Here is a 241,584-nt window from a genome sequence, read left to right as displayed (position 1 = left end):
CATGCACCGGGAGCCCGATGTGGGATTCGATCCCGGGTCTCCAGGATCGCGCCCTGGGCCAAAGGCAGGCGCCAAACCGCTGCGCCACCCAGGGATCCCTTTAATACTGATTTATCACTGCCATGACCTTTTCCTTGTTTCATTGGACTTCTAAAACATGATTTTTAATTTAAATCTATCTATTGGTTCAGTTGTATGTACATCTTTAAAAGCATATGCTATATAAAATAACATTCTGAGGGAGAAATACTTTTTCCCACTCTCATCTTGCATGACACAATTTATTCAAATTCTTCCCATGTCTCTTTCACATTAATGTCTTTTCTCCCTAGAGCCATCTCTCAGTTTTCTAGGATTTGTTGCCTTCTCTTTTGTCTAAGGTTTGCGTTTCAGCACTTTTCACATCTATTTGCTGTCACTGGAAATTTTATCCTAAACCACAAGTGAACAGTTAGTTCTGCCTAAAACAGTTCATATTTTCTTTCTCAATATAGGATTAAATAGTAGAAAGTAGATTTTTCATGTGCTATGTGATCTCTACAATATAACCATTTAGTTCATTTCCTTTTTTTTTTTTAAGATCTTATATTTAAGAAATCTCTACACCCAACATGGGGCTTGAACTCAACCCTGAGATCAAGAGTTGCATGCTCTAGGGACTAAGCCAACCAGGTGCCCCTAGTTGGTTTCCTTTAAATATTGTATTTCTAACGAGTTTTATGTGGACATAGTACAATAATCCAAAGGAAAGGTGATTTTTCACTGATTCATAATTCTTCTTCTTAAGATAGAATATGAGTACTTAATCTGTCCCTATTAAAGGAGATTTAGACTGTTTTTCATCTTTCATGCATTTTATTTTTTGAAATAGCTTGAAGGAGAACTAGGAACGTGGAAAAAGTCAAGATCCACTTCAAGAGATAACCTCTACTTTTCACTGTTCTTAGTAGCATCTCTCTGACCTCCCTGAACAGTAAGTAGCCAAATTCCACCTCTCTTTAGGACCAGTAATATTCTTTGACACTAGGTGGTGGTCAGGGGGTTGAAGCTCCAGGCCCAGGCATTGCTTACAGTCAGGGAAGGAGTCACAGGGCAATAAATCTTCAACCAGCGCCTGCTTGCTCCTTTTTAAGCTCTGGATGCCCTATGAGCTGCTAGAAGCAAGGACACAGTCCAAAGGGTACACTTCAGTCCAGCAGATAATTTGGCCATCAGGCCACATGTGCAAGCCTACGTACCCGAGTTTCTGCAGGCCAGTGTCCCACCCCTTTGCCAGTTCCTTGTATTATATAAATCAAAGCCTCTCAGGCCTCCAGGGAGTCACCAGCTGAAAATAAGTCAGGACTGAGAAAGGAAAAAGAATTAGAACAGGGATAGCCAAACAGATTTCTGGCCCAACAATGGGATATCCAGGATTGGAATTATCCCAATAGACAAATACACCCTTGACAAGGTCAAGTATGAGGGGCATTGACACTTGATACTTTGGGGTCTGAAGGTGTACAGAAAGAAACAGACCATCTCTCTCCTGAAAATTCTGCCCAGGTTCTTAATATTTCAAGAAGCTGCCCAGTTGGTTTTGCAGGAGTCATCCAAACCTAGCACAGGATGTTTTTCCTGGTGATTGAGAATTCAGAATGTTCAGAATGAAGTTAGAGGCAGGAAGCTACTGAATTGAGTTCCACCCACTGATATGTGTAAATGTTAATGTCGGCTCTCAGATGGGGGTGGGGTGGGCAGCAGGGAGTTCTGATTAGTAGCATCTCCCAGTTTCCATGGTGTAAATATTCCCACTACAGCCATCAAGCCATTAACATGATGTCATTGAATGCAGTCATAGAGATGTGAATTATAGAGTATTTCTACCATATAGACACAATAGATAGAAATAACTTCAAGAGCATAGATAGTAGCATAAAGTTGTAATGTAACAAAGATGTGATGTTTTAAATATTTATTTTATGTTGTTTTCAATATAATGTACTTAATTGCAAGCTTATGTGATTTAATTTTTAATAATGGATGTCTAACTGATGGCATGAAAAATTCCTGAAAATCAACCAGCTTTCATAAGGTGTTATAAGCCAGCACACCATTAGGACTTTCACCCTCCCTGTCACTGACGTGTATGTGGGTCCCCAATCTAACGTAGAGCTAGCAGAGCAACACTGGGCAGAGTAAAAAAGTCATGTTGAATGTGAATGGCATTTGAACTGTTCCTTCATTTCTCCATTGCTCCAATGACCCAGTGTATATTAGTCAGGGTTCTCCAGAGAGATAGAATCAATAGGAGATGAGATAGATGGGTAGGAAAGTAGAGAGAGAGAGAGGAAGATAGATAGATAGATAGATAGATAGATAGATAGATAGATAGATAGATAGATATAGAAGAGATTTATTTTAGGTATTGACTCACATGACTATTGGAGGCAGAGTCTCACAAACAGTTGTCTGCAAGCTAGAGAATCAGGAAAGGCAGAGGTATAATTCAGTCGAAGTCTGAAGGCCTGAGAACAGAATCTCTGATGTCTCAGGGCAGGAGAAGGGGAACATCCCAACTCTGGAAGAGAGAATTCCTCCTTCCTTCACCTTTAGTTCCATTCAGGCATCTGACGGATTAGATTATGCCCTCCCACATTGGTGAGGACTCATCTCTTAACTCAGTCCTCTGATTCAAATAGTAATCTCCCCCAGAAACAGCCTCCCAGACATCTAGAAATCCTCTTTTACCAGCCCTCTGGGCTTCCCTTTCTCCAGTCAAGTTGACATATAAAATTAACCATCACACAACCTTAAACCTTTCTTTAAAATTTGTTTTAATGATAAAATCGAGCAGATGTGCAAATCACCAAGGCACAGACAATAATGTAATAATCACTTATAAACTATCCAGTTTAAAAAGTAAAACACTAGGGGGCCTCTGGATGGTGCAGTCCATTAAGCGTCTGACTCTTAATTTCAGCTCAGGTCATAATCTTGGGGTCGTGAAATTGAGTCCTGCGTGGGGCTCTGGGATCAGCATAGAGTCTACTAAAGTTTCTCTCTCCATCTCCCTCTGTCCCTCCCTGCATTCTCTCTCTCTCTCTCTCTCTCTCTCTCTCTCTCTTTCTCTCTCTGTCTCTCTCTCTTTCTCTCTCTCAAATAAACAAATAAATCTTTTAAAAAATAATAAAACAATAAAAAATAAAATAAACAGTAAAACATTACAAACTCATTTGAAGCCTTCTGTGTATCTCCCTCATCACATCCCCATCCCTCCTCCTCAGAGATGATCACTGTCCTGAATTTGATGTTTACCATTGCTGTCCTTACCTTCATAATCTTAGTACATATATAGGTATGCATGTGTTTGTGTATATGTGTGCAACATATGTATATGTGTATGTATTGTTTCCAGCCTCTTTTTACAGATAGGAAAATGCAACAAAGCTCAGAGTCCAACTTGCTTAAATAAAATATCTTTTTCATTAAATTTTTTTTTAGTTTCTGATTCTGAAGAAAGAAGCTCACCCAAAAGAGGCTTAGAGGTGAAACTGGCCTCTTTATTTCTAGCCTAAGGATAGTTTAGAAGGGTGGGTGAATGGTCATTTCAAGACTGAAATAAATGCTAATGAGCAAAAGGCTTTTTTTCTTTTTTTCTTTTTCTTTTTTTTTTTAACTTCCAGATAATGACCTGTGTTCTGTTTCACTGTGAATGCCATAGGTGTCTGACCACGGTTGTCACTAAGGTTTCCATCATCTGGCTTTTCATAGTCATTCTGTATAAATGATACCATGAAGACATCTTATTCATTGAATCCTTTACTAACCATAATTTTCATCCAAGAGGTAAGAGTTAACATAGTATTTCTATTTTATCCCTTTTTTAAAATGACAAATATTGACAAACATCAAGGCAGGAAGATGTTATTTACGCAGACTGTTGTAAGCTAAAAATCACAAGATGGAGATTTGTGATTCTTTATCGAACTTGATTATAAAAGTTTTTATTGAGTACTGTCAGACTCGTAAGCTGGGGAGAGACTTCAGATTTATAACTTGGTCCTAAATGGGCAACAGCAGATATAAAATCTTGGAATTTAATATCAGCTTTGAAAATGTTAAATTGAGAGTTCGAGCCGTTTTTACTTTATGAACTGGCACATTGTAGAATGCACGGACTGTATTGATTTCTGACAGAAGAGGCTGTCCCTAAAATGGATCTGAGCATTTTCATATTCCATTTCATCCTAAAGACACATTTTAAGCTATGTCCTCTTCATTTCCATTTAGTGTGTGTGACTTAATTGAAGAAGAAAGAAAACAGCTTTACAGAGAAGGACCTCTTCCGAGAGCCTGTTGGGGTCACCACAGAGGTGGAGAATAAAATTAAGGAAATCTGCTAAATGACTTGAAGTTCATGGGGATTTTTTTCTCCCAAGAGTTTCAGCTCAAAGCAGATTCAAAACAATTTCCCTGGGCTATTTTTGCAAGAGTGACAAGAAGAAAGGTGTCTTTTGTGTCACTCCTTAGTCTTTTGGCCAACCATCCCCATCTGTAGAGGCCTCCTCACAACCTCTGCCCTCCTTTCTCTCTTTCTGGGAATGCAATGCTCTTAACTCAAAGGTTTTGGAGTTGCAGGGGCCCAAGCACCCTTGTCTGGTGACAGGTCTGGGAACATGCTTATCAGGGCAGAAACCATGTTAGCATCAGTTGTACATGCCATGGGCAGTTAACCAGGTTAGCTTTTATGTCCGGAATTCCAGCCCACTGGTGTCTGTACAGAAACCCAAGATTGGTTGTCAAAAAAGCTATCCTAGGGGTGCCTGGGTGGCTCAGTTAGCTAAGCATCGGACTCTTGGTTTCGGCTCAGGTCATCATCTCACGGGTTGTGGGATCAAGCCTCTCGTTGGGCACCTGCTGAGTGGGGAGTCTGCTTGAAGATACTTTCTCTGTCCCTCTCCCTTCTCGAGCATTTCCTCTCTCTCTCTCAAATAAATAAGTCTTTTTTAAAATATTTATTTATTTATTTATTATTCATGATAGACACACAGGAGGAGGGAGAAGCAGGCTCCATGCCGGGATCCCAACGTGGAACTCAATCCCGGGACTCCAGGATCGCACCCTGGGCCAAAGGCGAGTGCCAAACCGCTGAGCCACCCAGGGATCCCCCTCAAATAAATAAGTCTTAAAAAAAAAGCTATCCTACCTGTGATTAAAGGGTGTTGGAAGGGAGCCTTTACCCCAAAGATATCCTTTGTGTTGGTTTTCTATGATTGTTGTTACAAATTGCCACAAATTAAGTGGCTTAAAACTACACAAACTTATTCTCTCACAGTTCTGGAAGTCAAAAATCCAAAATGGTTCTTGAGAGGCTAAAATCAAAGGCCATGTGCCTTCTGGAGGCTGGAGGCAAGAATCATCACCTTTTCTAGCTTCCAGAGGCTTCCCAAATTTCTTGGTTCAAGGCCCCTTCTCTTCCACCTTCAATGTACATCAATCCAACCTCTGCTTCTGTTGTCACATTTCCTCTCTCAGTGTCTGACCCTCCTGTCTCCCTTATAATCACCCTTGTGGTTACCTGGGTTTACCTGAATAATCTAAAATAATCCCCACATGTCAAAATCCTTAATTTAATCACACCTGCAAAGTCCCTTTTTCCATACAAGGCAACATATTCACAGGTTCTGGGGATTGGGACATACACATCTTTGGGGGCCATTATATGGCCTACCATACTTACAACTAAATTGAAATTTTGCCTTTTGAGAGACATTAGTTCAGGTCTTAAATTTTGTATGTTTAAAAATCCTTTTTAAAACGCAAACACTTCTGGTAAAGGTGATGCCAAGAGTATCTGAGAGAGCCCTGGCCAGCTCTTGAGTTCTTTCTGCCCATAACTCTTCTACCCAGTGGGGCTAAATTCTGTTGGTTTATGGAGACCCCTCTGTGGTGCCCCTGCCCCAGCCCTAAAGCTATGAGAAAACAAGGGAAATAAGGTTGTAAGATTGCATTAATGAATTCATCACTTACCTGATCAGAACAGAGATACCCAGAGTCATCTGAAAGAAAGAAAATGGCTCTCAGAGCTAGAAGACCCTTCCCTGAATGTCCAGATTTTTCTGGATGGTTTCAAGCAGAAGCAGCATGGCCTGGAAGAAAGTGAGGGAAAGAGAAGGCACAATGCCTGCAGGCCCATGTACCAGGGAGCTCTGTTTGCCCATCTGGTCCACCTTCTCCATGTTGCTCTTTGACCTAAGAGGCTGGCCTCAACCAGTGGAATCAAGCCCTCTGGCTTCCAGTTGTGTTCAGCCAATGGAATTCACAAGTAGGATCAGAGGACAGGAGAGAGAAGCCTGAGGATTTTTTTCCCAGGTCCCCTCCCTGCTAGACAGCTTTGGGAATGGCTGTATTTATTCCCACCAGAGGCTACGGGTCCTGTGGAAATGCTCTCTCTACTGCAGCCTTCCCCAGCTTCTGGTAACTGCTTCCTCCTTTTGCCCTGGAGCTGGTAACTACTCCTAGGGTTGCTAGATTGGAGCTATATTAGGGGTGCTGCATCATCTCTTGTTGGCTTTGAAACACATTTGAAAAGAGTGCCTTCTTTAAGCTCTGCAAGCACTACACCCTTTTGAAAATGCTATTTCTCTTCTGGCCTGATACCTGCCATATTCTAGCACTGCCCAGAAGAGAGTAGAGTATCCCTAGTTCGATGGGGGCATGCGTCCCCATGGCAGATATTTCTTTCTGGTAAAATTGGTGGCCCCAGACCTTAGCTCTTAATGCTCTTCTCTAATGCCCCCTAGTGCCCCCTGCACTGATTTCAGGAGCCCTGAACAGCCAGTTGATACTCTGACTCTCCAAGTAGCTTCTCATCGTATGAGAGAGAGAAGGCAGGGATTGGGCTAAAGTCACTTTAGCGGGTACATGTCTCATTGTACATTAATATATTGGCTTTTTTGTTTGTATTTCTCTCTGAGCTTTGTTCCTCTGAGTGATCATCACTCATCCACTCAAACTGAGGACATGAGAAAATGGAGCATCTGGAATAGCCAGGCTGTGAACAGACGCTGGACTATAGTGAATGCCCCAAGGTAAATGCCACTGTGCCAAGCCACCTGGTGGCTGGGCCCTCTGGCATCTCTTGTAGTATCTGTTCCGGCATATACTTCTTGCAGACTTCTATAGCCTTTAATATCCTCCACTGGGCCCACATTTTATGATCCTCCCACAGGCTGTTATCAGCTAACACCTTGCAGGGATTATGACAGCTGGCTCAGAGCAGGAATACATGGAAATGGGACAAGGCTCAATGCCTAGAGAGGGTGGGAGGGGGAGAGGTGGGGTGATGAGGCAGGAGGAGGTTGACAATAAAAAGGCAGTCGACTTAACCTGCTTCACTTTTCTGCAGCTGTCCCCTGGAGTACTCCTTCCCTGTGTCCCCTCTATGGCTCCCAGTTCTGGTCTTGACTCTGCTACTAACTACCTGTGTGACTTTTATCTTCTCCACATATCTGTTTCTTCAGCTGAAAAAGCAATTCTACAAATCCATGAGTCTATCCTGCACACATTTGTCATTTATATTCAAGTATTTTAAAACGCATGTATAGGGACATCTGGGTGGCTCAGCAGCTGAGTGTCTGCCTTTGGCTCAGGGCATGATCCCAAGGTTCTGGGATCAAGTCCCGCATGGGGCTCCCTGCATGGAGCCTGTTTCTCCCTCTGCCTATGTCTCTGCCTCTCTCTCGGTGTCTCTCATGAATAAATAAATAAAATCTTTAAAAAAAAAAAACCACATGTATATTCTAGTGGCATTTAGCTGGGAAATAGAGATTCATTTTGAAGTGGGCTCTTTAGGCTTCAGGTTTAGAGCACAGGAGGTCACATGAACTTAGGCTTGGAATCCAGCTCTACTTCTCTCTTCTAACTCTGGGCAAGTTATTCAACTTCTCTGAGCCTTATTTCTTTCATCTGTAAAACAAGAACAATGCTGCCTACCTTACATAAAGGTAAGGATTAAATGAGATAATATATGTGTACCCCTGACATAAGCCAGGGTCTCCTGTCATCCAGTTGGCTTGGAGTTACATTTGAAGAAGACAGTCCTACAAGCAAATGTAATCCATACTGCTTTCTAATCATACTAGCATCACTCAAAGATCGTAAGAGAGGGCCTATCCTATAACCTACAGCAAGCTTTCATAAAATATCTTTTTCTCCTTTGTCCAATCCCCACTCTGTTAAAAAATCTCACAAAACTCTCCTCCCTACGGCACTGGACTCCCCAGATTTAGCAAAATGAAATAAATCAAACATCAGAAAAGGCTGCCCAGTTTAATTTGATTTTCAGATATATATCAAATCTCTTTTTATTTTTTTTTCAGATCTCTTTTTTAGTATTAACATTTCCCATACTTTCTTTGGGACCCATTTATGCTAAAAAACACATGCATTATTCTAAAAACTTACTGGTTTATCTGAAATTCAAATGAAAGTGGTGTCTTGTATTTTATCTGGCAACCTTACCTGACATGCAACTCATAGACTTTTTTCTGTTCTTCATTCTCCCCATCCCATATTTGCTACGTAGGTTGACTGAACTCACTAAGTAAGTTTCTCCCACTTCACTTTTAGATTTTCATCTATGCTCTGCCCTGTGCCAGCATCCTCCACAATGCAGGAGAGCTTTGGAGGGGGCCCAGCAAGAGGAAGCTTTCTCTCTCCCCCTGCCTCCCCAACTGCCCTCTATCCCATTCCCCCCATTCTACACCTTCAGAAGTTCAGTAGCCAGGAAAAGCTGTGAGGGCAGGAGAGAGGAAGAAGCTAATTGTCAAGGACCAAACTTTTGTCAGTGTTAGGGAGTGAAGGCATTGCTCTCACACTTAACAAATAGGGGACTTAGCTCAGGGCCTGCAGCTTTGTAAACACAGAGCTCTCCTCCTCCTCATTCTCATGAGAGAGACATCCTTTCCCAGCCTCCCGGTCCAAATCCAAGACCCCATTCTCTATGGAACACTCCAGAGACCTTAAATGAGGCCTGCCCACCAGGTGGTCCCCCTGAGATGCTGTGGTGGCACCAAGCCCCCTGGGTCTGGATCCACAGCAGCCTGAAGTAGACTCTACTCCAGGAGTGTCCCAGCTCCATTACCTGGAAGCCCCAGGTGGTCATAGCATCACTCTCTTCTTGAGGTCACATGAACCACTGTCCTGGCTACCCAGGAAGTTCAAAATTTCCAAAGGCCCCTAATGAGCCAGGGAGTTCCTTCTGGGACAGTGGCCTCAGTTCTCTTTAAGGATGCCCTGTCCCACTGCTGCAGAAGACAGTAATCGTCCTCCATCCTGGGGCCACCTGAGGGAGTTAAATTCCCATCACAAAAACAAAACCCATTGAACTGGAATAGCATTGGTCCTGAGCGCCAGCAAGAGCCTTGCCTAGTTCCCAGAGGGGTGCTGGGTCCATTAAAGCTTTTCACAGCTGATTGCTCACCTGTTCTTCATTTTCCACTTCACTTGGTGCGCTAAACAGTGTCCCAGAGAGAAGGACCCAACAGAACAAACCAATAAAATTGAACATTTCCCCCTCAATCCTCTTTGAAGCAGACACTCCAGGATGTCTCAATGGGGAAATGCAGCTTCATTTCTTTCGTTTGGCTTTTTTTTTCCCCCCTTCTTCTTTTGAGAATGGGAATCCAATCTGGAACAGATAAGACCCAGGGCTTAAAAAAAAAAAAAAAAATGGCACCACAATCATTTCTCCTTATAACTACTAAGGGGTTTCTCTAATGTTCTTTCTGTTCTTTCTTCCTACATCATTGCAACTTCCCAAGAAGCATCACATAAGAAACAGGAAAAAGAAGAATATGGCTGGGTGGCATGGTACATTTCTTAATTTCAATTTATTTCAACAAACACTTGTGGTGAGGGACCAACCCACAACGGGAGGGATCCAAAACAGGGTAAAGCCAGAGCCTGCCCCTCTGAAGCCCACCACATATGAGCAGCACAAAAGCAGGCGCCCCCTCCCACCACCACCACCGAGAGGGACCTTGTGCCCACAAAGAATCGGGCAGGACAGAGCTGCATGGAAGGTCTTGAAATGAGGCACAACGCTGTTGTGTGTGTGTTGTTATTGTTGTGGGGTTTTGTTTTTGTTTTTGTTTTTGTTTTACTTTCTCTCCTTTTCTATCCCTCCACTATTTTCTCACCAAGCCCATCCCCAGCTTACTGGGGTGGCTGAGGTTGAGCTTAGCCACTGGACTCTAGAAAACAGCCCATTGTGTCTAGCTTTTCCTATAGGTCTTTCTGTCCAGAATGACTGCAGGGTGCAGCATGCAATATATATTATATATATCATTATTTTAAATTGAGCATTTACTGTGGTAAGTACTAAGAGGATGGCTCTGGGAAACACCTCACCTCCACGGTGCTCACAGAGCCACTGTTCAGCACAGAGCTAAAGTTATAAACATACAGACTTTGGAAATGACAAGAGCTGGGTTGCCTTATCATCCATGAGACTGTAAGCTAATTAAATTCTCTGTGACTCAGTTTGCTGATGTATAAAACGTGGACAATAAGACCCAACCCTGTAGGTTTATTATGAGGTGTAAGCGAGATGCGCGTTGGTGTTCCCGACAACATGAGTGTGCTTCGCTGCTTTCAGGTTGTTTCCCATGAGTCTGTCTCATTTTACCAACATCAGAAGCCTCTCGAGGGCGCAACAAAAACTAGGCGTATCGTAAATATTCAGCAAATAGCTTTTGAGTTATTTTTGAGTCCAGAGCCTGTGGACTTTTTCTGCAAAGCTACTGAGGTTCCCATTTCAGGCCAGAGCAAAGGGGGCCAGAGAATTTCCCAGGCTGAAATACCGAATGCACATGTTTGCTCAGCAAATAGGGCAGAGGGAAAGATAAAGTGAATTCCAATGGGGCCGTGACAGCCTCCTGTGACAGATAGCCTGCAGAGCAGAGAACACAGCTGAATAAACCCGGGCACAGAGAGAAATGAATGCGGCCAGGGGGATGCTCAGCAGCATGAAAGATAGTAGTAGGTCAGCGTGAGACTGAAAAGGAAACCTCATGACTGCCCAGAAAGAGGCCAGGGCTGCTTTTTAGGTGGAGTGGTGCTCAGGGAACCCCACAACGTGGTTGCACCGAGACCAAATGGAAAAGCTACTGGGGGCCACCACCGACTCGGAGGGCAGGGAAGATAGGTGATCAGTAAAGGAGTAATTCATTGAGTCAAAAGGTGCTCCTCTCTATCCCACTCCCACCCTCACCACTTCCCCAGCCCTACCACCCCCTGGCCTAGGTGGGAGAAGCAACTGGACTGTGGCCTCCAAAAGAGAAACCTGTGGGATACTGAAAAAATTGCAAAATATTCCTTGTCTTGAGAGATCATTGCGGGTACCTGGCAGATAGAAAGTGGTCAATAACTATCTGCCAATGAGGAGTTGAATCCTGAGCATCAGAGACCTATAATGTAGAGATAAAAGGGGATTATTTGGCCCATTCCTTTGCTTGACTGTGTGGAAACCAAAGTCCAGAGAAGTAAAGTGACTTGCCCAAGGCTGGGCCAGTAGCAAAGAAACTGGGAGTCCTTACTCAGATCCCCCAGGCCTGGGCTCAATGCTTGTTCTTCAGGCAATCCAGTCTACAATGAGCAGCAGTCCTGTTTCTTGTGCCTAGGGCCCCAGCCGCACCTCTACCTCCATTCAAGCTCAGACGACTGCAGTGTGGGGTTTTCTTTCTCCCAGGTTCTGTTCTAACCTCGGTAACATGGTTGCTTCAGGCTAGTTTTCTCCCCTCGGGTTCTAAACACCTTACAAAGTTGGAGAAACTTTAATGAGGAAACCAACAGAACTCTCTTCACAAAGCAGAAGACTCAGCCCAGCTCAGCTCTCACCATTAATAGTGTCACTATCAATATTATTATTTGGTCACCAGCTACTGGCTGGGCCCAGGCAGTGATGTGCCAGCAGCTAAGTTGGTCCCCACGCCAGCCCGTAGAGCGGGCCTGCCCCCTGTCCCTTACCAGACACCTCAGACCTCCTGCAAGCTCCCACAGCACCCACAGGAAGGAAATAAGCGAGTTCATGCTGGCCTGGGCTGAGTCATACAGTCTCAGACGGAGAGGCTGAAGGAAGGTGACTGGAGCGTCCGGGCTTTGTGAGCTGCAGCTCGGAAGGAGGTCGTAGAAAGATTGCTCCCTGTTCCTCCAGTTGCCAGAGCCCCTGCAAGTGATCGCAGAGCCCAGGCTGGGCTGAGGCTCTGCAAACTGGCATTTTATTGCTCATTTTTAAAATGTGCTAGTCATTGCCAATCTTCTGTTTTATATCTTTTAATTGTTTTTAAAACTGTGTGCTCTGGACCCTGAGGTGATTTGAACAACAAGGGCAGCACTTCATAAAATAAATAGATAATGAGCTGCATTCCCTTCCCTGCAGGATGGAGATGGAGCCAGCAGGTGTGGGGTGGGAAGAGACCCAGAGAGATGGCTTCTGAGAGTTTGTGGGGTGCAGAGCCTCACCCCTGCCGGCCCGTTCTTCCCCTGTTCCTCCAACAGTGCCATACTGGGCTTCTGAGAGCCAACAGGAGCGGGAAAATTGGAAGCTAGGAAGTTTCATGAATCATTTGGAAATGTCTGTGGGCTTTGCTGTTGCCCAGGCCAGCTGGGCAGAGCCAGTTTGAGAAGACAGAGTACCTGCAGGGACTGTGTCCTTGCAGAGTCCTAGAGAACACAGCCCCAGAGTCAGGAGGGGAGTAGTATGATTGAAAGGAAAAAGCTAGAACCACGTCTTCCTGGCTCCAACTGGAAGGCCAAATGGCCAACCAGGAGGTATGACAGCACCAACATTTTCCTTACTGAGGACTCTTTCTGTTTGAGAAGGAGACCAAAAAGTCTCTGGAGTCATGTCTGGATTCTGGTTCCCTCTCTGCGTTTTCTGAGTTTTAGTTGCTTTTGTCTCGGTTAAACGGTGGGGATAGTAATGCTATTTCACATACATGTTAGGAAGAGGAAAGGAACTGGGTAATCCAAGTAAATGCTGGGCATGTGGCAGACAGTAAATATTAGTTTTATTGTTATTACATATTTAGTGCTAGTATTAGGCCATCGTGAGAGAAACCAAAGGAGCAGAAATAGTCATTGTCCCTGAGGAATATGTTCTCCAAACTCCCACCACACCTCTTGTCTGCCCACCAAATCTGATTTCTCTTCAGGAGCTTTCCCATGTGGTGGACAGAGCCTGGCTGTGTTCCCTGGCTTAGGTCCTCAGCCCCTGACCTCCACTTATGTCAGCTAACTTCTCTGAGCTTCAGTTTCCTCTCCTGTAAAGCGGAAATAATAATGAAGCCTCTATCTCCTTCATAGGGGCACAGTGAGCTTCAACTGTGATTATGTGTGAACATGCTACGAAAGTTATAAGGTAGTGTGCAAAATAGACGGTTAGTATTCTAATCTCACAGGTTTCACTGAGTGCTGCATTGTCCCACCTTTTCTATGACATAAATCCAACTCAAACTGTCTTAAGTGAAGGAAAACAAGAACAAAAAGAGGATTTTCTTAGCTCTTGCAAAGAAATAACTAGGGAGTAAATTCTGGAGTAGTTGGATCCAGGTTTCCAAAAGATGACATTAAAAATCTGATTCTCTCTTTCTCTCAGTTCCACTTTCCTCAGGTGGACTTACTGATGAGATGGCAAAGGTGGCCACAAGCCCTAGAGCTTGTAACCTGTCAGCCTGGCAACCCAGAGAGAAACAGTTCACTCCTTTTTCCGTAATTCCAGCAAGTGTCAGAATTGAGTCTCAGTGGCCTGCCCTCGGTCATGTGCCTATCCGTGGCCCTTTCACTTATGGCCAGGAGAATGGAATACACCAATTTGCCAGACCTGAGTCACGTGCCCCCCCACCTGGAGCCAGGAGATGTGGCCCCCCAATTGCATAAATAGAATGGGAGGAAGCAGTTCCCCAGAAAAGAAAGGTAGGACAGGGTCTCCAATAGAAGAGAGAAGAACGGAGATACCAGATGACAGATGTCCACGGCACACAGATTGTGCTACTGCACTTTCTGGCGGGATGTAGGAAAGAGAAGTGAGAGCCAGACACAAAGTCCCAGAGAGCAACCACACATTTGCTTGGTGCTGTGTTTGAGTCAACACTTCCTTTCCCTAGAGAACTTTGCCTAGTAAAATGGCTTCAGACAAATGAAGGTCCTGGTCCATTTTTGGAAAAGAGAACTACTCTTGCTGAGAAACACCACTGTGAGTGATAAAGGGAAAGAAAACCCTATTTCCTGACTCATTAAAGCAAGAAAGTGCTTAATAAATACCATTTGATGATAAAGTTCTGACAAGGCCGCTCAATAGCCCATGATTCTGACCGTTCCTTTTAAGAATCTGCATGAGCCCAAATCTCAGCTGCTATTAATAGGGGCCCTGTCGCTGGCAGGCTAGAGCAGGTTCTGTGCGCAGGAGCGCAAATACTAAGTGGGGGACCCAAGAAACCACAGGTATTTCAAACCAAGTCACAACATCACTTCAGCCCCATTCCACTTCCTTTGGGGGCCTGGCCAGCTTCCTGCCATTCCATACCACTTCTACCTCCTAAATAGCACTTCTTGTGCTATTTTATTATATGTAAAAGGTATATACATACTTATTTCAGGAAACTCAAATAAAAGGATAACAGTCCCCGTATCCTACTCAAACCTGCTGCAAATCCTCATATCCTTTTCTAGGCATATATGCATGGAGACTGCATATAAGATTTTTAAGTGGGATTATTCTGTTTTATACCATATATTGAATACCTCTCTATGCCTATGATACATTTCTATAACATCAGTTTTAATAAATTCAAGGATTTAAAAAATTATATTGATGTACCATAAATTATATTTACCCAATCCCCTATTGATGGACAGCTAGATTGTTTACAAGTGTTACTATTATGGTGTCCTCTGGAGTCATTTAAAGATAAAACAAACACACAACTGGATAATGGGGTTACAGTAGGGTAGCATAATGGTCAGGATGTTAGGGTAAGAAATATGGGGCACAATACAGAAAAAGGACTATGAGAGGAAGAACTGCCCTCAGAAAAATATTATTTCTGTCTGACATCATGTAGACCACAGCTGGAATCCTGAAGTTTTTCTGGGCTCTTCTCCCAGCTCAGTGGAGTTTTTGCTAATTAAATGACATAAAGAAGCTTTATCCATATGGGTCCTATTGTTTCTATGTGGTGATGGTAGATAGATCATTAATTCCTCTAGCTTTCATTATATATGTTTCAGTTAAATAACTAGATGATAAATCACCCCACAACTTACTGGCTGAAATCAACTACTGTATTCGCTTCTGATTCTGTGGGTCACCAAACAGGGTTGTACTGGGAGGTAATTCTATTCTATATGCCATTTGCTGGGGTCACACACTTGGCTTCCTTTGCATGGTGGCTGGGTGGTAGGTCTAAGAAGAACATACATATATCTGGCACCTCAGCACTTCTCCACATGGCCTTTCTGTCTCCACATGGTTAGCTTGGGCTTCCCCACAGCATGGAAATCTCAGGGTAGCCAGACCTCTTACATGGCAACTCTTTCCAAGTAGGACAAAATTGGAAGCTACAGACATCTTTAAGGCCCAGCCTTTGAAGATACACAATGTTACTTCCAGTGTATTCTGTATGTCAAAGCCAGTCTCAGGGTCAGCCTAGATTCAAAGAAAAAGGAAATAGAGTCTGCCTCTTGATGGGAAGAGAGGCAAAGAATTTGCATCCATCTTAACCTACTACAATAAATCTGATGAAGACAAAAGGCTTACAAGGGTCTTGCACAATTAAGAAATAGAACATTCTGGGGTTGCAAATCACTAAGACCCAAGTGTAGACATCTCCAGTTGGAAGAGTTTCCCCCAGTTCAGAGCAATAAACCAAGAAACCATTACCAGGGTTGCATGTAGGAAATGGAATCTTTGGCAGAACTCATACCCAGGAGATAATAGTGACACTGGTCCTGCCCAATGGCCCCCACCCACAGTGCCAAAGGAAGGCACTTCGGCTCAACTCCTCCCTCTGCTGTGGAACATATCCGCCCCTGGGCTCTTGCAAGGCACCTGCTTCTCCTTTTGTAGATTCCTCAATCCTTAAATACAGTAATTCTTTCCCAAGAATTATATTGTATTATGTGAGTTTTGAGATCTTCATGAGAACCTTTGTGCTGAAATCACAAATATTGGCTCTGCAAATGTTGATATGCTACCTCAGACTAGCAATAGTAAAGAAGGTATAGGTTGCCTCATGAAAATAGAGAATTTCCCATGTAAGAGTTAATCATTTCTTTTCCTATGGGGGCCTTGAGAAAACTAAAATCTCTTTCATGCCATTGGGCTCTAGAGGTCTGCATGAATCAGCCAGTTACTCAGGAAAAGACCTGACTCTCCCCCTCACAATTACTATGATGACTCAGGGAGTTACTTGATCACATCCACTCCTCTGAGAGCTAGTTCTGTAGTTTCTTACAGTTTTGCCCAAGTTCTGGGCTGGCCTAAATTTAATATCAAATCATTCTTTGCCTGATTCCGACTGAATTGATAAAAAAGATTCCACTTGAGATATAGTATCTCTGAAATAAAGGCATTTGTGGGGTAGTATGTAGGTAAATGGGCCACATGATGGGCAAGGAGTTGGGTCCTCTATTGTAATCTAGATACAACCTTGGGCCCAGCCATGGAGATCTAGCTTCTCTGCAGAAAAGTACACTGTGGCCTCTTTAAAAAGGGCTTAGACTTAGTGTCTGTTTTCACTCTGCACTGATCAGATAAGGGCTGACCAGCTTTTTAATATTTAAAGTTTCTTTTTCACAGTCCAGCCTGAAGCCTTGTGCCTATTTGATTTATACAGCACATATCTGGCTGATGCTGGTGAATTGAGACAAATATCTTTTCAGAACTGAAAATGACTCCATTTTTTCCTATGCCTCCCTCCAACCATCAGGCCGCATTTGAAAAGCTGAGGGTGGGACAGATGCCTTCTTCCGTGGGAGAGAACTCCACTGCCCCACCCCACCCCCACCTTCCCTTAGGCTTCTCTTTTTATCGTCCCTAGACCATTGGGAAGAAATCAAGACATTACTTTATTCAATCGGGATCATTTATAAATAGCAGAACCACTTTCTGCTTCGCTGCAGCTCATGCTATTGAGATGAGTGAATTAAAGTAAACGGCTATCAGAGAAAGTAGGGGAGTGAATTTTAATGTAGCATACAGCAGACCTTCCTTTGACATCTTTTCTCATAACATGACCATTGTGTATCCGATGGGGTGAACACCTTGGGACTTGTATACCAGGTCCTTGTACCTGGATACAAGGCTCTGGGCAGGCCAGATCAAATGGAGGAGGATAGGGTGCTGGGCCTCACATCCCTCCCCCCACACCACCTCACCACCTCCTGAGCCTGAAGTTAGCAGGTATCCACATCCTGAGCTTCATTCTGTGGCTCCAGAGGAAGAAAGTGTCTCTGATAGAAAAGACCACTTCACCAGGTGTCAGAGTGGCTGGAAAAATTCTGGGAAAAAAGAAGAAAGGGGTGTGTGTGTGAGAGAGAGAGAGACAGAGACAGAGACAGAGAAAGAAGGAGAGAGAGGAGAGAGAGAAGGAGGGAGGGAGGACAAAGGGATTAAGAAAGATGTGAACTCAGTCCTGGGCTTTCTCACATTGTTGTCTCTCTGCTTTCAATGAGCTGGGTCAGAACACCCTGCTGAGAACACACCCTCCCTTCCCTCAGAAACCTGAAAGGGAACTTCGACTCCATTCACTGGTCTGATTTGGGCATTGTAACAAATACTTTATCCCAGCTTTATGTTTGGCCTTCTGTGATGCCCTAAGGGACTAGATGCATCTCTCTCTCTCTCTCTCTCTCTCTCTCTCTCTCTCTCTCTCTTTATCTCTATCTCTATCTCTCTCTCTCTCATACACACACACACACACACACACACACACGCACACGCACATGCACACACCACACACACATATACCCGCCTCATGCTCCCACATTAAGATAGGATTCTCTGCTTTACGAAGGAAACTGTGAGGACTTAAATATGAGGTGTAGCATCAGAGTGAGGGAAAGAAAAGAGTGGGAAGAAAACTCACCCAAAAGGACTTTCGAATCTGCAGACGGAGCTATTTTTTAAGCTTTACTTTGAATTCATTTCAGGCTACAGTAAAGCACAAAGGACTTTTATCAGAAAAATACAAAAAGGACAAAGAATGCCTGTACACTTGTCTTGGATTTGCTTATCATTTTCTCTATATATACACATGTATTTTTTTCCTGAACTAGCTGCAAATAAGTTGCAGATATGATGCCTCTTTATCCCTAATACTTGAGCATGCATTTCAAAAAAAAAAAAAAGAAAAAGGACATTCCCTTTCATAATCCCAATACATTATCAAAATCAGGAAGATAATATTGATGAAATACTATTATCTAGAGTACACATCTTTTTCAAATTCCATCAGTTTTCCTAATGATGTGCTTTACAGCTAAAGAGAACTTTTTTTGATCCAGAATCCAATCCCAGATTAGACATTATCATGTCTCTTTAGGTTCTTTCTGTTAGAAAAGCTCCTCATTCTTTGTCATTCTTGACATTGACGTTTTGAAGAATATAAGCTATTTATTGAATAGATTGTCCCTCATTTGGGGACTGTCTGATGTTTCCTCACAATGAGATTCAGGTTGTACATTTTTGGCAGGAATACCACAGAGGTGATATTATGTCCTTCTTAGTGCATCACATCAGGAGATACAGGATATTGATTTGTCCTATTTGTCCCTTGTGATGTTAACTTTGATCATTTGATTCGGGTTGGGCCTGCCAAGCCTCTCTATTCCCAAGCTACTATTTTTCTCTTTGAAATCAATATGTATTTTATGAGGAGATACTTTGAAATTGTATAAATATACTGTTTCTCATCATACTTTTACCCACTACCCATCCATTGCTAGTTCTTCCCTGAATCAATTGCTGCTATGAAGGTTGCCAAATGATGATTTTTCGAATACCATTATTTCTTCTATATTTATTAGTTGAAATTTTACTGTATGAAAGAGCTTTTTTTCTTCCTCCATTTATTTATTTGTTTTTATCCATATGAATTTATATTTCTTATTTTATTCAATAGATTTTTAAAGCACTATTTGTTTTTCCCCAAAATTCAGATTGTCCCATATTTGGCCAGTGGGAGCTCTTTCCAGCTGCCTCTTTTGTCCTTTTGACATGTCCAGGCAGGGCTATTTTTGAGGGAGGGACACCAGAACTCTGGCCCAGAATATTTTCCACACGTTGGAAGTTGAAATTACATACAAGAATGTCATTTTTAATATTATGATAAAACACACATTACACACCAGTGAGATTTAGAGTTCCGATGGAGTAACATAAGATTTATGAACATATATTTCATTGTCTTTCTATACTTCAGACATTTTGGAGGTCAAGGCTTAACTCCTACTCCCATGTCCTGGTCTCCAGGTGAGGCCCATCTACTTCACAGTAAACCCACTGAGGAAAGAGGAGAGACAAGAGAGTCAGGGAGGTGAGGCAAGAAGAGAAGGAGGTGGAGAGGAGCCAGAAAGAGAAAGAAAGAAAAACTCCTCTCTTCTCATCTTCCTCCAGGGTTGGCCTGGCATCTGCAGCTTCCTCACCTCCCACATGCACACTGACCCCTCCAGGAAGCCATCACAGGCATTAGTGTGGGCAAAACGCAGGACATTTTGTCAGAGGTTAGAACCATCTGCATCTCAGAAAAGGGGCTGGGAGACGATGCAAGCTGTGTTAAGGGGAGTCGGGTCTCACCACAGCCACACCACTGGAAGGGATGGAAAGACAGGAGAGAAAACACTGGGCTTGCGATGTCCCCCTCCCTCTCCTCTCTGGGACTCGCACCACAGGCTGGAGGCGCTTCCGGCAGAATTGAGTGCTGGGGAAAGCCTGCGATAAATCAGCTCTGTCTTCACTAGCCAGGGGGTTGCTATGGCAATAGGAATACACTGTAGGTTTTAAGAGATGTAATTTTCTGTGATTCACTGTATATTTTTAGCCATTTTTCTTCCTGTATTGTCTCCCTGTGGCAATTGCCTATTAATGCTGGCCTGCACCAAGATTGGACTAAACGGTCCATTCTCAGAAGTGATGAAAACCCTGGAGATCAGTAAGTACAAGAGGGTTATGGCCCATGGGTTTAAGGGTAACTGGGAAAAACAACCAGCTTGGTTGAGGACACGGATTAATTAGCATAGGCCATGCTACACCTCAGGAAGAGAAAACAGAGCTCCAGAATGAATGAAAATGCTCCAGAAATATGCTGCTGGGTTGTTTGGAATGGGAAACTGAGTCACACTTGCCACTGCAGTCAGGGTGCTCCCGTGGTGCAGGGGCAGGTCCCACACATCAGAACCAAGCCTCCTGAGTGGGGGAAGCCAGGACCCAGGTTTCTGGACAAGGAATGCATACTAACCTTCTGTCACTCTAGCTCACATCTCCCTGCTGTTTGTTATTCTTTCCTTTTCTTTCTTCCTTCCTTCCTGTAATTTTTCTCATCTTTTTGCCCTAAGATTTGGTGGAGGGACTGAGAGGAGGTGAAAGTTCATTCAGTCCACTCAGCTCTTTGTGAATTGTTACGTCAGGAATCTTCCCCTTCAGAGCAGCAGGAAACCCAACCCTAACTGTTAATGCACAAAAAGAACTTGCTTTCTCCCCTAACTGAAAAGTCCGAGGGCCAGTCCTAGGTGCAGCTCTTCGTGGAGCCAGATGACATGATCAACATCTGGGCTCTGTGTCCCACCAAGTACTACTGATGTCTTGGCATTTGGGCTGTAATAACATAAAACTCAGCTAATGGAGGCTTCAACGAAGGCTATTTTTCTCACATAAGAAGTCCAGAGATAGGAATTTTTCCCCCCCTCATGTAACCGGTTGCCCGGAGTAGGCACCAGTGACACCATTATGTAGCAGCTCATGAATGCCATCAAGAACCAACCGCCTTCTTCATGTCAGTTCCACTGGTCTTTAGGGTCACAGGAAGACTGCTCCAGCTGCAGGCATTGAAGGCAGAAAGAAGTAGCTGTTATCTGATTGTTTTATCTTAGAGCAAATCGTCCCCTAATACCACTAGCTGATCTCTGCTTCCGATTGATTTGACACCTCAGCGTCATAGAACACATGGCCACCCAGCCACTGGGAGGCTAGGAAAGCATATTTTGGGGGTTTTTTTCTGGCCTCTACAAGAGAGGCAGTTTCTGTTTGTATGTCAGACAGAAGCCATACTCAGGATTGCATGATGGGTCTGCCTCTTCATCATCAGGCTGCTTTGTCACTCCATGTTGTCCTTCCCCAGCCAGGAGAGAAGAAAATAGAAGAGAAGCGTGAGAAGCTTCCTGTTAAGGCTGTGATAGAGAAGTTGCTCTCACAGCTTCTCTTCTGCTCACATCCCATTGGCCAGAATCTCCTCACATGATCACATTAGCTGCAAGGCCACTTGGGAAATGAACCATCTGCATAGCCATGTGCCCAGCCAGAAGGGGAGGGCGTTCTGTTACCAACATGAAGAAGGGGAGGAGTATGGCAGGACAGTTAGCAATCTCCTCCAGAAAAGTTAGGAGAGAAAGAATTCGAATGGGTGTTAGATTAGCGAACCAACCATTTCTGCATCGGCCTCATGCTCAGAGAGGCCGAGTGAAGATTACATTTGTGGAGATTGAGACAGCTTCAGCAACACCAGCCTCAAACCCTACAAGCCCGTTAGTGAAAGAGCCCAACATCTTTGCAGCCACCTGGTCAGTCTCTTTACATCTTCTTGGTTCTGATTGGATCCTCTGCCCATCCTTGAACCATGGGGATGCAATGCAACACTCTGATTGCCATACCTGAGTCACTTGTTCCACCAAAGCACCGAGACAGTTCTTGGCCTCAGTTTGCTCATCGTATGATAGGCATAACAATAGAACTTATTGTTCTAGGTGGTGGGAGACTGCCACCAGTGGCCATCATCCTTAAATGCATTCTCATTTGACCCTATGATCAGACTCACTCTCACAATGTCATTTGAGAAGATAAGACTGCTAAAAATCAAAGTTAAGCAAAGGTTGTGTTGTGTGTAGCTAGCTAGCTAGAGATACTTTCACAATTTTCCCTAAGATTTTACTTATTTATTTGACAGAGAGTGTGTTTGGGCAAGCACAGAAGCAAGCAGAGGAAGAGGGAGAAGCAGGCTCCCCAATGAGCAAGGAGCCTAATGCAGCGTTCAATTCAAGAATCCCAGGATAATGACCAGAGCTGAAGGCAGATGCTCCACTGACTGAACCTCCCCAGGTTCAGTTAATAGCACCTTTCACTGTTTTCAGTAAACGGATAAAGAAGTTTAGGTCCTTGCCCTAAGGTCACATCCAGCTCAGTGATGGAGTCACCAACCCAGGACCAACTTTGAATCCCCCCGCCTCTGCTCCCTCTTCTTGCATAGAAATAAGTAGTAGCACACATTTATGGAATTATGGAAACCATGTTGATTGTGTCAGTCATGAGAGAGCACAGCTTAGATCTCCCTTTAAGAGGGAATATGCTGCGAGTGTGTGATGGGCTGAGGGCCTCAGCCATGGCACCTTTGGAATCCCTGTAGGGTTCCCACTGACCCCTTGCTCTCCCCGAGGACAGCAGGAGAACAAAAGCCCAGCCAGGTCTGCCCAGTGATGACTCCTCAACTCTTGGGTTTCCCAGCAGCCTGGCCATAGCTGTGCTCAGAGCTGTGCTCTCCTCTGCAGTTCTTACCCAACCCTCTTTCCTGTCCCGTCTCCTATGGCAAGTGGCAGGCCTGAAGGGTCTCTTCACCTTCCCCTGTTCCTTCACCCTTCTTACCTCACAGATGTTCTCACCAGTACATTTTTTTTGCATACATAATTCCATCTTGACATCTGTTACTCAAAGGACCTGAAGTGACACACTTGTTGATACCTGCCTTGACTCACTACATGGACTATGCCACAGGTATGTATGGTTCCAAAGATTCTTGAGTATTTAAGAACAAATGAGCAATGAAAATATGAACTCAAAATTTGGGAGTAGGGAGGATCTAATGGAGACCAATGAGGAGGTTCCTGGCCTGGCATTTAACACATGGAGTCTCCTTCTCTAAGCAAGGTTCTGAATAGAGGGCAGAACAGCCCTTGCTGCTCGTACAAGAGTGGAAACCGATCTGCAAGGTGGTGGGAGGGGGTGGCGAGAGAGTAAGAAGGGTCTGAGACTTGTCTAGAGTCACACCACAGGGTTGCAGATAGATTCCAGGCATTCTAATTCTCCATCCAGAAGCATCCAATGCTACTTAGACAAGGAATTGATTCTTTACAGAAAGAGCAAAGACTGCTACTTAACTCAACTGAAGGAAGAAAATGATCAATTGAGCAAAAATACACTGGCTTTAGACAAGGATCTCCAAATCGAAGTGAGATTACTCTTGTTGCTCCTGGGAATACTGACCATGTGCAGCAACTACCTCACCCCACCCCCAATATGATGTAGGCCAAGGGTTTTTTAAATAAGTTGTATGCAGTGACTACTAGCTGGTAGCAACAGAATGGATGTAGCCTACTAACACATTTGTTATAGCCCCTATGGTGTTTTTTATAAAACTTAAAATTAGCTGATGATATCTGTCAATTGGGATATTTTACACAAAAATCTGAAACCTTACTTTTCTTGAAAAATAGTGAATCTAATCATACTTGGCTTACGTGTCCACTTCCTGCTTCAGACAGGACCAGAATCCCCACCATTCCTATCTTATTATACCTTATTTGAGTTCATAAAGCCAGACTTGAACTTCCCAGGACAGTCAACCTACCTGATTTTGAACACTCAGATTCAAGGCATGAGGCCTGGAGAGGGTTAGCTGTGAGCTCTTAAAGAAAAGTGAGTTACTAAGCAAATTAATAGCATAAATAGGATTTCAAGATGGAATCTTTTATTTGTTTTAAAAGTATTTTATTTATTTATTAGAGAGAGAGAAACAAGCAGTGGAGAGAGGCAGAGAGAAAGGGAGAAGCAGACTACCTGCTGAGCAGGGAGCCCACCATGGGGCTTGATCCTAGGACCCTGGGATCATGACCTGAGCTGAAGGCAGACATCAAACCGACTAAGCCACCCAGGCATCCCCAAGATGGAATCTTTTTTTTTTTTTTTAAGATTTTATTTATTCATGAGAGTCACAGAGAGAGAGGCAGAGACATAGGCAAAGGGTAAAGCTCCCTACAGGGAGCCTGATCGGGACTTAATCCCAGGACCCTGGGATCATGCCCTGAGCCAAAGGCAGACCTCAACCACTGAGACACCCAGGTGTCCCAGATGGGGTCTTTTAAAAAGTAGTTTTTAAGCACTCCAACAGGAATGAGGATTCTAATAAAGAATTATTAGCACAGCTGGGAGGTTTGTCAGCAGTGACAGCTAGGGGATGGGTAGTGGCCAAAGGCAGAGACCCCGGGCTGAAAGAGGTAGGAGTTCTGTCCTGGCTTTGCCCTTACTAATGACCTTGAGTGTTTCCTTCATACTCAGATCGGGTGCCTGGTTTTGTGACAAGAATAATAAGAACTAACATCTGCAGAGTACTTATTGCCTGCAAAGCAGCCTGTTAAGTGCTTTGCGCACATCCTCTCATTTCACACCAACCCCTGAGGTCAAGGTACTGGTGTTTTTCCCAAAGCATAGGAAGGTTTTGTGACCTGTCCAAAGTCAGAGAGTCAGTAATGGAAGGAGCCAGGATTTGAAGCCCAGATGCTCTGACTCCAGAGCGCACATGTGTATTTACTACATTGTAGGGCTTCCACCTGCCTGGCAGGGTCCTCTTCAGAATTACACAAGGTGATACAGGCCAAGTGTTTTTTGTAAATTGTAAAGTGGTACAGCAATGTTCCCTATGATCACTTGAGCACTACATTTTTTTCCCAAAATTGATGCTTTATCTAAAAATCACTGATTCAGTTAGTCCCTTTTTAATTCATTCAAATTAATGGGGTTTTTTATTTTAAAGAGAGAATGTCGGGAGGAAAGCGCCACTCAAGACACATCATTAGTCCTGCAGCGCCCCCTGCTGATAAGAATTATGAAAATTATGCAATCCTAATAGGTGACATTGACCCCTTCTGCCCCCTTGAACAACTCTTTCTGGAGCATCTTTGTCCTGGGCATTGTACTAGTTGCTACATGGTCTAGGTGTAGGAATGGAGGGCATGGGAAATCTCTTTCCAGCCAACCCTGCCCTCTGTGACTTAGATGTAGGAAAAGGAAAGCAGAGAAAGCCACAGGCAAGGGTGACCCCACTTCCCACCATGATATCACAGACACACCAAAACCAGATATTGTTGTCATCCTCTCCCTCAAAAGAGCATAGGAAACCCCAAGCCATGAGGTGAATGGTACTCCTGCTCAGGAGTATGTGTGTAACTCTCTGGCACAGGGAAGACCTGGTTTGTAGTGTTTGCCAATTTCTATGGTGTAAATACTCCCACTATGACCAGTTTCAAGCTACCAACATGATGATTCACAAGATTCTTGAAAAGTTAACAACTGGTCTCTCACAAGCTGGTAAGAGCTGGCTCCAACACACCACTTCTTTAATCTCTAGAAAAAATACACCCTCTCATCTTCCTTCCCAATCAGCTAGACTCCAGAATCCTTCCACATCACTGAGCCTCACCCCAGCAAGGCCAACCCCAAACAGAGAATGGGGGGTACCGGCTGAGATCCCCTCAGCATCCACAGGTGGCTCCAGCTAGGGCTCCATTTCTCCTTCCATTCCATCCCTCCCTCTTCCCAGTCCCTTTCTAAAGCAAGCAAAGAAAGAGGGACTGCCCCAAACATCATGAGCAGCCCTGAAAGAGAACATCATTCTGACTTCACCTTCCGGTCTTCACCTCCAAATGCTCTCCCCATAGATTGGGTTCACAGGCCTGCCTCAGCCCAGAAGCTTGTGCACCCCAGCAGAGCCCCAGATCCTCTGATGTGAGGAGGCTGGCCTACCCTGGACTACAAGCCACTCACTTTATTTAAAGCCCAAGGAAGAAGGCCTCCGTCGGGCCCAGGAGAGGAGGAGGGATGTGTGGGGCCCTGCATAGCCTAGGAGAGTAGCTTTCCATCATCTCCAACTAGAGACGTGAGCCAGGAATAGCAAAACCCAGCTGCCAGGAGCCCCAGAGGACCAGCCTCCTAAGAGTGTGCTTCCTACTCAGCCCAGAAATCACCCTGGAGCCCACTAAATAAACCCCAAAATCTCACGACCCCAGATATCTAAGCAGCAGCCCCCAAACCTCCACCTCTCATGAGATTGGCAGTTCCCCTCGCTTCCTCCCCCAACCTGCTCTCTGTTTCTCCTGCAGCCTCCAACTCCCATCCCAAGAACCTAGTATGCTGCAAAGGGAGAAGCCTGGCTCCCACTCTGGCTCAGCCACTTGGAGTCATCGTCCTTGAGAAAGTTTCTCAGCCTCCTGAGGCTTGTGTTCTGGAGCCTAAATAGAAATTGTCATCAGTGCTATTGAAGGGACGAAATTAGAGTGTGTGTGGAAAAGACTTTATAAATCAGAATGTTACAGAAATGGTTATTTTTCTGCCTGAGAGAGGTATTTACAATGTGTTTTTCCTCCTTATAAAAGGAATATGAATTCTTTGTGGACATTTTGAAAATTACATTTGAGTAAAAAAAAAAAAAAGGAATCAGAATCACTCAGAGTTAACTACTATGCACATTCAGTATTTGCTCCCATCTTTCTCCCCATCTGTATAGAGATATGCCTTTGTTGAAGCAAGGATGTGGATACTTAAGACCCCGGGGGTGGTACTCCTCCCCTCACTAGCCTGCAGAGCTACTACAGCATTTCCCTCCACCCTTGCTGCAGCAAAGGGCACAGACTTCATCTCTCACTAGAAGCAAGGCTGAGGGGCCTTCTGGGTCCCCAAGTAAGCAGACCTTAGAAATGGAACCTGTTCTTTCTGATAGAGACCTTCAAACTTTGTACTCTGCAAACCATTTTGGAAAGATCATATCCTTTTATGGATCACTTGCCTGCGTATCCTCATTTACAAATAGATTTTTGAGATTTAAAAGGCATAGACTCCTGTAGCTGTGTTGTTAAAATGCTCCTACTCTCAGGGGCGCCTGGGTGGCTTAGTCAGTTAAGCATCTGCCTTCAGCTCAGGTCATGATTTCAGGGTCCTGGGATAGAGCCCTGTGTTGGGATGCCTGCTTGGCAAGGAGTTTGCTTCTCCATCTCCCTCTACCACTCTCCCCAATTCATGCGTGCGCTCTCTCTCTCTCTCAAATAAATAAACAAAACCTTTGTTTAAAAAGTGCTCGTACTCAGGCCCTTTTCAACGTGGAACTGAATTTGCTGTAGGAAACACTTTTAAAAACCTCACACATTTTTCAGTGGCTGGCCCATGAATCACCAGAGGAATCCATGTAGAACATGAATGCAAATTAGCTCCACTGTGTTCTCTCAGTATCTGACAAAATGTCATCTTTCCATCAACATCACGAAGATTACTCCTTGCTTCTGACCTAAAACAGGTGTTTCTTGGCTGTCAGAAACTGTCTGGGTCTCCTCTCATCTGTAATGACAGCAACTGGCCTCTTCTGCCTGAGTCCATCTCACCTTGACTTCTCTGATATTCCAGTCCAATAGAGAGTAAGGGGTAACTCAGGTCTCTGAACCCTTGGCAGGGGGTGGCAGATGCTCATGGTACTTAAAGTGCATTGTTAGGAGAATATATCCCAAGCCAAGTTCCAAAAAGTCACTTCTGAGTGGCTGTATGTACTAGAAGAGCTTGTGGCTAAATATTTCCTCTCCAGATGTTTCAAGCTAGATAGTGGTGAACCAGAGCATGCACTCTTCCTTGGCTGCCGAGGACAAGTGCAGCAGCTTCTCACTGCTGCTTCTCTCCAGATGCACATAAGTGCAAAGAGCCAGGGACACCCACTCCATTGGTCCTCTTGCTGCTGCAAGAGAAAGGTCTCCATGACCCCTGTGTCCTAAGAGAGTATTCAGCCACACCCAGAGGACAAGTCCAGTTGTATTCCTTCAGAGTCCCTCATTGTGTATGGAAGGTCACTAGTATTTGCAGTAAACACAGGGCTTCAGACCCAGGCTGAGCTCAGCCCGAATCCCCAGGAACCACTTCCCAGGAACTTAGGCCTCAGTCCAGTGCCTCTACCTGGAGCTTGAAGCAGCAGCTGTGTGTCCAGAGGACATTTGTAAAAGAAGGCTTTGCAGGTGCTTAGGGAATGGAAGAAGACCCCACCAGCTCCCCACTACAACCGCACACACAGCTTCCCCCTTCTGGGGGCAGAAGTCAATGTAGAGCAGAAGACATCTAAGCCTAGAGACCATCAGGATAATTTCATGTAAGGCCTCCTGGAGCAGGCCATGCTCTGGAAAAGCTACGGCAGTGACAATGGGCCGAGCTTGGCAGGGACGGTTCTCACTGCTCTCCCACCCCTGTTGGCGGCTGTCTCCTCTCTGAGCCCTCCCAGTCCCACAGCAGCCCTTCCAAAGGCAGCACCCACCAGCCAGGACTTCCCTTCTCTCAGGGTGAGCTAGGTGAGCTAGGCACCCAACCCTGAGGCCTTTCCCCATCTCTTGACCAGGGTGCCCTCATCACATCTTTCATCTAGGTGAGAGGTTGGGCGGTGTCCAGGTCTTGAAGAAGCTCATCACCTCCTGTGGCTGGGAGGCCACAGCCATCTCCTCTCATCTTTCTCTGTAGGCTCACATCCTGGCACCTAAGAATAGCATTCTCCCATTCTAATCCGGGATTCCAGAAGTGACTTCAAAGCAGGCCAAGTCCACTCCGGCTCCCCACCATGAGTATACCCACGGCCTCCCTCTTCCAGGGACAGAAGTCAATGTAGAGGCAGAAGACCGTCTAAGCCTAGAGATCTCCAGGATAATATAATTATCTTTTTCAGCTGTCACCACCAGAATCCAGGACATCCAGCTCATCCCTTGTCTCCAGTGCTTTTCTTTGTAAGGCTCAGATGTCACCCATCAGTGAGGCTACCCCAGGTCAAGTACACCCTCCCCACCATTTCCTGTCCCCCACTCCCTGTTGAATACAAAGACTGATTTTCCACAAAGAAAAGTTTTAGGAAAGCATTTCTCCTCCCAAATTCTCTTGAGATGTGACTCAGACAATGTCACCCTGCCAACGTCTTGGAGCCCTTCCCTCAGGAAACCAGACTTCCGGCTCCTCTGCCAGCCCTGAGAGCAGCAAAGCTCTGTGGGGTCGGTAGGATCCTTGTGGGAAGCAGCCATCACACCCTTCATTCCAGGTCCAGCACCACAGTTTTGACAAAGCAATTTTCAAAGATCCTCATCAGACAAATGGGGAGCCCTTTGGGCCCGTGGAATAGGAATGAGGGGTTAACCTCTGCCTGTTTCCCCACCGGAATCCAGAAGCCATCTCCTGCCACAGATCTGTGAGGACTGGAAAGCTCCAGACAAAGGGAAGCACTTCTGATTCAGAAAGTGAAAGGCACCCAAAGCCCCAAAGCTGAGATGACTTGTGGGGGCTGGTCTGGGAGGCCTCAGGCAACACTTTGAGCTCGGAGCGGGAGCAGCATAGGAGACAGCATGGAGACACAGAAAGTAACCTGAACGCTTGTGGTCCTCTGGCCTCCCAGGCTGCGCAAGGCTGCCACTCATCCACTCACCCGCCGAGGAGGAAGTCACCCGCTGCACCCACCAGCCACAAGTACTTCCTAGACCCAGGAATCGCAGAGTGTGACCACAACTAGGCTAGGCCTGCTCCCCCACTGCTGGCAGGGGGCCTCCCCATCCCTTCTGCCCCCTTGGCCCCTATGCCACCACAGCCCCCAGGCGGAAAGCTTGGAGCCCAGCGGGCATCCAGGAAACATGTGGAGACGTTGCCAGGCTGCTGCTGGAGCAGGAGGAAGAGGGATCCTTGCTCCTCAAGGTCCACCAGAAGCACTCGGAGGACGAGGACAACTTAAAGCTGTTGGCGAGCACCAGTGGGCCCACGTTCTGCAGGGTTTGCACAGGCAGCTGGGCAGAGTGAGGGTTCCCGTCCACATGGGCCAGCAGAGGTTTGGGGGAAAGGAATGGACAAGGGGTTCCAAGCTGGAGACAGGCAGAGAAAGGGAGGGGAGGGGAAGGGAGAGAGAGAGGGAGGAGAAGGGAGGAGGAAATGGGAGGGGAGGAGGGAGGGGGGAAGGGAAAGAGGGAAGGGGAAGGGAGGGGAGGGAGAAGGAGGACTGAGGGGGAAGGGAAGGGAATCTCAAAGGCAATGCCTGGTTATAGTGGAGCAGAATATCTCCCAGCATAAGCCACCAGGCAGCTGCCCATCATGTTCATGGAGTTATCATTTTTCAGGTGGCCTAGTGGCTAAGGGATCTGGAGTCTGTCATACATAGATTCAAATCTATCTCTTCCCCTAGAAGTCACCTTGGATAAAGGTCTTAACTTCTACAAATCTCCATTTCTTCATCTATAAAATGATGACAGTAGTTCCTAGTGCTTAGAGTTGTTGTAAGGATTAAGTAAAGCAACGTTTAGAAAGCCCTTAGCAGAGTGCCTGCCACGTAGTAAACTCTCAATAATTGCTACTCTTTTAATTTATTGCCGATGTCCCTAGTGGTGGATAAGCATCTGCAAGACAGAGCTTCATTTCCCATGGCTAGCCTTTATTTATTTTTTTTTAATTTTTATTTATTTATGATAGTCACAGAGAGAGAGAGAGAGAGGCAGAGACACAGGCAGAGGGAGAAGCAGGCTCGATGCACCGGAAGCCCGACGTGGGACTCGATCCCGGGTCTCCAGGATCGCGCCCTGGGCCAAAGGCAGGCGCCAAACCGCTGCGCCACCCAGGGATCCCATGGCTAGCCTTTATAAAGATGCATATCTAGGCTAAAACACAAAACCCAAAAACACAAATTTTCAAGTTGCTAATGGTGGAGTATTAATGGTTGCATCTACAGTGTTCAGTGGACACAGCTTGACCTAGGAAATGGGTAGACAGACCCACTGCAAACATGTTCCATTGTGACAAAAGCAGACAATTTGATTTCCCTATAGCTTGTTTCTTCTTCTTCTTCTTCTTCTTCTTCTTCTTCTTCTTCTTCTTCTTCTTCTTCTTCTTTTCTTTCTTTTCTCCTTCTCCTCCTCCTCCTCCTTTTTCTCTTCCTCCTTCTTCTTCTTCTCCTTATGGTAAATGTTCTCTGCTTCCCTCCCAAATGAGACCTGCAAGGATGAGGGATCTTACTAATTCACAGGAAGGGGGAAACACAACATGGGCCAGTTCCCCAGACGCTCTCATGAGTATAACTTGGGTTATATGCATCTCTGCTCCTCCCCAGAATATGTACAGAAGGCATGAAGATACCATGATACATTTCACATCTCAGGGCTGAGTTGTGATGTCAGGAGATGGGCCCAGCCCTGGCAGCTTGAAGCCCTCCCTCTCAGTGTTCCCAAGGTGACCTTCATTGTCTTTTTTTTTTTTTTTTCATTGTCTTTCCATCAGAAGAGGATTCCAGGTTCTCAAGCTATACAGCTGTGACCCATCAGGAGCCCCAGCCCTGTGGCAGAGTTCAGAGGTGCTACAAGACCTGTCCCCCAAATCTCCCTTCCACATCTTTGTCCCAATACCTGAAACTTAGACCAAGAAAGTCACTCTTTGGGTCACAGGGATGGCAAATGGGTTTCATTGTACATGTCAACTCCAAATTACTAAAAGTAGAATTTTTTCAGAAAGGTTCTGAGGCCTTTTCTGGGCTTGCCAGTAGGATATTTGTGATCAGTTAGCAGTATCTACCATGGGCACAGGAAAAGAAGTGCCAGTGGTTTTTGCTACAGAACTGTCACCCTTAAAAACTTTTTTGACATTTATAATTTCAACTATCTGGCTAGGAGAGAACATACAGGAACTTGTTATGACTAACAACCATATCAGCAAGGCCCCAAGGGCATAGGAGTCAGGACAGGGACTTTATAATGAGGGAGTTTGAGAATGGGAAGATGCCTAGTTAGTGTTGGCAGTTGAGGAAGACAAGCCCAGATGGGGGTGTGGATGGGAAGCCGGGGAGTCTTGGAGCAGCCCCATTCCTTGGGTTTGTTGGAAAGGGACCAAAATGGAGATAGAAGCCACCAAATGGATCACCAAAGCAAATTTCATATTTTCTGCTTTTGAATTCTACCCTTCCACCAGTCTACAGCACTCCCATGCCCTTTGCCCAGAGGGGATTCTGACTCCAATGCAAGTAGCATGCATCATATACCTTCCATCTACCAGCTTCAAGCTTGGTGTCTTCACACACATTTAATCCAACCCTATATGGTAGGATTTTTTTAATTCCCCAGTATTATGTGTAACTGATATAATTACTTTTAAAAATCATCTGCCCATTGTTTTAAAAAATTCAAATAGTACAGAAGGGACTAAAGTGAAGAGTAACAGTACTCTCGGAGCTCTGGTCCCACTTTTCAGGGATAACTACAAATAAAAGTCTCTTAAAGGATACCCATGATCATAGAAACATTATTCACAATTGCCAGAAAGGTGGAGACAGACCTAGTGTTCATTAAGATGAGTGGATAAAACAAAACATGGCATATATGTACGATGGAATATTATTTGGCCACAAAAGGGAATGAAATGCTAAACAGGCCACAACATGGATGAACCTCAAGGACATCATGCTAAGTGAAATAAGCCAGACACAAAAGGAAAATATTGTATGATTCCACTTTATATAAGGTACCTGGAATAGGCAAATCCATAGATACAGAGAGTAGAAGGCTGTTTACCAGGGGCCGGGGGAGAGGGGAATGAGGAGCTATTGCTTATTGAGTACAGAGTTTCAGTTTGGTATGACAGACAAGTTCTAGAGATGGAGAGTGGTGATGTTTGCCCAACATTGTAAATTTCATTCAGTTGTACACTTAAAATGAATAAAATGGTAAATGCTATGCCTTATATATTTTAGCACAATTTAAGATAGTGGGAACACCAACAACAAAAGTCCCTCACATACTCCTGGGTGGGGAGGTACAGGCAATCCTCACTCTGCACTGCACTGCCAGACCACAGGTGACCATGCAAGCTACAACCATTCAAAGGGGCCTCCGTTGTTGATGGGAAAAATTAGAGTTGTTCTTTGACCTTTAAATTTGTTTGTCAAAACACTAAAAACTCTCTTATTGTCAGTTTTAAAAATAGAGAAAAAAATTTAAAAATAGTGACTCTAATATTTATACGGCACATCTGTTATTTTAAACAGTAGAATGATGAGAGTGTTAACATGCTCTATTTCTCTGTAAAGAATTTACAAGAGTAGTTTGAACAGTGCCTGCCTGCCTCTTCTCATATAATTTACAATACAGCATGAGCCTCATTTATACACTTGGTGAATTTTCACACTCCTTTGGATCTTAACCTCTCTGTACCTCAGTTTCTTATCCAGTAGGTGAGAAAGTTCTGAGTGGTTTTGTAAGGAATAAGTATGTTAATATGGGAATTCAGAAGAGTGCCTGGGGCAGAGCAAGTCCTCTACCTGGATGTGGCCCTGAGCCCTCAGCCTGTGCTAAGTGCTAATGTCTCCATGCCAATGAATTCATTTAACCCCAGAAACAGACCTCAGTATTTCCATTTGGCATCTGAGAACTGAGACCCACCCATGCCACTCACTCCTAAAAACAAACAAGCCAGACTTCAATCCCAGCCCCCAGACCCACATGCACTGTACACTGCAAACATAAGTGGAACACAACAAGAGAGATGTTCTAAAGTAAAACAAATGAACACTTGGTTCTATGTGGTTTTGCACTTCACCACGTGTTCACCTGGTGTTGCCTCAAAACCCCTTTGGTTGCCTCGATCCAGTTGCTTCTCAGTATCAGCTGCCACCTCTTCATTTTAGAAATATCACACCCAAATGTGCAGAGTGCATTGGCAATTGGAGGACAAACACAATACTTGGCCTATGTGAAAACAGGCAGGATCAGTGAGAAAGGGAAGAAAAGGACAAGTTCAGGAGATACTTAGATACTAGAACCTAGTGACAGGTACACACAGAGCTTGAAGGAAAGGACAAATCCCAAGTTTCTCAATTGAGCTTGAATGACCTCTATATCTTTAGTGGAGTAGCAGGTGAATCAGTACTAAGACTTGGGTAGGAGACTTGGACTGACCTTGTGTCCCCTGTGGAGCTGTTACCTTGCTATACAAAGAAGGTGATCTGGATAACTTCTTTTTTAATGTTTACTATTTCATTTCAAGACACTTTTATTTAAAAACCATTTTATTGTACATTACAGAATAACTCTCAATAACAAATGATAGTCAAAGTTTTCCTCCTAAGTTATTATCTGTCCTCAAACAGCTCTTCATCTCGTTAGCTGCCAAAAGCTTCAAGAAGGTAATCACCACTCTCAAGGTTCTTCTCGAAGCGTTACGTCCCTTAGCATCTGTGTGACTGCTCTGTGTAAGACACTGAAGACAAACTGAGGCACAGAAGACATGACCTCAGCCCTCAATCTTTGGTGTAAAATGCTTCATATCAAAATAATAATGTTTGGATAGTAATGCCACCAGTTCCTTCCATTGCCTCTGTTTTATGTCTGGTATTTGGAAAAGTGATTTATCTTAGGTTACTATTAACAAAATTTTAAAGCAGCTTCACGACCCTCTGGATACAGACGTTTTCAGGGAAAGAAGAGTTTCATCTCTTAGGCAAAGGACATGCCTGAAGAGATTGGACTTTGCCAGCAGATGGACATGGTCTAAACAAAGGCTCTGACATCTACTGGCTGTATGTATAAGTGCAACCTGTCTAAGCCTCAGCTTTCCTATGGGGAAAATAGGAAACAATCCGTCTCATAGACTCACTGCAGCAATGAGGTGAGATGCCACATGAGAATCACTGAGAACGCTTGGAAAGTGTTCAATCAACAGTGGTTTGTGTCAGTCATTAATCCCTTATCCATTCGATGATGCAGCCTGCACAGGTGAGCTAAACATAATTACTACCCCCTTTTCCCCATGTTCTCCATCACTTTGTTCTGATCAAAGCCACTTTGGTTGGGCAGAAGAGATTATACTCCCTTTTGTCTTGGATTTTTTTCTGTAAATGACACATTGCATATTTTTTATTTGGTGAGAGTGTCTCTTGGCATATGACCAGCTCCTTCCCCAAGTCACTGCTGAGGCGTGAATTGGGAACCAGAACTTGAGCTAAGATCGATTGTCATCCTTTTCTGCTGATTCCTGTCACCGGTGATGAATAGTGACAAATTAAGGGAGCATAAGACCATAGTTAGATTCACTTGTAGCATAGAGAAAGGCACACAGTAAAGATTGACTATTAAATATCCTCAGATGATTTTTACATATTTTCAACATGTTCTCCATAAAGCATAAGTCATGCTATGGGAAACCCAAGTGTTGGCCATCTGGCTGTCTCCAAGTCCTCCAGCTGGCTCTGGTCACTTGCATGACTGGAAAACCAAAATGTCCGCATGTTCCCAGTGGGACTGTGTTCTCATGGCCCCTTTCATCCAATTTTTTGTTTACACTGAAATCTGAGTCTCCTTCTAGCTTTGCCTCCTTACTACTGTTTTGTTCCCTAGGCCGGCATAAACCCAAAAAAGGAAATCAGTCCCCTTTGCCTGTAATTTGCCAGCGGGCCCAACATAAGGCTGTTCATGCAGCAGTTTTTTAGCAAAGGTATGGAAATAAAGGTGTGGGGCTGATTTCTTCTCAGTAAAAAAAAAAAAAAGTAAAAGGTGATTAGACATCGTGAGAGCTGGGTTCATGGGTGTGTAACTAGTGAGGTCTCACAGGACCTCAGAAGGATCCTGTGCTTGGGGTTTCCAGCTCTGTGGCCACTGTCTTAAAGTCTTAATAATTTTATATTTGAATCTGTGTTTGTAAGTGAAGTCTGATAAGTCTGTGGAGCATGTGCCAGTCCTTCTTCCCACCAACTACTTGCCTTCCTAGACCAGGTTCTTAGCTGACCCCCAACTATCTTTCACCTCCACCTAGTGTCCCAGGCCTCCTCCGCACCCGCATCCACTGATCTGTCCTCCACCTCCTGCCCTCACCAGTCCCCTATGAGCTGGGGCAGTGGGAACATGAGAAAGGGAGAAGCCTGGTCTGACTTCCGCACTCCCAGCTTGGCCCTGGCACCTGGATCCCGAGGCTGACATGAGAGGGTACCTTCAGCCAGTGGGCTGCCCACACCAAAGCCACGGAGCTGGACCCCTGGATGCCTACAAGCATCTGCACTCATGGATTCTCTATGCCTGACCTGATATTAAATAGCAAATTAAAAACAGCATGACAAATGCACAGAGATTGCAGTTGAAAGGAAAAAGCTTTATATTTTAGCAGCTCTAACAGCACCTTTTGCTGCATTTTGAACATTGTCATTTTGCAATGGGCTCCACAAATTACCTAGCCGATCCTGGCCATCATTGTTCTGATGTTCTGTAGCCCTCTTTACAGTAGGGAGTTTCTCACCGGCCAACCTTCCCCACCGGGTTTCTTTGACTCTTCTCAAAGTCCCATAGACCCTTCTCATTTCTGTCTTTTTTGGTCCTGTTCACCTCTCAATCCCTCTTCCCAGGCTAGCCTTAAACCCCGAATCACCCTCACAGCCCTATGCAGAATTACTTAATCCTCTCTTTTTTTCCATTTTCCATCTTCCAGATCAGTTCCTGGAACTTAAATTTTCATGACCAAATGACCTGCTAAAGTGCTTTGTGAAACAAAAACAGATTTCTCTCTGAAAGAAATTCTTCTATGAGGTTTTTTTTTTAATTGAAGTATCGTTAACATACAGTGTATAGTAAATTCAGGTGTACAATATTGCGATTCAGCTTTCTATACATTTCTCAGTGCTCATCATAAGTGTCCTCTTAATCCCCTTCACCTGTTTCAGCCATCCCCCTACCCAACTCCTAACAACCATCAGTTTGCTATCTGCATGTAAGTCTGTTTTTCTGTCTCTTTTTTTCCTTTATTTGTTTTGTTTTTTAAATTTCACTTATGAGTGAAATCATGGCATTTGTCTTTCTCTGACTTATTTAACTTAGCATTATACCTTCTAGGTCCATCCACATTGCTGTAAATGGCAAGACTTCATTATTTTTCATGGCTGGGTAATATTCCATTATAAATATATAGATAGATAGATAGATATATTTTTTTTACACACATGCACCTATTCTTTAGCCATTTATCTATTAATGGACACTTGTGTTGCTTCCTTATCTTGGTTATTAAATATAAATGCTGCAATAAACAGGATGCAAATCTCTTCAAATTAGCATTTTCTTTTCCTTTAGGTAAATATTCAGTAGTGGAATTTCTGGATCATATGATAATTGTATATTTAATTTTTTGAAGAACCTCCATACTGTTTTTCACAGCAGCTGTACCAGTTTGCATTCCCACCAACAGTGCATGAGGGTTCCTTTCCCCCACATCCTCACCAACACTTGTTATTTCTCATCTTTTTGGTTCTAGCCATTTTGACAGGTATAAGTTTAAGTAGCAGGGTTTTTCCCCCTTGTCTAGATATAAATCACTAACACTTTTCAGCAGTATTTATCAATCAGTTATGTCCCCTAAAGCATTAGTCCCACCAAAAAAGCCCGCTAAATGAAGTGAAAGAAAGACAGAAAAAGAGATTCCATAGTCAATAAGTTTGGGAAACACTAAATACTCTGCTTTCTTCCTCCCTGACACTTTTTTGTAGATTTCCAAGTCTCATTAGCTTATTAAAGGAACTATTTTTCTTTTTAATTGAAAATAGTATTTCCTGGGTGCCTGACTGGCTCAGTCAGTTAAGTGTCTGCTTTTGGCTCAGATCATGATCCTAGGATCCTGGGATTGAGCCCCACGTTGGGCTCCCTGCTCTGTGGGAGTCTGCTTCTCTCTGCCTGCCACTCCCTCTGCTTGCGTGCATTCTCTCTCTCTCTGTCAAATAAATAAATAAATAAATAATCTTTAAAAAAAATAATATTCTCCAACTTATTTGTCAATGGAGATCTTTTTTTTCATGGAATAGCTATTAACTGCCCACTTCATAAGCATTGCCATAGAGTAGGCAAAATTTTTCTGAAAAGGGCCACTAGCAAATATTTCAGACTTTTAAGGCCAAATGGTCTCTGCAACTACTTACCTGTGCTCTTGTAGTTCAAAGCAACCACAGACAGTACATAAATGAATGAGCATGGCTGTGTTCCAATAAAACTTTATTTGTAGACACTGAAATTTAAATTTTCTATTATATTCACATGTTACAAAATATTCTTCTTTTGATTTTTGTTTCAACCATTTAAAAATGTAAAAATTATTCTTAGCTCAAGAGCCAAACAAAAACAGGCCGTGGGTGGTTCTTGGCCGGCAAGCAGTAGATTGCCAACCCCCAACTTAGAAGAAGACTGAGAAAAAAACTTACTTGGAAACACAAGTTGGACATGGTGTCTCTACCTTAACTGTTACTGATTCTGACTTTTTTCTAATTGATCATGATATATGTGAGCTTTTTAAAAAAAGCATTATTACCATTATTAGTATTTTAAAGCATTACCATTACCATTCAGATGGTTTCAGCTCCTAGTACTTCAGCTCCTAGTGGTTAATTTAATTATCTCACGTCTGCTGCCATCACTCAGCACACACCCTCCTGGTCCGAGTAGGATAGCTCTCTGGAGCACCTGCCTCTGCCTTTCACATCTCCTCTTCATGCTCCATCCTGGAGTCACTCTGTTACTTGTCGGGATAGAGTCTGGATCCAGCAGAACTAGTCCTGTTACTTGATCTCTCCACATTTGCTCATCTGAAGATAGATAACTCCTTTAAAGCCCAACACCAGGGCCAAAGAACCAAACCACAAGGCAGACAGCCACATGCTTTGCAGAGAACTCACTCGTTTCCAGTCTTTTCATAATTACGCCCACAGACACGTGTTCTTGACTTTATGACACATTCAATTCTCCTCTTAGTAATACATGGGCGCATCCATTTTTTTAACCAAGACGAATTAAAATTAATTTTCTGAGAAGTTCATAATTAAGATTATCCCCTAAGACAGCTGGAGATAGCCTTGGCATTGCAAAAACTCAATTCAAAATCACATTGCATGACATACACTTTAAAGTTCTTAAGTACATTTATGTTTTGTCTCTCTTTTTTAAATTTCCTTACAGTGGATATGTGATGGGAATAGAATCACACAAAGAGGGAATTATAGGCAACATCTTTGGGCATGATGAAAAGGAAAGACGCATATGACTGCTCTAGTGTTCATGTGGCATCTTATCTCTATCTACTTTAGAAACAAATTGAATGACAGAAAGTCACTTGTGAGTTTGAGAAACTCCATCAATTCCTGGAGAACACAGAACAAATCTTCTGTCCTGAGAGGTATTCACATAGATATTTTAAGAAATCTACATGAAAATGTGAACAGAGACTTAAATGAAAGATGTCTTCTTAACTGCCCACACTCAGTCAGTTAAGTCTTAAAGGAAGGTGCATTGGAGGACTGAGAATCAAATTGATGGCAGTGGCTGGCTGGCTGGCTGGTGACACTCACTTTCTTTAGGCAACTCCAAGCATGTGGTTTGGCTGGTCTGTGGAAAGAAAGTTGAGAGAAACCATCAAAGCAATACTCCAGGAGGTAAACCTCCCCCAAAGACCTCAGGCCTCACTCTAAGGAAGGGGAAATTGAACACCTGACTCTTGGGTCACTCTTGACATAACACTCTTAGAATAATTACACCTGAGCACAGCCATTGCTGTGGTTAGTGCCTGGGCACTGAGAGGTGAGTCAGAAGACATAGACTGTCATCTTTGCTGTGCCGCTGACTTGCTGGCTAAGCCTGAACTTCCCTTTCCAAGATGCTTATTAGCACATCAAGACCTTGTAGCTTGGTGATTGAAAACATGGTCCCTAAAGCCCAACTATTTCCAAATCCTGTCTTTTACCTACAGGCCGGGGAGCCTGTTCATATTACTTAGCATCTTTCTCTGGGTTTGGTTTCCTCTTCTTTAAGCATTTGACAAATGTTAGTTATTATTGTGAAGATTAAGAAATTGGGGCACCTGGGTGGCTCCATTGGTTAAATGCCCAACTCTTGCTTTTGGCTCAGGTTGTGATCTTGGTGTCGTGAGGCAGAGCCCCATGTCTGGCTCCATGCGGATGTGGAGCCTGCTTAAGAGTCTCTCCCTCCCTCTCCTTCTGCCCCTCTGCCCACCACCTTTTTCTCTCTCAAAAAAGAAAAGAAAAGAAATGCCTCACCCCCCTCCTAGCCTTACCTCAAGGGGTGAAGAGGGAGCCAGGTCTAGCCCATGTGGCAATGAGAATCTGGGAATTTGGGGGATACAAGCAAAAATGAGACATTGACAGCAAGGAGGAGACAGTGTACGTCCTGAGAGTTGATGCTCCTTTGTGGGATGACTCCGTGAGAGCTATTACTCTGATTCTTACCAGCTCCATTTTGCGGATAGGTAAACCAAGACTTGAACAGATCAGGAAAATCATTCAATGTGCCAGAGCTGGTAAAGGACAGGATCAATATTTCAGCTCCAGTTCCCTGGCTCAAAAGTATATTCATTTAAACACTGCACAAGCTAGGAACCACAATGTCAGGGTTGGGAAGGTAATGTTTAGTGGGTACAGAGTTTCTGTTTGGGATGCTGAAAACGTTCTGGAAAGAGTAGTGAAGGTTATACAGTATTCACTGTGAACCTACTTGAAGAAAGCACTTTGCAGCTTTGGATCCAGTCCTAGGGCTTCACAGAGAAAACTTATTTAGAAAGCTGAGGAAATGAGATGCCTGGGTGGCTCAGTAGTTGAGCATCTGCCTTTGGCTCAGGGTGTGATCCTAGGGTCCTGGGATTGAGTCCTACATCAGGCTTCCCCCAGGGAGTCTGCTTCTCCCTCTGCCTCTGTCTCTGCTTCTCTCTGTGTCTCTCATGAATAAATAAAATATTTTTTTAAACAGCTAAGGAACTATCAAGGAGACAAAAACTCTACCTTTTATTTTTTTTAAGATTTTATTTATGTATTCATGAGAGCCAGAGAGAGAGAGAGAGAGAGGCAGAGAGACATAAGCAGAGGGAGAAGCAGGCTCCATGCAGGGAGCCCAATGCGAGACCCGAACCCAGGACTCCAGGGCCATGGCCTGGGCCGAAGACAGGCACTCAACCATTGAGCCACCCAGGGATCCCCCAAACTCTACCGTTTTTTTTTTAAGATTTTATTTATTTATTCATGAGAGACACAGGCAGAGGGAGAAGCAGGCTCCATGCAAGGAGCCCGACTCGGGACTCGATCCCGGGCCTCCAGGATCACACCCCGGGCTGCAGACGTCACTAAACCGCTGCGCCACCAGGGCTGCCCAACTCTACCTTTTATATTAAGAAAAACCTTAATCAATATAGTAAGAACTGTGTCTGTTGGACAATAATCCTCTCTTATATGAGTAAGACTTAGAATACAAAATGTTCTTGCCAAACAGCATGGGAAGTTAAATAAACGTGTGAAAGAGCCAGGAAAATAGAACAGATGACACCTCTGTAAATCCCACAAGAGATATTTACAATAAGCAGGTTATTTCAGTTATAAAAGAACCTCTAAAACAAAGGCATAGGATGAATGCTGGTTCACTTTGTTGAGGAGGCTATGAATTATCCAGGAAAAGTTAGGAAGTCTCATGTAGGACAAGACTGGTATTGACATTTGGAAGGTACCTGAGCCCTCTATGTTTTATTTATCTTTAATTATTTGTTTTTTAACTTTTTATTTTAATTCCAGATAGTATACAGTGATATGTAAGTTTCAGGTGTACAATATAGTGATTCAACACTTCCATACATCAGCCGGTGCTCATGATGACAAGTGCATTCCTTACTCCCCATCACCTATTTAACCCACCTCACACCCCCCACCCCTCTGGTCACCATCAATTTGCTTTATAGAAGAGCAGGAGCATCTTAAACAGATATGGGGGGAGGTGAGGAGGAAGGACTGAGGTGTCACTGAGATGTCATCATGATGGCTTTTGCTTCCCTATACAGAAAGTGAAGCAGTCTGAAAATGAACAATTAGTCTGGCAGGCTCTGACATGCTTAACAACATCCTCCTTGTCTCCTTTCTATTCAATTTGACTGGATTCCATAGAACCTGGGGATGGATATTTTTCCATTGCAGTGGTGGCTATAATCCAATGCACTGGGCAGTAGCAGTTCCTAGACCTGGAGCTGATAAGAAGGTGGTTCACTGAATACTTTTTAGACTGGTGTCCACGTGGCACTGAATCATGGCCCACTGCCTCCCTACTGGCTTCTTCCTCGGTGGTCCAGAGCATACGTGAGGGCAAGAATATGGAGAAGACGGTGTCTCCATAGAAGAGGAAAGTCCCAGAAAGGGAGCTATATATTCCTGGCAAGGAATACACCTGGTCAAGAGGCACCCCTAGGCCCCATGCCTTAGAAGTCCCCTTTCTGGCCCTCCATGGACAGCTGACCTACCTCAGAGTCAAAGAGATAAGCTCACCATACACCTAAGTCGCAGCCCTCAATTCTAGACAACACACCCAGAATTTCTTGCTCAACAGCCCAGAGTCTACTTCCAGGACCCATATTAACCCCCTCTCTGGGTCTGCTCTTCTAAGGACAGACCTGCACACAAGCAAATAATCTCCAAACCCAAGGGGTGGGAGACCCACATGTGCACAGGTTCCTCACAATGCAGAGCAGAGCCAGGGTGGGAAGAGAATGGGGCCGGGTGGTATAGGGCCTGGGCATGCACTCCCTGGGCTGCCATGTCCCTGTTCAGAACCCTAAGAAGTCTGAGAATTTTCTATTTGAACCTGACTTTCTAGGTCATTATATGAAAGTATATGTGTCACGTATGTATTATTCTATTAAGCAGTTCACTGGCTTGATGTGTAGCTCCTAAAGTTGTAGACACAGGCTGTGTGGGCCTTCATTCTTCTCCTGCTCCTACAAATGTGAGGGCAGGGCTTGGGCCTCACCTGCACCCCTCTCTTCTACATGCCATTTCTAGGGAGCGCAGTGTTTTCAGTTTGCCCTTCTCCCTCTTACATCTAAGAAGTAGGTCAGCTCATCCTTGATCTGCAAAGTGTATTCCCATAGGTGAAAATACTTAAGCTAAACCATTAACCCTCAAGTTAACTGAACTGGGCAAGAGGACCATCACTTTCTTCGGGAGGAGTAAACAATTCAGTTGTGTCCTGCATGAGTTCGAAAGTAATGAAAATTCCTGCCGCTCTTGGAGTGGTCACTGTTGATCTAGAAGCAAAGAAGGGAGGTCAGTCTCTCCTTCCTGAAGCTGGGAAGCAGCCCTGTCTTTTTTCTTTTTTTTTTTTTTTTTTTTTTTTTTCTGGATTTCTAAAGGAAGATACATGTGGAAAGCACCTGTTGGCTGGAAGCTCAAAGCATTTCCCTTTTTCCTGTCCCTAGAGAACCAGCTCCAGAGGAAATGGGAGGTAAATTGCTCAGAATAACAAGCCGGGTGAGGCTATCTAAATGGGGCACTAGCCCGAGCTCCTCATGGAAGGGAAGTCTGGCCAGCTGTGCAGATTAAGGCGGCCTTGACAGAGCAGTCTGCTGTGCTGAGTATGCCGAGAGTGCGCCGGGCCAAATCTCCTGCGCACATTTCATATAATCCGGAAGTGTCTCAAAACGCTTAAGAAGGGTACCTAGGTAGGGTTATTGACATTCAGGGTGCAGAGGGATAACAGAAGGGAACTGGGCTCGAGAGGAAGGAGCAGTCAGCAGGGAGGTGAGCCCCGCATCAGGCCGAGCTCGGCCGGTGGCCTCAGGATGGCAGTAAAGATCAAGCCTAAGGAAGGCTGGCTCCGGACTTCAGCCCAGCCGCTGGAAGAGTTGCTCCACAGGGAATGGAGCCCCTGGCCAACTCCAACAGTGGGCACCCCCTTAAACTCCATGCCCTAAGCAGCCTGCTGGCCTGCCCTTACCAAGCCCAGCAGGCGTTTCTGGGGCCCTCTGCTGACCACACACCCCAGATGTGCCCTGTCCCATGAGAGGAAAAGGAAAGCCTGCGGCAGGAAAGTGGGCCTCTGATGGCCAGCGGCTCCCCCCACCCCCCCCACCCTCACCCCCACCCCCCCACCCCCCCCCCCCCCCCCCCCCCGCCCCCAGCCAAGCAGGCCTGGCTCCCTTTCCCCTGGGAAAAGTGGGGAGGGGCATCCCGCCACAGCCTTCTATGGATTCAAGCCTGCTTTCCCAAACTGACCTCTTCCCTGCCCTCAGCTGTCTGCCCGGTACTTCCACTGGTCTTCTCTCCCCTGGCGATTTGATCCTGGCCCCAGAAACTGCCAGCAGGTACCTCAAGTAGTAGGTTTCCTGAGCAGAATAAACACAGAGGACTATCTGGACCTTCCAACCCAAAGTGTTGACTTCCGGTTGCTGGGCATGGTGGGGTCTCATCAGAGATACACTCCTGGGATATGTAGGGGGCCTTTGGCATCTCCCAGGGAGTTGGTATGGTCAAAGAATCTATGGATAGGAAAGAGTGGCTTCAACTAAAATATGAAGAAGCCTGAACTGTAGGGCTCCACAGAGTCAATATCAGGCTCTCACAGACCTCTGTGCGGACATACTCCCAGAAGACAGACCCAGTAAGACTCGAGTGTCTTCAGGCTATGAAGGAAGTGTCATTCTACAAGGTGGAGAATTTCACCCCTATCGCTACCTTCTCAGCCATGTTTACTGAGAAAATCTTTCCTTTGTTCTGGTTTCCTCAAAAGGTGCCAGTATCACTCTGCTCGTAGCAAGAAGCCACTTCTGAGCATATCCTTCCCCAAGAGACTCAGGGTATGGGTCATAAGCATCCAAGAGCTGCTAGGTCAGTCATCCTTGCTGTTGCCAGGAGAACATGGGACTTCTACTGCTTATGGGACAATTGGTGTGGTTGACAGCAAAGCAGAAATAAAATTAACAGGATACCCCTAACCATGCACCTTCTCCTATTCTTGTTGGTAGTCAGAGTTTTCAGAGTTCATTCTTCTACTTTCACCTTCACCAAATGCCATTTAAAATTCTACTTTGACCTCTCAAATAAAACCCAACTGGCCTGCTCTAAAAACTCACTTCCAGAGGTGCCTGGGTGGCTCAGTCAGTTGAGTGTCTGCCTTCGGCTCAGATTATAATCCCAGGGTCCTGGGATTGAGCCCATGTAGCCTCGCTCACTGCTTCTCCCCCACCCCCCGCCCCCACTCATGCTCTCTCACTCTCTGTCTCTCTGTTTCAAATGAATAGGTAAAATCTTTAAAAACAAAAAAAAATCATCTTCCAAATAATGGAAAAGAGAATAGGTGAAGATAATTATGTATAACCACAGAAAAACCTTTATAACAAAGGCATTATCAATAATCATATTTAATGCACACATGTTATTTCCATAGCAAGAGTGTGATGTGAGGGCAAAAACTATGACTCTGTATGTCCAATAAAGTGTTTTAAGAATACTCCAAACAGACCCTGAAACATGAGTATGCCACCACCTAATAAAGATTTTTCTTTCTAAGTTTCAAAATCTGTGCAGCTGACATGTTCAGTGTGGCTTTTTTAAGGACTGGCAAAACTAGAGGCATTTCCCAATCCTGTCTAGATGGTACTTCCATTTCCATTTATAGTAACAACATAGGCATTAGAGGGCCTTGAGACCAAGACTGACCGAAATGCATTGAATGCAACATCCACAGTGTTCCCTGTCTTCTGCCTGACGATAGGATTCTTCTATTACCTGCATGGTCCTTGGCCCCAAAACTAGGCAGATCACTGGGATTGAGGACAGAAAGGGCAGCCCATCTCTGTATTGAGGGGAGATGGTCTGCCTCTACTTACTACTTTCCTCAGTACAGAAATTGTCTTCCCACAGTGACATCTGTCTCTATTCTCAAACCACACTGGGACCTGAGAAGATATGAGTCTCTATTCTAAAATATACAGCATGTATGATTCCTAAACTTTAACAGGAAATTTGTGAGGTGTTGTTTGTTCTCTTTTTTTATTGCACCTATCAGCCTATCTCCTGGGAAGGCATTGAGCTCCTGGAGTTCCATGTTCAGTTACAGTAGGCCAGCACCATAGCATGATGTTTAAACCACACGGACTCTAAGCCTTACTAGACTGACTTGATTCAGATCCTGGCTCTGCCATTTACTGGCTATGATATTTTAGGAACATCACAACCTCCCTATGCCATAGCTCTGTGGAACTCATGACAGTCTTGCCTCAGAAGGCTGTCAGAGGCTTGCATGAGCTACCATTCATACAATACTCAGCATACAGTTAGTACCATAAAACAATTTGTAAAATTAATATATAATTACAAGTCTATTCATCTTACATGCCTCCCATGAGAAGATTAAAACCATTTCTTAGTAATGTTAGGAGGTCTCAGGCCCCATAGAAGATTTCCCAAGGATCTCGCATAAAAGAAGCTTGAAGACTTACAATGTCAGCACCACAGAGCCAAAGTCACAGAACTGAAACACCTGACATAGACCCTCATCTTAGGAAAAAAAATACATAAAAATTACCCTCAAGTGAGCCCAGTTAAAATTGAATTACTCCCTGAAACTACTCTAAACTAATTATTTCAACAGAAGGGATTTAAATTACTTATACTTTAGAGGTGGGTTTTACAGATATCCCTACATTGATTTGGACATGGACACAACTGGTTTTTTAAAATAATTTATTGAGATGAAATTCGCACAATTGTTTTCTAATCTTTAAACCACCTAGTTGAGAAAATTGCTGGAAAGAGTATCTCAAGCTTTCAGTTGCTTGCAAAGCTATGCCCAGTCTACCCAACCTGAGCCCTCCAGGCAAGATTTCACCACCTCACTGGGTAAATGCGAATGACTGTCCTCATAATATAAATATACTAATTCCTATTGTATGAATTGTATGCTTTCTATGTGGTTATTACTATGTTGTAAAAGGCAGATTTTTACAAGACCCTTCCTTGTGTTTCAGGACTTGAATGAATCATCACAAAATGTTTCTAGAGTAGAGCCAAAGGCCTTAACTAAGAAGGGCTTAAAGATGCCCATCAGTATTACCTGACAGCTCAGCTGCGAACTAGGTGTGCCCTTATACTAACTTGTACTAGAAGGGAATGAGAAGCTTCCAGAGGTGCCAGAAGGTTGAGTTTTAATGGAGCTGGAGTTTGTCCTTACATGGAACCAGATATATTTGTTGGACCAGCTTCCCTGGACTAGGAAACAATATGGCACCCAGAGACCACATAGCTAAGTGCAGACAGAGGGATTGGGAGGATAAGAAGTCAGAACAAATGCCCACAAACTGATTCTAGGGCCTTGAAGAATTAGCATGAGGATTACCTGGGTGGATCAGTGGTTGAGCCTTTGGCTCAGATCTTGATCTCAGGGTCCTGGGATCAAGTCCCTCATAGGGCTCCCTGCATGGAGCCTGCTTCTCCCTCTGCCTATATCTCTGCCTCTGTGTGTGTGTGTCTCTCTCTCATGAATAAACAAATAAAACCTTTAAAAAAAAAAAGAGCACAAAATTATTTCAAGAACAGAGAAACTTAGAGCTATTACAGATCTTAGATATTTTCAAAGAATTTTTTTTAGAATAAGAAGCCAGACATGGGTGGCTTCTTTTTTGTGTTGTATTCTCAGACATTATTTTCTTTATATATTCCCTTGTTTCTTAATAAAAATGTTCATTAATGCTAATTCTTTCAGCTCTATTAATGGAGTTTGTCCATGTTTTCCTTGGAGTGAATAGGGATATTTTATCCCCAGAGCCTTGAACAGTAGGGAAGGAGGAATTAAAAATGAGGGAAGTAAAAAAAAAAAAAAAAATGAGGGAAGTTAAAGGAAAGACAAAACTCAGGAAGGAATCTGCTTATCACATCACCTAAGCATCTCACTCTAGGTACTTACCTGGTTCAAATCTCAGCAAACTCTCAATTCTCAGAAAAGAGCCTTATCTCTGCCTCCTATGACCCTCTCCTATTCAAAATCCATCTCATAACCAAGACCTTTTCAGTTGTCCCCCATCTGTTCAGTCTCTCTCAGTGCTCTCATACATGTTTCTTTCTTTATAAAAAAAAAATTATTATTATTTATTTATTTTAGAATGAGAGAGTGAGTGTGCGGGAGAGGGAGAAAGAATCTGAAGCAGACTCTGAGCTGAGTACAGAGCCCAAAGAGAGGTTCCATCCCACCACTGCAAGATCACAATCTGAGCCAGGAGGACACTCAACCAACTGAGGCACCCACGTGCCCCCATACATCTTTCTTCCTTCTTGTATCCTCAAATGTTTTTTAAAGCTGCAGTTTGCCTCTAAATTTGTGTTTTCTCTATGTTGTTTTTATAAGCATTCTGTGCCACATACATAATTTCTACACTGTTCTATTAGATTTGAAGGTGAACAGCTTCTATCTCCTTTGTAAGTCCCTGCCACATCATTTACATTAAAAAGTTCTTCAAAAGTGAAGTATCTTATTGTGCTTTTTAAAAATGCATCACTCTAAGAAAACCCAAACAGTGCATAAAAGAAGAAAATTCATAATTCCATCCCAAAGAGATACTAACCTTCAATGTTTCAGAATGTATCTCCTTGGTCTTTGCATATATAAAAATTGACAGAAAAGGCGTCTTGCTTCATATTCTGTTTTATGGCTTTCTCCTTTTATTTTTATGCTGCTACACAGACCTGTTTCAATCTTCAGAAAAGCCATATAATATTACAAGGCACAGATGTTTCATAATATTATTGGACTACCAATAGATATTTCAATTGCTCCAAATGGACTTTTAAGTTGTACAAAAGCTGTCAAGAATGACTCCCTTGTTACAAGCTTAAATTTCTGAATAGATGGTTTTAACGACAATTAAGATAGAGAATACCAGAGAAGTAGCAGGTTTGGGGTAGATAAATTGCTTCTTTTTGCTGATTATTTTCTCTTTAAATATTATAACCATCAAAATCAGAAACCAACATGAACACATTACCATGATCTAATTCTCATACTCCATTCAAGTTTCACTAATTGTCCCAATATCATCCTTTATAACAAAAGGACTTAATCCAGGATCATGCCTAGCATTTAGTTATTGTGTCTCTTCAACTTGCTTCAATCCGAATTTTTTCCCGAGTGTTCCTGGTCTTTTACAGACTGGAGACTTTTAAAGATTATAGGCTGATTGTTTTCTAGCAAGTTACTTATTTTGGGTGTGCTTGATGTGTCCTCATGATTAGATTTAGATTGTGCATTTTCGTCAGAGGTATCACAAAAGAGATGCTCTATGCTCCTGATTGCATTCTATAAAGAGGGACTTAATGCCCATTTGTCCCATTACATGTAATGGGTGGTAATCTTGATCACTTGATTAGGTGATGTGTGCAAGACTTCTCTACTGTAAAGTTACCCTATTTTCTTTCTTAATCATCAAATATTTGTTCGGAGATAGTTTGAAGTGATGTAAATATCTATTCATCATTTAACTTTCACCCACCATGCATCTCTTGATGGTTCTTGACTGGATTATTTTTATTATTTGGGTTACCAAAGTGATTTTCTAATTCCATCATTATTTTACATTCATTAGTAGACATTCCATGGTAAAGGAGAGCTTTTTTGCTCTCTCCATTTATTATTCATTTACCTATTTCAGCATAGACTCATAGATTCATTCCCATTTTATTAAATAGGTTATGGTCTATAATTATTATTACTTATCTTGATCCTCAAATTATCCCAGATTTGGCAAGTAGGAGCCCCATAAAACTGGCTTCATATTCTTTTGACGTGTCTCCATTATTCTTCTAGCACTCCTTAATTTCTGACACAAAAAATATATTCCAGATTCATATTGTACTTTCTCTGCCCTAGTCCCTAAAGTAATAGGGACCAGTAATTAGTAATTTCTCCAAAATAGTAATTAGTAATTTCTCCAAAGAGCCCAGGTTTCTTTTAGTGGAAAATGTTATTTAGAAGCCAAGATCTGGCTACTAGGTGTGCTCACTGCTATCGGAATGTTACTCCTCCCAGAACCTCTCAGAGGATAGAAGCTAGAGATTTATATTTCTATATCGATTGAAATATGTGAAAACTGTAAGTTTATGTGTTTAACTTCCATTCTATTCTAACAAAACAACATTCATTCATTCTAGTTACCTCCCTCTCCATATCATAATTTCTTTCTCTGACAGGAGACACCTGTCTTTCAGTATTCTCAATATGTTTATTTATTTTATTAAACCTCCATGTGTAACCAACCTTCTGTTGCTACCATCACACCCCTGCAGATGCCCTCATCACCTCGCCTACTCAGGCCCACCCACCCCTCTACACTGGCATAGAGCCCCTTCTCTCTCAACTCAGACCCTGACAATCCTGTTGGGCCATCACCACCCCAATTCACTAATGCTGCCTTACCCTGTTTGCACTCCTATATCTGTGACAGATCACTGAAATTCCCACTCCCCACTGATGCATACTTTGTTTGACACAAGCTAATGGCTTTACACTAAATTATTCAGAAGTATTGAAAGGAGAGAGGAAAAAATTTTCCCTGATTATTTCTTAATTTAAAAATTAATACAAATATCATTAAAAATAAAGAAAGACTAAGGAAAATTTTTTTTAAAAAAAATGAAGGATACTAAGGAGACATGTCAACTAAATGCACTATGGAATCCTAGGCAAAAATAAGACCGTTATTGGAAAGTGGTAAGATCTGAAGAAGATATATAAATTAATTGTTAAAAATATATCAGTGCTAATTTCTTGGTTTTGGTAATTATACTATGATTATGTAAAATGTTAGCTAAGGAAATCTGGGTGAAAGGTATAGGAACTCTCAGCACTGTTTTTGCAATTTTTCTGTAAGTAAAATATTATTTCAAAATAGGACATTTTTTAAAGCATGCATTCTCTTCAGGAAAAAAATCAAAAAATGTAGAAATATTCAAACTAAAAACTGAGGACAAAAATAAGGCAGAAATAGTACCAAGTTCACAAAAACTCTCTCAGGAAAGAGAAGAGGAGAGAACACTTCTCATTTCATTATCCTGCTATCAAAATCAGAAAAAGACATTTCAAGAAAACTGTGAGCCAATATCCTTATGATCTAAACATGACAATTCTTACAAACAAAAATTATTAGCAAACCAAATCCAGACATATTTAAATATCTACATAGCCCAGCAGAGTTTATTCCTATAATGCAAAGTTGTTCAACATTCAAAGAAATGAACAGTGTAAGTTACCATATCAGCAAATTGAAAAAGAAAAACCATATAGTTATCTCAATAAATTTTTTTAAAAAGCATTGACCGAAATCCAATATCTTTCTGTAATAAAAACACTAAGGTAATTAAGAATAGAAGGTAACTTTTTCAAACTAATAGAGTACTTAATGGTGAAAAACTGAATATTTTTCCTCTAAAATTGGGAAATGGTGAGATGTCTATTCTTGCTGAATTAGTGTTCCTTTGATAGTGTGACAAGCAAAAATAAAGAAATAAAAATTAACTCAAAATGAATCATAGACCTAAATGTAAGAGCTAAAAGTGTAAAGCTCTAAGAGAAAATATAAGAAAAAAAGTCTTTGTCACATTGGGTTAAGCAAATAATTCTTAAATAGGACCCAAAAAGGAAAAGCTATATATATATAAAAAAAAGAGTAAACTACATTTCATCAAAATAAAAAACTTTGCTCTTCAAAAGAGACCATTAAGAAAAATGGAAAAACAAGTCATAGACTGAGAGAAAATATTTTCAAAAATAACTCTAATAAAGAACTTCTATCCAGAACATATTAAGAACTCTTACAGTTTAATATTTTTTTAAAAGATTTTATTTATTTATTCATGAGAGACACAAAGAGAAGGCAGAGATACAGGCTGAGGGAGAAGCAGGCTCCATGCAGGGAGCTGGATGTGGGACTCAATCCCAAAACCCCGGAATCACTCCCTGAGCCAAAGGCAGACACTCAACCGCTGAGCCACTCAGGCATCCCCTTACAGTTCAATATTAGAAAGATAACCCAAATTTTTAATAAACAAGAGATTTGAAGACACTTCACTGGAAATAATATACACACGGCCAACAAGCACATGAAGAGATGTTCAATATTATTAGTCATTAGGAAAATGCAAATTAAAACCGTAACAAGGTGGGCACCTGGGTGGCTCAGTGGTTGGGCATCTGCCTTTGGCTCAGGTCATGATGCTGGGGTCCTGGGATCCAGTCCGGGATCGGGCTACCCACAGGGAGCCTGCTTCTCCCTCTACCTGTGTTTCTCTCATGAAGAGATAAATAAAATCTTTTAAAAAACAAACATAAAACGTAACACTACATACCTATTAGAATGATTCAAATCTAAACAACTGCCACAAATAAAGCTAATAAAGATGTAGAGCAACTGGGGTATTAATGGTGGGAATGCAAAATGGTCCAGCCACTTTGAAAATTTCTTTGCCAGTTTCTTATAAAATGAATCATACACTTAATATATGACCCAACAGTCTCACCCCTAGGTACTTACCCAAGAAAAAACTTATATCCAGAACATATTAAACACAATGATTTGTATGAAAATGTTTATAACAGCTTTATTTATAATTGCTAACAGCTGAAAACAAGCCACATTGGTGAATGGATAAACTATGGTGCAGTGCAGTCATCGATGGAAAGGATCAAACTACTAGAAGCAACACCATTGTCAAATCTCAAAAGCATTATGCTACTGAAAGAAGCCAAAATCAAAAGCTACCTACCTGCATACCCTATGATACCATTTATTGACATTAAAAAATAATAAGATCAATGGTCCTTTGGGGTAGGGAGTAAGAGCAGGACATTGACTGCAAAGATGCAGAAGAGAACTTTCCGGGGGTGATAGAAATGTTCTATATCTTGATTGTGACAGTGGTTACATGGCTGTATAGATTTGCCAAAACTCATCAAATCATACAATTTTTTTAAAGATTTTATTTATCTATTTGAGAAAAAGAGAGAGAGAGAGTGAGAGCACAAGTGGGGTAGAGTGAAAAGCAGGCTGCCGATGAGCAGGGAGCTTAATGCAGGGCCCAATCCCAGGACCTTGAGAACATGATCTGAGCCTAAAGCTGATGCCCAACCAACTAAGCCACCCAGATGCCCCCTAACCCTACACTTTTAAAACAGTGTTTTTACTAATATACATGTATGATTACTATCTAATTATATGTAAATTGAACTTCAGTAAATCTGACTTTCAAAAAAATGATATTGTAATAATTACCAAAGAATAGTGGGGAAAACAGCAATGCATTCTCTTTAGGAAAAATTCAAATAATAACCAAGGTATACTTAGTCAAAAGTGAAAATCTCCTCTCTGCCTTCTTCCATCCCACTTGTATACATTCTTTCAGATAATTTACCCATACTCATTTGTTTGTAAAAATGCCAAAGTGTGATATCATGTTACGTATTGTTTTGTAACCTGGTTCACTGGTGCCCCTTTCCACTGTGGATGTCTTCCTGTTGTTCATCAACATAAAAATCTCTATCCTCTCCCACCTCGGACATCTCACTGTCAAGGATGGAGTGGGCTTTCCATAAATGTTATTGACCTTCTCCACTTGCCACATGCACCAGTTGACTGGCCAAAGAGGGTCGGCCTGACTGTCAAGAAGAACAAACTTTCTCCAGCAGCTGTCAGCATCCAGAAGACACTGTGTTCTTTGAACCTGTTACCAAACCAGCCAGGTCAGTTTCTCCTCCTATTTCAAAGCAAATTTCCTCTCATTCTCCTTGAATTGCCACAGCAGTTGGCCTGTAATCCCGCAACAGAGGTGGGGGAAGAATATCTTTCTATAAATACAGAACAATTGTTCACAAATTATCATTCCTTTTTATTTTGATCAATATGCTTATATCTTGAACTGTTCAACTGATCCTCAAGAGATTTGTTCAAGGTCACACAGGCCCTGGCAGTGGCGGGAAAGAAGAGTAGGAAGTAGCTGTGTTGTCTTCAGCCAGCAGACAGGCTGTGCCAGGCACTGCCATCCCTACCAAGCCCAGAGCAGAATGCCAGAGGCTCGGGGTTCAGTGCAGGCAGTTGGGAGAGACCATCAGATATTGGAAAATTATGTGACAGCTTCAGCAGTGTTTTCCCCACTCACCCTTAGAAAGAGCATCTGAGTGCCCTAGACACTTCTAGGTCTACTTTGTAGCCTCAGGGAACCAGCATCTCTGACTGCTGCCTTTAGTTACCCCGACACCCCCTGAACGCCCACCCTAGTCAAGTGCTTGACAACCTCAGACTATGCTGACCACACAGGATTCTCAATCCACACAAGGAATTCCCAAGTCCGGCTTCTCCAATTCACTGTTCTACCAAATGGAGCAAGCGGGGAATAACTAAATAGAGATATAACAGCAACTATGCTATCGTTGATCAAAAGGAGTGATTTGGGGTCATCTGACTAGGTCCTTTCCAAGCTTTCTTTCCATTCTAAAGTTTTCCCTTGTGTTTCTAACCAAGGCAACCCTGCCTGTTATGGTGAAGAGCCACATTTCAGCATCTGAGAGACTTGGTTTCAGATCCTGGTTCTGCCACCAACCAGCTAAGTGACATGGGGCCAGTTACTTGACCTTGCTCTGCTCCAGCTTCTTCATATTCACAGGGCTATCAGGAGACTTCTTTGATGCCATCCAGGGCTTAGTACTGCACCTGGCACAGCTCAGTCCTGTGCTATCATTATTTCTTTTTTTCTTTAAGATTTTATTTATTTATTCATGAGAAACAGAGAGAGATAGAGGCAGAGGGAAAAGCAGGCTCCATGCAGGGAGCCTGATGTGGGACTCGATCCCAGGTTTTCAGGATCACGCCCTGGGCTGAAGGTGGCGCTAAACCGCTGAGCCACCTGGGCTGCCCCTCATTATTTCTATTACACATTAAGGGCCTTATCTTTCTGAGAATACACACAGAAAGCTGTTCTAGCTCCAAGGATTGTTTCTTCTAAAATTATTACTGGGTAGAATAAAAGAGGATGGGATAATCTGAAGGAAAGGACCAGTGAAGCAGTTCTTTTTACTTTTTATCTTAAGAGATCTGAATGATGGCCATAAGGAGCAGTTCTCAGAGGTAATCATGAAGATAAGTGAGAAGGCATGTTCAGGCACTGCTCAAGATCCCAAAACTAACTAATTTGACAATCCATTCTTTTTTTAAAAATATATACTTTTTTATTTATTCGTGAGAGACACAGATAGAGAGGCAGAGACATAGGCAGAGAGAGAAGCAGGCTCTATGCAGGGAGCCCAATGGGGAACTTGATCCTGGGACTCCAACATCATGCTCTGGGCATGAAGGCAGATGCTCAACCACTGAGCCACCCAGCATCCCTGACAGTCCATTCTTAGCCTCAAATTTCTCCCATATCTCAGCCAAGAATCCCTTTTGAAGTACCACATAGCCTAATTTTAACTCTGCTCTGAGAAACCTTGATGTTAGAAGTGTCACCTATAGTCTCTCTGTTGTATCAATAGTAAGCTGTCACTTATTAAGCACTTAATGATTTGCCTAGCTCTGGGCTCTAACCATTGTTTATTCAGTCTTTAAAACACCCTGTATCACTTCCCTATTTTATGGGCAGAGAAATTTAGGCACAGAGAGGTTAGGCACTTGCCAAAAGCCACACAGCCAGTAAGTGATAATTCCACAGTGAATTAATTCCATGGGTCCGAGGGTCAGAATATGTGATTAGAGTCCCTGTCAGCTCTAAATCACAGCTTTCTGGATCTTAGGATTCCTAGGCACTCTGAGGCAACCAACATTTAGAACACAAGATGATCCTACTAACACTCTTCCTCCTTAGGCTTCTATATGGTGGCAGGAATGTATCGACATCCAAACAAGAGCTGGAGAGGAAGAACCAGCTCCAGTTCTTGGCAGCAGATTCTCAGCCCGACCTTCTCAAACTGGAAGGGAAAGGTCATTCCATTGGACTTTCCTTTATTCAATGGCGAGAGGTTTTCTTCCCAGAATATTCTCCAAAGAAATGACGTAGACTTAAGAGCACAATTTGAAGGAAGCGAAAAAGGTTGAGAGCAGAGGACTGAGGCCGGTTTGGATGGGAAGAACAGCTACAGAAAAGCCCGGAGCTGCTGTGCACAAAGCTTGAGTTCTGCCCAATGTCCCTTGGCCCTGGTTTTTTGTGTGCAAGAAAAAGCAGAACATAGGACCTCATGAGTGCTAATAACTAATGATTATAAGGAGCTAAAAGACCAGCACAGGGGAGCAGTTTTAAGGGTCCAGTGTCTGGAATCTAGCACACCTGGATTCTGTTCCCTGTTAGTTCCCTTATAAGCTGGGTTGCCTTTACTATGTTTTTTTACCCTTTCTGGGCCTCCTATCCTTACTGTAAGGTGGGCTAAGAACAGAGTCATTGTGAAGATACAAATAGATCATGAAATCCAAGGCTCAGAGCATGGTAAGTGCTCAATACATGTCTGCTAGTATCAACTGTGATCATAAATAAACAATATTCTTTGCAGCATTGCTCCAAAGATTCAGTAAACATTTTCACTGATTTCCATGGGTTTTCCTGGCTCGTTTGGCAAACAACTTAGAGTTCTCTCTAAGTTGCCCCTCTCAATCCCGGGAAAACTGCTATCTACTTGCTTTTATAAATGATGTGTAGACATCTTTATTTTTCAAAATATTGTCACAATACTAGTACATCGCTAGTGGGGATGCAAAAGAGCACACCCACTTTGGAAAACAGTTTGGCAGGGGCAGCTCAGGTGGCTAGGCGGTTTAGTGCTGCCTTCAGCCTGGGGCATGATCCTGATTCTATAAATAAACAAATTTTAAAAATCTTTTTTAAAAAAAAGGAAAACAGTTTGGCAGTTTTTATACACTTACCATAAGACTCAGCAATTCCCCTTGTAGGTACATATCCAAGAGAAAGGAAAACTTGTGTTTATACAAAAACCTGGCTGCAAATGCTGGTCAAAACAGGAAACAGCCCAGATGTCCTTCAGCTGGTATAAATAGCTAAACAAACTAATATATCCATCAATGGAATACTACCCAGCAATCAAAAGAATTGACCAGTGACATACTCATGAATGAGTCCCAACTGCAAAGCAAAAGAAGCTAGACCCAACAGGCTGTGTACTGTATGATGTCACTTCTGTGACACTCTAGAACAGGCAAAATTATAGGTATAGAAAATAGGTCAGTGGTGGGTTTCAAGGGCTGAGACTGGCAGGAGGGGTTGACTAGAAAGAGACACAGGAGAATTTTAGGGGGTGAGGAAACTATTCTATATATCAAGTGTGATGTTAGGTTGCATGATTATATGCATTTGTCAAAACTGACAGAAATATACACTGAAACCGTCCCCCGGGTAGCTTAGTCAGTTGGGCAGCTGACTCTTGGTTTCAGGTGGAGCAGTGATCTTGGGGTTGTAGGACGGAGCTTGGCCACAGGCTCCCCACTCAGTGCAGTCTGCTTGTTCCTCTCCTTCTGCTCCTCTCTCTCTCTCTGTCTCTCCATCACCCAATAAATAAATAAATAAATAAATAAATAAATAAATAAAATATTTTAAATATATATGTATATATACTCTAAAAAGGATAAATTTTACTTTATGGGGATGCCTGGGTGGCTCAATGGTTGAGTGTCTGCCTTTGGCTCAGGTCTTGATCCCAGGGTCCTGGAATCTGCCTCTGCTTATGTCTCTGCCTCTCTCTCTCTGTCTCTCATGAATAAATAAATAAAATCTTAAAAAAAAATAAAATCTTTAAAAAAAATTACTTCATGTAAATTACACCTCAATTAAAAGAAAACCAAAAGAAAAATATTGGTGTGCACATAATCTCATTTTCTTCCAATATCCCCATCACCGAGGGCAAGTTCTCTCATTTCTGCTGTGGGGAGATGAGGCTTGTAGAGGGAAGTGGCACTCCTGCAAAACCAGTACCCCAGGTTCCCTTGCTTGGAGCTACTTCCTCTCTGAATCTTCTTCAGACAAGCTAGCATGGTAGCCCCTGCAGCCACTTCTCTCTCCCATCTTCCCTTTCCTATGAATGTCTAAGGTTTTAAGCCATCAGCTTAAATAACACCATTAATTAATCAATCAATTTGTTAATTAAAAGTTTGGCACTAGGTATCTGAGTTCCACAAAGCTTCAGAGAAACATTTTCCTCCCAACGTCTCTAATTTGTTATGGAGAGGAGACAAAGGACCCTTTTGGAGGAACCACACACCCTGGGGCAGCCACATTCCTCTGATGTAATATTTGTCGGTAAATGTTCTAGCTACAGTAGGAAGGAAACTAGATCAAAGCCGAGGAATCTATCACACTAAGCACTGACTTCCACACTGCCTCTTGGAATACATTTTTGCCTTTTGGAGAGCGATCACAAGAGAGACTGATTAAATTATTATTTAAAATAAAAGTTATCATCCCATTCAACCTCAAACATCGTCGTTAAAGATCTGTGATTTTTGTTTGCTCTTTGTAACTTGGGCTTTGATTAGATGATGAAACAAATAGCACATGCAAAATTGTTTCCTTATATTCAAATTTATCCTACATAATATAAACACTACTGTATACCACTAATGGTCACCAAAGTGATCAATGGAACAAATTCCATCAACAAACCTCCAATGTCTATAAGGGAGCTAACCCTGGTGCTAACGAACAAAACATCCCCTGCTGGCTCTTTCTTATAAAAGCTATGAACCAATGCCTTTGGTTTCCTGACAAAGGAATCAAATTAGTTCAAGGACTACAAGAAAAGTATAGGCTAAACACAGATTGGCCCTTGACATAATCTCCTCCTCTCCATCTTGACCCCTAAGTCCTCAGAATTGTTGAAACACATTTTGAGAAGAATTCAGAGCCAGGCATTGTTAAGCGAGGACTGCCCTGCCTAGCACACTGCGTGAAGCAGAACCCAAATAGTCTCTTCATTTTCCATCAACCCAGGGATGGTTAGGTCAGAGAGGGAAGCTCTACTCAGCCCCCAAGGCAAAGATGAAGCAATCTTCATGGTTTTCCCCCCAGATACTTCTAACAGTGTTTTAACATTCGTCCATGCAGTCTATAGAGTATGATGGGGTTGAAATAAATATTGCAAGGTTCAGTCCCACACTATTGATTGTACACCACACCACATGCCAGCCATGGTGCTGGATGCCATGGATATGATTAGGAGCAAAATGGACATGGTCCCTGACCCCATAGAGCTAATGGCCTGGGAGATGGGGGTGCTGGTTCATACATAAATGAACAAATACCAAATCGAAACAGATGGGGATTGTCTTAGTCTGTGCTAACACAAAGTACCATGGACTAGGTGGTTTATAACAACAGAAATTATTGTTCCCAGTTCCGGAGGTTGAAGTTTCAAGAGACTGAATAGCACTCTCTGCAGGGAAGAAAAACTATGGGAGGAATACTCTGGCATTCCTACTCCCTCTTTTATTCCCCCTGGGAAGAAGAATGACTCATGGGCTTGCAAATTGAGAGGAGAAACTGGCTCCCTGTGGTTCAGCCCAGGCTCCTTAATCCAGTTTTGGAGAATCCAAGGGGTCTTCTGGATTGAGGTGATGGCTAAGCCTCAAAGGATGAGAAGGAAAGGGGGCAGGGGAGTGGGAGTAGTTTGGGAGAGATAACCCTCAGGGCAGGAGGAACAGCACCTGGAAACCCCTGGACACAAAAGAAAACATGGTCCTTTGGAAGAACAGCAAGAAGTTCTTCATGGCTGGATTTGTAGAGGGAGAGAACAGGAGCTAAAAGATGTGGCTGGCAAAGGAACCAGATCATGAAGGACCTTATGTGCCAAACTATGAAGTCGAAGTTTTATCCTGAGGGCATTCAGAGGGATAGAAAGGTTTAATGGAAAGAGTGAAAATACTTCATTCCTGATAGATCCGTCTGGCTGCAAGGTGAACAGGCAGGAGAAAGATTGGAAGTTCCAGCCTTCTCTGAAATTGTGAGAGGACGAAACAAGGGCCCTTTGCAGGGCCAGAAATCTTCATCTTGGCCTTCCAGATCCAATTGTCCTGGGCCCCGGGTCTGAGCTCCTTTCAGAGGGCCCTCCTCATACAGCCTCCAACCCAACTCTGTTAACTACTCATTCTCTCTCTTCTATAGGCCTGGGTGGGCACAGAGTCCCAGGGGTGCTGTGGAATTCCTTGTAGTTTCTTTGTGTTTTTTTTCCTTGTAGTTTCTTTACACCCTGCCCACATATTTGTAAACAACCCCATTATTAAAAACTCTGTGAATGATCCTAATTTGAGTGTGCCAGCTGGTTCCTGCTGAGCCTTTCATAGTTACACCCCCGCCCCTAAATAAGGAGAAAAGAAGCATAAGTGACACAGGAAAGGGATGGGACCGTCTTCCTATGGATTATGGCTTGAGAAGTTGGCTGTTTAGGAAAGATAACAGACTTACTGAGATAGTGGTTGTCTTTTAATAGCCCTACTGTTTGCTTGAGAATGATGTTGCTCACTTAAAAAGAAGAGAAAAATCACTGGAAGTCCTACCTCCCAGAAACAAATGCTATTAAAGGTCTACTGGTTATCCTTCTACATAATTCTCTACACATATATAATACTCATGCAGATGTGTTTTATTTTGAGTGGCTCATACTCCAAATGCTCTATCAAACCCACTTTTTCTCATTCATCCATAAGCTTCAACTTTGAGTTGCTGGTGGAATAATACAAGTAGATGTGCCTAGAAATAAATTGAATATAACAATCTAGAGTCTAAGAGACTCAGTCTTGGGGTCACCATTAGCGACATGGCCACGAAAGCCGCAGGAGGCAGAGGCTCGCCCGAGGTAGAGGGTAGGAGGGTGAAGAGGCAAAAACCACCACAGAGCTGCTGGAACTCAAACCCTGACAGGCAAGAGTAATGAGGGGAGGCAGATAATGAGGTAGGAGGAGCATGGGAGTCCTTGGCCTTCGAGAAAGAGGAGTGGTCAACAGTAAAGAAAGCCACCACTGGGTCCAATAAGATAAGGGCTTTGGATTTAGCAATACAGGATAGCTGGTGCCCTGGATAAGAGTGATTTTAGCAAAGTGGTGGAGGGGAAGCCATGCTGTGGGAGAACAAAGGAGAAAATGGAGGTGATGGGCCTGCCCTCCCCACTTGCTGGCCCCTCGTGTGGATGAATCATCTGGGCATTTTGTGATATTGCAGATCTGATTCAGTGGGTCTGGGGTGGGACCTGTATTTCTAACAAGTGCCACAGGAATGTCGATACATACCACTGGACCAAACTTGAAGCAGCAAGGGGTTAGATTAGGTTGCCCAGTGACAATGCCTAGTCTTGATAAGCTCACAAAGGGCTTTACCACAGACACTTAAGCAAGCAGAGATGAAAATGAATTCTTTAGGATCCTGGATTATTATTCACATCAGAAAAGAACCAAAAAGGAAAAGTAGAGGAAATTTTTTGTTCTTGTATGTCTAGTTCTTCTCTAAGTATGCACCTTACTCATGAAAGTCTCTCTGTTTGGGTTACTTAATAGTGTTTCTTAACTTCCAAACTTAGACGGACTTTTTAGTTATCTTTTTCTCTTTTTTTTAAGATTTTATTTATTTATTCATGAGAGGCACAGAGAGAGAGAGAGAGAGAGAGGCAGAGACACAGGCTGAGAGAGAAGCAGGCTTCATGCAGGGAGCCCGATGTGAGTCTTGATCCTGGGTCTCCAGGATCATGCCCAGGGCCGAAGGCAGCGCTGAACTGCTGAGCCACCCGGGCTGCCCATCTTTTTCTATTTTCTGTCTAGTTACTATATTTTTCTATTTTCTTTCTAGTTACTATCTCTACTTTAACCACATTAGGTTCAGGAACACACTCTGAGATCACAGTCCTCTGAAAATTGTCGATATTTGTTTTATAGCTCAGAACATGCTCAATTTTTGTAAATGTTCTATGAGTGCTTGAAAAAATAATATTCTATTACTGTTGGGTGCAGTGGTTTATGTCTCTTAGGTCAAATTTATTTGAATAAAAAATATTGACCTAATTATATAAATAAATTTGACACCTGGGAGTGGGGCATCTGGGTGGCTCAGTCAGTTAAGTGTCTGACTCTTGATTTCAGCTCAGGTCCTGATTTCAGGGTCATGAGATTAAGCCTTATGTCAGGCTCCATGCTGGGCTTGGAGCCTGCTTGAGATTCTCTCTCCCTCTTTCCCTTTGCCTCTCCCCCATGCATGTGCATGAGCTCACTCTCTCTCAAAAAAATTTTATTAACTGGGTCTTTTTTAAAAAATATTTTATTGGGCAGCCTGAGTGGCTCAGCAGTTTAGCGCCTGCCTTCAGCCTAGGCCTGATCCTGGAGGCTCCGGGATCCAGTCCCACGTCAGGCTCCCTGTATGGAGCCTGCTTCTCCCTCTGCCTCTCTCTGTGTGCCTCTCATGAATAAATAAAATCTTTTTTTTAAAAAAAATATTTTATTTCTTTATTCATTCATGAGAGACAGAGAGAGAGAGAGAGAGAGAGAGAGAGGCAGAGACACAGGCAGAGGGAGAAGCAGGCTCCATACAGGGAGCCCGATGTGGGACTCGATCCCAGGACCCCAGAATCATGACCTGAGCCAAAGGCAGACACTCAACCACTCAGCCACCCAGGCCCCCATCTTAACTGAGTTAATGGGTCTTCATATTCTATCAATTACTAAAAATAAATGTGTTAAAATCTGACTGGAAAGCCTTTCCTCTCCACCTCTCCTATGGGCCCAACCCTTCGTCTAGCATTTGGGGATTCATGGTGACCAAAATCTGACCTGTTCTCTGCAGAACCAGTTTCTGCCCCAATGGAGTTGACAGCCTAAGATTTACCTGATCACCAGCATCTCCCCACCTCTCTCAGATCTGGAAGTATTTCTCCCTTCTCTGAGCTCTTACAGCATTCGCTGCCTGTGTAACTAATTTAACATCTACACAGTCTGTTTTCATTGCAATTATTTGTGTTCATAATTTACTCCCCTATCAGTTTTTAGATTCCAAATGGACAAACACTATCCTATTTTTTTATATAGCTGTTCTATTAAAATATAATTTCAATAAACTATAAAATTCACTCTTATAAAATGCACCATTTAGTGGAAGACTGTCTTATTTAACTTGGCATCCTCTGCAGCAGTGGTTCTCCACTTTGGCTGCATACTGGAATCACCTGGAGAGCTTTAAAAAAAAATCTGCTACTTGCTTCTTGCCCCCAGAGGTTCTGATTTAATTGGTTTGGGGTGAAGCCTGGACATTAAAATTTTTAAAAGCCCCAGAGTGATTTTAACTTGTAGCCAGTGTCGCCCTATAATGCTTTGCACATAACTGGCACCAATAATTGTTTGTCCTAGTTTCTAATATGAGTTAGCTCTAGTTTCTAATATTCAGCTAATTAACTCACCCAGAACTACTTTCCTGTCTCCCTGACAGCCCCTCAGCTCTTAGAATGATCTGCTTATGCCTGTATCCCCAATTGGATGTAAAAGGAAGAGTAGGAGATAAAAGTATTTAGAAAAGGTACGTTTACTTGCAACGATGGGCAGACTTCACTAGGATTGTATCACTGAGTAAAAATTACAAGATACTTAAAGGAAAAGATGTAAGAGGAAGATTACCATGGTTTACATTGGTCTCTTCAGCCCTGATGATATGCTCACATGGGAAGATTTGTCACATATACCAAATTTCTGTCCTCAAAAATGAGTGATAAAACGGTTTTCATTAGGGAACCTGTAACTTAAGGGAAACGCCTGAGATTTCATTCACGTTGAACACCAAATGTAAAAGAGTAGTTCAGTTCCTTTATCTCAGGGTTGAAAGTATCTTATTATTTTGTTTTTTCTTTCTGTGGGGCTTGAGATACACTCTTATTTTTTTATTTTTTTGAGATACACTCTTAGAATGATGGCTGTGCAGTATCATTTTTGTTTCGACAGCTGTGAACTGCCTGAAGTCAGGGACCAGTTAGTCTCCTACATTTTGGTATCCCCGTGCTGGTACATGACAGGTATTCAATAAATATTGATGGAATAAATATGTTTTAACTGGATAGGGAGCTGCACAAATTTCCTGTCTTGATACTTTTTGCAATTCTTAACTATGGCAGTCTTAAGCCCTGGGCACTTTCTCATCTACCTGGGCTACAACAAACTCAGAAGGGGTTTTACTTCCACGTAAATGGTTGTTGAGGACCTGGGATCCATAAACCTAGGGGCCTCACGGGGAGCAGCAAGGACAGTCACCTCTAGACGAATGAATGCAAGATTCTCCTGGCTGGGAGCGGTCCGTCAGCGAGGCCGGTCATCCTGCCAGTCCTGTAACGCCACTTAACACCTGCTACTGACACCTCCCCACTGCCAGATCCCAAAGGTTCGCGTGGGCATTCCGAGCCGCGCCCCCTAGGTCCCCCGCAGCAGGATACCCCCCCCCGCACCCCCCCCCTCTCCCCGGCCCAAGCGGGTTACGCCCCAGGGCGCAATGCAGAGCGACTCAAGCATCAGGAAGACAAAGTAAAACCAGTCGCACCAAGGAGAGGCAGCGTTATTTAGGCAGCCAGCTACTCCCCCAGAGCCTCCACCCTGTCCCCTGGGCCCGGCGCCCGGCGCTCAGACAGTGCCGGGCTCCTGGAGCCCCAGCTCCCTCCACGTGTCCTGTCTTCCCAGCAGCCTCCTCTGCAAGCCTCTGGAAGAAAACCTCCTGACAACTCGCGGTCTGCGGACTACAACTCCCAGCAGACACCGCTTCGCTTCGCTCTCCGCCCCCCTCCACAGGACACGCAGGCGCTCTGGGCTCCGTCAACAGGCTGGACAGGCGACGGCCGTGTGCAGCTCCTTTTGGGATTTGTAGTTTTTCCGGAGCCAGCCGGGCCGTCAGTCAAAGGGAAGACAACTACAAGTCTCGGCGGCCCCAGCGTGACGGACCCGGTCACGTGGCAGGGGGCCGACCGGGCGTGCGTGCCGCCGTTGATCCGGTGCTGCAGTGAGGAGGTGGTTCTCGCCCGTGTTGTGTGTGTGTGTGTGTGAGTGAGAGAGCGAGTGAGTGAGTGAGTGTGTGTGTGTGTGGGGGGACTCGGCTTGTTGTTGTCGGTGACTTCCCCCTCCCCTCCACCCCTCCCCCCTTCCCCGCCGCCGCTGCAGTGGCCGCTCCCTGGGCCGTAGGAAATGAGCGATAACGATGACATCGAGGTGGAGAGCGACGTGAGTCCCGGGGCTTCTTCCTTCCCGTGCGGGTTGTCAGGCGGGGACAGCGGCCGGGGCTCTCAGCGGGGCGACGGCGGCAGGGGGCCGGGCAGCCGCCTCCTCCTTCCCCTTCCCCTCCCCTCCCCCGGCTGGGACCGCCTCCGCCGCGCTCCCGGCTCGCTCCCCTCCAGGCTCCTAGCCGGAGCGGCCTTCTGGGACTGGAGGTGGGGTGGAGACACGCGGCCTTTGGGACCCCCCACCTCCCCCGGTGGAGGAGGGTGCTGCTGCCTCCGGCTCCCACCCTATCCCGCTCAGGATCCGGGGGTCCGGGACAGGGTGCGCCCGGGATCCATTGTCCGATCCCGGGGAAGGGGACGCCACTCGGGACCTGCCCCCCTCGGTTGCGATCACCCTCTTCCCGTGACCCACGGATCCTGGGGGGTGAGGGAGGGCGGAGAGGGGGTGGGAGTGCCCAGATGCCCAGAGCTGGGTGCGAGGGGAGGAGACAGTGCTCTGAACCCCCTCCGGCCGGAGTCGGATCCCGGAAGGAGGGGCGGCGCTCGGGACCCCCCTGCCCGGCTACCGGATCCCGCTGGGGGGATGGGGGCGTGGGGTGAGGAGGGAGGGAGGGGGGTCTGGCTGACTCCCCACCCGCCGCTTCCTCCGCCGCCGGCATTTTCTTTCTTATTATTGAATGTGAAGTGTAAAAATAACTTCTATATTTTCTATTTTTTTTTCTCTCTTATTCCAGGAAGAGCAACCGAGGTTTCAATCTGCGGTACGTCTCCTACTCTCCATTTCATTTTCATTTCCGTTCAGTTCTAGTCCTTTTTGGGGTCAGAGAGAAAAAGATTGTCCTATTGTTTTTAATACTGTAGTAAACTCTTCTGTAACCGCTAAGGTGAGGCGGGGCAGTTTTCTGGGGTTCTAGGTGGGGGGCGGGGGTGCGGGTTTTCAAATCTCATCCTAGACTCTCAGGTGTTTCAGTGAGTGTAGGTGAGTGAAAGGAGCTGTTTGCAGAAAAATGACTCTTTCTGTAGTTTCCAGGTGGGGGATCTAGATGTCACTATGTAAGTGTAAAATGAGAAATGTCATTCTGAAGTGAATTGTATTATTTCGGGGCAAAGTGGTCAGATTTCGTTTGGCACAAGCAGATTCCAAACCATACATGCACAGTTATGTGAAGCTGAAGCCACATGCAAAAAATCATCTTTAACCAAAAGTCACGTGGTCATGTGACTGCTGTAGACCTATAGAATCTGGCACAACCTGGTATCATTCTAATGCAGAAATTAGAAATGTAGAGGAACCAAAGGTTGAATATGAAAGTGTCACAAACTGCTTATTTTGGTCTGATTGAGTTGAAGGAGAGGTATAAAGAAAATGGGAAAATTGTCAAGGAAAGGTGGCGTTGCAGAGATAGATTTGCTAAAAGGTGGTGGTTGAGACCATACAATGTTATCAGTAAATTTCTCAGGGTTTGGTATTAATGTTGTCAGTAGATGGTTCCGTGGATTTGGATAGATATTACTCTCATGCCTTTCCAGTTTGGGACAGTACCATGAATAGATTAGAGAAAAAAAAAATAGACACAAAAAAAATCAGAGTCAGAGAGAGGAAGAGAAATACATCAGTGTCTAACATTTGACAGATGGGAACAGCACAAAGTTTATAGAATGGGGGTCAAAAATTCAGATGCCTCTGGGGGGCCAGGCAGTAAGATCGTTGGGAATAAGGATGGAGGTGAGGACTGGGTTCTGGAATGCACATGTCTCATCTGAAAAGGCAATCACTAAACTCCGGTGGGGTGTTGTTATGTGGGAGTAAGGGCTCACTGTTGCCAGATCTTATTTTTAAAGAAAGTCTAGAAACCCAGATTTTTATGTTATTTTTCTGACTTTTGAAATGATGTTTGGGACAGCCAAGTTGTTTGGGAACTTGTTAGAATATGCAGGATGACACTTTGGTACCTCTGGTATCCCAGGATAAAAGCAAGTCCTCTTCCTTATATCTGTTCTTTTTTAGAGCAAGCAACGTTTCTGTAGGTTGTCCGTGCAGATAGGCATTAAGAAAAAATATTGTTTATTGAGAGCTGATATTTGCTGTAAAATCTAGAGTATGCAGTTGTTCCAGAAGATTTTAAAAATTATCCCTGGGTAAAAGTCACTATAAAAGGTTTGTTTTATCTTTCCTTGATATATTGTCAGACACTTACCTTTACGCGTTTATTTGGAAATTCAGTTCTTTTTTTCTAGTCACTGTGATCCTTATTATTGTGAACGTGGAGTTTCATGTTTGGGATCCAGTCTATTTAAAACATTTTTTTTTTCCAAGTCTCCAGTTATAAAATGTGCCCCAGGGCTTGATCAGGATTGGAGGATAGGGATTGGTTAGGCATGCTTTGCAGAATCATTATTTGACTTGGAATTACATTGGCTTTCCAGTGAGAGAAAGTTTTCTTTGTGAAAGTTTGGCTTACAGCTCTTGAAAGCTTTCTGCTTTTCAAAATATCCATCCACAAGGGTATTGATGTAAATTGCTTTATTAAATTATTAAAATGTTTCCACTCTCCTAGAATGCTAATGTCATTGTTTTTTCTAGATATTTTTAGTTTGGTGGTAAGGTGCCTAGGTTTTTTTTCTCGTTGATTTTGGGAGGTGGGCAGTGGGAGTGAATTTGACCCTCTGTTTTTAATTTGACACCTCTACTTGCTGAGACTTTTAAATATTATCTGGCATAAAATAATCACCATAGTATGGAGAGAAGAAGCAATAGATAAATTTTATAGTATATCAAACAATTATCATGAACAAGTGGGGTAAAATGGATTTTGGGTCTTTTTCCTCTGCGAATACATCAATTTCCCACCATTTAGTATAAATAATAAATATATTTTTTAAAATTTGAGGGAACTATTCTTAAGCTTTGTATTAGTTCAGAAAAGGATGTGAACAACCAAGTATTTAGGACTATTGGAGAACTTTTAAAAAGTTGTATGGAAAAAGGTTCTGTGAGTCCTAATGGAAATAGAGACACTTATTTATGTTTTATAATGTCACTACAATAGGTACAGCCTTGCTGTGTGAGAAATACAAGATTCTCAGCAAGAACAGTTAGGAAGTGAGGCTAAGTATAACAGAAAGTGAAACTGATTTGACGAATATTTTTTTCTCTTGCCTCAGTGCAAACGGAAAACAGCTTCTCCGGTGACCAGTAAGCTTTGTTGAAGGAAATAATCCCAAACAGTATTTTTATTACTAAATTTTATACATCTCACAATCCCACCAATGCTGTCTTACTGTGTTTTTGGAGGGAAGGGGTTACATTTTGAAGATAATTTTCTGGGACAGCTATGTTTCATACAAAGTGATCCTTTTGTTTTATTTCTGTTTGGGAAATTTCTTTTGGGAAAAATGAAAATATATGAGAAATGTCGGGTTGGTGTGTTAGTTGGAAAACCCAAGGCCTTTTTTAGCCTATTATCCTTCATATCAGCTAAATGTGTTGGCAGTTACAGTATATTTGTTAACGGGTATAAAAACAGATTTGTGCAGTTTCACTTGTGGACTTCCCTGATATGAAATATTTTTAACTTCTCAGCACTCTTAAGCAAAGAAGCACTTTAGGAATTGTAATCTCTTTAGAAGGGAATGAGCTTGGTCACCTTCGAGATTGGAATTTACTTACTCAGGAAATGACTCTCTATTTTACCTAGAATTAAGTTGTGTGGCAGAAGTGCTGCACGCTGCGTATACTTTGTGTGTGCTTCAGAATGTTGACAGTGATGCAGAAATGCCAAGTTTGCTTCCTCAGTATGCCTGTTTGTTACAGTAAAGGGTGATCTTACGTTTTAAAATTCTTTTTCAAGATGCCTATAATAGGGAAATAGTTGATCATGGAATCCAGCTTGGTTTTCAATTAAAATTTCATGACCAGGGGATTTTTACTTTCTTAAATAGCTATAGTTTGATAGCATATTTGCATAATAGCATTCCCAAATTCTTTCAGGCCCAAATTATACTAGAAAAAAAAAAAGCCTCAAAAACACATGTATTAGTAGATGTTAGGAATACGTAGCAGGCAGTCAGCTTCCAGCAGGAAAGGTGTTAGAAAGTTGAAGTTTATATCCTTCTTTTTTTTTTTTAATTTATTTATGATAGTCACACAGAGAGAGAGAGAGAGAGAGGCAGAGGGAGAAGCAGTCTCCATGCACCAGGAGCCCGACGTGGGACTCGATCCCGGGTCCCCAGGATTACACCCTGGGCCAAAGGCAGGCGCTAAACCGCTGCACCACCCAGGGATCCCAGTTTATATCCTTCTGTTAAGGACTTTAGTGAGTTTCTCATCCTAGCTATCTGTTATTTCATGTTGTAGTTTTTGTGCTGATTAAAATGAATTAAATTGCTAAGAAATTCCATTTTATTTATTCTGTCTGCTTACCATCAGAAGTAATAAACAGATCTTTTCTGATGAGAATTTTGAACCTGTGTATTTTCCGCATTTGTGTTTAATAAGAGTAGCTTATTCAAAATAAGTTAACACTCTCTCTTCTCTAAAATGCAATCTTTCAATTTCTTAAAAGCAGTAAATGTTTAGTGGGCAACTCTAATTCAGTATATGCTGTGCATTTTTTATATGGGAATTAAGAAGATTCTCCTGTAGATGGGGTTAGATGTCAAGTAGCCTGAAAGAAATAGCATCGTTCTGGAGAACCTTTTGCATCCTTGAATAATGGAGTATTTATTTCCCCATGCTATTTGCCTACCTAGAACTTGCAGGAAATGAGGTTGCTAACTGATGCAATGCCTTGAACGAAGCTGTATTCTCTATGCAATAAGTTGGAAGGAAATAATTTAGAGAGATTCCCCTCAATTTTGAACAGACCTCCTTAGCTTGAATGACGACCTGCCGGTTTAGCAACTTCTTGGCCAACAAAATAATGTTTGCTTTCAACATATAACAACACTTAAGATACACGTGCTTGTTAGTGTCAGAGGTGGACAAATTATAGGTGAAGATTTGTACTCTGGCTCCCAGTGTGGAAAGTTTGGTGGAAATAAAACTAAGAGGCTGAGTAAAAACCTTGGCAGAGATGTCAAAGCTGGAAGCGATTTGGTGTTGGAGTTCCTGTTGAGCATCTGTGGGCCACGCTTCAATATCACACAACCCTTTAGGATTTCTGTTAGCCTGGGATGCCCTGAAGGAAGGGTTTTTTGGCAGAAACTGCAAATGGAGTGAAGTGGAAGGGTGGCAGCATCCAGTCACAGCTCCTATAGGATATAAGAATGGAGGTATTTGAGAGCTTGCTGTGTAGACTCAAAATACTTATGCTGTCTTCTAGAATTTTTTTGGTACCACTTGTTTTCATTATCAAACATCTTTCTCAGTACAGGCGACAGAATACTGGCTAATTTCTGAGTTGAGTTTTATATGTTCAAGACACACAGTTCTTTGGCCCTTCTCCCAAGCCCCCCCTTTTAACTAGTTTTGAGTTTGTGGGAATATCTCAGATGCTTTACATTGAAAGTCTTTATCCTGTTTTTCATTCTCAACTCTGAAATCTTGGCCCTTTCAAAAAGGGTTGCCAGCAAGTAAAGACCATTAACAAAGCAATGATAAGCCTGGCAACTGGCCTTCCATTTGGATGATTTGGAGTGGGGGACAGGGGAGCATTATTATCAGGCTGGATGGATCTCTGTGGTTTGGACAGGTTTCCTGAACAGAATTCTCAACTTTGTGTAAAGGTTTTTCATATGCTCTTTCAAGCTACTTAGAGGTATCATTTAGTATAGAGTTACTTGGAGTTAGCATGTTAATTCTGCATATTTTTAACTTGCTCTTTCAAATGAGGCCTAGGGAGGAGAAAATACATCATTGCCATTGTCTCTGAGAGCTTTGAAATTGATTCTGGTTAAGAGAAGCAGCTTGAGGATGAACATGGCAGCAGGGATTGGTCTAAGATTCTACTCTTCTGCTAGTTAAATTGGGCCTGGAACCACCACAGAAATTCCATCCACTACTTCAAGAACAACAGTCCCCAGCCCAGGCTTTCTACCAGGCAGTGGACTGCTGCCTTTCCTTGTTGAGCCAACTTCTCAAACTTGGCTGGCTCCCTAGATGAGAAGCCAAGATTTCTGCTGATGGTCCACAGCCAAGTTCACTTAACAATCCTCTAACCAAAAGACTTGTCCGTTTGAGTCCTTTCAGGGCTCAGTGAATGGGAAGGGGGTAGTGCATTGTGGGGATGATTTTGGTGTTAGGTTATACCTAGCTCCACCCCTGTAGTGCAGGCCTGAGTGAAACCAAGTCCAACTTGATTCTAACCTTTTGAGATTTGCAGGACTCTCCCAGAAAGAAAACAGACAATTAGGATTTTATTTGTATCAACAAGAGGAATTGTGGGTAACTCTGCTGTCACTGCTTCTGTGCACAGCTCTTAAGCCGGGAGGAGGGCCAGGAATTAGGATGATTTAGTAGACAGGAGTATCTTGGGCTGCTGCTGGAGACCAAAGCTGGGCAATTAATTTGCATGTAAATAAACCATCTTAGGGAGTATGTAGCAAATGCTGGAACAGCTGATAGATGCCAAATGCCATCTCCACCTTCTCAGCACTTTAGGTATAGTCCAGGTTAGAGCCCAGCCCACTTACCTGTGTAGGTGACTAGAGGGGACTGTAAGTTAGGAAAGGACTAGGTACTTAAATATGCTTAATTCCTTCAAGTTTTTTCATCCTTATTGTTAGAAGGCATTGGCATTCTTTTGATGCTGTGTGATACAGTGCGTGTATCACCTCTAGTCTCAGGTTATCTAGTGTCCAAACTTGATCACTCCCTCAGTTTCTCCATAAATTCCATGTGTTACTGAGTTCAGCAAGCAGTTTGCCATGAATTCAGGCTTAACAAGATTAGGAGAGTTTTAGAAGTGTCCAGGCATCTGCCCTGAAAATGAGTTGCTATGCCATGTAGAGTTACGGCCACGATGGGAACCAGGTGTCCTTTTCAACAAAGCTATAGGTGAGGTATTGTGCTTGAGAGACCAGGAAGTGACTTCAATTACCACAGCTGCTCCCAGCTGCCTCTTTCTTTCTAATATCTCAGACTTAGGATTAGATAATAGAATTTCAAGTCCTTTCATTCCCATGACTCTTGTCTTTATAGACTTTTGTCTGTACATCTTGTCTAGTACAAGGATTCATTTGAGGCATTCTTGTGCTAAGCCAAGTTATTTACTCTTGTTGCTTCATATCTAAAATTCCTGGTGTCCTGGGTAGGTTAAAGCTACCCGAACTTTCCATATACACACTTGCTCTCTAGGTTAGCTCAGTACAACCTTGTGTATTCAGGGTCAATTCTCAGAGTATATTATTTTCCATAATTCCCAAAGTGTGAATGTGATAAAAGTTCTTGCTTTTGACTAAGTTAAGCATCTGTGTTCCATTTGGAGGGAATGCCCTTTTTCTAGGGACCTGCTGAAGCTCTCTTGCAGCGCTCTCCAGCACTCTTGCCTGAAGCCAGAGTATTTTGCCATTGCTGATTTTGTGGCTAGTAATCATCCCTCTCCAGCTGATAGTTCTTTGTGATTCTAAGCCGAACAGGATAAAGACTTTGGTCCATGGCTATTTAGATACTGCCAGATAAGCCTGACCTGCCACAGGTGCCTGAGGAAATTCATTCAGAGCTTGTGGGTGTCAGATGATTTGCTAAGAACAACCTTTCTGGCATAGCCTGTGTTGAGGGGAAGCCCTTGGCAGGATCACGGCCATGGATCCACTTTTTAAAAAAACAGGAACTCAGAATGTGGTTGGTGTCTTTATCAGCTCTGTCATAATCTCAGATTCATGTATCTGGGGTCTCTAGAGGTTTTAGTTTCTATTGTATGGTTTGGTGAACAGGTCTTCAATTAGTCCCTTTTAGCAAAATGGAGACCTAGAGCAGACTTGTGGTGATGGGTTTCACATTGAAAGAAACACTGTACCAGTGACCTTACTCCTTCCCTAGCATCCACCATGGGGAATCTTTTACAGTGGGGGTGTTAACATTTTATGAAGGGCCCCCCAGAGCTTTTCCCTGGTCACTTCCCAACCATGGACTGGCGGCTGTTTTAGCACATCAGTAAGTTGTGGGGGAAGACTGATGCTGCAGGAGAGTTACACTTTGTCCCTGTGAATAACTTTTATTTTACTTATGCATGAGCTGGATGCATCGAGCTACTTTGGATGTTCCTGTCGCAAGCCTTGCTCACCCCTTTCTCCCCCTTTAGCAGATCCTAATTCTGGAGACTCCTAACTGCCCACCTCGACAAATCCTTCCCAGCCCAATCGCCAGGGACAGCGCTGACAGCATATACTTCCAGGCTATTCCCCGCCTACCTATACCAAGCAAAAGGAGTGACATGGCTAATGTGCTCTTTCTCCCATTCTTCTAGGCTGACAAACGGGCTCATCATAATGCACTGGAACGAAAACGTAGGGACCACATCAAAGACAGCTTTCACAGTTTGCGGGACTCGGTCCCATCACTCCAAGGAGAGAAGGTGAGTTTATTGAGAAAACCGATGGCCACCACTAACTTAAAACTTGCTGTGGGGCTTACCAGGTACTTACATGTCTAGAAAGAAAAGGAATCAGAGATATTCCGGTATTGCAGTTTCCTTCATTTTTGATTCTTTGGAGTATCATTATACACCTACTCTGTCTTTAGCAAATAATGACAGATGTGATGGAGCTGCTTATAAAACATTAGTAGGCATTATCGTTTAAAATTAGAATTATTTGTAATAAATTACTCATTCAAGAAATGATTATGACTATCCACTATAGTACAGAGAGTAGCCCATAGAAGTTTGGGATAACACGAAGGATTTCTGAAGTCAGTGACTCCCTAGGTCTCCATGAGAATTTCTTTCATATGGTTCAGAGTTAATATTTATTTTAAATGAGACCTCTCAGGGAATGTATGTGAACCAACCTGGGCACCAATGATCTCCCATTTTCAACAGCTGTTATTTCAAGGCATATAAAGAGCATTTTAAACTATGAGACAAAAGACTAAAGGAAAGAGACATGTTCATATGAAATGGAGGGAAAAAAATGATTGGTCTTATGCTTCCCTCCACCCCACTGATGGCCTTCCAGAAACTAATGTTTTCCCTGGAGAGGTAGGCACCAGCTGTTTCTACGTTTGAAAAACAAAGTTGGAAGCTTTGAGTAAAAAGCCTATGGGTTAGGGTCACTTCTTGGAATTTGGAGAAAACATCTGTTTGCACAGTTATATCCTTAACACAGAATGTAGCCAGCTGCTCTCCGCAGCAGTTCACTTGTATGAAGGGCCAACTGCAAAGAGGACCTGTGTTTTATTGGTCAAATGATCTGTTTAAAAAAGCGGCTATTTTAAGAAAAATCATTGCTCTCAGGTAGCTTTGAATGGCTCTCTTGATTTAGCTCTGTGGGTGGGAGTCCTGAGTTTTTTAGGTTATCCAGAATTAAATTTAGAACCACTATAGTTGTACTTTGTTTATACTGCTGCTCTGGTAAGTCATGTGGTTTATACCTTATCTAAGGTGTGGCTTTCTATGTGACTGAAGCTTGGGGTAGGTCTGACCTTTATGAAAAAAACAAAACAGGCCATGTGAATACCTAGTATTGCAAAACCAGAATTTGCCATGGGTTAGGCCTACTTAGTGTGGACTTGGTTTAGTGGCCTTGAACTAAGATGTTTACCTAGAATAACAACATTCCTGGGCACGACATTCTCTAAGCAGTATAGGAAATCCTTAGGATGGAGAGACTCATCCTTTTAGTCAGGGTACACACATGCAAAGGATTATCTCTTGTGCTTGTCTGAACTGTTGATACTCAGTGCTTATTCATATACCATGGCATCAATTTAAATGGCTTTGGTAAGCTAAATGGACAGAGTTCCCTTCTTTTAAGTCTCTCATCTAACCAGGAGTAGCACCAAGGCAGTGTTTCCCAGGAGGTGGCCTATGGCTCACTCCAGGTTCACTACTGACTGTCATTCTGGAGGCAGGCATGAGAATATATATTTATAACAAGCAGTCAGGTGATTCTTAAGCATTCTTAAGTTTGAGAACTCTTTGGGAGAAGCTGGTCACAGGCGCTCAAGTATACTTTTTTCCTTATCTAGCTGATTCTGTGCTGCCATAACATTCTTCTTTAAGTCTTTAAAATCACAGTATCGTAAATCCTGCTGTCTGCTTTCTTCAAGGAAGTTGATGGTTTAAATTTGGTAGCCTTACAAATTGAATAGTTTGTCATTCATTGTGACCCATTCATTCAGTCCATTCATCAGATGTTTACTGAGGCTCTGCTGCATTGCCAGGAACTGTTCTAGATACTAGGGAAACAGCAGTGAACAGAACATACAACTAGAAACTTTTATTTGGGTGCGGAAAAGATAGAAAGTGAATTAATAATGTAAAATATATATAGCATGTTAGATAAGTGCTATGGAGAAAATTAAACTGGGAAGGAAGGGTTGCAGTTTTTAGTAGGGCAGACAAGAAAACTCACTGGCAAGGCAACATCTGAACAAAGGTCTGAAGGAAGTGAAAGATAAGTGAATACTCATCACTTATCTGGTGATGAGTATTCTAGGCCAAAGGAAGGCAAGTATAATAGCCCAAAGGTAGGAACCTGGTAGCATTGCTGGACCTGTCAAGAACAGAGGCCAGGGTGGCTGGGATGGAATGAGTGAAGGGAAGGTGACAGGAAATAAGATCAGAGAAGTAGTAAGACAAGGGGAGAGGAGTGGTCGAGGGGCCAGCTTATGTGAAGCCCATTAACAAAGCCCGAGGGTAGAAATTGACCAGGTGCCTTTCTGATTTCAGAATCCTATCTGTGTTATAATCCAGATATTTCACACTAAATATGAGTAAAGTAGCCCTGAGCCCCTTCCCATCTGAATTCCACCATCTGCATCATTTTCCTTGTCTGCCAGCATTGTTTCACAGATGCTGTAGGGAGTCTAACAGAAAGAATACTTTGTCTCTCAGTCTTCTTAGTGCTCACTAAATGTTGCAATTTTTTAAAACCATGGTATTTAAACCAAAGGAAATTGGCTAATTCTTGATTTGGATTGCAGTAATTAAGGTTGCGACATTATGTAAATAATCGTGAGTTTGGGGGAGCTTAGATCGAATTTCTTACAGGGAAGGCCCTCTAGTCTCCTTTGATTTGAGTATCTTTTAAGTTCCAAATGACTTCTCACTTAATATTTGAATCATCTGCCATACATGTCCCAAGCTTTTTGTTTTTTAAAGCGAAAACCAGTACTGAGTGAGTTGGATTCTAACCAGGAATGAGGGATACTTGTATAAAAAAAAATAGCTTTAAATGTGAGAGCCATACTCTGTCTGCTGTTTTATTTTTACTATAACATAAACGTTATAAAAAGTGGTCACCTTTTACATTAAGTAAAAAGAAAAAAATCAATAACCAACATCTCTGTTGCCATATAAAAGTAAGCACAACGGTTCTGTAAAGTTTTATACTAATAGAATTGGACATATGCTGTTCCTGCCATCATTACTGTATCACAGATGAGGAAGCAAGCTTGAGATCCTGATCCCTATCTGCAGATGGATAGGGACTAGAATTCAGGGCTGCTGATTGCTGAGGTTGATCTTTATGCCACACTGGAGAGGTAAACAACTTGAGGATATTTTGAAGAAATATTGCTTAAAGGGGATCCCTGGGTGGCGCAGCGGTTTGGCGCCTGCCTTTGGCCCAGGGCGCGATCCTGGAGACCCGGGATCGAATCCCACGTCGGGCTCCTGGTGCATGGAGCCTGCTTCTCCCTCTGCCTATGTCTCTGCCTCTCTCTCTCTCTGTGACTATCATAAATAATAATAAAAATTAAAAAAAAAAAAAGAAATATTGCTTAAATACTTAGATCTTTTTATTGGGAGCTCCCCCTAGGTAGAGCCAGTAATCTTGGCAGTATGTCATACTGGGGCTGTTATTACTAGCATACTCTTTCCTGAGGTGGGATACATAGGTGACATTGAAGTACAGACAGTTGAGGATCACTTAAAGTCTGTAAATTTTTCTGAATCCACTTAGTTTCTCTGAGAAATAAACCTTATTGTTGGTGGTCCATTTGGGTTTTGCCATAGGTCCCAGTGTAAGCAAGCCAACTCTCAAACTCTGTTGTTTGAGTCTCTTTTTTCTTATGTAGTTCTTCCACTGGACATCCCACAGGGAAAGATAGTATGGAATTAAAACCATCAGCCAGTCAACCAGAGTAAGGGAGTAAGGGCAAGAACAACTGTTCTAAGGGCTTGTGAGTAGCTCAGTCAGTTAAGTGTCTGCCTTTGGCTCAGATCAGGATCCTAGGATCCTGGGGTCCTGGGATTGAGCCCCATATTCGGCTCCCTGCTCAGTGGGTAGCCTGCTTCTCCCTCTCCTTCTGCCATTCCCCCTGCTAGGATTTTGTCTCTCTCTCTCAAATAAGTAAATCAATAAAATCTTAAAAAAAAAAAAAAAAAAAAAAAGAATAACTGTTCTGTAGGAAGACATTTCTCCTTTTTTAAACAGAATTATTCGTTTTAAGGATGCTCAGTTGGGTACTAGAGACTGTTGCCCTGTGGGTTGCTGGCACTGAGCTCATTCTCTTTATATGGATTCAAGACCTGGTAGCCAGCCAGGTAAAGTTTGCCTTTACATGGCAATATAATTTTGCCCTCTGCCCCATAAGTTAGCCCCAGCATCCAATCACACTATCTCCTTAGCATAGTTGACTTTAGTGATAAAATGTTCTATAGCAGCATTGCCATTTGTAGCTGTATAATGGGTTATAGAAATTTCTCATCTTTTTAGTCTGTTCCTAAATACCTGCTTATCTAAATGGTTAATTGCTCTCTCAGGCAGTTGTACTATGGATTTCTCCTTTCTGGGTAGAGCTGTGTTAAAAAGAGATAATATAACCTGAGATGAAGAAGAAAACCAGGGTTTCTTCTAGTGAGCATTAAGTTCAGTATTCCTTCCTTTTGGGTGAGAGAACATGAGGGCCCTGCCGCAGTCAACTCCTACCACAGACTCTGACATGTGGTAGTTCACAGTACATAGCTGTGGAATGAGAACACCAGAGGAAACCGTGGGCTTACTCAGTCCTTGAACAAAACAGCAACAGCTAACATGGTTGTATGCACCTGTTTAATTAAGACCCAAGACCTATGTGAGCACTGTAGAGGTTTAAAATATGTAATAGATAGTGTCTCCTCTTAAGGATCTTGTTCTTGTTGATAGAGGATTATACCTATTACGTAGCAATAATAAGGTAACATGCTGAGCATCAAATAAGAGGTTAAAATTCTAAGCTAATCTGTTTCATTTCCATTAAAGCCTACTTTTCTTAACATGTTAAAGTGTTGCTAACCAAATAGCTCCCTTATACCAAGGAACCTGATGATTCTTACAGCTAAAGGTCAGTCTCCTCTTCAACTCACTCAGCACTGTGACTGGAGCACTTACCCCAGTTTTAATTGTACATATGTCTGTGGTTACTTGGTGACTATCTGCCCATCTGCCACCCTACACTAGAAGAAATATCATGAGGCAGGGAAAATATCTTCTTTTGGTCTTATTTCTTCCCTCAGTGCCTGGCACACAGTAGGCTGCAAAGCAAGTATTTATTAACCAAAGGCAGGAAGCCCCCTATCCACCTAGCCATGTATACTGGGACAGGCTCATGCCAGTGGATACCTTTTATGATATGCCATTCATTCAGCAGCACTGTTTCTGTGTCATATCTGGGCTGTTGAAGTGATTATCTTTTAAATGAAATGTAAGCCACAGCCCTACCCATTTCACCTCATTATTCGTTAAGGTTATTTCCTAGATAGACTCCATCCAGCCTAGGCAGTTATTTTCTTCAAAATTAAGTTTTCAATGGGGAACCTGGGTGGTGCAGTTGGTTTTAAGTCTTCAACTCTTGGTTGTGGTTCAGGTCATGATCTTAGGCTTGTGGGATCTGGCCCCGCATTGTACTCCATGCTCAGCGTGGAGTCAGCTTGAGATCTGTCTCCATCTCTGCCCTCCCACTGGTGCATGACCACATGTGCTTGCTCCCTCTCTTTCTCTCTCAAATCTTTTTTTAAAAATAATTTTTTCAAAAATTTAATTTTCTACCTTAAATTTGTCGTCTCCATTGAGCCCTGGGCTTAGCAACTATGAATGTATTGATTTATTGAATTCTTTGTACACTGTATTTATGTGCTACTGAAAACCTTCCCAGGGCTTTTCAGTGCCCATCGAGGTAAAAACTGGCATTCCGTGTCCTCTAAATAAGGTACTCACGTTGCCAGCCTTCTTTCTTTTCTCCTTCCCTTATTGCGGAGCACCCTCCTCTGTTTCCCCAGGAATGTCATTTATCGGAGCTGTTCGCCTTCTCAAGGTCCAACTCCAGCCATATCACCCTGAGGACATCAGGGTTTCATAGTGAAGAGAGACCCCCTACCCCCACCCCCCACCCCCGCCATGAGGGCCTCTTTCCTGTTGAAGCGCCTCCATGTTTCTCCTCACCTGGGCCTCCCCTGCCTGCCTGTCTGCCTGCTGGCTTCAAGGCTCATATCTCGCAGTTCACCACCCAAAGAACCCTGTGGTATTGGTCTCCCAACAGCCCCAGTGTGCACGGGCTTCATTGGCCTCTCCTATTCTCTCTTCCTTCTGTGGCAATCTTACCACCTAACTGAAGGGTTTGCTCCTTGAGGGCAGAAGTCTTGTCCATTCTTCTAGAAGTGTCTGCAGTGCTGAGCAGGGGAGGGCTCATGCCTACGGAGAGGACTAGAGAGCCAGGAGGCTGTACTAATATTTTCCATCTTGAGATTTGGAAGGATACTGGATTAGGTTCCTAGGCTTTCACTTCAGCATTTTTCTTTTTTCCCTGTAGCAAAATTGCAAAAATTTTAGGAAAATGGGAAGAAGAAAACAGTGTGTACCCCCTTTCTCTAACACAACTATAGCCTTTCCTTTATTCTAAGATTCTAAGACAAGTGTTGGCCCTGTATATGTTTAATGTGAGCCACAATGCATTTTCAATACAGTTAAAATTTTCTAGTTGACACAGTAAAAAAGTAAAATAACAGATGAAGTTAATTCTAATGATACATTTTATTTAACCTAATATGCAAAAATAAGTATGATTTCAATGAAATCCATGTATTTTATACTTAATAGCGCAGCTTAACTCAGTCTAGTCACATTTCAAGTGCTTATCAGCCATTTGGACAACAGTGCAGTTCAGACATAGCTCCCTGCTCCATACCCCATGTTAATGACTAAAACTGGGTGCTGTCTTACAATGAGTGTCAAAAGAAACTTGCCTCCTTTTTTTTTTCTCCCCTAAGAAGCTTCTGTTGCTAAAATTCATGGAATAATTGATGGAATCTAAGAAGCAAGGAAATGATGGTATTTTCAATCTGTATATTCCTTTCTGATTTCTTTGTATGCATGCTTTACATGACTGAAATGTTACAGCTTTTTAACACATAAGATGCTTTTTGCCCAATGATAGAGTGTTTGTATTTAGTCATTAGGCATGTTTCTTCTGTTGGCCAGTTACATTGCATCCTGGTTTTTAATTATATAAGTAATGTAGTGCTGACCATCTTGGTTGTAGGTGACTGTTTCCATAGAAGAGATTCCTAGAAGCTGGATTGCTGGGTCTATGGTTAAGAACATCTGGTTTTTGCTGTGTTGCCAAAATGCTTTCTGAGAGGATTGTTTTCATTCTTTCATTTCTTATTTTTTAAAGTAAATGCTAAAGACTAGTCTTTTTTAAAAAAATAAATTAGTTAACATATACTATATTAATCGTTTTAGAGATAGAGCTTAGTGATTGATTCATCAGTTGCATACAACACCCAGTGCTCATTACATGGTGTTCTCCTTAATGTATATCACCCAGTTACCTCATCTCCCTACCCACCTCCTCTCCAGTGAACCTCAGTTTGTTCCCTAGAGTTAAGAGTCTCCTACAGTCTGTCTCCCTTTCTGATTTCATCTTATTTTGTCTCCTTCCCCATGATCCTCTGTTTTATTTCTTAAATTCCATATATGAGTGAAATTGTATCATACTTGTAAAGATTAGTCTTTTGACAGTATTTTGAGAGTTCCAGTTTTACCATCACTGGAATATTTTTGGAGGAGGAACTAATTTAGTCGGCAAAAGGTAGTAATTAATTTTGTATTTTATTACTTGTAATATTAAATCCTTTTCCACATATTTACTAGTTGTATTTCCACTTTGGGGAACTGTGTGCCTCTATCCTTCATGGTCAAAGTTTGATGACCAAGTGTCACAACTTCATTTCAAACTGCCAAGGGCACAAGGAAAAGAGTACAGGATTTGAAATAAGATTTTTGTAGGCCCTTAAACAAATGTCTAACTCCTAGCTTTAAGCCCCGTAGAGGGCATGAAAGCTCTGCCTTCCTGTAGTAATCAATAAAATGGTCCTTTAGGCTGGGGAGGGCTTGCCAGCAGGATGCTTTGAGGGGCCACGTGACTGTGCTGGCTCTGACCCCACAGCCTTCCAGCCTCCTTTATTGGCATTGATAGGGGCTCCATTTTGTAATGACTACTTTAATATAGACCCAAATTTATTGTGCAAATTCTTTAATTTTTATTTTCAGAAGATGTCTTATTCCAATGGAAATGTATGTCAGTTTTTCTGTAGCTTCCTCTTAACCTTAATATGTATAAAGGCTTGTGCAGATTTCAGAAAATAATGGTTTTATGTTCCTTAAAATACGTGGTGCAAAACAGATGTCAGTTAGTGAGGCAGACAGTACTATTTTCATTCCCCAGGATATGGCATTTTGGTTCTTAGGAGTACAAGGCAGTGGTATCATCTGCTTGGTAGGGTCTTATTTTGACAGTGAGGAGGAAAAGTGATAAATATGACCAAGATGATTACTTCTCTTCCTCACCTCTCTCCACTTGCTTTCTAAAACAATGTGGGTTTTTACACAAATCCAGATTACTGTAAGGAGATTTACATCTCCACAAACGTGTGAAACTCTTGCCTTAAATAAAAAATTTTGAGAGCTACTCTGTTAAGTGGGATTTAGTAACCTTGGATTTTACCCTAATATCAGTGTTAACTACTTCAAGAATCATGTGGGACCTTTAAAAGGGTCTAATTAGAATCAAACTCTTGGGTTTGGGTCCTTTTGTGAACTATGTTCATTTCTTGCTGCAACACATGAGTTGCATTCCCTCTGACCCCAAGTACAGTTCCATTCAAGTGGGTGCCTCCGGAGGCTGGGTTGGCCCTTTCTCTCCTTGTTCTTTAGGCAGGGATGTCATCATGCCACTAGTGGTGGCACGAGCCAGAGAAGGGACAGGAACCTGTTGGGCACCTTGGCTACACCACACTGGGTCTTCTGTGTTGATTTTGGACCATTGTTAGGTAATGAAGCCAACAGCACCGTTGGGAGCCGGCATCTCCCCTCTGCTAGGGCTAGGGTCAGTCTGTTCTCTCATGCTGTCTTGTATCCTTAGGCTTTTTCTGTTTGCTGCTCTTCTGCTAGAAGCCTGTTTGGTTTTCACCAGTCTTTAAGAGAAAAAAAAAATCTTCCTTCAATGGCCACTATGATTTATCACAAGCTACTTTTTTTTCATTTCTCATTTTTTCAGCCTAATTCTAAAAAACTAGTCTTCAGCTTCAACTCTTCCCTATGCTCATTTCCTCATCCCTGAGGATGATTTACCTAAACTCTGACTCCTCCAAGGAAACCATCCTCACCTGGGGCTTTATTGACTTCCTTGTAGACAAATCCTGTGACTCGTGGATTGTCATTTCCCTCCTGCTCAGACTCCTCTCTATGATAATCCTGTTGGTGCATTTCTGTTGATCTTTTCCACAGCTTCCTCTCTGCTCCCAAAGTAGAGGTGTCCTGGAGGCCTGGCTACAAATCCTGACTCTATTACCTAATAGTAGGCAAGTTAGCGTACTATGCCTGTTTCCTTAATTATAAAATAGAGGAAATAATACATCAGAAGGCGGTATGAAGCTACCTGGCATTTAATAAGTAAGTATTCAGGAAGTGTTAGCTGCTGCCATTATTGTCATCATCATCATTCATATTGCCATAATGCAGCCATAACTTTGGAACAAGACCTGGCAAGGCTGTCCAGGGAACTTTTGCATGGCTCCCAGAGGTGGAAGGAGAGGCTGAAGAGCCACTTTGCATTAACTCACACTGCTATGTTAGAAGCCTAGTACCTCTTTTATCCCCTCAGCCAGTGTGTGCTGTCTCAGGGCTGTGTCGGTTTCTGCTTAGGCAGAATCAGAACTGGTGCCTCGTGCTTGTAAAAATTAGCAGGAAAAAAATTATCCAGGTCCTTACTAGGTATCCAAAGGCAACAGTCCATCTGTGGACACATTGGTTTACCAAGTTCTGTCTGCTCAGTCACACACACACACACACATACACACACACACAGATTACTGATCAGCCAAAGTGCATTTCAGAAAACAGAAACTGAAAGCCTGCCCAGGGCCATTCCATAGTCTGTGCCATAAAGCCTGAGGCCACTCCACAGTCCAAACCATAAAGCCCGAGGTTCTTGTCAGGTTTCTTGTTTACTGTTCACATAGTAGAAACTCCCGAAGGCAAGGAAGGGCCTGCCCACACCTTAATCCTGTGGCTGGGCACATGATCTCATATGGTTTAGAAAGCCAAGAAGAGGGGATTTTAGATGTCTAGCATTTTCTAGCTTCAACAGTTTGCTTCTACACCCTCACCCCCCTGGACTAGACATGCATGTAAATTTGGGGCAATTCTGTATTTTGTGCTTGAAAGTTTTTCTTGTATTTTAGTTGGTGAGTACTCTGGGAAGGGCAAAATAAAGTTAATTGGACTATTCTTTTGGACTTGCCAAGGGGTGGCCTGGGATGCTTGTGCTCTCAACAAGGGGTGGAGGAAAGGCTGTGCTTAGTGTTTTGGAGGGTTTTTTTTGCTGGGTTTATACCAATCCAGCCTTCTTTGGGGACCTCTGTGTTCTGAGCATCTGTGAATTTTATCTTCATCTGAAAACTGGGCTGAAATGGAAACTCCCATTACTGGAAGGATCTTTTTTCCCCTCTTTGGTTTGTTGTGCTGTGTTTACTCCTTACTTTCACTTCATGGTTTCATGTATAACTATGTGAGGAAGAGACTGGTAGCACACAGGCTGCTACTTAGTGTGGTCATTCATTAGTAAGAGTCATCGCTGAACATTTGCAGTCTTGTTTTTTTGCTTTTTTTCCTTTTCCTTTTCCTGCAAATGAGTAGTTAATAAGAGCTAGGGTTGCTTTCTGGGAACTGTTAGCTGAAAAAATAGGCAAACTCAAAGAGCCTGAGATATAAATATACATAGCAACCAGGTCATTGATGAGGTGCATAGAATTTGGAGGGCTAGGTGCAGTCTGAATTTCTAGAATTTCTAAGAAATAGCCACGGAGAGAAAAATTATGTCTGCAGTCATAGAGCCCAGAATGTACCTGTCTTCTGGGTGCTTATAACCTTCCTCACTACTCTGCCAGCTATCCTACAGTACTTCTTTAAAATTCCATCTCTAGTATCCAGAGAAGCAGAGTATTTTAATTAGTCCTTTCTAATTATGTGTGTGTGGGGTGGGGAGGTTCTTCCATTTTATCCCCTAATAATTACATCCTAGTAAGTTCCCTTCGCCAGAAATGGGAAAAGCATCTATGCAGCCAGAGTTGCAAGCCTGCATCGCTGGGTACTCTCATTCTTCCAACATAAGCTGACTTACTCAGGAAACACACCTGGCTCAGTCCCCACTCTTGTACTCTTGCTGTGCTATTCTCTCTGCCCAGAGTGACCCTTTCCCACAGATGTCACCTCATTTGTGTGTTTGTGCGCTCGCGCCTGCACACACACAGAGCCAAGGCCAATGCCTGGCACACAGTAGGTAATTGCCCCAGCCAGAAGCCATCTTTCCTGTGGCCTTTCTAATCTGTACTACTCAAGTTACACTTGTTGGTGCTGCCTTGTGATTTGCCTGTGTATAGATATATTTATCTCCTCAGCTAGATAGTAAGTAAGCTTCTGGGCCAAAGAAGCCATGACTAATACATTTTGTTTCCCCACAGTGCTCAGTACCTTGCACATAATTTGCAGCAGATAAAAATGGTTAAATATGAGCAATTTCCTTTTGAGGAAATTGCCTTAAGCATGCTATAAGAGGAAAGCCTGAAAGTTCTAGTACTTTTGAGGACTAGTAAATAAATCCAGGCCTTGCAGTCTTCTCTGATATGCTGCCCAGCCTGAGGTATAGAAATTGAGGTTGTCAGGGTTTAATACAAGTGGATTTAGTTTTGCTATCCTGAGGGTAGATGTTTCCTTGCCCTTTTCCCCCTGTTGTGTTCTGGTGGTTTGGGACATGCTAGAAGTATGACACAGAACTGTCCAGTATTGCCCTACCCTGAGTAAGAAGTTTTGCTGCTACTGCTCAGAATCCTCAGTGGCATGAATGCCATACTCAGAATCTAGAATACCCTGCCTTGGGCATCAGTCCTCTTGGCTTTGTACCATTCTACCAGTTTGGCTGGTTAGCTGCCTGGCCATGAGTAACTCTAGCCATGTTTGCAGCCTGGAGGGACTCTTTGAGGCATGTTTGACCTCCAGGGGCACAGTAACCTGACATCCATTTTAATAGCTTATCAACCTCTTCCCCTAACAGGGCAGTGCCTAGGCTGCCCATGGCCATGGTAAAGGTGCGGTTGCTTCCTGAAATGACCCAATCTCCTGCCCTTCCTGTGTTGACATCAAGCTCTGACAGCTTTCACTCAAGTCTCTTCAGTCAGGAAGGTTGACACAGCAGCACGTAGTCAGGGTTAGTCTGAAGTCTAGGGACATTGGTGAAAAGCTCTGCACCTACTCCAATTCTGAGCTGGCTTCCCTAAGAGCTTGTTCTTGTCTCTCTGGCCCAGCTGCCCATATCACTCCCTAACAGAGAATGAGTAGTGCAAGCTCTCAGCTAAGTAGGATTTTAATGTTTTCAGACATAGCCAGGCTGAAGACTTTGAAAGCAGCCTAAATAACCAAAGGGGATGGGAGGAGTACAAGTTCAGGACTTGGATGGACCTGAGCTTGAATCCAGGTTCTGCCAGTATCTAGCTGGTGACTGAATACACCAGTAAACTCTGAGCCTCGGGCTCCTGGTGGAGCTGCCTCCCAGTGCTGCTGTGAGGTAAGCTGTGTAAAGCACTTACACACAAGCATAGCTTGACCGGCACAGAGACGGCTTCAACAGCAGTTCCTTTCCTCTGTCAGTCCCGGCCCACCTCACCCTCCTGTCCTGCTCTTGCAGAAAGGCATGGTTTCCTCACTGCTTGGACGAGGTCCTTACTTTGTTCCCTTTGCTTTTTCTCCTGTTGCAACAGGCATCCCGGGCCCAGATCCTAGACAAAGCCACAGAGTATATCCAGTATATGCGAAGGAAAAACCACACACACCAGCAAGATATTGATGACCTCAAGCGGCAGAATGCCCTTCTGGAGCAGCAAGGTGAGCACCTGAGCTGGTGGGGCAGCTGGCCCTGCTGTGCTCTGGCCAGGTCAGGGCTTTGCACCTGGGCCTGCAGAGTCAGAACCAGTTACGGAGTGTGTGCTCATAAGTGGCTGCGGCCCTGCTTCTTGGGCCTGAATAGTTGAGTGTTAGAACCATCCTGAGGAAGGACCTGAGCCGCCAGTGAGGGAACAGTGGAGTCTAGGGGTTGGACATTTGGAGACTTTTTTCTGACCTGATCTCTCCCCTTCTTGGGGCTCAGGTGCTCTGCCTGCAGTAGGGGTCACACCTGGCATCAGGTGTCTCAAAAGAGAGGTCCTTGGATTGGAGTGTGCTGTGTAAGTACCAGAAACTCCAGGTGTTCAGGGACAGTGAGCCCTCCCCATTGTCAATGGTAGTCCAATCAGGGCAGCCTATGGGCCAGGCCCATGCTGTTCTCCAATGCTCACACCCGCCTTTTCCTACAACCACAGGGGAAAGCGAGAGCTGATCAAGTTCTTTGTTCCTGGGGAATTCACTTCTCTTCCTCCCTCATGGAAGATGCAAGTAAAAGGAAATGCAAGTAACCACCTGGGTTAGAACATCTCAAATAAAATAAAATAAAATAAGATAAAATAAACGGGTTGACCTTCCAGGCTCAAGATGAGCTGATCCCCAAGGGACGGGCAGTGGGAGGTGGCAGTGGGTTGGTTACTGGGCTGAGCAGCCTGCATGTAGGGGCTATGTGTCAAAAGGCCCAGGTATTCTGTGTGTATTGGTGACTTGCTTCCAAGTGTCCAGCTTGTCTTTCCAAGTGGATCTTGTACAAGAGAGCTAAGCCAAAACTTTTCTTTGGCTGACACATCTTATGTCATCCTTTCCTGCTGCTGTGTGGCCTTCACACCCTTGTGGAGCCTGGCATGGCCAGGCCAGCTTCTCCTCTGTCATTGCACTGCTGGTTCCCACAGGGAGCTTATGCTCCTGTCTCTACACTCGGCTTCCATGGCAGGACGGTGACATCACAAGCCTTCTCTTTAGGGTTGGGTGGCATCGCAGAGTGGCTGGCCATGTCCACTGGGCCCCCAGGTCTGGCTGGGAAAGGAGGGAAATGAAGTGTGTGGGTGGAACAGCCACCAGAAGGGACTGACTTCTAAGCCACCCTGAGCCTCGGGGGCCAGCAAGCCCTTCGGAAGAACAGGCTGGACCCTGAGCTGAGACTTGGTTACTCCCCCAGTCTCCAGAAGACTGTAACCCGCTCGTTTGGTTGCCTTTCAGTCCGTGCACTGGAGAAGGCGAGGTCGAGTGCCCAACTGCAGACCAACTACCCCTCCTCAGACAACAGCCTCTACACCAACGCCAAGGGCAGCACCATCTCTGCCTTCGATGGAGGCTCGGACTCCAGCTCGGAGTCAGAGCCCGAAGAGCCCCAAAGCAGGAAGAAGCTCCGGATGGAGGCCAGCTAAGCTCCGCGGGGCAGGCCAGCAATACAAACTGTCCGTCTCCTCCATCGTCCCGTCCTCCTTTCAGTTCATCCCCAGAACCCTCACAACCATTTAAGAGACTCTTTTTTTCCTCTCTCTCTCTTTTTTTTTTTTTTTTTTAATTTTATTTTTACGTAGAAGCTCTTGGACAACAGCTCTCGTTCTCCTTCCCCATTTCCACAATTTTTTTTTTTTTTTAATGTTTCCCTTCAGGGATTCCCTGTCCCCACCAGGAATTTTTAAACCAAAACACCCCAACTTGGCAGCTTTTTCTGTGGAGGATAGACGGCCGGCCGGACCTCTGAGCACATGGTGTCCTGACCAGCCACCAGCTCCTCCAGCCCTGCCGGGCACTTGCCCGGAGGACTCCTGCCCCTCCCAGGCCTTTCCTCCCAGGCCACCCTCACCTCCGTTTGATAGACTTTGTGAATCTGTGGACTGCTCTACTTTAAGAAGATGACCGGTTTGGAGTAATCAGAACTAATCCCCTTTCTTTTTTAAGGATTTTTTTTTTTTCCCTAAAAAGCTATTTATCGCTCCTATTGAAAGACCAGATCTTTGAAGAAGTCTGTGATATAAAAACAAGTGGGGACAGATTTGCAGCACACAGTCTTTGGCCTGTTTCACTCCTGCTTCTCTCAGCCAGCCATGGGGAGGGCCGCATGACACTCGTGTGGTATGTGTAGGGGACAGCCGGCAGCAGTGAAGTGGTAGCCGCCAAGGGGTGGTTAGGGGGTGGGACGAGGAGGGAGAATCGAGTCGGGTAGAGGTTTTGTATTGAGGGCCAGTGATGATGTTTTGATATTTATTTCCTGCTACTGAAATTTGGATCTGAGTGAATTGTCCCTATTTCTGATGATGTCGGTATTGCAAAGCGACAGATTCATAAAGTAATGATCAAATCTTCCTTTCTTTCCGTGTGTATTTCTAAGAAATAGAGCCAACTGATTTTGTATGTAAATACCAAGAGCAATTTACCTGGTACTAAACCCGCACCCCAGTGCGGACCCTTCCCCACCCTCACCCTACTCTTGTTCCAACTGTCCTGGAACCCGTTCCCATTGTGTGATCCAGCCCTGGTCCTGGCTGCGGTCAGCAGATCCCAGTGAAGGGTTTTGTGTGTTTAGGCCTCATTTCTTTGTCTTTTTCCGACTCTGTTCCTGGCATTTGCTGATTTCTAGTGTGTACTCTGTAGTCTCAGTCCGTGTTTGATTCCATTCCATGGAAATAAAAAGTATGTTGTACATACTGCCCAAGAATTGTCTTGCAAGTTAAGGCTTTCCCCTTTACTATAAGACTATAAATAAAAACTTATTTTATCCTTCTTGGTGGTGGTGTCTTCTTGCCCTAGCAGAGGCCACGATGGTTAAGGGAAGGAACCCTCTCTGGAAGCCACAGGGCCTATGGGGAGACCTAACAGAAGGGTCACTTACCTGGGCTTACAGAATTGGGAGCTCCTGGAAGCCACAGCAACCCTCTTGTTCTAAGGGCTCAGATCAGCTGGGCAGGCCAGGGGATGGGTGAGCCAGTGGTGGTGACTTTGCTCATTGAATAGAAGTTTTTAAAGTTCAGCAGGGATGTGGTTATCCAGGGCAACATTTCTAGATACAGTTCCTGCTAAATAAATGACCCTTGGGGAATTGGTAGCCCAGAGCTGTGGATTTGGGTTTCTCTTGGTAATGAATGCCCAGTTCAGAGGTGACTGGTAGTCTCTAGGTCCTTTGAGTTTCTAGAGAGTTCCACCACAGTAATAGGAGGCAGCAGAGCTGCCAAGGGCTGGAGGTAAAGGAGGTTCATTCAGCAGCATCGTGTTAGCTCCATGCGGCCTTAGGGACCAACATTGGCCTGAACTTGTTTAACCTTGAAGAGAATTTATGGCCAGAACACAGCTCAGCTTTGGTTTTCCTGTCTGGCTGACAGGAAATACTGCTATTCCTAGACCAAGGGAGGGAATGAAGTTAAATCAGTTCTTTGATTTGCCCCTCTCTTTAGAATGGTAGTGCTGGGGGTCCTGTCAACCACATGTCAAGTTCAGAGGCTCTCTTTTTTGGCTAATGGGAGTTGATAGGTAGGGCCATGTTTCTACAACAGGCAGTTTGGAACCTGATCAAACCAAACCCCCCCAAAACTGTGATTGCAATCAGGAAAACAAGGATGCTGGGAGAACAGCATCCCATTTATTAAAGGCACTCCTTTCCAAGACAGGAAAGAGACAATAAGAAAATAAAATGGGCGGGACGCATGGGTGGCTCAGTCAGTTAAGCATTTACCTTCCGCTCCGGTCATGATCTCAGGGTCCTGGGATTGAGCCCCGTGCTGGGCTCTCTGCTCAGTGGGGAGTCTTCTTCTCCCTCTTCCTCTACCACTGTGCTCTCCCTCTCTAAATAAATAAATAAAAATCTTTTCAAAGGGAAAGAAAAAAAATGGGAGTGAAGTCCGGTGATCTTTAATAAGCCCTTAAAGGCAGCATGCTTTCTTCTTTTTTGTTGCTCTTTACTGTATCTCTTTGTATATCTGGCGTTAATTATAAGTCTACACAGCTGGCTTGGGAAGGGTGAGCCTCAGAAGCAAGCTGCAGGTGAAGCCATGTGTTTGAGGTGGAAGGAGTGTGCAGCTGGGCCACAGGAGGGGGAGAGAAGGGCAGTCGAGCCAGCACAAGGACAGATGATGTCCCCAAGAGCCAGCTGTGGCTCCAGGACATTGGCTGCACAAAGGGCTTGAGTTTTCCACTTCTCAAAATTTCAAGAAAGCAGTTGGAAGAAAAGGGCCACAGTGGATAACTGGTTCCTGGGAAGATCTGAACCACCTGACCAACATGCTGTGATGGAGCAAAGCTGGTGCCACGGGGAGCAGCTGCCTGGAAAGGAAAACAAGGTAGGAGACCCACGCTGGAGATAGTGTTCACCAAAGGGGACAAATGAAAGTCACAGCTAAGTTCTTTCTGGTCTGTCTAGGAAGCCAATGTATATATCCCCCGGGACACCACAGGCCTGCAGGAAGCCAGAGAACCTGGTGATTTGCCTGGTCACTGCAGCAGGTGGCTTCACTGAGGGTCCTGTAGAAAGCCACCTTGTTCTCTTTTGCAATGGTAAGCTTGATACTTTCCTACCTTTGTGATTGCCCCAAATGCAAGGGTGTTTTAAATGGTCTGGTTTTTAAATTTTTTTTTTTTTAAGATTTTATTTATTCATGAGAGACACAGAGAGAGAGAGAGAGAGAGAAAGGCAGAGACACAGGCAGAGGGAGAAGCAGGCTCCATGCAGGGAGCCTGATGCGGGACTTTATTCAGGACCCCAGGATCACACCCTGGGCCAAAGGCAGGCGCTAAACCACTGAGCCACCCCGTGGTTTTTAAAATTCTTGATACGTAGATCCAGTATATAGAGTTCCTACAAGTTCAGCAAAGAATTAGCCCAGCTCACAGAGCTCCCATCTTAGCTGGGGAAGGTTTGAAAAACAAGACTGAGTAGATGATCGCAGACGGACATAAGAGAATTCTGTTTATAATAATAGAGCGTTTTATGCTTGGGTCCTGAAGTCAGACTGCCTGAGTGCAACATCCTGGCTCTGTCACTGGCTGCTATTCTCAGGGGAGCCACTTCTCCCAGCCCCAAAGTCCTCCTCCATAAAACGAGGGTAGTAATGGTACCAGCCCTATAAGGTGGCCGTGAGAGTTAAATGAAATACTGCTTATAATGTGCTTGACCTCAGGCCCGAGTGAGCACCCAGGTGCCAGCTATCATTATCTGCACAGAGGACGTGACCAGGGCTGATGCTAAAATGGAAAAACCTAGCTTCTTCAGCCAGCCTTCCCTGAGTATGTGAGGGTGGACACCTCATTGTCCCACGATGCTTCCACCCCTGAGATGTGCCCTATCCTTACAAGGCACAGTGAATAAAGAGGCACACTCTTTAAAACCAAAAAGGCACCTGCAGGTACCTCAGATCGAGTGTAGCCCATGTGAGGCTCTGCTATTCCCTCCTCCTGTTCTTCAGTTGCATCTCTGAACTTTGGACACTTGGTGTTCTGTCCATGGTGTTGTTACTCCAAGTCGAGTCTCCGAGGCATGCCCAGGGGGATTGTTTAAAGGATTTCTGGGCTCCTGCTCCTCTGACCTAAGGCATACGGTAGGCCCAGCAGCCAGAGTCCATCTCTTCAACAGGCGCTCCCACATGGTTCTTATGCACTCAGATTTGACCCCCCAAAGTAAAATAATCCAGAGAACAAAAAGAAGCTGTAGGAGATGGGCAGCCTGGGTGGCTCAGCGGTTTAGCACCGCCTTCAGCCCAGGGCATGATCCTGGAGACCCCGGATCGATTCCCACGTCCAGGCTCCCTGCATGGGGCCTGCTTCTCCCTCTGCCTGTGTCTCTGCCTCTCTCTCTCTGTGCCTCTCATGAATAAATAAAATAAAATCTTTAAAAAAAAAAAAAGCTGTAGGAGAAAGGGAGGCACAGGTGAGCTGAATTAGCAAAGTGGGTGTGAGGTCAGCCTTTAAAGGCTGCGCTTGGGAGAAAGGGGAGAGGCTTGGTAAGTCATCCACTTGATAGGACTGCCTTGGTGTTTCCCTTTTCCCCGTGGGGCTCTAACCCTTGAGGCTTACCTCGCCGCCCACTCTCAGAGCCCCAAGCAAGGGTGGATGGCATGGAGCCACACCCGGTTTTATACCACACTGGCGTCCTTGGGTTTCCAGGCAGGTCTATAGGCCAGCCAGAGCAAGGCCATCTCTGTTGGCTGGGGCTCTGTTCTGGACAGCCTCCAGGAACGTGAAATGAGAGCCTCTCTTCGTTCAAACCATTTCTCTAGCCTGAGGAGGAGACCCAGGTAGGGAGAAGGAGTTTGCCAGCCTCTGCATTGGCCGTACAATGGAAAAACCATGGTAAGGACCAGGACCCTTCTGAAGCACTGTTAGATCATGAATGGGCAAAGCCAGAATGTCCTCCAGTATTTGGGGTTACTAAGGCATGGACTAATTAAATTAATACAGTGCCAGGCTTTCCTTGGGAAGGGGATAAAAAAAAAATATTTTCTAGTTCATTCCTGAGGTAGAAATCAAGTTGGCCAAATACCCCATTCCTGGACAAGCTGGGATAAGCAGGCTCAACTGTGTGCAGGACTAGGGTGATGGCATCAGGCAGGCCCCCACTTGAGTTTTGGAGGCTCTCCCGGCCAAGCATCATCCCCAGCTGGGGAGTGTCGTCACTGCTTCATCAGGGTCAGGGTGGGGCAGGGGGCAGGGACAGCGTCAGATCTAACGCCTGATTGGAGCTCTGAGCTTGCCTGTCTGGATGGGCTCTGGGTGACACTGCTCTGGTTTCCTGAGGCAGAACACGAGGACAGCAACAGCACAAAGTGCCATTGTGAGCCGTAAAGGCCTAAGTGTGAAAGTCCTTCAACTGAGCCTGGCACTTGATCAGTACTCGGATGTTAGCAGTTCTTAGATCTGCCTGCCATCAGAGGTCCTGGGCTATGCAGCCATTTCTGTTTAAGTTTTGTTGAAATACAGAGTGAGTAAATCCCATCCTTCAGTGCATTTTAATCCTTAAAGGCAGTAAATACATGTTGAATACAAAGGGTGGTAAGAGATCTGCTTTACTTGATTTCTGATGGAACTCAAGCAAGACCACAAGTCTTACTACCTTTTGCTAAAATCTGGACTTGGGAAATGAAATAGACCTTTGCTAGCTGGATCGGAACTACTAACCATTACCATACTGGTTACTTCGCCCTGTTTCCCATCATGGTTTTAATTCGGATTTCTGCATTGCCTCGTGGCCCGTCCTGTGCCATGCATAGAGATACTGCAAAAGAGCCCATCTGTGACAGCTGGGTGTTACCAGCCAGGGCCTGCTTCCAATAGCGCTCGAACCCTTATGTTTCAGCCTTTCCCCTCTGGGCCCCTTGAGCTGAGCTGCCTTGAGAGGTGAGGTGGGGACAGACTAGCCTGTTGTCTCCATGTGGTCTGATGACTAAACCCCGCAGCCCACATACTCTAGCTCACTCTGGCTGATGTGTGTGTGCACCTTGTGCACGCACACACACCCAGCAGAATGGGCGTGTCTAGAAGAGAGCTGAACAGGTGGCCCTGGACAATTCACAACCAGCTGGGCAGGCTCCCTCCTGTGCCCTGTGCTGGATGCCAGCTGCACCAGCAGGCCTGTTCTGACTGCCAGGGCCCATTTAGGATTGTTTTCCTCTGATGTCCATGGCAGAGTGAGGCCTTTGTATACCTGTAGCCTTCTCTGGGAAAATTTGTCCGGCACAGTCTATTAATTTTTCTCAGTAAATTAAAGGCCAGAGTTGAGAAGTGGGGGGAAGAAATCAAGGATCCAGTGTTAAAAAATCTGTGCCAGAACCTTCCACTCCAGTGCTGAACATGGTGAGGGTTTGATCCTCCTGCAACAAAAAATAGATACCTGACAGCTACCATAGCAGGCCGGTAGAGAAAGGTACATATTCTGTAAGCTGGCTCTTGCAAGGGCCCAATGAGCCATGCAAAGTCTGGTTCAAGAAATAACCAAATGGGCATGCAGAGCTGCCACACACACCCTCACTCACTACCAGCTGGAGGAGTCCAGGTGGCAGTGGGGCTCCTACGCACAGGCTTCCTTGAGAGCTTCATTGTTTCGTATCTCCTGGTGCCATCAACAACTCAGAGGTGGCAGGAGTAAATCTGGGGCTAAAGGGCAGCAGCTGATGGCTTTGGGCCAAAGGCCACGGCAAGGCCAGCCAGCTGAAAGAAGGAATGTCACGTCCACAGCAAATACCTCCCACAAGGCAAGGGGCAGACTTCAGGTAGAGAACTTGACCAGGTTTCCCACCCAGGAAATGAGTGCAGGACTGCCCACTCTGCAGAGAGCTGCTGTGAACACTTTGGCAGGCATTTCTGACTGGAAGTTCCCCCGAGGCCAGGGATTGGTCTCAGTGCTTGCTGCTGCATCCCTGTCACAGTGCCTGCCTATCACCAGGTACCCCACAAGCATTTGTGCGTGCCACGGGACTCTAGCCTCCACTGTACATGCATTTCTGTGCACTTTTAAGGCACTTCCAGGGTTGTCTCTACATGAGTTCAACCCACAGGTTTCTGAACACTTGGACCTTTAGCCCAGCACTGTGTGAGGCACTGGGGAGATTCAAGGCAGTTAATGAGGCCTGGGCCCTGCCTTTAGGAAGCTCAGAGGAGATAGAGACCAGACTCGAGCACATGGCAGAGATGTGCACGTCTGCACTCCAGATGCCAAATGAGTTCTGAAGCTACTCTGTCCACGAGAGACAGCTGGTGTTGGGAGAGTGGAGGGGTGAGGCACGAGGCCAGGCCGTTGCTTCCCAAGGTCTGGTGTGCCCGCCTTCCTCCCTCCCTACGATCGCCCAGTGGAGGCTTTGGGTGAAGAGAAGGCGGGCCAGAGCATGGACAAGATCGCCCTTCCCATTCCAGCACATTCATTGGCAACCTTGCTATCCAGGCCATGACAGCTGCTGCTCCCAAGATGGAGGGCAGGGACTTAAGAGCCCGGCAAAGCATCCACCTTCCTGGGAGCTTGGCATAGCTCTCCTGGCTGCTCTCTTCATCATTGTGATTGTCATCCCCCTCACCCAGAGGGGCCACTTGCAGGACCCTTACCACTCTTCTGCCAGGTACTGGTCAGCGTGCCTGGAAGGCAGGGCCCCCTGCAGTTCCAGGGTCCCCCAGCCTTCCCCTTGACAAGGCTGTGACATCCAGCCTACTCTGACTCGGAAGCTGAAATCCTAAGCTCCTGTCACCACCTTTGTCCCATCAGCACAAGCCATCACAGGTACAGCAGATGACAACTTGCATGTAGTCTCACATCCAAGATCACTGGCATGCAGTACTTTTTATTTTGGAAAGAAGTTAATGTTATCAAAAATTGAGAGAGTAGTGTACTGAATGCTAATGTACCCATCAACCAGTGTCCATGATCAACATGCCATACTTCTTGGAAGAAGAGGGATGACAAGCATTATTATTTTGTTATTTTATAAGTAAGGAAATATGGAGATGTCAAAGGGACACGGGAACCGATGGAAAGAGTTAATGGCCAAAGCTGGAACAATCTGAGCAATAAAATAACACAGTGTGGAACACAACCCAAAGCATAAAATAAATACTCGTGAGTCCATACCGATATAAACAAATGGTTAAATAAATAAATGGAGGAAAGATAAACCTCCCACAGAAAAATTCCAAATAATCTTATGTAGATACTCCACCTTCAAGGATGTGGGGCATAACTGTCCAACCCTCTCAGGTGGGCAGTGCGCATGGACTTCCTACTGAAGGGTACGGTCTGGAAGGTGGAAGAAAGAGGAATATCAGAGTAGGGTAACATGACACACACTGTCCAGTCAGGTGACCAAGGTTAACAGCCCAGGGGTAAGCCATTTGGACCACACGGGCCCTTGAAAGGACGTGAGGAGAGGGTGCCTGGCCTCTGTGCCCTTCCTTCCAAAACCCACAGCCCCAGCATAACTGTGAGAAAATTTCCACACAAATCCCAACTGAGGGCCATTCTACAAAATCCCTGACCGGTACTCCTCATTACTGTCAAGGTCATTCAAAACAAGGAAAGTCTGAGAAACTGCCACAGCCAAGAGCAGCCTAAGGAAAGACTTGACTAAATGTAATGAGGTATCCTGCGTGGGATCCTGGGACAAACAGGCATTAGGTAAGAACGAAGCTCTTCAACCCCACTATGGACTTTAGTTAGTAGTAGTGAATCAGAATTGGTTCGTTAGTTGTGACAAATGTTCCCTTCCAATGTGAGATGAGATGTTACAGTAGGGAAAACCGGCTTAAGGAGTATATGGGAACTCTACTATCCTCCCGATTTTTCTGTCAATCTAAAACTACCCTAAAATAAAAAGATGGTTTTTAAAAATGTGTTCTTGTTGTTATTTTGCAGGATTCGTGTTTATGCAGGAGGGGCAGAGGGCAGGAAAAGTTTTCCATTTAGCTGGGCTGGCGATGAGCGCTCTGTCCCCGCCTGCCTGGTTGTTCTTGGATGTACCCAAGAAGTGGGAGGGGACCATTAGCCACCTGGCCTCGTTCTCTGATCCTCCTGCAGCAGCTGGTGAAAAGCAGAGGGGAGGCTATTGCCGGGAAGTGAAAGAGGATGTCCAGGAACCAGTTAGGCAGGCCAGGCCAGGCTGCAGAGGGCGGGCTGTCTTCAGTGTTGTGATCAGCTCCGAGAAAAATGATTCACCATGACCTCGCTTGGGAGTCAGGCGGCATCGCACTCTGCACTAGGGTGGCACCCATTTGGCGCGGGGAGCCTCGCTCTATGCCGAGGCCTTGGCAGAGCAGGAAAGGGCTTAAGAAGGTGAGGTGAGCCTGCCCCTGCTGGTGGCTGTCCTTGTCCTGGTAAAAGATGAGTATGGGCATTTGGGGTCCCAGTCATCCTGTCCTGGAGGTGACCCATGCACATTTAGCTACTGCCCCTATTGCTGAGACCATCCATCTCACCTTCCTTTAGACACCTGCGGGGATGAAAGCCATGGACTTGGAGGCAGCAGATCTGGTTTCAGGTTCAGACTCCACTACTCGATAACTAGGAAACTTGGGTGATTGACTTAAGCTCTCTGCCCTGTTCCTACAGTTGTAAAATGCAGATAATACGCCTGCCTCACCCACTTCATGAGGCTGAGTCAGGGATCAAATGAGGTGAGGCAGTAGAACTCTCCTAGGGGTTATTCTTTGGGTAAATGTGGCAAAGGTAGTCAGTGTCCTTCAGGCAGTGGGTAAGGACTTTGATGACCCAGAGGCCAATATGGGGTGAACTTTTGCATTATTAGGATGCTGTAAGTCAGGGAGTCTGTGTGTACTGGCTTCTAAGAGTGGCTTCCTTCCAGGTTGGAAAATGGTTGGAGTTCCAGGCCACACATTGTGCCATCCCCAACAGGAGAGAGGTGCTTTTCCTCTGTCATATAATATCCAGGGCTTCTCTCTCTTTGGTCCATTTTTGGCCACATGCTTGGCTCTGCATCCATCAGTGAAGCAAGGGCAAGCCATTTGACTGGCTTCACTTGGGTCATTGCCAAACGTGAACAAATTCCTGAAGCAAAGACGGATGGATTAAAATAATTGGCTTAGGCCAGTCAGGGCCTAGACCTGGAGGGAGGAAGGGGATCAAATCCACACAAGCCTATTGGCTGCCACAGTTGGGTGAGGGAGGGGAACGGATACTATCCTAGTAATAATCCACTGTTATAGAGAGCAATGGTGATTTGTCTCACTAGTATCCGTGTCCCATACTTTGGTTACAACCCTAGTTTGCATCTGGGGCTTCATTCCTTCCCCATTCTTAGACTATGTGCTTCTGATAGAACCCCATTTCCCACTCATGGGAGAAGCACATGATCAAGACTTAGGTCAAACAGTGCACTCTAATCTCCTGGCCATTGGATTGCTTCTCGGAAAGGCACTTTGCTTGATCAAAGCCAGTGAAACACAGTGACACTTGCCAGGAAGGAAGACTGGGACAGTGCCAGCCGCTCATCTGCTGAACTTCACCCCAAGCGGATGTAAGGTCTGGAGCTATGGCTGCTGCCATTTTACACTCACATGGAGAGAGCCTGAGGTTGGAGCTGATACAGAAAGATGGAGAAAGGGGGAGAGAGACCTGTTGGGGCTGTACAGCCAAGTTAATTCCCGGATGTCTCAGTTTGTGAGTCAACAATTTCCTCTTTGCTTTAAGAATGTCTTAAATCATACAGTTCTCCTTCCTGTTCAAAGGCAGTGAATGCCCTGAACAGTGTGTGTGGGTGGCTGGAATATTTGGTACAAGCTTTACCAAGCACATCATTTGAGACTAATATACATGGAAAGCATCTCAGCCATGACAGATGTGGAAGAAAGCTGAATGAATACGGGTAGGATTTAGTTTAGATCAGGGGTAGGCAAACTACGGCCCACTGGGCCAAATCTTCCCCACCACCTGTTTTCATTAAGTTTTATTGGAACACAGCTACACTTCATCTATGGCTGTTTTGTATTACAATGGCAGATTGAAGTTGAGTAGTTGTTTGCAAAACTTAAAATATTTAGTAATTGGCCCTTTACAGAGAAAATTTGTTGCCCCCTGGTGTAGTTGGTAGACTAATAAAATATTAGCAAATACCCCCCACCCTCCCAGTGAATACCTGTGTCCCCAAATGGTAGCAACAGTGAGTAGCCCTCCATGATAGACCTCCGTATCATTAACCTCAGGTCTGATTATCAGCATTAGGAAAGCAAACTTTCATGGAACTGAACTTAGCCCAGGCAGTGAATGAGAGACATCCTACATCTTTGGTTAATATTTGGCCTATGCAACATGTGTATTTTAGTAGTCCCGGCCCCAGAGGGCCTAGGAAAGCCCACCGACATAAATAATGGCCTGTCCCGGACCATTATCCTTCCCTCTGGATTGAGACACTGAAGCTACTAGAGAGTTCCTGCTGGTAGCCCGGCAGCCTACTTCCACAGAGAGGCAGGATCAATGCAAACCTGGTGGGAAGATGAGACAAGCTCCTCGGTTTTCATGATGGAATGGCAACATTGTTATCTGTACATCTGACAGGTGAAGCCGATGGATTCCACTTCTAACAACAATATAGGGCACTCAGGGCACTTGAAGCTCCACTCTTAATCCTATCAAGCTCCTGCCCCAAGTAAGTCCAGCATAGATGGTTAACACTAATGAAATAGCCAAGGTCACATAAGCAACCACCTTGCCAGGGGTTCCTAACCTCCATCTCTGCTAAGTTCAATCACCAGGAAGCAACATACCAAGATCTAAGCCCAGTTCTCAAGGGAAGGCCATTGTGGAGCTATTATTTAATATTATGGCATATGCTTTTGTGTGAGGTCTTCATGAGCAGTGGCTCCATCAAGGTTGGTACTGCATGGCCCCCAACACGGTGGCCAGCATCTGACTGGTGGTTTCTAACTCGAAAATGGTGCCATGAAGACAAGCCAGTTCAGGATATTGTTGGCTGCTATTGTTCTCCTGGAGAGTCTGCTTATCCAGGAGGCCCCCCTTCCTTGCACAGGAGGATCTAGCAGGTTGCCCAACTTACATGGGACACAAGGTGGGTCTGAAATGGATCCAAGGAGTAAGCTGGGGGCCCATCTGGATACAGAGATCTGTGGTCATTTTGTATTTCTTTACCGATGGGGAAATATTTGGGGTAACCCACCTTAAATGCTATGCAAGTGCCTTCTACTTGAGGAACCACATGATAATCTGAGAATTTATCTCCAGCCCCCACTTTGAATGCTGTGAAAGGAAATCCTCCAGACTTAACTGGGAGCAGACAGGGAGTCTTGTGGTTATGCCAGTATAAAAGCCCTGAGGTAAGAATGCCAGGAAGTGACCCTTTCTTCTCCACTGAGGCAAACTTCACCTACCCCTAAAGCCAGCTCTAACTCTCCCTCCTTGATATAATAAAGCCAGCTCCTACGAAAGCAATCCCTTCTGGAAGCAATCCCTTCTGTCTCAACCACACCAATTACTGCAACTAATCCCCTACCACCTAGAGGCTGCTCAGCTGGTGCTGAGGGTTGGCCTTTTGTTATGTGGCAAGGGGGCATCTCAGTACACTGCTCTGTAGCCCAAGCTCTGCTATCAGGGCAATGCTGTGCTAACAGGGACAGGAAATACATTCCAAAGTGAGGATACCCTCTTGTCATCCATGAAGGGAAGGCAGGGGACCAGAGGATTCTGGCCGATTCCTGGGACAGCCCCCCTACCCCTGGGCAGGACGACCACCTCCACCTGTTGCCGAACGCTTGCCCTAGGACTCAGGAGCACAGTCCCTGGCTAGAGCCAGACTGAGGAGACACGCAGACCATGAGACAGGGAGTACAGAGTGCTGGGACAGAAGCAAACCGAATTGCTCTGTGGAGCTTGGGGAAAATGTAGCTTTCCCCACTGCTTGTTGGTTCACTGTGGCCTCGATGGGAGGAGGTGTCTGAAGGTGGAACTCGAGCCAGATACCTGTAGTCACTAACACCCAGGGTCTGGAACCTTGCACGCAGGACACTGGCGGGCCACGAGCAGTCTTCAATAACTCCTAACACTGGACGACATCCTGAGGGAATTTTCTTGGTACCAATCACAAATGAGAGACGTCATGGAAAATGTTATTCTTTTATTATTTCAAGGAGGTAATACATAGCCCAATCCGCCAAAGCAATAGGGAATTAGAGGCAGCAACAGGCAGAGTTTTTGAGAAGAGCCTCATGCTGCATCTCTGAGCTGCTGTCGGCCCGCAGCCTGTGGCTGCTTACCTGAAGGCCAGGTCAGCCACACGGAGTTTGCTGTGACTGTAGCAGTGGACAGACGGCCCACCTCGACACCCCACTGCCCAAGAACGGGTTCCCCGTGAGCAGCAGAGGTCCTGACAGGCTGAGCAAACCGGGCGGCCCTCAGCCCTGCCTCAGCCAGGGTTCCATGGCTACTGCCTTAGCAGCAGCCAGCCTGTCTAGCACTTGATTTTATTTCTGTGAGCCTACAGTGGGCAGGATGTGAATAAATCCTGAGTCAAATTAAGGTGAAAGACTTAGTAGCGTTAATACTTGGGATGAGAGAAGACAACACTATCTTGGAGGGGGCAAGGCTGGGCATCTGACGGAAGAAAGATGGAAACACGCACAATGGCCACAGGCTGCAGGTGCTGCCTTGCGGACACGAGAGGGGTTTTTCACGGTACATGATGGGGTAGGGGAGGGCTGGGCACTGGGGCTGCTTCCTCGGGCACAGGATTGATAGAGGTTCATTTTCCACTCGTAATTGGCTTCCTGGGCTGAAGTCACCACTGTGGCTGAAGCAAATCCCACCCTTGCAGCCGACAGGGCCCTGGGGAGAGGTGTGGCTCGGTCCTCCAGCGCGGAGCGGGAGAAGCTCATAACCCGGGGAGACCTTTCTCTCCCAGCTCCTTTCCCCTGCAAGTGACCAAGGTGGGAAGTGACAGCCTTGGGCATGTAGTGAAGTCCCAGCATGATTTTTTTCTAAGAATTCATTTTGATGGGACCAAAGTTCCCCCTCCCCCTTGGCACAGAGCAGACACGGGAGGGCACCTTCCTGGTGACTTAACGGTGGCGTGCAAGGGGGGATCACAGCAGTGACTCCTAGACACCATTCATTTCAATACGGCTGTCCCGGCTGGAGAGCTGGTGGCGAGGGGCTGCTTCTGCCCAGCATGCACTGTTCCCCAACAGCCCTGGCCAGGCCAGAGCCGGGTTCGGGTGCCACACGGGCTGACAAGAGTTTTGGTTTTTCAGAAGTGGAAAGAATTTTTAAAAAACCACGCCAATATGTTCTCCAAACCCAGAGCCATCAGTTTTGTTTTGTTTGACAAGAAAGGACAAGGGACCACAGCTCCATAGTGGCCAAGGCTTGTGCAGCACAGAATGCAGCATGTATCGAAATGTATACACCTTGGTCTGACTGGGGAGGTGGGCGAGCATGGAGCCACGGGGCCCTTGTCTTCTAGGCTGTGGCAGTCTCTGCTGGTGTCTCATCCTCATGCTCCTCAAAGCCTGGGACTGGCTTCTGCAGAAAGTGCATGGTGGCCTGGATCACCTTATCTGGTCCAATATTGTACACAGGGTGAGTGGGCTGCTGTAATGAGAAGGACACATGCCAGTTAGTCGCCCCAGTGGTCCTTGGGAACATGCAAGCCTAGGAGCCACTGCAGGTGCTTGTAAGAATTTATCAGAAGAAGGACTCATCAGAGATACCTGGGAGATCTGTCACACAAGGCCCTGATGTTCAACGACAAGGTATTAGTAGAAACACTTAATGCTACACAGGACACAAAGGAATATTATGTCCGTTTAAAAACATGCTTTCAGGGGTGGCCCGGGTGGCTCAGCGGTTTAGTGCCGCCTTCAGCCCGGGGCATGATCCTGGAGACCCGGGATTGAGTCCCACGTCAGGCTCCCTGCATGGAGCCTGCTTCTCCCTCTACCTATGTCTCTGCCTCTCTCTCATGAATGAATAAAAATCTTTAAAAAAAATAAATAAAATAAATTTGAAAAAAAACATGCTTTCAAATATTTAATGATAAGGGCAAATGCTTACAACATATGAGGTAGAAAACAGTATGTACAATGTTATCCTAAATTTTTTTTTAAGATTTTAATTTATTTATTCATGAGAGACATACAGAGAGAGGCAGAGACACAGGCAGAGGGAGAAGCAGGCTCCATGCAGGGAGCCCGATGCAGGACTTGATCCCGGGACTCCAGGATCACGCCCTGGCCGAAGGCAAATGCCCAACCGCTGAGCCACCTGGGCATCCTTTATCCTAGAATTTTTTAAAATTTTTTGATAGATGTGATTTACAGGTAGAAGTTGGACATCCACCCAAATAGGAACAATGATACAATTGTTTTAAATTTTCTTAATTGTACTTTTGTATATATTCCAATTATTAAAGCAATCACACCAGGTATTTACATTTGTAATCGGGAAAAAGGACCACAACCTTATGACACAGTAAAAGTGTCAGGACATGCTTGAATTGTTCCACCCTATCTACAGTATTCACAGAATAATTACATCACAGAAACCCAAAAGAAACTTTAGGTCTAAGGCACAGTACAACTGGAGGCTAATATTGAGGACTGTTCCATTTTGGGAAAATGAAGAAGGGGACAGAATTGCTGGAGAAGTTTTTAAAACTTCTTTAAAAAAAATTACATATTTATTTTAGAGAGAGTGGGGGAGTGTGGAGGGGTGGGGGAGAAGACTCGGAGTTGAACACGGAGCCCATCATGGGCCTTGATCTCATGACCCTGAGATCGTGACCTGAGCCAAAATCAAGAGTCCGACACTCAACTGACTGAGCCACCAGGTGCCCCAAGGTTTTAAAACTTTTAAGAGAGAATACTATGAGAAACTTTATGCCAAAACATATAAAAGTACAGATAAACTGAATAAAGAACAATACAAATTTTCAAAATTTACTCAAGAAGTTCTTTAAAATGTATATGAATAAATTAGATCAATAATACAGTTGCTTATTCTACTACCACCCTTCCTGCCTTAGGACACCAGGCCTACACGGCTTCTCGAGCAAGCGCTATCAAACCTACAAGAAACACATCATCTAATCTATACAAATGTTCTCAAAGACTAAAAAAACAAAAAAGGCGGGTGGCAGGGAAGGAAGAGAAAATACTCATCTAATTTCATGAGGCTGTGATATTATCCTGAAATATCAACTGGAAAGAGCAATACAATAAAACAGAAATTTTAGATCAGTTTGTCTTATATCATACAAAAACTCCTAAATAAAAATGCTAGCCAAAAATATACTAGCAAGCCGAATCCAGCAATGTACTACACACATACTCACACTGTCCTATGACCAGGGGCTGATCCTGGGAATGTAAGGTTAACGTCAGAACATTTATTAACAAAAATACAGCAGGTTAAAGGAGAAAAATCAGGTGCAGAAAAAGCATTCAATAAAATTTAATATAGATTATGATGAAACAACACAACAACCTAGCAAACCAGGAAGGGAGGGTACGTAACATCTTAACCTGATTGGAGGTATTTACCAAAACCCCCCAGTAAGGATCCTACCTCATAGTCAAATTGTAGACACCTTTTCATTACAACCAATAGCAAATCAGGAATGTCCTCTATGACCACCTCTAGTCAACACTCTATGGGAGTCGTAGCCAACAAGGCAGGAACAAGAAATACAATCCTTAGGAATCAGAAAGAGAGGGAATCCCTGGGTGGCTCAGTGGTTTAGGCCTGCCTTTGGCCATGGTGTAATGCTGGAGTCCCGGGATCGAGTCCCACGTCGGGCTCCCTGCATGGGGCCTGCTTCTCCCTCTGCCTGTGTCTCTGCCTCTCTCTCTGTCTCTCATGAATAAATAAATATAATCTTAAAAAAAAAAAAAAAGAATCAGCAAGAGAGGGGCACCTGGATGGCTCAGTCAGTTCAGTGTTCAACTCTTGGTTTTGGCTCAGGTCATCACCTCAGGTCATGAGACTGTGCTCCATGTTGAGGTCTGCTTGGGGATTCTCTCTCACTCTCCTTCTGCCTCTCCCCCCAACATGCACTCTCTCTAAATAAATATATTTTTTAAAAAAAGAATCAGAAGGAAAAAGGGAAACCTCCTCATCTAAAAATAATATCACATTCTAAAGAGAAAATCCAAGAGATTCTACAAACCATTACAACTACTAAGCAAGTTCAACAAGGTGGCTGGATACAAAAATTAAAAAACAAGTATCATTTCTGTACATTAGTAACAACCAGTTATAAAATATAGTGGAAAAAATATTCCAATCACAACAGACATGAAAACTATAAATTTCCTAGACCTAACTCTAACAAAAGATGTGCTAGTTTCTTATAGAGAAAATGATAAGAGACTGTTCATTGAAGGACGTGTAAGATAATCTGAAAAATTGTGTTCACAAATGGAAAGCTTTAATACTGAAAAGAAGTCAGTTCTCTCCCATTAATCTTAAATCCAATCCAATCCTTTAATCTTAAATCCAATCCATTATATATAGTTTGTGCAACTTGATAAGCTGATTCTAAAATTCACAGGAGAAAGCAAAAAGCAGAGAACAGCGAGGCAATTTTGAAGAAAAAGAACAAAGTGGATGGGACTTGCCTACCTGAATTTAAGATTTGCTTCAGATAGTGCAGACAGGACAACAGACCAAAGGAACAGAACAGAATCACGTCATATATAGAAACTTGGATACGTGACACACATGTGACACACATCAGTAGGAAAGTTATAAACTTCCATAAGTGGTGGTGCTGGTCAACTGGTCATCCACAGGGAAAAAGGATAAAATTACATCCAACCCTCACCACAGACAAAAATCAATTCCAAGAGAATTAGAAATCCCGATGGGAAAAGCAAAACTTTACACTGTTTGGAAGAAAATATATGTATGACCTCAGGGTAGGGAAAGATTTCTTAAGTACCCCTCCCATACCCTCTAAAACTAAAAAGGCAATAAAACTGTTCACTAAAAAATTAAAATCTCCTATTCAACAACAACAACAACAACAACAACAAAAAACACTAAAAGAGAAAAGACAAGTCACGAACTGGAAGAGATTCACTACACCCACACCACAGACACAGGATGAATATCAAGAACACACAGAGAACTCCTACAAACCTATAAGAAAAGGGCAATTAAAATCGCAAATCAGCAAGAAAGACAATTCACAGAAGACAACACAAATGGTCAATGAACATTTGAAAAGATGCTCAACCTTACTAGGAATCAGGGAAATGCAAAAATAAAACTGAGGTACCATTTCCCACGTATCAAATGGCAGAAGGGAAAAGTCAGACTATGGAGCAACTCCTCTGAGTGCTGCTGAGCATAAAGTGACACAAGCACGTGGGGCCACGTCGGCTCGTCCAGTGAAGACGCAGGCGTGTGTTCTCTGCAACCCAGCAAGCCTCTGCTCCCGGGGAAACCAACAAAGAAAGTACACCGCGACTCTGCAACAGCACGGCTGAAACCATCCCAACGTGAACCAACAGAAGGAAAATAAACCGGGGTCCACCTATGCACCGGGATGCCCCAGAGCTGTTACAATGGACAAACCAGACAACACCTGCACGCAGACCAACCTCCAAAGCCTAAGGGTCGGCGAGAGGAGCAGCGCGCACTAAGCGCTGCGGAAGATGCTCTTGGACAAGGCTTGCTGTTTAGGGACAGGCACAGCCCGGGACGCACACAGACGTGGGCAGGTGTGCCACACGTCGGCCTGGGACAAGGTTATGCCAGGGAGGGAGGGAGGGAGGGAGGGAGGCCGGGGGGGCAAGCAGGGGAAAATGTTAGGACTTGAGAAAGCTGGGCGGTGGCCACTGCAATTTCCTCCGGCTGCCAGCGCGGCTGGGCATCTCTGCATGGCCCGCGGCTGTGGCTCTCCCTTCTCTGGGCACTGCTCGGTGGCAGCCTGCTCGCCCGCCGTCGGACGCTTGGACTGTCTCAGTGGGATTCGCGCCGCAGGCCCAGGCAGGGCTGTCTCCTGCGGCCACCGAGCCTAGGGCTGCGGGCGGCACCGACCGTCCTGCCCACCCCCCCACCCCCCCACCCCCCCCCCACCCCCGGGCCTGACAGCTTTGGGGCGCAGCAGGGGACAGGTTAGACACACGTTCCAGGCCGCGCGGCGTGCAGGCCGGGCACAGAGCAGCACCGTGGCACACCCCGCGGGGAGCGCCCGTCCGCAGGGGAAGCCTGGGCAGCTGCTCCGGAGGCGCGAGGCCCGCAGAGGCTCCAGGAGAGGGGGGCGCGCGGGAGGCGCCCTGGCTGCGGATTCCGGAAACCCACCGCCTTGGAGAGGGCTGGGTCCTGAGGCAGGGAGGAGGGCAGACTGGCTCCCCCACCTGGAACCCCAAGTTTGCCCAGAGGCAGTTTGCTCCCGCGGGAGCTCCTGGGGAAGGCTGCAAATCCTGGATGGGTGGGCGCGATGCGCTCCGGGCCTGGACAGTTCTCCGGGGCGCAGTGGTTGCTCTGCTCTCCCGGTAGGCCCCGTGCCAGGACACCATGGAAGAGGGGTGTCGAGGCCCCCATCCCGCCTTACCAGAGCATTTTCCGGCACACCCAGGACCACATCGTGCAACATGGCTCCGCTGCCGAAGTGCTGGGCTATGGACAGGCCACTCAGGCAGTAGCACGTGTGGTAGAAGTCCCGAGACCTGCAAGGACAGGGCGGCTCTGAGAGGTGCTCCTCCGCTCCCCACAAACCCCACAGAGATCCAGGCCCAGGGTGCACTCCCGCGGCCCACGGCCCCAGGCAGCATTCCTCAGGGCCCCATCCTTCAGGCCTGCTGCACTGCGCGGCCGTCACCCTGCAGTCGGGCCCCAGGGCCCCTTCAGCTGTCTTCCGGAAAGGGCTCTCCACTGTAGTGCTGAATTACTAAATTACTACAATTTAGTAATTATAGTGCTAAATGTATATTATATATATTATAATATATATATATATTGCTAAATTACTATAGTTCTCCAAAAGACCACCAAAATGCATAGAAATGGGCCAAATTCTTCCCGATAAACTGCTCGGACTGACCTTGAGCTGGGCCAGGCCCTGGAAGTTGACAGTGGCAGGGTGTGTGCACACCCAGTAGCAAGTGAGGGGCACAGGGCCTAATCTGATTTCCCTTTTCTTTGTCCGTTGGGCCTAAAGATTTAATCTACGCTGCAGTGGTTGCGGTGATTATAATTTCTGTTGACAACACTCAAGGGCTTTAAAATCCTGTAACCTGTTCTACTTAAATGAGTTTAAAAGAAAAAAGGAGGAAAGAAAGGCTACCCACCTGGCAATCTGTATACCTACCTGGAAAGAGGGGTGAATGGAAGCTGGGGGAAAAGATGGGCACAGGGGATGCCAGGATGGCACTAGAAGGAGATGCCCCCACTGGGGTGCTTTACACTAGTACTAAGCAGCTGGATGGAAAGGGACTCCCCCCACTGCACACACACTCTCCCGGCTTTTAAAGCTCATCCACTATTGCCCTCTGGCTCTGAACACGCCTGAGTGGCATCCCTCTCCCCCTTCCTGATCCCCCAAGAGAAGCCACTCACTTGCCAGGTTTATCCAGAAGCCCCCCAGCAGGACACTGGCAGCACATAAGGATGTACTCCTGCAGGGCCTGCTGATGAAACATCCAGTGGCTCATGCTGAGGGCAGGGTCGCCTGCAGAAAGGCAAAGGATCAGGGTGGGCCAAGGCCTAGGCAACATCCATCACAGTGTCAATGACATCTTTGTATTTTATTACCCATTGGGGACAGTTAAGGTTTCCCTCTATTCTTCTGGATTAATTTTTAAAATTGCATTCTTGGGACACTTAATACCTTCATCAAGTCCTATGATATGTCTCTCCTGACCTCTGACTTGAGTCAAAGAGCAGCAGTGCAGAGTGGCACCTTAGCTGGAGCCCTTACCATGGATGTCCATCCTAAACTACATCCCTGTCAGGCATGAGCCGGATGGCTAGCTCCGACTTCCAGATCCCCCTGCTACTGCTCCTGACTCCTTACTCTGGACTGTGGCTTTTTTTTTTTTTTAAGATTTTATTTATTTATTTGGGGCTGGGGGAGAAAAAGAGAGAGAGAGAGTGAGCGTGGGGGAAGGCGGAGGGAGAGAGAGGCCCAAGCAGACTCTGTGCTGAGCACAGAACGCAACGCAGGGCTCAATCCCATGACCCTGAGATCATGAACCAAAACCTGAGCCGAAACCAAGTGTGGGATGCTCAACCATCTGTGCCACTCGGGCACCCTATGCCACCCTGGGCTTCTCAAGACACTTCCTCTAGCACATCTCTGACCCTAATTGACTAAGAGAATTCTCCACAGGGGCAATGTCTGTTCCTTCTACTTTTCTCAGCCTCAACTTAATTCATCTCTTAAGGCCATCCTCCAATTTTTATCTTGACTCAAAAACTTTTCCTAAGAACACTACTAGTCACTGCCAGGATTCCTGCATCATATAATATGGTAGCAGGAGCAGAACCTGGTAATTCTGGTAATAATACTAACATAGGAAGCAAGTAGGCCTCCTCACTCTGAAGCTGCATCAGTATGGGCAGAGAATTCTGTGCCGCACAGTTCTCGAGTGCAGAGGAGGGCATCTGCAAAAGCATTTACATGGGGGTTGTTTTTTTTAAAAATACACGTGTGTTAGTCCTGGGTCAATTTTATACTTTGATACCTGGCCTACTACAAACATAGCAAATGTTCTGTAAATACCTTATTAAAAGCTAATTTTTCCTTTTCCAGTCTTTTTTGTTTCTACATATTTTTCTTTACAGTTATTATAATTTTGTATTTTGTATTTTCCATTTAATACTGTAGACACACATTTTTCTATGCTATAATCATCCTGTTGATTTTTCCTTTGTAATTTCTTCTATAAAGAGGCACATTCAATAGGTATAGGGACTTTGGGGAAGTGATGAAAATTCTAAAATTGACTAGGGTCATGGTTGCACAACTCTGTGACTATACTAAAAACCACCGAGTTGTATGTTTTAAATAAGAGAATTGTATGGTATGTGAATTATACCTCAAGAAAGCTATTCTTTTTAGAGTAAATATATTAAACTTTAGGATAATTGCATTAAACATCTGTTCAAAATACACTTTTATTCTGTATCCTATAAGAAATAAAAGACTATTATTGTAAGGTAAGTGCCAGCCCATCACTAAAATCGGAATCTGAGAAGAAACTGCTGTGTTTGTTATTAGACAGATTACAGAGTAGGTCAGTTACTTGCTGTATTGCTGAAGTCTACAAGCTCAAAGTTCACAAACTCAACAAGGAGCTTCCCAGGATTTTGGAATTTGCACAGCAGCATACATAATCACAGCTGAACGCAGATATGATTACTGAGTGCTGACTGCACTGGAATCAGCCTTCTAAATCCTTCATACCCCTCCCTTAAATTACAAATCCCCATCATCATGTCATTTTGCATTTCAAAGATTCCTTTTCTCTAAGAAATCAAAAGTTTTCCTAAACAGCAACTGATGGGTATAGCACATGTAGCTCAATTTCACAAATGGAAAAATCCAGGCCTGCAGCATGTCTCAGAGAATATATAAGCAACCAGTAACTGTCAATCCAAACACAAGCTCACAGGCCTACTGCTCCACAGAAACTAAATAACTCACTAATTTGGTCCGCATTTTATATTTTGAAAATCTTAATCATTTGTCCTTCTATTCCACTACTGTCCTCTACACATGTATGGCAGCGACCTGCTGGAATTATTGACAGCCACTTGCCGAGTGAGGTAGGACGGGGTTTGTGTGCTGCTGTGTATCGGGCCCTTGTTATCTCTCTAGCCCATAATATGATCATTGCCTTTAAATAAATGTATTTGGTCACTTACTGAGATAAAAGTTGTAATGCACATGGTGAAGAAAAAAGCAGAGTATAGTACAGAAGGAAAAAAAATCCAATACATAAGTCTCCCTCCCTTCATCACTCATCTTTCTCCCAAAGCTGCCCATTGTTAAAGGGGTCTTGCTCGCTTCCAGGAAAAGCTGTGGGGATGTCAGCCCGTGCGCACACAGACCACACTTCTATTATTTATTCATGAGAGACACACAGAGAGAGAGGCAGAGACATAGGCAGAGGGAGAAGCAGGCTCCATGCAGGGAGCCTGATGTGGGACTCGATCCTGGGTCTCCAGGATAAGGCCCTGGGCTAAAGGCAGAAGCTCAACCACTGAGCCACCCAGGCATCCCCAGACCACACTTTTTACACTTTATGTTGGGTTCTGGAGAGTTTTCCAGATTAGCCCATTGTATGCAACCATGGTGTAGAGAAATCGTAATTTATTTAACTATTAACATTAAAAAAAAAAAAAAGCTTTTGTTTACTAGAGAGAAAGAGAGCATGTGAGCGAACATGGTGGGGACGGCTGAGGGAGAGGAAGAAGCAGACTCCCTGCTGAGCAGGGAGCCCCATTGAGGGGATCCTGATCCCAGGACCCCCGGAGATCATGACCTGAGCCAAAACAGATGCTTAACTGCCTTTTAATAAGCAGCTGGGTTGTTTGCCATTAATACTTCACCTCAATACACAACCTTTGCTACTATCTCTGCAGGTAAATTCCTGTCAGTGCATTTGCCTGGTTTCAGTAATTTAACAAGTCTCCAAACTACCCTCTGAAAACTGAAACAGCTATTTACAACCCACACTGACAGTACAAACGTGCCTATTTTTCCCATACTCTTCCCAACACTGGGCACCAAGTTTTCTCATCTCTGCCAATGTGACAGTAAAAATGACTAGTGTCCCCTGATTGTATTTGCATGTCTTTCACCATCATCTTGTTTCATTCAGGCCCTCTGTGGCGGTTGCATGCAAGGCTCTGATACCGGCGTTGGTGGTGATTGGGTATCATAAAGCCAGTCATTTACTCTTGCCATTCTTTGTTTCCTCACCTGTAAAATGGGGGTCACAACAGTACCTATTTCATGACATTGTTCTGAAGATCAAATGAGAAAATACATATGAAGGGCTCCGAACAGTCCCAGGCTGATCAGACTGGGCGGCTGGCAAGTCTCGGCACCTGGAGGAGGGCAGTGGTAGCAGGGGTAACAACACCCGGAGTTCTTGTCCTGCCTGTTCTGAATCTGCCTGCGTTTCAGTTTCTTAGTGATTTGTATGAGTCTCTCAGATTAATGAAATCAGCCCTTTGTCACAAATGATTTTTCCCACCTTTCTACTTGTTCTGTTTATAGAATTTCTCCTCTTTTGTAAAATAATTTTTCTTTATGCAAGAAATTCAAATTCATTTTAGAAAACCAGAAAATACAAATAAAAAAGAAAGAAAACAAGTCTCACCTCCATTTCACAACCCAGATACCTCCTAGTAATTTTCTGAAGTCAACTCTTCAATAAAAATGGAATTACATGGGTGCCTGGGTGGCTCAGTCAGCTAAGCATCCAATTATTGATTTGGCTCACATCATGATCTCAGGGCCGTGAGATGGAGCACCACGTTGGGCTCGTCACTAGGTGTGGAATCTGCTTAAGATTTTCTCTCCCCATTCCCCCACCCCTTCTTGCACTCTTTTTCTCTCTCTCTCTCTCTCTCTCAGAAAAAAAAAGGAATTATATATATATATATATATATATATATATATATATATATATATATATATATACACACACACTGCTTTGAAACCTTTGATCATAATATATTAGGAATATCTTTCTACACATTGTCCCCTTCTGACTTCCAATGTCAGTATTATACCCACACCTCAAGACACTTCCCTTCTTCCTTTCTCACTACTGCTGAGAAGCAGGTGAGCCTCAAGCCCAATACAGGTTTTCTCCCAGGCAGTGAAGAAAGCTGCAAGACCCAAGATCCACAGGCAATCTTTTCCACAAAGTTCTGATGCGATTAGTCCTTCAGAACTTGTGGTACAATAAACAAAAGGTCAACCAAGGCCCCTCCTTGAAGACACGGGCAGGTAGGGGTCCTGTTACAACTCTCCTGGATTTTCCTGGCAATTGCATAAGGACTGCATCTCATCCCTACCTGGGGCAGGTTTGTGAAAGGCTGACCATTTTATCAGGGGCTTGACCTCACCAGTTCCAGATAAAGAAATCATTAAGACCCCAATTTTTTTTTTTTTTTTTTGCTTTGAAAATATTAGACCCTTCAGAGATTTCTTGACTTCTCTATGACAGTGATCAAGCCAGAGGCCACGCAGGCTCCAGCGTCAGGGGAATGATCTATTTTAATGCCCAGAGACTGAAGGCCCAGCGGCCCCAGGCAAGGGAGTCCAGGCAGACTAAGACTGGGAGAACAGGAACACAGGGCAGAGGTTCTGCTGCCTTCAAGTCACTATCCAAAGTGGCCACAACTCAAGTGAAATGAAGAAAGTAAGGAAAAGGGGCTCAGAAAGAATAGCCAAAGAAGAAAAAAAAAAGCCAAAGAAGAAAAAAAAAGAAAAGAAAAGAAAAGAAAAAAAAAGGTGGTGGTAGTGGCGGGGCAGTAGGGAAGAATCTGATCTTCCACATTTGAGCAACTAATTACCCAGTTACTAAGTCCAAAGCAAACCTTCCCTCTGGGCCAAGGGATCTTACTCCAAGAAGAGATCAGGACCCAGCGGGGCAGCTGTGACTTGCCCTCTCCCACTGGTTTCCTCAGAGACACCCTGCTCTCACGTAAAATAAACAAGAAAGATGATTCAGGAGTCAGCAGGCAACCGGAGAGCTCAAGAGATCATAAGGGAAGGCTCACAGAAGTTTTGCTTGCTCTCTAAGTGCTCTGGTTTTGCATTCCCACTTGAGGCTCCGCAGAAATGAACACGGGTCTGCCCACTCCAGGCATACAGGGGGAACAGACTGGCATTTAGGACTCTTTACTGGATTTAAGATACAACATCTCTAATGGCAGCAGCTATAAAATCAGTCAGAGTGGTGGAACTTCCCCCCATGGGTTCTGTTTCTTGCCTGCTTCTGCAACTGTCTTTTCGGTCACTATTGTGACCGTAACATGCACAATGTGGGTTTTCAGTTCCGAAATGACTGATACGGAACTCTGCACTGGAAACTGTGGCTTCACACCCAGCTGAGGTGGCAGTCACCATGGGGCCCAGGACACGTGCCCACCTCCTCCTGGCCTCAGCCAGTTTGGAGCAGCAACCGTAACTCAACTGAACCACTGGAATTAAATCTTGGTCTGTACATGCCCGCCTGAGGCAGGAGGTTCCATACCAGGCACTCAAAATCCAGGACAGACAGGGCTCATTTCCACCCTTCCACAGAGCACTCTGGCTTCCTGACTTGGTTAGCAGTCACGGGAAATCGCCCGGTCCCTGCCAACAGCCCCCAGGCTCACCTTGAGCATGCAGTACGTGGTGCAGCAGGGGCAGGAGCCTCATCCTGCCAACAGGCCCCCCTCATCTTGAGCACCGCAGTGCATGGTGCAGCCCCATCCTGCCAACAGACCAGCCCCCCCGCCCCCTTGCCTCACCTTGAGCATGCAGTGCACGGTGCAGCAGGGGCAGGAGCCCCGCCTGCCAGAAGGAGTAGCAGCCGTCCACCAGCTTGTTGCAGCGGCCCTGAAATCCACCTTCGAAGCGCATCTGCCGGCTGGTCACCCATTGCTGAGAATGACAGAGACGAGGGAAAGGCAGCTAAGTTCCCATCTCTTGGCTTCTCGGCAAATGAAGTCCCAGTGCGTTGGCTGTTCCTTCCTTCCCCTCGCTTCCACAGACACAGAGCAGAGCACTTGAGCTGGACCCTTTCGGGGAACCAGTGTTGATCTCTGCTCTGTGCCTAACAGACACCTAACCTCCTCTTCCCGGGTTTCAGGTAGGTTCTGGTGTTGACAGAATAAAGGGGCCAAGTTGGCCTGTCTCCCAATAAACAGGGCTTAACTAGGAAATAGAAGGCCAGCCCACCAGTGTCCCCACTCAGGAAAGTTTATTAAAGGCAGATAAATGGAATTTTGTCTTACATCTCATCAGATGATCTCAAACTATTCCTGACTTTGACCTGACACCTGGAGAAATCCATCCAAGGTTTCTTAGCAAGTCACTTGCAGGACTGGAAGCAGAAGCCATTATCCCAGCCACCAATGATGGCTCTGTCCAGTGGACGCTCTAGCCGCTCCCCTTCTCCAGGGGAACCTGGCTGGCTAACAGAAGAAAATCTTTCACTATGGCCATAAGGGTAAAATGGCTCTTGTAAAATGGCTCTTGATGTCCCTCAGCAGTCACCCACAATGCTGCCCTTCCCTGCTTATCTCCGAGTCTCCTAAACACACACTGCTACCAAGATCAAGATAGCCGTGGGTTTGGCCTCCAGGAATGAGCAGGACCAACTGGCTGAGCAGATAACACCATCTCCGTTTCCCTCCCGGACAGTTCCAGCCACCAGCCATGGACTTTCAGAACTGAAAGGTACGGGGTAGGGCATCCCCCTGCCCCAGGTTCTTACTACACTGAGTTTCTGAAAAGAACCACCAAGGATCCTTTAAGGAATTGGGAGTTGGGGGGCAGCCTGCCTTTCAGTTAGCGGTTGTAGAGTTTAGATTATATCCCTGTTCAAGGCAACACTTACCTATAAGAGTAAAGTCCCAAGCTCTTAGAAGAAACACATAAACACTAGACTGCAGGTGCAGGCACTAATATATCCCCAGTGAGTCTTCAATGAGCCAGTGCTTTAGGGATGACACCATTTAATGAAAGTAGGTGAAGCATCACTCAAGAAAAGAGAAAACAGGTACTACAGTGGGGAGTCCATTCTTCATTTTTATTTACCTTACAGACTAAGGTTTGGGTCCCCCCCTCCCAGGCTAATAGTTTTTAAGTCAGACTAAATAATTTTCTCCAATGCCTAAGCCCATGGGTTTATTCGGTTTCCCTCGGCTACATGAATTCATAAAATCCTTCAGACATGGGTCCTAGTTCTCCCAAAGCAAATGGAGGGGGGAGAGTGTTTTGGGTAAGAAGGATACTGGCATTTATTGAGCACCTACTATATGCCAGGCTGATTTATAGATGTTCTTTCCTTTTACCTTCGGAGTCCAGAGTGCTAACCTCTCCTTTAACCGTCAGAAAGCTATCGTCTATACTTTATAGAGAAGAAAAAAAATTGCAGCTAAAACAGACAAATTTCCTAAGTCACATAGCTAGGAAGTAGTAGAGACAGGGCTCAAGTCTAGAATACTGCCACCGTAACTGAGGCTTCTGCTAATTATATTCCTTATTTCTACCTGGGAAATGGGACTATTTCATGCCTTACTGGTGATCTTATTTTTATTTTTTTTTTAAGATTTTATTTATTTATTCATGAGAGATAAAGAGAGGCAGAGACACAGGCAGTGGCAGAAGCAGGCTCCATGCAGGGAGCCCAATGTGGAACTTGATCCTGGGACTTCAGGATCACGCCCTGGGCCGAAGGCAGGTGCTAAACTACTGAGCCACCCAGGGATCCCAGGTGATCTTATTTTGTAAGGTCTAACAAACTCCAAGTCTAGTGCACAAAGTTGGCCATTTCAGCGTGACCCTTCAAGGAAAGTATACTATAGGAGGCTTCCTAAGGATGAGGACAAAATACTGCTGGTTGTGTATCTACAGAGTATAAAACAGAAACTTTCTTGGAAGCTCATGATGGGTCTCATGACAGTTCCTATGATGAGAGATGACATCTGCGCTTGGGGAGAGGAGATGAATTTCAACTGCAGCTGGTTTGCTTTAAGATGCTTCCCAGAAGACGGTGGCACTGGGTGTGTGTATGTTCATACACTAGGCCTCTGATGATAACTTAAGTTGTAAATCAGTAATCGAGTGACTCCCTGGAGCTAACAGCTTTCTGAATTCACTTTCAATATTCATCAGGAGCTTAGAGTCCAGAGAGAAATGCCTGCGCTACCTTCTCAATGCAACCACCCTACTCTGCCCAGCTCACATAAATATAGTCACTAAATGTTCACATACTGCGGTCGGTAATAAAAGCTTGGCTTCAACAGGCCTGAGAGCCCTTGTCATGATGTTTTCTCTTAGGAGATTCTTTCTAAGACACATGAGGGCTTCTAAAGAGACTGAAGCTGTAGTCTTGGAAGTAGGAAGAAGGTACTCTGGCTCATGCCAAATGTGTGAGGGACTAAAGAAGACTGTGGAGTTGGCCTAACATGTTACAGAGAGTTCAGAGCGGAAAGATAGAAAGGCAGGCAGGAAGAGCCAAGACCAAGAATAGGTTTACTACTCCCACTTTCTCAGAACAGTGCTGAGCACCCCAATATATGTGCTGTGAAAAGCTTTACTAAAGGGCATTTAGTTTGTGAGCTCAGGGCAGGGACTCATGGGCCCTTCCCACAGCCAAATGGTCTCAAACCCTGTGAATCTGAGCAGTCACATCACCAAGGACCCGGGGCCTGAGAGGGTAAGGGGGCAACAGACACTTACCAATAAGCTCTTCAAGTTCAAGTAGCGCTCCTTCTTGAGGATGACCAGTGCAGCCAGACCACAGAAAGTGTAGCCACCATGGGCTTCCATCCCTGGCACCCCACCAATTCCGCCTTCCCAATTCTGACACCTAGGAGGAGATTGAGAAGAGAAGATTGAGTGGTCTGTGTCAACCAATGAGCGGCCGGCTGGAAAGGTGGGCACAAGTGCAGAACCACCCTGGATGGCAGAGAATGAGTTTGCTCAGGTCACAACATGAACCATCACAACTAGGAATGAAAAGATGTCAGCTAATTAACTTTTGGAAATGCCTTTCCCTCCAAAAAAAAAAAAAAAAAAAAAAGGAGAGGGGCACTCATAAATAGTAGACTTATGTAACAAACATAGTACTTCAAATCTTCACTTTTAGGGAAAAAGTTACAAAATCATACGCACAGTAGGACAACCAAAGGTTAGGTTAGAATAACATTGAAAAATAATTGCTAATTGTAGTTATCTTTTAGGCAGGTCTATTGCTGATAGTTTTTACTTTTCTCTATTTTTTTTAAAAGATTTTATTTATTTATTCATGAGAGAGAGAGAGGCAGAAACACAGGCAGAGGGAGAAGCAGGCTCCATGCAGGGAGCCTGACGTGGGACTCGATTCCAGGTCTCCAGGATCATGCCCTGGGCTGAAGGTGGTGCCAAACCGTTGGGTCACCAGGGCTGCCCACTTTTCTCTATTTTTAAAAAGGTTCTATAATGAACATAAATACCCTTATTCCTATAAAAATAAACTTATCTTTAAAATTATCACTTCCTATGTATTCAAATTACTAATTTATTATTTGAATAATAATTATTATGATTATTTGGGGTTATACTCTATATTAATCGTATATTCTCTAGTCATAAAAACACACCTAATCTTTGGACCAGCAATATAGGATCATTTCTAGGAATTATCCTACAAAAAAAGTAAAACTGTATTCAAATATCAGATTACAAGAACGTTTACTGTATTCCCACTTATAACAGTGAAATATTAGAAACAACTCATGAGCTCAGGAGTCAGGGACTGGTTATATGTTATGGCATATTGTACAACAGAAAACTAATCATTTAAAATGATGCTATGAAATATATTTAAAGATGTTCCAAATACATTACTTTAAAAAGTTAGAAAGTGATAATGTACTATATAATTTTTCTGTAATTCTAGAAAGATATACACCAGAAGAGTGGTTGGTAGTAGATGATAAGTGGTTTGGATGTTCTTCTTTTTGCTTGCCTATAACAAATGGTTTATCTGTGAAATAAAGAAATTTCCTTTTTAGTATATTTTCATACAACAATGTAGGACTTTACTTCCAGTGATCTCCAAGTATGTATACGGAGTCATACTCTGCAGGCGTGTCTGCCTCACGGTCTAGAGTACAGATGCACAGGTGGATGAGCACTTGCTCCCAGAGTGGGGAGAACTTCCAGATGGAAGAGAAAAGCAGCAGTAAGACTGTCCGTCTTCTAGGCACCTTTCCTTAGAGGCCTGGCACCTTGGGAACTCACAGGCCTTTTTCAGGACAGTCCCTGGGCCCAGGGACATCACAGTGCAGAGGGCCAAGTCACAAATTGGCAACCATTCCCTGCACAGACGCTTCAGCGTCTCAAGACCTTGCTGCCACCCAAGTGGGGAGTTTTCCTTCCCTCACGTTCAGCAGCGTGGAACATAGGAATAGCTCAAGTGTGAAAAGCTTGATGAGTGAAGAACATGCCAGGGACCTCTTCACATTTTTCTTAGTCTTAACTTTTTTTAACTCATCTTTCAAGAAATTTTTTGGGTTAAAAAGAAACCCAGATAGTGTTAGAGAATAAATAACGGGAAGTTAATCTTCTGCCCACCCTAGTCCCCTCTCACCAGCAGTGACCACTGTCAGTTTCTATGCATCCGCCTTTCTCTACACACACACATACACACACACACACACACACACACACACAAATGTGAATGCACACAATTTACATTCCACCTTTCCTCCCTTTTATATGCATGGGAGCAATTTTAATAATTGTAAATCAGTAAATTTAGTAAAATTCTTTGGGAGGGACTTCCAGTTAAACCTAACAGATTGAGCACAAGAGCCCAGTAAAATGAAAAGAAAGGAATTTAAAAAGGGATAAACCTTCAAGGGTAAAGAGCATAGGAGAAGATATGAACACAGATAGGAGATAACAAAATTTCGAAAGCCGGTAAAGAGATAAGAAGTAACGGACTTAAGAGATTAGAGAAACCTACACCAGCCCCAGTTTCTCACCAGAAACTGAGCAGCAGGAGGCAACAGACAGCAAGATGATGTGCTCTGGTGGAAGGCCCAGGGTGAGAGCAGGAGGGAGGCACCACACTGAGCAGGGGATTATGTGAGAATCTATAATCTGAACACAAACACCACCACCACCCACCACCCACCATCCCTTTTCCGCCTAGTATTTCACAAAGCTGGCTACCAACTTCATACACCAACCAGGAATCTGGAAGATTCTCTCAAGGGAAGCTGATAAGCCCAAGGGAAAAACCCCATTGGGGTGAAAGGCTGAATCCTAGCCCACTCTGGCACACAAAACTCTCCATTAGCTTTTTAGCACTTGGCTCCTAAATACAAACACCAGACATTTTAGCAGTCTCTAATACAAAAGAGAAAGACCAGAACAGACACACAAAAAGAAGCTGGAGAAGCAGACTTTTTAGATAAAGTATTATATGAAATAAAAATATAAAATATGCCTGAAACAAGAAATAAAAAAAATATTTCTTTTATAAATGAGGATAAAATAAGCTCTGGAAAATTTAAAATAGGTTGCTGAAATAAAAACTCAACAGAAGGATTAGAAAATAAAAGGTAGGGGAATATCCCAGAAGTACAAATAAGGACTATAAGAGTTAAAAAAAAAAAAAAGGCAAAATAATTTGAAAAATCAGAAGACCACTCCTACTTATACAAGGTGATAAAAAGAGCAAACACAGAAAATAGAGGGAGAGAAGTTATCAAAGCAATAATAAAGATTCTTGGAACTAAAGTATATGCAATTCCAGATTGAAGACACCGCTGAATACAAAAAAGAAAGAGAGAGAGAAAGAAAAGAAAAGAAAAAAAAAGAAAGAAAAAAATATATATATCCCTACCACGGTTCATCAGCATGAAGTCTCCAAACAGCAAGAATAAAGATTCCAAAAACTTCTAGGGAGGGGGATAAGGTGGGACAGAGAAAAAGAGAAATAAAAACATACAATGGATTGGGAATACAATGGCATTGGGAGGCAGTAGTTACCATAATAGGTTTTGGCCATTTAAATTCATTGCATTTCAGCTTAATATCAAATTCAGTATCCCACCATTTGACATGCAAGAAAACTATGGCATGGAGAAGTGAAATAACTGGTCCAAAGCTATTAAATGACAAAACTAAGATTCAAACCCAAGGAGTCAGAGTTCCATGTCTAGTAAGTGCCTAACAAACCAATCCTCCTGCAGAATACTAGCCATACACTCTGGACAAAACACATGGAAACAACTTCCTAAGGGTTCAGTAGACTGAAAAAAAGGCAGGCAGATTTTGGCGGATATTTAAAAGTTGGAGCAGACAACAGCAGGAGACGGTCTCTTCCCTCCCCCACCCTATATTTGTCTTCCCATTTTGCCCTGAGGATGGATGCCTCATCCATCCCACTGGATGCCACCCAGTGGTGGCATAGGGGTCAGTGGAAGGCAGTTGAAACCATTAGAAAGCCCATCATTTTTCTGGTAAGACAGAAACTGAGGAGCCCATCATTTTTCTGGCTGACAGAAACTGGAGGAATACCAGAAAGGAGAAAGTCAGGGAAGGAAAACCCCAAATTCCGTGTTTAAACTTCACTGTGAAGTCTCTGACTCCTGATCACACATGCACTGGGCAAACCAAAAGCAGCTTCTGACCAATCAAAGAGCTGAACCAGTGCTCAGTGCAGGTGCCTCAATCAGCAGTTTGGGTCTAATCAAATTGATCGCTGCTAAACAAAGCTATCAACATTCTTTTTTTTTTTTAAAGATTCATTCATTCATTCATTCATTCATTCATTCATTCATGAGACACACACAGGGAGATACAGACACAGGCAGAGGGAGAGGCAGGCTCCCTGTGGGGAGCCCGATGCGGCATCATGACCTGAGCCAAAGGCAGACGCTCAACTACTGAGCCACCCAGGCATCCCAAAGCTATCAATAACATTCTTTAGAGCAATCTAACAGAATCCAGTCTCTACACCATGACTCCACAATGTCTAAAATACAATCCAATAATTACTTGACATATGTAGGATCAGGAAAATGTGACATGCCAGACATGCCAACTCCAAGATATCCAGATGTGGAAATTACCACACAAGAATTTTAAAGCAGATATTATAACTATATATTTACCTCAGGGAAATGGGAAAAAATACACTTGTAATGATGGAAATCTTAACTGAGAAAACAGAAAGTATAAAAAAGAACTAAACCCAGGCAGGTTAGCTCAAAAGCCTATACTCTCAATCTCTGAACTATAGCTACCTTACTAGTGAGTATTACATACCAGGTCTTCAGTAAATGTTGGTTTTTATGATTATTATCAGCCTTTTTCACAATGACACTCAAAGCCAGAAGATAATGGAGGTATGCTAAAAAATTCTGAAGGAATACAGTTTATACAGTTTCCAATTTAGAAATCTCTAACCAAGTAAAATCTCAATCAAGTGTGAGACTAGAATAAGTAATATGCACATTCTTAGAAATGCATCTCCTAAGTGCTCTCTTTTGGGATCTACTGGAGTATGTGTTTCATTAGAATGAGTAAGTAAGCCAAGAAAAAGGAGGGCAGGGGCTTCAACAAAGGAGAGAAGTGAAGTGAATTTCAGGCTGAAAGGAAGCTTCTGGATGCCTGCTGTGCAGCAAGCTGAGAGCAATCTGTCCAGACTGAGGCAGGAGGGCAGAGGGCTCCAGGAAGGAGAACTCAAAATACACACACACACACACACACACACACACACACACACACACACACAAAAGAACTGATACATTACCTAAAGTGTTTCACTGTATTGAGAGTGATTTTACAGCTCTGGTAGAAAATTTGGGAATAAATTCATGATTTATATATTTTTAAAAAGAGGCAATGATTAACTCTAGGAAAATAAATATTATATAGGAAAGTAAATATGATCATAGTTTACCATCTGATTTATCTGTAAATTACAATTTCATAGTAATAAGTACTACTTTGGTTAGAATTAAAATGTAACAAAAAATACAGCTTGGATATCATTCCATAATAGGACATACAAATCTACTATACTTTTTTTTTTTTAAATCCTGAGATACTTGAAGCATCTAGGGAAGTACAGCAAATAGGTATGTACCACCTAGCTTTAATTTAGTCATATACACTTCAGGTCTTTCTTTGATCTCAAAGAAAGGAACCATTACAGATACAGTTGAAGTCTCCTGTGGAGAAGGGTAGACATCTCCTGATTTCATTTCCTCTGCTCTCCCCCAGGAAGTAACTATCATCCTGAATTTGGTGTTTATTCTTCCCATACATGTTTTTATATTACCACATGTGATTTTTCCCCATAAATAATACAGAATTATTGTGCATGTTTTCAAATTTTAAGTGTGCTAATCTGCATGTTTTCACATCCTTTATTTTACCTCAGTGTTGTTTTTGAGATTTATCCATACTGATACATGTAGCTCTGGTTCACCCATTTTAACTGCTATTTTATTATACCTTAGCTTGCTTCTCCATCTTGTGCTTATGAACATTTAACGTGTTTCTGCGCTTACAAACAAGGCGTATGTTTGTCTCTTTCATGCATGTGGGTGAGCTTCTGTAGGAGCAGGATTATTGGGTCATTAGCAAGGGCATCTTTAAGGTATTATCAAATTGTTCTCCAAAGTGGTTATATCCACTTCGATGCCCACAAGTACTGCTTGCCCAAGGTTTTGATCCTTGACGATCTATACAATAATATAACACTGCACAAAGTTTGGAAAAAAGAAAACTTTTAACATATTTTTGAAACACACAATGCTACAACCCCAATCCATCTCTTGTAATTTTATATTCTCTTCCATTCCTTTTTCATTTTCTTTATTTTTTCGGAATCTTGACCACCTGCTTTCTAAGAGGCCGGGACATATCCCAGCACCTCTCACCTTGCTATCCATTCGGCAGTGCCCTCAAAGAGGTCTGGAGTGATGATGTTGGTCAGAGAAGCTACGGAGGCAGCACAGTATGCACTTCTGGAAGGGGTGGAAACAGAGGGAGACAGAGTTAAACTTTAAGGAAGAGCTGATATAAGGTTCACTGAACTTCTCAGGCAGATTGCTCTCTGCCTGGTAAGCTGTAATCACCTCCTGTCCTCACTCCTGGCACATGGTCAGTCCTCCTGGGTCTCCAACTGAGAGGTTTGACATTCTATTTGGATAGAGTTGCTCACAGCGTGGCTTCAGTGAAAGAACATGACATTCTAGTCTCCCTACCTCCACATGGTCAAATCTACATCAGAGGAGATAACAACCATATCAATTCATGTCCAAGGTGAATTTAGCTCTTCTTTCAAAAGCCAATAATGGTTCCCATTATTGGCTTCCATTTGGAAGTTCCCAAACTTCCATGGTGTCATTCGGGTTTTTCTGATATGTTCATTCACTCAGATGTCAGTAATATTTCAAACCCAGGATTTCTGTTTATGGCATGGACACATTATAGGTTAACTATATATTTTTTTTCTGCAACAGACACTCCAACGCAGGGCTCTAGACCCTCATGTCTGCTTAATCCAGATGAGAGGGACAGGAATAGATAAGTCTACTCAGATACTTTCCTTAGGCCTTTAGAAGAAGAAGGATCTTTGATTTCAAGCACCCCACCAGTACATGTATACACACACACACACACACACACACACACACACACACTTAAATGAAAAAGAAAGAGAACATCTTTTTTTTTTTTTTTTAATGTTAGCCTACTTGATTTGGAATAATTCTTGCCATTCCATCCTGCCAGCCGTAATTCTTCTCAGGACACATTTTATTTCAGCTTCTCCCTCCTTTATGTAATATATCTACAAACTGTGTTTTCTTTCCTTCTACGCCCTTTTCAAATATCCAGCATCTCAGCTCCATTTTACAATGAAGACAAAAACTGTCTGTTCTGATTCTGCTTACAAATCCTTTTTCTAAGGGCTCCTAAGGAATATAAAAGGGAGGAAAGAGAAGAGTCCAGTTTCCATATCTTTCAATATGGACATCATACTAAGCCAAACTTACGAGGTATTCCACAGAAATCTCTGCGGAAGCTGCAAGCGTTATTATCCTACCAGCCTTTTCATCAGCCTGCTCACACTGGCCAAGGCACAGCAGAGGCTGAGTTAGTTCAGCAGGCATCAGAAGCATGCAAGAGGCCTACATGCCAAACATTATCATCAACCACAAGCTAACTTCAGAGGTCTGATCTAATTTCTTTCAGGTTTTGAGCCTCTCATAGGGGTTCCACAGTATTTGCTCTTGAACCTTAATGTAACCTCTGAGGTAGGGAGGCAGCCAACAATGTAGCCTGCCTCTCCCTAACGGGAGAACTGAGACATCATGCCAGAAGCCTCTAGTCCTAGATCTCACACGGAAATGGGGAGGGAACAAAACACACCTTTTTCATGCAGTTTCTTCCTCTCTCCATCCATCTACTCATCACATCTCTCAAATCTGTTCACTACTCTCCATTGTCTCTGCTGTCCCCCAAATCCAAGTCACCATTACCAGGATCAACTTCCTGCCTGGTCTTCCTCCCTTCAGCCCTGAAACCAGAGGACTTTTACTATAACATGCCAATCTATTACTGCCACTGGAGAAGTTCTAATAAAAATACAAATCAGACCACATCACTATCTACTTAAAACTGGTCTGTGGCCTCCCACTGCTCTTAAACTCCCTACTTCTTAAGGAGATTTCAGGACCCCTCAAGTCTGGTCCCAGACTGTCCTTCTAGCTTCACTTCTACTGCCTATGAGGCCCTCTATACTTCAGCAACACGAAACTGCTTTCTTGGACATACTCTACACCCTGTCACCTCAACTTTAGCAAATGCTGGCTCTCTGTCTACACCCCCTACCCTCACAGAACGCTCCAAGTTATACAATCTAGATTAGGAGGTCAGTAATAAATAATTACTGCTTTCCTGAGAACTGAGAAAGAATGGCACTTGCCAGGAATTCACTGCAATCTGATCACTGGCAGCACACCAGTGCCATAAACCCTTGAACAAACTTACCCCAGAAACAATTAGGAATTGTGACAGACAGGAAAGATTGAGAGACCACTCTGTCTAACTCAGAATGAGACATACTAGCCTCCAGCTGCCCAAATGTAACCCCCCCCCATTTCCCCCCACTCCCATCACTGCTGCTTCTCTCCTGGTCAAACCCACTCAACAAGCACTCTGGAGTCCTGGCTGACACTTTCAGGCAAAGGACAATGAAATACCAAGCAAGAAATGATGGAATTGGGATACTTGAAACCAGGCAAAGCAAGTAAGTGTTGGTGTCTCTGATCCTATGCAAATAAAAAGCATGGCTAGGATGGAGCACATTATCAGAGGAGCTTAGGTACAGGTAACATGGCTGCAGGACTCTTTGGTGGAATAGATACATTTTACTGGAGAAGTTTTCTAGCATTTGTCTAGCAGATATAAATAAGACCACTGGGGGAAAAAAAAACTCACGCTGGAACTAATAAGTTAGAGAATAATCACATCTGAAAAAGGTATGTGATACAATGCTAAAACAATCTGGCTTTTGCCTACTAATGTCAAAAGTTTTTAAAAGCTAATTTTTGAGATTGTGCATATTCAGTTGGACTATCTTAGAACAGAAATGAAGGGGATCCCTGGGTGGCTCAGGGGTTTGGCGCCTGCCTTTGGCCCAGGGCGCGATCCTGGAGTCCCGGGATCGAGTCCCACATCGGGCTCCCGGCATGGAGCCTGCTTTTCCCTCCTCCTGTGTCTCTGCCTCTCTCTCTCTCTCTCTCTCTCTCTCTCTCATAAATAAATAAATAAATAAATAAATAAATAAATAAATAAATAAATCTAAAAAAAAAAAAAGAACAGAAATGAAAATATAGTGCCTGTGAGGGGGGGGGAAACACTTTTAACTTTTTCCTTAAGAAAGGTCAACACAATACTGCTTTTCTTCATTAGTTATATTGGTTTTGCTGGCATTTACAGGGTTAAAAATGAGACAACAGGCCCCAAATGGAGTCACTTATGCTAAGCCCCACCTCACCAAACTGATACTTAATCACAGTTTCAGCTCCCTAGAAATGAAATCTTAAACCAGTTAATCAGGAATCACCTGATCAGCACTGGTTAGGTCATGTGCCTGCTAGAATCCGGCTGCGCCCTAAAGGAAAGTAACCTTGCAATAACTGACCCACTTGGTTTGCTGAGTATGACTTCCTTGCTCCGGCTCCTTTCTGCCTACAAAAGTCTCTTCATTTTGTGTAGCTCCTGGGAGTACCTTTCTATCTCCTGAGTTAGATGCTGCTGATTTGAACAGATTTTTGCTCAAACTCTTACATTTGTAAAATTTGCCTCAGTTTACATTTTAACAATGTAGCAGATTGTTAAAATTTTAAGAGATATTGGGATATTATGATATAATAAAAATACATATTTGGTTTTCTCCCAGATTCCTGGTACAGGGCTCCTAAAATCCTTGGAATGGGATGAGCACTGGGTGTTATACTATATGTTGGCAAATTGAATTTAAATTTTAAAAAAATGAATATTCATCCACAATGCATGCAGTATAATCAAATAAAATATGAACTACCAAAAAAAAAAGAAAACACCCTTGGAATTTCCTGAGTGACTGGGTGATAGGAGAGTCTTTAGTTATTCAGAACAAGCCCAGGTCAAGCACACCTGCATTATGCTAATGAGCTGACTCCTGGAGGATGGGCTGCTTGCTGAAGGGATGGACCACATGATTAGAGGGTTGGAACTTCTAGACCCACTCTCCTGAGGGGAGAGGCTGCAGAATGACTGAATTACCAATGGCCAGTGATTTCATCAATCATGACTCTACAACACAACTTCCAGAAAAACCCTAAGTGAATGGATCTGGGGAGCTTCCGGGTTGGTGAATGTATCCATGTGCCAGCCAGGAGGGTGGCATACTCCAACTTCCAGGATTGAAATTCCTGTGCTCTGGGCCCTTCCAACCTCGCCCTACATACCTCTTCATCTGGCTGTTTATTTGTGTCCTTTATAATATCCTTTGTAATAAACCAAAAAGTAAAGTGTTTCCCTGAGTCCTGTAAGCCATCCTACCAGGTTGCTGAACCTGAAGAGGGGTCATGGGAACCTCTGATTTGCAGCCGAGTCAGACAGAAGTGTGAGTAACATGGGGACACACATCTTGTGACTAGCATCTGAAATGGGGTGATCCTGTGGGACTGAGCCCTTAACCTGTGGAATCTGAGCTAAATCTGGTTAGCTGGCATCAAAATTATTTAACAGGAGAAAAAAAACACATACATCTGGTGCTGGAAGTGTTATAAGAAACCATTTTTCCAATGGGTAACAGGTTTTTGGTTTGAATAGACACATTATGTTTTCTTCTCCCCCCTTACTTTCAAACCAATGGTTAGGCCAGAAAATTAATCAACTTATATAGAAGCTAAACACATTTACAAATAAGGCAGTAAGATGGCTTTGCTATAGAAATCTCAAAAAACCATACTTTTGTGATTAAATAATAAGAAGTTAGTATAAAATCTCAATGATGTGCCACCTTTGAGAAATGACTTAGTGACTCCCCACATGCTTTAGTAATCTCCTGCCAGATGAGCGAGGTACTTACTAGGTACATCAGATAATTTTAGAGTAAAATAGTAATTTTGAGCCAACTGGTCTTATTGAAACTCTATTTCCCTGCACTCAACTGGCCCCCACGGGTTTTTGCACCTCCCAGAAAATTCTCATAGAGGTGATAGACATTCTCACAGTTTCATCAAATTCATTCAGAAAATATTTAGGAGGTCTCTACTGGGCTTCCTTCTCCTTGCCTATCCCAGAGAGATAAAAAGCTCTATCCCACTATATAGTTATATGTTATGTCATTTTATACCAACCAAATAAATTTTTGATTTTTAAAATAAAAGCATTTGATTTTGTTCTTGTCTTATATTTTGACATTTACATAGAAGTGACAGTGCCACCTAAAGACATCTGTATCATGTTTACCATGATTATGGACTGTATCACTGAAAGTCATTCTATGTCAGCAGATTCTCTATGTTGTTTCTTGGGTTTGGCATCTCCGATGGCAGATAAGCTCTAGAATCTACTAATGCAGCAGCCTGAGAAAAACCCCACTCACCTCACATCCACCTCACCTCCAACGTGCATGAGAAAAGAGCCATCAGGTTGCTTCAAAGAGTACAAATACTGAAGAAGCTTCTCTCTGAGAAACAAATAGGCGAGAGGCAAGAGACAGCAATGGTCAGTTCAGTGTCAGCAGGCGGGGCCCTCTGGGTATCTGGCACTGCTGGCTTTGGCTGTACCTGTTGATGACGCCATAGGCCTCCTCGGTGCCAATGATGCACAAGGCATTGACTGCTGCATATGTGGGTGCAAGGTGCGGGTACTGGCCAGGGCCCCCTCCAAAGCCACCTTCTGGACTTTGACACAGCTCCAGGAACTGACACACACTAGGTACACAGCCAAAGGGAAAACCCAAGTCAGAGAGTATTCATTTAAAAACATCAACTCTCACCAGAGTCCATGACTTTGCCCCAAAGGGGGAAAAAACCCTTTCCCACCTACTGAACATATATTGAATATAATTAACCTCTGGAAAGGGCCTAACTCTCTACCCTGCTATTCTGAATGCCTTTCTTTCTGGGTTTTGCATTTAAGGACTAACCTAGCTGTGAAGCAAGGAGCAGACCACCAGGCTAATACAAACAGCCTTTCATAGATCTGGAAATAATAAGTCTCATGCTTCTTAGTCAAATCTTTCCCATACTCTTCACTTGGCTTGCCATCCTGGGTCTGTGGAACCAGTCCCTTCGCCCTGCCTCTGAGGTCCCTAAATTGAATTCTGCCTAAACTGTGGTGATGCCCAAATATTGTCCACGCCAACCACCCTGGTCAACAGCCACCACCTCGGCCTACCCAGAACACTTAAAAAGATGTCTTCTTGCTCCCAGGGGCTTCTGGCTTTTATTCCTACCACCAGCAAGAAACAAGCTGTAATGGAGTCTGCCTCCATGGTTAGGAGAACAAAAGAAATTGACTTCTATCATGCTCACCTCAATTGTGGCCAACTTTAGCAATGCTGACTCATATCACAAAAATGAATCCCGGCCTAGAGGCTTTTGGAGAATTTTTTCACACCAATCCATAGAGGCTCCAGTTCCCTCACTGATGGAAAACGTTCATTGAGGGTTTGCCTCCAAGCATGGCATCTGGTTGCCTAGAGGCAACATCCTTGCCTGAGGTCAAACCCAGGGAGCCCCTAGTTATCCAAGGTCCTCTAAAGTTCACCGGGAAGGGGTACCCCAGGAATGTCCTGGTTATCGAGCTCTTTCCCCACAACTCAGTCAAGATCACAGGCTTCCTATTCGGACAAGCTTCCATTTAAGAGAACAAGCTGCAAATCTCTGCTCTAGTGCTCGGGCAGCCTTCTTTCCCTGGACTCTTTGATCTCATTCTTTCTTATCTACTGCTGCCACATAGAGACCACATAGAGTCTAGTTCATCCCCATGGGGGCACAAGTTTATTACTGCTTTTCTGTATCATATCTGATGACTTTTGATTTCAGACCTTCCATTATCTGTCAGGGACAGCAAGAGAAAATGCTGCTGATTCACTACTAGAGCTCTGAAGTCTTCACAGGTTAAAAAAAAAAAAAATACACACTCCCTTAAATCTGCACCTCAGATTTTACTGTAGGAAACAGGAGGAAGTTGATCCTCTGAAGTTGGATCATCAGAGGAGGAAGACAGTTCTCTGGCTTTTTTGTAATAGCAATTTTCACAGAGAAAATAAGTTTGTTCCTAACGTATTTTCCAAACCTTCATCAATTCATATCCTATTTCCTGGAAACAAATAGCTAATAAATTCACATCCTGACAAAGCTGGCTGTACTAGCATACAAAAAAAAAAAAAAAAAAAAGGTTTTAGTTGATATAAAACTTAACAGCACATTAAAAAAAAAAAAAATGAAAAGAAAAAGAGTCACCTAGTCATCCATTCATTCTCTTTCCCAACTCCCAAGATAGAATCCTGCCAAATCCAACACCCTGATCCTGTAGCTTAATGTCCAATGATCTGGGATCTGAATGTACCAGACACCTTTAAATCATCCCTCCATGCCAACCTCCCTCAGCTGACATGCAGCATCTGACTGGCCACAGGGCTACGTTAGGGGGCAGGGTTGGGCTTTTCTGGACTCTCAGATGTTCCCATATAACAGAACATTCTGCTCCAGAGGCTTTCCAACTCACACCTAAGGACCTGGCAAACTGACCGTGAAGCTACCAACTGTCATTAGCAGAGTTCTTAGCAACTATGAAAACCAAAATGTGATTGAGACTTCTATCTATAGAAAGGGGGAGGAAAAATTTATCTTAGAGACCAGAAATTCATCAACCTAGTTAAAAAAAAAAAATCACAAGCAGGAAACATGATGCAAACACCAAGAGTGACAGACTCTATGAAGAACAGGTATTCATGCATCATTAGTACTATGACAAAAAAAGCTAGTAACCTGTTTTCTTTCAAGTCAGCAAGGCATTTCATTCTAGCTAATGTGACAATTACCAACAAAGTGGGAAACTATCTTTAAGATCAGGGATTGTTTTTTTTAAGATTTTATTTATTTTTTCATGAAAGACACACAGAGAGAGGCAGAGACACAGGCAGAGGGAAAAGGGGAGCCCGAGGTGGGACTCAGTCCCACGACTCCAGGACCACGACTTGGACTAAGGGCGGCGCCAAACCGCCACCCATGCTGCCCCCAAGATCAGGGATTTCCTTCCTTCCTTCCTTCCTTCCTTCCTTCCTTCCTTCCTTCCTTCCTTCCTTCCTTTCCTTCCTTCCTTCCTCCCTCCCTCCCTCCCTCTCTCTTTCTTCCTTTCTTTCTTTTCTTTCTTTCTTTCTTTCTTTCTTTCTTTCTTTCTCTCTCTCTTTCTTTCTTTCTTCTTCCCTTCCTTCCTTCCTTTTTTCTTTTTTTAAGATCAGGGATTTTCAAACCCAACATGTGTATACCACAATCACTGGAGAGAGAGTAAACAGAGACAAGCCTGGGCCTCCATATTTTTACCAAATTCCCAAATGAAGTGACTATATACAAAGTCTAAGAATCACAGGCCTTAGCTGAGCAATCAGAATCATTTGGGGTATGTTTTTTTAAAAAATTCAAAGCCCAGGCCATACTTAATACCAATGAACTCAGAATCACTGAGGGTGGGACCCAAGTGGCCATGTTTTTTTTTTTTTTAATTCCCATGTGGCTCCAATCAATGTACTGCCAAATATCAGTGCCTCTCAAACTTGAGTGCACATGGAAATCACCTGAGAACCTTGTTAAACTGCAGCTCTGACTCAGAAGAGCTAAGTGGGCTTGAGAGTCTGCTCTTTCAGCAAACTCCAGGTGGCAGTAATGCCACTAGTCTGGGGAACCACATTTTGGGTAGCAATGCGAAAGATCTGTACTGTCCAATAGGCAGTGACTAGCCACATGAGACCATTTAAATTTTAAACTGAATTAATTAAATTAAGTTAAATGAATTTAAAATTTAGCTCTTCGGTCACACAAGCCACACTGCAACTGTTCAATAGCTACATGCCTCCAGTGGCTACCGCAAAATAGAGAACATTTCCATCATTGTGGAAAATTCTATCAAACATCAATCAATCACTGTGATTCAAATTAAAAAGTCTATGAGAAGGGGGCCAGGGTGATTCAGTGGTTGAGTGTCTGCCTTTGGCTCAGGGCATGATCTCAGGGTCCTGGGATCGAGTGCCACATCAGGCTCCCGAGAGGGAGCCTGCTTTGCCCTTTGCCTATGTTTCTGCCTTTCTCTCTGTGTCTCTCATGAATAAATAAGTAAAGTCTTTAAAAAAAAAAAAAAGTCTGTGAGACCTGTGAGAAGATCAAGTTCAAAGCAAGAGTATCAATGATTTACTGTCAGCCTCATAAGGGGTTTATTCAGACTTTGAGGTGATGGTTGAAGAATGACCTAAAGTGCTTGATTCTAGGTATCACTGTCACCAACTTGGACGAAGTATGCTAAAGCATGTACAGTGAACAAATAATTCCAAAGGAGAAGAGAAACACCTCCAAGATGAGAATTAAAGTCCAGAATAACAAAACAAATCAGAAGCACATAAGAATAAAACAAATGGAACAGGGACAAGTAACAAATAATATACTTAGGCATGGCAGGAGTGGGGATGAATAAAGCATATAAATTTACCAAGGGAAAGGGCTAGGAATTTAAGAGAAAAATGATTAAAGGTTAGGGCCATGAGTTGTGAATTAAAATGAGAACACTTGCTAAGAGCACCACAAACATAGTGCTGGGGGCGCCTGCATGGCTCCGTTGGTAAAGCATCTGCCTTCGGCTCAGGTCATGATCTCAGGGTCCTGGGTTCGAGTTCTGCATCAGGCTCCCTGCTAGCAAGAAATCTGCTCTCTCTCTCTCTTTCTCTCTCTCTCCATACCCCTGTACCTCACTCATGCTCTTTTTCACTCACTCTCTTTCTCGAATAAATAAATAAAATCTAAGTAAATGAATGAATGAATGAAACACAATGGTGATCATAACCATATCTGGCTCGAGCCTCCATTTTTCAACTCAAAGGAGGTTTAGGTGAGAGTCATAAAAATGACTAAATATTAAAAATATTAAATGGCTTAATATTACAGGCAAACACTGTGAGGAAGCTACGCAGCAAAATACACCAAGTTACAAAAGGTAATTGCACAAACCTTCTAGTAGAGAAATGAACAGCAAAGCTGATCTGCAGCAGCAGAATTCAGGTGAGAGCTAAGGAGACCTTCAGTACCAGAACAGCTTACCAGACAGACTGCTGGCCTAGAGTAAGTTACAAATATGACAGCTTTGGAAATCGGAACAGTCATCCTTGAGCAGGATGGCTTGGAAGGTGAGGCCGATACAAGATGGATGCATGGGTATGAGGCTTCCTCTAGGACTACGTCTTCTGAATTTCACACCAGAAAACAACTTGGGCTTAGTCTGAGGGAGAGTCAAACTTCCCTAGCATAGTACAGCAGGGTTTGGGTGAATGACAGGCGGGCCTTGCCCCCATTCCAGGAGGCCCTGGCAACCTGGAGAATCTGATACATTGTGTGGCTTCATCAAGTGTGGTCAGCCTCTGGATGCTGCTGTTCTGGAACTATGGTCAAGCCTGAAGTTGGTCATTTTAGAGCAGGGCTTCTCTACCTTGGCACTACTGACATTTTGGGCTGCACAGCTGTTCATTGGTGGAACCGTCCTATGGAGGATATCCGGCAGCACCCCTGACCTCTACACCCCACTAGCCACCAGCGGTGCCTGGTGTTCATTGGTGGAACTGTCCTATGGAGGATATCCGGCAGCACCCCTGACCTCTACACCCCACTAGCCACCAGCGGTGCCTGGCCAAAAAAATCCCTAGGACACAAAGGACCACCTAAGGTATCTTCACAGAAAGGTAAGGAACCAGCCATAATATGTTTAAAAATTAAAACGAAAAATATTTAAAGGGCTATTCAGGAGATCAGCTGTTAATAACCTTTTGAAAGGGAAATAGTAAAACACTGACACTTTCATGAAAATTTAAATTTAGTATTTGGAAAAAGTGTATAAGCAGAAAAGTCCTACAATAATTAAAGACAATGTTTAGATCTTACAGAAGCTGAAAAACCTAACTTTAACAGTGCAGTGGTCTCCCTGTGATTTCACTTCACTCTGTGTGTTATATACATTCAAGTAATTTTCAATAACAAAAGTATGGGATTCTCATTAAAGGATGCTTCCTTCCATGCTAAAATCATCAACAAATGAACTCAGTCCGGTCCCAAAATATTAATTTATTTCAGGTAAACAATTTGTGGATGCAGGCTCTCAAGAGTGGCAAACTAAAGTCCTACCTATAAATATATTGTTCTTGAAAGGCCTGAGACCAGCAGTTAAAATCTGGCTTTGCTGGCTGCAGTAGGCAGTCACAGTAGCTGAAAAAGTCATTCTGTCCACTAGAGGGAACTCAGCTTGCCATACTGTTCCCTAAACAAATAGAAGCACAACACTGAACAAAATAAGAAAGAGAAACGTGTGCCGTGTGTGTGTGTGTGTGTGTGTGTGTGTGTGTGTGTGTGTGTGTTCTGCACTAGGTGGTAGGTGGGGAAAGAAAAGAACAGGAAAACAATAATACTGGAGGGGCACCTGGTTAAGCATCTGCCTTTGGCTCAAACCATGATCCTGGGGTTCTGGGATGGAGCCTAGCACTGGGCTCCCTGCTCAGCGGGGAGCTCCCTGCTCCCCTTCTCCCTCTACCTTCCTACTTGTGCTGGGTGTGTGTCTCTCTCAAATAAATAAATAAATAAATAAATAAATAAATAAATAAAATCTCTAATAATAATAATAATACTTGAGAGCTAAACTCTGCCTTTTAATAGCTGTATGAAGAAGGGAACAGAAACCTGATGACATTTTCAAAGCATTTCTTTTCTCTGTGCAAAATAAATAAAAAGGCAATATCCTATATCAGATTGTCTTTAAAAAGTCCCCTGTAAAGTTTCTCTTACAGAAGTCATTAAGATTTCTCTGTATCTTACTAAAAATAGTTTATTTCCTCATATGTCAGAGTTACTAAGCTCATTGATAACAGACATTATCTGTACCTAGAATAAACTGTCAGCTAGGCACAAAACAAAATTCATTATTGGAAAGTCTAAGTAATTCTTTAAAAGTTTCCTTAATCAGAAGAACCACAAGGAAAGATTTTAAGGCAGCTGGGAAGCAGAAATTCTCATTCACTATCACGTGGTTCTTGAAATTAGAACAAACTAGCTTTTTAGGTTTAAAATATTCTTTTAATTACAAAACAATTAAATAAACAAAATTTTAGAACATGCAAATAGGCTTAGGGGGGAAAAAATCACCTTTAACCCTGCCATCCAGAAGTATAAAGCATGTATGTATCTTTCTGGTTTTCGCTATGCACGTAACCAGCTATATTTTAATCTATAGAAGTTGAATCTTTTTTTTTTTAAGATTTTATTTATTCATGAGAGACACAGAAAGAGGCAGAGACACAGGCAGAGGGAGAAGCAGGCTCCTCGTAGGGAGCCCGATGCAGAACTCAATCCCAGGACCCCAGGATCACAACCTGAGCTAAAGGCAGATACCCAACCACTGAGCAACCCAGGTGTCCCTAGAAGTTGAATCCTTTTAACTACCTTTTCTCACTTAAATCATGAACATCTTTCTAGATAAATGTATGCATTTTTAAAAAGACATTATTTATTTATTTGAGAGAAAGAGAGAGAGAGAGAGCATGAGCAGAGAAGAGGGACAGGAAGAGGGAGACCCCAGCCCCCAGATCATGACCTGAACCAAAGGCAGATGCTTAACTAATGGAGCCACTCAGGCGCCTCGTGTGCATTTTTATCAACAAATATATAGTTCATAGGCGTACATTTTTATTAAAGTATAATTGATATATACCATTGTATACTTTCACGTGTACAACACAGTGATTTGCTATTTGTATATACTACAAAATGCTCACTGCAAGGCAAGTTAATATCTGTTAGCTTATAATAAAAAAATTTAAAAAAAAAAAAAAAAAAAAAAAAAAAGGGGATCCCTGGGTGGCGCAGCGGTTTAGCGCCTGCCTTTGGCCCAGGGCGCGATCCTGGAGACCCGGGATCGAATCCCACATCAGGCTCCCAGTGCATGGAGCCTGCTTCTCCCTCTGCCTGTGTCTCTGCCTCTCTCTCTCTCTCTCACTGTGTGCCTATCATAAATAAATAAATAAATAAATAAATTTAAAAAAAAAAAAAATCTGTTAGCTTAAATTTTTAAATGGCTGCAGAGTATTTCACTATATGTACTGCACCATATTTTAATTAAGCTTCAAACACACTTTAACACATTCTTACTGTGGATATTTAGGGTGTGTCCAGGTGTTCACTGTGGAAAGCCCTTTAATGGGGCCCTCTTCCTATCTGATGTTGCCATGAGAGCTACTCTGACACTCCCTCAGCAAACCCTTACCTATGCAACAACCTAGAAAACACTCAAAATTTATGCTGACCCAAGTGTGACTGAGGTCTTCCTCTTCAGGAACTACAACCCCCTCCGGGCACACCTATACTTCCCTGTCTGAATCCTCCATTTCTCTTTTTCTTCTCTCATCTCCGACTTTCCCATTCTCCCCAGTGTACATCCTAATCGTGTATGTGTGGGGGAGAAACTTCCCAAACAATCCACAACCCCCAACTGGTATTTCAAAAACACATGGGCCTTTGACAATTAAATTCCTGTTATTGCAGAAACTGTGTCCAATTCTACTTCCAGAGCTAGAAGCAACTAGGCTTGCAGCAGCAGCATCATGAGGACAATGCATATTTTTCCTCTCCCTCAGAGAGCTTCACGCACATGGCAAGGGTTAACTGCCTAATTCTTTATTATCTTCCCTATCCACAGTCATCACAAGACACCCTGCTCAGGAAGGCAAGAATGAGACGTTATTGTTAAGACAGAATGAATGAGACAATGTGTGGTTCTGTTCTTCTGACCTGACAATATGACCCGGGCAGGGGCACTGGGACCAGGGCAGGGCACAGGCTGGCCTCCATGGGTCCTTTACATGGTTATTGTTGTGTGCTGCGGGAAAACAAACCTGGCTCATGGGCCTTCCCTTTCTGACTCCTGTCCCTCAGAGCACCAGGAGAGCAGATGAACTCAAGATGCTGCCAAGGGAGTGTGTGCTCTTTCTCTTAGTGAGAACTGGGGCGTTGGATCCAATTCCTGGCTGCCCTTTTCCATCCCAGGTACCCCTAAGATTAGAGCGATGATTAGTTTCTTTTTTAAAATATCATTGTGATGAGCTTCTAAGGATGAGGTGCCATAGCCATTCCCAGAACACCATCTGCACTAGCAGTTTGAGAAGAATCTTAGTTGCTTAGATCTCATAAATCAGAAGTTTAAGAAAATGGTGAGTCAAGGCATTTGCACACCAAGAGTCTAACATATCTAGTACCATCAAGAGCCACACTGTCCCCAAGGCATTGATGAGGAGGGAGGTCTATAGAAGTGTTTATGGAAGGTGGGGGCATTTTTGTTCATTGGTTTGGCACATGCTTCCCCACAGAAGCTATTCAAATTCATACTGTACTTTCTGGCAAAATCATGTCTCTCAGAATTGATGATGAAGAATTTTCTCAAAGACCAGAGCAAGAGCCAAAAGAAAAGGCCACAGAAGAAACCAGAATCCTTCATTTGGGAGTTCAAAGTCTTGTTCTACCCATGAGCTCACAATAGGCTTCTGAAGTGGAGGAGTTTCAGGAAGTCACTGGGGTCAAGGGGAGGGCAAGGGTATCTTTGTAGCGCGATGTGTTTTTCACTCAAAATCAATAAAACAGAAACAAAATAAAAAGAACCCCTGACTCAAAATAGGATTTCAAAGAACAGTCCAGATTCCCTGGAGCCAGACTCACTCTGTGGCCACCATCTGGGGGATGGGTTCATCTAGTAGTTCCAAGCTGTGCAGGATCCAGTAGCAGAGCCATGGGCGGCTGGCATCCAGACACTGAGAAAGGCACAGGGGAAAAAACACACCCCTTATTCAGAATCATTCCAAGATGCTGCTGACAAGGCAACATGTGTCGCACCCTGGCAGCCCGGAAAGGGGGAGGAGAGCACCTTATGAACAATAAGTGAATGAAGGACGCTCTGCTTTATGGCCCCAGCTAGCAGCTGAAATGACCATATGTGCAGAAAGGACAATGGGACAAAGTTTACCTTGAACCCTCTGGGTCCTTCCCTGACAAGCACCAAAAGAAGGCCAAGGGGAGGAGCACCCACATGCTAGGAAGTTAACCCATGCTATTTTCCCAGTGTAGAACCCAGGAGACCTAGACTCTCAGCGATTTCCTGGATTAACTCATTCATTGATTCAACAGATATTTAGTACCTCCTTGTGTGTGCCAAGCATTGTATTAGATACAGGGGTTACAGTGATGAATAAACATCAGTTCCTACACTTGAGATGCTTGGGATAGAGAATGTGTGTGTTCATCTGTAGAGGAAGAGGGCTCTAGATGGATGCGTTTAATCATGAGTTACCTTATGGCTTTCTGGGTCAAGATGGCACACAACACACACATATGTGTACCTGAATTATGGTATGTGCTGCAATGGGCAGTAGCAGAGTCCTGAGGGAGCACATGAGGAGCTTCATTCTGCCTAGGGGGCTGGAAAAGCTTCCCAAGGTGACACATGGGCTACTTTGGATCCTAATTTAACCCATAAACATGTACAGAGCATCCAAGGCAGGCAGGCAGATAGTATTATTGCTCTAGTTTTCCAGATTAAAAGCATATAAACGAGATCCAGAGAGATTAACTTTTTCCAAATGACAAAAGACCTCAAATGTTAGAGCGGATATATGAAGCCAGGTTTCTGGACTCTCACTCCAGTGCTCTTTCCATTGGTCCAAGCTACCCTCTTCATAAATGCACTGACTGTCCCCAGCTGTGGCTAGGCTGCCACTTAGGAAGCAGTTGGTGTGGATCCTGCCTGCCTGGGTTGGAGTCCCAGCTCCTCTTAGAGCTATGTACTTCTGAGCAAACGACTTAATCCGGCTATATCTGCTTCCTCATCTGTAAAAAATACTGACCTACCTCACAAAGTAGGTGAGATAAGGCATGGTAAGCTTTTAGTACTCCATTGAACTGTTAGCTGGTATGGTCTTAACTGTATCAGGCTCACTGTACCCTAACAACTGAGGACTTGTTTCAAGGATTGAAAATTTTGACCCCAAGGCCAAGTCTAGCCCATAGACATGTTCTGCTTGTTCCTGGTAGCGCTTTGTTTTTTAAGTAGAATTAGTTGCAACATTTAGGCACTGGGAGATTCACACAGAAATCTGGATTTCTGGCTTAATTTGAAAAAAGAGACAGAAATCTGGCAAACCTGGTTCTGCATTCCTGGATAGCAATACCTGGCAGGAACAGAGGAAAAGCATGGGGCCTCTAGTGTGCCTCAGTCTCCCTCTCAACTGCTCACTTCTCTTATTTTTGCTACGTGCTTGGGTCTAGAGGCATTTCAGTTGGCCAATTCCTATTGTAAATAATCAAATGTAGACGTCAAAATAAAAAGCAAATTAAAAGCAGGGCTACGCATGTAAAGTTAGGCAGGATGACTGGAGCCCTCTGGTTCATATTCAACCTCTGCCTACTATATTCCCAACACCCTTTCCCCTCCTCCACCACCACTGTCGTCTCCTGAGGCCCCTCTGTGGAACCCCAGGGCTCCAAGGAATGCGATTTAAAATGTACTCTAAGTGTGGGCATTTTCATAGTATTAAATTGTGGAAGTCCTCACTGGGATTTATATACTGATCCTTTGGCCAGCATAGAAATTAGATCGGCTTATAGGGCAAAGGATTAGGGATGGACTGCCTTTATCTAGCTGATCAGGAGTGTCCGGGAGAAAGCACGTGAGCCCCTCACCATGATCTAATGGTGCAATAAAGCACCATCCCTTCCAGGGTGCTTTGTCCTTCCAACAGGAGGACAAGACTAGGAGAGACCTGGTTCTGCCCTTGCAGAAGTGGGAGTCCCAGCTCTGCAGGACTGGGCTCCTGTGTACCTGGCTCCTGCCACAGCCATGTGGTACAAAGAGTAACTTCGCAGCAGGTCAGGCCCATACATGTTTTACATTCCAAAAGAAAAAAGGAGGGCCGTCTGGATGATCATCTGGTTGAGTTCCTGGGCAGCGTACTTACCTCATAGGCATCTGTCAGCTGTCGAAGACCTCTTTTCAGATAATGGAAGTGCTTCTCCCTTTGCAAAATCAGCCTGGAAAGACAAAGAGCTTGAAAACCTAGTCTTATACTTCTGCTTCCACCCCACTACAGAACACGTGTGTGTACAAGCACATGCTCTCTGCTTCAGGACATCTTCCCCATGGTCACCAAGTAGATAACCAGCATCTGCGGTAGCTCAAGGGCAACAAAGCCAGACAGAAGAGGTCAGCACCTGAATGTCCCTAACATGTCTGAAAACCTGCTGGCCAATGTTTTGGGTGAGTTCCTCTCCTTCATGGTAGGTGACTTTGGGCTAAGTGAAAAGCCACAAGGAACACACATTGCCAGGCAATGAACAAACCATACAGAAAGCTCTTCCAGGGTCTAACTGTGAACAGATATTCTGTGGCTCCCCATCCTGGGACCAATTCCAATGTGAGCTTCACCACTTTGGTTAGCCTCAGTCATTTCAGTCATTTCTTCTGGGGTCACTTCTCCGAGGTGGGTAGTTTGCACCCTACCTGCTCCTCAGTTGTGCACCTATCACTCCCTCTGTGAAATTCCACTTCCTATGTGCTGACCCACTGCCCTGGCTAGAGGATCCTACTTGTATACTGTAGCCAGCTCGTCTCCTTGGCACTGATGTTAGTAATTCTGGCTGTGAGATGGGGTGTGGCGCCCACAGCGCCCCCCCCCCCCCCCCCCCCCCCGTGTAGGCAGGGCAGAAGGACAGGGGCCGCCCTTTTTGCCTGACCTCACAGAATAGGCCTATGTGGTTATGGGAGGAAGGGAGAAAGAACAGAATGCCAACACAGTCCTTGTGCTCACTAATCACACAAGTTAAAAAAGAACCACTCTCTATTCTGGGTCATCAATTCAAAAACCATTTCTTGAACCTCTACTGTATTTTGCCCAGAGTAAGATCATGAATGTAGCCTTTACCTCAAAAAGTCTCCCAGTACGAGTAGCAACAATATGAGAAACAAATGGGTAGGTTTCATAGAGGAAACTCACATAAAATACTACCAAGGCTCTAAGTGGAAAGGCTGGGGACATCTCATTAAGAAAGGAATGATCAGGGCAACTCGGGTGGCTCAGCCTTTTGGCGCCGCCTTTAGCCCAGGGCCTGATCCTGGAGACCTGGGATCGAGTCTCATGTTGGGCTCCCTGCATGGAGCCTGCTTCTGCCTCTGCCTGTGTCTCTGATTTTCTCTCTCTGTGTGTCTCTCATGAATGAATAAATAAATAAAATCTTAAAAAAAAAAAACAAAGAAAAGAAAAGAAAAGACGAAAGAAGAAAGAGAGAAAGAAAGAAAGAAAGAAAGAAAGAAAGAAAGAAAGAAAGAAAGAGGAAGAAAGGATTGATCAGGAAAGGCTGTGTGGAAGCAGGAGAATACCAGGTGGGTGGCCCCAGTAGAGGGAGAAAATGTTTACAGGTAGAGATGGTGAGGAGGTGGGGAGATTGTAGCCAGAAGGAACAGAAACGAAAAGGTTCAGACCAGTGCTGTCCAAAAGAACCTTCAGAGATGATCAAAATGGATCTGTGCTGCCCAAAAGACAGCCACTGGGCATGTGTGGTTACTGAGCATTTGAAATGTGTTAGTGTGACTGAGCAACTGAATTTCAAATTTTACTTTTTTAAAATTAAGTTTAAATAGCTGCAGGAGGCAAATGGTGACAGTATACACAGTGCAGGTATAAAGTGTGCAAGAGGTGTGGAGTATCTGGCCTGAATATTAGGAATGAAAGAAGAGTGGTCAAAAAGGCAACTTAAGCCCTTTAAAGGGATCTGGGATGCCAGCTGAGGAATTTCAACTCCATTTAGTAGGCAAAAGTAGTCTCTAAAGGTTGTTTTTTTTTTTTTTCAAATAACCTGTTTTTTTAAATCTTTTCATTGAAGTATAGTTGACACACAATGTTAACATTAGTTTCAACCTAGTAATTCAACAAATTTATGCATTAAGCTCTGCTTACCCCAAGTGTAGCTACCATCTGTCATTATACAACAGGATTACAATACCATTGATAATATTCCCTATGCTGTGCTTTATTCATTCCAAAACTAGAAGCCTGCATCTCCCACTTCCCTTCATCCATATTGCCTTTTCCTCTACCCTTCCCCTCTGCAACCACCAGTTTGTTCTGTGTATTTATGGGTCTGTTTCTGCTTTTTGTTTGTTCATTTGTTTTTTAGATTCTATACAAGAGAAATCATATGGTATTTGTCTTTCTCTGACTTATTTTACTTCACATAATGTCCTCTAGGTCCACCCATGTTGTGCAAATGGCAAGATCTCATTCTTTCTTATGCTTGAGTAATATTTCATTCTATATATACCACATCTTTGTCCATTCATCTATTGATGTACACTTAGGTTGCTTCCATATATTGGCTATTGTAAATAATGCGGCTATTTAAATAATGCGGCAATAAACACAGGGGTGCACGTATCTTTTCGAATTAGTGTTTTTGTTGTCTTTGGGTAAATACTCGGCAGTGGAACTACTGAATCATACAGAACTTCTATTTTTAATTTTTTAAAGAACCTCCATACTGTATTGCACAATGGCTGCAACAGTATGCATTCCTACCAACAGTGCATGAGGGTTCCTTCCCCCTCCATCCTCACCAACACTTGTTATTACTTGTCTTTTTGATTCTAGACATTCTAATGGGTGTAAGGTGAAATTCTGAAGGTTTTGAGCTGAGAAAAAAAATGACCAAAACTATGCTTTAGAAAAATTATCTGGCAGCAGCATATTCAATATGTATTTACAAACTGGACCAAGCGAAAGCTCTAAGTGTGGAGAGAGGTGAGGTGGGAAGACTGGGTAAGGCGGTGCTCAGAGTCACCAGGGCAGAAGTACTGAGAGTACGTAGGGCTCAAATCAGCGTGGTGACCCATGGGCAGGTGGGCTGTATGGCAGGGAAGTGTATTTGGTGAGGATGTCAGTTGCACTGTTGAAAACACGTCAGACTCAGGAGAGGGCTCCAAGTGACACAGAAAGACCACGAGTCATTTATCATCACACAGGTGACAGATGAAGCTGCAGGAATAGAGGACAAAGCAGAGAGAAAAGTCTGAATGCTGAACTGGGGGAAGACCCATCCTTAAGGGCTTAGAGGAGAGAATTAAAGAAAGTCGTAGAAGTAGGAGGACGACAAAGGCAATGTTGTGTGACAAGCACAATAAAAGAGAACTCCATGGAGGTATTTACAGTCTTAAACGCTATAACAAGACAAAAAGAGAACAAATGACAAAGTGGCTGGTGACCTTCAAGAGAGTTCAGGGAGCAGTAAGGGCGCATTCCAGATGATAAAGGAGAAGAAGAGAAGGCCAGACATAATTTCTCTTTCAAAGAGATCCAAGGGTCAGTACTTTGAGTGCCTACTCTGTGCAGGCTGAGTGCCCCCAGTGGAGTGAATGCTGACTCTGCTCCCTAGAGCTACAGCCCAGACATGGACACAGACAAGTTAATGGCAGGTATGGCCTCAGCAGAGAGAAAAGTGTAGTGGGCTCCGGCAGCACACACAAAGGCATGGAGGACCAGAACAAACTACCCAAAGGGCACAGCATTGCATCAAGGGATGGAGGAGACCCAAAGGACATGAGTTAGCCAACCAGAAAGAAGGGGATGGGGCAGGTGTTTTGGGCAGGAAGCAACGCTGCATGTTTGTGTAGGTTGAGTTCAGCCAGAACAGAAGCACAAGGTAGAGAGCCGTGAGAAATCAGACTGCAGAGGTACAGAGGCATCAGATCATACAGCACTTGTAAATGCATCAGGAGCACTGTGCTACCAACATCAGATGACCCTTGGAAAGTCTACGCTCAGTAAAAGAAGCTGTCACAGAAAGACCACGTATTGTATGATTCCACTTATATGAAATGTCTGGAAGAGGCAAACAAGCCCACAGAGACAGAGTAGCTGAAGCTGGTGCCAGGGGCTGGGCAGGAATGGAGGAATGGGAGGGTGATGGCTAAAGGGGACAGGGTTTCCCTGTGCAGTGACGAAAAAGCTCTAAAATTAACTGTGGTGATGGCTGCATAACTCTGTCCATGTACTAAAAACCACTGTATTGTACACTTAAATGGGTGAATTGTATGATATCCGAATTGTATCTCAAAGCTGTTACCAAAAAAAAAAAGGGGGGGGGGGAGTAAAAAAAAATTTTTAAGGGAGTCACTGAAGTATTTTAGGCATAGGAAAGACATGGACAGATCTGCATTTTCTAGATCCCAAGAGCTGCAGCATGCTGAATAGATTAGGGTGTGGATAAGACTAATGGCAGGAAATCAAACCCACAATCTAAGAATGTCTGTGAGGTATGTGAGGGAAGAAAGACAACAGACTGGCAGCTTGAGGAGGGACTGGGGATGGGAGTAGGGGGAGGCAGGTAGTTCAGCCAGAGGAGAGGTTAAAAAAATGTTTGAGAGCAAAGATGCTGAAAATGCAAGATCCCAGAGGAAATCCACCAAAGATGGTCCTCAAAGAAGAGGCAGGAGGGTTGGGGTAGAGAGTTCAGTAGGGGGGATGAGTCTGGCAATAAGGATGGATGCTCCATTCTCAAAGATTGAAATAATGAAAGGAAGTATGAAGTTAGACAAACACAGGACTTGGAGGTGGGGAAGAAGAAAACTCATGTGAGACTGCTTGGAGTTTCTCAGGAGTTAGGGGAGAAGACTGGTCACTGGGGTGAGTGTGTTAGGGAGTCTACAAGAGATGAGTAAGGGGAGACAGCAGTAGTGAAGGCCCAGATAAAGCTTGTAATATAACTTCTGCTGAAGCCACTCAGCAGGCAATGTCACATGACTTCTTCTTGGAAATCTTACTGGACCCTGGGCAGAAGCAGGGTTAGGGATGCCATGGTAAGGACTGGGAGGATGGGAAGAGCAGAAAAGCGAATGAGACCAGGGAACTGGTGACAAATAGCCCATAAACCATGCTGGCACAGGCTGAGAAGCAGAGAGTGGCCAGGACACGAGTGCAGAACAAGGAGAACCTGGAGGGTCCATGAGACCATCAAAGAGGGCAGGCTGAGAAACCCAAGCCAGGTGAGGACAAGTACAGAATCTGGAGGCAGATGTCCTGACTTCTAACTTGTACAGGACCCATTCACAGTGTGCGTTTTCATAGGTCAATTCTTTTCCATCAAAGAAACAGTCATCAAAGGAATTTGAATACACCAAATACTTTGAGATGCTAAGCCATAGAGCAAAGAAGGGAAAACAAAAGAGAACACCAAGTCACCTCATTTGGAAATGTGAGTAAAAATAAAAAAGGAAAGGCAGGTAAGGGTGTAAATAAGGTTTTGTGATCCTAAGTACAATGCGAGCAAAAGAGACCAGGTAAGACAAGGGGTGCACTTATTGCAACGAGCTGGTCAGTCTGCCTCTCTACTCCGCTGCCCTGTCCCTCTGAGGAGAGCTCATGCCTATAGCCTTGACATCTGTGCCCCACACAGAGCAGGCTCTCAACATCTATTAGTCACATGAACAGAAGAAAGAATAAAAGAAAAACACAAGGCCAGTTTCTGAAGGCCTGACAAGACTGTTCTCCCTGGATACATGTCCCTTCAATTTAAATGAATGGCAAACCTCCAGGGGAGCTCAGGTTCACTCCAGGAGGGCAAGGAGAGGGGTGACTAGACTGGCTCAGGGGTCTACTCCACCAGCCCTCAGGCATGCTCATGCCCTCCACACTGAGGAGAGCCGCCTGCCGCAGGCTGACCCTTCCTATGGGACTGAGAATTCTGAGAGGGCCCAATTACGCACCTAAGCAAACCCTTCCTCTAGCTGGGAAAATAGAAGCAAGAAACCCAGAGAAGAAACCTTTTCCTAATCTTCTCAGGACTCCTCTCTCTGAACAAGCAAGGGGCTTTTTAGTCAGTACAAAGTAAAAGAGCTCAGAAGCAAATGCTTTTCTGCCTTGGGCGGTTAAAAGATCCCTGCTGCCTCTGCCCAGAAACACCTAACCTGAGGTGGCCTCCGCCACCCCTGATGCAGCTCCGGGTTGGTCCATATGGTAGGCTCCCCCACAGCGCCCTCCCAGCTGAGCCTCACTCACAGCCAGGCCCTAGCAGCCCTGCCGGCAGGAAACTGATGAATTCCTCTAACTAGTGTTGCCTGAAGACTAGTCACAAGCAGGAGAAGAGGAACTCTCTGCAGAGACCATCTCCACAAAGGAAACTATTCTTTCATTTTTGCCCACTTAATCATAAACACACACACACGCTAATGCTGCTGTGCATGGGTTATTCTAAAATCTTGTAAAAGGTTTCTTTGTTTATGTAGAGCTTCAAGGGCTTTTATGCTGACTGAACTTTAACTTCTCCTCTGAGGCTTATGATTCTTTTAAATTGAAGGGACATATATCCAGAGTCTTTTGGTCAGCCAGAAAGGGTACTGAGAATCTTATTGATATGGACTGAACTGTGTCACCCAAAATTCATACCTTCCATCCCTAACCCCCAGTGTGACTGTATTTGGAGACAAGAGTCTTTTTTTTTTTTTCATTATTTTTTTTTATTTTTGGAGACAGTCTTTAAAAGGTATTTAAGGTTAAATAAGATCTGGTGACCTTATAAGAAAAGGAAGAGACACCAGGGAGGAGTACATACAGGAAAGGCCATGTGAGGACACAATGAAGAGGCAGCTATTTGCAAGCCAAGGAGAGAGACCTCAGGAGAAACTGACCCTGCTGCCATCTTGATCTTGAACTTCCAGCCTCCAATACTGTGAGGAAATAAATTTCTTTTGCTTAAGCCGCCTAGTCTGTGATATTTTGTTGTAGTAGCCCTAACAAACTAATACCCTTACTATTCTCTTATTCTCAATTCACTTCTGTCCAAAAATCTTTTCTGTGTAAGGAGTTCAAATAGAAAAGCTAGAGTTCTTTCCCTTTTCTTCCTGAACAATTCAGCCCTAAAAGCCATGCCATTAGGTAAAGCAGAACAAACAGGCTCTGTGGGGCAGTGGAGCGGGGAATGCAAGGTGTCAGTGCTCAAGTGGATGGTAATTCGTTGTAGCCGCCAGAATAGACTAAGACACATTCCCTGATTTCCCAACCTAAATTACATCCTCCCTGTTATTCTCTCAGAGCATCCCATTCGCTTCCTTGACATTTATCCCAGTGGTAACCATGTATTTGCCTTTGTTTAATAACTACCTCCTCCTTGAAACTAAGAACCCAGTAGGCGCAAGGCCTGGGTCAGCCTTGATCACCCTGCATCCCAAGAGGAAAATGACATGTGAGTATGTGTGTGTGTGTGTGAGAGAGAAAGAGAGAGAGAAAGGGAGAGAGAGAGAATGTTTAGTTTATGCATCTCGGATTTCTTACTAAAGCTAATGTAATAAATGGAATGGGTAAATTCCTAAGTGTGTGGAACAGTGAGAATAACCACAGGGAAGGAAAAATTAACTCTCATGGGAAAGCAAGCTACTGACAAGATTGTTAAAAGCATGGCCAAAAAGCTCCTTAGGAGGGACTATCCCACTCCAGGATAGGATGCAGGTTTCATGGTCTTAGAGAGGGAAACCATTTCTGGAATGGGGAATAATTGTAGAAGGTACAGACATTCAGCTTCAGCCTTGAATTTCAGCTAAATCTGGTAATTAGCCCTGGCACTGGCAGTTTCAACAGGCAAATGCCTCCCTCAGCATCATTCCTGGCATCCCCAGACCTGTGTGTGGTCAATGGTCCTAGGCGTGTATGCGATACTATCACACTGTATCATAATCTCAAAATCAAACATACCATGTCGTTTAGATTTATTGCTAACATCTGGATATCCACTTTAGCTAAAAATGAAGGTTTGTTGCTCCATTATGTCAGACTTTTAAAATTTGACTTCTAAAATGTTAAATACTTAAATTGTGATAATAATTTAAAATATTCCTAAATTTTCAGGTTTATTCTTCTATCATCGGAGTCTGTTCTATGATGGTGATGTTTGGCTTGGGCCTTATATTCATATGTTGATCTATATTAGCCATTCACTTAGCCATTCTGCTAAAATGTGTAATATCTCTAATACTAATTAGCATGTTGTGATACAATGAGATGCTTATTAGCATTCTTCAAAACACTCATTTTCATAGGCAACAATGATAAAATGGGAAATGTCAAGTTCCTGAAACAAACCCAGAGCCCTGATAGATGCCACTTCCAGAAGGATCCAAACCCAAGTGAAACATTTTTGTTTTCTACCCACACCTGACCTTAGACCAATGAATTCAGGGGATTTAATTATTTTATTGTCCTCTACCACTACTCCCAAAATTCCACTTCTCCCTCCCAAACTATATAACCTCCCATTCTCCCTCACATTTCAGTAAGAATAAAAGAAAAGTCCAAGGGTCTATTCTGATGATGGGTGAGAAGGAATGTCAAATGATCAAAGATCCCTTTGGAAACATAGGGAACAAGTGTCCACAGAGCCTCAGACAGCAGATGGTGACTCAGAGCCCAATCAGGTGAGTCACTGGGGATGCATCTGCTAGACACAAAGCCCCTCCTAAAGCAATCACACCCCTCACCACTACCAAGTCCTGCCACCTCTGGAGAAGCCTCACCTTTACCGGGCACAGTTGGTGTCCACCTGCCCCCCTCAGTTGTTGCTTCACTTATTTGCAAAAACACTCTGCTTTAACTTTAGCATAAATATCAGATGACTACACATATTTACACATATCTCTTTATTTTTTCCCACTTAATATATCTTGGAGATTATTCTAAGATAAGAACTATGTTCAAATAAAAACTTGGAAGGAAATAAATAAATATTTTTAAAAACCTATTTCGTAAAAATGTTATTTAAGTAGTGGTGACATACAGTGCTATGTTAGTTTCAGCCTCAAGCTGTTGAAACAAATAGCTTCATTTCCTAATCTCCAGCTGTGGCTCCTGATGAGCAATAGTTCATTTATTGAGGACTAAGCTTTAAATTAATACAGAGATTCAGTTCAGCAGTCTGGGGCAAGAATCCTCAAGTTAGTTGATATTTTCCCTCTTTCCTTCCCCAGGAAAGAAAAATGAAGATGACCTTCCTGCCTCCCTTTCCCTTTTTCCAATTGTTTTCTGCCTTGGCTAATCAGAATTTTCAGAAGAAAATTTCTTTGTTAAGGAAATAGTGGCAAAATATGATGGTGGTAAAAAAAGACACAAAGTAAACTCAGGCTAGAACCATGCATGACGTTCCAGTAAGTCAAAGTACCCACAGCCTGACCAGCCTGGAGTTATTCCATTTGGTCTCTGAAGCAGGGTGCCCATGGCTCAGGCCCCCTGCTTCCCAGCCAGAGTGAGTCAGCCAGCAGCCCTACTGCCCTTTGTTCAGAGGTGGTCAAGGCAGAGTGCTATATCACTGAGAGAAAACCATGATCACACACAGTTTCAGATTCCTAATCCGTTCTGATGACTGGAATATGACACAGGATGATTCTGGAGAAACAGCTTGGCACTGGGAGAGACATGCTAACAGGGATGAAAGAACCTCATGAAATCCTAGCGTGATATAAACTAGCAACAAGAAAAAACAAAGGTTCAACCTAAGTAATAAGTTTCTGCTTATAATCCCCTTTTTGGAATTCCTGACATTGAATTGCTTAGAAAACTTCAACTTGCTAAGTGCCAAGAAAAACAAAAGGCACTGTATTTTCTCCTTGGAAACTTCATCCTTGGGAGTGGCTCCATAATTACCAATAAGAGCCGGGCTGGGAGAAGCTCAAACTCGTCCCATCTTCCCAGTCAAATCATAATATACATCAAAAGAATCCATCCTTTGCCACCCCCTGGACTCTACAACTGTTTCAAAGTGTACTATGACAAGAAAACCTTGAGAATTCTAATCTGAACACCAGAGCAGCAGGTTACTGAAACATAAATGTCCTCTCCCCATCCTCAGACTTCAGAGTTCAGGCCTTGAAGAGTATCCCCATGTAACACTCGATGGTTCAGTTCGAGAAGAGCACCTCCTCCAAACAGCTTTCCAATAGAGGAAAGAGTTGGGCTCGTGAGCTTACCAGGCAGCCACCAGGTCAAGAAACCCATCTCACAGCCAGACTTATCCCCTGAGGCTGAAGAGGCTCAAGGAGGAACAAAGAAAAGGCTGGCACGGGAGGTGGTATCTCCTAGACCCCCTCCAACACCTAACCACAGCTTACCTTGGAACAAGGTGGTTGAACTTGTAAGAACTGAAGACGTCTTGGATCTTTTCTTCTACTTTTGCCTGGTAAGAATGTAGGAGATGGGAGAGAGAAAACAAATACAGATGAGTCCCCTGTCAACTTATTCTTCCTGTCACCACAAATGCTCATTGGCTACAGTTGCTTGGTGTGGTTTTGTACTTCATGGGACTGTGAGACCGGATTCAGGGGCTCTGCAGGATGACAGGCTCAAGACAAATGAAACAGAGAGAACCATGATGGCATTATAAATGACTTCTCCAGTAAACCATCCACATATCTAAACTAATGGCGGTTCCAGGGTTTGGTACACTGGGGAGTTATTTGGGGAACAGGCGAGGCATTCTGCTTGAGAGAGTCATTCTTGCCTGCTCTATGAAGTTGTTTAGGTGTTCACTTAACTGGCCATTCATAAATACACAATTAATTCCTGCTAAGGATCGTACTTCCTATTGTCAGACTGAAACATTTAAATACGGACTGAATGGTATTAAAAGTCCTTAAGGGATTTACAAGAACATCAGTTATTGAAACATCAAAGAAATAGCACATCTATTTGGTCATTGATCCTTTGTCACACACAAGACTCCACAGTCCCATAACATGAAGGATCTCAGAGAGTCAGATCACAAAAAAATCCAGATCACCTGTTTTCTCTGAAGACCTACCACGTGGTCATACAGTTCAGCTTCTAAAAAGAAAGGATACAGCAATGTAGAAGTGGGTTAGTTAACAGGATACAGGGTTTCTCCTTCACTGGCATCCCTGTTCTTTGTAGTGAGGCATATCCTTGTTGAGATTTCAAGATACATAATGATGTCCTCTCTGGGAATTTCAAATGTATTCTCTATTTCTGAATCACCTACTGAACTAGAACATCTAGGCCCTTGACACGTGTGCAAGAATTATTTGTGATGATGAGAGAAGCCATGATGTGAATCATCTAAAATGGCAGCCAATCTAAAATTCAATTACACTCAGTTTCAGGATATACTTTGGTATTTGCCTCTGAACATGAATTTGAGGGATAATCTGGCTAAGAATTCATGATACTTCAAAAAACAGACTGAAGTCACTGTAAGGATCTGACTCAGGAGGAATACGGAAGTTGTCCCAATTCTTCATAATTCTTTTCCTTTCCAGACTCTCAAGACTAACATAAACCACCAGCCTAAATGGAACACAGACTGCATTTCTCAGTGACGCCTTTCTTAGCTGCATGCTGAAAGGGACAGAAAAATCTTTAAGAAACATACGTCAATGAGATCACGCAATAAAGGTTTGCCTATAATATACTAAAGAGTTAAGGGAATTGACGAATTCTGAATGGAACGAAACCAAGTGGGAGGAAAATTCACTTCCTTTCCCCAAATACAAATCGATTCAAATCCACATGACTTAATAATATTCCAAGGCTAATAGATGAGCCCATCACCTCCTTAGAATTCTGACACCGAGATCCTTAGAGAGAAAAGGGTCCAGAAAATAACTCCTTCATGAGGACACCCACCTTCAAGCTCCCCGTCAGACAACATAAGCAGCCAAGTACTAGGTAAAGAAAATGGAGTTTTGCCACTAAAGTAGGATACCTAACAGACATAAAGCAGAAAGTGCTTAAAATATTCCCAACACAGTATCATTTCTCTTCATATTTCTTAATCACTTTTCTGCAGAATGAACAAGCAATATTCTAATGCAGTTAGTAATAGACTCATTGAAAATCTAAGTTATGAATTCTAAAAAACACCTAAGTGTTATGGGTCAGCTGTTCATAAAAATGGACAAATAACAATTCTCTTTATCTAAAGAACTGGTATATTTTTCTAAGAACTTCATTGAGATATCATGCACACACCATTCAATACATCCTTTTTTTTTTTTTTTTTTTAAGATTCTATTTATTTATCCATGAGAGACACAGAGGGAGAGGCAGAGACATAGGCAGAGAGAGAAACAGGCTCCATGCAGGGAGCCCGATGTGGGACTTGATCCTGTGACCCCAGGATCACACCCTAGGCCAAAGACAGACACTCAACCGCTGAGCCACCCAGGCGTCCCTAATACATCCATTTAAAGTGTATGATTTAATGGCTTTTAGTACAGAGTTATGCATCCATCACCACAATCAATATTCAGAACATTTTTACTGCCCCCAAAAGAAATCCTGCACCCCTTAGCAGTCATGCCCAACTCTCCATCCTCTTAGCCCCTGTCAACTACTCACTGACTTTCTATCTTTATAGATTTGCCTAAACCTGGATATTTTATATAAATGTAATCACGACATACAGTCTTTATGACTATCTTCTTTCACTTGGCATAATGTTTTCAAGTTTTTTCCATGTTGTGTATATACACTATCACTTCTTTTTTTTTAAGATTTTATTTATTTATTTGAGAGGGGAGATAGAACACAAGCAGGGGCAATGGGAGAGGGAGAAGCAGACACCTCGCTGATCAGGAAGCCTGATGTAGGACTTTTTTTTTTTTAAGATTTTCTTTATTTATTCATGAGAGAGAGAGAGAGAGAGAGAGAGAGAGAGGCACAGACACAGGCAGAGGGAGAAGCAGGCTCCACGCAGGGAGCCCGATGTAGGACTCGATCCTGGGTCTCCAGGATCACACCCTGGGCGGAAGGCAGTCGCCAAACCGCTGAGCCACCCGGGCTGCCCCTGATGTAGGACTTGATCCTAGGGCGCTGAGATCATGACCTGAGCAAAGGCAGATGCTTACCTGACTGAGCCACCCAGGCACCCCACTTCATTTCTTTTTATTGCCAAGTAATATTTCATTTTATGGACACATCACATTTTTTAATCTATTATTCATCAGTTGATGGGCATTTGGGTTGTTCCCATTTTGGGGCTATTATGAATAAAGTTGCTATGAACATTCTTTTTTTTTTTTCTTTTTTTTTTTGTTTTTACTTAAGTTCGATTTGCCAACATACAGTATAATACCCAGTGCTCATCCATCAAGTGTGCTATGAACATTCTTGTATAAGTTTTTAGATGGATATATGTTTTCCTTTCTACTTAGGTATAGGTATATATGTAGGAGTGGAACTGCTAGATCATATGGTAACCCTATGTTTAACTCTTTGAGGGACTATCCGACTATTTCCCAAAGCAATCATAGCATTTTACATTCTCACCAGCAATGTATGAGCATTCTAATTTATTTACATCCTCACCAACACTTGCTACTCTCTGTGGTTGTAATTACATCCAACCTCATGGGTGTGAAGCAATATTTCACTGTGGTTTTGACTGCAATTCCCTGATGGTTAATGATGTTAAGCATTTTCTATGGGCTTACTGGCCATTTGTATATTTTCTTTAGAGAAATGTCTATTCAGATACTTTGTTCCTTTTTTTTAAATTGGATTGTCTTTTTATTGCTAAATTTTAATAATTTCATATATATTCTAGATACAAGTCCATTATCAGATATATGATTTACAAAAATTTACTTCCATTCTATGGGATGCCTGGGTGGTTCAGTTGGTTGAGCAACTGACTCTTGGTTTCAGCTCAGGTCATGATCTTGGGGTCATGGGATCTAGCCCATGTCGGGCTCCCCACTCAGCAAGGTATCTGCTTGAGACTTTTTCCCTCTGCCCCTCCCCTGGTTCATACTCTCTTTCAAAATGGATCAGTGAATCTTTAAAAAAAAAAAAATTACTCTCATTATGTATGTTGTCTTTAGGAACTGGTATATTTAGAAAAAGATCACCTTAGAGCACACAGTATGGTTTCTAGAGTACAACTTTAAAACTAATACTTGCCAATAAACCTGCAATTTTTTGACAAATAATAATGGATTAAGATAAAAATTAAGAAGAACTCGTCTGGGGAAAAAAAGAATCAAAGTAATCTCCAAAACATGCAACTTCCTTTTTCGCCTTCCCTTCTCCCCATATAGCCTGCCAAGTGTTATATAAAATCTGAGTAAATTTGTTACTGAGAAGACGCAAGCATTCTTTGCTCCAATTTGTGTAGCAGAAGGAATGGAAAAAAGTTAGTTGTATACAAAGGAGTTACCAAAGCAGGTGTGAGACTGCTATCCTTAGAAAGGCTAGCTTGAATGGCTGACCCCTGGCTGGTATCTAGAAATCAGAATTTGGGGAGGGTCCCCACCATTCCAAGAACTGATGAGTGGCTCACTGTGCCACAACTATAAACAACCTTGTTTATGCTGAACAGCTACTTTTTTCTCAGAGTCTGGAATTTTGAGAAGTGCTAGGCAGAAAGTGCATATGTAACTAACCTCCAGTAAAAACCATGATGACCAAGTCTCTAATAAGCTTCTCTGGTAGACAACACTTTGCATGTTCTCCACTGGGAGAACACTTCTCCACTGGGAGAAGAGTCTTGGAATCTTGTGTCTGGTTTCCTCCAGACCACGCTGTGAGCCTTCCACTTGCTGATTTTGCTTTGTAGCCTCTTGCGGTAATAAATCATAACCATGAGTACAGCTATATGCTGAGTTCTCTGAATCCCTGTAGTAAATCAACTAGGGGTGCTCTTGGGGACCTCTAACACATTAGCAGATTTAGAAATTTAACCTTTGGGATAGAGTTAAGGGAAGTAGTCATAACAACTGCTTGATATCTATAGGCAAGATCTATAACAATTTCTTTTTAAAAATTTATCAAAATTCTCACTTTAAATATAGGCAAACTGACATTAAGTATTAAAAAAACAAAGTTACCTCAGTCATAAAAACTCTGAACACTATATAGCTTTCAAATCAGAATTTTTTTAAAAAATCAGCTTCAATACTACAAAGAGATGCTAAACCATGACCACTTTCCCTGAGCTCTCATTTTATCTTGGATTTCCAGGCTTCCTTTCCATCCCAAAGGAACAGATTATTATATTCTAGTCAATCTTTCCTTTCAGCATGAGAACCTCAATAGGCAAGGCAGTCGCCAATGGGGTACAATACAAAGGCTGATTAACAGCCCCATAACAAGAGATAACTTTCTTTTACATAAATAGTGAAGGGCCCATAGGTTCATTTACCTTGGATATAGGGCACATGGTTCATGACCATGTTAATGAAAGTGATAGGACCCTTTTGGGAGGAGGATGACAGCCTAAAGTATCTTATCTGTTTCAGAAACATTGCTATATGAAATGTTATACAAAAGGCCACCAGGACTAATCACCAGATTTAGTCCCAAGGGATTAGCTCTTCAAAATTCTTTTTTTTTTTTAAGATTTTATTTATTTATTAGGGAGAGAGAGAAAGAATGGGCAGTGGGGAGGGGCAGAGGAAGAGGGAGAAGCAGATTCCCTGCTAGGCAGGGAGCCGACATGATGCATAATGCCAGAACACTAGGATCATAACCCAAGCCAAAGGCAGACACTTAACTGAGCCACCCAGGCACCCTGTTCTTCAAAATTCTTAAATAGCCTGGAAAAAAAGTAACTTGGACTAGTTCAAAGTACACACAGACACACACACACACACACACACACAGAAAGAGAGAAAGAATCTTGGGACAATTGGGGAAATTTAAAAATTTTAAATGGGATATTAGATAATGTTATAGAATTATTTTTTTTATTTTCTTAGGTGTGATATTATTGTCTTTATGTGGGAGAATGTTACCCTTTAGAGATGCATGCTTTATTATTATTAAAGGTTCAGAAAAAATATTTGTCATATGTATATACATGTGTGTACACATGTATATATACACAAACACACACACAGAGGAAAAAAAATAATGTCCTGGCTAGATGATCCATTGCCTTATCTCCTCCTTTGTCCTTGACTAGGCTGTTTCACACTCTGCAGATGTAGAAGTTAATCTGTAGAAAATTATAGTAATGCAAATAATTACTGCCCATAGATATGAATATGGTACCTGGTAAAATGCAAATCAATGATCACCATATGTATAGTGACCAGTTTTGCGTGCATTTGTAAATTCACCTCAGCATTCCTTACCTGACTGTGGATGTGTGTGCCACTTTGAGTTCTCTTCTGAACTAGTTATCTTATCTTATTGGTTCCATGAGTTAAATAAAATCTTTGATGTGGTCATTTTATATTTGTATGAGTCTTGATTTTATCCTCTTTTAAAATTTATCCTTTAACATGGGGCAGCCTGGGTGGCTCAGCGGTTTAGCGCCACCTTCACCCCAGGGCATGATCCAGGAGACCCAGGATCATGTCGGGCTCCCTGCATGGGGCCTGCTTCTCCCTCTGCCTGTGTCTCTGCCTCTCTCTCTCTCTCTCTCTCTGTCTCTCATGAATAAATACATAAATTTTAAAAAAAATTTATCCTTTAACAGTTTATATGAAGGACAAAGATTAGGTGGGAGGTAAACAGATGCTGTCAATTGTTCTGTATATTTGATATTTTTTATAATAAAACGTTAGAGGGAATTATTAAGAATCAAATCAAAACAAAACACTTAATACCCAAATTTCACCATGACTACTGTATGTAGACATAAGAAAGATTTCTGAAAAATCAAAATACATGCAGACACACAGCCAATGCATTCATATCCCAACCAGGCCTTGACTTTTGTACTTCTATGGCCATGTTTGCATTACCCAGTTTTAGCAAGAATCCTACGAAATTGGGTTAGTCAGAATTCCCCATCCTTAATATCTGATCATCCTCAGTATCTGACTGAGGATCCTCCACCATCCCCTAGTGATATCTGATCACCCTGGCCTCCTTTAGAAGGAAGCCTGCTAATTGGTTTAGCCAGAATTCCTCCTTTCCCCTGACCATTCATCTTAGTAAGTTTCTATCCACCAATCCCTCTACCTTGCTCCTTGGCTATAAATTCTCCTTTCCCTTTATCATATTCAGAGTTGAGCCCAATCTTTCTCCCCTACTGCAAACGTCATTGTAGTAATAAAGTCCTGAATAGAGACTTCCTTTAAAACAAGTGTCACAAATAACTTTTTCCTTAACAATACCACCCACAACTACCGGCAGAGTGACTAAAGTTGAAAAAACCAACAACACCAAATGTTGGTGAGGATGTAGAGCAACCAGAACTCTTATTATACAATGCAAGTAAGGGTATAAAATATACAACCACTCTGGAAAAGGAAAGCAGTTTCTTATAAAACTCAGCATACACCCACCCTATGATCCAACAATTCCACTTTTAGGCTCTTCCTCAACAGAAATGAAAACATATGCTCATAAAAAGACTTCTACAGGAATGTAACATTTACAGCAGTTAATATCCAAAATCTAGAAATAGCTCAGTTGTCCATCAAGAGGAGAAGGGATTAAAAAAATCAATAACAGTGTTAAAAAGAAAACCACAGGCCCAAAATAAAGTAACTTATGCTAGGTCACCAAGCTGGGGCTCAATACCTATCCTAACTGCACTTTCAATCTCCCCCAGAAAGGTAATCCTAACCAGTCAAGAATTTTCTGGTCAGTGCCAATAAGGTAACCCTGTCACATGGGCCCTCTCGATGGATGTGACCATGGGAAAAGTGACCTCACCCACAATAAACCTTTTTTTCTGAGTGCCTTTGAAAACTTTTGCCTTTCTGTAGCCCTTTGATGCTCCTTTCTACTTGCCAGATGGAATGCTGCCCAATTAATGAATTGTTTAATAAAACCAATTAGATCTTCAAATTTATTCAGTTGAATTTTGGTTTTTATTTATTTTTATTTTTTAAAAATATTTTATTTATTTATTCATGAGAGACACAGACTGAGAGAGAGAGGCAGAGACACAGGCAGAGGGAGAAGCAGGCTCCATGCAGGGAGCCCAATGTGGGACTTGATCCCGGGACTCCAGGATCACACCCTGGACCAAAGGCAGGCACTAAACCACTGAGCCACCCAGGAATCCCCTGAATTTTGGTTTTTAACAGATTAGGTGGAGCATCAGGATCCAAAGCAAACTTGTGGTGGCATCTGGAGATAACAAGAAACAGGTGTGGTACCTTGCAAACCCTTTTGAGTTCATGGTCTTTTTTTTTTTTTTTTTTAATTTTTTTTTTATTTATTTATGATAGTCACAGAGAGAGAGAGAGAGGCAGAGACACAGGCGGAGGGAGAAGCAGGCTCCATGCTCCGGGAGCCCGATGTGGGATTCGATCCCGGGTCTCCAGGATCGCGCCCTGGGCCAAAGGCAGGCGCCAAACCGCTGCGCCACCCAGGGATCCCTTGCCACTTCTGAGGGCTGCTGGTGAGGTCCTGTGGGTGGAGCTCCCCTTCTGACTAGCTTTCCAGTCTGGGGTTATTAGTCGGTCTAGCCCCAGTCTTTAGCCTAAGTTCAATCTGCAATTCCACATTCCCAGTCCACAGTCCCCAGTAACGGAGTCTGCTGATTTAATCCAGACTGGAAATTGCTGGCGGCACATACAGGGCCTTCTATTAGCCAACCTGCAATAACTCCTAAACCCCAGCCCTCCGTTCTGTCTTCATATTCCACGCTGGGAACTACATGTGGCAGCTGCAATTCTCCATTTGTTTGGAATCAGTCAACAGTTCCCCTTCTTTGAGGTCTGCTGGTTCAATCTTTTTCCTGGGCCCCTAGTTCTTTGGTTCCTGCTGGTGTCCATGTTTCCATTTCCTCAATACTATTTCTGTTGATGTGCAAATGAGGTAAAGGCTTAACTAAAAGAAAAATAATAAATTTATAATCATAGAATGGATCCTTAAAATCCAAAGAATTAAGTGCTTACCTTCTAGCACATCTGCTTCTTTTATACTTAAGAACTATGGTCCCAGAAGCTATAAATGTCTACACGCCTGTTTTGTGTCCTAAAGAATTTAGTTTGGAAGAACTTAGTTGTCAGGAACCCCAAAATAATGCCAAACAGAGTAAGGCCAGACAGAAGCACAGAATAATTTCCATCCATGGATGACTGATAAAAACCAACTAATGTATTTGGTACTTTCTCTTCCACAGCTTCTATCTAAAGCTAGTCTAGGGACACCTAGGTGGCTCAGCGGTTAAGCGTCTGCCTTTGGCTCAGGGCATGATCCGGGGGTCCAGGATCTGGTCCCACATAGGGCTCTCTGTGAGGAGCCTGCTTCTCCCTTTGCCTGTGTCTCTGACTCTCTCTATGTGACTCCCATGAATAAATAAATAAATCTTTAAAGGAAAAAAAAAAAAAAAGCCAGTCTATTGATGTGGCAACTTTCATATTATAAACTATCATGTCCCTTCTTCCTGTATCTCTCCAACTCTCCCAGAGGAGGAACCTTCCAGAAAGTGGATTTGCTGCCTGAGACTCATGCTAATGCTGAAAATCCAGTAAAAGAATCATTAGTAGATCAAATGTAAGGCAAGGATTTCCACCACCACCCAAAAAAAAAAAAAAAAAAAAAACCCTCAGGAAAAACAAATCACTTCATAAGCAACCCTTACTATGTACCTCTTTTACAGGGAATTCTTTCAATCCTTTATTTTAAATACAAAATACCAATTGGGGTTGACAGAATCAGCCAAAAACAACCTCAGTCAATGTCTTATTTTGGCTACTTATAGAGGTAAGCTGATGGTATCAAGGAAAGATGACAAATTAAGCAGAGATTTAGCAACTACTCCTGAGGATATGAGCTCACACTTCTACATTTAAGTTGCCACTGTTGCAAACTCTTTTAAAGATCATTTTAAAAAGTAAATAGAAAAAAAAAAAGTAAATAGATGGGACACCTGGGTGGCTTAGTGGTTGAACATCTGCCTTCAGCTCAGGGTGTGATCCTGGAGACCTAGAATCAAGTCCCACATCGGGCTCTCTGCATGGAGCCTGCTTCTCCCTTTGCCCGTGTCTCCACCTCTCTCTCTGTGTCTCTCATGACTAAATGAATAAAATGTTTAAAAAAAAAAAAAGTAAATAGCAGTTAAGTTGTGGTAATCACAGATATATACCAACTGGACACATTGTAGAAGAATACTAGTGTTACACAATTGGGCACTTGTAACTTGGGATAAAATATTCTTACCCATATTCAAAAGGGATTTATCTCAAAAAAACGAAAATGTGGTCTGGAAAAATATATTAGTTGACCCAAAATGTGGCTCCAGTATGATAAAAATACTAAGGTCAATGATGTATGTGATAATTTTGGGGAAAAAAATTTTATAAAGAAGAAAATGATATTTCTAAATTAGTGTGATTTTACAAAGTACATGATTCTAAACAGGTACATGTACCTAAATTTAAAATGTAAATTTTGTAAATAGACATTTGATTTGCCTACCTATGTACTTAAAAATACATGTTTTTTATTTTATTTTATTTTATTTATTTATTTGAGAGAGAGTGAGTGAGCACAGAGAGAGAGGGAGAAGCTGACTCCCCACTGAGCAGGGAGCCCGATGAGTGGTTCGATTCCAGGACCCCGAGATTACAACCTGAGCTGAAGGCAGACACCTAACAGACAGCCACCAAGGTGCCCTCAAAAAAAAAATACATGTATTTTCAAGTTAGAAAAAACTGGGGGGACTTTTTAAATAGGGACATTGGGGGAAATTTGATATTTGGAATTGTCTTAAGAGTTGAGCAACATGATATATGCTAAATTTCAATAAAGCAAAACGGATTCACCATAGCTAGCCTGTTGATCAGGTAGCCACACAGAGCTCTGGTCCCTTCTATCAGAAGCACAAAAAACTAGTAAGCTTGATCATATTTAGTGACTTGTTTCACCTCCATTTAATAATCTTTCAGAGATTATAACTTGAAACAGGCCCACAGTAGGCATCCAGGATTCATTCCTGGACCCCTGATGTTCCCTCTGTCAGGATCTGCAGTGGCACAATGCTTAACACTTAAGAGTCAGCTCTTCAGTCTGTCTCCATCCCTCCCCACCATCCACCCCCAACCCCACTAGCTTCACCCATCCAGCTGAACTAATTTCCTCCCACAGCCAACCTGCCCCCTCCTCCACCCGAATAAGGTGGAGTCTTGCTTCCGAACATCTCCTCTGACTGGAATGGCTGCCCCCCAACTCCATCGTTTACAACCCAACGTTCTCCATGAAGTTGTCCTAACCACCTCAGCTCACAACATATTGCTTCTACTCTCCCAAACCCTTGTACAATGCAGTCATAATTTAGCACTTACTTACATGCTTTTGTAAATGATCGTGGTTGCTTCAGGCACATTCTTTTTTTCTAAGAGGAACGAATTTTGAGGGCAGGAACTGAGACTGATAATCCTTCTACATACTCTTCACAGTTGACTGTCACTTGACTGAATGCTGTCTAACAACCTCATGCCATTTCAAGTGAAGTATGCTTCTGTAAACCACTGCTTTTGGCAAACTGGCTACCTCTGAAACTGTGCCAGTTTTAACCTACTGGCCTGAAACATCTTGCTTTCTAGCACCGTAAAAAATTCTCCATGCACCAACCCATCAGCAAAACAGCTTGTCAAGGTAGAAATCTTTTAAAATACCCAGAACCTGACCACTGCCCATTACCTCTACTACCACAGCCCTGAACTAAGCTGCCATTGTCCATCACCTAGAGTATTGCAACAGCCTCCTAACTGGTCCCCCTGCACCCATCCTCCCCTCCTCACAATCCCAATAGTGAGCAACATGGGTCTGTTAAAATGCTACTCAGATTGGGTCAAAACTCTAAGATCATGCATTAGTCTGACTCGTGGCAGGAAACAGATGGCACAAAGTGGGTGATCTGAGCGGAGTTGATAAAGGAACTAGTTACAGAAGTGTGGGCAGGTGTAGGGAAACCACACAAGAGAGTGCAGTACTCTAAGGCAGGCAACACAGGGTACTCGATCCCCTCCTAGGCCTGAAAAGTGTGAAGAGAAGGGGTGGGCAGGGTGCCAGAGAGCAACAATGGAAGGCACCTGCTAAGAGTTGTGAGCTAGTCTAGAGACCCTCCAGACCACCCAGTCTGTCAGGAAAGGAGTAAACATGCTGAGTAAACATCTCATTCTCTCTTTCTCTCATCTCCTCTATCAATATCCCCCATGGCCAAATACACCCAGAAGCCATAAGGCAAGGGAGCCTATCCAAGAAGGTCCACCTCTTGGGGAACATCTGCAGAGCAGATGGAAAAGGGTACAGTGGATCTGGGGAGGTAAAAAGACACTATCTAGCCAAATGGCTTCCCATCTCAATCAGCATATCTTAAAGTATACTTACAATGGTCTGGAAGGCCCTACGTGATCTGACCTCATCTCCTATTCTCCTGTTTACTAACCTCTCTCCTCATACTGACTCTCTACTCACCAGGCACTAGGGAGGCCTCAAGACCTTCATACTTGTTGCTTTCTCTGCCCAGAATGCTTCTCCCCCAGACACACACAGCCTGATCCCTCACTTACTTCAGGTGTCAGCTCAAGTGGCAGGCACATCGTCAGAGGGTTTCCCTTACAACTTTATATAAAAACCTTTCCTGCTCTTACCCCATGAATTCCTGGCATACTTCATTTCTCTTATCCTATTTCTTTTTCTCTACAGCACTTCTTATTAAAATTAGATAGATATATAAATGTATAGATAGATTTTTTTCCTTTTTTTGTTGACTGCCTCCCTGGCCTAGAAGAAAAGTTTCATAAAGGCACCAGCTTGGCCGCTTTTATTCATTGCCTTACATCCAGTATCTTGAACAGTGCCTGGCACATAGAAGACACTCATTTGCTGAATGAATAAAAATGTGAGTGAACAGAACAGAAGAATCCATAGCTAAGCGCTCTTTACACTATTTATAGGTTTAAATAATAATTTAATTTAAGTAATTTAACTAATATAATAATTAAATTTAAATTAAAAATAATTTTACTTTAATTTGATAATCAGACAGGAAACAGAGACAAGCATTTGTTCTTATTGGTAATGGCACAAAATTGAACCCTGTCATTAAATCCCTATGAAAAAATGGAACCAAAAGAATAACTAGTTTCTTCTGTAGACAATGCCTCCTAACAAGGTTGGTATTTCTTATGATATACCTCATCATTAACCTACCCACCTAGTACCTCTCTAAGCTTCAGTTTTCTCATCTGTGAAATGGAAAAGGATTGACTGATACAATGTATGGAGAGCATTTAGCACAGAACTGGGACTCCGTAAATGGATACTGCTATTAGTAGTGCTGAAACTGAGGTAACCATCTATATGAGACACTACATCATCTTTCTACTCTCTAGAACTGTTTATCCCAGACTTTAAAAATGTGAACTGGAAGAATAACATGTTAAAGGCATACAGGATGCTTTATTATCTATCACATAGTTGGGCCTACATTTGAAAGACACCCTATAATAACAATGTTCCATATCAGAGCCTAGCCTTGTCCTTGGCTGACCAGCCCAGAATCTTGTTGCATCCATTTTTGCATCACTTATTACACCTAGACACTTAAAATATAAGTGCTAGTATTTCCTGGCAGGAGCTAAGCAGGGGTGCTCTACTGGGGGAGGGGGGGGTGAGCAGTATAGGAAAAAGAGAGCATAGCAGTAAAACTTCTGATAATATTCCTGTTTTCTGACTTGCCCCTTGAACCATGGAAATCTCTGTCCTGTACGCTAAATTAATAGATGAGCTTCTGGTTTCCTTTTCTTTTCTTTAAGATTTATTTATTTATTTGAAAGAGAGAGCAAGGGATCCCTGGGTGGCGCAGCAGTTTAGCGCCTGCCTTTGGCCCAGGGCGCGATCCTGGAGACCCAGGATCGAATCCCACATCGGGCTCCCGGTGCATGGAGCCTGCTTCTCCCTCTGCCTGTCTCTGCCTCTCTCTTTCTCTCTGTGTGACTATCATAAATAAATAAAAATTAAAAAAAAATGAAAGAGAGAGCAAGAAAGCATAAGCATGGGGGAACAGTAGAGGAAGAGGGAAACGCAGGCTCCCCATCAAGCAGGAAGGCTGATGCGGGGCTCAATCCCAGGACCCCGGGATCATGACCTGAGCCTAAGGCAGACACCCAACCAGCTAAGCCACCCAGGAGGCCCTGATTCCTTTTTCTCCCCTAGAATTCCGTCCATATGCCTATCTGCTGGGTCAATTAACTACATAAAAAGTGACCCAATAGTCTCACATCACATGAAAAGGAAAAGGCTTGACCTGAATAAACTCTACAGTCTGCCACTTAGGAATACTGCAAAGATCCTGTAGGTTTTTCATTGATGGGAGATTTCTTTGCAATCTTTTGCAAAAGGCTTCTGTAGAAAGACACACTGGTGGGTTAACTAAGCTGGGGAGCTACATTCAAAAGGTAAGGGTTAAAACCCATGTGGCATAAATCTCCAGTTACAATATCCTTTCTGCTATTATGTGTATAACTGTATATTCAAGTCTTTTGTTATAAATGCATAATTATATTCATAGTCATGAATATAAAATATGATAACTATCACTACTAATTTTGCCCAGTTACAGGCTTCCAAGTTCGGGTGTGAAAGTCAAAGCAAGTCTCCTAGGTTAAGCCTGGGTACTATCTTACTAAGAGATCTAACTTTATTTGTTAATACTACAGCCTGATACTACTTGTTAGTACTAAAAAGGATCATCTCAACCACTTCTAGTGACGGGTGGGCATACATTTCCACAATAACCTGGGAACAATTCCAAATGGAGAATGAAAAGAAAAACAAAAGAGTCCACTACACCGACTCCTCGAACACTTGTCAAAGGGACAGGTTCGAGGCCTCAGTGGATGAAGGGTGAGTTGTCTAAAATGTATACTTTTATAATGGCGCTTTCCAAACAGTATTGTTTTCCTCAACAGGGCTGTGCCACGCTCATGATCAGAAGCTGTTTTATTTCTTTGTATTTCCAGCGTTTAGCATTGTGTCCATCACTTTGCTGGGGCTCGAATGATTGAATCCCAAAGCGCCCACTCACGAGGCAGGCCCTACACCTGGCACTGTGGCTCAGAAATCAAGCAGATCCTGGACCGGCAGGAGCGCAGTCGGGCCGCTCCTCCTCACCTCCACGTCCCAACACCACGCGCAGGGCTAGGGAAGTGCACCATCCATCCGACCACCTCCCACTGTCCCGGCGGAATGAACAGGCTGTCCGACCGGCCCGGGCTGCTTCGGTCCTCCAGGCACAGCACACGATCCTCTCCGCTTCCTTCGGCAGAGAGGACCCAGGTACTGTCCTCTCCTCCAAACCCAACCCTGACGCCGACCCTCTCCCCAACCCGGCCCCACAAACGCTCCATCCCAACCCGACCGAGCCTGGGCGCCCAGAGCTTCCCAGAGGGGAGGCGCCGCGGTGCACTGTGGGAGTCGTAGTTCATCGGTGAGTTCCGCACGCCTACGGCCCTGCGGACGGGACTCCCGCTCCCAGAAGCCCCCTCGCGGGCGCCTCGCTCAATCCGGCCGCCTCACCTGTTCTATGGACGTGACTGTTTCCACCGAGTCGTCCTGCAACCGCTCCCGCGCGTGCTCGGGCCTCAGACTGTACAGCGGCTCTGACCAGACAGGGGAGGAAGATGGAGGGCAATAGTAGGTGAAGGAACTCGGAGAAGCCATGGTCAGGAGAGCAGCGGGCGGTGTATAGGACTCCCTTCGTCAAACAACAACGCGCATTGAAACTCAAGCGGGCTAAAGCGCTACGGAGAGCGGGTCGAGTCAAAAAGACTTTGAACGCGAATCGCTCTCCACCCACCCACACAGCTTCGGGGAGAGGGTTACTGGGATGCTGCTGCCCCCCATTGGGCAAGAGGAGCTGCTGCAGGAGGCTCAGCTGCCTGGAGCGCAAGGAAGGAGGGATGTGTCTGTCTCTCCAATCTGGATTTCATTTCCGAGAGATGGTGTAGGACTCCTCGGGTCGTTATGCAAATTAACACACGCAGGCACGCACACTTCGACATTGTGCTAATTGTCGCCTAATTGCAATGGCAGTCGTTCGCAGTTTCGGATGCCCAAGAACCGTGAAACTCAAAAAACATTTTTTGACAGATCTCCTGACTCAGACACACTATCACTAATAGAATTAATGTGCACCTTTGGGTGCGTGGGAGCCGCCTAGGAGAAACCGTCGGCTTCTCAACTAGGGAATTGCCTTCTCGGTACTCCGTGATGGAGGGAAGGGGCATTGTAGTGGTCTCCTATTGCCCCCCAGGGAGCCACAATACAGTAGTAGGGTCTAAAGCGCAGTAAAAGGAACAAGTATAAGTGAAACGACAAAGGAAATACTCGTTTATCAGGCAGTTTTTTAGGGAGCACCTACTATATGTCAAACAGTGTGCTGGCCCTAGGAATACAAAAGTGAACAAAACAAACAAGCTCCCTGCCCCTAGGAACCTTATAGTCTAGTGGAATTGACAGAATTAATGAATGAACGCAATAATATATGAAGACTTGCCATAAATGGTATGAAAGAAAATAACAGTCTACAGGAGACTGAAAGGAGGACTGGACTAATTAGATTGGGTGGTCAGGCCAAGCCCCTCTGAGGCCTCTCTCATGCCTCCATAAAAATGTTAAAGTTGTGATTTTAGGGAAATCCTGTCTTGGGACAAGGAATAGAAGAGACTCTCTTTCAGGGTCCTGAAAGAACTACGTCAAAATTATAATGCCAAGAATTGGGGGAGAGGGGCAGAAGATACTGTAATAACAGGCCTTCCAGATAGACTTGGCCCTGTCCAGACTTGGACAACTTCCTGCTCAGGGTATTTTATTCGGTTGCCACTCAATTCCAAGTCACACGTCTGGAACCCAAGGAACTGTGGTGTGGCATTTCACAACTAACCATTCCCCTTTTATCCGTCTCTGGTGTTAAATAGAAGCTCTGAGAAAGATCCTTAAGATGAGGCTGGGATGGCCTAAAGTCCTCAGACTAGTAAACACTATCACCATGTTCATTTTAGTGGTACTGTTGCTAAGTTAAGTCCTGGAGGTGGCAAAATGTTTCTAAATCTGAGAATAAATGACACTGTGTGGGTTAGGGTCATGGATATGGCTGCACTGTATGTATTTCCCTCTCTGTTGGCATCTTATTGTCTTTCTCTTGGTTCTGTTTTGAAAAGAAAAGACAGTCTGATAAAGTCTGAGTCACATCTAAAGATTCAGCCTTCTTTGTAAAGAGTTCCTTTGCTGGCTAGAAATTTAAATTAAGCTACTGAAAGAGTTGCTGGAACAGTTTTGTAACAAATTGTTATATCTGTTACAGGTGCACCTAAAGCAATTGCAAATTGTATTCGAGAAATAGAAACCCATTTTTGAAATGCAGTGTCTTCTGCAATGGGATCTGAAAGATCTGAAAGACCCCCGCAAGAGTCTCCTGCAGAATACAGTCTATTCAATAGGTATTTGTTGAGTCCCCATTATGTGCTGGGCACTTATGAGCTAAGTGCTGAGGAGACAGTGGTGAAAAAACAAAAAACAAAAAACTCATGATTTACCAGAAGAAACAGACATTAAACAATCATTACAAAGTTGACTATTTCATTAAAGTTGGGGGAAATGGCAGGCACATAGGCCATGGTGAGATTATATAATGGAAATTTCCTGGAAGATCAGGAAATACTCACATGAGAAAATGAGTTAATTAATGCAGCGTGAAGGGACATCCCAGGCAGAGGAAACCCAGCAACAACCAAAGAGCAAGTGAAACAAGGAATGAAAAATATGAGGAGTTTGTACTCCGCATAGCATTGAGAGGATTGTTCAGTCTTGGATCATCAATTGCCCACCAGTTGTCCTTCCTCTAGGTTTGATAAAAACCACTGGTTCAAGAAGAAGAATGAATATAAATACTGGCAGTATGGCAAAGAATTATATGCTTACGGGAGAAAATAATGATAATAGCAACTGCAGCTTGGACTGCAGGTGGTTTGGGATTATTTTACTCAAACCCCTTGTATTTTTCTAAATTAAGCTGTGAATTGTAATTGTCTCCTCAAAAATAATATAAAATGTGGGTAGTAAGTACTATTTTGTTCTTTGAGGAGCAAGAAAACAAGAAAAAAATTAATGACCCAAATGAACCACTAGAGGTCGCTCCTGACCCTGGAGTAAGCTTGCAGAGTCCGCTTTAAACCTGTTCTCAAGGCATTGCTCACAGAAGCCCATATGTCTGCATGAATTGTTTTCTTTTAATATCTTCTGAAAGAATATAATAATACACATTTTGTAAAGATTAGAAAAGGGAAAGAACCCATCTGTTATCCTGCTAGATAATTAATTTCCTCCTCTACCAACATCTGTGGCCTCCTGTTCTGTCCTCCCTGTCTGTCCTGTTTCCTTGGACAGAAGACAGCAGCCCAGCTCTTACAGAGGGGACCACTTCCACCCCCTCCCCCATGCCCTACCCGTGGATGTTACAGTTATCCCTTGCCTCTCTTAAAACATCAAGTACATTATCCTTGTACTTGATTATGCCCATCACCTTCAAACAGGCTACTTCTCCATTCTTGGGGGGAGGGGGACATTTTTAAACCTATTAATTCCACTCTCCTTTGACCACCTTCCCATTACCCATTTCCTCCCTACCAGTGTCTCCAATTCCTCTCCTCCAAGTACCTCCTGAAACCATTCCCATCTAGCTTCCCCATCAGTTCTTATCAAGTCCCAGTTAAACTCCATGTTGCTAAGTCCAAGGGCCACTTCTCAGTCCCCATCTGTCCTCCTGCTTGACTTCCTAGCAATATTTGTTATTAGCAGTTCCCTTCCTATGGTGTCTAGCACTAGCCTTTGCCTCTTCTTTGTCTTCCTGACACCGTAACTTGGGAGCATCCCCAGGACTCTGTCTCCACTCATCACCTGCGAACTCAGTTAGTCTCAGTATTTTAAATACCACACTGTTGGATTGAAAACCCCCTCATATCTCTAGCCTGGGTCTCTCTCTCTCTCCTGAACTCCTACTTCGCACCTAATATCCTGTTTGCACTTCCACTTACATGTCGAACAGGCGTCTCAAACAGTATGTCCACCACAGAGCTGTTGGCCTTCCCTTCCAGACCCATACACACAGCCTACCCTATCTGTTGTGCTAACTCCATCCCTCCATTTGGAGTCTGTCCTTGATGTCTTTGTCTCACTCCCCATAAGTCTTGTTGAAGACATATCCAGAATCTGACCCCCGCGAATCGATTCCACCGCTAGTGTCTGGTCCAAGCCACCATCATGTTACTTGGATGACCTGAGCCGAAGGCAGATGCTTAACCGACTGAACCACCCAGGCACCCCAAAATCAAGGTCCTTGACCATGGCCTAGAAAGCCCCAAAGACGTGGTGTCTACTCCTTGTACTTTCCCGCTTACTCACTCTGTCCCTCACACTGGTGTCTCACTGGTCTGTGCACAGTCCAGGCACATGCTGGCCTCAGAAGGCTTATGCTCACTCTCCCTTCTATACCGTGTTCTCTGCCCACAGGTATAGACAAGGCTTGTCCACCCACTCCTTGCAGTCTTTCCTCAATTCTTTAGCTTAACTCAAATTCCTTTCCTATCAAGCCTTTCCTGAGCTCCCCATACAAAGCTGAAACGCCGCCGTCTTGCACTAATACTGTGTTTACTTTTCTCATGCATAGCACTTACACTAGGTTGACAGACATTATATTTAGCGTATTCGTTTTAATTACCAGAAGATAAGCTCTCAGGGCAGAGATCTTTGTACATTCATTGCTTATTCTCTGGCACATAACAGGCATTGGGTAAGTTAAATGATTTGAGTGATTTCTAGTCACTGTAATAAACATTTTGAGTACTCATTTCTATAACCTACTGTAGAAGATAAAGACAGTGAACATAATACTGGCCTTACGTGTCAGGAGCTCACTAGCTAATAAAAACAGGCACTGTATAAATACAGAATAAATAAATATATTTAAGTAAATATAGAACAAAATACTTAAATACATATAAACAAGACATAATACATACACAAAATGCAGTGGAGGAAGAAGAAAGCAGTAGTTAATTTTAATCTATTTAATGAGGATAGCACCTTAATATGTAATATTTGTGTTTAGCGATACTTTCTTTTTTAGAAAATAGTTATTTCAGAGAGGAAGTGGAGGAGGGGCAAAGGGAGAGGGGGAGAGAGAGAATCTCGAGCAGACACAGGACTCAATCTCACAACCCTGAGATCATGACCTGAGTGGAAACCAAGACTCAGACACTCAACAGACTGCACCACCCAGGCACCCCTGTTTAGTAATACTTTCAATAGAATAAATATACTTTGGTAATAATTTTTTAAAGACTACATTAGAGTTTGGAAATTGAGAAATTTTATTTTCTATTACTTTCTGTAGCATACAAAAGGAAATATAAAAAGCTTCAAATTATTCAAAAAAGAATAGTTTTCTGAATATAGTGATTTTATGGCACAGTGAATAACTGGGCTTCTCAGAAATCAATAAATCATCAATTACACTTGTATTATTTTATTGTCATATATTGATATAAAAGTAATCAAATTATATATTATTAATCATTACATATACTCTATTACTGAATACTTGTACAAAAGTGTTGACTCTTAGTCCCCTTTGATCACGGCAAACACTATTTTACCAGCAGATACAAAATTGAAGCCAATTAAGGAGCATTGTTCACAATGAGAAGGCTGAGAAATGATTTTTTTTAAGGTTTTATTTACTTATTTGAGGGAAAGAGAGAGAAAGCCTGAGCAGGGGGAGGGAGAGGGAGGAGCAAGCTCCCCACTGAGCAGGGAGCTTGATTTGGAGCTTGATCCCAGGACCCAGGGATCATGACCTGAGCCAAAGGCAGACTCCCAACCAACTGAGCCACCCAGGTGCCCCTGAGAAAAGATTTTAAAAGCTGTTGAAAGACAATGTCAGGGGTACGCACTCCAGAGCATACCCGTGACTCTCAACCTAGGCCGTAACTTTGAAAATATAGAATCTCCCAGGTACCAGCCCAGGCCCACAAAGTCAAAATCCCTTGGTCCAGAGACCCAGTACATGCATCTTTTTTTTTTTTTTTTTTTTAAGATTTTATTTATTCATGAGAGACACAGAGAGAGAGGCAGAGACACAGGCAGAGGGAGAAGCAGGCTCCATGCAGGGAGCCCAATGCGGGACTCGATCCCAAGTCTCCAGGATCATGCCCTGGGCTGAAGGCGACAGCGACACTAAACCTCTGAGCCACTGGGGCTGCCCCCAGTGCATGCATTTTTTAAAGCACCACATGTGATGCTGATACACAGGTAGAGTTGGGAGCTGCCAGGAACCTTCCTACACGGCAGAAATGCTGGCTGTCCACCAGAGTTCTGCTCCCTTTCCATAGCAGGTAGTCACAGCTGGGCACTGGTTGTCCAACAGTCCCTCGGCATTGAGGCAGGGCCTGCTGACTGAGTTCTGAACAGGGGAACACGGGCAAGAGTGATATCCACCACACCCAGGCCTGACCCCTTAAACCCTACTGGATCCTCTATTCCCTTTCTTCCCCCCAGCAGGATGTCAGTGCCCTGGGCAGGCCTCCATATTCAAAAGAACTTCAGGCCCCCGTGTTCTAAAAGTTCAAAATCTCAGGTAACAAAGAGATCTTCAGTGTTTTCTTCCACTGGACAGATAGCCATAATCCCTTTAGAGATTTGAAATTATTTTCTGGACAAATATTGTGACCTCTTTCAAATTGTATATTATTGTTACTCCTTTCAAATAGTCTTTTCGAATTGCTGACTTATGACTACAGGGTCAACTCTCCCCTCCCCTGTTGAGGTTCCCAAAGTTTCATCTTCCTTACAGACTATCACGGGTCCCCTCCTCCCCTGCTGTGTACAAGGCAGTCTTAGAGAGGGTCTCAGGGGTATAGTTAGAAAAAGAAAGCCTATAATCTTGAAATGTGGGGGACTGGAGGGTGGTATTTCCCAATCCTTGCTAGGCGGGCACTTTCCTCCATCCTTCCTACGAGGCTTTGCTTATAAAAGAGCATGTCTTGCTTTTAAATTGAGTCCCACAGTGGGAGTCCTTACTGAAGATAGCAGAGCATCTGCCACCCTGGGCACCTAAATGACTTTGTAGCACAGAGCCAACCCCATTCCCACCTCCTTGCTGCCCAACACACTTTACATGAGAGGGATGTCTTTATGTGTGAGTGCCTGAGATTTTAGAATTCATCTGTTACAGTATCTAACATTGCCTTAACATACATAAAATGAATGACTTCATTCCTACATAGATTCCTATCTGTAGGTTATATCTTGTCCCCACTCCAACCCCCAAACATAACTTTGACAGTAAAAGACTGATATGACATACATCGATTGGTTGGTGGTTACTAGTTATGTCTTCTCAACTCTAGTCTCATAAAGGGAAGAATCTTCTGAGGTTTTCCCATCATGAAATCCTCCCATTGACAATCCAATCTAGACCACCTATTAGGAAGCCACAGGAGCAACTTAACTTTCATTTCTTGTTCCAAGATAATGAAATCATTCTGAAAAACTATCTGCACAGGAAGTAACTGATGAGGCTCCTGGATTGGTTCTTTATCATGGGTTAAATTTGTATCCCCCACCCCTTAATTCATATGCTGAAGTCCTAAACTGTAAACCCTCAGAATGTGACTTATTTTGAGAGGTAGATACTTTAAAGAGGTAATTAAGGTAAAATGAGGTCATCTGTTTGGGCCCTAAGGCAATGTGACTGATTTCTTTGTGAGAGGAGAAGAGAAGGGCACGGAAAGGCACAGAGCAGGAACAGGAAGATGGCCAGGTGGAAGGAGGGAGGACTCAGATAAATCCAACCCTGCTAACACCTTGACCTTGGACTTTAGCCTCGAGAACTGTGAGAAAATAAACTGCTGTTTAAGCCACCCAGTATGTGGTACTTTGTGATGGCAGCCCGAGCTAATACAGTCCTGAAGCCTGGACTTCAAGGACAACCTGAAGTGGTACTCTGGGTCATTCTGTGTTGGCTTGAATTACCATCAGAATTGTTTTCTTTGGTCTCCAACCCCAATATGCGTCCCTGACAACTTGTCTTCTTCCCTCTTCCCTTGTCATTTCAGACTCTTTCCCCCTTTCTCTATCTATTAGAGATAGAAAGAGAAAAGGATGGGGCACCTAGCTGGCTCAGTAGGTAGAGCATGCAATTCTTGATCTCGGGGTCATTAAGTTTGAGTTTCATGTTGGGTATAGAGATTACTTAAAATAAAATCTTAGGGCAGCCCAGGTGGCTCAGCGGTTTAGCGCTGCCTTCAGCCCAGGGCCTGATCCTGGAGATCCGGGATCAAGTCCCACATCGGGCTCCCTGCATGAAGCCTGCTTCTCCCTCTGCCTGTGTCTCTGCCTCTCTCTCTCTCTCTCTTTCTCTCTCTCATGAATAAATAAAATCTTTTTAAAAAAACATTAAAAAATAAAAATAAAATCTTAAAAAAGAGGATATGAATGGAGGACATACTGAAGTGATGAGGAAGGGAGGTTCTGTGCTATTTCTCCTAACCTTGAGATAAGGTGAAAATCCTATAAAGTGAGCACATCAGCTTTGTCACCCAAAGTTGGAAACACAGGTGTGAGTCTGGAAGATGTGTAAGGGTTTTGCTCGTGAGGAGCCCCATAGTCCAGCTGTGTTGGTCTCAGCAGTGGGCTGCCTATGGGCCAACACTCTGGTTATTCCGCTGTGGCCATGGTAGATCCCACAGTGGTGCCCCTGCTGTTTAAACAGGGAGCACGCTCAGTGTCTGGGCTGGGGGTGGCAGGAAGCAGGGGCAGGCACTTGTCTCTCCCTGGTAAAAGAATGAGTATAACATAACTGAGAAACTGATTCTTGGGGGCTTCTTGTGAGAGGGAAATCCAGCAACCGTTCTCGGACGTCTCCCAGCCCTGCTGAAACCTGTCCTAGTGCAAGCTGACCTCAACTAGGAAGGATGCCAGAATGTCCCACTGGATGCTGACATAAGGAGGTGAAATTAGGTGTGTATAAAGCCCCTGGTTAAAGCAAACTTTGTTGTCCTCACGAGTTTACATGGTTCTTTTGCTAACACTGTCCCAAAATCTCAGCTCTTCCATTTCACAGTGTGAAACACACACACACACACACACACACACACACACACACACACACAGAAATGTATTTCTGAAAGTAGCAGAGCCAGGATGTGAATGGACAACCTAGGTGTCTAGCAGCTTGGACTGCCATATGATTCCTTTTTTCTTTTTTTAAAGCAACATAAGCTAATGAATTTGACGTCTGCCCAGCATGATGAAATATCCTTAATTTTTTTATGAGTGTATTTACTTCCTGGATTCATTCAGGAAACCTCACTCTTTCCTGTCTTGCCTGGGGAAGTTATTTCCTTCAAAGTGAAGTTTCTTCTTGGACTAGGAACTTGCCTCAGGGTGCAACTTTCCTGTTTCCTGGACGGAAACAAGTAGAGAGCCCCTAATAGTCCCACTAAGTAGACCTGCAGAGTATTTATCATGACGATGCCCATCAATGGGAAGGCAGCTGCAGTGCCCAAAGGGGGTCAGGCTGAGTTGAACCTGCACTCCACACTTTGTGTGGTAGTGTGGATGAGTATCACAGTAGGATGGCCTGAGTTCCTGGAAGACATCCCTGAGCCTCTGTGGGATACACTTACCAGCCATGTATGTATATGGGAAACATTACAGGGTGGTCTCTGTCCCTCAGCATTGATTGAGTAGTCACGTGCTGTGCTAAGTCCTTTCCACACGTTATTTCATCTTTCCAACAATCCTGAGAGGATATTCCTATTTTTACAGATGAGGAAACTGAGGCATAGAGGGGTACAATAACATGGTCAAGGCTGTACAGCATGTGAGTGAAGGAGCTGTGGCTGGAACCCAAGTGTGCCCAACTCCAGAGACCCTCATATGCACCTGAAACCCAGTGTAAATCCAGTAAAGAGAAATACACCTGGAAATCTTAAACATCTTAATGGAATTCACAGGGTCCATTTTCTTAACTTTTCACGTCGTCAAAGTAGCTACCAGCTTCAGGAGTTTTTCCTCTTTATTTTAAATTTAGACATACAGCCTGAAATACAACTCTTCAAACCAAGAAGATGGACTTACTGCTTTCCTTAACCTACTACTGAAAAATATATTCTCTGTCCAATACTCAGAAGCACGCCTTTCATCACTTTTTAAAGATCTACTGGGCTGGGCTTGTTCACCCCTAATACTGTTTCTTAGGAATACACGATCTTCTAGGTTCCAGAAAACACGCATTTGCCTCTCTCTGGTGCTAACACATTCATTTGTGGTCAGTCAAGTCTTGAAAGAGGCCCATCCGTTCTTCGGTGTCACTGGTGCACACCAGCAGGAGCACTCGGTGGTCTGACATCATGCACTGGCATCCTGAGCTCCTATCCCAAGCAGCTCAGACCCAGAATAGGTGCTTTTTTGCTTGCCCGAAGGATTGTGCATTTGGAAGTGTTTTTATGACCATCTCTCTTCTCATCCTAGCAGAGGGGGTCAGCAGAAATTTTACCCGTTGAGATTAAAACTGGGATGAGGGCGGACACAGTCGCACGGGGTTACGGGGAAGCCAGACGGCAGGGAGAGAATTCCAGGAACGCTCTCGAGTCGAGTGTTCCGGAGACAGCGACTTCAGGGGTAGGTGGGTGCCGGCCTGCAGACCCCGACCGAGGCCTTCCGGCCGGGGGCGGGTGGGGGGGGGGGAGAGGAGGGGGGAGGGGGGAGAGGAGGGGGGAGGGGGGAGAGGAGGGGGGAGGGGGAGAGGAGGGGGGAGGGGGAGAGGAGGGGGGAGGGGGAGAGGAGGGGGGAGGGGGAGAGGAGGGGGGGCGAGGTCACCAGGCGAGGACCCACTCCCGGAGGCCCGGCCGCGCTCCCGCAGGGGCGGGGTCAGCGGGGCGGGGATCGGGACGGGATCGGGGAGAGGCGCCGAGCCCCGAAAGCCGAGTGAGGCGGGGGCGGGGCGGGGCGGGCCGGGCGGGGCTCCCCGCAGCTCGGCCGCGGCACGTCCGCAGGGTCTCCGGGGGCCGGGGGCAGGCTGGGCTGCAGCCCCCGCCGCGCACCCGCCTCCGCCCGGGGTCGCCGCGCCCCGGCGCGCTCCCCGCCCCCTCCCCCTCCCCCGGGACGCGGGACGCGGGCGGCGGCGGCGGCGGCGCAGGGGAAGGGGCGGGCGGGGGCCGCCGGCGCTCTCCCCTCCCACCCGCGCTCCCGCCGCGCCGCGCTCCCCGGCCGCGAGCCGAGCCGAGCCGAGCCGAGCCGAGCCGAGCCGAGCCCGAGCGAGCGGGCGAGGCCGGCGCGGGGCCCGGCGCCGCTTCCTCCTCGCAGCCCGCGGCGTCCCCGGGCGGGCGCGCGCCGCGATGGCAGCGGCCGAGCGGGGCTGAGCCCGCCGCCCCCCGCCGCCCCCGGCCCGCGCGGCCCCGCCATGGCGAAGCAGTACGATGTGCTGTTCCGGCTGCTGCTGATCGGGGACTCCGGGGTGGGCAAGACCTGCCTGCTGTGCCGCTTCACCGACAACGAGTTCCACTCCTCGCACATCTCCACCATCGGTAAGGGGCGGCGGCCGGAGGGGCGCCCCCTCCCCCTCCGCCCCCCTCCGCCCCCCGCCCCCCGCGCCGCCCCGACCCCCGCCCCCGCCCCCGCCCCCGCGCCGGCCCCGGCCCCGCCCCCTCCCCCCGGCCCCGACCCCGCCCCCACCCCCCCCCGCCCGCCCGCGGGGACCGCCCGCCTCCCCGGCCGGGGGCGTTGGCGCGGGAGAGGCCGGGACCGCCCGGGGACCTGAGCCTCGGGCCCCGGAGGTGAGGGCGCCCCTGCCGTCGTCCGCGATTAGGGCTGGGCCCGCGGGCCCGCGCTGGGGACCCGCCGTCCGACCGGGGCAGGCCTGGGGACCCCGAGCCGGGGCAGCGCGGACCCTGGCCGCTGAGAGCACGTCCCCACACGCCCCAGGTGGAAGGGGGAGGGGAAGCAGCCTGCGCCCCGGAACAGGGGTTCAGGTGGGGAGCCGCGTCACCCAGTCACTGGGACCCTCGGGTCAGGGGCGACCCAGTGTGCAGCCCCGAGGGGGGAAGACGGGAGGGGGGGCCCAGGGATTGAGTTTCCAGAGCACAGTTGTGAAGGGAAGCCAGCCACGAGGTGGGACTCCGGGAGGACAGATCCCGTGAGCGTGTTTGCGGGTGCAAGGGGCACTCATTAGCCTGCTCCAGGAAGAAGAACAGTTGGCTAAAGATTCGTATTGAAGGAGGCCGAGGAGGAGTGAGGATGGCTGTTAGGACCCACCCTCCAGTACCTCTCTTTGATCTGGCGATGCTGGCAGCCTGCGCTTGGACGGACAAGATCTGGTGGCTTCCCAGACGGACTGTGATGGCATCCCTTGTTCTAGGAGGGGTGGGTGGCCTCCCCTCCGAGGGGGTTCCATGCCCTTGGGCCGTAAGGGGCCTCCTCCTCGGGAAGGTGTGAGCTGAGGAAGTCACCACATCCAGCAGCTTCCCCCACTGTGGCCCTGGAGGAGCCTCAGCACTGCCCAGGCCCCCTCTCCAGTGGGCAGAGCCCCAGCACTCAGCTCCCACTTGAGGCTTCCACCCTTCCCTCCCCGCCCAACACCTGGTCCTTGCCAAGGGAGAAGAGGGAGTGGATGGAGCCAGGAGGGACAGAGACCCGCGGTTAAGAGGCAGGCTGTGTTGTCACGTAGACCTGGAGACCTCACTTCGGGGCAGTGTGACCTTGAATACTTAAGCTTCTGAGCTTGCATATCTCATCTGTAGAATGGGAACGATAGTGCTTACCTCCCGAGGTGTTGTAAGGATTAAATGAGATCGTGTTTGTTCAAAGCACTTAACACAAAATTGGACACATGTGAAGCTGGATAAATGCTAGTTGTTACTGTTGTCATTGTCCTTGAGCTCCCGGGATCTCCTTCTCTTTTTCTTCACTATCTTCATGGGACCCAGGGTGAGGGAACGGATTCATCTTTCTCTGGAGAGCTGTGAGGCAGGCTCCTAGGAGTTCTGGAGCGTGGGCTGGGCCACTGCTTGGATGAGAGGTATCTATCTCGGAGGGATGGGCGGGGTACTGAAAGCCAAGGGAAGACTGCCTGCCTCTGGGGAAGGCTCAGGGAAGACGGTGCTTTGGAGAGAGGCCTGGGAGTGAGCACGGGAGGGGCTGAGGAACCAGATGGGATGTGGGGACAGGTTGCAGGATGGGGACAAAGGGCAGCAGGTTAGCACGTAAGGAAACTTTCAGTGGCTATTTTATGGATGGGCTTGGTGCCAGGAACTGCTGAGCTATCACAGGGGGCTGTGGGCTGCTGGGGACTGAGGCAAGGGAGTGGTCTCTAAACTTTGCCTCAGGAGCTACAGTAGTTCGCACCCTGGTGTTCTGGCCACATTTCAAGTCCTAGGAGTGACCTAGGTTTTTCCCTGGAGCACCTTATTCATCTACCTCATTTCAGAAGCTCTTGGGCTCCCGCTCAGTGTTGTTACGGGAGCTAGTCTCCCCTAGAAGATGTGTCCTACACCTTTCCTACAGACAAGTGGGGGAACCTGTGTTTCTGAAATCTCAAGGTGGCCCTTCTGAGGCTTCTGTTTTCCCTAAGTCCCTTGCTAATCACCAGCCCTTCTTATGTCTGTCCCACCTCATCTTCTTGTTGGACACCTTGTTCCTGCTGGAGAGGCAAAAGTGCGCTTTCCCCTCACAGGTCCCTGGGACTTACTCAGGGTCCCCATGGAGCCGACCACTTTAGAGGTAGAAGAGAATTAGCAAAGGGAGTGGAAGTGTCTCTATAGCACAGTCCCCATGCCATCCGCTCAGGGCCCTCGGTATATTGACCTGAAGCCCGAGCAGGTTCTTTCCCTGCGTTTCTGATGGTTGGGTCCTTTTCCCAGGACACAGAGGACTGTTTTGGAGTTTGGATTCCATGGAAAAGAAAGAAAGCTGTCTTTCTTCACAGTAGCCTTTTGAAATCTGCCCACTGGGCTCCTTACATGTGTTTGGTTTGAAGCGACCCAAGGCACATGTGAGTCTATCTCATCTTGGGCATGTTTTTCAGCAATAACTACGACTTAGGGACGGACGGTCAAGAAAAGCTTTCCTTTCAGTGATACAGAAAGTTTCCCTTGGAGTTGGAAAGGGTGACCAGGAGGCAAATCAAGGAGCCCAGAAAATGGGGTCTACCAAACCATATTCATTAATTTATCCATTCAGAAAAAATGCATGTGTCCTGTAGCTGGGCTCAGTGCCGAGACCTGGAGATTCCACGATGAATAACACACGTCCTCACCTCTCTCGATTTGCTCCTTGTCTGAGATACATTTCTTTACCACGCTGGATATTTTTCTAGGCACTTTTCCTGGAGTAACTTCGGTGAAATGGGGAAAACAAGGCATTTCACTAGTTATTGCCAAAACAGAGTTCAGATTCTTGGATCATGTCATGATGGCATCTAGGCTGGCACTTTTGTGATTTACTGTTTATGCTCGGAGAGCCTGTGACATTCCAGAGGAGGGCCTGCCAGGGAGCAGTGAGGAGACCTTGAAGGTAGGCTGAGTCACTCACTGCCCCTCTTTTTTCGTCAGCAGGTGGGCGGCTGGCCATGAGCTAGATCTGTGCCACGAGCAAGCCTTTCCCATGAGGCTGTGCTCACCCGGACAGTGGTGGTGGTGGTGGTGGTGGTGGTGGTCGTGTGCAGGTGGGCAGCCAGCCAGGGCCTTAATGGCCTCTGCTGGTTCCTCATCTGTTTAATTAATTAAGGATCCACTACAAAGCCCTGTGCCAGGCATTTTCGAGACCTATTCAGTCCACCTTTTCCTAGTTAGGGAGGTGGCACACAGGCGAGAAGAGCCAAGGCCGCAGCAACGAGATGGAGATCCGGAAGCACTTAGTGAAGCACTCTTCACATGTGGGAGATCAATTATGATCACTGTTACTGTGAGTGAAGCTCTCGCAGGCGTCATCAGCAGCTAAGCAAGGATACGAGGGTGCAGGGGCAGCCGGGGACTGGGCAGGAGCCCGTGAGAGCTAGAGCTGGGACAAAGTGCTAGAGGAGGCCAGACCAGAAGCCGTTCCCCCAGCCCTCCCCGCCCTTACTAGAAGCAGCAGGGAAGGCTCTAGAAGGAGGGGAGGCTGGTGTGGGCTGCTTTTCAGTTCCTGGAGGGGAAGGAGCAGATGGAATAACAGAGCAGAGACGACCGAGGTGGGAATTCAGTGGGTGTTTATGGGATTCTGGGCACTCTGGCTACAGAACAGAAGGGAGTTTTTAGGGGAAGAGTGAGAACATTCCTCTGTTCATCTCTCTGTCTCCCAGATTCTACGTGCATGAGGATGAAACCAAATCTTATCCCTTTATGTTTTCATAGTCCTAGTGTTGGGCCAGGTTCAAGTCTCAGAAATGTTGTTGAGTTAATGGATGAAGGAGGGCAGAGGGCATCCAGGGCCTGGCTAAGGAGGTGGGACTTGGGCCTTTGCAGCGGGATAGTTTTCTGAGCTGGGGAATAGATATGGTGACAATGACACTTAGGGTACGGGTTGGGAGCCGCAGTTAAGACCCGCAGCAGGGAAACCAGTCAAGAGTTGTCAACACAAGGGACTTCCAGATCTGTTCTCTCTGCCATACACTCCTCCTGGGGCCCCCACACCAAACTCCACACCCGCTCCTATCTTCCTCTCTGAAGTGGAGAGTGGTCTGAAGCAGTCAAGCTGGCAACTTCTGCAAGGGCCTCATGTGACCTGTGCTGCTGGCCAAGGCAGGGAGACCATGTCCTATCCTACTATCCTTGCAATTCCTTAGTAGACATTGTCACATGGTCTCTGATCTTTTTGTTTTAAAGGCCACCTGGGTTCCAAGGAGGCTGCCCTGTGATTTTTCCGGTTTGACTGGTTGAACCACTGCCTGGGGCTTCAGGGAGGCTTCCTCCACCTGGCTTTACTCCTGCAGGCTCCTCTTTCTCTGGAAATTCTGTTTGAACTGGCTTGGGTGGCCTGGGGCTAGGGCTGTGGGTGACTGAAGGGGAGGGAGATGCCTAGGGAAGGATCAGGGGGCATGAATCTGAGCAGGAACCTAGAGACCTAACAAAGGAGGCAAATGCTTGGGCACCAGGTGCTCCCCACAGCAGGGGGAGCTGCCGGAGGAGGGAGGGACGCCCACTGAACAGAAAGAGCACTGACTGTGTGAGATTCCCTGTGGCCTTACCAGGCTCTGCTACCTTCAGATGCTTATTTAACATCCCTTTTCTTAGTCTCCACATCTGTAAATCGAAGAGTAACAGAATCTTTCTTAAAGGTCCTCGTGACAATTACAGAGGCTAACGGATGCAGGCACTTGGCTGAGCCCTCCATGAAATGGTAGCCACTGTGATTATATTACCATCCTTATTATGTTATTCCTAGCTCGTAAGAAGGTTGTAGACATGAATATACTGTCAGTGATGCGCTTTGAGGCCATCCTATTTGTCACTCACGCACCCAGTTGCTAAGGTGCCAGCGAGGAGCTGGGGATGCAGCAGTGACCAAACAGGACTCAGGCACCAGCTCCCTTCCAGGGGTCACGGGAGCAGGCTCTGGGTTTCATCTCAGATTCTGTGCCAGCTCCCCTCCCACCTTGCCCCAGCAGAAGCTCTGGGAAGGAAGAGTGAGTTGGGAAGGAGTGGGGAGATGGGGACTCTGCTTGGGGTCACCCAGCCTCAGGCCCCCATTCCACACACCCCAGTCCCCAAGGATATGATCTCTGAGAACAGCTCTGAAACCCCACGAGACTTTCATTTCAGCTGTTCTGCACACCTGTGCCACCTTCCCAGCTTGGCAGACCACCCCCACCTTTGAGGGCCCTGCCTCTTCTCCCTCCTCCCATCCTCCCTCGCTCCCCAGACATCCTGGTGATGAGCTTTATAGCATGAAAGTCGATATTTGGCCATTACCCTTCTACCCTGATTGCCAGTTCTTCTCAGAGTGCCTTCTTCTGTAATCTAATATTTGTGCCTGTTTCCCTGTAAAACTGCCAATTTTCTGCACAGGCGTGTGACCTCTCCTTGGCTCTCCTTCCTGGGCAGTGTGCTTCGTCAGGGGGGCCATAGAGCTTCCTGGACGATTTATTCCTTGCACTGAGGAGAGGATTAATCATCAGCTTGGTTTTATAACAGGGGAAACTAAGGCCCTAAGAAAGGTGATGGCTCATACCTTGTGTGCAGGTGGCCCGAAGTTGAACCACACCCCCTCTGCAGTTTCTCCACACTGGCCTGGGGCATGCCCTTGCTCCTCCCAGAAGACCCTCCCACAGGCTGCCAAGTGGAACCTCTCTCCAGTGAACCAGGCTGTGCCTCCCCCACCCACGGAAAGCTCTGGGATGGCGGGACATTTGTACTTCTGTTGCTGGCCCCATCTGCCTACTTGACATGACCTGCTGGGGAAGTGTCAGGTGCTAGGATTGAGGAGTCTGGCTGGGGAACCTTTGAGGGCGAGATCTGAGTGTTGCCCTCGTATTACTATCTTGATAATATATTTACTGAGAACTCTGACTGGGGCCCCATAATCTGTAGAGAAGGCTGACCATGGCTTCAAAATGTGGGTCATCCCCTGACAGCTCTCAAAATTTTTCTTTTTCTTTTTTTTTTTTGATTTTATTTACTCATTCAGGAGAGACACAGAAAGAGAGAAAGGCAGAGGGAGAAGCAGACTCCATGCAGGGAGCCCGATGTGGGACTCGATCCCGGGTCCCCAGGATCACACCCTGGGCTGAACGTGGCACCAAACCGCTGAGCCACCCAGGCTGCCCTCTCAAATTTTTTTCTCACTGATCTTTTCTCCTGGGATGTACTGACTTCATTCATTCACTCATTTATTCTTGCACTCACCCACACGTTCATTTTTTTCTTTCCTTTATTCAATTTTGTTGAATAATATATATTATTATATCTGCCTCTGCCAGGCAATGGGAATGTGAAATGAATAAGATGCTGTTTTGCCCTCTGGGAGCTCACAGTGCAGACAGTTGGAAAGTCAGGCATCCAAACCGACAAGCAGAATAGCATGCAAAACCAATGTCAAAATGCTTGGGAATCACAGAGGTGATAAATTCCTCCGGGTTGGTTGGTGAAGGCTTCACAGAAGAAGCGACATTGAAGTGGCTCCTGGAAGACCAAGTAGGGCTTCTCAGGGGCCAAAGGGTGGAGGAGGAGGTGCTGTGAAAAACACCTCATGATTTGGGGCTTCTACTCCTCTGCCTGGCGGGGCCGGCTGATAGTGGCTGGGCCATGGTCGTACCAGCTTCAGTTCAATGAGATCTTTGCTAGGAGTTTGCTCTGTTGGCTCTGTGTAAAGGCCCTGGAGGCCCTGCCCCTGACAAGATGTTTGCTCCTGAGGCTCCCAGCCCCAGTCTTTTTCTCTAGGAACTTTCTGCTACCTGGGTCAACATGGCCCTGCTCAGGAAGAGGCTCAGGAGGAAGGTGGAAGGGTGAGTGGTCTGTAGCTTGGCAGGTCTTGGCTGCGTCAGCAGTGAGCAACAACCATTCAGGAGCAGGCTCTGGGAGGCAAGGCCCAGGTCAGGGATCTGCCAGAGGGGAGCAGGACAGGATTAGCTGGAGCACACAGCACATGTCACAGAGGCCCTATGTAGATCTGTGCCCATTGCAGTGGGAAGGGCAACAGGAAGGGAACTGGAGTGTCCTGTATACCTACTATGTTCACAGGAACAGTTGTGCTTTACACATATGAGCCGTTCAGTGCAGAGATGTCATCATACAGTAAGGGGCAGGGAGTCCCCAAGCTGGCCTTGCTAGCATTCAAGAAGTTTCTCAGTACATTCTTCAGGTTAGATCCTCCGAACAAGTTTATGTGTATGTGTGCACACATGTGCACAGGTGAGGCTGGGAACCCCCTGAGATCCCAGAGAAGGGAAGAGTCTTGCTCAGCTTCCCCGCCTCCTACCTCCACCTTTACAACAAAGGAAAGAGTAACATGGGTCCCTCTTCCTCTTCTCTTCCAGAGAACTTCAATCTTGATTAAAGTGTGTTCTTGCCTGAGGGATATGTGCTGTTTCTCCTGCCCAACATCCTGGTCCTCAGATCTTTGTGCTGGTACCACTTGTCACTCAGCCCAGAGGTCACCAGTTTAAAAGGTCTTTGCTGACCAGCCAATCTAAAGCAGCTTTCACAGGATCTCTTCACTCTCTACTCCACTATTCTGCTTTTGCCTCTTAATGTCACTCTGAAATTATTTGTTTGCTTATTATCTGTCCTCCCCCCTAGAATGGAAGCACTCTGGAGACAAGGGTCTTCTTGTATTACTCACTGCTGTGTCTTCTAGTACCTAGCTTAGTTCCTGGCACAGAGTAGGCACTCAGTGACAGTTGGTTTGAATGAATACATACCCGGATGAATGAATGCACGCGTGCATTTTCCGAGAGGACTTTTGGTCTTCCTGAGGGGGCGCTGCAGCCTGTATTGGTGTCTTGGGACTCCTAGACTGATGAGTAACTTACCATGCTACACCTGTGTTTAGGACTGAGAAGAGGTGGAGAATTCTGTAAGGGGCGAGCAGTTTCCAGTAGTTTCTAGCTCTTCTGCTCAGCTACATGTCCTAGGGGAAGTTCAGACATAGCTGGGAGCAAGAAAGCATGAGCAGGGTCCTCTTTGGTGAATGCAGAGAGGAGGGATTGGGCTCTTATACTAAAGGTCACTATTGCCTGTGTCTCAGAGTCATTGCAGGTGTCTGATGATTCCCATCAGCTCAGCCAGCTGCTGGAGTGCCTTGCAGTAGTAAGCACCTGGGCCCAGGCACTCTGGACAAGCCTGCCTTCCAGCCTCCTGGGACTCCATGTTTGCCTGGGAAATCCTTCTACGTGATAACGGCCCCTGGGTTTCCAAAGATTGACCCTTTAAGGTTTTATGTGAAGATGGTAGCCTCTAGAGGTGTCCTGATTCCTATATCACCTCTGAGCACATCGAAGGAGTAGTATGTGTGTGTTTGTGTGTGTGTGTGCGTGCGCATGTGTGTGCGTGTGCATGCGTGTCTTAAAAAAGAAAGGAGGGGGACACCTGGGTGGCTCAGTGGTTGAGCGTCTACCTTTGGTTCAGGGTGTGATCCTGGGGTCTAGGGATCAAGGCCTGCATCGGGCTCCCTCTGGGGAGCCTGCTTCTGTCTGCCTATGTCTTTGCCCCTCTCTCTGTGTCTTTCATGAATAAATAAATAAAATTAAAAACTATTGGAAAAAAGGGGGGGGGGTTAAAGTATCATTCTGAATTCTGCAGTCTTTCTTGTGGGTAGCATCCGCATCAGAGCCCCTGACTCAGGGTTCCGGAGGTTAAAAAAGGGCCTTGGATTTAGAAGATCAGGATTCTGCCAAAGAGCAGGGCCTCCTCTTTTATTTCTGCTTCCCATCCCTCCCAGGGAGAGCTGGTGTGAATGCTCACAAATGCATTTGCTGAAAGCACGCGGCGCACCTTCTCCCCAGAGCGAAGCCAGTTTGAGGGACAGTCCATTTGCAAGTGGGTAAGAGGAGGAAGTCAGGTGGCCACTTGCAGTCCAGCATATAAGGAGGCTGTGTCCCCAGACGGAAGAGGAGCAAGGCAAGTAGCAGGTCCCTACCTGGTATGAGGGACTTTGGTGTGCTGGGACCCTTTGTCTCGCATCTTCTCTTGAGATTTGTCTCTTAGCTTGCCTTCTGTATTGTTCTTGTGTCCCTTCTTCCCTTCATTTGTCCCTCAGTTAGGGGGAAGATGGCATCATCAGTCTCTTGGTGTTATGGATTTTCTCTCTTGCCGAGAGAAGATGGTTTTGAAGTGGGGATTACTGTGATGCCTTCTTTGGGGTGGCAAAGTCAGGCAGCCACCTCCCTGAAGGGTCGGCCTTTCCCTGAAACTTGTTTTGCAGTTGTTCAGGATGACCTCCTTGGAGGTGACCTCCTGCCACCACCACCCCCCTGCCGTGAGCTCCGCATGTCCAGCACTGGCTGGTTTCCTGCCAAGGAGGAGCCGGGGGCCTTTCCTGAGTTTAGGGCTTGGTAACTGGAGCCAGCATGGCCCCAGGGATTGGGTGTCTGCCTTGGGTTTCAGGTGGATTAAGTTGTTCCTGTTATGGCGTCTCATTGCTAATGAAAAGGCTCAAGTCACGCTGCTGGTCCTTTGGGCTGTGGTTGATCACGGTGATAACATTTGGCACGCAGAAGAAACTTATTTCCACTTGAAACATGTGGCACTTGGCAAGCAGGCAAGCTGGCACCTGACATTAACCCATTAGGTGCTGGCCTGCCAATAGGTGCACCCTCACGTTGCCAGAATTTAGGTTGTAGGCAGACTTGGGGTAGGGGCATCTGGGCTCCATGGTGGGTGGCATTTTCTCTGTTTGCTGAGACACCATGGCTTAGTGCTGGCCCCTTGTCTCACCTCCCTGCCCTGTCCTCTTTCCTCTCCCCAGTATGAGCCCCCAACTTCCCAGAGCTCTTTCTGTCCCCCATCCCCCCCTACAATTCCCCCATCTCCTCATTTCCTGGGGAACTGGTAGCTTCTTCAGCTGACAGTTCATAAAATTCTGTGTGTCAGGCCCTGTGTTCCTGGCTTTCTACCTTCTCTCAGAACCCTCACATCAATTCCCTGACATCTGGGGTTGTCATTCCCATTTTACAGGTGAAGAAATAGCAAAGAGAGGGTGAGAAGACCATGCGGGCGATGCGTGTGGAAGGCAGGATCAGAAGCGAACTCTGACCACGCAGTTGTATTCTTACTGACCAAGCCACTGTTCCTTGAGCCACACTCACTCTGTGCTTCCCAGGGCTCTCTGGGGAGGCAGATGGTGATGGCAAGGGTGTGCCCTGTTCCCTTCTCTCCACGGTCTTCTCAGCCCCTCGCTGCTGGACTGAAGGGGCAGTAAGTGCGCTGCTGTTTTACCACCCACAGTGAGCCATCTCCCCTGCCCTGTCCCTCTGTCCCATTCCAGCCCCCAGTACCCAGAGGCCAAACCTTGCCCCTCCTCCTCTTCTCTGACAGCCGCCCTGTCACTGTGCTCCAGGGCTCCACTTGTGGCCTGGCTATCTCTGAGGGTTCCTGCTGGAGAAGCAGAGGCTGTACGGACAGGGACACAGCAGGAAGAGCCAGAGGCCACGGATGTAGTGAGGGCAACACTATCCACAGTCCTAGGCAGGAGGCACTTAGCTGAGGAGCTTTTCTTGCCAGTGTCTGCAAGGCATTCACATGGCAGGACACGCATCTCTACTCTTGAGCCACAGGCACCCATCCTCATGCTCTCTGGGCCACTAATGGAATTACCACTTGATGCCTGGCACTTTGCTGAATTGGAGGCAGAGATTTAAAAGATAGAAGATATTGTCAAATACAAAATACACTCTCTGCCCCTGAGGCACTGTACATTTGGATGGGGCTAGAAGGCAAAAACTAGGAGGCAGCAATAAGCAGGGAATTGGGAGGGGGTTTCTTCCAGGCCCATAGTCAACACATCTTGCCTGCCTGCCCTGGTGGGGGGTGTGTGTTTCAAGCTTCACTGGGGAGGGCAGATGTGCTATGAGGATACCCATGGGCTGGAAGGTGGGGTCTGTGACGGCATCCAGCACCCCCAGCCCCCACACTGGCCAGCGTGTTCTGTCTTTAGGCATCACTGCTCCTCTGCACATCTGCCTCATGTTCCTCTTGTTACCAGATGACTAATCCCCTCGGCACCGTCTGGAGGGAGCTGATTTAATTGGCTTAGCTAGATTGCCTTGCCCACGTTGGCCAGGTCACTTTGGAGGTCGCCAGCAAGCCCTTTGATGGAGCAAGCCTCCTGTGGTCAGAGAGCCACCCCTGATGCTTCTCCTCAGAGAACACACTGCACCCAGCCCTGCCTCCCTGAGCAGAAGCTCCAGGCTGGGCAGTTCCGGCCAGAGAAGGATGCTGGGTGTGGCGGACACCGTGCCGGGCACATCTGAATTACTGAGAAAAACAATGAGCTGCTCGTTGTGCTTTAGATTCTGGCTTGGCGGAGGGCCCCATCTTCCTGACTTTCTCCTCCAGGGCTCCCAGTGTTTTCAGGAACGTCTGCCAGAGCTGTGTGGAGGCCGTGTACTTGGTTCTTCACAACACAGTGTGCCCTGTGCCTGGGAAAAGAAGCCAGCTCTCTTGTAGGGACAGTGACGTGGCACTGTGCAAGGTGATGCATCTGGGCTTAGTACAATCCTGAACGGTCTCAAGGAGCAAAGGGTTCCCTGAAAATAGGTTATGGGGGGCTTGCTCCATGAGTGCCCAGGGCCTCACTTCTAGAAGCCTCGTGATAGAACAGCTGTGGGGTATGCCAGGGTGTGGCAGGAGAGGCAGTAAGATTCTGCAGCCACTGGTCGAGGGAGCAGTACCCTGCTGGTGGGTGTTAGGAGGCTGGTTCTCCAGTTCTGGTTCAGCTCCAGGGTGTGGGAGCATGAGGAAGTGACCCGGCCTCTCTGTGCCTCCAGTAGTAATCACCACTCTTACCTGCTTCACAGGGCTGGCACAAGAACTGAGGGCTCTAGATTCCTTAGCTAAGGGGTGTGCCACAGTTATAACTATGAGGATAATATATTGGGTGTGGTGCTGCCTAGAGATGGGCTAGACAGTTGGTTCTCAAACTTGTATGCCCCAAATTTAGCAGGTCTGGTGGACCTGGCTCCCCAGTGATGTTGATGCTGCTGGTCCCTGAACTAGGCAGGCACTAGACCAGGTAACCATTACCATGTCAAAGGTTCTCTTGGCTTGTTTGCCTGGCTGCTCTCTGGGAAGCTGTTATTCAGCAGAAGGAAGGTAGGAATGAGAGAAGGCCCTTCTACCATGTACAGGTGCTTCACACCTGTGGCCTAATTCATATCCCACAACAGCCTGTAGGAGGCCAGTGGGAGCCTCATCCTGCAGGTAAGAAAACTGAGGCTCAGAGAAGTCGAAAGTTGCACAGCAAGTGCTGGAATCCAGATTCAGACCCAGGTCTTTCTGATCCCAATGCTGGTGGATAGCTGTTTCACAGTATTAGGGCCAGACTTTCCTCTAAAAATCACCCATCACCCTGCTAAAATCAGAATTCTCTTGCCCTTGCCCTCAGATTCTGAGTCAGTGGATCTAGACCAGTCAAGATAGCACCTTTTAAAAAAAAATAAATCACTCCAGGTGATCGAAAGCTGAACACCTGCAAAGCACACCTGGAGAATGGGCGCACAACTATGCCGCCTCACCTGACACTGCCTCACCTGATGCTTCAGGTGCAAACTTCAAACTGCAGTACATATTAGAATCATCTGGAAAGCTTATTAAACTAGATTCCTGGGCCCTGCCCCCAGAGTTTCTGATTCCATAGGGGTCTGAGGTGGGACTCAAGAATTTGCATTTCTAACAAGTCCCTGCTGATGCTGATGCTGCAGACCAAGGGACCATACCTTGAGAACCACTGGCTGTCTTGGGATGCCTAGGTGGCTCAGTGGTTGAGCATCTGCCTTTGACCCAGAGCGTGATCCTGGAGTCCCAGGATCGAGTCCCACATTGGTCTCCCTACGTGAGCCTGCTTCTCCCTCTGCCTCTTTCTTTTGGTGTCTTAGTGAAAAAAATAAATAAAATCTTAAAAAAAAAAAAAAAAAAAAAGCTGGCTGTCTGGAAGTGTGGCCTCGCCTGGAAGTGTAACTAAGCATCTCGGGCCTCATCTCACAGCTATCATATCAGACTGTGCATCTTCACACAATCCCCAAGTGGTCTGTGTGCGCTTTAGTGTTTAAGGAGTGCTGCCCTAGAGGAGCTAGAGGGGGAACACACAGGGGATGGAGGTAGGTGGGAGGATCTCTCCTCCCCAGAGAGTTTGGAGATCATCAACGAATGGCCAGACCATTAGGATGAGCACCCAGAGGGGGCTGATGAAGAGCTGAGAGCTGAGGCTTGGGAAGGATGGAAGACTCTTCCCTAAGGAAGGTGGAGGGAACAGAGGCCCATTCTGAGGAAATGAGGTGGGCCTTAGGAGCGGCTTCATCAGGCAGCAATCATCTCACCCTGGAGAGGAAAAGGAATACCGTGGAGTGTGGAGTGTGTGGCATTAAGGGGGGGCCCAGCTGGGTGGGGTCATTGGCTGTAGGGAAGGGGATAGGTGGGCACACCTCCGTGTAAACAGTGTGTTCAGCAGCTACAAGGGCCCCACTGAGGTGGGAAAGCAAGATTCTATGGGTGACCAGCCAGGCCAGGGTTTTGACTGCTCTGCAGGGCTCAGCAGCAGAGAAAACTAACAGTCACACAAGGGGGATGGAGGGGCCACAGATGAGCACAGTCATGGCAGGCCAGGGGTGGAGTGGTAGGTGGGCACAGCGGGAGGTCCAGGCTATGGACCAGAGGGAGTAGAAAGAATGAGTTCACTAGAAGATCACTGGGCTGTACATCTTTTTTTCATTAAAAAAAAGGGGGGTGCTTGGGTGGCTTAGTTAAGCATCTACTTGCAGCTCAGGCCATTATCTCAGGGTCCTGGGATCAAGCCCCTCATCAGGATTCCTGCCTCTCCCTCTTCCTCTGCCCCTCCCCCCTCTTGTGTGTGCTCTCTCTCACTTTCAAATAAATCTTTTTTTTTTTTTTTCAAAAAGAGTGGGTGGGAGAGGAAGATCTCTCAAAAGGCCTAGACTTACTGTGTTTCTTGCTTAGTGCTTATGAATAGCCAAAATGGAAACATTCTACTTTACTTCTCCGAGCTCCACAGATTTTACTGGGTGGTCAGGTGGATCTAAGTTGTAAGAGGAACGGATGTAGGGGTGCTGTGGGCCCCCAGAATCCCTCAGTGTCAGTCCCTGGCCACACAGCTAAGAAGTGAGGGAAGCAGAAGGAATCCAAGCCCAGCGTTCACTCCCAGGGTGGCTGCCTCTTCTAACACCTGCTTACATTCTCAGGCTGAGTCCCCTAGTGTTGGGAGCTCCTCCCCAGCTGAGCTTTGCTCAAGGACCTACAGAGAAACCCACATAGGGACGCCTGGGTGGCTCAGCGGTTGAGCGTCTGCCTTTGGCTCAGGGCATGATCCCAGAGACCTCAGAGAATCAAGTCCTGCATCAGGCTTCCTGCATAGAGCCTGCTTCTCCCTCTGCCTATGTCTCTGCCTCTCTCTCTGTGTCTGTCATGAACAAATAAATAAAATCTTTTAAAAAAGAAAGAAACCCACATAGTTAAGTCCTCTGTATCTAGTTAATTTATAACCCTCACCCCCCTGAAAAGCAGTGCTGGGGGTAGCATGGGCTCTGGCATCAAACAGGCCTGTGTTCCGACCTCTGCCACCTGCTGTGCTGACTTTGGGCTAGTTATCTTACCTCTCTGGGCCTTTGTCTCCTTTCCATTAAGTTCTGTAATGTCAGGGATCGTATGTCCTTTTTAAGTCCCCATAGAAGTTTGTGGAATAAACAAAGAACTTTCTACCTCCCTCCCTGCCACCTTGTGACCACTTTGCACAAGGCACTGTCCTTGACCAGGCTTGCTGGACTAATATGAGGATGACCTAGGTTGATTATAAAATGGACAGAATTGCTGGTTCTCCTGGGAAGCCAGCACTGTACCATTAAACAATAATTTCCTGATTCCCTTCTGTGCCAGGAATGGTGAGAAGCAAATTCTTGATAACTATTTGAGAAGGGGGTGAGCATGCTACTGCCCCAACAAGGCCAGGGGCCCTCCACCCTCGTTTTCTCAGCACACTTGGAAGAATGGCTGCCAGATTGCCCATTTGCAAGAGTACAGCTCAGTAGATATGAATCAGTTTGGGCAGGCGAAAAATGATTCACGTCTGACCAACTTGATTTAGTTTGGGTTGTCTGTTCTCAATCTTTTCCTCCCCTCTAGTTAAATGATGATTGGTCGTGATGGGAAGAGGCAAGAGCCTGAACTTAATCTGTCTGTGTTTGTGGAAGCTGAGGGACAGGCCAGAGAAGGGAAGAAGCATTCCCATTGGTAAAGAACTAATGCTGAGAGGGAATAGCAGTGGTGTTGGGGACTCTGGTACCTCTGGGGTCTTCGGGGCTATTCTGTGCAGCCTGGTGACTACCATCCATCTGGAACTCTGCCTTGACTATGTCCTCCACACAAAAACTGGTTAATGATGCCCATTCCTGACCTGTCTCCAGGGACTACATGAAGACTTAAGCTTAATTAATCTACTAGATGCAGCTCTTGAATCACTGGGCACAGTGCCCAGGCACAGTTGGGACTGGGAAGAGGCATGGTGATAAAAATGTCTCCCTTCATCTCTGTCGTCACTCAGATTCAAGTCTGTGTGCTGCTGGTGCTGCTGACTCTTCCTGCAAGTTTCCCCAAATATGGTTCTGCCTTGCCTGGAAATGATTTCGGGTCTCAGGTCTCGTGGCAGCTTAGCTCCTCAAGCCCTTGGGCAGATGAGCCTGAGAACCCTGTCTGTCTCCCCCTCTCTCTCCCAGCAGCATGCTGTGCCCTGCCCCTTCCTCTGGTCACCGGTGGTCATTTACAAGCACCCATGATGCACCAGGACTGTACTCGGTTATAGTAATAACTGCATCCACTGAGTGTCTCCCAGGTGCTGGGCACTGTATCTCGTCTGGTCTTCTTGTCCACCTTCTGAAATGATTGGTGAGGTCTCCATTTTACTGATGAGGAAATGGAGACGCAGAGAAGCAAGATGCCCAAAGTCATAGCTATAAGTGAAGTGGCCAGAGTCAGGATTCAAGCTCAGGCCTGGCTTCAAAGCCCATACTTCTAAATAAAGGAGTAAACAATAATGCTTCCTCGAGTAAATGGGGGCCAGTCAACAGTAGATCCACCAGGCCTCCTTGGTGGGCTTCTGCTAGCTGCTCAGGGCTGTGTACACAGGCACACAGGTCCTTCCCCACATCCCTGACAGCATCACATCCCCTCCTGGTTAATAATAAAGCGGAGAAAGAAAAAAAGAAAAGAAAACCAGGCAAACTAGGTAGGTTGCTATTCCTAGGGGTTAGAGTTCCAGGGTGGACAAATAAATACCCGCAGTTCTTTCCAGAAATGTAAATAGGAAGACCTCATAAGAGTAGAGGGAGACACATTTGGGGGTTGAGTGAGGCAGTGATGGCATGGATTCCCTTGTACTCTCACTCTGCCCTCCTCCTACCCCTCCCCCACCCAACCCTTTACTGCTGGCAACTCTCAGGTCAAGGAGGAAGAGAGGCCCCATTCAAAGCCCAAAGTCCCAGACCCTTCCTTAGGCTCAATCTTTGGCTCAAGGAGGCCCTTACCTCATGCCATCTTTCTGCCAATATTAGGCCATAGGCAATCCCTTTCAGTGAGAAGGGTCTTTACCATTTGGTCTCAGCACTACTCTTCCTAACTTCCTCACTCTCTTCCTTTCCCCAGGCGTGGATTTTAAGATGAAGACCATAGAGGTAGATGGCATCAAAGTGCGGATACAGATCTGGTGAGTTGGGGAGGAGGAGGAGGAGATGTGGGCGGAGAGACATGGGGCTGCTCCCTGCCTGCCACTGCCATGTGGTGAAAGTCCTGAGGCCCCATCTGGGATAACTGGCCACCTCTTCTACCTAGAGAAGCAGATGTCTCAAAGCCCATCTCCTGCTCCTATGAACCTTACTCTCTTTTTCTTAAGAAATTTTATGGGGGGATCCCTGGGTGGCTCAGCAGTTTGACTCCTGCCTTTGGCCCAGAGCGCGATCCTGGAGTCCCTGGATCGAGTCCCATGTCGGGCTCCCGGCATGGAGCCTGCTTTTCCCTCCTCCTGTGTCTCTGCCTCTCTCTCTCTCTCTCTCTATCATAAATAAATAAATAAATCTTTAAAAAAAAAAAAGAAAGAAATTTTATGGGATTGGCCACTATAAGTCACCAAAAGGCAGGAATTAGAAGGAATTGGCAAGCTAACCAGTGTGGGTTTGTCTTAGGATGAGGCTTTGCCCCTGGGCCATGCTGCAGTGCATAGGAGGGAGGGTTACACCCCATATTGAGAATGGGGGATCCTGCGGAGTGGTTTCCCCAGGACAGCATGGTGCAGTTCCCATCAGCAGCCACAGGGCGCCACTGTGGCTCTCTGGCCTGATATTCCTGCAAGTGCAGCCTTTGCCAGCCATTGGGAGCTGCCTCCAGTTTGAGAATGCTGCAAGCGTTGCCTTCAGAAGCCCCAACCCAACCGAAGGTAAAACAGCCCAACCTGTCTGAACAATGGCCGAATTCTAAAGAGAGTTGTCCAAGGCCCAGTTTTGCTTGGGGCTCCTGGCACAGAGCTGGTAAGGCTCCATAAGCCGGGTCAGCAGCAGATAATCAATCAGGCCTCTCTCCTGCAGAGTCAGGTATGTTCAGACCCCCTTGGGGATCAGAGCTCCTCATTTTTCACCCTGTAGCTCCCCAGTTTTTCCTGCAAGGGTACAGGGTCTCCCAGCTCCTGTTCATCGCTTCCCCTCTGGTTCTATGGTCCCTGCTCTTCTGATGGCCTGGCCTTCTATTGCAGGGACACAGCGGGGCAGGAGAGATATCAGACCATCACAAAGCAGTACTATCGACGGGCCCAGGTAAGCCACCATTTTCAGGGTTTGGAGGTGGGACACCACCATCCACACTCTCAGCTCTGGATGTGTGAGATATTTATGCCACTGACTCCCAGAATAGGACCCTCAGATTGTCTGCTGGGGAGGGCAGCCGTGGGCTGTCTTGTGGTTGTTCCCTGGTCACTCATTCATTAGTTATTTTCTGAACACACACTACGGGCAAGTCCCCCAGCCTCTTCCGCACCCTCCACCCTCCACCCTTCACTCTGGGCCAAAGACCCCAGGCAGGATATTTGGTGCCTTCCTACCTCAGAGAGTTCCGTGATAGGTCTAGGGCACAATGGCTTTGGGGGTATGAAAGAGAAGGAAACATTTCTGGGTGCTGAGGGATCCTTATTATGCTAAGCAGGGAGAAGGGAAAGTGGGATCCAGCATTTATGGTACAATACCTGCTTCTGGACCCATCCATGACTGTGCCCTGACTCTGTATGCGTCTGCCTCCCCTATCTCTCTCCTTCTCTCTCTCATTCAGGGAATATTTTTAGTCTACGACATTAGCAGCGAGCGCTCTTACCAGCACATCATGAAGTGGGTCAGTGATGTGGATGAGGTAGGAGATGGTGCCTTTCACCTTTGGGGGTGGGGGAAGGGTGCCTCAGGGGGGAAGGCGAAGTGAGGGCCAGATGGGAAGGGCTGAAGCTCTCGGGGTTGGTGAGCAAACACTCCCAGGAAACCTTACCTTTCACAGGCCCAGATGAAGGCCTCTGGGTGAGTAAGACATAAGGAGGAAGCCCCTGCTGCCATGCCATCCACACTCTGTACCCCGCCAGGCAACCATGGCTGTTTCTTCCTTGGAAATGAGTTAGGTCAAAGCCTACCTACCCTGTGACCGTCTTCCTTCCTGAAATCTCAGGACCAGGAGGAATCATGAGACTGGGGTTCTGGGCCTGGCTCTGGAGCCTTGGGCAAGCCATTTGAACTCTCTGAGTCCTCACTGGTAGAGCGAAGGGGTGGACTTAAGTGTAATGTCCTTGCCAGTTTGGATACCGGTTCTCTAACCCCAGGAATTACCAGTAGTAGCCAGAGTCTCTTACCCTAAGCTGTCTCCATGACAGCTCCCTGGGGCCCCCGGGTCAGCCCTGGTACTTGTGGCCTCACACCTGCACCCAGTCAGCCTGCTGTATCCCTAGGGCTCTTAAGTCCGGTGCTGGGATGGAGGCCAGTGGACTCAATGGTGGGAGGTGAGGGGAAAAGGCAGCACTCACTGGCAGCTCGGCCTGTCCTTTGTCCCTAGTATGCACCAGAAGGTGTCCAGAAGATCCTTATAGGGAATAAAGCTGATGAAGAGCAGAAGCGCCAGGTGGGAAGAGAGCAGGGGCAGCAGGTAAGTGGAGCAGGCTGTCCCAATCCAGACCGGGGTCATTTGTCACCAGGGCCAGTCCTGAGAGCAGGGACCTGGGATTCTATTCTCATCCTCGGGCACCCTGGCTTCTCCCACAGTTCCCTAAGGCTCTGGGCATGTGGCCATCCTTGGGAGTTTGCTTTCTGTCCTTTGGGACAGGGATTTGGGGTCCACCCCGAAATTAAGACCTCTTGGGCAGCCATTGCCCCAGCTCGAGGTGTCCCAGAGCAGGACTACCCACTGCTAAAGGGGCCATCCAGTGTCCGTGGTGAGGAAGGGCTTTGAGTGGCTGGCTTCACCAGCAACATCCAGGCAGGGCTACTATCTACAGGTGTCCCACCCCACTCCTTATCCTAGAAAGGGGTAGGAAGGAAAATAAAGAAATGAAGGGCCCACGGTCGGAAAAGCCACGGGGCAGAGAGGGTAGCAAGGTGGTGCCGAGGGACACCACCCTCCCAGAGGACAGAAGGATGGATACTATGGAGACAAGAGTCATCCACCCACTCCAAGGGCCTCAAGAGCTTTTTTTTCCCTCTTTCAGTCCCTAGCACTTAAAATAAAATGGATTTTCGGTATACAAAAATAATATAGGGTCATAGAAAAATCTTAAAGTAGAGGCAAATCCTACTTAGAATAAACCCTCCCAGTATAGTATTTACCAAGCACTATGTGTATGGCCAATGCTAAGCAATGACTTTGAGACGCGTGCTCTTTCCATCATAACCTGACTTTGGTTGATAGACACCCCCACCCCCCTTTCACAGATGGCAGTACTGGCCTTAGAGACAGTAACTTGTCCAAGGTCGTATAGCTGCTGAGTAGAAAGCGACACTGAGTCTGTTTGACCCCAAAGCCCATTTTTCATGAATTCGACATCCTGCACAAGATTGTGAGGTGTTTGTCTCCTGATGTATGATGTGTGTGTGCTGGGGGCAGGGGCGCGTCCATGTGCAGGTGGGCAGGGAGTGCGGGCGGGGGAGGGGGGTTTGCGGAGCACCTTTTCCCATCTCGGCAAGCCTTGTTATCTTGGAAGGGGCTCCCGCCTGGTCTGAGAAGAGACCTGCTGTGAGAAAATGTCACAGCACAGCATGGGCGGTGAGGGCAATGGCAGAAGTGCTATGGGCGCCCCCCTTCCTTTACTGACTTCCTTTCAGGAATGTTCTTTTCTTGCAGCTGGCTAAGGAGTACGGCATGGATTTCTACGAAACAAGTGCCTGCACCAACCTCAACATTAAAGAGGTGAGAGCTCCCCTGCCTCAGTGGCCCTGTCCAGTAGAGTGGGGGGTGGGGGATGTGCTGGGACAGTCCCAGGGCTGCGGAGGGGAAGAGGGGGTGGTGCCCCACTAACCTGTGACCCTTGGTTTCCCAGTCTTTCACGCGGCTGACAGAGCTGGTGCTGCAGGCCCACAGGAAGGAGCTGGATGGTCTCCGGACACGTGCCAGCAATGAGTTGGCACTGGCCGAGCTGGAGGAGGATGAGGGCAAACCTGAGGGCCCAGCGAACTCTTCGAAAACCTGCTGGTGCTGAAGGTCCTGCGTGGTGCCCCTGCCGATCCCCGTCCCCTCAGGAGGCCTGCGGCAGACAGGGAGTCGGGCTTTGCCCTGCTTCTCCTCTCACTCGGGTGACCCTGTGGAATGCCAGTAGCTGCTACTCCCCTGCCTGGCCCTGAGAGCAGCCCTGCTGTCATCTCTGAGCAGCCTCTGCCCCCCGTCCTCCAGCCTGAAGGGCTCCCCTCAGCCCATTTCCCCGCCGCGGGCCTGCCATGAGCCCCCAGGATGTTCCGGGCACCGTCGCACTGCCCTGAGCTCCCCAGACAGTGGCCACGTCTAGAGTGAGGCCACTTTAAGGCTCCTTCTTTCTCAGTGCATCATGTCCCCCCTCTCTGCTTTTCCTGTCTTCCTTCCACTTCTCTTTCTTGTCCCCTTCCCCTCCAGCGCATCCTGAATCAAAGCCCCTCCCTCCTCTTTCCCTCTGTGTCCTACCGTGTGGCTGCCGATACTGCTTCTTTGTTTCCTTTCTTCCTAACCCTGTCCAAGGGAATGGACTCAGGCTCATGGGGTTGTTTCATACTCTTCTTCTGGGAGAACCCCCCACCCTGCTTTGTGAAGGGGCCAAAGCCTTGGGGGTGCTTCTTCCTCTCTTTCCCTCCCCACCATCCCTTCTCGTGCTGTGGGCCTGCCTCGCCAGTGATCTGGGAAAGTGGAACATCAAGGTAGGAAGGAAGCACTGAACTGGCAGTCCTCAAGACCGGGACTGTCCCACCCTTCCCTGCCTGCCCCCCACCCACTCCCAGCTTTGGCCTTGCTTGGCTGCCTGCCCACCTGCACTTTGAGGGAAGTGAGCTCAGAAGCAGGTGCTTCAGAGAAGAAAAGAAAATGTTGAGGGGAGGCAGGGATCAAAAGTCACCTCCGTTCTCTACCTCCCATGCAGCGTGTACACAGTTTCTTCCCACCCGGGCTCCCGGATTTGAATAAAGGTGTGTACCAAAGCCTCAGGGCGCCACAGGGGCGAGCAAAGCCCGGGGGGCCAGTGATATTGACAAGCCAACCACGCACCCCAGAAAGGGGAGTGTTTGGTAATGAAGGGCTAGCCCCTGTATATCAGGATGAAGCAAAGGAGAGGAGGCCAGAGACAGTATTGTGCAAACCAGAGGGGCATATGGCAGCGACTTCCCTTTCTCTGTAAGGAGGGCACTTCCCCACAGCCTCCTGGCAGGTGAAAGGTGACATGGCCACTGAACCCAGCCTTCAGCTCCTGAGCTTTTCTTGAGCCTCCAAGTCTGGGGAGGAAGGGCAGGGACTTCACAGGGAGAGAGAGAGAAGGCCCCGGATAGAAATGCTTGGTGCTGTTCTCTTCAGCCTTCCAGACAAAGTGCTCCTTTGCCCCTCTAGCTCCTTGACCAGGAGCCACCTGCACTGTGGCTACAAGAGGAGGGAAGTGGACTCCCTCCTCCAGAGCTCTTTGTTCCAGAAGAAGTTTGTTTCTTTAACCCCACATGGCCCAATGGTGGCTTGAAGGAGGCGTTTTAAAGAAGGAACAAGTCAGTTCTGGGCCCTGGTAGGGTTCCTCCCCACCTTCCCAGGGTTGGAGGCTCATTCTTAAGCTGCAAATTAGCTGATCACATGGCTAGGGCTGGAGCAAAAGCAAAGAACCAGGCCCTGAACACTCACCAACGAAGACCCAAAGTCCAGGGCACACACATGTGAGGGATGAAGAGCCCCACTTCCTTATTCCTCCCCCCCAAAAAAAAAAAAAAAAAAGTGGGGAAGAAATCACCAAACCTTTCCTCCTGACTCTTGCCAGAGTAGGAGAAGGTAGCTCAGGATGTAGGAACAGGGATAGGCTAACATAGTGGAAGGAAAAGGAGGGCAAGAATAGTTATAAATTGTTATTAATGAGAAACTTAGCAGACTCTTTAGGATGAAGTCATGACTATGGCTGGGATGCTTCCTTGAGGACTGACTCCTCAGGTGTCAGGACACAGCATCACACTGAGGGTGGGGAGACGGTGACGCCAGCCCTTGGGGTGCCTGCAGCCAGGGGCTTCAAAAAGTAGACGTGCTGGCCCTTGGCTCCACCCTGTGGGTCAGTGTTGCTGTATTTTGGAAGGGAAAACATGGGGTGGAGATTTTATGAACTGAGCAGCCCCAATCCATCAGGGCCACAGCTGGGGAGAGGCATGGGAGCAGGAGGGTTGGAGCTTTAGGGGCAGCTACATTCACCAGGTAGCGCAGTCGGCATTGCACCCCTAAACTTCTCCAGTCCAGGAGGTGGCCTGGGATCTGGCATTAGGCCCAGACTGTTGAGCAGGCGCTCCTGCCTGTTTGCTCCTCACCACCTCTGCACCTGCTGTCTTGAGACTCAGCCCGACCCCAGGCATCCCACCTGCTGCCAAGCCCCCACCATCTCCCTGTGACGGGTGAACTTTGTGTACTGTGTCTCGGGTTCAATGTATGAATTGTGAGCAGGGTTCATCTATTTTAAACACAGATGTTTACAAAATAAAGAATATTTCAAACCACAGGTGTGGCTGCCTGTAGGAGTCCCCGGGAGCAGTTCTCACTTGGTCCTCGGCAGTTGAGGGGGAGAGGGGAGGGGCGGTGCTGGGAGAAAGGCTCCAGAACCTGGAGCAACAGCAGTAGAATGACAATGAAAGCAGCAAACTGATCATCTCTTCCTCATTGTATCCTTCCCAGTGGCACCTGTAGGGGAGCCCCAGCAAAGCCCCCATGGCTCTGCAAGGGGCTTACAAGTGCAGAAATAGGATGGAGTCACTGGGAGGATGCCGAATAGCTATGTCTGAAGAAGTCTTTAGAGCCAACAAGGCTCTCCTCTGTCTGGGAAGTCTCTCTGAAGGCATGAGGAGGGATTCAATCTTTCAGAAGTTTGTCCTAGCCCTGGGATAGGGCAGCAAGGCAGACTGTAATCTCAGGGGCCTAGGGGTGCCAAATACTATATTTGGGGCACGGAGTTCACCGAAGAGGCAGAAAATGAAAGTCAGGATAGAATGAAGAAGGGAGTCGAACAAGACAAGGCAATGGTAGCCTAAGATCTTCACTGGCCCTTGTTGGAGAACTTGCAATACTTCCTCTTTCCCATCCTAAAGTCATATCTGTGGGAGATAAGGAGGGTGATTATACAAATTCAGCTGGTAAGGAACCGTGCCCAAGGGCCTCAAGTAACAGTGGCAGAGTCGTGCCTAGAGATAGCCGACCTGAAATCTCTGGAGGGAAAAGCTTTAGCGTCTCTATTTAGAAAAATCTCAATAAGCAATTCTCATTTGTAGCCGGAGTTGAGAACCCCCTACCTAGACTTTTTACCTACTAAGCCAATGCACCTTCCAGAACAACTGTCCCTGTGAAAAGCCGGGGGAATCACACACCAGTACGTGCATCTTCAAAGTAATAAGCTTCTGGAAAATGGACCAGTTTGAGAGAAAGCTGGAGACTAAAGGACAAAAGTACTTTAAGAGAGCCCATCAGTTTTATTCAGCCATGAAAGGTGAGAACCTGCATGACAGAGGGTCCTAAGTTGTTCTTAGAGAAAAGGGATGGTGTGTCCCTAAGAAGAGTGTGCCCCCACCTCAGTTCAGGAACTTCTATGTCTTCCTGGACAGAGGCCCCAGAAGGGCAGCCAATAAGAGGTATCCCAATGCCCGGGGGTACTGGGGAAGCACTAGGCATGCAGGTGAGTCTGGTAAGTTCATGTTAAGTTCAGCCCACTGTCAGGGCCAAGTCCTTCTGATGCAGTGGCCTGGTAGGGACGCTTATTGGCTGTTTCTAGGAACTCTACCCAGTCTCACTGGGGGACACACTTCACTCTGTATTTCCTGCCTCCTCTTTTAAGAATCTTTTAAAGATTCTATTCCCACTCAAGTAATGGAGGCTTGTTTTTAGGGAGCAGCCAGTGGGAACATGGGACAGGCTACAAAAGACAGAAAAGCTGGGCACTCCCTGGTGAGTAATTCCTCCATCTTCTCAGCAAATCAGATTCTCAATACCAGCTGCTCCCAAGCCTTGCTTATTCTTTCTTCTAGAAGTCAGTTCCCAATGGATATGTACCTGTGAAAACACTCTCTAGTAAACATTTGCGTTGTTATTGAAATAATGCTCTAAAATCCCAAGGCCAGGTAAAGCCTAATTGCCAGTCTTACCGATGGAGAAATCCAGACATTGTTTTTAAAAATGGATTTATCAAGCTGGTGGGTGCGAATGATGAAGTGAAGCCCTAGGTCTTCCATTAGGTCCTCAGATGTCCTGCAGGCCGTTCGTGGCATGGCTGGTGCTGGAAACGGGCAGCTCGGCAGCTCCGCTGGGTTTAGAACCATAGCAGCTTTGACTCCCTGCACACTTCCTTCTGTGGGGGAAAGTTGCAGCACAAGCCTGCTGGGAGAGGTCGTTGGGACTGAGCATTTGTCTGAGAGGAGGCAGGTGCAGCTCATCCCCTCGGAGGTCCTCACCTGCTCTGTGACTCCTCACCATTACCCCGGCCACAACTGATGGCACCTAGGACACAGAATAGGAGGCGGTGCCATGCAGCAGACAAGGGCAGAGGTGCTCTCCGGCAGAGGTAACATCACTCACAGAAGGACTTTCCAAGACGAACTTCACCTCTTCAGCCGGGCTCAAGCTGAGCCACTGAGCCATTATTCCTAGAAAAGCACATTGTCCTCCTGAGGATCCCTTTGATTCTGTGCTTGTGCAAAACAACAGCCAAAGAAAAACACGTGCACAATAATACATATATTTCAGTTGTGATCTGAGTTAAGGGGACATGCACCCCAATTCTCTTCCTCATCTTTCAGATCTTGGCAGACTTTGACCTCGAAATTGCACAGTTCAGAGCTTGGCCCTCAGCAGACAATGAACGTCTGTGTGAAGCAAAAATAACTTGCTGGGGCAAGTTGGTGTCAATCCTGCATCCCTCCCTCCCTTTTTTCCTCCCCGTTTGACCTTTGGGGCTCTAATTTCCTGCAAGGAGTGAATTATTCATGTTTGTACATAGATATCAAATTGGCCCTTCCCAGGTTGCCAGCAGGGTGGAGCAGGTCGGTGGCTTTGTTCAGAGTCTGTAAATAGGAGGAGCAACAACCTTCTTGTTGGAACAGCACTTACAGGTGGGTGACTGTTTTTGCTAAGTCATCCTGGGGGTGCTGAAAGCCCCATTGTGAAATCCTTCCCATCCTTCCAGGCTCCTCCCTCCTCCCCATCCCTTTAACAGACCCTTAAGTCGGGCTCACACCACTCTGCAGGTCTCACTCTGCGCCTTCACCATGGCTTACATAGCCAAGTCCTTCTACGACCTCAGTGCTATCAGCCTGGATGGGGAGAAGGTAGATTTCAATACGTTCCGAGGCAGGGCCGTGCTGATTGAGAACGTGGCCTCGCTCTGAGGCACAACCACCCGGGACTTCACCCAGCTCAACGAGCTGCAATGCCGCTTTCCCAGGCGCCTGGTGGTTCTTGGCTTCCCTTGCAACCAATTTGGACATCAGGTGAGGGGTCCCTCGTATTGTACCCAAAGGAGTTGGGTTTGCTGAAGCTTTGGTAGGCTAAGGGGAGGGGGAGAATGACTGTGTGTGTCAGTGTGTCTGGAATTGTAGGGACATTTTGTTAACCTAGGTTTTCAGGTACACGTGAATACGTAGGGAAATATATATGGCTCTGTCTGTGCTTAAATACTGAGAGTGGGGTTTTGTTGTTTAGTGTCTTCCCATTATACTCCATGAGGGCTGGTACTAGGTCTGTTTTTCTCTCTGCTGTAGAGAAGGCACTCATTAAATATCCACTGAATGGATGAGTGGAGGAAATAGAAGATCACCAATCAAACTAGGATTGAGCTGACCCAGGAGACCTTAGTTCCAGCTAGACGTGGTTTTGCTATTCAGGGGCTCTGTGCCCTAGGAAGAGTCCCTTGATTTTTCTGTTTTGGTTTCCTCATCTGTAAATGGGAGATAATACCATTTATCTCATAGGAGAATTGTGAGGTTCAGAGGACAAGATATACAAAAATAACTTGAAAAATAAGTAATATGCAAACAAAAGCAATTGTATTATTTAGATTGAAGGACTGGCAAGTGGAGAGTGATTTTGGTGGAAAGCTAAGGGTTTGCAAGCTGCATGTGTCTCCTCTGGGCATCACATGCACCTCTCTGCCTCTAATTTCTTTCTTTTTTTCTTTTCTTTTCTTTTCTTTTCTTTTCTTTTCTTTTCTTCTTTTCTTTCTTTTCTTTTCTTCCTTCCTTTCTTCTTTCTTTCTTTCTTTCTTTCTTTCTTTCTTTCTTTCTTTCTTTCTTTCTTTCTTTCTTTCTTTCCTTTCTTCTTTCTTCCTTTTTTTGGTGTGTGTGTATGTGTGTGGCCCATACAGGGATCAAATCTCTGTCTCTGATTACTGGGTCAAGTTCTAGATCTTCAGCCCACTCACCTCAGGTTGTCTTTTAGGGACTCTTCTATTTTCACTTATTATTTTAACAGCACCAGCAGGCAAAATGTCCTCAAGTGAGCCCTCTAATTATAACCCCCTTAGTTCAATTCACAGTGGCATGAAGGCAAGGAATTGATTAGCAGAGATACAGCAGGAAGGCAGAAGTGTCATTGGCTGTGACACACCTGAGCCCAAACCATCACTCTTTTCCTTGTTTCTTCTTTGTCTCAGTCTGTTTCTAGGGCTGGAAAGAAGGGCAAAACCTCCATCTTTATGCCATCACTTCAGGCTAGCTAGTGGCTGGAGAGAATCCGCAACCTACCGGTAGCCATCCATCCATTTGCATTAAGAGATAAGCAGTCTAATAGAGATCACCTTTGGGCTCAAGATGTCATGATGGCCTGGAACTGACTGTACTGATTGGTTCTAGGAGGTCAGAGGCAAGAACTTTCTCCCACAGGGAGATATCTGACTCTTAGATCCAGGGGGAGGGGTGGAAAGTAAGGGTTTCCATGGGCCTTTGGGAGTTGTCAGGGGTGGAGAATGTCGAGTGGGGATAGGACAGGGATGGCTGGGGGGTTGGGAATGACAGGCAGGTAACAGGCTCTGAGCTAAAACCTTCACAGATGAGTACAGTGAGTGAGTTTGAGGGCAGAAATCTTGGGATAGCAGTCTGGAAATAAAAGGTCTGATAAAACCACATTCACAACCTTTAGCCCTCAAGCACTTACTTCCCTAACTTTCCTTCCCTGGCCTATTGCAGAACCTAAACACTCTGTCTCGGTTAATTCTTCCTTGTTGGTCACTGAGCAGTTCCACTTAAGAGTACATCCACTGTTGTCTCTAACTTTGCCTTTGTGGCACCTGAAAGCCAGACTTCCTTGAATGGGGACTTCCCTCATCAAAGCTTCCTCCTACTTACACTTCAGATCTAGGACAAGGCAAGATGAAAGCAAGAAGCCATAAATCCCATTCTTCTAAGTCCTCAATTTCACCCTTAGCTTGAGGAGATGAGGACAGAGGGAGAGGCTGTACTCAACACTCACATGTAATCAGAAGCAACAGAGGCAAAATCAGGGCAGAGGGAAAGGGAAGGTTGTGGCAGGATATGTGCGTGTGCGTGTGTGTGTGTGTGTGTGTGAGAGAGAGAGAGAGAGAGAGAGAAGGAGAGAGGGAGAGACTGAGAGAGAGAGTGTGTGTGTGTAGGAGGCCAATGGAAGGGAGAGTTCTAGGTGGCATCACCTGAGCCTGTTTCCTTTCTTTCTACTGCCCTGAATTCAAGATTCCTTGAAGTTTCAGACAGATACCCTAAGAACTGTTCAGGGTAGTTTAAGAGAGAAGCACCAGTTCCAAAGTGCTACATCATTCGCTATAAGAGCAGCCAAGTGAGGAACTGCAAGCATTTTCAGGAATGGCCTAGCAAATCATCAAACAATAGCTGTGAATGGGGAATTTCCAAGTCAAGAGTAGGGCAAAACTAGTGAAGGAAAGAGAAAGAACAGCGGCGGGGGAACCAAGCTCCATAGAAAAGAATGATCCTGGGACAGGAGTATTGGAGGCTGAAAGGTTTTTTGTGGATCCTTCATTTTCCCCCTTCCCTCTTCCATGCTCTTTGTCTTTTTCTTCCCCCAGGAGAACTGTCAGAATGAGGAGATCCTGAACAGTCTCAAGTATGTCCGCCCTGGGGGTGGATTCCAGCCCACCTTTACCCTTGTCCAAAAGTGTGAGGTGAATGGTCAGAACGAGCATCCTGTCTTCGCCTACCTGAAGGACAAGCTCCCCTACCCCTATGATGACCCCTTATCCCTCATGACCGATCCCAAGTTCATCATTTGGAGCCCCGTGCGCCGTTCAGATGTGGCCTGGAACTTTGAGAAGTTCCTCATTGGGCCGGAGGGGGAGCCCTTCCGCCGCTACAGCCGCACCTTCCCCACCATCAACATTGAGCCTGACATCAAGCGCCTCCTCAAAGTTGCCATCTAGCTGCGCAACATGCAGATCTACTCCATCCAGCCCCTGAGTCTCTCTCCTTAGGGTTCCGTGTGCCCTCAGGAGATGCTGCTGGACCAAAGCTTTCCCTTGGGATCAGTCCCTTTCATTGAAGAGCCTTGCCTTTCCAGTCCGCCTGTCTCCCCTCCCCCAACCTTCTGGTTGGTGATTCTATTTGGCACTCCAAGACTTGGGTGGCTCTGGGCCTTCACAGAATGATGGCACCTTCCTAAATGGTATGGGCGGTGTCTGAGAAGTGTGAAGGGCTTAGAGCCAGCCTGCTAGATGAGTCCAATAAAGGGCAGGTATGGAAATGGCCAGGCTCTCTGTGTCTTCTTGCTTGATGAGGGTAGAGGGATGGTACAGTCCTGCAGGTGGCACAGAGAACTGGCAACACAAAAAAGCTTGATAGAGGGAGGCTCCAATCAGAGGGATATCCTAACTACTGGCTGGAGAGCAGGCTCTGGCCAGGGTCTGTGGTGGCAGGTGGAGTTGCAGGAAGTGTGAACTGTATTATTATTTAATGGCTCCTCCAGAACTGGGGTAGGGGATAGGGAGGGGGATGGTAAGGAGAGGTAAAGGAAAGAAAAGACCTGCCTTTCAGTTGAGACTAGTGGGAGGTTCCTCAGAGGACTCCAATCAGGAAGATGTCACTCTCACTGTAGATACTGGGCCAACTCAACATCGCCTGCACTTTGCTGATCCCCTTGCTGATTAGCATTTGTCTCTGATGCTTTGCTAGACTGACTCCCTCTTTTTTATAGTTCACATGTTACCCGTCTTTCCCAAACTCACAGATTCAGGCAGAAGATAAACCAGTGTAGGCATGAATGATTGATTTCATTTTTTCTTCCATGAGGGTGGGAACGGGGAAGGGCCTCCCTTTAGACAGACTGTTCATAACCTGCCAACAGAACAGCTCTTCCCTGTGAGAACACGGTTCTGCCAAATGGCTTTGTAAGGATGGTGCCCCAGATTCCTCAACAAGTACAGGCATACTCCAAAGGTGCCAACACCACCAAGGCCAGGTCCTATCATATTCTAGAAAAGACACCTGCTGAAAGGCCACTGCCCTGTCACTTTGCCTCACAAATGGTTTCCTGGAAACTGTTTGCTTTATCTTTCCTTCCTTGACCACTAGATGGAACATTTTACTTTGTTCACTGAAGCCCTGAAGGGACAGTTCTCCAAACTGGACACACTGTTTACAAACCCCAATGCTGGGTGGGGGTGGGGATTCCTCTCCTGTGGTGTTCCCATACGATTTCCCAAGCACCTGCATCATCTGAGAAGTCAATGTGGAATAAAGGTTAAGGATCCTGTCTGACTTTCAACTAAAGCTATGCCATCCGTGGTGCTCCATTTCAAGACGGGTAACCTGAGCATTACGGTGGGAATCCCCTGGCACTCTTTTGCAGGGCCTTCTGCTAAATTAAGGCCACCCTTAATTTGCCTCTCGAAAAATCAAGCCTCTCAAGATTCCTCCTCTTAAAGCCAACAGCTGGGGTGTGGGTTTTTTGAGGGCAGGACCACGCAGTAACTGATTTTAGAGCAGTAACTGCAGAGACAAACCACTTTTCAGGAGAAATGAAATACAGAATTCATACTGGATGCTAGTATGATTTGTTCATCATCTCCATAGTGCTAAAGGCTGTTGCTAGGTCTAATAACAGTGCAGCTATCCTGGATACTGGCATTATGCCACAGGCCATTTAGGGCCTGATATGCCAGTACAATGTGTTGGGTCTTTCCCATGAGGCTCAAGTTGAAGAAATTATTTAAAGATTCCCAAAGGATTAGGAATTAACAGTGGAAATGATCTTGCAGAGAGTCAGTAAGAGCCATAATGCTAAGAAAAAAGCTCCTCACTTGGGTATGGAAAATGCTATATGCTTCAGAAGGGACCTGACCAGATTGGCTCAGCAGGAAACAGGGAAGGCAGCAGGACTGGAGGAACTTCTTTCACAAGGACATTTCGTTTTCACTAAATCTTTAGTTGTGCTGTAGTTACAATGAAGAGAAGTGAGAAATTGTTTCCTTTATTCCTCACCTCATTTGTCTCCCTTTTGTTCTCAGAAGTATCAGTTTATGGTCATAAACAGACATGACAAAGCTTAATATAATCACCCACATTCAATCTTTTAATCAAATTCCCCTAAGGCACTCAGAAGTAGGAAGGCATCTCATAAACAAGCTTTCCCAGAGAGCAAAGATGATGTCACTCAATTTAGAGGAGGGACAGGACAATCATTTCACAGAGGGCTCTAACAAAAAAACAAAGCTTGGGGTAAATGATTTTAGGGAGTCAAAGTACACACACTGAAATTTATGATTTCCATGACTATATTCCCACAGTGATATCTCCTTAGTTTAAGAAATACTGAGCCAAACTCTATAATCACCATCACAACTGTCATCCAAACTATCATTTATTGACTATTTAGTGCACTCACACACTGCATAAGTACTTTATATATATATTAGATTACTTAATTCTCATACTGACCCTAGGAAGAATTTTTCTGTTTAAAGAAGTGAACAAGACACCTGCCAATGACAAAGGGCTCCAAATAGCAGTTAAAAGTTAAACTCAGGTCAGTCTGACTATAAAGACTGTACTTTTTTTTTTTTTCCAGATTTATTTATTTGAAAGTGTGCACATGTGCTTGAGGGGTAAGGCAGAGGAAGAGGGAGAGAATCTCCAGCAGATGCCCCACTGAACATGGAGCCCAACATGGGGCTTGATCCCACAACCCTGAGATTATGACCTGATCTGAAATCAAGAGTCAGACACTTAACCAACTGAGCCAGCCAGGTGCCCCAAAGCCTGTACAATGGCGTTTCCCTCTATTTCAGAGTTCCTTCATAAAGATCACTGATAACTGCCTGTAAACAGCATTGCACAACTTAAAAACATTTTTACTGATATATAATTTGATTTAAAAGCTCTGTGCAGACACCTGTGCCGGGCTCCCCACTCAGTGGGGGAGTCTGCTTCTCCCTCTGCTCCTCCCCACTGCTTGTGCTCACTCTCTCTCTCCAATAAAATCTTTTAAAAAACAAAAAATAAAACTGTGGAGGAGGCATGATTATTTCTATTTTTCCTTTGAAGAACCGAGGTGAAGATAAATTACTTGCCCAATGTCCCAACATGAGCAGGTAGCAAATTTTAGACTTAGGTCTCTTGGTTTCCTTTCCATCCAACCAGACTGTATCTTACAATACAAACTGTACTACAGTCAAGAAACACACAGCCTAAAACTGAGAGCCTCAAATTCAGTGAAGTAACTTAACCTTGTTCACAAAAAAGAAACAAAGAATTCTCGATATTTTGATAAATAACAGTGAACATATACTTTTTAGTAACTACTTATAAGTAATGAACTGTATCTGGTTGTGTCTACAATATATAAATTAATTAGTACTGGGAGAAGCCAAGACTATTTTAGAAAGACTACATCAGCTAAAACAACAAAACACACATGTTGAGCTTTGACTCCAAGAGCTTAAGTATGCAGACTCCAAATCTACACATCATGGAGTAAGTAGACAAAGAAGAAGATGCCAGGGCAAGTTCACTTTCCCAATTATATCTCTCTAGATGATTCCTTTTCTTTCTTGTATCTCAGGAAGGGAAGTAAAGAAGACTGATGTTTTTGCCTGGCTCCTCTTTATCTGAACAGAAAAATATGGATTTAGAACTGGGTTCAAGAGGTCTTTATTTGATTAGATCCATCAAAGAATTCCAGAAAATAAAGAAAGTATCACACAACACAGCACAAAGTTGGTTTAATAATAACATATGTGGAGAGGATCTTATGTTTTAAATTTCACAATATATAGTCCAAAACAGATAGATAATTTATTCAGTCTATAAGAGATGAGTCTATCAGTCGGGGCTTATAAAATCGTACTCTTGAGCTCCAAATGACTAAGTTGAAAACATTAGCAAACTCCAAGAAGGGACAATTCAGAGGCTATAATGGGCTTACTGCTGCTATTTAAAGTAATGAAGCATTTTCTCTGCTTTCTGGATCCATTTCACCAAATGATTTCCTCAGCAGGTCAGATATAGATTTGCAGAAAAGTGGAAAACATTTTCCAGGAATAACACAACTGATCTCTAAGGAGATGACTTAACTTTTCTGAATAACAAATCTTGGTCTGACATGCCTGCCTAGATTCCTCAGATGCTGTCACTGACATTCTCAGCTTCTTCCTAACCTCACCAGACCCTTAGACTTCATGTGCCCCGAACAGTAGTGTTGAGATGGAGTCATTATACTCATTGTGTGACCTTAGGTTCCTTAACTTCTTTGTATTTTAGATTCTTTGGCTCTAACACTGGATAACAACAGTACCTATTTCATGGAGTTGTGAGGATGAATAAGTGTTTAAAAAGGCTTTGGCACATAGTAAGTACTTAATAAACCTCAGCATTATTATTGTTGTTGTTGTTATATAACAAAACTTCCCTGGTATCAACAATGAACACTTTGCTCACTTTTTTCCATTACAAGCAAAGCTTTAGTTCAGAATTTCCAAATTTCTTACATATGAAGAGGAAACAATGTTGTCTCTAATGTCTGACACTTTAAGTTTAGGTCTCAGAAAGAACCAAAGCCATCTCATCGCATATTATACGTTATAGGCTTCCCAAAGCATTCATTTTTACGTTCATTATTCCATTTGGATCTTCAAACAATATTGCAAAAGAGGTAAAATATCAATTTTTATTAGCCCAATCTAACAGAAATGGGACAATAAAGACCAGAGTTACGCTTTGCTTAATGGTTATACTGCTACCAAAAGGTAGAAAGACCTAAATGCCAGGGTTTACAACACTCAAACCAGTATTCTTTCAACTATACAAGGTGAAATATTCTAAGATCTCTTTGCAGCAGATGAAATTATTCTGTTTATTTATATTAATTAAAGTCCACACTTTATTCAGATTTTGCTAGTTTCAACCAAATGTCCTTTTTCTGTCCCAGGACACTTCGTTGTATTTAGTTGTCACACCTCTTTATGATCTTTGGCTTGAGAGTTTCCCAGACTTCTCTTTATGGCCTTGACAATTTTGAGGGGTACTGGTCAGTTATTTTGTAGGCTGGCCCTCAACTGGGATTTCTCTGATGTTTTTCTCATGATTAGATAGGGTTATGGGTTTGGAAGAGGAAGACCACAAAGGTAAAGTGCCCTTCCATCATATCGTATCAACGGTACAAGCTATTATCGATAGGATTATCATCAAGGATGTTAATGCTGATCATTTGGTAGAGCTAGTGTATGTCAGGTTTTTCTATCATAAAGTTACTTTTCTCCCTCTGCATACTCTACAACATTCTTTGAAAGGAAGCTGATGTGAATAACCCACTCTTAAGGAGCGGGGAGTATCTACATATATTATTTAAAATTTGTAATTCTTCTGCATGGGAAATGTCTATTCTTCCAACTTATGTATTTATTTATTCAGTCATTTATTTATATCAGTAAGGACTTTTTTTTTAAAGATTTTATTTATTTATTCATGAAAGACACAGAGAGGCAGAGACATAAGCAGAGGGAAAAGCAGGCTCCACGCAGGAAGCCCGATGTGGGACTCGATCCCAGGACCCCGGGATCTCGACCTGAGCCAAAGGCAGATGCTCAACCAACTGAGCCACCCAGGTGCCCCTATCAGTAAGGACTTAATGGATATTTAGTATTTGGGTTATAATTCAATACTACTTTATTTTGTTGCTCAAACTGTTCTAACTTCAGTCACTGGAAGCTCCTTCAGTTGGCTCTTTTGTCCCTTTGACACACTCCCAATAATTGTTTTATAGGTTTTTGTGTGTTTGTTTTTGCACTTTCCGTGTGGCACATGTTTCAAGCTCATCTTGTATATTTACTGCCCCAGTCTTGAATTTATCATTTCTCCAAGGAGCCCCTGGTTCCTTTTACTGGAACCAAGACCTGAGATCTAGGTATGCTCCCATTCTGGTTTTATTTTCTAGCCACATCATTTCTAAGAGAGATTCTTCATTCTAGCTTCATTCTGATGTGAACTGGGAACTTTAGCAGAAGAATATAATCCCCTTAATTAATTTTTACAAATTACAAAGGATAGTTAAGTCTAAGCAGAAAAAATATGCAAATAGTTTTCATTATGAACTAAGTAAGACAAACCATCAGGCTTGCTGTATTGTAAACCAACACAACATAGTTACTACAGAACTGAACTGCAGAAGGATCCTTAGAATAACAATGTCATTTGTCGAGGGTCATCAGGGAGGATACTGATAGTATCTTCAGCTTTGCCACATAACAGACATAGCATGGTGTACTCCTAGAACAAGATAAAGTGCATAATAAGATTGAGGAACAGGGAGAAAGACACTTCATTACTTATTCTGGTAAAGCTATTCCCTACAAATTGGAATGGATATTCCCTCTGCACATTAGATTAATTTCTTCAACACCTATCAGAGATGTCTTAGGTTTATTCTGTGTATCCTGGAGTCTTATTTTATGTAAATTGAACACATGCTGATGCTTTATTTACTATGTACACAAGAATATCATCTTGGAAATGCATGGCTATTTCTTGGATTAAAGCACATATTGGACTAGGGGCACCTGGGGAGCTGGGTCAGTTAAGCCTCCGCCTCTTGATTTCGGCTCAGGTCATGATGTTGGGAGTCATGAGAAGGAACCTTGCAGTCAGGCACCGCATTGGGCATGGGGCCTGCTTAGGACTCTTTCTCTCTCTCCCTCTGCCCCTTCTCAACTTCCCTCTCCTAAAAAAAAAAAAATATATATATATATATATATATATATACACACACACACATATATATATATAAAATATATTTATATATATCTCCAAATACACACTGAGCTTGATTAGTGCTATTTAATTCATTCATTCATTATTTGAGAGAGTGTGTGTGCATGTGCCCATGGGGGGAGGGGGGGAGGATGAGGGGGTGTGGGGATGGGGAGTGGGGTGGCAGAGGGGCAGGAGAGGCAGGAGAATTTTAAGCAGGCTCCATGCTGATAGGACGACGGGATAGGACAGTAGGACGGAAGGGGAGTGGGAGCTGGGTGTGTTCAATCTCATGACCCTGAGATTATGACCTGAGCTGAAACCAAGAGCCAGATGCTCCGCAGATTAAGCCACCCAGGCGCCCCTAGTGCTGCTATTTAAAGTAGTGAAGCAATTTAAGTGTGGGTCTCTAAGGACAAATTCCTATTCTTAGAGCTGCTCCTTTCTAGATTATTTAAGACTACTCAGCAACAGAAATGATTTTTAAAAAGAAAGAATGAAAGATCGATCCCAAACTAAAACAACTATTTTTATCTACTCCAAGAAAATATACAATTAAGTTAAATCTACTCGTATGGCATGCCTCATATTTAGAGAGCTAGCTGTCTGGAATTTGATCTATTTTAGGAGTTTATGTTTCTTGGGCTTAACAAATATCCAGGCTGACAAAAAAGAATGAAACCTTGCCATTTGCAATGACATAGATGGACCTGGAGTATATCAGGCTAAGTGAAGTCAGTCAGAGAAAGACAAATACTTACGTGATTTCACTTCTATGTGTAATTTAAGAAACGAAACAAATGAGCAAAGGAAAAGACAAAGATGCACACAAACCAAGAAACAGACTCTTAACTACAGAGAACAAACTGATGAACAGACTGATCCCCCAGAGGGATGGGATGGTGGAAATAGGGGACTAGGATTAAGGAGGGCACCGGGTGATGTATGAAAGGGTTGAGTAACTATCCTGTACACCTGAAACTAGTATAACTCTGTGTGTTAACTCTATTGGAAATACAATTTTGAAAAATGTGCAGGCTGGTGACTGAAGAGATTTGTTTTAGGGAAAACTCCTAGGGCAAAGTCCTATTTTTATAGTTATCCCCTTTTAGAATATTTAATATGGGTCATAAACTATACACACATATTTCCTTTCAAGCTTTTGCTTAAAAAGTTTTTTTATATTCTTCAGGAAAATAAACTTAATGCTAAATCGATTAGTATTTCCACACTTAAAATGAGATTGTTAGCTGTCTAGGGATTGGTCAGTCAAGGTGGTTTATATTTCATGGGTATGGACAGTCACTTGAGAGAGGGTCACAGAGATAAACAACTATGGTTCAGAGACTCAGAACCAGGTAACTGCATTTCTGCTTCCTACCAGTGAGTTCAGTGGGGAACTTAGCTGTGACAAGAGAAAGATTGAAAAAAAAAAAAAAAGAGAAAGATTGTTTCTTTAAGGCCACACTTAATTTCAAGGTCTACTCTACTCATACAATATTGATAAGTAGAGGCTAGAGCTCAGAGAACAAACACAGGTCTCATAAATTAAAAAAAGAAACAGGGGCGCCTAGGTGACTCAGTTGATAAGTGTCCAACTCTTGGTTTCGGCTCAGATTATGGCCTCAGGGTCATGAGATGAGCCCCATGCTGGGCTCCACGCTCAGCAGAGAGTCTGGCTGAAGATTCTCTCCTTCTTCCCTCCCCCCACCCCAAAAATAAACCTTAAAAAATTGAAATAAAAATCCCCCCTATACAAGGTCTTTTACTGCTCTAAAATACTTCTGCTTTAAAAACAAAAAACAAAAAACAACAACTTCTGCTTCACCCAATCTATCCATTGACAAGTTTTTATTAAGTATCTCAATGCTCTGCAATGTGCTAGGTACACTGGCAGACATGAGAGAAGGCAAGGGCAGGTGTGACCTTGCAAAATGTATAATGTAACTGGAGAGCAAAAAAAAAACCTAACATGTGGTATAATCTGGAAAGACAATAATTATTAAATTATTAAATAAGACTGATTGCACCTGTAATCTTTAATTTATAGCTGGTTTGGAATCCAAATTTCACTGTAGGTCAATTATTTGGAATTCAAAGCAGTTTCCCACAGAAGTAATGTTGACCGCAGCAGTTAGATTGCCAGGAAATTCCAGGGAGTCTTTCAAATTCATTGTACAAGTACTATAGAATCTAGCCATACATAGTAGTACTTCTGTGGGAAAATGTGTCTAGAATTCTAACTTGGAATGCTAGAACATATCTCCCTGTTCCACCGCGATCAAGGCACCTTTTATCAAAACTGGCCAAGTTGGGAGAATGAGAATTCCCTCCAGTCATTCATGGAGACCCTCAAAGGTTCCACCTGGGGTAAATACAGCGACAGACATTTGGAAGAAGAGTGGAGTATGTGGAATCACACTTTTGAGAAGACCAGATCCTTTGCTTAATTCTGTGCATACCATGGCCATTTTCTTCGAAAACTATTAATTCTGACCCCAAGTCCTTTCCTTTCCTAGCCCACAGTGGAATAGAAGGCTGTCTCACAGATTCCCTTTTGTTTCCTAAGCAAACACATAGTCCTTTCAGTGACTTTTAGGGTGATACAAAAAAATAAAGGATACTGGGGGATCCCTGGGTGGCGCAGCGGTTTGGCACCTGCCTTTGGCCCAGGACGCGATCCTGGAGACCCGGGATCGAATCCCACGTCGGGCTCCCGGTGCATGGAGGCTGCTTCTCCCTCTGCCTATGTCTCTGCCTCTCTCTCTCTCTGTGTGACCTGTTATCATTTATAATGTATTTTCTGCTTAAACTCTCTACTCCTGTCTCTACTTTTCTCCCTACTTGTGCCATCAGAAAAATCTCACTTTAGCAATGATACTGTGGTTATTTTAAAAACAGAATTCTTGTCTTTTAGAGATATGTTCTGAAATACTGACAGAAGTGGTGATATAGTTGGGATTTGATTCAAAATAATCCTATAGGGAGATGTGAGATATAAATACAGCAAACTGAAGCTGGGTGATGAAGGTTAAAACACTATTCTGCCTCCTTTTGCCCAGAAGACATTTAAAACAAAACAAAACAGGGTTATTAGCATTCAAGAATGACATCTGTGAGACAGCTGATGGGTTTCAAGTGAGCCCGAGTGGGTGTGTGCTCACTATTTGAGAAAGTAAAGAGAAGGTTCTGACTGGAGACCAAAGCTCAGGGGAAAATCAGTTAGGGAACAATAGGAAAGGAAACCAGGGAAAAAGCAAAAGAAGACTCAAAATGATTTTAAAAAGAAAGAAAAAAGTCTGGCACTATGGACCTTAGGGAAGAAATCCTTCAAAAACCACAATGGTTGACAAAACCAGACCCAAGAGAGATGATAAAAGAGCTAAGAATGGAGGCAAGGTCACAGCATTCAGCTACATTATAGGAGACCTCTGAGAGAATAGTTTTAGTAAAGTGAAAATGAAAATCATTTAGTAAAGTGAAATGAAAATGAAATGAAAATGTTTGCAGATGGTTAAGAGGAGCACGGGGAAATAAAGAGAATAGGGTAAAGACCTATTCAAGTAAAGAAGGAAAAGGAAGGATGAAGATGACTAGAAGAGGAATCACAGAAGTAGCTGAGTGAAATGAAAGATTTTTGACTTATTTTTTAACCAATGATGAATCAAGTATATTTACTGTAAGAAATATTTTAAAACCCAGGGAGACAAAAGAAGATGCTGGATAGAGAGTAGATTGGTGAGGAAATGTAGAAAGGGTAGCCTTAGGGAGGAAGGAATACAAATCTTCCTCTCTATTGGGACAGAGGGAAGAGTCTGAGGTTGGACAATGCTATATGTGGTAAGCCAATGAGACTAGTGGGAAAGAAGAGAGAGGGAAGGCGGCCAGCCCCATGAGAACACTGAAATGAGGAGCTCAGATATTACACTGTAGCTAAAATGAGCTATGGAAGGGTCACAGTGGTGGTCTAAAGCATCACTTTCAGAAAATGAATCTGATGGTAGATATAGAATACAGGTGGAAGGAAGCAGATGTTGAGAGAGAAGATGAGGTGGAAAGCCCAGTTTAAGAGTTGGGGTTTTCCGAAGAGAATTTCACTGTCTGCAAGTTGTCAATACAAGCCATCTTCCTTTATCTTCTTCTCCCTACTCCGAAGTCATTTCTGGGGCAGTTTTGAAAATGGCTGCATTCAGTCATAAAGGAAATCAGCTAGGCTTTGCTCTCATGGCAGTGATGGGCAAAGGCTTAATTAGGGCAATCTTAACATCCATTTAGGGCCCTAAAAAGTTTAAGGGGCTTCAGGAGCTTCTGAAAAATGACTAGAAGCCATCCTTTCCACTCATGAAAGGACAGAGCTGCTTCTTTAAGCCCATGATATGCTCCATCCCCTATCTGGCCACTACTCATTCACTGAGATCTTGATTTTGCCCTAAGTTACATATAACATATAAATATCTTTTGAGACATAATTTTTGGATGCTGACAAGATGTTGTCAAGATGTTGTACAGATTAATCACAACATATCAGACCGGATTCTGACAGGTGTATAAGTGCTTTCTTCTACACTAAAATACAAATGAATGAGAATGGCTATACTGTAAAATTCTGTTATGAAGATTATTATTTTTTTCTAATGAAAATGCTACCCAGGGGTACCTGGGTGGCTCAGTGGTTGAGCTTCTGCCTTTGGCTCAGGTCATGATCCTGAGGTCCTGGGATCCAGTTCTGCATCAGGCTCCCTGCAGGGAGCCTGCTTCCCTGCCTATCTCTCTGTGTCTCTCATCTCTGTGTGTCTCTCATTAATAAATAAATAAAGAAAATTTAAAAAAATAAAATAAAATGCTACCCAAATTGGAAGGACTTAAAAAAAACTCCCCTGCCTGTTAAAAGCTCTAACCTGATTTTTATATCCTATAGATGAATACATAGTTCACTCTAAGTAAGTCAGTCAGTCTGAAGGCTTGAAAATGGAGGCAGTAAGAGACAGATACAGGCTCTAGTGTGTCCTTATGGTTTCCAGGTTACCCCTGGCTCTGCCCCACTGCCCAGCTTCTCTACCTGACCATCAGATGATCTGTGAATCTTCAACAACTCAGGCATACAGCAGCCTTTTGTACAATTCTTCATGTGCTCGGTGGTCCAGCTTCTTTCCTCCAACCTTGGTATAGCCATCCTATCATTTTACTTAACGAATGATATTACAATATCTTACCACAGCTGAGACTACAAAGTTGCTCGACTCTATACGCCTACTGGGGAAGACAAGGATAACCTCCTTATCAGAATTCCCATGCTCAGCAAGTATGAGGGCAGTGGGCAAGCCAACACTCATCAAAACCAACAACTGTGCAATTACATAACTGGATAGAGAAAAAAAAAAAAGCACAATTGTAACCTCATAAGAGCCCACAATGTGCTATTCTTTAAAAACAAAAATGACAGGCTTGAGATATCATGCATTTTGACTTGTGACTCTTATGAAGACAGCCTGGAACAGATCAATGTACATCTAAAGTGTCTCTCTTAACATACACAATTAGAAGAGAAGGATGGTCTCCTTTAATATTTACTAGTACTTCACTTATTAAGACTATATTTATATTTACAAAAGTACTTTTATTATCCCTCCCCACAATAATATACCATATATATACATTTACCTGAAATTCATCCATGATACTGAATGTGTACTCATGCCTGGCTATTATGTGATGACAATTCTTACATAGATCTGCCAAAACAGAGAGAGATTTAAATAATTAAGTGTTGGAAGGTCTCTTAAGGCAGTAAAATTTCTATTTTCAGCAAGGTATTGTTTATAAGAATCTTAACTGATATATTTAACACAGCAGCAGGAAACCCATTCTAATATCTACCTTGATAAGAAACCCAAAATCCATCACATAGCAACGCTACATAACGAATGGCCTCAACTCAGAGATTTAACAGGCATATACTAATTCCCATTCTCAGGACTTCTAGAAACTGTGCTACTAAAAACAATCATAAATAAAAAGCCAATGCTAGACATTAAAATGAATTTAATAATAAAACTCCTTAAAAATATAATAGGATTTATTTTTTAAAAATATGATTTATTGAGTGCCTAATGTGTGCCAGATATAGTTCTAAGTACTTTTTATCTGTTTACGTACTTAATCTTCTCAAAACCCAGAGGTAGATCCTATTGTTATAACCTTTTTAAGGATAAAGAAACAAAGGCACACCACAGTTAAGCAATTAGCAAGACTACTGAGCTAGAAGTGTGGGAAACAGAACTCAAACCCATGCATTCTGGCTCCAGAGCCCTTGCTCTTAACCACTGTGTCCTACTACCTCTTTAAAACAGAGTTGAAAGGGTTATTCCTGAAATAAAGAAAAAGACTGTTCTACTTTAGAACATTTAGAATATTTAGAACATTTTCAATGACTAAAGGCTTAGTGTCTCTCATATCTTTTTTACAAAATATTATTTGCACATTTATTCCTCATATATTCAGAACATACTGAAGAACCAGGTGACAAGCAAAAAGAGGATATAAACAGTTTAAATTATCATCACCATACCTAGGTGCTAAAATGTACACACACTTAATTTACTCACAGAAATTCTTAGAGTGCCAACCTCAGATCTGATTCATTTTTATGATACAGAGCTTATTTATTTGGTTCCTCAGCATCTAGAGGATGAGGAGCAGCATATGAAGGTAACACAGAAAGATAATGAGAGAGAAGACAAAAAAAGCTGAGAGCAGAAACAAGACTAAAAAACTGTAATATCCCAGGGTCATTCTGTATGGCAGCAAATAGCCCTAAACATTTTAGTAGCTGTTGGAGGACATCACTGTATTAGACTATAGTAAAAAAAGAAAACTCACATGAATGACCATAGGGTCAAAAAAAAGTCTCCGTATCTTGTTTCAGAAGGCATAAAGACTTTAGAATAAATAAACAAACAAACGGGATGCCTGGGTGGCTCAGTGGTTGTGTGTCTGCCTTCGGGCCAGGGTGTGATCCTGGAGTCCTGGGATCGAGTTCCGCATCAGGCTCCCTGAACCCAGCCTGCTTCTCTCTCAGCCTATGTCTCTGCCTCTCTCTGTCCCTCATGAATAAAGAAATAAAATCTTTAAAAAATAATAATAATAAACAAACAAAAAATGGTACCTGAATCATAAGCTTCAGTCATCTGCAAAAGTCACTTAGGCAGAATCTGTTGATGCTAGCTAGCATCATATTTACTAGCATCATATTTATCTTCCTCTTAAAAACCGAACTAGCAACTCTGTTGCAATACAATATAGAAACAGGCCTCATAAAATACAACGTATCAGTAGGCACAACATATCAGCTTTCTAGAGCAGGTCTCTGCCCCCAGATTTGCATGAAAATAAAAACTCTACTTACGATCATAGGTAACTATTTCTTCACCATCTTCCTCTTTGAAAGATTTGTTTGTGATCAGCATAAAATCCCGCTTACTGCACACTGCACAGCCTGTAAAGTTCAGCAAGAAAGAGCCATTCTCCAGGCAGATGTTACCCTAAGATATTAAAAATAGGAATTTAATTTTCTTCTATTTCAAAATCCGTGGTGAAAATAATTAATAGACTAAAAATTTCTAAAGGCAAAAAAAAAAAAACAACCCACAAAACTATGGCCAGAATTGACTTGCTTGAAGTCTGTACTAAGTGATTTTTGAAATTACTAGCTTTCCTCTAGAAGTGCTATTTATGGCAACTAAAACTGAAGCAGTGTTAAAGCTGTAAGTTTCTGAGGATTGCAACTGTGTTTGAGAGGACTAAATGCAAATGGTTATTTAGAAACTTAATGAAGCTTTAATAATATAAAATGTGAAAAGGAAAAATCAGAAAAATCTAATAGCCAACAATATTAAATGAGGCATAGCATAAAACTAGAATTAAAATACAATCAAAATGGAAGCACTGGGGCAGCCCGGGGGGCTCAGCGGTTTAGCGCCACCTTCAGCCCAGGGCGTGATCCTAGAGGCCCAGGATCGAGTCCCATGTCAGGCTCCCTGCATGAAGCCTGCTTCTCCCTCTGCCTGTGTCTTTGCCTCTCTCTCTCATGAATAAATAAAATATTAAAAAAAATAGAAGCACTGAATGATAAAAATGATCTTATACAATGTGATAGTCAGTTGATAGTTGAAATTGCATTTTTTGATGCCTTAAAAAATAATACAAAATAAGCAAACAAGAATAAACCCTCATCTCTACAGATGCCTGTCCTTAAGGGTATGTGTGATTCAGGCAGAGAAGATAAGCTCTGCAATTCATCAGACTGACACCACAGTGTTCAAAAGAAAGGGATTTGCTTCATCACTAAGAAACTGTAAATAACTTATGCTCCTAGCTCAAGGGAGGTCTTTGCTAAAGGCTTACTAATTGCTCAGGAAGTAATTTTATAAATACTCTAATTCAACCTCATTTCTGACCCATACATAAAGTATTCTTTAATAATTAATGTGACTAAAAACCAGTCAAATCAACACTTCTCCAATGCAGCTATGTGCTTGATACAGTGCAAAAGTACAGTGAAGGATTAGGGGATGAGTCACATCTTTCCTCCTTCTAGGTGCTTATGAACTAGCAGGAAAACCAGCTTTAAGTGATGCCATAGTGTAGCCTTCCTGGATTCCCAGCGCCACAGTCAACCTCTCCCTTTGGAGTGGCTCCTTGATGCTATGTATTAAGGAAGAGATTAACTGTTAGGGTGGGGGTGGGAGTGGGTGGAAGCGAGGAAATCAATCTAACTATATAGTTGGGAGATACTAAATCACAGGCACATCAATTTAACTGCTAAAGGGGAAAAATGGCCTTGGGGTTAAAGTTCAAATTTCCAACTATTAAGAACAGGTACTTTGATTTTTTAAAAAATAACCTTCACTGAAGTATAGCTTCTATATAATAAAACCCACATACTGTAAGGGTATAGGTGAATGACTTTTAACAGATATATATATCAATGTAACCACTACACCAATCAAGATATAAAAATTTCTACCTTCCCAGGAGATCCTTCAGGCTTTGCAATCTACCTCCAACCCCTATCTCACTTCAAGCATTCTTTGATCTGATTCTTATCTCTAGATACTAGTTTTGCTTGCTAAAAAAATTTATATAAATAGAACGATGCAGTACACTATTCTGCATCCCATTTCTTTTGTTCAAAATAATGTCCATGTTAATCATCTATGTTGTACTGGAAGCTCATTGCTTTTTATTGCCAAATAGTATTCCATTGAATGGATTCATCTGTTGATAGATTTGGGTCCTTTTCACTTGAAGTTATTATGAATAAAGTAGCTACAAAGACTCAGTAAGTCTTGTGTAGATATATGCCCTTCTCTTGAGTAAATATCTAGAAGTGGAATTGCTGAGTCAGATGGTAAAAATATGATCTATGCAAACTCTATAACTGCCCATTAATTTTCCAAAGTTTTCCATTTTCTATTCCCATCAGCACTGCATGAGTTCTAGTTGCTCCATATCCTCACCAACCTGAGGTACTGTATCTTTTATTTTAGCCCTCCTGATCATGGGGTATATCACAATAGTTTTTAATTTGCATTTCCCTCATGACTAATAACGTTAAGCATCTTTTCATGGTGCCTTACAATGTACCTTCTTTTGTGGAGAGTCTATTCAAATCTTTTGCCCATTTTTTGATAGGTTGTTTATCTTATCTAGTTTTAAGACTTACTGAGTTGTAAGAGTTCTTTATATATCTTAGAGACAAGTCTTCTGTCAGATTTGTATTACAAATATTTTCTCCCTGTTATTGGTGTGCCCTTTTTAAAATGATGTCTTTTGAAGAGTCTTGATTTTTATAAAGTCCAATTTGTCAAACCTTTTCTTTCACTATTTGTGTTTGTCTTCTAAGACTAGTATCTCTCATCTGTGAAAAATATCTACCACAAGTCTCCAGAAAATTTTATGAAACCAAAGATAAATATTTACTATCTATTCATTCCACACTTAATACTTTTTAAAAAAAATATTTTATTTATTTATTCATGAGAGACACACAGAGAGAGGCAGAGACACAGGCAGAGGGAGAAGCAGGCTCCATGTAGGGAGCCCAACGTGGGACTTGATCCAGGGTCTCCAGGACCATACCCTGGGCTGCAAGCGGCACTAAACCGCTGAGCCACCCGGGCTGCCCCACACTTAATACTTCTTGAGATGCTAATCCATTATTTTTCTCTGCCAATTTTTTGGATGAGTACACTATACTTGCTACCATCATCTTATTGTCCTTTCCTTTCCTAAGCTCAAAGTAGTTCCTGCTCTTACTGCTTTCAGAAATATCGCATGACTTCAAAAACTCCTTGAGTTGGTCCTCTGTGATTTCAACTGGTCAATCTCTCCTGAACAGGAAGAGAGTCCAATTCCTCCAAGAGTCGCCCATTCCACTTTTGCGAATCTGTTATAAAGTTCTTTGTTCTGACTCAAAGCCTACAACCCAGTAACATCCACCCACTCAAGATTTCTAAATCTGCCTTCTGAAATTCCAATAAAATTTTAATTCTTCCTCATGACAGCCCTTTAATTATTCCAGAACAGAACAGTCAGAAAAAAAGTGCTTATGAAAGACATTTTTCAAAAAAGAAAAGAAAGGTACTTTTCTGGTTTCTCAATCACCTCAATCCTTTTCTCTATTCTTCTTCTACTTTATTTTCACTTTCTAAATTATTCCTTGAAGCTCAGCCCTTGTTTCTCCTTGATTCTCCACATTCTTTTCCTAAGAAAACAAATCCTTTCTATTTTGACACTTTTATTTGGCTAGCTCATCTGAATCTCACACCTAAACTGCAATCCTGTATTTTCACTCGACTCCTTGGATGTTACATTCTCAATCTTGGATGAAACGTGATACAAACAATCTGACCATGTGAACCCCAATTTTGGTTCTCTCTCCCATATGCCTCCAATTTCTGTAATGGTATTTCCAATTTCCCAATTGCCTAGATTGAAAACTCTAAGATCATCTATAGTTCCTCCCGCCATTAAATGGGTTGAGTTCTATTAATTCTTTCCTTGAAATGAAGTCTTCATTATCTCATGCCTACACTACTGTTGCCATGGCTCCCCAAATACTCTGTAGGGCTCTCCCTTTTACATTCCCTCCCCCACCATAACCTCAACATACAGTCATAAGATTCATTCCCCTAAATAACAGATTTCAAAATTATTTCTCTATTCATTTTTTTCTGATGTATGCCCAATGCCTAAAGTGTAGAATCTAACTTTTTTTTTTTTTTTTTTAAGATTTTATCTATTTATTCATGACAGACACACAGAGAGAGGCAGAGACACAAGCAGAGGGAGAAGCAGGCTCCATGCAGGGATCCATCCGGGTCTCCAGGATCACGCCCTGGGCTGAAGGCGGCACTAAACCGCTGGGCCACTGGAGCTGCCCAGAATCTAACTTCTTAATACAATTTTTAAGTCTTTTGATTAGCTCAATTATTAAGAATCCAACCTAATCTCTTTAATACTCTTCCCTATAAACACCTCCCTTGTTGTGGTCTCTGAAAAGTGCAGTGTTCGTTACCGGATTCATAAAAATTTCTTTTTAAACTTTTTATGAATCAGAACACAGTGAAGTATATGAAACAAAAATGTACAGTATAATGCCTCTACCTAGTAGGTATCAGTAGTATCCCCAGTTGTGACAACTAAAAATGTCTACAGATAGTGCCAAACATCCTTTCGGAGGCAAAAACAAAACAAAACAAAAACAAAAAACCTCACCCTGTTGAGAGCAACCGCTTTAATTAATTCACTTTCATGACTCATTCATGGTGTTCCTATGATCCTATCACACTTTTCCAGTTTGTGACTACAAATAATGCTGGTATGAGCATTCTTACGCAAGTCTCTAGAAACATATGCATATGCACTTAACTTCTCTAGAATGGGAACTGCTGCATATCTTCATGTGATAATGTTACACCTTTTCCCAAGAAGGGAACGTGAGCATTCTTGTTACATATCCTTCCCCCAAAGACTAAGTATTACTCAGGATAGCAAGAGACCAGAAAACTGCAGATTTCCGGCCTCCCAACCACGACAAGAATCCTTGTTCCTGTTATATTCCCCAAGCCTCTGGCTCCTCCTTTCCTTCCCTAATCAAAACTAGCCTTCAAATCCCAAAAGAAGTCCACCTTTCTCTTGAGGAACCAGCGCTATTTCTCTCCCGTTTCTCTACACCTCGAACAGCATTTATGAACTGTTACTATTCATTTTCTGTGAATCACACTCCGCTAAACTGTAAGCTCTGGGGATGCAACGAAAGCTGCCTTTTATTTCTTTGGAATCCCTTTCTGGCCTCGCAAAGTAATCTAGCTACACACCTAAACGTTCAAGAAGTATATCCCGAATGAGAGTAAAAAAAAAAAAAAAGCTTCGGTAACCTCCCGAGATTGAGAAGAACCGAGATTTAAAAAAGAAAAAAAAAAAGTAAAGGCCGGTCATCTGAGTTCTGGCCTTGGCTCCCCAGTTCAGAGAACGTGAACTTGGGCAAGTGATTGCCCCTCTCCGGGCATTAGTTCCACCTGCAACACTGGGTTATACCAAATGGCCTCAGAGGTGGCTTCCCGCGCTAGAAATTCGGTAAGAAACGTGAATTTCGCCGAATCAAGCTTGAGAGGAAGACCCGGAGTTGGGGGGTGGGGGGCGTGTCCCTTCGTCGTCGGACTGGATTGTTGATGGTGGAGTTTCCCTTGCTGTGCCCTGGAACTCGAGAGAAAGTGGGGTGACGGCTGAGTTCAGCCGCCGGGGGGGGGGGGGGGGGCGGGGACCCGCGGAAACCGCGGCCAGAGGACGCCGCCGCCATCAAGCGCCTAAAGACAGCTACCGGGTCACCGCAACGGGCAGAGCGGCCGGGTCGGCCCGCGCCCAGCCTCTCAGGGAAGGCCGGCCGGGGCCACGGGCCACGGGAGCGAGAAGTCCTCGGCGCCCACTCGCTCACCCGGTTGGGATACTCCTTCTCCACACAACCCCCACACATCCCGACGCCGTTCCCGGGACACGGTCCTCCAGCGCTTCCGGGAAGACGAAACCTCGCGAGAGCAAAGGCAAGTTGCCGCATGCGCCCCAAGTCCTCGACCCTGGAGGGCTGGCTCTCGCGAACTTACTCGGAATCTCCGCCCCCTTCGCCCGCTGTTGTTATAGGGCAGAGCCCGGTCTCCCAGGCAACAGCGCGAGACCTGGCGTGGGGCTCGCGACACTACGGAGGGAGGGGGCGGGGCCGCGCGCCCTGGGGCGGGAACCCGAGGGGGAGCTCGGGAAGTTCTAACAGGCGCCGGCCTGAGTCGAGCCCCGGCACGCACGAAAGGGTGTTGTTTCTCGCTGCTTCGGCTTGCTCCACACATAAAGCCGAAATGATAATAATCTAAACACCTTTCCATACCAGGGAGAGCGATAAATCAGCTCTCAGCAGGTGAATAAGCAACAACCCAAGCGTCGGGGAAGAGGCACTTAGAGCTCTGCAGAGAATCTCCTAAAGCTCCTAAAAAGAGCGCGTAAAAGGTTAATAAATAAGTGACCATGATTTATCCCATTAGCGGTGGGAAACGTGTTTCTTTGTCACAAAACGTGCACACACTATGCCGATAGAACAGGGCGAGGTCGACGCTGCGGAGCTGAAAATGCTCGTGGTTGGATCCCTGCCGTCTCCTTTTCCTTCGTATTGAAGGAGCTTTTCACAGGAACATCATTAACCTGAATACGGGTATCCAAAATCTGTGCTTCTGAACAACCTGTCTTCATCCCACCCAGCTACTCCAACGGAGGTATTTAGTGGGAGCGTCAGCATCCTCCCTGAACCCTGCCCTACTGGAGTTAAGTCGGAAGAAATCAGGGAGCGTATGAGACTTGGGATCCAGAATCCTTAAAGAAGAGATTAATAACTGTTTTCAAAGTTCACTCTATTCTTGGAATAATTACCATGCCTTCCACTTGTATAACATTTTCGACCTTCCAAAGTGTCCTCATTTCAGCTTCTGATTGTATGTATGCCTTTCCAACCCTATAAGAATGGTAAGAAAAATGTCTCCCCTTTTCAGATGAGGGAACCAAGAAATAAATGGGTAAGGTCTTATCTGTGGTAACAAAACTGCTAGCAGTCCCCCAGGACTAGGACTTGGTTCCTATCCTGGGCTTAACTTCTTTTTAATAGAGTAGCCAGTAGCCACATGTGGCTATAAAGCACTTTCACATGTGGCGAATTTGAACCGAGATGTATTGTCAGTACATTCTACACACTAGATTGAGAAGACAGGATTAAAAAAAAAAATGCCGGGTATTTCATAAGTAATTTTTTTTTAAAGATTTTATTTACTCATGAGAGACACAAAGAGAGAGGGGTAGAGACATAGGCAGAAAGAAGCAGGCTCCCTGCAGGAAGCCCAATGTGGGATCCGATCCCCAGACTCTAAGATGACACCCTGGGCCAAAGGCAGGCGCTCAACCGCTGAGCCACCCAGGCGTCCCACATCAGTAATTTTTATATTGATTACATGTTAAAATAATCGGGCTAAATAAAAATACATTATTAAAGTTAAGTTCGTCTGTTTTTTTGAATCTGGCTACTAGAAAATGTTAAATTACACAAGTAGCTTGTATTTCTGCTGGACAAGGCTGGTCTATACAATTCTGTCTCTTGATCCATTTTGAAATGTGTCCTCTGTTTTTAAAACCTAATGCTGACTTTTAATTTTACTAACCGCTGTAGCTATTTTATTCAATTCTATAGATATTTGTTGAGGCCTTCACTGCTCAAGGAACTGTGTGGACAACAGGAAGATGAAAAAGACATTGTTGCTCCCTATACTCCAGAGACTCATCATAGAGTGTGAGAGATAAGATGAGCATAAATACCTATAATTATTGGTAGATTGTGGTTTAAGAGCACAAAATGGAGAGACTGCTTCCAGGTGCAGATTGGGAAAGAGGAATTTGGGCCTTGAAGTATGTATAGGATTTCAAAAAGAGAATTTTAGCATAGGAATTTCTGGTGGACCATGCCAAGGAGTTGGATTTTTATCCTACAGGGGATAGTGAGCCACTGGCAGTTTGAGCAGGAGAGTGATATCAGAGTTGTGGTTTAGGAAGATCATGTTAATAGTATTTTGTTGGGAATGACTGGAACTGGAAGAAATTGGACATTGAAAGGCAAATACTAACAGAAACCACAAGGGGGAGATGTATAGCTTTCTGCCTCATCACTAACAGAGAACAATAATGATTTCTAAAATTAAATGAATACAAAATTACACTGCAGTCAAAGATCTCAAAGAGTAGGTTCTTTGGCATGAAAGACAATCTACATATTTACTAGTGTTTTTTTTTAACTTCCAGAGTGATATGATCTTGTTATTAAAATGAGCAGGTGAATAAAAAGGTCATCTATTCTTAGGTACAAACTTTCAAGAGCTAATGGTTATCCACCCAATGAAGTTCTCCATTCAAATCTAAATATATCCAGGGCAGAGAGGCAGCAAATGAGATGGGAGGAGGTGGGCAGTACCAGAAATTGAAATGTGATTATTTCTTAAAGGAATATAAAGGTTTCTGAGGTTGATAGGTAGAGGAAAGGAAAACAGAGGCTACAAAGCAGAAGATTAGCACTGGAAAGGAATGACCGAGTAGTGGTGTAAAATAAGCAAAAAAAGTTACTGAAAAATCTATTTTCTTTTATCTTATAGGTAATTGTTTAAAGTTTGCAGGAATCATTTAAGGATTAACTTCTAATAGAATTTTCTCTGGGACAGTACCCATAGGAATCTTTAGTAAACGTATGATGTCAATAATGTATGTTAAGTATGCCCATGTGTTGCAGTTTATGCATGAATTTTATTTCTTGGTAAAAAGAATCTGTTTAAGAAACTAGTTATTAAAACAGTTCAATTACATATGCTAAACTACATCCCTGGGGCAGGATTAGTTTTTCCTTAAGAGTGTAGTTTGAATCTTCTTTTAACACCCTCTTTCTAGTACCTTTTGTCTTTTGTCTTCTATGATGCCTGAGCCAAGAGGCTGGAAGGATGCAGTGCCTACAGCATGCCTATCATTTTCAACCTTTGTTTAAAGGGGTAAGGAAGCACCCTGGAGCCTTTGTGGTACTAGTGTCAGCCCAGTTTCATGGGTGGAGAGGAAACTCATCTCCAAAGAGAAGTTCATCTGCTTGGTGAAGGTGTGTTTTTCTTTCCATTATCTCGAGGCAGGTGTGAAACAGGGGTGGTTGTCTTTACCTGGTTTCACCTGCCTAAGGAGAATGAATTAGCAGCAATCCTAGTGCTATCCCGTGAACATGGGTGAGCATACTGGGGGCAGGTACAACAAAGCGCTTCAGCACAGGGCTGGTTATTTTAATTTTTTTAGTTTAGTGGCCAAGTTGGACTTTCTTTTATTGAGGGTTTCTCATGGGTATTCAGATTATAAGCTCCAACTTCCAAATACATGACACTTAAAAACAAGAATTGCTATTTTTCCCCTTTGACTTGTTTCCTCCAGCTAAAATATACAGATCATTATTTTCACATACAATTTTCATAATGTCAAATCTGATTTTCTTTGGGGAAAATGTTATCTTTCCAATCTTACATGGATTGGGATAGATTTAATCAAAATATAACTGGGTTTTTTATTTTTATATTTTTAAAGATTTTATTTATTAGAGCAAGAGAATATAAGCAGGCGGAGCCAGAGAGAGAGAGAGAGAGAGAGGGAGAGGGAGGGAGAAGCAGGCTCCCTGCTCAGTCTCTGTCTCCGGGGTTCATCCCAGGACCCTAGGATCATAACCTGAACTGAAGGCAGACACCTAACTGTCTGACTTGGAAAGTTTCCCAAAGGCACAAAGAGGCAGGGAGCCCTACTTTGGGTCTCCTACCAAATTACAGGGTCCCAGTCCTCCTTCCAGTTCTCTGTAGTTTTTTTCTCTTGACAAAATCTTCTTTGAGAACTAATGAGAAAGTACACACCAAAGTTTGAGCAAACTGAGGCATATTATAAAGCAACTATAGAAGACAGTGCCAAGAATGCAACAGTTATAATAAATCATCTTACACCACTGCTTAAAAGCTCCATGATTCCCTATTGCCTTCAGGAAAAAGGCCAAATTCCTTACTACAGTATTTAAAACCTTTTAAAATATGGCCCCAGTCTACTTCTCTCACCTTGTGTCCTGCTGCTTCCCTCTCTCTCCTTCTGCTACCTTTCCTTGTCATCACACATTACCTATTTGTAGCCTCACCAAACTACATATGGCCCTAACCTCACCAACCTTCTTCTGAGACTTCTTTCTAGCTTTTTGTGCGCCATTCCCTCTGCCCAGAATGGCCCTTTATCTGCCTATTGAGATCATATTCAGTCTCTCAGACATGGCTCCAACATCACTGCTTCCATGAAGACCAAATATTAGTTTCCTCTTTGAAATTCCTGTAATGACACTTTATTCTTTCCCCTATTATGGAATGCAGTTGCCTCTTGACTACAAACTCCTTTAGCATGATGCTTATTTCTCAGCTTTTAGCATTATGTCTGACACATTCAGTAATGCTTTTTGATAGATTACAAAAGCTGAACACACAGTTGCACTCAACCCTCCAGCCTACCCCTAATTCCATGGCCAATTCCATACCCCATTTCCATGACCTATTCACTCCAGGCCATTGCTTTTGAGGATTTTAATATTTGAGAAGCAAAACAAAACAAAAAAACTTTTAGGAGAAGGAATTTTGGTTAAAACATTGTTTTAAGCCCAGTATCTTCTTCTTTATGCACCAATAATCTATTGCTTAGCTGTGTCTTCATGCTGTGCCCACCAAAAGGAAGATTCTGCCGAAGGCATGGATGACTCAGCAAGAACAAGTACCCTAATATCATTCAATTTAACACCTCATTGCTCTCCAGGAAATGATCTGTAAACTTAGAGTTCAGTTTGTCACCTTATTCCTGGAAGTTTAGCAACAACTTCCTGACTTCAGTTGGTTCTATATACTACTTTGTCTTCTTTCATAGATTAATTGAATCTATAATGGCTTGTTGATTTGGTTTAAAATGGGGTAGATTACTCTTCTACCAATATGGTTTCCTAGTCCTCTCCAACTAAATTAATACTTGAGATGCCTATATCAGACAGTCTTTCATTACAAAATTTAAAATAGTGCCCAAAATGTAAATGAAGAAACAATATGATAATATTAAAGCTCAGGAATTCTATTTTTTTTAAGATTTTATTTATATTCATGAGAGACACAGAGAGAGAGAAAGAGAGAGAGAGGCAGAGACACAGGCAGAGGGAGGAACAGGCTCAATGCAGGGAGCCCGACGTGGGACCCAATCCCTGGGACTCCAGGATCACGCCCTGGGCCGAAGGCAGGCACTAAACCACTGAGCCACCCAGGGATCCCCAAGAATTCGATTTGATTCAATTCATACAATGTTTAGAGTACTTGCTCCATGCTTGCCTTCAAGTAGCATATAATCTAGAGCAAAAGAAAAACCAGTGATCACAATAGGATGTAATAATTATACTTAGGGATGCTACTGGAGCCCAGAGAAAGGCCAAGCATCTCAGCCAAGAAAAGATTGGAGAAAGGAGGGACTCAGTGTCCCCAAAGATTTTCCAAAAGTGTTGATACTTCAATAGACTTTAAGAATTGGTGGACATTAGAGAATATTAGGAAGAGTATTCCTTAGAAAAGGTACAACATGTGCAAAAGTATAGAGGCACAGGGAAACAAGTTTGGAAGGCTGGCGCATAGATAGGTAGCATAGATCTAAGAAATGTCCACCCTTTCCATGAGAAGGATCAAGTTTTAACCCTTATGTCAAGGAGGTTGACTTCATAATTATGCCCAGCCCTGGTGGCAGTCATCATGTAATGAACTTAAAAATTGCTCAGTCTTCTTCCTACTATATATCAGCATCACATTTTCTACCACAGTGGTTGTACGGAGATTACAGATTTGGAATCACATCCCAGCTCCATCACTTATTAGCTGTGACATATTGGGCAAGGTATTTAACTTCTCTATGCCTTTTCTCTCCTTTGCCAAGTGGGAATATACCTACCTCACTGAGTTGCTGTGAGAATTAGAGATAAACCACTTAGCATAGGATCTGATATATGTATTGAATATTCCATAAATGTTAGCTATGTTGATGAAATTGAGTCCAGAGAATCTAATCAAAATATAAGCATAAATGGGCCATAATCAAGATATGGTAAATAACCACAGCCCTAGAGAATCTCAGGAGAACTCTCAAGAAGTTATCTAATATACACCTATATATCTAAGAAGATCAGTGCTTAAATCAACAGCATTTGGCCCTGGCTGCCACCAAGGACCCTAAATATATCTGAGGAAAGATAGAACTGGGAGAGAGAATAAAATAAAATCACAAGCAGAAAAAGGAACAAGAGATAAAGAAAAAAGGAAGCAGAATTATTGGACAAAGGAGATAAAAAATACACTTCAGTGGCACATCTACCATTAGTTGCCTATTCTTGGCTTAAGTTTTCAAAGCGGGTAGTGACTTTATTTAAGATATAAAGAACTAAATGAAAGGTTTGGGAACTCTTAGAGGTCATATATTCAATTATCCCAGAGACAGCTAGGTATAAGAAGATCTCAAGTGGAAGGAAAAAGGGCATCTCTGGGAATGTTTGGGAGTCTTTTTTTTTTTTTTTCCCCAAGGAGTTCTTTATCAAACTGGAGAATATCTAGAAAATCTTTAGATAGGTTATTGTGTTTATTAAGACTGCTGATGGGAGCACCTGAGTGACTCAGTCTGTTAAGCATCTGACTCTTGATATTTGGCTCAGGTCATGACCTCAGTGTCATGGGATTAAGCCCTGAGTTGGGCTCTGTGTTCAGCAGGGAGTGTGCTGGAGAATCTCTCTTCCTCTACCACTCCCCCTGCTTGTGCATTCTTGTGCTCACTCTCTCTCCCTCTACTAAATAAACCTTAAAAAAAAAAAAAAAAAAAAAGACTGCTGATGTCATGAGGGACTCAGAAACTGCTGAGAGACTTGGCCTAAGCAAAAATGTCAGGCCAAAGGTTTATAGATAAACTCTGTAAGAACCAAATTTTAGAGGAGTAGTCCAAGGCAAACTTCCTCATGTTATTCCATGTAAAAACAGATGAATGCTGCCTAACTCTAGTCACAGGCTTGGTAGGAAGTATTTTAGGAAGACCTACCCATCAGTAATTTGAACAAAATGATATTCCTTCCTGGAGCTTTCCAACATCCATTCATACCCCCATTTGATTTTGACTTGATGCTCTTTGGTAATGGCTCTCTGTTAAGTATTTACTTCCAAGAGATGATTCTGTCCTAATTATTTCTTTCCCACGTGTCTTTCATTTTTCAGTTCATGTTCTAGTTTATTTTCAGAGTCTAAGATACCATGACTGCCTACTGTCTTTTTCTGTTTTTAGGCTTTCTTCCTTCTCCTTTGGTTACTGGTAGTTTAGCAGGGATAATGTTAAGCTGGGACCAGATGTTAATTAAGCAAAATAAGTCAAGCAAATCAAAACTTCCAAATATTTGGTTTCAGGGTAGTTAGTCACAGCAGCATTTTTTAAAATGTGATTTTATTTTGATATAAGTTACATAAACCCTCTGGTTGGGGCTGTCAGCTTTCTTCTGTGTGATGTCATAGCAGAGCAATGGAAAGGGTATCCTGTTGAGATAGAGAGCAAAGACATTAAGAAGTAACAAGGCAGCAAGGCAGAACCATGTACCAAAGGCTATGACCCAACCCCCACCAAAAACTTGAGTAGATTTTTTGATGAAAATATCTCTTTCTAGAGACATAGAGGATTTTTTCTTCCTACCAGAATGATAATTGTGTGTAAAAAAAAGTTTGAAAGTTTACTCCTAGCCTAAGTTTCATTCCTAAATAACAAAAACATCATCATGATGAACAAATAACTTTTAGTGTATATTATGTATAAGAAGGACACTGGCCAGGCATCAGGTGAACAAAGAGGGAGAATGCATGGTCTGTACTCAGAGGATTTACTGTCTCAAGAAGATAAGTCATGTACATTTAACAAATGAAGTTTAAATACATTTAATAAAAACTGCCACATAACACATAGTGAATGTCAAATGAGTAATATATATGTAGCTGATTATATGCTCCAGTTTGTCCTGGATTGTCTTGGTTAATGCCTCTTGTTCCAAAATAATCATGTCCCTGTAATTCTCAAACATTACAGTTTGGATGATAAATTATATGTTCAACTTACATATATACCTGTGGTCTAGGAATTAAGGGAAGAGAATTTTTATCAATGGCTAGGGTAGTTGGTGGGGGAGTTCTTGGAGGTGATAGAACTTGAGTTGGGCCTTGGAGAAAGAGGAGGACAGAGGCAAGAGGAGAGCACGCTACAGGAGAATATCAAGAACAAAAGACCAAAACGGATATGGGAATAAAGATAGCCATGGCACAACTCCAGGGGACACTGTTCACGTTATGTTCTCTATGAATGATGGCCCTTGGATTGTGTAATTGTTGGCTCTAAGAATGTCATATCTGGGGAGTAGTTGGAGATCACTTTACCTGGAGAAGAAAATTTGTGTAGAGGATTTGTGTGAGAAAGGAAGCAAGTGGGGCGCTCAGTGGTTGAGCGTTTGCTCTTGGCTCAGGTCCTGGGGTTGGTCTTGCATTGGGCTCCCTGCGGGAAGCCTGCTTCTCCTTCTGCCTATGTCTCAGCCTCTCTCTCTCTCTCTCTGCATCTCTCATGAATAAATAAATAAAATCTTAAAAAAAAAAAAGAATAGAAGCAAGAATAGGACAGATACTGGAGGCTCTTAAATGCTAGAATAAGACATTTAAAATTTATCCTGGATTAGATAAATTGGATTGGAAAGTAACTGAAGAGGTTTGAGCAGAAAATGATACTTACAACAAAATGGTTTTGGAAAATTAATATTCTCAACTAAAGTGTTCAGTGTATTGAAAGGAAAGAAAGGGGAAGAACTAGTTCTAAAATGCCCAAAAGAGAGGTGATAAGAGTACATAGTGCAGTAGTAAGGGATATGAAGAGGTGGACTTGAGTTTGCAAAGGCAGGATTGATAGAGTATGGTAACTGACAAAGAGAGAGAACAATTAAGAATAACTGGAGATTTAAAAACTGAGTACCAAGAAAATGATGGTGCCTTTGATGAATGTGGGGGAGTTGAGAAAAGTTAGCTTTTGGGGGGAATAGATGAGCTCTCCCCCAGATATGATGAATTTGAGACATCATTTGGAAATGTCCAAAAGGAAATATTAAGTTGGAGCTGTGACAGGTGGTGATGGCTAGAGATGTGGATTTAGGAATTCTGTGGAGTATTGAATGTTCATAAATATCATAAATAACAGACAGCCCAAGATTATGGCTTAGGTTGCAAATACATTTTATAGAGTAGGAAAGAATATAGCTTTCAAAGATAGCACAAGAGCGATTCCAGAGGTGGAAGGAAACAGGGCCGACAGCATATAATCAAGAAGACCAAGGAAAAGAAAGTCTCAATCTTGAGAAGTTCATTTACACAGCCAAATGTTAGAAAGCAGTAAAGGAGGATTAAAACTGAGAAAATTAATAGTTTTTGGATGGTGACATGAATTCTTTGGAAGCTCCAATTTTGTGGTCGTTGTAGAGGTGGGCTCCATATTACAAGGAGTTAAGGAATGAGAGATGGTGATTCAAGGGACATAATGAATAAAGGTTCATTTTGTAAAAAAAAAAAAAAGGTTCATTTTGTAAGACATTTGCCAGTTAAAGGGAGGGAAAAAATATGAAAACTCAAGGAATAGCCAGGATTAAGGAAGACTTTTTTAAAAGGATATGATAAAGAATTTATGTTCTGTGTTAGACTGTAGATAGTACTTCATTTGCTTAGAATAAAGCTTGATTTTTTCAAATTGCTCATAGTACCTTTTCCCTCTGAATTCCAAGCAAGAAGCTTACTAGAAAAAGGGAAGAAGAAAATACAGATAGGTAAAAAATTGATAAAGGATTCAACATTAGTGATCAACAGGTGATTAAAATGGACCTAATCTCTTCCATGTAGCTGGGGCCCCTTTCTGTTCATGCAGAAACTATATGTGTTTATAGCTGGGACAGACATTTAGGTTAGGAGAAGACATCTCTAAAATACTGGTGAGGTGTTTTGTTTTGTTTCTGAGAGTTCTCTAAGTCCCCAGTCAACCCTCCAGTTAAAAAATCCTTTAGTGGCCTACAGATTTTCCAGCTTGACAGCCATCCTGTTTTCCACTTCCTTAACCACCATTCTAGTTTAGGCCCCAGTTACTTCTCACTCTGGCTACTGTAATAGCCTGTCTCCTGTCTCTCTCCACTCCAGCTATCCTACCCACTGCTACCAGATTAATTTTCCTAAAGAACAGTTCTGATCCGATCTGTGCCTTGCTTAAAAGCCTTCAACAGATTCCTTTTGTGAACTTAATTAGGTACAGGCTCTTCACCCTAGCTTTTCAAAGCCAGCCACAATGTACTTTTGGTTTATCTTTTCTGTCTTAATTTCCACGTTTCCTTATATTCAAACTGATTTACAGGTGTGAAAAAGGGGGAGTCACTTGGTCCTTCTATCTGGAGTGGCCAGGTAAAATTTCCCTGTGAAAACAGTAGGAGATTCACAAAGAAAGGAAGGTGGAAGAAGGTATGGGGGTCATATTTCACATCCTGTCAAATATAATCTTGCTGTCTGAATCTTTCCCCCAAAGATTTTTGTAATTTTTATATGGCATTTATCAAATTCTGTATTCTTTTAGAGTAATTTGTGTGCTTCTCCTATCTCTACCCTATTGGAGTGAGAGCATCTTGAAAACAAAAACCTTATGGTCCTTATTTTTTATATCCTCCAGCATCTATACCATACCTTGCACTGACAGCATTCAATACATTAAAAAAAAAATCCCTGATTATATTGAAAAGATGTTATGGACTCTTAAATAATTCTGCTTTTGCCCACGACCTCTCAACATGTCTTTACCCTTTCCAATGAAGATGCAAATTTTTTTTTAAAGATTTTATTTATTCATGAGAGACAGAAAGAGGCAGAGACACAGGCAGAGGAAGAAGCAGGCTCCATGCAGGGAGCCCAACGTGGGACTCAATCCCGGGACTCCAGGATCACACCCTGGGCTGAAGGCAGCGCTAAACCGCTGAGCCACCTGGGCTGCCCAAATGTTTTTATTTTTAAATGTAGCAACTGCATGTCCTTTACATAGCTATAATGACATTATATGTTGGATTATGAGTAACTGGGAGACAAGAACTTTTTATTGTTTAACTTAATGTGTATGTGATGCTAAAAGATTTGTGTACATAAGTTCTTCATAAATGTTTATAATAATATTAATGATAAAATCCATTTGCAGAAGGTTATTTTATAAATCAAGGGTTCTTTTTTTTTTTAATTGCAGTGTAATTAACATATTACCTTATATTAGTTTCAGGTATACAACATGATTCGATATTTGTATACATTGTGAAATGATCACCCCATAAGCTAGTTAACATCTATCACCACATATAGTTACATAATTTCTTTTTGTTTTGTTTTGTTTTAAGATTTTATTTATTCATGAGAGACACAGAGAGAAAGAGGCAGAGACATAGGCAGAGGGAGAAGCAGGCTCCCCCCAGGGAGCCCAATGTGGGACTCCATCCCTGAACTCCAGGATCAGGCCCTGAGCCGAAAGCAGAGCTTAACTGCTGAGCCATCCAGGCATCCCAATTTCTTTTTCTTGTGATAAGAATTTTTAGGTTCTGCTCTTTTAGCAACTTCCAAATATGCAATACGGTATTAGTAGCTATAGTTACCAAGCTGTATATTACATTCCCATGACTTATTTTATAACTAGAAGGTTGTATCTTTTCATTATTTTTACACATTTCACATGCACACCCACCTCTGCCAACCACCTATCTGTCTCTGTATCTATGACCTTTTATTTGTTTGTTTGTTTTAGGTTCTGCATGTAAATGAGATCATATTATATTTGTCTCTGACTTATTTCACTTAGCATAATACCTTCAAGGTCCATCTATGCTATTGCAAATGGCAAGATTTCAATTTTTTTAACGGCTGAATAATGTTCCATTGTGTATATATATCATATTATCTATTCATTTAGGTTGTTTCCATATATTGGCTATTATAAGTAATGCTGTGATGAACATAGGGATGTATATCTTTTTAAATCATTGTTTTCATTTTCTATAGATGGCCAGACATGGAATTACTGAATCATATTGTATTTCTATTTTTATTTTTTTGAGGAAACTCCATACTGTTTTCTACAGTGGCTGTAACAATTTTGTACCTGCCAACAGTGCATAAGGATTCCTTTTTCTCCACACCCTTGCCAACACTTGTTTTTTTTTTTGTTTTTTTTTTTTTTTTGTCTTTTTGATATTAGCCATTCTAACAAGTGTGAAGTAATATCTCATTGTGGTTTTGATCAGTGATGTTGAGCACCTTTTCATGTACTGTAGGCCATCTGTGTGTCTAGTGTTCTTACACTAGGATGGAACTGTATATAAAATTATTAAAATGTCTATTTTTCCATTAAGGGGAGCATGTGATATAATGAGCACTGCATATTATATAAGACTGATGAATCACTGACCTCTGCTTCTGAAACTAATATTTTAGTCTATGTTAATTAATAGAATTTAAATTTTTAAAAATGTCCATTTTTTTCCCCTGGGGAGAGAGCCTATAAACTTCAACAGATATTCACAGGGGTCTGTTATCCAGAAAAGAGTAAGAGCCGTTCTTATGAAACCATACATTTGTTGAAACATTTTTACCTTGTCCCCATTCCTTTCTTGCAAAGGAATTTCTTAAAGTATCAGTAGATGTTCCACAGACAGTAGAACCAGTACAGATAAAATCATTTAGAATAATTCCTGATGCTGCTTCTAAACCTCTACTTTGTCCACATTTATGCTTAGAGTATTGCCTTTGGCCAGATTGGAGAACTGAATAATATAAACCCAGATGTGGTGTGTAAGGACAATATCATCTATCATGTACATCTCCCTCTCCCCTCCTTTTACTATTAGGAGGCCTCTGGTGTCATCAGTACCCTGATGCTCACTATCAAAATTCCCAAGTGACCCTTGTTTCTCTGGCTGATCCCACGGTTTTGGTTAGGAGTTTAAGAGGAATAAGACTTCTTTTAACAGGGCCAGTCTCAGACATGAGATCCATTAGTTTTTCCTAGTGAACTTTAGGAAAAAGGAGTGGGAAGTGAATGTTTTGCTTATTATTTAAAGCCTGGGATTTCTGGGTGGCTTAGTCAGTAAAGTATCCAACTCTTGATCTCACGGTTCTGGGATGGAGCCTCCCTGTCAGTCTCTGAGCAAAGTGGGGGGTCTACTTGAGATTCTCTCTCTCTCTCCCTCTGCGATCTCTCTCAAAATAAATAAAACTTTTTAAAAAAGCCTGCTTCTTGGTTAATTTTCTGCAAAATCTGTCTCTTGCTGATTATTAATGATTTTTCTACATTTTCCTCCTTTCTCTGTTATTCACTTTGGGATTCACTGCCCCCCCCCCCCCATGACTTAATTTAGTTAATGTTCTGATTAGTGCAACTTCTACTCCAGCAGATTTCCTGGGCTTTCACATCAGTGCTTTTCCATATGATGAACTCCATTAACAAGTCTCTAAACATTCACAAAAAAGGAAGCAGTCATTTAATGCAATGGGCTCTACCTCATTTGCCCCCATCTTCTGATCCAACTTTCTTGGCTATCTTAGAGCTTCCTCAGCACATAATTCCATCATCAGAGAATTAGGGCTGAGCTGTGGCATCAAAGATGATGGCCTAACAGACTCATTTCTGAGTAAGTACTGTCCATTTCATCACTATAATTACAAATATATTTTTGTACCCAAGGAAGACACCATCCTTGGAATGGCTTTTTTTAAGTGCCATTTTTTTCAGTAGTGATGTAGGTTTGTCCTGATGCACTTATCCTCTAATTTCCAAGGCTTCTCCAGATATGATTAGGAATATAGTACAATCTGGGCTATGGAATAAAAAAAACTGAATGAACCACAACAGATTAATAGATCTGACATTCTAGACAATGGTTCGCAACTTTTGCTGTAGCAATGAGGAAGTTTTTTTAAAAAAATGACACTTGGGTATCATCCTCAGAGATTCTGATTTAGTTGATTAGGCGTACCACATAGGCAGTAAGGATTTTTAAAAACTAATATAGCAGCTCAAGGTTGAGGGAGAACCTTCTAAAGTAATCGACAGGACCAACACAACAGCTTCAATCAAAGGAGCTGAAACAGTGCTAGCTTTCATGATGTCATAATACTGTCATATGACAGTAGAGGGCAGAGTTGACTTAAACTTATATAGAGATAAACTGTTTTAGGAAATAGCAAGTAGTTAATGTAATCTTAACTCTGTACTTTGTGGTCGTTCCTTGCCACAAAAGTTTCATTTACTGCTAAGGTCGAATTACTTTTTGTATATGGGAATTTATTAGGAGGCCCCTTAGTGATCAATAGAGTCATTGCGTAATTTGCACACTTTTAAAAGCCCGAGGGAATTAATGATTCTGCCAGGACGACAGGTGTAAACCAGGATTGCCTGAGGTAAACTGGAACATATGGTCACCCTATGACCACCATGTCTTTTGTGGAATCCAGGAGAAGAGCTAGAATCTGTAACATGGCTTTGCTAATTAATCTAACCAGTAGTAACTATGTACTTCTGCTCATTACGCTTCAGTATTATTTTTATGTATGCCCATCTGTCATTGTTCAGCATTTTACCAGGCACCTTGAGCAATAGAAAAGACACTGAAGACATGCTTTTAAGTATCAGGCGTTATACAATCTAGTTGGGAAGAAAAGATTAATATACGAAGTTGCTCTGGTAAATAAGATGCAAGAACCTCCTCAAAATCCTCTCAGGAAGCAGAATATGAGAAAAAAATTAGTAAAAAAATACTATTTCTAATTACACATAAGCTGTCTTTGACTTAAAGTGATTCCACTTCAGTTTCCCACCGTGGTCCTTAAACACCACCAGCACTTCCAGCAGGCAAAGACCAATTGACTTCTTGAGCTGCTGCG

General features: G+C 44.3%; 5 protein-coding genes and 2 long non-coding RNA genes across 17 annotated transcripts; 4 read left to right on the top strand and 3 right to left on the bottom strand.

The window, feature by feature from the left end:
• The first annotated feature begins 871 nt into the window (after window positions 1–871).
• On the top strand, window positions 872–4,574 carry LOC140599377 (uncharacterized). The gene is made up of 3 exons (XR_012002202.1): window positions 872–973; window positions 3,704–3,828; window positions 4,273–4,574. It is a non-coding gene; the product is annotated as an uncharacterized lncRNA (long non-coding RNA).
• Window positions 4,575–65,031: 60,457 nt separating this feature from the next.
• On the top strand, window positions 65,032–89,619 carry MAX (MYC associated factor X). Of its 6 annotated transcripts, none has more exons than XR_012002356.1 (6): window positions 65,041–65,314; window positions 66,048–66,074; window positions 73,722–73,829; window positions 86,712–86,835; window positions 87,309–87,393; window positions 88,090–89,619. XR_012002356.1 is itself a non-coding variant. In XM_026008386.2 (5 exons), exons 1-5 carry the CDS (start codon window positions 65,279–65,281, stop codon window positions 88,275–88,277), a joined length of 483 nt encoding a protein of 160 aa, XP_025864171.1. In that variant the 5' UTR covers window positions 65,032–65,278; the 3' UTR covers window positions 88,278–89,619. The 6 variants fall into 6 exon arrangements, 2 of the variants coding, with proteins under 2 accessions (XP_025864171.1, XP_025864173.1); XR_003236472.2 differs by having other exon boundaries at window positions 87,309–87,409; XM_026008386.2 differs by lacking the exon at window positions 87,309–87,393 and having other exon boundaries at window positions 65,032–65,314.
• Window positions 89,620–101,429: 11,810 nt separating this feature from the next.
• FNTB (farnesyltransferase, CAAX box, subunit beta) lies at window positions 101,430–166,701 on the bottom strand. Of its 2 annotated transcripts, XM_026008380.2 has the most exons (12): window positions 166,348–166,701; window positions 151,008–151,072; window positions 140,827–140,899; window positions 138,536–138,627; window positions 129,362–129,508; window positions 129,178–129,261; window positions 123,953–124,039; window positions 117,747–117,876; window positions 114,809–114,941; window positions 108,890–109,001; window positions 107,886–108,000; window positions 101,430–102,916 (listed from the first exon to the last, which is right to left on the bottom strand). In XM_026008380.2, exons 1-12 carry the CDS (start codon window positions 166,489–166,491, stop codon window positions 102,785–102,787), a joined length of 1,314 nt encoding a protein of 437 aa, XP_025864165.1. In that variant the 5' UTR covers window positions 166,492–166,701; the 3' UTR covers window positions 101,430–102,784. The 2 variants fall into 2 exon arrangements, with proteins under 2 accessions (XP_025864165.1, XP_025864166.1); XM_026008381.2 differs by lacking the exon at window positions 123,953–124,039 and having other exon boundaries at window positions 166,348–166,629.
• A 9,582-nt stretch (window positions 166,702–176,283) lies between these two features.
• Window positions 176,284–200,725, top strand: RAB15 (RAB15, member RAS oncogene family). Of its 3 annotated transcripts, XM_072762619.1 has the most exons (8): window positions 177,275–177,416; window positions 178,071–178,251; window positions 194,166–194,226; window positions 195,265–195,325; window positions 195,834–195,911; window positions 196,596–196,685; window positions 197,877–197,942; window positions 198,073–200,725. In XM_072762619.1, the coding sequence occupies exons 3-8, from the start codon at window positions 194,180–194,182 to the stop codon at window positions 198,229–198,231; spliced, it is 501 nt and encodes a 166-aa protein (XP_072618720.1). In that variant the 5' UTR covers window positions 177,275–177,416; window positions 178,071–178,251; window positions 194,166–194,179; the 3' UTR covers window positions 198,232–200,725. The 3 variants fall into 3 exon arrangements, with proteins under 3 accessions (XP_072618719.1, XP_072618721.1, XP_072618720.1); XM_072762618.1 differs by lacking the exons at window positions 177,275–177,416; window positions 178,071–178,251 and adding an exon at window positions 176,284–176,515; XM_072762620.1 differs by lacking the exon at window positions 178,071–178,251 and having other exon boundaries at window positions 177,169–177,416.
• Window positions 186,173–198,182, bottom strand: LOC140599466 (uncharacterized). The gene is made up of 2 exons (XR_012002355.1): window positions 198,052–198,182; window positions 186,173–188,938 (listed from the first exon to the last, which is right to left on the bottom strand). It is a non-coding gene; the product is annotated as an uncharacterized lncRNA (long non-coding RNA).
• A 1,693-nt stretch (window positions 200,726–202,418) lies between the features above and the next one.
• Window positions 202,419–206,930, top strand: GPX2 (glutathione peroxidase 2). The gene is made up of 3 exons (XM_026008384.2): window positions 202,419–203,320; window positions 203,456–203,698; window positions 206,260–206,930. Exons 2-3 carry the CDS (start codon window positions 203,477–203,479, stop codon window positions 206,608–206,610), a joined length of 573 nt encoding a protein of 190 aa, XP_025864169.1. The 5' UTR covers window positions 202,419–203,320; window positions 203,456–203,476; the 3' UTR covers window positions 206,611–206,930.
• A 1,804-nt stretch (window positions 206,931–208,734) lies between these two features.
• On the bottom strand, window positions 208,735–226,655 carry CHURC1 (churchill domain containing 1). Of its 3 annotated transcripts, none has more exons than XM_072762621.1 (4): window positions 226,425–226,560; window positions 220,833–220,968; window positions 219,089–219,159; window positions 208,735–210,291 (listed from the first exon to the last, which is right to left on the bottom strand). In XM_072762621.1, the coding sequence occupies exons 1-4, from the start codon at window positions 226,542–226,544 to the stop codon at window positions 210,214–210,216; spliced, it is 405 nt and encodes a 134-aa protein (XP_072618722.1). In that variant the 5' UTR covers window positions 226,545–226,560; the 3' UTR covers window positions 208,735–210,213. The 3 variants fall into 3 exon arrangements, with proteins under 3 accessions (XP_072618722.1, XP_025864167.2, XP_072618723.1); XM_026008382.2 differs by lacking the exon at window positions 208,735–210,291 and adding an exon at window positions 210,319–212,947 and having other exon boundaries at window positions 226,425–226,655; XM_072762622.1 differs by lacking the exon at window positions 208,735–210,291 and adding an exon at window positions 210,319–213,398.
• Window positions 226,656–241,584: the final 14,929 nt, after the last annotated feature.

The sequence above is a fragment of the Vulpes vulpes genome, chromosome 6, assembly GCF_048418805.1.
Source record: "Vulpes vulpes isolate BD-2025 chromosome 6, VulVul3, whole genome shotgun sequence".
In the NCBI taxonomy this organism is placed as follows: Eukaryota; Metazoa; Chordata; class Mammalia; order Carnivora; family Canidae; genus Vulpes; species Vulpes vulpes.
The sequence above is the reverse complement of the archived record's forward strand: the minus strand, read 5'-3'. Positions and strand labels throughout refer to the sequence as shown.

Bases quoted from the DNA above. Each gene is read 5' to 3' on its own strand.
- FNTB (XM_026008380.2), bottom strand. From the start codon at position 166,491: ATGGCTTCTCCGAGTTCCTTCACCTACTATTGCCCTCCATCTTCCTCC. The intron at 151,073-166,347 runs GTGAGGCGGCCG...CATTCTTACCAG, and splicing joins CAGTCACGTCCATAGAACAG to GCAAAAGTAGAAGAAAAGAT. The intron at 124,040-129,177 runs GTGAGTGGGGTT...CACCCCTTCCAG, and splicing joins GGAGGTGAGGTGGATGTGAG to AAGTGCATACTGTGCTGCCT.
- RAB15 (XM_072762620.1), top strand. From the start codon at position 177,293: ATGGCGAAGCAGTACGATGTGCTGTTCCGGCTGCTGCTGATCGGGGAC. The intron at 194,227-195,264 runs GTGAGTTGGGGA...CTTCTATTGCAG, and splicing joins AAAGTGCGGATACAGATCTG to GGACACAGCGGGGCAGGAGA. The intron at 196,686-197,876 runs GTAAGTGGAGCA...CTTTTCTTGCAG, and splicing joins GAAGAGAGCAGGGGCAGCAG to CTGGCTAAGGAGTACGGCAT.
- MAX (XM_026008386.2), top strand. From the start codon at position 65,279: ATGAGCGATAACGATGACATCGAGGTGGAGAGCGAC. The intron at 73,830-86,711 runs GTGAGTTTATTG...CTGTTGCAACAG, and splicing joins CATCACTCCAAGGAGAGAAG to GCATCCCGGGCCCAGATCCT. The intron at 86,836-88,089 runs GTGAGCACCTGA...GTTGCCTTTCAG, and splicing joins TGCCCTTCTGGAGCAGCAAG to TCCGTGCACTGGAGAAGGCG.
- CHURC1 (XM_026008382.2), bottom strand. From the start codon at position 226,544: ATGCGGCAACTTGCCTTTGCTCTCGCGAGGTTTCGTCTTCCCGGAAGC. The intron at 220,969-226,424 runs GTGAGCGAGTGG...TTAATATCTTAG, and splicing joins AGAAGGAGTATCCCAACCGG to GGTAACATCTGCCTGGAGAA. The intron at 212,948-219,088 runs GTAAATGTATAT...ATCTTGTTCTAG, and splicing joins GTATCATGGATGAATTTCAG to GAGTACACCATGCTATGTCT.